Consider the following 288,358-nt stretch of genomic DNA (forward strand, 5'->3'; position numbering starts at 1 on the left):
GGCCAGCACCCCACTTCTAACTTCTAATGTTTGTATGGCCAGAGTTCACTTGCAGAGAACAGAATTCATTTTAGCTAATTTAATCAGAAAGGGATTTAGTATAGGTTTTGTTATAGCTTAGAGAATCAGTGGAGAACTGAAGAAACAATCAAGGACTCCTTCAAAACAGTACAAGAGAGTGAGGCCACCCATGCAGATGTTCCTATAGCTATTGGAAAACCACCAAAACTGTAAAGCAATTTTGTACGGGTGCAGGGGATTGGGAAACAGAAACCTGTGGAAGGATTGCAGAAGCAGTAAAAGCATGACTCCTACCTAACGAATCTCTCACAAGTACATCTGATGGGCAGGATCGAAGTCAGTTCAGAGCTCTGGCTGTCAGGGTCTCAGAAACGTCTCTTATTCTGGACTGGGGTATGCCCAGCTACAGACCCAGGGCTCTATTTCTGTGCAAGAAAAGTGGGAAGGAGATAAAGCACAAGTAGTCAGGTTGTAAATATAAATATTTTAGGGTTATTTCTGACATAGAGCAGGCCCTTAATAATTGATAAATTTATGGAAACATAATAGAAGATTTCTCTTTGGGAACATGTGCACGCAATCAGAAATACTGATCAGGTTTGTAAAAGGTGAACTATGGCACACTTATTTTGTACTTTTATTTGTTCAAGTGCAATACAGCTCTGAGCTGGAATATTTACAAATGTAACCTCCTGGTTAACACAGTTCATTCTCTGTGGAAGTAATCGACCTTATAAGTCAAAGGTCCAGTTCTGGTCCCATTGAAGTCTCTTACACTTTGTTCTTTCTCAAGTGCTTTCCCCTCCCCGTGTCTGATACCCATGATCCAAAGAAATAAGAGCTCTCGGACATGTTGCAGGCTTCATTGTATCTTTTTACAAATTTGAATTTTAAAACTAAATTTGTGAAATATGTTTTAGGGCAGAGGTCAGTAAAGTCTTTCTATAAAAGGTCAGATAGTCTTTTCAGCTTTGTGGGCCACAGAGCGTCTGCTGCAGTTTCTCAATCTCGACGTTGTAGTGTGAAGGTAGTCACAGACAGCGTATAGACCAATGAGAGTGCCGAGGCTCCAACAAAACTGTCTTTACAAAAAAGGTGAGGGACCTAATTTGGCATCTGGGCTGTCACTTGCCAGCCCTTGTTTTAGAGAACTGCATGAAATAAATGGAAAAAAAAAATTCAGGGACACCTGGCCGTCTCAGTCGGTGGAGCATGCAACTCTTAATCTTGGGGTTGTGTGTTCAAACCCCACATTAGATGTAGAGTTTACTCTAAAATAAAATAAAATAAAATAAAATAAAATAAAATAAAATAAAATAAAATAAAATAAAATAATAAAATGAAAAAGAATTATTAAAAAAAAGAAAATTGATCAGAAGTATCTTGCTGATCACTTCAGCTATGGATCTAGTTGGCAATTCTCGTCTCCCTGTGGGTGGGGAGTCTTTTCACATAGTTGGCAATTCTCACTCAACCTAACTGCTGGTGTCTGAGATAGCACTTCCCTCTGCTTGGTTTCACTGTGCACTCACGTGTCAATGTTCTCCTGAACCTAAGCACAACGCAGAATTTCTTCGACTTCAGTAACCATCCTCATAATGGAAACAGCAAGGGGCTCCCAAGTGTACTCAGCCACACCTGAAGCAACCTATGTATTTTTCTGCCAGCCTCGACTGTGGGCTGGATCCAGCCACGGACACCTGAGAGCCTTGAAATAATCACGAGTTCCTGTGAGCTCTCGCGGCCTGCCACGCCCAGATGGAAATTCTATTGCTGTCCTGCCCTCGCCCAGCATCAGCTTCTGTACTAAAAGGGAGTGGCAATCTTAGCACCGTGACGAAGAGCAGTCACATCTGACCTCTGCCACTCACTAGCCATGTGACCTTAGGATAATTACTTAAACTTTCTAAGCTTCAGTTTCCTAATATGCAAGATGGGGAGCATGATAACACCTCGCAGAGCAGTGCCCGGACTATAGCAAACATTCCACAGGTGCTATCTACAATGGAGAAATTGGTATCAGCTATTTATGTATTTTATGATGATCATAATATTGGGTTTTCTTGTGTGTGTTTGTTTCAAGTTTTTATTTAAATTCTAGTTAGTTAACATATAGGGTAAAAACGGTTTCAGGTGTAGTATTTAGTGATTCATCACTTACAACACCCGGTGCTCATCACCACATTGTTAATTGGCCACCTGAATATTTTGATATACGAACAACAGGTAAAATTTGAGTTTTGCTTGCTTGTTTGTTTTCATTCGTTTGAATTATGGTCTCCTAACATGAATATTTTGTATAGATTGGGCTAGCATGTTCTACTCTTTGGTTGCCCTAAATTTTCTCACAAGTGTACGTATTGTGGGGGCACCTGGCTGGCTCAATCAGTAGAGCGTGTAACTCTTGATCTCGGGGTCAAGAGTTCAAGCCCCACACTGGGCCCAGAGCTTACTTTAAAAAAAATTTTTTTTAAGTATATGGGGTTTTGTTTGTTTCTTTGCTTGTTTATTTTAGAGTGGGGATGGAGGGCAAAGAGAAAGGGAGGAAAAGAATCTTACGCAGGCGCCATATTCACCCCAGAGTTCACGGTGGAGAGGGGCTTGATCTCACAACCCTGAGATCATGACCTGAGCTAAAATCAAGAGTCAGACGCTTAACTGACTGAGCCACCCAGGTGCCCCAGTGTACATATTTTTGAAAACAAATGAGCAATAAGTTTGAAATAGTAGAGCAGACAGCACAAAAGAGTAAAGCACAAAAGTTAAGTAAAAAAATTAATACAGTGGACACTTCAGTATTTTGTCCACTGATTCTTACCAGTTGGTATTCCTCTGGCCTGCTATCTTTACACACAAACCTTCATTCTTTTTCCTTTCTGATAGTTCTTGAACTCCAGTCAGACTGGTCTTAGATTAGCTATGTGACATCATCCAGTGGGGCGTTTTGGAAGTCACATTCCTAACCCACTCCCTCAAAGACTGATTAAGTAGTTTCGGGATAGGGTGTGAAGCTGGTATTTTCAAGGTGCCTCCCACGTTGCAGATGCATGGGACACTCAGGGACTTCTGCTCTGTACCCTCACTCATGTTTTCACCTGGGAGTTCCTCCCCAGCCCCCACTAACCACACAGTGCCAAAAACTGTGCCAACCTCTGCAGCCACTGTCTCAAACACACAACTACCCTGCCAAGGAGATGTTCTTAATCCCATAGTATAGGCTAGGAAACCAAGGCTCGGTTATGTTTGGTAATTTGTCCAAAGTCTTTTGCCTCCTTCCTTGACAAGAACACGTAGTTAATACCATAGTTGATATTAATTCATTTGTTTAAGCATGTGAAAAATCTCCTTGAGGGGATGGGCCAAGCCTTGTCCTTCCATGAGAGTCAGGGATTGATGACAAGAAACAGAAACCCAGGGGCACCTGGATGGCTCAGTTGGTTAAGCATCTGCCTTCGGCTCAGGTCATGATCCCAGGGTCCTGGGATCAAGTCCCACATTGGGCTCCCTGCTCAGCAGGAGCCTGCTTCTCCCTCTCCCTCTGCCACTCCCCCCTGCTTGTTCTCTCTCTCTCAAATAAATAAATTAAACATCTTTAAAAAAAAGAAAAGGAACAGAAGCCCATTCAAAAGACGTGAGGAAGGGTTATGGAAAGGATATAGGAGAATTTCATGGAACCTGAATATAGAAAATACAGCTTGGCCTTAAGGAAACTGGATTAAGCACAGGAATGGGTGTTTGAGATACTTGAATTAACAGAGGAGATAGATAATTCTCACATATTTATTTTCCCAGCCTACGTACAAATGGCTTACACCTGTAAGTTTCTCCAGCCAGGTGCAGGAGCTGCCCTTTGTCTTCCCATAGCTGTAAATGGAACAACACTTCAGGTACCTCGGTGCGTCCTTCCTGCATAGCTGCCACTCCGGTGTCTCCTCCCAGCACTCCTCCTCCTCCCTGTTTTCACCCGGCTCCTGGCCTTTGCTGGATAAAACAAAGAAAGTGTTGGGGCGGGGTGGGGTGGGGAAGGAAGGAGCCCTCTATTCCCTAAAGGCTCTTTCATTCTTTTTTTTTTTTTCTAAGTTTTTATTTAAATTCCAGTTAGTTAATATATAGTGTAATATTAGTTTCAGGAAGGCTTTTTCATTCTAAATGAGAGAAGTCAACTCAAACTGACTTAAGAAAAAGAAAAAGAAATTTACTGGATTATATAAATAAAAGGTTCGGGATTAAGTCCAACTGTGGAATTAGCTGGGGGTCATGTTATAAACTGCCCCAGCTTCAACAGTTTTCCTATAGCAGACATTTAATAAATATTTGTTGAATTGAATTAAGGCTATGAATTTTCCAGGGTCAAGTTGTCAAAGTATAGAATTTGTCATATTTCCTGGTTTTGATATATAGGGATTTTATTTTTATTAATGCTAACATTTGTTAATATTAATATGTTAAGTATTTTTATTAATATTCTATAGTATGTAATATTTTATAGTATGTAATATTTTATAGTATGTAATATTCTATAGTATGTAATATTCTATAGTATGTAATATTTTATTTTTGATTGAAGAATTTGGAAGCCAGAATTTTTTTTTTTAATTTTCAAGTAGTTAGGGATATTTGTGCATGTGTGTTTTTGTTTTTTGTTTTGCTTCTAGATTTATTGCCTCCAGTAAGAAATTGTGAATATATTATTTTAGTGTTTTGCAATTTTTTTGTTTTTCTTTTTGGAAATTCTTTCTTTAGATATGTTAATATATTCAGTCTGATTACAATCAGGGCTTGGCAGGGAAGCTGTTAGGGTGACCTTCCATATAGCTGGTGAAGTACATTATGTCTCTTATACTTGAACTCTATATAGAAAGATTATTTCCCCATTTTCAAACTACTTGGAGGGACTTGTCTGTGGCCTTATGTACTCCAGTCCCCTCATGAGTACAGTAATAAATGTGCATACCTTACAGGGCCGTTATCAGGATTAAATGCGTTAATATGTGTAATATGCTTGGTACTGTGCCTGGTCCATAGTAAGCCGTCAATAACAGTTCCAGAGAATATTATGTTCTTTTTTCTGAACGTGCAGTTTTGCTTTCAGTAGTATTCCACTTTGATAGATATAGGATGGTTTTCAATTACCCCCAACTTCTTTCTAACCAAGAAAATCACAAAAACAGGTGAAGAACAAAAGGTAAAGAAAAACGTCCCTACTGGGCATCAATGTAATGTAATGATTTTATGTAGCAGCCCTTAACAACACAACAACAACAAAAGCCAAGTTGATTTTGTTTTAAATATATTCTACACGGTTCTGTGAGAGAATTTGCAGAGCTGCTGAACAATATGTTCACAGCTGAATCCTAACAAGAGATTCTAACTTTCTATTTGTTGAGGACTTGGCTCCTCTCCACCATTAAACTGTGTAAACCTACCGGGCAGGGATTAGGTATTTCCTTTCTGGCCTCACTGCTGTGCACAGGTGCCTAACAGAGAGCTGTGACACACATTCCCAGTTCTGTGAGGGTTAAGAGCTCTAGTATCAGAGTCCACCAGACCTGTTCGGCTACTCAGAAATTAAGGAATCTGCCTTAAGAGCCATGCCCGGGCCTCCCTTCACTTGCTTGCTATTATTGACCAATTATCGTGGTCCTTGTTTGCACACATATTTGGTAATAATTTCAGACGGTGTGGAAAAGTGCTTTGTGTGAGGTCTTCCATACTTTATGCCTCACCGAACCCACTTAAGAGCCCCCCAAGGTAGGTGAGTTTTATCGATGATCGCACGTGAAAATTATGGAAAAGTAATCACCAGCCAAATTATGCATGAGGTAAGCTTTAACAATGAGGCAAGAGTTAAAATCTGCCAATAATAACTAGCAAGCGGTGTTTGGTGATTCTTTTGGTGACATTAAATTAAAAATTTATGAATTATTATTTGTTCTCATTGCGAGTCTACCAAGAATGACTAATGGCGTAGCACTGCCTTCCTTCATACTCTTGGACGTCAAACCACATATCCTAGTAAATATAATTTGCAAACACCTGACAATTAGCGTTCAGATTTGTCAAACATCCTGTCAGATGGAAACCAGAACACTGGGAGAGGCTGCGAAAGCCACCTGCCGCACCCGTCCTCCTCTCCATTTTCTAGGCGGTCTTCTGGTCTCTCGTATCTGAGGGCGAACATCCTTCGCCTGGTGGCCGCGCCTGGTCATGGGCTTTCTCACACAGCGCTTTCAGCTGCACGTCAGGGGACGCGGAAGGCCGAAGGACCGTCGTCCCGTGCTCGGGCGCCCTTCCCTCCCTTTTTTATGTGACTTGCGGTCCAGAGAGGGGTGCGCAGGAGCGTGCCGGTCCCTCTCCACAGCCGTCTGAATTTAGGCCAGCCTTACCCCTCACTTCGTCCTTTACTCCCTCTTGTGTTCGTATTTCTCCCAGCTGGGTTTACTGCCTCGCAAATGTTTTCCGCCACGAATTGACCGCGGGATAGCCCGCCCCAGTCTCGCCCGCCCGCAACCCCGCACACGCAGGGAACCCTGGCGCGATCGCGCCCGCCCACACGCACGAGAAATCGTTCCATCCCCAGCGACCAATCAGCGCTCCGCACGCTGCCGCGCCAGCCAATCCAAGCAAGCGCACGTTGCCCCTGCCAACTGAGGCCCCACGCACCCGGCGACTAGCAGGGGACGTGGCCGGGGGATTCGGCCCTCTTTCGCTCAAGAGCTTGGTGCCTTCCGATCGGCTGCGAGCGGTGGCGGCGCGTCGCCTATTGGCTGCTGTCGGCCCCGACGGGCGGGGCAGCTGGGGGAGCCCTGAGCGTCAGTGTCGCCGAAAGCGGGGAGTCTGGTGCGGGCCCGACGCGCCTAGCCGCGTGCCACGCCTTGCTTCATGTCAGGTAGCCGTGGAGGCAAGCGCGGAGTCGCGGCGGCAGTGAGGCGGCCCGGAGGGAGGGCGACGGGGGCGTCCGGGGCGCTGTGCCGGGGGCGTTTTCGGAGCTGCTCCGGCGAGCGGGGCGGGAGAGGCCGGCGCGGAGGTCTGGGGGTGGCGGACCGGGGCGTCCGGGCGGGGCGCGGACTTCACCCGGGAGTCCCCGGAAGGATCCCCAGGGCTTGCACCGCTCCTCTCCGCAACGCTCCCCAGTTTAAGGACTTGGGTGCCTACTAGGCGTCAGCTTCTGCATCGTTAAATGGGGAAGGGGTAGTAATAACCTTGCTTTTCGGGTAATGGTGAAGATCCACGGAGCTCGCGTTCCCAGAAGGGCGCAGTGCTTCCTGGTTCGTAGTAGATGCACCGACAACGTAGGGTCCCATCTTCCCACGGCAAGCTTTGACTTGAGGTGATACTGAGGATAAGACGCAGCGTTTTCTAGGTTTACATCTTCCAGCTTCGGTCCTAAATGTATTAACGCATGTAATTCCTCAGTAAGTTAGTGTTACCATTATCCCTAACGTGCAGTTAAGAAAGAGTACCTGAGCTATTTTGGGATCAGGAGCCAGAACAAAATGATAGATTTAGTGTGATGTCAGATTTTTATGTAAAGTCTTTTCCAGCTTGTGATCAACTTCCGGTGTTTTACAGAAGAGAATTTCAGACTCTAAAGGCAGAAGTCCTGATTGGAATTCTGTCTGACTCCATCACTTATTAGCTGTGTGACTTTGAACAAGTGACTTAACTTCTCTGTTGGTGCTCTCTCTGCAAAATAAGGATAATAGGATCGGCTTTTAAGGTTGTTTATGTAAATGAAATACAATTTAAAGTGGCCGGAGAGACTGATCACATAGTAAAGGATCAATAATTGTTAGCTATTATTTTAAATAAAGGATTAGAGCATCAGGAGCTCAAACATTAACTTGGACTCAAATTTAAAACTGAGATATCATTAGAATTTAATATTGCTTTAACTGTTGTAAAAAGTCTCAACATTGTTGTAAAGCTTATACTAGAATAAGGTAGAGTGAGCACTGAAACAGAGGAAAGGGCATTGCTCACATTATGGAAGTGGGCTTCCCTGTTGGATTCCTGCTACAGCCAGTCTCAAAAACAAGAAACTTCAGTATTTGACTGAATTGGAAAAGCTAAATTAAAAATTCAAGATTGATTGCAAAATCAAGCATATGCTGAAATTTTTATATTAGAAAATATAATTTAATTTACAAGGTCTTGGTTTGCACAACATCGGGGAAATCTATGGCATGTAAATTGAAGCTATTCACATAAATAAAACCTTTATCAATCAGGAAGTGGAAGTTTAAACAATTCTGATAATAGCTTCTTTAACAAGTGATTTCTGACTTCATCATACTACATAGGTACAAACAGATTTTTATGACATTCACTTTTTATTAGAAGTTAAAAGGTTTATTATGTTTCATATTTAGAATAGAACCTAGGACCATCTCCCGGTGATATAAATTTGATGAAACTGGACAAAGACTATGGTGCTGATAGATGGGCACAAGACAATTTCTGACTTTGGTAGGCTGCTGGCTCTACAGTGGCAGCCACTGTCTACACTAGTGATCACTGCAAAGACATGGGCATAGAAAACATGAACAAAAAGGTTAGTTTAAAGTAAGGGGGGAAAAGTGAAGGTGGGCATAAATGAGCACTGAGTGATAGGACTGTCAAAAGTATATAGCCTTTTGGAAGGAGGTGCTAGATTCTGATGTGATTAAATGGTACCTGTTCTCTGAAATGTAAGTGATTGAGTTGGAGAGTTTCCTGATGTAGATCAAGAAGGGGAATGAAAGAATTAGTAACAGGGAGTTCAGAATAGTATTTAAAACATTTTCCTTACATTCTCCATAGGGGGAGATTGCAGTAGAGCATATTGTATGCTTTCCTTTCAATTAATGTGAGTACTTTGTTTTATTAGGAGAACATCAAGACCTTGATAATAACCCTAATACTGCCTGCTCCCCAATTCTGGAATATATTTCCAGAGATATGCTTGCCCGCACACAGTTTAGACAGTAACCATTATTCTCTTTTGGACTTAATCATAAAAAAAATTCATGCAGGAATGAACTGTGTGGTTTAAATACTTCACTGGGCTAGAAAAGAGCTTTCCGAGTTTACAGGTATTTGTTCTCCTTCTTTCCTACCTTCTACTCCACTACCCTTAAAAGAGGTTCATTAATTTTTTAATGTTTTAGCTTTGTTGTTGTTGCAATTCAGACTATTTAAAGGGTGGAATAAGTCAACTTTGAGAGCAAACTGGATTACATCCATTTTTGTAGTTCTTGGACTTGGTAGATACTAGATGCTTGGTAAATAAAATAGTAGACTTCCTTGAGAAATTGCTGTAACTACATATGGCAATGGAAGTTTTAGTCATTCGGAAGCTCAAGGATGATTGGTGTAAACAGGCTTGCCTTAGATATCTTGAGGTCTTCCATAAGTGAGACTAGTAGCTCACTGTCTACCTCTTTTTCCCACTTTTATTTACGGGGTTCCTGCTGCATCTAGACATAGGAGTATAACACTGAACAAGTCACATTTCCTGCCCCAAAGGTTTATAGTCAAATTGGAAAAGATGACAAGTGAATAATTACAGAGTTGCTGTGAGAAACATTGGTGAGGTGGGGGAGCTAACTTAGTCTTTAGGGGAGTCCAAGAAAGAAGAGTAGAAATTAGGCAGTGAAGCTCAGATCATAAAAGGCCCCGTAAGCCATATTAAGGAGTTTGGACTTTATAGTGATCAGTAAGCACCTTAAAGATCCAGATTCTCATCTTTATAGGTAGTTCTTATTGCTCACATATGTGTAACAGATTTCTACAAAGATAACGTCTGTGATAATAGCATCTTTACGTTTCATCTTTGATTTCTATCAAGGAGTTTTGAAAAAAATATCTTACCTGCCAACCACAGGAACCTCCCAGGCAGCCTTTGGGTTTAAAGAATTTTGTTTAGTCATAGTGATCCCAGTAATAGATAAATTAGTTTTTCAAATCTTCTCTAAGAATCTGTGCTTATTTATAACATACCCTTCATTAAAGTCATTGTACTGGCTATCAAGTTGGCAGTCTCTTGAGGGGAAATGGGATACTTTCCTGACTGGCACACATTTTGAATGAGCTCATCCACTTTTAGTCTATGGGTGGGATCTATATTTATTATGTATTTCACATCACTTACCTAGATCCTAAATTCTATGTTATTGAATTTTCTATATATACTGTCCCATGTTTCCCATATTTTGGGATATAACACCCCAAAATATGCCACTTTGGAATAAGGATTATTTTGAGCTGAAGGCAGTTCAGCAGCAAACGCAGAAAGAGCTATTTTCTTTCCCTCTACTGCCTAAAAGTAGGATTTAAATTTCCCTTTGTGAAGGCCTTCCCTCTCCCCTCTCATACTAGGAGGAGAACAACTCATCACTGGTGATAGAGAGTTGGCCAAGATTGTCCGAACAAACTTTACTACAATATCCTTTCTTTTCTATTAATTTTCTCTCATATATTTACTTTCTCATAACTTACCACACCTAGAAGCCCAAATCCCTTTTCCTTTGTCTTGTCACTTTTCCACAATTTATCACCTTTTGTTAGAATGGTGTACAAGCCTTAAGTCTAACTGCTTTTTTTTGCGTCTCCATTTCTTTTTTGTGAAAGCCTCTACATATATAAAATTAAAATATTAACAGCAAATAAAATTTGTGCGCCTTTTCTCCTGTTAATATACTTCCTTTCAGTTTAATTTGCAGGTCCTAGAGACAGAACCTAAGAGAGTAGAGAAAAAGGTTTTTTTCTTCACCTACAGTTCTCTATCATCTTGTTCATCATTTTTAATGGCTTATATACTTTGTTTTGTGCTATTTAAATATTGACTATAATATTGATTTATTTCTGTCATCTTTAGTTTTTAGATCCATGGTTCTCAAAGCTGGCTGAATAACAGAGTGATCAATGAGGCTGTTTATAGAACCTAGATTTTGGGGGGCCTACTCCAGAACAGTCCCACTGAATCACACTATCTGGCAGTGGGCCCTGAAATTTAACACCTAAAAACCGTGTCAAAGAAAACCAGAGGCAGATAGAAGTTAAAGTGATAAAGGCAAATCTTATTCAAGAACTATTGCAGTAGGGGAAAAGGTACCTCAGTATAGAATTCCACCCTATTCTGGAGGTGCCTGGGTGGCTCAGTCGGTTAAGCCTCCAACTCGTGGTTTCGGCTCAGGTCATGATCTTGTAGTTGTGGGATCAAGCCCTGTGTCCAGCTCCATGCTCAGTATAGAGTCTGCTTTGGATTCTCTCTCTCTCCCTCTTCCCCCACGTCTCTCTCTCTCTCTCTCGCAAATAAACAAAATCTTAAAAAAAGAAAGAAGGAAAGAAGGAAAGAAAGAAAAGAAAGAAAGAAGGAAAGAAAGAAAGAAAAAGAAAGAAAGAAAAAGAATGAATTGCACTCCATTCTGAATACAACAAGGACAGTGGGGATTTGTAGCCAAGGAGCAGGATAGGTGTCAGTGGATGGGAAATTGCTAAGAGGAAACATTAGGGGTAAGGGGGATTCTGGCTAAATTGAGGATTCTTGCTGAATGCAGAGCAGCGTGATAAGATCAAGGGTAGGAGAAGGAATTTTTGAGGGTGAGGAGTGTTTCAGTAAACTAGCTCAGCAGGATTCTTGCTAAAACTGAACTTAGGGGACCAAGGACAAGCCCAAGAACAAGGCCTGGTCAAAAAGAGGACTCAAAGGAGTCCTAGGAAGGTAATCTTTGTCAACAGCTACAACCACTACAAGATACAACAAAGGGGATTCTGTTGTATGCATGTGTAGTTGAGAATTGCAGCCTTATTCCCACAGAAGTTTGAGGCTTGACATTTCATTTCTATCTTTTCTTGATTTCCTTTTTGTAGTAACTTGATGGTTCTGTAAATTGTGTAGCTTTTGCCCAGAAGCTTTTTCTATATTCTTTTACAGGAGTGTACCAAGGTACCAAAAGGACACAAACTCAAGACCAAATCATTCTTGTTTTGAAGCAAACACACTTCAACAAATATTAAGGGCCTATTGTGTTCCAGGCAATATTCTAGTTGGTGGGGATATAGTGGGAAAGAAGGCAGTCAAAGGCCCCTGCTCTATTAGTGGGGGATATGTGATGGCGAAAGGGTAGAACACAGTATACCCATACATAGGGAAGTTAATTTCAGATTGTGATGAGCACTATGAAGAGAATGAAAGGAGACTATAATAGAGGCTTACAGAAGGCTGTATTAAGGTAAGAGGCTTAAAATGAAATTGTCATTATAAGTTGTTATTAGGCATGCTCAGATTTGGGATCTAATAATCCAGGCAGAGAAATAGCAAGAACAAAGCCCAGAGTCAGTAACAAGCTTGACCCATTTGAGGGGCAGAAAGAAAACCAGTAGGACAAGAATATTGTAGGCAATGAGACATGGTGGTGTGAATGGGAATCTCTTAATTTCTGTTAAGGGTGATTCCTAGGCTTTGTCTTTGAGCAACTGGCTCAATTACCATTTTAAAAGTAAATTGTTGGGGTGCCTGGGTGACTCAGTCAGTTAAGCGTTGGACTCTTGATCTCAGCTCAGGTCCTGATGTCAGGGTCATGAGTTCAAGCCCTGTGTTGGGCTTCATGCTGGGTGTGGAGCCTACATTGAAAAATAAATAAATAAAAATAAAATAAAAGTAAATTGTTAAGATAGGGAAGACTGAGGGAAATTGAGGGAAGCCTAGGGTGATATCCATTAAGACGAAGCTCTAACTAGGCTTCTGATTCTGGGACTTTGGAGTCTTATTTCTCTCCCCATTTCCCCTTCTCATCAGTCTTTCCACATCTCAGCCTCAAGACAGAGTTTTTGCGTGCTTGCATGTTGATCAAAGGCTCCCAGAGCAATTAGTCTAAAAGAAACCTGCAGAGCCTGCATGGACTTTTCTAACCCAGCCTAGGAAGTCATGTAGTCACAGACCACCTTGATGGCAAGTGTAGCAGAGAATTTGCAGCAATGTTTTAAAACTCAAATTACAGAAGCCTTCATTATATCGTTTATTATCTTTAAGGTTAATAATAATTTCTCTTTAAAAACAATGTTGAACGGTAGCTTATCTTTGGAATTATTAACGATATAGTACTTTTTTATGTGGTTAAAAGTACTGCCTTAAAATTGAACCATTTGTTTATGCTGTACTAATGGTTCTAAAAGTCTCCATATGACCTCCTTCCTTACACAGATTCCTTACTGAATGCACTTCATTAAGTGAAAAAAAATATTGAAAATGGTGCAGTTCTTCAAACTTTTGAAATTGTTCAGAGTTCTATAACCCTAACCTGAAAGGATGTATGAATAGGTTTCTAGTTGTGCTTGTCATTAGTTTTCTGGAATGAATCGTAAATCTGTTGGGTGTTAAATTAAAAATTTAATGGCTGAAACTCTAAACACTTTTTAAAAGAATTTATTCCTTGTGTATTTATTTTTGTAGTTTGGAAACAGCAAAATTTTTTTCTTTAAGTTACCTAGAATTCTATAATGTAGTTCTTTTTATTATATTCCTTTAGAAAGGGAACTAGGATTGTAGTTTATTTTTATATGAATGATTTTAATAACTTAAAATGTGTGATACTCATCCTTGACTAGGTGTTACTCATCTTGGGAGCTTTTAGGAAGAAAAAAAAACAAAAACAAACGTATGCCCAGGTCCTACTCTCTGAGATTCTGACTAGTTGATTTGGGGTGGGATCCAGGTATAAGTATCTTCTACAGCTCCCCAGGTGATTCTGTTACGAAGCCAGCTTTGAGCCTCACTGGTCTACTGCTTCAAATTGTGGTATTTGCTGTTGGTAATCTTTGTCTTTGTAACAGGAGAAAAAAATGGAAGGCCTGCCTGATGCTGCCGCTTTTGCAACTAGACTTAAAAACACTCTCATCCAGTATCATAGCATTGAAGATGATAAGTGGCGACTTGCCAAGAAAACGGTAAATCATTTAAATTACATATATTTGGCATTTATCTTCTATCTAGTGAGTTGGTTGATGACTTTCAAAATGGTAAGGGAGAGTAGGGACCATCCTTGGTGGATGGGCAGGGTAAATACCTAAGCTAATAAAGGCGATGGTTTGACAGCCCACTAAGGCAAAAACATAATCCTGCACTGTTTTCATTACTTCTTTAGATATTGGACATGAGAATAGACTCTTGGCAACACAAGCCTGAAGAATAGCTTCTAAAGTCAGCATATAAAATGTAACACGTCTTGATAGTTCGAAATAGTTTCAGATATTTCAACAAGCCTGGGAGGGTGGCCGGTTAGTATTCTTTTCTACTGGTATGACTTGTCCAAATTATCACATGGCTTGACAGAGCCAACCCTAGAACCCAGGACTCTTCCAGTGTAGTACTCTAGCCAGTTTGATATTCAAAATTTCTTGGGAAATGATCAGAATAAAGATGTAGGGACTAATTCAAGGTAGCACTGTCATAATAGATGTGAATTGTTTGAATTTTAAAAAAGATATGAGCAAGTTCAGAATGAAATATTTAGCATTCCTATTGTCTTGGTCTGAATGTGTCAGTAATGGTAAATAAGATTGGAGTGAGGTAAATAATAATGGCCGGTGAGGATCTTAACAGTGTTTGCGTCTCATTAAGCTACTGAACAATCTTTTTTGGAGGTCTGTACTTTAAGTAAAATGTAAAGAACTTTAGGATACAGAAGAAATTAAAATATGGATCATTTTGATGGTATAAGTGACTTTTATGTATCTCTTCGAATATTTATTTAAGTTTTATTTTAATGCAAAAACTGATGCTCTAGCATTTGAAATTGTCGGTTTTACATCCAGAATTCTGCGTAGGTAATGATTTATGCCCATGTACTACTTTTTATTTTTCCAGAAAGACGTAACAATTTGGAGAAAACCTTCAGAAGAATTTAATGGCTACCTGTAAGTAAATTCTTGTAGTTTTATGTAGCTCTTAAGACATTGACAGACTTCATATATATATATTATATATATATATAATATATATATATATAAAAATGATCACTAAATCATCATTGCCAGTAAAATTTGGCTTTTAAAAAGATTTTAAACTTTCCCAGAAGCATATCACCTTATGAATTCAAAGCCTTTAAAATGTCCATATCCCTTGTGGACTGAGTTGGTAGTAAGGGGAATCATTAAATAATGATATCAAATGGCCTATAAAAATCTTAATTTCTTAGCATGGTGTATAACTCCCTTCTTATATTCTTCTATATTTACTCAATGCTGGAGCAGACTTTATTTTAAGAATTTATCTTTTAGAAATCATAAGAAAGATAATAGTTAAGTACTTATCTCTTCCATCACAGCATTACTTATAATATTAAAAATTACAAAACAACTTGAATAATCAATAGTCAGAGAATGGTTAAATTTGAACGTGATATTTTACAGTCTTTAAAAACTATGTTTTCAAGTATTAGTTTAAAACACAAGAAAATGCTCAAGATGTAAAGTGAATAAAGCAGACTACGAAACTGCATGTAGCAGAATTATGAGTTGACTTTAATTTTTATATATTAAAATGTTTTTAGTTAACACCAAATATACACCTCTAGATGCTTGTTTTATGAGTGATTTCTATTTCCATTTTTTGTTATTTGCATATAGTTGAACATGAATTACACTTTTCACCAGAAAAAAAATATTGTTTTTTAAAGGCAGTGGAAACAATTGCCTTGTGTAATTGGACTGGAATGTTCATATCCTTGGGACTCTGCCCTTTTAAAAATGAAACTGTTGGTCCCACTTACTTTGTGTTCTCGAGTATAATACCAAAGATAGCATTTCCAGAAAGATGAGTTTTACAACATTTATGACTAGGACCAGGAAACTGGAGTTGAGGATTAAGCATTGGGAACAAGTGTGAAGTTAATCCTTTAGATCACTGATTCCCAGTGAGGGTTGAAAAGCACAGAAACTGCCAAGGGAGCTTTACGCTTGGTGGTTTGAGAGGACTTCATTGAAGAGCTAGTATATGAGCTGAGCTTTAAAGGAAGAATGGGTTATTTCTTAGGGAATGAAGGACTGATTCATATTCCAGGCAGAGGGGATTGCATCTACTACATAAACACAGATGGGAAACACTCTACGGAGTCTGTTTAGGGAAGTAGAAGTGATGTTTCTATAGCTGGAGCATGAAGTATGAGGGTAGGGAGAACACATGTCTGAAGGATTTTTGAATTCTAAAGTAAGGAATTCAATATTGTGCTTACCCTTGCTCAAACCTTACTCCCACCTCCCAGGTCCTCAAAGATTTTTTTTTTCCTTTTAAAGATTTTATTTATTTATTTGACAGAGACAGCCAGTGAGAGAGGGAACACAAGCAGGGGGAGTGGGAGAGGAAGAAGCAGACTCCTAGGAAGGGGCCTGATGTGGGGCTCGATCCCAGAACGCTGGGATCACGCCCTGAGCTGAAGGCAGACGCTTAACAACTGAGTCACACAGGCGCCCTTCAAAGATTTTTAACTTAATCTGATAGCACTATGAAAAAAGGAAATGAGCGTGGAGAGTTTAGAGAGGAGGGTTTTTTTTTGTTTTTTGTTTTGTTTTGTTTTTTGTTTTGTTTTGTTTTTTGTTTTGTTTTGTTTTTTGTTTTGTTTTGTTTTTTGTTTTGTTTTGTTTTTTGTTTTGTTTTGTTTTTTGTTTTGTTTTGTTTTTTGTTTTGTTTTGTTTTTTGTTTTGTTTTGTTTTTTGTTTTGTTTTGTTTTTTGTTTTTTTTTGTTTTTTGTTTTGTTTTGTTTTTTGTTTTGTTTTGTTTTTTGTTTTTAAGATTTTATTTATTTATTTGACAGAGATAGAGACAGCCAGCGAGAGAGGGAACACAAGCAGGGGGAGTGGGAGAGGAAGAAGCAGGCTCACAGTGGAGGAACCTGATGTGGGGCTCGATCCCATAACGCTGGGATCACGCCCTGAGCCGAAGGCAGACGCTTAACCGCTGTGCCACCCAGGCACCCCTAGAGAGGAGGTTTTACCCTAGGAGTCCATGGCTAGCTTCTTGAAGTTTCCTTAAGATCATAAACATACTTTTGTGTCAATGTTATATTCCTGGGAAGAGATCTTTGTCTTTATCAGAAACTTGAAGAGAGATATGGTCCAAAGAGGTAGAAATGGTTGCAGTGTTGAGTTGGACACAGAGTGCCCAAACTAAGGACTTGGCATACGAGTTGAAAAGGGCAAGTGAATGTGAAAGGGATCTAATGGTGGTGGTGGTGGTGGTGGTGGTGGTGGTAAGTAATGTTCACTGAGAGCCAAATACTGTTCTAAGCACTTTACGTTTAGGAAGTCATCTTGATAAAACATGGTGGCTTTCATTCTGACTATTGAAATGGGGTCAAGGGAAAAAGAAGAGTCAAAAGTTGAATCCCAGATGTCTAATTTGGGATTGATTTGTATTGCCCCATTCCCACTCTCCACCCCAAGCTAGAGAACACAGGAGGGAAGAGCAGATTTAGAGTGGGGGAGATTGTGTAAGTTTGAGCTGGAAATATTTACAAAATGATGAACCAGCTTCAGAGGCTTTAAAAAGACTTTTAAAAAGACCTGCCCAAAATGTTACGGATAGAGATCTCTCATTTCTTCTCTTTTCATTCCTCCCCAGAGGTAACTACGTCTTGAAGTGTGTATTCCTGTTTTATACTTGGACCACATGTATGTGTGTGTGTTTCCTTTAGTAATTTGCTTTTGATTATTTTTCTATTTAATACAGTATTTTTTTCAAGATTTAGCCATGCATGCTGTTACATGTAGATCTATTCTTTTCACGTTCATATGAAAATACTATGTGTTTACCTGTATTTGTAAATTTTTAGGTTGTTGACAATTCTTCCTTATAAATTATAGTATTATGTAAACTTCTTTAGTATATGTCTCCTTCTACACACACGTGTGATTTTCTCTGGGTGTGTACCTGGGTCTGAAAGTCACACATCATTCAACTACACCAGGCATTGCCAAATTAATTGCTCTCTAAAGTGGTGGTAGCAGTTTGAAAGTTTTCATTCCCTTCCATTCAGTACTTGTTATGTTTTTACTCTGCCAATCTCAGGGGTATGAGATAGTATCTTGTTAGTATTTACTTGAGTATGAGTGAAGTTGAGCATCTTTTCTAAATTTATTGACATTTCCAATCAATCTTAACATACCTTTTGTCCTTATTTTCTTTGGATTGTCTTTTTCTCATTGTTTTATAGGAATTAAGTATGTATTCCCTATAATAATTATGTCTGTTTACATGTGTTGCACATACCTTCTTCCAGTCTATGGCTGGTTTTTTAAAGAAATCGCTTATTTTGTCATTTGTGGTATACAGGTTTTTAATTTTAACTGTTTTGTATTTTGGTGTATTTTATGTATTCAAGAAATCCCCTGTATCCTGAGGTCACAAAGATGTATTTTTCTCAAAGTTTTAAGTTTTATGTAGTGGTCTTCAGTCTGTCTGGAATTAATTGTTTTGAATGGTGTCAAGTAGTGATTTAATTTTTAATTTCTCTATTAGGATAAGTACTGAATCAAAGTGCCATTTATGGAATAGTACATCTTTCCCCACTGATCTGTAATGCCACCTTTGAAATATGTCAAGTTCTGATATTAATCATGAGTCAATCCTCTGTGTGCTATTCCTGGGTGACCTACTTTTCTGTTCCTGTAAAAAAGTTTTTGAAAGTCAGATTAAAAATATGTGTATACTAACAACATGTTAGAGCATAACTGAGAAAAGAATAACATACAGAATAAATGAAGCACTAGTACTGTATAGACTGTTGTCGGCTACACTGTAACACGAAGGTACTTTCCTGTGTTCATGATAATACAATTTAGCCTTCAGATCACTTGTTAGATTTGAGGGCAAAGAGTACATTCTGATAAAATAATTGATATAACTTAATTTATCAGAAAGACTGTTGGGATTTACTCCCTTTAAAAAATCTTTATTAACTTTTACTCTTTTTGAAGTTAGCTCTGAACTATGAGGGCATTCCGAAATTTTTCATTCTAATAGCATTTGACCTTAATATGTTTTCTCCAGTTTCAAAGCCCAGGGTGTTATAGATGACACCGTCAATAGTGTCATAGACCATATACGCCCAGGTCCCTGTCGCTTGGATTGGGACAGCTTAATGACTTCAATGGATATTTTGGAACACTTTGAAGAGGTATTTATTTGGAAACATTACTTCAGATTGTGTGTGTGTGCGTGTGTGCATGCAGGTGAGAGAGAGCTTGTGAGTGTGTGTGTACCTACTTGTATTCATTGTATTCATTGCTTTGAGAGTAAGTAGTCATGGCAAAGATCTCACAGGGGAATCCTTGCTGCCTTTTAAAAAGCTTGAGTTTCCTCCTATTAACTAATGAGTATTAGTCAGAACTGATCTTGTAGTCAGAACTCCCCTTGCTGTTTAAGAAACCGTCAGCATCTTTAATTGTAAAACTTAATTTGCGGTTCTGAAGTCTAAAATTCTAAAAGCACTACCATCATAGTCAGGTTTCTAGGTAATCGTATGTAGCTTTTTCCATTAATGTTAAGCCAAAATCCAAGACCAAAGGTAAAAATGCCACCTTAGGCATTAGAGAATGATGTAAACATAGTGGGCTGTCCTCTTTTTCTGTTTTTTGTTAATTCATTCTTCCCATGTTTGAATTTCTTTATTGAAACATTTGGTATTTTAGTCCAAATGTTTGTGGATTTTATCTTAAACACCTATAGTCTATACGACCCACTTCCATGTTGAATATCCGATAGGGCACAGGGCCACTGCACTGAGTTAGAGATTTAGATACTGGGTAACTTACCTCTTTGTATTTTGATCATATGCTTTATTCATGTCCATACAGTGACAGTGAGATTTAGAATAGAGATCTAAACCTATCAGAATCACTGTAAGAATTATTATTAATAATAGTTATAATACATTTTAAATGAATATTAGTTTTTTACCCAGGGTTAACTTATGTTACGTGAGCCCATCTATGTTTCCTCAGTGGTAGCACCCGTCGCCTGTTCTCTTTCAGAATTGCTGTGTGATGCGCTACACTACTGCTGGCCAGCTCTGGAACATAATCTCGCCAAGAGAGTTTGTCGACTTCTCCTACACTGTGGGCTATGAGGAAGGGCTTCTGTCCTGTGGTAATGGTCTCCAAACCTCATACTTTCTTTCCATTTGTTTTAAATATTTGAGTTTTCTTGGGTGGATGTTTATGTGAGATATATTTTTAGCCTTCACACTTGTTTTGTAATCACTAAGCTTTGCAAATGCTACATCCTAGGGATTCAAATAGCAATATCAAGAAGGGTTTTGAAACCTTCCTGGTAAGTTTTTATTCCCAGTTACGGGGTGCCCTCCAGGTCACAGCTAACAAACATGAATCACATGGCTGCCTCTGAGAGACGGATGTAGTAAGTAGATTAAGTCACTCTCAGAACACAGCGTCTTAGTCACATCCATAGGAAAAATAGACTTGGTATGTGTTAGAATATTTTTTCTTCTTTAAGTTGTATACGTTTTCTTTTAAAAATGAAAAATACCGCTATTAGAAGCCTCCTGCTTTCTAAATTATATCTATAGGTAAATCAATCTTTTTTGTGTGTTTGGTATATACACAAGTTGAGTTGGCAGTTATAGGTAAATATCTACTTGTTTTCTCTTAACCAGCCAGTACCAAAGTTGGATGTGGCGTAGTGCCTTTAAGGAGGAGTGGTAGTACCGTAGTTTTGATTTTTGGGCCCCTGAGGCCTGGGTGCTACAGCCAAAATTCATTGTTTCCAAGGAGTTACCAAGATGACATACTGTTACCTATTCTGATTGGATTAGAACCTTCCCCATTACCTACCTTCTAGCCCTCTGTCAGAATTCTACTTGGTAATTATCTTTTTCATTCTTCCATGGTCACTCTTGGGGCTTAGTTTTCATCTACCTGGATAAGAAGAAAAATATTTGAACAAGAAACCTGATAATATTACTTAATGAGAGTTGTTAGACTAATCTCAGTCACTGCTAAGGCATTATTTTAAAATTTCCTTGTAGGGCTAAGTGTTGACTGGAGTGAAAAGAGACCAGAATTTATTCGTGGATATAACCATCCCTGTGGTTGGTTTTGTGTTCCGCTTAAAGACAGTCCATACCAGAGCCTTTTGACAGGCTACATTCAGACGGATCTGCGTGGGATGATCCCTCAGTCTGCGGTAGATACAGCCATGGCAAGCACTTTAATCAACTTCTATGGTGATTTACAAAAGGCCCTACAAAAGGCATAATACGTTTAAACTTGTAGTACGATAGTCCTCGGATCAACTTTTTCTCTCAACGGCACGGCCTGTGAATGTCATCTTTTCTTCTCTTCTGTGTAGCCTATAGAAAAATTTGAGATGATTTGTTGGTTTATTTTATTCCTAAACTAAATAGTTACCTAAGAGAGGACATTGCCGTTTTCTTAGACAGTGATCTGCACACTGTTCGGTACAGCAGTATGTCTAAGCGTGGAGAGTATGACAGATGTCCATGAAGAAGGAGGTATTCTTCTTTGACCTGAACTCTTAAGAAACCGAATATTGCCTCAGTATGAATATTTTGGCTACTTGGAAATTAGAGAAAGCACAAGCTTCATGCTGTTAGTTAGAATCATCTGTTTTAGAGCTTTATGAACATTTTATAAGTTTTAACTATTTTTGGAAGTTAAATATTAGTGCTTTACTTTTGGTATGCTCTATGAGTTTGCCAATATCTTGGACTAAAGAAAAAGCTCTTTATGTTTTATAAAGGTGAACTTCATTATCAGTTGACTTGTACTACTTTAAGTATTGAAAAAATCAGAAATAGAAAAAGTATAGATACAGTAAGTATAGATACAATTCAAATACAATTGTTTTGATACCTAGATAACATTATTTTGTGGATATCTTTAAAACTGTATTTGTATCTTTCTGTGCGTTTATTTCAGAAGGCTTAAAAAGCATTTATGCTTGGATAAGACAAAGAACTGCCAAATATGTGCTGGGGACACCACATTGATTGCATTGTGTGAACTGGTTGGTGGTATCCTAATTCACCAACAGCAAATTGTCTAGACATCAAATTCAGTGAGTGTTTTTGTTACCGTTTTTTTTTTTAAAGATAAGCCCTCGAGAAATAGCTTTTAATTCTGAGAAGTATCCGATATTCTGTAGGAAAATAATCAGATTTTCAGTCTTTCTTATTTGATCCATGTTCACATTTCAGTTTTAAAGTATAACTCGACCCATCAAGTATTACTAACTACATCATAAACATTCACAGTTGTGACGGAACTTCAGTCTGGAACTTTAACAAATACATTCATAGATTTGTCCACATGTCTGCATGAGTCATTTTATAACTAGCATGGACTATAATAGGTCCCTTGATTCTGTGGCTGCCTTAAATGAAATTCCTGAATGATTTTAACATTCCAGATGATTCTTTGGCTTTTGAATAACCACCTGGTTTACTTCTACAATGAGACCTTGAAGCAACTCAGTATATCCATGCAAATGTCTGTTTATGTTTGTGTTCGGGCACACGTCCTGAAATCTGTCTTCCTGTTCAGTGTCAGTTCTTTATGTGGTACTTACTGTTTCCATTGTTTTGTTTCTTCTTCTTCTTCTTCTTTTTTTTTTTATTAATATGGGTTTTTTTATATTCTAGTATTCTGTCTAGGATGGTGAAATGCCAGCAGATGTCCAATTATAGGGTGCCCAGATTGGGTGAGGGATTTGTGATAAGATTGCCTGAGCTGGGTGCTCTTGCTGCCTAAGCTGGGTACCCCTAAAGAAAATAAACTGTCCACTCAGTGACTCTCATGTTCTCTTTGTTTTTTTCCACTTACACCTCCAATTAGTGATTACGTAATCCACTATTGAATTGGACCCATTGCACATAAAAGGACCCTCATGGAAAAATTTTTGTTTTAATATTGAGTCATATGATAGATTGAAAAATAATATTTGAATCACCTGAAATTTATATGCAGCTTCTAGATGGCACTTTAGACCTGCTGCGCACTTTTTTTTAAAAAAGAGCTTTATTGAGGTATAATTTGCATGCTGTACAACTTAACTGGTTGTAAGTATACAATCCAGTAATTTTTGAATACATTTATAGTTGTGCGGTCATTACCACAGTCCAGTTTTAGAACATCTCTGTCAACCAAAAGACCCCTTTTGCCTGTTTGCAGACTCCTAGCTCACCAAAGTTTAGCACAGTTGCCAATATACAGAAGATGAAAAAGAGTAGAGTAGGTTTTATCTGGTTTTGTTTTTAAGAGTAGAGGCATATTTGATTCTAAGCTCAGGCCTTTTGTGGTAATGTATTAAATATGTTATCTCAAATACCGTAATTATACAAAAATTTAATGATATGGGTTGGGATTTATATTAACATATAATTGAGTCTGCTGTTTCTGTAGCAGTGTTATAGAATAGAAAAATAATGTGAGCCATATACTATGTAATTTAAAATTTTCTAGCAGTCACATTAAAAAGATAAAAAGAAACAGCTGGTGTTAATTTTAATGATATAGTTTATTTAACTCAGTAGATCCCAAATATTCCCATTTCACTATGCAATCATTGTAAACACTCATTAAGATAGTTTACATACGTCTTCTGTACTAATTCTTTGAAATCTGGTGTGTATTTTACTAATTAGGATTAGCACATTTTAAGTGTGCATTATCCACATCAGGTCAGTGGCCTGCATTGAATAGCACAGATCTGCAGTATATGTATTAATTCATCTTTTTATAATATGAAGTAATGATTTTCATGGAATTACTTAAATACAAAATGTTTTCTGGTCTCTGGAGCCTTCAGTGCTTGCTAAATGGGGACTTCTGAATGTTAGAAATAAATCAGTTTGTAGTTGTTAATAAAATAAAAATAATAGCCAAAAGAGCTTTTCTTTTAAAGATAATTAACTTTTCATAGGGCAGTGAATGAAACAAAAATATAATCTGCCTTGTTAGGTGGTTGATTATTTTCTCTAGCTTATAGCTAGTTTGCATTAGAAACCTATTTACACAGGAAATGTTGGCATAGTACTGTTTCCAGTACACATTACCTATTTTTTTAAGGACATTAGTTTCATACAAAAAATCATAATTTATCATAAGTGATACTTTTGCATGAATTTTTAGTTTGTATTGATAACTCTTGATTAACCCTCGAAGTTTAACGCAATATTTAGCAGAAATAATTGCAGGAACTTCATGTCTGCAGTGATGTATAATACGAACTGCTAGAGTGTCTTCATTTACCGTTCATCGAGGTTGGATGTATTTGAAATTGTAGATTTCTACGTGTAAAACATCTCCCAGTAAAAATAATTTTCTTTCTTTTTCTCCTTCCTCCTCCTTTCTTTACTAACTGAAGGGCATATTATCAGCACTCAGTTTGAATTAAATTCACATCTCAAACTAAAAACTCTGTAATTGAGGTTGTCTCTGGAGAAGAAAGGAACACATTGCACAATTTAAGCCCTTAATTGTCTATTGAACTTTTAGGTATGAGTAATTTCCTTTGATGTAGATAAGAGCTTTACCTGTTGACTCAAGAGCACACTGGTGCCCCTTGAATCAGTGGTTAAAATCCAGATCCTTTTACTTACATGGATACTGCAGCTCTCTCCACCTTATGGGTAAATTGTGAAACCCAGAGAAGTTAGGGGACTTTACCAGGTTTCCATCAGAATGTGTGTTGGATAATCACTCGTCTGGTGTATCTCCCTTGCCTTTCTTACTTAACAGCTTCTAGAAGATGGGATCTGAGCATACAAGAAACATAGGAAGTTGGAATTTTAATTTCTTCATTATTTTGTTGTTTCCAAAGATTTTACATGTATAAATAAAAGTTCATCTCGTACAATTCAATAAAAGCTATACTATATATATTTTTAAAAAGTTTATAATTCTTTTATGAGTCAATATGTAAAACTTGAACCTTTAATAAACTAAAAGCATGTTTTAATATAAATAAACTGTGTATTTATTTTTAAATTACTATGAAAAATATCAGAATAAATTACTAGACACTCTTATCCTCATTGATATGGTCTGTTTAAGTTGCTTTAACCTTCAGTACTGAAAAACAGTTTCATATATGTGAACTTAAAATATGTAATTTAACTTCCTATATTCTTACAAAAGAAAAATATAAACTGGAAAATAAGGATTAATAACTCACATGCTAATCTCTCACCAAAGTGTCATATAATATTAGCCCAAATACTGCTGAATTTTGATTTGCTATTACATAGCCAGGATGATGATGAATGTGTTCTTCCCTTATTACAGTAACATATACACACAGGGTTTGTTGTGCACATATTTAAATAACTATGCTAACTTGATTAGGAATTGTGATCATTTCATTTGAAGTTGAAGAAAGCTGGAAGTGACGACACAAAGAGACTCGATCTGTTACCGGAAAGTAATTATGGATGCTGTGGGCAGGATGCAGTAGAAGATATGACTATTAAATGGTTTAAACAAACTGAGTTATTTTTCTCATTTAATAACGAATCTGGAGATAGGTAATTTAGTGTTTTATCAGCTCAAAGATGTCCAGGCCAGAGCTTCTGCAGTTCTTACCTTTCTCTCATAATGATAAGGTGATTAGCCCTGAAAATTACATGCGCATTCAAGTCAAGAAGCAAGGGAAGGCTTGGTGCCACTCATTGGTCCTTTTATCAGGAAAGCAAAAGCTTTCCCAGAAGCCTCCACTTGCTTTCCTTTCCAGTAGTCTCTGCCACATGACCACCCCTTGCTGAAAGAGTGGTTGGGGAGGCAAGCATGAGAATTTCCAGACTCTTGAACAGAGGGATGGTGATGGATGATTCTTTGGGTGGCCAACCAGAGCATCTCTTAGTGGATCAGCTCTGGGAAGTGGGTAGAAGGCTCCTTCAGATGTCCATAGGAAAGTGACAGACTACCAAAATAGAAATGAAAATAGCAAAGTAGTCATTCGCTTCATGAAAAATTTATTGGAACTCTTTTACATGGCAGACACTACGTAGCTTTCCGTAGAAGCAATGGCGCTTCCTCTGTACATTGTTAATTAATGGCTGGTGTCACATGGCATTCAACATGAATGACCTTTGTTTCTATTACCCTGTAATATTTTCAGAATATGTAATAGAATTATTATATTACGGAAACTATAATAATAGAATATGTTATTTTATTCCTCTGGAGCAAAGGGTCCACTTCAGATGAAGGCTTTCTATAGTTATCAGATGACAGGAAATTGCTGGAAAACACAAGCTGCACATGTGTCCCAGGAGGTGGAGGGTGGAGCTGTGCTACCTGTGTTAGCAGCTGTACAGGTAATTGGGGGCTGTACTGTTCTGCTGGTAAAAATAATGGTGGAAGCATAGAGTAAAAGTACTTAAACTAGGCTTTTTATTCCTTATTTAGATAGCATTCTTTTTCAGGAGCTTTACCTTCCTACTTAGGTTTCGCTTTTGTGACATCCCTTAAATACAAAGCAGCTGGTTTTTTATTAAAGGAAGTGGTCCAGAGATTGTACTAAACCAGGTCGAAATAAAAATATGTTTATATAGTTAAAAACGGACTTGCATATGGAAGAGGTTTTTATTTTTCTTTAGCATTTCCCTCAGTTGAGACATCATTGTTTAGGATAAGTGTGTCTTCTCGACAAAGCAAGGATTTTGGGCCTAATATGGTAGCAAGCTACAGTTCTGAGAGTAAGCCCCTTCCCCTCAAATATTTCACACAGATGCTTGCTCATTGATTGAGCGGCCAAGCTCAAGACTTGCAGTGCTCTTTACAACTCATGCAATTGGCTTCCTAAGAGTGAACGTGCACTTTTTGCCTCTCATTCTCAGGTCCTGTAGGTTTGCAAGCCTCCTCATGAAGTGACCACTAAATACCACTTGGCCCAGGAACTCCCAACTCCACATCAGCATTATTTCCTTAGGATAGCTTTTCCCCAACACAGAAAAGGCTTTATGTAGTACTACTGAGAAAAGAAAAAGAATTGAGACTGAATCATTATGCAGCTATCATAAATGTGTGTGGAGATTATTTAGAAATGGTTGTGCTTTAAGGACACGTTGGTACAAAAAAGTTACAATACGATGACAAGTCTGTAAGAAAAAAGTAAACTAATGCTAGGGAAAAAACAATAGTGCTTGTCTTTGGAAGGTGTATTATAGTGATTTTCTACTTTTCTGTATTTTTAAATTTTTATAGTGAAAAATCAGTTTTTCTATGAAGGATTGCATTTAACTTTTATCCAGTGAACTGACTGCAGCAGTGAGAGCACTAGGCTAGGAGATGGGCCACCCAGATCTGTTCTCTTCCTTGCCACTAAGTGTGACCTCCGATAAGTCATGACCTCCCTGGGTGTCACTTCTCTTTAATGAAATGAGCTTGCTGGATTAAATGATGAATCAGGTCCCCTTTTAATTTTAATGATTTTATGACTTCCATGACATCACCGTATAGGGTTTAAGGATGCTATGAAACTCACAGTATAATTTTATCTCGGAGGATGGAAAAACGATTCAACTCACGATGTCACATGTAAGGAAAATGTCCACCGTGTCACGCTCGGATAGTAGCAGCGCTTCAAGTCACAGAATGCAAACTTTTGGTGGCTCTTCGATGATTTATTGTCACACCGTACATGCAAACTGCTTTACAGATCCCGCAGCAGTCGGGTATGCGCTGCTTTCGGCATGCTCTGACACAGCTGGGCGCACTTAACACAGAGTAACATTGGCCCTCCTGAAGGTCAGTTTCAACAGCCTACCAACATCCATTTTGCCCCGTGTCACATATTCTTTTACGTTCCTAGGAAACACCAAGACATGGGCATGTTTAGTCCCTTACGCAGGTTATCCAACCTGAGTCCAAGAAGCAGAGTTGCCTGTGGCTCCCGTGCCGTCTGCCCTCGGCTCTGGGCAGCTGAGAGCGCCGAGGACTCTGTCCCATCTGTGGAAGCAGGGACCCACGGTCAGTCACTGCCACTGAAGAATAGGGAGGCTCCATCAAAAGCAAATGGGCATGATTTTGATGAATTCTCTACAAACATTTTCTGTATTTACATTACGGTCAGCCTACATGTTTATCTAAAAAATATTGTAATAGATCTCTGTATGAAGGAGTCGATAGCACCATTTTGACAAATTTTAAAATGAGAAGTTCACAGCTCCTTTTTCAGTACTTTTCAGTCAGACATTGGGAAGGTGGCCTGTGACCTTGGCTGTGTACACTGAAATTTTTATACTTCTTCTTTGTCCCCCAATCCTACATGCACTTGTTTCTAGTTAATGACCAGCAGTCTAAACTACTGGACACGTAGGTTCCCTGTATATGATGGTATTCCATCAATCAAATCCTCCATGCTTCTCTGAGCTTATGTCCCGTTAGTCCAGGAAACTTTCAACAACCTGCAAGTACAAATTTTTCCTCTAGGATAAACGAAGAGAGACATACCAGCTCATTTCACAAGCCTGAAAAACCCTGGTAGGAAGTATTCCTTTCTCAGTGCCTGCTAACGTGGGTTTTCTGTGTACTCACAGTAGCTCTTAGCTTCTCTTTGTATCTCTTAAGACGGTATCTGTCTCTGCTTCTTTTCCAAGACTTGGATCATAGTCAGCTTTGTCCCTTCTTTGTCCCAACCTTTGTTGTTTCATTGGCCCTGAGGAGTCATGCAGCCATTCACTAATCACACAGTATCTGAGACAAGCAAAGTGGTAGGACTACTAAAAGGATGTAATCTGACTCCAGTTGGTAAATACTTTTTAAAGATAAGTTTCTTGAAGATGGATGTCAAATACTGCCTGCAGTGAGTGATAAAGGGATTTATAGAAGGCTGTGTAAAGAGGCAAAAGGGAGGGAGAGGTAGAAGAGAGGCCTTGACAGGACCAGCGTGATGTTTGGGGAAAGCAGTTGTGAAAATTTCACATTCTGTTGTCTGAGACCTAACTTTTTATTATAAGTTATCTCGAAGTCTAAACTTTCAGGTGTGATTCTATCCCAGTGGGGATCACCCTTTCCAGTCTAATAACTTAAAGGTCAAAATAACTGTCATAGAAGGAAGCATGACGTGGGCCTCTACTGGCAAAACTTCAGCAAGTTGTTAGGTCATTTTCTAGAGTTCCAGGGAGTTATTCAGATATTGGAGTTTTGCAAAGTTTACTCAGAAATCACTCTGATTGTTGACTCTGCTTTGTCAGTGGAGACCTCGCCAGTGCAGTTTTTGCTTTAGTGACAGAGGCTTTGCCTCAATGGATGACTTGAAAAAATGTCTTTGATATATTGGGCGATTTTTATTCTATTTAGGAATGCACCGAATTGGCCAAACTCCATATAGGAGATTACAGAGGGCTAGATGCTCTGAGGAAATGGTGCACACTTATCTACCCAGAACAAGAAAGGAGTTCTAATTTAAACTTTGCCCAAGATCCAAGACTTTCCTGCAGACTAGTAACATTTCCCTATAGAGTCTAGTCCTTCACACTGGTGCTGCTCCTTCACCACTGGGCCTGGCATTTCTCCACTCTGTAGATTTCTCAGGCAAACCTGCCCCCTTTTTCCTCCCTCCCTGCAAAGATTCTCCCCATCCTTCAAATCCAGCCTGTGTTCCCATGAAGCTTTCCTAGATCAACATTAAAGGCAGAAGGGAGTTTCTCCTTTCCATCCCTAGGGGACTTAACTGCCTGCTTAGATTTAGCAAAGGCTATGTATATACACCTGTTCTCTCCCAACTACAAAGCTCACTCCGAGAGGGGAGCAGTGGGCTTAATTCATCTCTGAACTCCTCCATCGTACATAACTGTTTCTCCGTGAAAGTTTACTAGGAAAATGGGTGCCTGCAATGTCCTGGGAAGCTTCGAAACTGGCACATCATTTTCTTAAAGCATGCTTGTGACGTAGGCCTGATACCCCCTAAACTAGCACTACTGTTTAATGTCTGGTTCTGAGAGGAAACTTAGCTATTGACTTTGGTCTATTCATTTTTAAGGGAAGCAGGTGACCCAATTATTGAAATGTAGAAATGTGAATTTAAGTCTTAACAACTGCCTTCAAGCTCTGACTGATCAATAAAAATGAGCAGGTGGGAGCATGAAATCCTAATCTTTTTATCTCTTTCCTCTCCTGTTCCAGTAAAGTCTCCTTACACACAGGAACCATGAGGAAGGAGCAGACAATTCATCCTTTCCCCCCCTGAGTTCTATAGTGTATCCCAGTGGCCCATCCTATTATAATCACTGCAGCAGTTTAAAGAAAACAGCATATTATTTAGTTAGAGTCATGATATCATTTTAGATGTTCCTAATAATAAGCTGTTAATAGGTTTTCTATGCAATACCTCATTTGTAAACTTTTGGCTACAGATGTTCAAGGTCAACAAAGGTCATACATGCCTACATTTCTCGATATCTGGGTTACCTGCTTCCCCTAAGGCAGATATTGTGGAATGAATCATTTCTCTGTGACAGAAATAGACTAAGAGAAGGGCCCTTCTTGGATTTCTAAATGTGTAAGAAAAGTAAAAGCAAGCATTTATTCAAGGCCCTCTCTTTTTGAAGAAATGAAGTATCTCTCAGAAGATCACGGAGATTGGGCGGATTGGAAAGTAGCTTCCTTACATAAAAGAATTGGCTGTTTGCCCGCCTCTGAGCTATTGATGAGCCCGCCATTGTCACTGAAAGCCACATAATAAAGCATATTACTTCTTTAAAATGATTAAATGAAAATGCAGTTGATATAAATTATCTAAGAACATTCTGGAAGATTCAAAAACAAAGCGCTCTCTTATTTCTTAGTTTACTAAAGTAACATCTGAAGATTGACTTGAATGTGAGCAAATATCAGTGCAAGATCATTTACAGGATTTTAAATATAAGGATCACATTTCTAAAACATGCTCAAAATGCTAGAAATCTTTTTAATCCCTCTCTCTTAACCAGGTCAATTCATACTCTAAATTTCTTTTTTCAGGAATGATACAATTTGGAATTTTTAGTGCTGTAGGGATATTTCACTGTTAAGTTGTACGTACAGCACAGTTACCACGAGACCATCTGCAAAAGAAACAAAGCTCTCCTAGCTTCCTCTGGGAATAAGAACCTTAAGCTAAGTGCAGGAAACCATGGGAATCTATATTCCTAGATATCAGCAAAAAACCATGGCGTGCCATGGAAGCATGAAAGACCAGGGTCATCAGTTTTTGTTTTTTCTGTAAAGAGTCAGATAAACCTTTTAGGCTTTGCTGGGCCATCCGGTTCAGTCTCTGTTGAAACTTCTCAACTCTGTCCTAGTAGTGTGAAAGCAACCAGACAATATTATAAATAAATGAGCATGGTCGTGTTCTAATAAAAACTTTATTTATAAAAAACAGGCCTCTGGTGTATTTGGTCTGTGAACCATAGTTTGCCTGATTCCTCAAAATTGTTCTTTGCAGATTTAAATTTATTTCCTTGGGTAATGATGTGGAAATTGCTTCTTAAAAAATGTACATATAAGTTTGATATATGTATCATAAAAACCATAGATAAAAGAATGATTGATATTCAAATAAGAAAGTATAAACAGTAACTTCTAACTCATGTACTAATAATAATACCTTTTGCCTGATACCCTTAGTTCACTGGGCATAAGGAATTACTTAACCCCCTGTCTGCTGTTCCCACTCAGTGAACTCACAAGAAATTTTAAAATTTCAAGGGAAACACACTACTGTTATGTTGTTTGGGTTTAACTATTTAATAAATGGACATGTTAGATAATTTTTTTGGCTTTGGGAGGACCATGAAAATAATACTGAGACTAAGGGTGTATGAATAGAAACACCCTGAGAACTTCTAATGCAATTAGTAACCTTGACAATAAAAGGTAAACAAAATCATCACTCACGAATGTGCTTTGTCCTCTACGTTACTGTCAGGTGCTGCGTGATAGGCGATAAAATGGGTCAGGTTAGCAGGAGGCAGTTACAAGATGACAGTTTTCAATTTATAGTCATACCTACTTATATCTTTTACAAACCAGATGAACTACTAGACATGGTTCAAGGAAAGGACAAAGAAAGGACCAACCTAATAAATTTTTATCCACAACTGACTGTCAGACTGAGAGCACTTAGGAAAAACCTCGTCTTTCAAAAATTCTAATGTGGAGCCTATTGTATTTGAGTGCCCCCAAATAATCTTTTAAATGGAAAAGACTATTTTTAACTGGCTGAAGATTCAATATCTGTCATTTTTAACAATGAGTCATAGCAAAGATTACACAGATGTAAACATTCCATATTCATGGGTTTTCCAGGTCAATCTTCAAAATGTGCTGAAAACAACTATTAAGAACAAGCATGATTCTGTAGCCTTAGCATTGCTGTTTAGTTTCAAACTGAATTCTGGGCCGCCAAGGGCCCCTCATTTCTCCAACAAGTCTTGGATTCTCCTTCCAGGGTCTTAGAAGATCTCACAAGCCAAGAGGGCAGCCTGACGGCCAGAGGATGGAACAAAACATTGATGTGGGACAAATGGTAGCAAACCAAGACATTGGAAAGAGTAACTGGTGGAGTTCCATTTTTTCATTACTGAATAACGGCAATATACCAATATTCAAATAGCATCACTTTCAGTCAGAGCATGAGAAGAGGTTTCTTTCCATTTGGCTCATCTGAGCTCAACCAGGTCAGACACCTGGAATCTTCTGAGCAATGTCTGATTCCTTCGAAGGAGTCAGATGGTCCGCTCTCATTCAAGGCTTCCATCTTGCTCTAGGTGGACCTCTGGGCCAGGTGACAGGGAAAAGGCTGAGTCTCGAAGGAAGTTAGAATCATGCAATCAAATCCTCTAGAGTATATCACAAGCACTTATGAAAATTGGAATTTTGAACAAGCCAACATAAATTAGTCAAGTTTGTTATTGCTCTCCAAGATAAGTATATAAATGGTTGAGCTTTGTGAGCTGAGATTATATTATCTGATCTCAGGTGATATCTGAAAGGAGTAATAATGACAAAAACTGGCCCTTAGTAGATCAGAATGTAGAAAGAGGAAATGCTGAACTTGGTAACCATGGTGGGTAGCTGATATCTCTCCAGTGGTCTTTTTTTCCCTTATGTGTCAAGGAGCCAGAAACTCACCCTGAGTTGTGCCAGGGGAAGAAAAGGACTTTGAAAAGAATGTATAGAAAATCATTGGGTACATTTCTGCTTATCGTATGTTTATGAATATTATAATGCTAATATTGTGTTTACATGCACATAAATGTTTTTAAAAAACACGGACGACATACATAGAGTCTAGCCATTAAGCAGTATTTAACCACTAAATCCTCAGATGTTAGCAATGACCCTAATGAGGAACATATCCATGATGAACATTAAGGAAATTGGAATATGACCTAATAGACAGTAATTGCAAGGATATTACAAATCCTATTTTGTAGGCAAATGTCTGGAAACTTTGCACCATCTAAAGTAGACCTACATAACCAGACTGAATGCTCTGCAATGACAAGTAAATTACATAATGGCATTGTAGTTATGTAAATGACTCTGCTCAGTATATTTATTTCAATTTTATGTGGAGTCAACCTTCATCCAGAAAAACCGAGTGCTGATTCACTTCGTTGACTTTTCTTTTTTTTTTCTTTTTTCATTTGCTTTGCAAGAACAATCCTAAAACTGAATAAATGGTTTACTAATTTTATTCTTCGCCTTTCTGGCATTTACTTCTGTTTTCCAATTTGAAATGCAACCAGATGCTTCTGTGAATTATGAAACAAAATGGTTCTCTCTGAATCTTCAGTCTGTAGGCAACCCACCAGCAGTTACCTTGCATGTGAAACTGGAAATAGGGGTTGCTAGACATTCTAAATTACAAAAATATGTTTAAAATACTATGTAATTGAGGTCACAGTAAAAGGCAAGCTATTCCTTTCTTTTTTAAGTTTGCCACTAAAAATGGCTATAGAACCTTGAGGATTATTCTAAAATAGCAGTATGTAAGAAAATTCTAAGCTTTTTGAATCCATGTATAATGGCAGTGTTGATTAAATCGTTCTAAGGAAATCTAAAAAAAATGCCTGCCAGTGGTCATTCCCATTTTGGGGGTTATGGGATGATATCATCATCCTCAACATATAATCCTTATCATGCAAATTTATGTTTCAGTAGATTTGTAGAAAGAAAGATTGCCTGTTAAAAAATGATGCCCAGCTTAGTCCAGCCCTACAAAATCCTATTAACATTTTTTGTGCAGTCCCTCCTGAAGGGGGACCCATGGTTTGCTCACAGTAAATTTTCATACACAAGAATACTATTGAGTATGGCAGTACTCAGGAGACTCTAGCCGGTAGTCAAGATTCCAGGGCCCAAAGAGCGATTTGAGGGACTGTAGCCAACAGACAATTTTGCAATTGCCCAGGAAAGTACTGTTTTCTAAAAGTCGTGTTGGGAAACATCCCTTTGAAGCACACGATTAAGCAGATGTGGCCAAGAGTTTTTACGTATTTCAGTGTATGACACTCTGAGCCATCTTCTCTTTGGCCTCCTACCAGCTCATCCATGGGAAACTGAGGCAGCTCAAATCCAAGCATAGAAATCCACGTGTCACTTTGCTTAAGAAGTACCGCAGAACCGTTTTGCTCCAAAACTCAGCCACTGTCACATGTGGCTGTCGAGCACTTGATGTACTAAAAGTGTAACATGTACTCCTGGTTTTGAAAACAGTGTCAAAATTCAAAATATCTCAAGTTTTCACATTGATTATACACTGGAATAACAGCACTTGCTCTAGGTGATACCTTCCACAATCATATTATTCTAATTTCTACCCTATTTATGTATTTGTGGGACAAATGAGCTCTTAAAGTTTGAAAAAAATCACTGGGATTCCAATTAGACTTTTTAAAATGGGGAAATAATTCAAGATTGTCTTTTTTCATGGCTCCTGCTACGCGGGGCCCAGCGGCGCAGTCAGGACTGAGGGGGAAAGGACAGGACAACTGCCCTCGGTTGGAGCAGTGGGGCGGGGGCCGGAAGGGGCAGGATGTACTGATCTCCCACTAACTGCCACTTCTGAGAAGACCCATTTCCCTCTCTGCTTTCCTTTTCCAATATACGGGACACTTACCCTGCATGTCTGTGAAGTCTTGTTAGGAAAAGTACACGGGGCAATTGATCTTCTTACATGGAAATGTTAATGCTTAGTGAAAAAGGCAGTCTTAAAGGTTAAAAATAGTGAGCCCTTTACAACTACAAACATGGAAATTCTGAGATAGGATAAAGAGGGAAGGAAAGAAATGGGGAAAGAGGATAAGTATCCTCTACAAGCTAATAAAAATAAATCAAAACAAAAAATATTCTTTTGAGCCCAGATGAGGGGCTTTTTCCTCTATGTTGGTTACCTGCCAGGCCCCTAAATTATGAAGTCCTACCTTGTTTTCTTCTCACGAGAATAGTGTAGTAAAGGAAGATTTGCACTTGGAAAGCAGAATGTCTCCCAAAGTCCAGTAGCCCCCAGGAACCGGAGATTTAATTTCGTTTTCCAATTTCATAGTTTTGAGGAAGAGCCAAAAGAAGATCTTTTTTGATGAGGATTTTTATGTGACAGTCATTTTTACTGCCCATCGTTTTGGTCTTTGAGAATAATTCCTTTTTTAAAACTGAGGACACTTAAAATGTGATGCATAATTTGATAAAAACGTTTACTTCAACTCAAACTAGAAATAAATATGAGGTACTTGGAATTTAACTTTGTTTCCTACAGGGGAAAAGTGTTCATATGAAAATCAAAGAAAAATACTTTGAAAAAAATCATGGTGAAGTATTAGGTCTAATGTTACAGCTTCTCATGAGTCTGATTTGAAACCAGTGCTTTCTTTTCATTTTTTAAGGTAAATAAAACCTTGCACTGTCCTAAATTTCTTGGCATGGTAACTAAAAACTACACTGTAAAATTTGAGGACTTCTACTCCAAGTATGAAAAAAAAGATATACCAGATTTTCAGAAATATCTTTAGTTCATAAGCAATATATCTAGGTAACCATCAATTGAAGGAAAAAAGGACTTTCATAAACAAAAGTTTCCTTATTCTAGTAAAGTCAATAATGAACGATCTTATAACAGGATATTATTTTCACTCTATTCAGACATTTTGTCACCAGCCTTTGGGGTAGATTTTTCTAAATATTTTAAACTTGGTAATTGTAGAGTTTATCCAGAAAAATGTCACTGTCTTTAAAGTTGTACAAACTCACGAATAAATCCAATTTTATCTGAAGATGACATGCAGTCAACCTTTGTGAGTGTAAGTCCAGTTCTTAGCTCCTTTTCTTCCCTCAATTTCTTTAGCCCACCTTAAGTGTTGTCCATGAGAAAGAAATTGTATTAGCAGGGGAAGGAAGGAATACATCCCTCAGCAGGAGTTTGTAAAATATTTTCTCCAAGATTGTAAAATGGCAGGATTTTGTGATCGAACATTTTTGGTTATTAGTAATATAGTAGGTATAAATAAGAACAAAATAAGAAAGCATTCTCTACACAAGCTTTAAGGGCATTTTGTTTCATTGCCCTTAAGTATGCTTCAATTTCTTACCATTATAAGTGGGATTTTTTTTTTTGTATGTATCATAAAACTGTAGCCTGTAATTATCTCCTTGTAAACAGTCTGTTCAACATTGGACAGTTTGAGCACGTTGAAAAGTATGATTTTGTGAATGCCAGGGGGACACGTCTTAGAGCACTACCTAATATCAGTTAAGCAAGAGTCCAAAGGAATTACTGCTTTATGAAGAAATCCAAAAGATGTATGATGACTAGGTTTTCAAAGCAAAAACAATTACTAGTTACTTTAATGTGTGCTACTGGTCCCTGAACATGTATGTTTTTAAATGTTATGTTGTGTTTACTTGCAATTTCAAATTCAACTCCTCGGCATTAGGTATCCATTACATACCATAGAAGACACTATTTTTTTCATAAAGCAGTCACATGCATGAAATTAGGATTACCAACTGATAGATATTTTTTTTTTTTTTTGCACCTCAAAAAACAGAATCACTATGGTGCATACCATGCTTCCATACCTTCCTTGCTGAAGGACAAAATGCATAAAGTGCCAGAATTTGGCTTCAGATTGGAAAGAAGCCACATCAATACTCTGGCAGGATCGCATCATTCTGCTGAGCTCCAAATCCCAGAGCCGGGTTTTCTTGCCCTTCTTTGGGGGCTGCTGCTTCCTCCATGTTCTTCAGCTTCTCCTCTACTAGGCCCTCCTCTATTTCCGGGTCAGCCACCTTTATGCCATCCTCTAGTGCCTTGGGCACCACGCTGGTGGCGTTGGTAGCATTTCTATCAGCATCTTTAACTTCCCCTATGGCCTGTACCTTCATCAGCTCGGCCTCTGCCCCCTCAACTGCCACTTGGGCCCCACCTCCTTGAACTTTCTCTCCTTCTGAAATAGATTTAACATCTTCACTGCCATCCTGGGTCAGAGACGGTGCTTGGCTGGCCTTCTGGCTGTCTTGGATGCTGCTGTGGCTGCTGCTAGCGCTTCCCAGCCGGGAAGAGGCCACGACGGCTTTCACTGCTGCCTGATTGGAAACAGAAAAGCATCAGGTGTTACTTTCACTTAAAATCCCGAATCAGAGCTCAATCTCAGCTTTGCATTTAGAGAGTTTGTTTTATCTGTTTTATATGTTCAAAATATTCCAAGATGGTTGAATGAAAACTTGGAGAATGAACAGCAAAATCTTTTTAATTTCAAGCCTACTGTATTTAATCATCTGGACAAGTGAAAGCTTGGATAAATGTGTTTGCCCCTGGATTACTTGTTTTCAAATACTTTGGACTTTGTTTCCCAAAGTATTTATTTCATGGAACACTAGTATTACGAGACAAACAAAAGAATCCCACGGTCATGTTTGTTTGAGAAGTCTTGCGTTAAGTCAAGGTTATTTAATCCATGGTATTTCAAATCAGTTTGACCACACAATCCCTAAGGTTTATTTAGTCTTTATCAGCCTGTCAGTGATGGCTGAATAGAACATTATTTTTGACCCTCAGTTGTTCTCCTAAATCCTCTGCAGATATAGTCAGTCCTAAACACCATTATGTAAGAGAAAACCATCTAATATATATGCCACATATATTCTATATGAAGGTATATTTTGGATATGTCTTATATATATCTATCATGTGAATTATATTTTGGATATATCTTATATATCTATATGATATGAATTACAGTTGACCCTTGAACAACATGAGTCTGAATTGCAAGGGTCCACTTGTGTGCAGATTTTTTTCAATAGACACATTGAAAAATTTTTTGGAGATCTGAACAATTTGAAACCACTCACAAAGTATGTAGCCTAGAAATACCCAAAACATTAAGAAAAAGTTAGGTATTATTGTAAGAATACAGCACATAATACACAAAACATCCAAAATATGTTTTAATCGACTGCTACCGGTAATGCTTCCAGTCAACAGTAGGCTATTAGTGATTAGGTTTTTGGGGAGTCAAAAGTTACAGGTAGATTAACTATGTTGAGGAATTGGTGTCCCTAACCCCAGCATTGTTCAAAGGTTAGTTGTATTTTAATTTTTATCAAGTATGGGAATTTATTTACATTACAAAATACAGTTTTTTAAAAAGTTTCCCAATTTTCACACATTCAGAAAGAAGGTAACTTTCTGAATAAGTTTCAGTTTCCTGAGCAATGCTGTTCAAGCAGTTCAGTCGTACTTAAGTAAGAAGCAGTGATAATATATTTGGTGAGTAAATCTCAACCTACAATACATTTCCCTTTATTAACAGCGAATTCTTATGAGAGAATAACATGACCTTCAGTTGGGATTTCAAGGCAGGATTTTCCCTGGTACCACAGGAAGTGAATAATATTATTAGATGAAGAATAGTGGAATCATCTTTAATAGTTCAAGCTAAGAGAGAGATTTTTTTAAAAAACAAAACACAAAACGAAACAGCAAAACAAAGCAGATCTTACCTTAAGCTTGCGCCGGGCATTGAACTCTTGGAGCTTCTTTTGGGCAGTATCCATGTGCACAAAATTGGCTGCTTTACCTGTGACCCATGGGTGCTGCAGAGCTTGGAAGGTAGTCAGCCGTTTCTTAGGATCCAAAACAATTAGTTTTCTGACCTGAAATGATAAAGAACCATAGATTTCTTAGGGAGATTTTTATGGTGACCCAGGCTTGCCTCAAGGGCACTTCTAGGTCTTATTCTATTTGCCTAGCAGTACCACTAATTATACATTTAAAAAAAAGTTTTTAAGCCCTCAGTGGTCACTGTAAGGACAGTCTCAGGTGGCAGTGGCTGAGGGGGTCTGAGAAGACAGTCGTGTGTGCCACCTGAGAGGCCAGACAGGCACACGGCTTTCCAAGGGAGGTCAAAGAAACAGGTTCTTGGTTGCCTGTGGACTGGAAGCTCTTTGAAGGAGAAAGAGCGTCTGAATAATTCTAGGCTGCGCTTAGCACCACTTAGAATTCAGAACTTCAGATGCATCTCAGTGGGGATGGAATCATTGTGCATTCATCACGCTTTCTGTGGGGATTTTTTTAAAAGATTTTATTTATTTATTTGTCAGAGAGAGAGAGAGAGACGGTGAGCAGGGGGAGCCGCAGGCAGAGGGAGAAGCAGACTCCCCACTGAGCAGGGAGCCCCATGAGGGACTTGATCCCAGGACCCTGAGATCATGACCTGAACCAAAGGCAGACGCTTAACCGACTGTGCCCCCCAGGCGTCCTACCTGTGGGGATTAAATGGCAACAAAGGGATAGTACCATAGGCTTTATGCTTATTCCATGGCTCTGTGATAAAATTCATTCTAATAACTTGAAGGTTTTGAAGGAACAAGCCAAGTGCTAGAGTAAAAGGGTGTCAGTGGTTTAGGGCCATGATTTGCTTAAAGGATTAAATTCAACCCAAGGCAGATCATTCTGGGAGGTTGACCCCTGCGAATGAACAGATAATAAACTGCCAGGGAGATCAACAACTGAAGTAATTCCTGGCCCTGGGCTCAGAAGGAGTGACCTGGAATGAGGTAGAGACTGTTTAGAATTAGGAGGCATGTTCCAGCCCTAGTTACATCTCTTCCCTACTTCTGTGACTCTGGACAAAGACTGACATATGAATTGAGTGCCTACGGACAGTCTCCTACACCCTTTTCTTACATGCTCTCTTTTCCACTTTAAATCCTTTGTAAATACTTTCTTATGTACATATAAAAATGTTTCAAAACTTGTGTAATTCTTTCCAGAACCTTACCAGCTTGGAACTATTAGCTCCAATCCACAAATGAGGGATGGAAGGGAGCTCAGAAAGATTTAGTGCCTTAACTAAGGTTAGACAACTTATAACTGGTGGAGGCCCTATTCTAACTCTAGTCTGTCCTCCCTCAGAGCTCATTTCGTGGCCACTACACCGCAATTCCTCCAAGATCAGTCCACCCCTCTGGCCTTCATCTGCCCATGTGGCACATGGGGACTTGGGTGGTGTAAGGCCCAAGGTCTTTTCTAACTCTGCTAAGCTAGGAAGAACTGAATGCAGGCTAGCACAATCGGTCAGTAAGTGAAATGAAGAACAGGTATCTGGTTCTCCTCTTCTTTTCTGTGAAACTTGCAAAGAAATGTGTGTTTGGGGTATAGAGAGACAGAATCTGTAGAGGGCAGAGATGTGAGGCTGCTTAGGTTAAAAATCTGAGAGGAGGTGGTGGGAGGTACAGCTGATTAAGGAAAAAGAACGCACAGCAGTAAATAAATATCTGATTGCAGTCAGAGCTGTCACCTGTGGGATACATGTCCTAATAATTTCATATAAATGGTACCTAATCCTTAACAACAGTTCACAATGAGATCTTTTCCTCCCATTTTCCAATCATCTTCATTTTCCTCATTACCATCCTCCTCCTTGTGAAAATACAAAGAATTTACTGAAAGTCAGTATGTGCCCCCAAATTCCCACCTGTCAACATGAATCTTTACATTTGAAGATATCGATGCACCGAACTGCTGAACTTGCTGAAGGTCAGTGACCTTGCCAAGATTCAACCCCAAGCCCTGCCATGACCCTACAGCTCCCTTACAACACGAGCCCACCACTCATCGGCACTGTTTCCCTGCTGAGTTCAGAATGGATGTGGGTGCTGGTGATCAGTACACATCTGTGGTACTCAGGGATTCCTTTCGTGCTGAAGTTTTATAAATGTATTAGCCCAAAGGTAAGATTTAGCTGAATGAAGGAATATCACAGCTAACCCTCTTACCCACTTCATTTTATTAGCGATGAAAAGAAATGGAAGGAGGGCTATATAAAGAACTGTTAAATGTTAGTTAGTGGCAGTCAGTTAACCTGCATTATAGCCCCTAAGTCTCCACCGAGAGAAAGGTACTGGGATCATCCCAGAAAAAGAAAACTAAAGCAGACAGATTAGATAACAAGCCCCAGGTCACGCCTCTAGGTTATGAGGAAGAGGGCCCTTGAATCCAGGTATGTCTGACTTTAAAAATCCACAGTCTACTTCCTGATTCATCGTTTCATTCAAAAAAATGCTACTGAATCTGTACTATATGCCCAAATGTTACTAAGATCTGGGCACGCATGCCTCGACCTCTCCCACCCAGACCTTACGATCTAAGTAAGGAAGCTCTTTCCACAAGTAAATGTAAGTTGCAACCATCGTGAAAGAGTAAGTCCAGAGGGCAACAGAACAATGTGGCAGAAGGAACGAAGCAACTGTGGGAAGGAAGGACTGCTGAAGTGGGGCAGACAAGGCCACTGGAGGGTCTCAAGTGGCAACTAGGGCTTGACAATAAGAGTTACCCACGCAAGAGGAGTATGCGTGTGTGTGTGTGTGTGAGAGAGAGAGATGGTGGGGAGTGAGAGGGAGGAAGGCAGGAGGGAAGAACAGTACAAAGCAGAGGAAAGAGAAGCAAACTATATCCTGAGCTACCCTGATGAGGGACTGGTAAGTCCGGTGCCCTGGAGTGAAGACCGTCAGAGGCCAGTGCTGTGAAATAGATGGCATGGGCAAGGCGACAGATTCCTGACCAGACCAGGCAGTGCTGTATAGATCTGCTTACAGATTTTGGATTTTATCCTAAGAGCCTCAAAGCAGGAGAGTGATAGGATGTGATTTATTTATTAGGCCCTTCCCCTGGATCCTGTGTGGAGAGTGTACCTGTACGGGGCACAGAGGTGGCAGGAAGGCCACAGGGTAGGGTGTGGCAGTGGTCCTGCAGGAGAGGACAGGGCTGGCCGGGGCAGTGATGGTGAAGTGGAGGGAAGTGGATTCAAGAAGGGTTCAGAAGTGTGGGGCCTGGCTTGAGGGAGGAGTTGGGAGGATGGCTCCACACATCGGACACACTGCCTCTCTGCCTGGTCATTCTGAACAGTCAGTTCCATGAAAGAGCATGGATGGGAAGGAGGAAACGTTTGGAGGGAAAAGAGCATTGGCTGGAAACCTGGATCACTCCCACTGGGAAGCTGTGTGACTCTGGACAATCATTTCAACCTCTCTGGGCTTCAGCACCCTCAACTTTATTATTTTTTTACTTATTTATTTAAGAGAAAGAGAGAGAGCATGTGCGCACAAGTGGGAGGAAAGGCAGAGGGAGAGGGAGAAGCAGACTCCCTGTTGAGCAGGGAGCCTGAGGACACAGGGCTCGATCCCAGGACCCTAAGATCATGACCTGAGCTGAAGGTAGACACTTAACCGACTGAGTGACCCAGGTGCCCCCAGCATCCTCAACTTTGAAATGAAGTAAAGACTAGATGACTCATAAGACCCCTTGGGTAGCTAGCCTTCTGTGGTTTAACAGTCAGCTTTTAGTTATTTCTGTGTAGTTTTTCTCTAGACAACTGATGGTTAATACTTTCATTGCATGCAAGTATCCCCTTTATTTTAGAACAGGGAGACCATCTCACCAGAATGTATGCCTTTCCTTTATGCAAACTTCAATATTAGCTTAAGCAAGAACCCAAGTAAAACAAGCGAGAAACCAAACAAAATGAACTATCAGTAAAGTGTAACTTTTTTATGATGGCAGTAAGGTATGATGATGGGCCTTGTGCTATTATTGGGATATTTCAGTAAGTTTGAACCTGTCAAGATGCAATGTTGTTTTATTTGAAGTATAATCAAATCTAGGTAATCTAGGCAAGCCATGTTAAAATGGAATTCTAAATTATGTTTGAACTCACCCAGTATAGTTGGCTTCAAAAGCAAGATTCTACACTGACTAGGTAGTAAAATCTCACTAATTAATACTGCAGTAATTTTCAGTTTGTGATGTTCAGCAAGCAATGAGTCAAGCATATCTGTTTTTCATTATGTACAAGGAAATGCATTAGTGTGCATTGTTTTATTAAAAATACAATTATTAAGAGGGGCAAATTTTAAAAAGGACACTGCCCATTAATTAGCTAAAAAGGAATGTCAAGATTTTAGCTCATTTTGTTTTGGTCACACTTACCAGGTCCTTGGCATTTAGAGATACTTCATCCCACCAGGGGGAGATAAAGTAGTATTCACAATTCAGAATTCTCCTGAACATGAACTGATCACCTCTTTCATCATAGAATGGTTCGAATCCACAAAGTCTAGAAGGACAAAAGAGAGGGAATAAAATGTCTTTAGAAGCTTAAATGTATTTCATCAATTTTTTGCAGAAATTCCAGACTGCCCTTTTCACACGTTCCTGTTACAAATGCACGAGTGTGTAACTGCCTTGTTACAACTCACTTTTGACTGTATAAATACACAATCATGTCCTCTGGAAGTAAGAACAGATACCAAACCAATTTAGAATTTCTACAAAGAGTCTATAATAACATCAATAATTATGACACAAAACAACAAGGATAATAGCTAACATTATTACAGGCACCATGCTAATGACTTCCTGTGCAATTTTTTTCACCAGGAATTGAAAAGACAGATTGATTAGAGTTCCAATTTACTAGCAAGTGGAAGAATCAGGATTTTTTCCCGAGCTTTTTAAGGATTATTTATTTATTTATTTATTTTTGTGAGAGAGAGAGAGCATGCTCGAGCACGGGTGGGGGATGGGAAGAGTGAGAGGGAGAAGCAGACTCCCCACTGAGCAAAGAACCCAGTGTGGGACTCGATCTCAGGACCCTGAGATCATGACCCAAGCTGAAGGCAGACGCTTAACCAATTGAGCCACCAGGCACCCAAGAATTAGGATTTTGAGAATAAAGAGATTAAGCGGTAGACAGAAAAGATTTTTCAGTCATGTTTATTCAGCCTTATTCACTGAATTCCTCCATAGAAATGAGTCGAGTATTAGATTTCCATCCCACTCCAGTTTGGATTTCAGAGTGAACAAAGACAGGAAGTAAGACTATTGTCAGGAAATGGCCTTTTAAAACTTGACACAGTAAACACATGCGGCCAACAGAGACAAGCAGCCAGCATCAGCGCAGCCTCGTGTGTGACCCTCACTTCTGTCCGTCTTAAAGACCCATGCTCACCTTCACTTTCCACTAGGGGTCATCCTACAAATGAATGGGGAAGAGGGAGAAGGGAAATCGAGAACCATCTCTGGCATCCTAAAGGGAGAGAGAAAAAGTGAGTTGCTGCCTGGGCGCACCAAAAGCCTCCACTGTTCACAGACAGGTACAGGTTCTGAAATCACTAAGGACAGAAAGGAGACTATAAAAAATAAGTCACCCACGGCACGTGTTACACTGGACAAAAAAATGGGGGAAAAAGAACGAACATGTTAAGAAACATTCTCCCAAATCCTTCCTTCGAGTTGGTCTGGTGGGTGCAGAGCATGAAATGTTTGAGTGTATTCTAATGCAGTGGGTTTCTAGAGAGAAGCATTTTCTCACATCGTTTGCGCAGGAAACATCCTATTGGGAGAGTCTTTGTCTTTTTTAAATATTCTGGAGCCAGCCAGGAAGAGACCGGGCTTGGCAGTGCTGATTCTCAGACGAAGTGCACCCTCTTGTCCCACTGTGGCAGGCTGCAGAGACTTCTGCTCCCACACACGGAGAGAAGGGAGCCCACGTCCACACCTTCACAAGGAGGTAGCTCAGCCTTCCGAGGCCCAACGGTGCCATCCACAACACTAGAAAAATATAGCTTATTGTTGGTTAGTCATGGAGAAAGTAGCCAATGTTCCAGGCTTAGTTTAAGAAACTCTTATGTTTCCCCTTCTGGAAATCTAGAAAGAAAAAGGAAATTTCAGAAGGTACAGTACTCAAATGCCTTTCTCACTTTTCAAACATGCCTGTGAATCTGTGCACTGGTGAGACGGAAGTAAAAAGTTGATGTCACATCAGCCCGAAATGCTAGAAATGGAAGCAATGGACACAGAGCAACAGACACACACACACACACAGTGCAAAAAGCCTTCAGAAATGGAAATATCTGAATGATGACAATGACAGTTTAGGAGGATATTAGGCGTATACAGAAGTGTGAATGTATACTAAGGGGACCTCCAAGCCATTGGGCAGAACTGTAGTGCTGAAAGCTGAAAGAGAGAGTTTGAATCTCCGATGTTATCTGATTCTGACTCTGACCTGAGCGTTGCAATAGTTGCTTTTGTCTGCAGGTACAAAGGGTTTAGGTGTAAAAGGTAGAGGGGTCAGAATTTCTGTGTGAAACAACAAAATGGCTTTCATTTCCAGTCTACTGTCATCCTTAGAAATAGCAAGGTCATAGCACACAACAGCCTTATGGAACTTTTAATAATAATAAAGGAGATACACAGGTCCAATGGCACGATCTTGGAGAAGTATCCCAGTGAACCTCGCCTGCACTTCATCAATTATTAATGAACTACAGATTAACTAAAACAACCCTGGGCTTCGGGGCTGACAGAAGTGAGGCCAGCACTAAAGGACGTTAGCTGTAAACAGCACTGATAATATATTTTCATTTGGGAGCTACCACCGCGCACTTTGAACGAACAACTACTAATCAATGACCTTAAGTGAACCAGGGGAAAGGACCTTGACTGACATTTTTTTTTTTAAAGTAGGCTCCACATCCAGTCTGGGGCCCAATGTGGGGCCTGAACTCACAACCCAGAGATCAAGACCTCAGCTGAGATCAAGAGCTGGATGCATAACCAACTGAGCTACCCAGGAGCCCCAGGACTTTGGCACACTTTTAAAATTATATTCAGGGCCGTGATAAGATGTTTCTCCAACAGTCACATTTTTTTCTCTTCATCGGCCCTGGTCAGTGACCACATCATGGCATTTTAGTCCTTCCATATTTCAGGTTCTCAGGGTGAATGTGATGGAGTTTCTCCGTCTCTCTGAGCTCTTGTACATCCTTAATGCTTCACCACCCCCATCCCCAATCACATTTCAACATGAAATTGCAATTGGTTGGTCACACCGACCTTTTAGTGGCAAATCTGATTTCTTATTTTCGTGGTTCAGTTTTTCATTTAATATCACTGAATATGATATGCCACCTACCTAATTCAGGAGCCAACATTCTCTTCTCAGTATAAAAGTGATCTCAAATGTAAGCTGAAAGAATTCCATGATGTGGCCTCGGGAATTCATTTTAATGAATTAAGCACTTACTATGGCAAACACATTATCTTAACAGTTTTGCACTTTCATAAGAAAAAACATGGTTCTCTACCGCTCCAAATGCTTTTCAAGCTTTAGTATATTCTGGATACACAAGGAATTCAACGCTGAAACTACCTTTTTTGTTTTGTTTTGTTTCGTTTTTAAGATTTTACTTATTTATTTGTCAGAGAGAGAGAGGGAGAGAGCACAAGCAGAGGGAGCAGCCGGTAGAGGAGAGGGAGAAGCAGACTCCCTGCAGAGCAGGGAGCCAGATGCAGGACTCATGACCTGAGCTGAAGGCAGAAGCTTAACCAACTGAGCCAAACAGGTGTCCCTGAAACTATCTTTTGACATTACATAGTAGCAGATGGCTATTTACTGGGTTGCTTGTTAAACTTTTTGTCTTGGTTACAGATGACTGAATATACCCAGGTGAAAGTAGAGTTTACTAATTTGTTTGGGGGTACCCTAGTTACCTTCCTTCTAACCCTTATTACCTAAACACTGCACTTTCTAAGATCACTATTAAATTAAAAAAAAAATCTAAAACCTCTTTCTGCTACAGACTGAATTGTGTCTCCCTAAAATTCCTATGATGAGAAGTCCTCAGGTGATGGAATCTGGAGATGAGGCCTTTGGGAGGTAACTAGGGTTCGATGTGGTCATGAGGGTGGGCCAACTTCATCCTTAGAAGAAGAGATACCAAAGAGCTTACATTCTTTCTCTGCCCTATGGGGAAAGAGTAAGAAGGCAGATGTCTGCCAGCCAGGAAGAGAGCTCTCAGCAGGACTAGACCTCCTGTGCCCTGACCTCAGACTTACAGCCTCTGCAATGTGAGGAATGAATGTCTGTTGTTGGAGCCCCCCAGCCCGCGGCAGTTTGTTATGGCAGCCTGACCGACTAAGCCACCTTCTTTTATGTCCTGTAAAATCTCTTTATGGATTTGAATATCACAGGTTCCAACAAGTAACTGTGCAGTACCCTCCAAATGGCAACCAAACCTACTTGTCTGGAATTAAGCTCTGGAACTCATTGATATCTTGCTTCTGTGGCTGCTCTTCGGCAGTCTTCCCAGACACTCCTCCATCCTTGCTTATCTCCCTTATGTTCCTGGGCAGTTCCATCATCTCTTTGGCAAATTTCCTGAAACCCCGTGTTTATTAGTAGACAGGAGCTCAGGAAGGACTTCGGATACCAGAGAATGAGAGATTGAGCTCATCTTTTTTCTACCAGAAAAAAGGTTTCTCTGAGTTTACGATATTAAACTCAATGTCCTTCAGGACTTAACAGAGACAGAAAACAAAATGATAGCCAAATTGCATTAAAAACACTGCTGACAAGAAATGTACCAGTCTGGAATTGCTTAGGAGAATAAATAGCCGTTTGCCCTTTAAAAGGGGCTAATACTGTATTTTGACGAGATGCAACTAAGTAAAACAAGAGCAAGGTTAACAGATGGACTTGAGTTTCACACTCATTACTATCATCAAACGGTGAATTGTTCCCCAAATCTGCTATACATCGCACTGCAGAATGAGGCGCAGAAAAGCCCTGGACAGAAGGTCTGGCCCCAAGAAAATCAGAGGAGAAAAAGCGATGCTTACTTTCAGAAAAGTCTATCACTAATTACATTTAGTATATTGTACAGAAATTACAAAAGTCAAAAAGTACTCTTGCTTTTTATGAGGACTCTAAGTACCTACGAAATATTACAGCAAAGGCAACAGTACTCATAGAGATGCTTTTCTTCACTTACAAGATGTAGGTGATTATTCCTACAGACCACATGTCCACCTCAGGTCCATAGGCACAGCCTCTAAGAATTTCAGGTGCTGCAGAAAGAATGGATATTGTGTTAAATCGGACTTAATATTTAACATTTACATCTCAATAACAAGCAACAGGTAAGAAATTAATTAACACAAAGTTCAGAACAGTTTTGTAATCAATTTTGTCTCCCCAAACCAAAGTAGGAGACTACAAATTCTTAACATCGATTTTAGTGGGAGAAATTAAAATCTGTGTTTAGGCGTGCATAAAAGTAAAGCTATTAACTTTGATAGTCCACATTAGAACATCATTCCAATTAGATAGATCTGTTGTAAAAGATCCCTTACTTCAAAGGGAGCTTTGTATGCAGAGAAGAAAGAAAGACAAGTTCAGCGGAGTAGGGGAAACATGCACAGTGATGCTACCTTGAGATCTAGACCTGCTTGGAGCACGGGGCATCCATGCATGTGTGTATTTGACCGTGTGCAGGGCAGGGAGGAGGGTGGATGGTGGGAAGGACTGAGAAGCCTCGAGGGCTGGGAGGCTGAAACAAGAGTTGGAAGGGATCCTGGCACACGCCCTAGCGCTGAGAACTACACGTAGTCACCAGAGAGCAGCTGTCCCCAGTCAGTTTGCGATTATGAACAGAGAAAGGGGCCTCCTCTGTGCACAGTGAGCCTGCTCCTATTAGCCCTGCTCACCACTGTGAAAATGGAAGGTCTTCTCAGCCATGAAACAGCCCTACAGTATAGGATGATGGGATCTGTTCTGTTGGAAGTTATGTTGGAGCTGTGAAAATGGGAGAGTTAACTGGGTCCAATCGTTTGCACCGAGAATTGGAGGTGTTATTTGTTTGCCTAACAAGGAAGAAAAAAAAAAAAAAAAAGAAGTGAGAGCTTTACAATCCATGCAGAAATAAGGCTCAGACCTATAGCCCAGAGCGGCCTTTTCCTATTTTGAACAAAAGTGCTGTAGATGTCAGTGGGGTCCCTGAGGAAGGAGCTGATTGATGGATGGTGAGGGCTCCTTGAGGGAGGCTTTGGGGATGGGGGCAGCACAGTCCTTCCAGCCGGAAGTGGGAGAGCAAGGGAGCTGGATCCCCTGTCTATGCAGGCTGGGCAGGTCATACTCAGTGTAGACTGTCAAAGTGAGCTCTGGAAGGAAGCAATCCTCCTGGAACTTTGGATGTGATTTAGGAGAAGGAACACAGTGGATTTCCCACTGACGTCTTCCCATACTACTACCCCCCCTCCCACCCTTTTGCAATCAGGATATTCCTTCCCATAGATACTGTGTCACATAAAATACAAGAGGTGAAGAGCCCATATGGTGAAATGAGAGTGTGCAGTGTAACACTCCAAGCAGCCATTCAGCAAGACGAACCCTCTAAAGCATGGTATCTGGGGCCAGGAAGTTTTTCTCATCTATAGGCACATTATTCCTAGAAATTTTTCCTCTTAGGATTTAATTAGCATAATTAAGAAAAATGCACGCTCATTGCCAACACCGTTCACTCTGTCGGGTTAGCTTTTCTTTTCCATGGCAATCTGGCCCCATACGTGGTTCCTTTGGGCCCCAACACTGAACTCCCACTTGCAAATGCTTTGCTGATCAGAGTTCAAAGGAAAGTCGGGTTGGCCGCCACTGTCAGGAGGGCGTCTGCTGCTGTCTGTGCCACGGGGAGGTATTCCACTCAGGCAGCCAAACGCATGCACACTTAGTGCTGTCAGCCCTTCCCCACTCAGGTCTTCACGCAAGTCCCACACGGACGTTTAAACATACAGAACTATGTCAGGGACAGTGTTTTACATTTTCTGGGACTTGTTTTTACCTCCACAATCGAAGTGAATTGGATCAGCTGGTGATTTCGAGTTTACTCTGAGTTTTAAGCTGCTAACCACTGTGGTATTAGCAGAGGGATCGTTGGGGACAGTTTACGCAAGAGAGAACCGGCAGTCTACTTCCAGAACCTGCCACACTCCCACTCCTCCCTTGGGAGCGCCTACTATGTGTGCTGCCCCGTGGGCTCCTGTCCTGCTGGCTCTGGCTCGGGCGCAATCAGCCCTCCCCTCCCGCGCTGTCCGGAGATCAGCACGCTGTTGCAAAGGCCAGGTGCTTTTTCTGGCCCTTTTTTCCAGCTCCCGGGCTAAGGCCCCAAATGAAGTGAATACCACGGAACAAAATTCTTTCTGAATCCACTTTATGGGGCATGTGGGTTTCTTACCTGACATGGCAATATCTGACCTCCCTTCCCAGCACAGGGTGCAGCCTTACCCTCCAGAGGCCATTTGGTTCCTTGTAAGTCATTCTTAGGCTGCAATGTGGCAAACTTGTGGTGTGAAAAGCTAAACTTTCCCCGGGGAGGTTAACTGAGACAAAAGGAGTATAGACTGTTTTTGCTTTCCATATTACATTTCTCTTAAAAGGAACTTATAATATTTACTAATCATTATACAAAATTTAGGGAAAACAAACTCTAAGCACCTAGACTCAATCAGATCCCATTCACAGTAACCTTTAAATATTTGCTAGTTAACGTGACCTTGACTTTAGGACCAGCAGAACATACTTTTGTAATGTATCTGAACCCTTTCCAAGAGCGAAAGATTTCTAGAATAAATTGCAGGCTCCAGCATACCAGCACGTCAAGTCTCCTAGGTATCAAATGTTCTTGTGGTAGATTCTACAAATTTGTGATTTTCTTAAGGTGAGAAATAGTTGATTACTTCCAACTTAGTTCAAGAAAAGACATCAGTTGGTTGGCCTTCTAATGCTATAAGCACTTCCATCTGTCCTTCCCGTCTTTTCTCCCCTCATTGCCCAAACAAACAAACAAACAAACAAAATGAAGTAGGGGACAAAACCATTTCAAGGTGTGATCCAGTTTTTAAAAAGGTATTTAAAATAATTTAGAATTATCTTTTCTAAAGTAGTAAATAATCCTTTATTGATTTTTCTGGCTGTCTTCTAAGTGGGTTCAAGTTTTCTGCCACTTCCTAAACTTACTTATCCTTCATGTTATTGCTCATTAACACTAAATGCTAGGGAGCTCCCAGGACACTTCATACTCTAAGCTCCAACACAGAATAATTTTGGTAAATGGTCTTAGAATGGCCAAGATACCAGACTTTACTTTTTAAAAAGCAATTTTAACTGAATTTAAAATTTATATTAAAAATTCAAACTTTAGTGATGTTTATTTATCAATATCCCACTCAGATCTCAGAGTGCTGATTTTTTGATAAGATCATGGTACCATTAAAACACCTAGAAACTGAGAGTCCATCTACAGACTGGGATGAATTTCATTTTCTTAAATAAATTCACTGTAACCAGTTCTAGGAATGATCCTACATAAAAAGCATGGGGTATGCCCTATGGCACACGATAGGAACCACTGATGCTAGGTTTCCCCACTTTTCCGAAAGCTGTAGGAGAAAAGCAGAGGGATGACTCTGGTCACTGACTGTACCTTCGTTTTGTCAATTCCTCCTGACCTATTGAGTTAAAACTACAGAGTGGCATTCTTCACCAGAAGACTTCCTTCCAACCACTGTTAACTGTTTTGAGAAAGACAAATCCAAAGGAGAGTCAAGTCAATGAAGTCCACAGGTTCATTCATTCACTCATTAACCAAATCATGAACTATTTATTTATTGAGTACCTGCTGTATGACGGACACTGCCTCAGGTGGTGCTGGGGGAATAATGGGGAGTTCAAGAGAACAAGTGTCTGCCATCATGGAGCTGACAGTTTGGTGGGGGAGGAAGACACTGATCCAGAAAGCCACACGAAGAAATGCAAAGTGGTAAATGGAAGGACTTGGAGGAAGGGTGTCTCTAATAGAGGGCTGACCTGCTCAGAAAGATCAGGGAAGGTGAGTAGAGAAAGTAAAGTTTAAACTGAGATGTGAAGGGCTAGAGAACTTCACCAGGCAGAGGCAGAGGGCAGTGCATGAGGGAAGAGAGCAAACTGGGTTGGCTGGAGCGAGCAAACAGGCAGAGACTTGACGGCAGGCAGGAGCAGGGGGCTCGACGAACTGGGCAGCCAGGTGGCGGGAGCCCAGCCCTGCGCACAGCCAGGTCTCAGTGAGATGAGCCCCCGAGAGGCAGCTTGAGGCCAGACCGCAGATTCCAGTAGGTCACGGCTTTTGTGTGTTTTTAAGTTCTCTCTAATGGTTTTGTTTTAGTGATTCCCAACATATGGGAAAAAAAATCTATTTCATCCTAAAGCCTGAATCTGACTTTGTGGAATTACACCCCCTCCTACAGCTGAAGGAAAAGCCCTGTGGGGCTTTTCACTGTAGAGCCTTGTCTCTGGAGACCACAAAAGTCCACGGCATCTAGAAGTCCCTCTAAACTTTGCCTCTGAGGAGTGAGCACTGCAGAAGGAGGAGAAAGAGGGATTTATCTGAAGCAGACGAGCAGTGTTTGGAAATTGTCTCCCCTCACTGTTCTGAACGTGGCTAGGAACCAGAGGAGAGGGCAGTCAGGGCAGCCTCCTGTAGGCAGCAGTGCCCACAGCCGGAGACACTCTACACCGTGCCTTCCTCAGCACCTGTACAGCGTGTGGTCCTTTGTCAAGGTGTCGCATACATTTGGTGAGAACGGGGCACAACATTTTAAGCTCTGTCAAGTGCGGTATTGGCTTTGACAGCACAGAAGACAGGCAACGTCCCAGTGCAGTTTGCTAAGCGTTGTAACAAAGGTGTGAATCAGACTGGGATTCAGTTGACATGTTCCAGAAAGGGGGTTGCCTCTGGCTAGGAGCAGCCTTGTCAGTTCACTACAGTGAATCTCAGAGGAGTTCCATGCCACCATGTCATGGTGTGGAAGGTCGAGAAGGGCTGAGGAGGCATTCGGGGTGTCCGTTGCTTTGGTTATCTATGACTTGCTAGTGTAGAGCAAGAAAGAAGTTTGAAGGATATTTTAAACCCAAGTGATACACTGTGTGTTCTAACACATCTTTTCCATTTTCCTGGGCTCTTGATCTTTTACACCACAAATACCAGTCAATCCAACTCGCACTTAACATTTTTCATTGAAGCCGTTTAAAACAGTCTTCCTTGCCTCACAGATTGCATGATATTTCTCTTCATATAAATCTTAAAATGGGTGAAGAATGATAACCTGTTTATTTTCCTCACCTTATTTTTTTAATAATACCCTGAAGAGAAAATCAAATATTTGAGAATACCTAAGTACTTTTGGAAGAGGAAAAAATAAACACAACCTATTTTTATTACCCAGGGAAAGCTTCATTTCTATGAAATTCACTTTTCTACGATCCTGCAGAGCCCTCCCCGCTTAGAGTAACCACCGTTTGTTCCGGATCTTAGACTGAGTCTCCCGCTCACTTTAGAGTTGTGATGGATGCTGGCCCGGGAGTAGCAAAGAGGTGTTAGTTGTTGAAAAGTTCCCTTTCTATTTTTGTGAGATGAGATGGAATATCAGTAAATAAACCCAGCTCATCCTAAGATTAATATCACACAAGAATCTCTTTTGGATATGGGGATACAAAGTGATGGCCGTGGACTCTGAACTCTGTTAAGTATGGCAAATACTACGTTTTTCTCTAAAGGAGCTAAAATCTTACTAATAATTATCGCTAATAATTCTTTTGAAATATTTTTATTTTATGCATATCCTTTCTGCAACAACATTCTAAAACGGAATACTTTGTGGGTGTTCAGGGCCCAAAGAATACATTTTAAGCAAGTCTCCTACCCACTTGTCATCAGTCACCCTTCCTGTGACCGCTTCTCCCCTACATTCCGCCCTCACATGTGTAATAATAGAGCAAGTCCTCGGTGCTGTGAATTCTCTGGCACGGCTGGGTCTGTTCTTGAAGTAGTCGCTTCCGGTCATGAAGAGGTAAGCACAGAAAGTGATTATGGTGCGGGGGCCCAGAAGCCAGGGATGACCAGCACATTAAAAGACTGCTTCTAAAGCAAAGAGAACATGAAAAGTGGGAGGATGATGTTGGTGACAATCTCCTTAGACTCAATTTTATAGGCCAGAAGACATTTGGTTAACTTGGATTGGACTAAGGGCTTGCCACAAGCCTCAACGCAGCTTTACACACGAAACATACAGACAGACCGTGTGGTAATACCGGTAATGCCATACACCATACCTCTGCTGGGTGATGCAGAAAGGAGCAGGACTCTTTCTCCCCTCCCTTGCCAATGGCCCTGAATCCTGAGACACGAGTGGGTCAGCCTCTGGGGCCGTTTCTGAGGCCAGGGAGGCAGCCCCTCCTACTGCGAGAGCTTCGGGTGTTGGAATATTGTTTTGTACATTGTGCCCCGTATCTGTGCCTTGCGGCGTCCATTCATAACTCCTCATTCCCCCTTTGATGCCGCTTCCTTCACTATCTGATGTCCTATGAATAATAAATGTGGTTCCTTCTCTCCCGCTTGCTGATGGGATGTTGCCCTGGGATCAGTCTGGGTTGTTTCTTCTTCTGCGCTGGGCATGTTGGAGAGTCTCGTGACTTCACACAGCATCTGTATGCTGGCAGGGCCTACGTTTCTATCAACAGCCATGTCCCTGCTCCTGAACTTCAAACATATATATCCTTCTGCCTACGTATCACTTCCACCTGGATCTCTCACAGGCCCCCAAATCAAATATCAAATGTCAAAATCAACAACCCCTTTGCTCCCAAAGTCCTCCCCATCTCAGTGAATGTGAACTCTATCCTTCCAGCTGGAGCTCTTTGATCCTCTCTCCCACCTATTATTTCTCCCCTTGTCACTGCACTCCACCCAACTGCCTCCTTTCTGGACCTACAGACACCTAGGTGTGTTCCTGCCGTGGGGTTGGTGTGTTCTGTCCCCTGTACCCGGAATGTTCTTTCTGTAGAATCCACATGGTCTGCTCTCTCCCTTATCTCTTTCAAGTCTTTGTTCTTCTGCTCCCTTCTTCAGTGAAGCCTTAGCAGATCAACCTGTTTGTGGCAGCCCAGGCTCCCAGCACTTCCTATCCTCTTGCCCAACTCCATAGAAATCATGACCTCTTTCTATATATTGACACATTCATTTTGTTTATTATTTGTCTTTTCCCACTAAAATGCACCACCCGTAAAGAAGAGTTTTGTTTGTTGGTTTGTTTCATTGCTATATCCCTAGCACCTAGAATAGTGCCTGGTGCATAGAAGTTCAATAAATATTTATTAAATGAAAAAAGGACTGAGTATCTATGCAACTAAAGTTCCACAGAATACACTTTGTTTAGGTCAGTACCAAACCAATACAAATACCCCGCGAGGCTTATCTTCCTCTAGATTTAAAACTTCCAAGACAGCTTAAAATAAGCCTGCACTCCACCAGCAGAGTCCCTGTCCTCTGCAAGGTCAAGAACAAGATGAGCTATGGCCTTTCCTCACCACTCCTTTGTCTGTCTCCAGCCCACTTTTTTCCTCTGCCTGGCACCTGATCATTCGGATCAAGTGTTGTATGCGTGCCTGGGACAAGCATATGGTGGCTGGTCACACAGCCTATCTCAGGGAGAAAGAAGGACCATGGTCACGAAAGGGAGCTGGACCCGCGCACGCTTTCCCCACCTGCTCAGCACCCTCTGCTTGCTCTCACATCCCCTGCTCTTTCTCATCGTCAGCTAGCCCCATAGGAACCCCACGTACACACACCAGCCTGTCAAGCATTAAGTTACAGGCCACGCAATTCACATTGTACTATGTACTCTTCCGTTTTTCTTAAGTTCACTATAAAAATGAAGTCATCGTTGTGGGTATTTCATTAATTCTCATCCCTCAGATTACCAATATAATACTCTTATTTCATCTTAGCTCTTCAGTCCTCTAGAAGTGAACACAAATAGATCTTTTATGAAACTATTATGAAAGCTTATATTTTAGATTATTAGATTTACTTCTTTTACTTCACTTAAATTTTCCTACATTGGTCATATTAGTGTGTGTTCATGTAGACAGAAATCTCTTCTGTCTGACTCCAGGCTGCTGAGAAATTGTCTTTAATTTTGGTATAGGGAACATAAGAAGCTATTTCTTTAAAACATAACAATGTGGGAACAACATAGAAATATCACTCTTATGTGACCCTGGCAAATGCCAACAGAAAATAAATTCTGAACAGCTTCTAGACCCTGCAAATAGAATTTGAGTAGACTGGTAGAAATACGAACATATATGGTTTAATTAACTAAGCTTATGAATTAGAAATTAGTATTAGACAGAAACACTCTTTTATCTCACCCTTTACCATACATACTGTTTTCTTTTCTACTCTGACAGCTTGTCCTTCCTTTCTGTGTTTGACATGCGTAGGGTGAACGACCACAGACTTCAAGCCTTAAATAGCTAAACCAGTCAAGACATTTTGGTTGTATACATCATGGCCCATTTATTAGGAGCCATGACCTAATGGATTTTTTTTTTTTTTTTTGCTTTTGCGTTTTTATTTTTTGGGTTTTTGTTTTGTTTTGTTTTTTGTTGTTGTTGTGTTTTTTTTTTTTTTAGGACCTATTTCTTTTCCCAAAAACAAGATGTGGAGAATCTTTTCATGGTTATTTCAGAGCACTACTCATTGATTTAATTTATCTGGATCACAGATTTTAATTTTCTGGCCTGGAGTTTATTTTCAACTGGGCACATTTCCCAGGAAATAATGAGTATTTGCTGAAACACACAGCATCTGTGATTTTTCTTTTGCAATTCACTTATAGGAGAACCCTCTGTTATTAATAGCCTGGGGCAAAGGTTCTATGAATGAAAATGAATGGGTGGCTTTTCACTTGTGTATTTCCTGACAAATGACAGACAGTATAATATAAACACCCACTCCCTCAAAAGATGTAACTGAGAAAGCCTTGCAGTAAAGGTAGAAACTAGATCCAGTGTACATGAGGGTAACTGACCTGGGATGTAATCACCCTTAAAACAAGCAAGGAAACGAGCTCACACCTCTTCCTCTCCGTCAATTCTATGGGCTTCAGATACCTTTTCAAGTCAAATGTAAAGTCTCTGTGTATGTCATGCTTCCTGTAGGATGACAGTGATTGCCACCAGTCTTGCACTTGGGTCTCATTTCCAACTCATTCTATCAATGGGCAGTTTCCTCCCCACCTAAGTATTCTCAGAGGAGACCCACCAAACCCATGACAGTACTTATAAGGTGTGTGGGGAGAAAGGCTAGAACTGAGGGACCCTCAAAGGGGCTTTGGCCTGGCCTATAAACAGTCTGTTTATAAGAAAAATGAATAGAAATATTATTGTATTAATTTTTTTTAAAAAAAGTTTAAACTCTGCATCTTTCCTCTGTTCTAGGTCATCCACCCCCTGTGCCCCGGTGTTACCGTAACTTCCGTTTTTCCCTAACTCAGACTTTCCAGTGTTTTCTGTCTTACTACACACAGGTGTATTGTTAAAATTCTGCCTCCAATTCTACTCCCATCGAGTAAAATTTAGTGTATTTCCTTCACGTCCAGAGTATGTATGAATAAATGCATGTTTATTTATAGATAATTTGGACCCTGATCTTGTAATTAAATACATCAAACTTACTTGTTTTTGACTTCCAAGCCTGCCTCAGCCTACAGAACAGTAATTCCATGCATATGCACAGCACTTCAGAGCCTACAGAGCACTTCTGTTTCCCCCTCTCAATCCTTCCTCCCTCTACCCCCTGCTTCCTCTCTGCTTTCTCGGCCTTTTCCTATAATATAGCAAATTACTGCTTCCCGGTGAGCCCCTACCTACAGCACAGCAGAAGGATTGTCTGGATCACATTCAACCACTTAATCCCCTCCTTCCCCATTACGTAGCCTCTAGGGTGATGTGGGTATCTGCAGAGAAAATAAGTAGTAAACGGAAAATAAGCCTCCATTATTAGATGGCATTATCTGTAAGACGGGCCTGTTTATGGGAACGACAAGAGTCTGAAATAGTATTTTTATAATCATTTTACATTTAAAAAATAAACGACTGGATGTAGAACAGATCGAACACATTATTCTGAGAAGCTGTTTATGGGAGTAACAGCACCCTGTGTGTAGATTTCTGACATCAGAAGGACAGGAAAGAGAATTTATAATAGCTGTTTAATTTGTCTTCTATTGAACTCTTTTCCCCCTCCAATCCATCTGTCATAATGTCATTATCAAGATATCTGTAAGATACATATTTTATTTTAAAATATAACTACCCTGATTAAAAACCTTTGCTGGATCACTATTATCTCCCAAAGCAAGTCTGAATTCCTTAGCCTGATTTATAGATTATTTAAAAATATGGTCCATCCTATGTTTCCAAGTCCATCCGTACCCCCTGTACCAAAGACTATATATACTGCAGTTGTGTAAAATGACAAAGTAACCAACAGTCCTTGAACTTGCCAGATGCTACCACTCCTCTATGACTTTTCTCTTCCTTTGCCTGCTTACAAAGAACACCTCGTGGCTACCTCTTGACCTGTTGAACTCCTACTCAACCCTCATAGTCCAGCTCAAATGCCCTCCTCTGTAAAAACCTCTTTAGGGAGGATGAATTCTTCCCTCCTCCCTGTATCCTTAAGTCTTCAGCTCAGACAAATACAGAACTTAATCATAACAAACTTTGATTTATTGTGTATGGGTATTTCTTCTTTAATAGCCCATGAAATCCTGGAAGGACAAGACCATATGGTGTTCACTCTTGTAATTTCAGTGTCTAACATGGGCTTCAGTGCTCTAACATTCAATCTTCATTTTATCAGTGAGTGAATCATTCACTCATAGAATGAGTATTCTGTAATGCTGTAAGAAAGAACTCCTCCTCACTTATCAAAGCCACTGAAAGGATGCTACTGTAAGCTCTTCCTGAACTTCCCATTTCGGGGCTGCTAATTCTCAGAGAATTTCTCCAACCAACCTATCTTTTTGGAATACTGTGTGTTTGCTATTAGATAATGATTACTAAACAGCCCATCAGCTTTTTTTTCTTTTGGGAAATCCTTACTTTGTTTTATCATTCTTTCATCAATTCTCTTTCAATGTTTCTATCGATTGGTCAGCAGTTAGTACTCACAAATGGGCAACCCCACCTGGCATGTGGTACTAAATTTGGGGTTCTTTTTTCCTTCATAGCCTTGGAGGTAGGGAGGCATGAAAGAAATACAGGAAGACGATAAATAAGGACATATGAATTAGAGAAAGGGGAAATATCTATGGAACCTTTAGAAGTAAATGGTCATGGACAGGTTGTCAGCTAACAGTTCTAAGGAAAAAATATAAAAACAAAATGAAACAGGAGGATGCCTACAGGGAACATGGTGTGGTTCAACGGGTTTTTTTCCTAGGAATGGGAATCCTACTCTTAAGTGTGTGGTAGAGCTAGTGAGCTGGCTAATGCAATACTCATACTTAGTAAAAGAACCCTGAATTCATTTGGGGTACCAACATGTCCAGCCAAAGGACACACTGCCAGCTTTTCTGGCAGTGTGGAGGCTGTAGCTGAGGACAGGCCAATAAGATATAAGTGGAAGTGACATGGAGTGTTAGCAAGTCTATTTAACAGTGAAAAAGTATACTCCCCCCTCCTTCCTGTCACATAGAATGCAGAATTAATGGGTGATTTCAAGCAGCCATTTTGGACTCTGAGGATGCATTCTAAAGAATGCTAGAGCCAGGCAGAAAAGGTCTGGATCCCTGGTACCGAGACCTGCAGAGCCATAGCTGGAGAAACCACCAGAACTGCCTTTCTCTAGACTTCTAACATGAGAGAAATCAACCTCTATCTTGTTTAAGCTACAGTTACTTGGAGTTTTCTGAATTTACTCCTAATTGATAAACTACTCTTGTTGTCAAGAAGTTTAAGATCCAGAACGAGAGTATTTGGCACAATGTAAATATTTAATAGAAAAATAGGCATACTTAATTCTGAGTAATTATTAGGTTAATGGACAATTGAGGTACAAGGAAATAATATTTTAGATTCACTAGGGAAGCTAATTAGTTGAAAGCAAAATTAGAAAATGTTTATGTGACTATGGAAACATGGAGAAAGATGAAGAAGAATGCATAAGTCTATTAATACTGATTACACACACTTGGATTTTTACTTCTTACAATGATCAAGTAACACTTTGAGATTTAAAACACTAAAATAAAAAACATTTTAGGGGCACCTTGCTCACTCAGCATGTGACTCTTGATCTTGGGGTCGTGAGACTGAGCCCCACATTGGATTTAGAGATTACTTAAAAATAAAATCTTTAAAAAAATATTTTAAGCTACAAGTAATAACTGATAAACATTTCTATGAAGGAAAATTACATTGATTTTATCTATATTGCTTTTTTGAAGAGGGAATTCTATAAATCTGTTTTCAGGCCCTTGTCTACCTGGATTTTCATCTCTGACCCATAACAACCAGATATGGAATCCTGGGAAAGTCATAGTCTGGAACTCAAAATGAGAATGTTGGTAAGTGAACTTTAATTCTGTGAATTTAATCATACATTCTCTTCAGTGGATATCTAATTGTGCCTTCTACAGTCTGATTTCTATGAATTCAAAAGCTGCTAAAATGAGTGAGTTACGTGGTTCTCGGGTGTGAGGACTGTCACACAGTCCATCTCTAGAGACTGGGGGACCCTGGTGGGGAACCCCATCTGAAGCCCTTGTCTTAGTAAGTTTAGGTGAGTGACATCAATGAGGACTAGGGACTACCCCATTCTCCCTGATGCCCTATATGCCCTCTGAATTAATGACACACTCTCTCCTCACACACCCTCCCAAATAAAAGCAAATAAGGAAAGTGACTGAGGGCTCATGGCTCTATTTCTAACCAGAAACAAAGCTGTTTCCCTGCCTTCTTTCTTGGTGACTGTCCTTCTACTCCTAAGTGGGTTTAAGAGTAGCTACTGCCCAAAAGACACGTGCAGAGCATCCAGTCCTTGCCTCCTCGGGCTCCCACTTTCCCTGTTAAGATGGGTGCCCCAAAACCAACATCACTGAACCCTTCATGCAGAAAAAGAGGTGGTCTGAGTATCATTTACATGTGCCTTCCTCATGGAGACTTGCATCACATTGTAAGCATTTTAAAGATGTATTTATTTATTTTCATTTTTTAGAGACAGAGAAGTGGAGCGAGAGGCAGAAGGAGAGGGAGGGGGAAAATCTCAAGTACGTTCCCTGATGTGCGTGGAGCCAGAGCCCGACACGGGGCTCAATCCCACGAACCTGAGCCGAAATCAAGAGTCAGACCAATGACCAACTGTGCCACCCAGGCGTCCCCCACATTGTAAGCATTTTAAATACAGATATTAGGAGTTAAAAAATTAGATCACTAAATAAAAATAGATTTCACATAACAATAAAAGTAAATATCAGTATTAAAGAGCATACCGCAGTACCCTGGGGTTCCACACACTGTCTTCATGAGTACTTGATGTTCCACAATTTTAGAGAGTCCAAAATCAGCTAACAACACAAGAGAAAAATTTAATGAAACAAGTCTTTTCTCAGCTTTTATAAGATGACAGAGTACTTCTGTTATTCAAAATCAAATGGACTCATTTGTTTTTGTATCTGATGATGGAGGAATGAAGAAGGGGACCAGTCACCTGGGAGAAGAAACTGAAAAATAATAATTCGAATCTTGCTTTAAACTGGAGAAAAATATGATTCCTAAGTACGTTTTGTGCTCTCCTCTATAATTTCCAGCTTTTAGCAAATAAACTATTTGTTCTTGAAGTAACAGTTGCGATAGATATATTTTGTATAATGTTAACTCTGAGATTTACGAAACAGTAACTCTAAAATACAATATAGAATTAGGGATACAGAATTAGTAATCCATGGGGAGAAATCAAAATACAAAAATTATGCTTTCGTGGATGTCAAAGACATGAACAGAAATATCAAAAGGCTCATTCTGCTTCAAAATAATCTCATTCCTTAGTGTATCTGATGGATACGGATTTACTCTCATATGAGGAACAGAACACTTGTTTTGCAAGAATCCTCTTTATTTATTCCTCAGAATATTACTGAGGTAAAACATTACCCAAAGCTGCTACCATTATAGTCTGTTTGCTGGGCTACTTCTCTCTCACTCAGGGAACATCAGGAAACATTCAAGGCCATTCTTCAAGAGGGGCAGGTGCAGAACTGATGCCATTTTAGACTTCAAAGATAAACACACATTGCCACCGAGGTGCTGATCCCTATCAGGGAAAGCAGCAGGAAGTCCTTCAGAAAGAAAGCCTCTCCTGTCTAAATTAGTATCTATCCATCCATTTAAAGAAATTTCTTTAAGGATAAAATCTTTGAAAGTGATGTCAAAGGAAATGGAAGTCTCCCTGCTGTTCCCTGCCTTTCAGGAGTGATTACAAGAACAAGCTGGCTGCCTAGCAGGACTTCCGTATTTTTTCTTTGGGTTCTTGCATTCATAAGGCACATTATGTTGTCTGGCTCTTCCATGATATGTATAACTTAATTTTCAAAGGTGTTAACACTTCTAATGCGGTGCACTTATCACAGTAACATTATACAGGCCCGCGCCAAAAGAACAACATCTTTCAGAGGACTTAACACAGATTCTGCTATGGAGAATTCCTGTAAAATAAGTTCTGTTATTATTATTTGCAAATGAAAAGACAGGGGAAGTAACATTTAATATACTTTTTTCTAAAATGCTGATTTAAAGAACTCTTTGAGTAGATTGGAATTTCACAAATTCACCTTTGTAGTTCTTCAAAATGCTTATTGGGAGAAAAAACAAGGTTCCTGGAGTCAAGTAAAACTTGGGAAAAGCCTCACGATACACTAATTTAGATGTTAGTTTACACATTAGCATTTTTAGAGTTCTGGGAAGTCCTGCAGAAATAAAAAATCTTGCTTAAGTTGGCATTTCCTAACTGGTTTGACCAACCTTTGCACTTCCACAAACACTCCCATCTCCCTCAAAGGGAATTAGAGTATTTACTCTTGTTCGCTCAGCTGAGGAACCAGTGTTCTGTGGCCTGCGCTCCGGGAAATACAGACCTCAATTCATCTCTGTTCATATGAACAAGTGACTCAGATCCTAAATTCACTGATACATACTAAGCATTTTGTGTTGAAGTCCTTGAATATCTAAAATTAAGCTCCAACTAATTTATGGAATAAAAGTAACAAAAAAGTGTTTCGTTATCTGTGATTTTCTTCTATATAAACTTACGTACAAAATACACCATCACCTTCTGAAGCCCCTGTCATTTCTAAGAGCTATGTTTCCTTTGTGTCCAGAACTTCTAGGCACTGATTCCAAATGAATATATCAGGAAAGGACTCAGACTTCCAAAACAAGGCATTATTCCTTTACAAACACCGAATATCCAAGGAAATTAAATGGAGGCAAAACTGGATGGAACAATATTTTAAAATTCTATGGAATAAACTTCTTCTGCTCTGGGAAAGGGGTCATAAGACTTCAGGAAATGTCCTCACCGATTTTGAGTGGTGCATCGGGGGCTGGAGTTGCATAGAGAAGATTCTCTGGTTTGAGATCACGATGGACAATCCCATTTTCATGTAGGTACTAAATAGAGAAATAACGGAGTAACATTCCAGTAACTGTATTTATGGTCCCAACATTTATGTTTAATCTTTTCAGAATCAGAATAATCTTTACTATGTTATGTGATTCCACAACACACACATAAGATGATTTAAAAATAAACACCATAAAGGAAAATAAGTTTTGTACTATACATAATTCAAGAACAGCTTATATACAGTTACCTAAAAGTGAAATGCAGTTTAAAGTGTATAAAACCAATTGCCAGAAATAAAATATTTACTCCTCAGAGAATATTAGTTGCAGTTCTCTTTATGCGCATTACCATATAAGTTCAAATCCGCTAATTATTATTATAATAAAGTCAAGGTTCTGTGTATTGAAATTTGTCTGGTTTATTATCTGAATAAAGCATAATTGTATGTGTCATTTTAGAAGCTTACAACCATAACAAAGACTTAATAATTATTGCTTGAACAGGCATTTAGATGTGAGTAATTATTATAGAGGACTATCCTTAATATGATAAATATTGTTTAAAGATGATAAACGCTCTCACAGGTTCTTCTGAGGATTAGTAAACCCAACCGTCAATATAGAGTCGCATATTTGAGATGATCTTAAAGATCGCTTCAGGCAACTCATTTTATTATATTTTAAATTATTTTGTAAATCATGTGTTATCACACATGTAACACACTCTTACTGTGAATGTGGAAGTCTTACCTGATCCTGCTTCCCCTAGTCTCAGATCCCTCTCCAAAAGTAATCACTCATCACTTTGAAATGGCTTGAACGTTTTTCTATGAATTCACAAATACGAATATATGTATGCAAGGAAATACTCCTGATTTTTCCCTTTACTTACATAAATGTATGACTAATATTAATTTTTTACACTGCTTTTTTTTATTTAACAATATCTCTTTGAAACCTTTCCCACAAATCACTACAGCTTATTCTATTTAACACTTGTGTCCATTTTGCTGAATGCATCGTAATTTATTTTGCTAATCCCTTTTTGATAGACATTCAAGTTTTTAAAAATTAATAATGCAGCAATAAACCTTCTAGCACTTGGATATTTGGGTGTTTTTGCTTGTGTTCCTCTAGGACAGATAGCTGGAAGCAGGTCTGGTGGGGTCAAAAGGTCGATTTAAAATTTTTAAACTCCATCCATATTAACTCACACAAACAGTGTGGTCATGTTTTCCAAACATCTTTACCAAATCTGCACTTTTTTTTTTTTTAAGAATTTATTTATTTATTCGGCAGAGATAGAGACAGCCAGCGAGAGAGGGAACACAAGCAGGGGGAGTGGGAGAGGAAGAAGCAGGCTCATAGCGGAGGAGCCTGATGTGGGGCTCGATCCCGTAACACCGGGATCACGCCCTGAGCCGAAGGCAGACGCCTAACCGCTGTGCCACCCAGGCGCCCCCCAAATCTGCACTTTTAACTTCTGCTGAGCTGCAGTGTAAACACTGTATCTTAGGTTTGGTTTAATTTGTCTTTCTCTGTTTACTGGTACAGGATATGCTTTTCGGTTTTCCTCTTCTGTAAACTGCGCATTTATATCCTTTGCCCATTTAAGAGAAAAAATTGCCAGGGTACTTCAGTTTTTCTCCTTTCCTAACTCCTAGGGGAAGGGTGGGAATCTTTTTTTCTATGCCGAGTAAGAGAAGGTGGATAGCTTCAGGGTCACAATTTGTGGTGCTTGACACGTCTCACTTAGTGATTTGGGGAAACAGGAACTGATATCCAGCTCACTCGTGAAAAACAGAGGTGGTTAGAACAGGGGAGTAAGAAGAGAGGGCCTCAGTGAGATTCAGCTGCCCTCAAAGAAGAGCTGAACAAGCGTGCGCATTTCTCACACGTTCAACGTGGGCTGTGCAGAAGGGAACCACGCGAGTCTCCCTGAAGAATGTTTTGTGCTGGTGGTGATGCCATCTCGTCTCAGCATTGCAGGAAGCAGAACATGAGGGGGGTGGCACAGGTGGTTGAGGAATCACTGACTCCTCAGAGTACCTGAAGAGCAAGAACTGGCCTGCAGCGGGTCTCTGCAGAGCCATCGATGGTGTCCCACAGGAAAGAACATCAGGCATTTGTCACCAGCCACACCCAGAGACCACAGACGCCAGACTGTAACTGCACCAGTCTGGGAAGACCTTTGCTAACCCTCCCCCTCCTTCCCCTCTCCTCACGGTCACCCTCACAACAACCCTCGAAGGAGCACGATCAGTTGGTGGATAAAGAGGAAGAGAAGAAACTAACAAGTATTCCTATCCCCTCTGTTTACAAATTATAGATCTCTAAGGTCCACGTTGGGGGAAGTTGGATGAGTCTAAAATTTTGGCCTTTTTCTTACCCAAGAGTGACTGGAAAAGCTATGGAAATGGCTTGAAATTTTATTCATGAAGGAGAGGAATGGATTCACAGAGTTGATTTGCCAGGACAACTGTGAGACAAAAGAAAGTTGCTTTTGTTACCAGGTCGAGCTCACTCCTAGTGGATAATTATCACGTGTAGACAATAATATCATAAATGCCCAACACACTTACTGTGTTCCAAGCACTATTATAAACATCTCGCACCTATCAACTCGTTTAGTCCTCGTAGCAGCTCTGTGAGGTAAATCATATCAATGCTTGCTCTGCAGATGAGAAAGCTGAGGCACAAAGAGGCCAGAGACATGCGCAATGTCACAACCAGACACACGGACTTGGGATTCAGACATAGGCACGTGGCAGTGGAACCACGGCCTTGCCCATTAGACGACTCCCAAGCGGGTGCTTGATTGTGTAGGGTGGGCATGAGAGGAGAATCATAGTGAAGGAGAGGAGAGGAGAATGATAAAGGAGTGGGAAGGTCATGGGAAGGGGAGGATCGGGGAGAAGGCAGAGGGCCATGCTCAGCCTTAGTGACACCCAGGGAAAACCCACCAGACCCCTGAGAAGGAAGATGCTATAACTTGCAGAAGCTGAGTTTGAAGGCAAAAATGCAAGTTTCTCATATAGTTGTTTTGGGAACATACCTAAGAACTGCAGTTTGGGATCAATGGAAAATATTGATCTCCCCCACTCCCAATCTAACCCAATTAAGAAGCTCCATTGCTTTGGGAAGAAAATGACACCAAAAATAGCAACACAATAACAACAAATGAGATAAACTTACAAGCGCTGGTTTAGCAAAGTACTAATTATATAAAGATTCTCATTAAATACTGTTCTGGCTTTCTCGAAGAGAAATGGTAGTTTTGTGTTCTAAGTCCAAATTAAAACAAAACAAAACAAAACGACACCATTTGGCACTCTGTAGAGGAGAGCTAGACCAGATAACAGAAGAAAAATTTTAGAAAAAATAATAGATTTAGGAGCTATGCACTAACAAAGGAACAAATTTAAAAACAAAATAAAGCAATGGAATACTGAAGGTCATGGGCTTAAAAATATAGGCAGGAATCATTTGCTATAAATTACTTGGTGTAGAAAGATTATGAAAAGTCGAGATATAATCATGTACACGTGTGGTAGGAAGCATTTAAATGTACTGACTGACAAAATGGCAGGAGTCACTATTTTATTTTTGTTTAAATCCACTGATTGCCTTTAACCAATAGTTAGTATTTTTAACTTTTACATTGTCTCAAGTCAGGAAGCCAAGCAAAAAGGAAAACGTGGAATATGATCTTTTGTCTTCCCCCAAGAAGATACAATTGTTAGAAGCAGCAACACTTTGAAAGCACCAGTTCTCAAACTTCTTGGTCTTAGGACCCCTTTATAGTAAAAAAAAAAAAAAAAAAAAAATATTGAGAATCTCCAAGAGCTTTTGCTTATATGAATTATATCTAACATTAGTTACTATGTTAGTAGTTAAAACCAAGAAATAAAAAAATTACTAATTTATTTAAAAAAACAATAAATTCATGACATATTGACATAAACATTTTCTAATAAAAATATATTTTCTAAAACAAAAAAATTAATGATTGCTGTGCTATTGTTTTAAAGTTTTTCAAATCTCTTTAGTTTCTGGTTTAATAGAAGACAGCTGGATTCTCCCATCTGCTTCTGCACTGTCTACTGGAAAATCACACATGATGCGCACTCTGAAAAATTCCACCGCACTTTCACAAGTGAAGGGAAATGCTTTCATATCATGACAAAATAGTTTCGACCTCACGGACCCTCTAAAAGGGAGGTCTCAGAGACCCTCCAGGAATCCTTAAACTATATTTTGAAAACTTTTGTCTTAGAGCATCTGAAGACATAAAAAGGGCAATTTAAGAGCTGAATAATACGCACAGTGCCCTTTATTTTCAAAGTGGGTTTTAAATGAAATACACACCTCTAATCTCATCGAGAATTAACCTTATCTGACCACATCAAGATCACTATCCACGGAAAAGTAAAAGAAAAGAAATCGAGGGAGAAAACGCCCCTCAAAATTGTGTACTCAAGGGAAATTGTGCAAAGACATTTTATAATATTGTATCAGTCATATAGAACTGATTAAAAAATACCCAATTATGGAGAAAAAGAGCCCATCAAGATATTCTTGATCTTAGCTACAGTTTACTTAAATCATGGATACAAATAGACAAAAGGGTGGGAAAAATTGAGAAATGAGATAATTGCATATTCTAGAATAAACTAAGTGTTGAAAGTAATCATAATTAAAGTAAACAAAGGCAAGCAATAACATTAAAAATTAAACACCACTTTGGAAGACCTCTAAAACCTAACAATTTAATGGAGAAAGAAATAATAAATCTGACAACTCCAGCACCTAGTGAATCTTGACTAATCATAACCTTTATTAATCAAGTATTAAAGAACAACAGCATGAGAGGCGCTGTGGGGGAATACCCCCCAAGTACACCTATATTAGCCTTGCGACCTGAAAACAATCTGTCTGCCCTGCAACTCCCAGTTTCCCCATCTGTAGCACCCACTTCAAAGGTCGTACTGAGAATCAGAGGTGAGGCATGGAGGCACTCAGCATGGAGTGGATATTCTGTTCTATAAACAGTAGCTGCTGGGACTCTATCACTGTTGTTCCATGTCTCTTGTACAATAAATTACAATCAGAAATCCTTTGAGACTTGCTCTTTCCTGAAGTATCAAAGGACACTTTGATCAGAAAATATTTGCTTTTTATTTCATCACATTTTCCTCTTCTGTTTTGGTGGCCAAAAACTCAATGCACAAGCAGTTTCAATTACAATTAACTAGCCTGGTTTGGATACATTTACTTCTCCCTCTCTGCTTTTTAAAAAATTCCCTTTTCCACTTTAATAGCTTTATTTTGTATGTGTTCTTCACTTAATCTGCCACAACTCCTTTTCCCAAGAAGATGCATTATAAATTATAGAGTAACAGAATGTATTCTGTATTAGTCTTCTTCACCCTGGAAATAGGTCTAAGGGAAATACGAACTGTGTTCAGAATTTCCAAGAACATTTAGAAGATATAAAAGGAAAAAAGTATATGGCGATTAGGATTTGAAACATTCTTACTATACCTTTTCTCCATTAGAAGACAAGGAATTACTATGATAAACAGTATTTGTCACTGATAAAGAGTTGCATTTCCAAGCCCATCGTTCTGTTTATGGTCCATTCTCCTCCTCTGGCTCTTCTCCAGGAGCCATCCCAAGCGCTGCTTGGGATCCTATTTCACCCCCCCCCCCATTCACAGGCACTGCCCCATCACTTCTGCCTTTTCTCCCACTTCTCTCTTGCTATTCCCTCTTTCTGCCCTTTCATCATATACATAGCTCTAGACTGGGTAGTATCACCACCAAAAAGAAAAAGGAGAAAGAAAACAACCATCACCTCCATAGTCTCCCAAATACACACATTCCCGTCCTGCTCTCGCTGCCCGCAACTATTTCCTACTCTTCTAGGTCTCCACTCAGAGCTTCCATTTTCTTCCCTCTCCTTTTTCTTCAACACATTAGAATTGTATTTTGGACCCCATCAAACCCAAGACACACTTTCTGACTCTTTATTTGACCAGTTTGGCCTCTGAGCACATGGTCTTATCTCTCATTTGGACTCCCATTTCCTGGGGCTCTTGCCACACTGGCCACCTGGTGCTCCTCGCTCTTTGTTCTCCCCTCAGTCTCCTCCCCCAGCCTCTCGTCTCTGACTTGCTCAGCACCTTCTGCTTTTCCTTGGTTTCCAGAGTGAGTTCACTGAAAGCCACAAATAAAGGTATTCTTCAAGCTCAACATCTCAAAAACTAAACTCATTATTTACCCTAAATCTACTCCTGCACCTGTATTTCCAAACTCAACAAATGACATCATCCATTTGACTAAGGCAGAAACCTGGGTTTACCCAACTCCTCCATCTCCTTTACCAACACATCCAATCCATGATCTATGACCATGTAGCTGTCCCTCCTTAGTGCCTCATGCATCTACCTGCCCTTTGTTCCCACTTAACTGCTCTTACCTTAAGCCAGGCCACAAACATGTTTCCCTATTAATTACTCTGATGACTAGCTTTAATTACCAGCTTCCCAACTTCCAGGGTTGTTCCCCTGCAGCCCGTGCTCCACAGTGGCATGAGAATAATTTTTTAAAAGTGCAAATTTGGTCATATCATGCAGCTGCTTAAAATCTGCAGCATCTTTCCATTGCTTTGGTCATGCAGGGCAGCAACAGTGTCGTATTTGATTTTGTATCCCTTGAGAGTCACAAACTCTCTAGGGGTCAGGAAGATACCCTGAAAGAATGAAGTTGGCAGAGTGTAAAATAAAAGGAAGACATTGGGAGGTCCCAGGGACTGCATCTGTCCCTAGGAAGCATGGCCCTTTAAGAGGCAAAGGAGACTCAGATTGAGCCAGCCGTTGTCCCACAGGAATGCAGGCCCTACGTTGTTAGCTCTTCTGATTTTTCAAGGCAAGACAGAAATTCAGATTTTCTGATGTAAAATATTACAAATTTTAAATGTTGGCACTGAAATTGAAAATTTTAAAAGCCTGAACGTGGTATAACAAAACACCCTGCAGTCTGTGATTCCTGCTTTGGAATTTAAAACAGGCCTTGGCACTCAGTAGATGCTCAATAAACATCTGGGAAGTATGTGAATAAATATGCGGATTTTTTTCTGATTCTGTTTCTTAAATTAGATCTTTACTAAGACTGTGCCGGTAGCCTTCTCTTTGGCTATGAACTCTCCCTGAGCTTGTCTATTCCCTTCCCTCCAGCTACTTCTTATAGCCCCCAAAAGTACACATGTGTATAAGCAAATTGTGTGATAGGGTTATAATTAATTTTAACTTTTTCTTCTATGAAATTTAACTATAAAAATGATATATTATTTAGGCAATGAATTTTTAAAAACATAAATTTTATCTAGGTGGCAGGCATTTCATGTTGGCTTATTTTGAATACCAGGCATCTGCTCTGAATGACGTGCTCTGAAGAGGAATAGTTACACCGAGTTGGTAACTAAAGACATGAAGCCACTATATTGCTAGCAGTTTAAGACTGTAAACACTACTCCATGATAGTATCCTAAGAGGATGTCCTAGTTCAAACTGTTGTTTTCTTAAGCTCCAGGACCTATCTCCACCTGCCCAGGTCTCATTTCCAGCTGGCTGTATCACGGAAACCTTAAGTTCAACATGTCCAAAACTGAACTTTTGGCCTTCTTCCAGCCCTGTTCTTTCCGTTCTTCCCACCTCAAAATGTAATGCCTCGGTGAACTCAAGTGTTCAAGTCAGAAACTGTTTCTCTCCTCTCCCCCAGTGCCTCCATCCTACTCACAGCAGAGTATTGTGAATTCCAATTTCAAAATGTCTCCAGAATCGCCCTGCCTCTCTCCGTGGCATTGCCATGATCTTAGCTGGACCACCACAGTGGTCCCTTAACTCTCTTTTATTTCCAGCATGGCCCCACCTTCGACCTATTCTCCACACAGCAACATAGGAAATCGGGCCATTTCTTCTCCTTGGGAAGCTCTTCAGTGGTTTCCCATTACTTTACCTCAGCTTTTGAGGCATTGGTCATCTGGCTCCTGCCTTCCCCACCAGCCTCATATTCTGCTACTTTCCCCTCTCTTGCTCTGTTCTACTCATACTGACTTTCTTTCAATTCCTCCCAAGCCCAAATTTTATTCCCACTTCAGCATCCTTCTCTGGTTGCCCCTCCTCCTGGAATGCTTCTATACCTTTTTTCTTTCTTTCTTTCTTTCTTTTCTTTCTTTCTTTCTTTTTTTCTTTTTCTTTCTTTTTCTTTTTCTTTTTCTTTTTCTTTTTTCCCAGCCAGCCCTCCTCATCCTCAGGACTCAACTTATAATGTCAGTTCTTAGGGAGGTTGTATCTGTCCTTCCAAACTAACATATGTGCCCACCCTTATATGCTCTCATGGGTGCCTCCTATTTTTCTTTACAGAATGTCTGTTTCTTTGCAAGCTTTATGTTTAGGATGCCTCCCTCACTAGACTAAAAACCCATGAAGACAAGGAAATTTTTATCTGGTTCCTCAGATATTTAGTTTCTTGTACAGTGCCTGGCACTAAGTATGTACTCAACATATAGTTTAGAATGATCAATAAATAACTCAGTTTTCCTATAGGCATATATGTTGTTCTACTTTTGAATCATTAACTTATAGATACTCAAAGAATGGTGGTAATCTACAAATGATATTCTTTTGCCATTATTAATCTGTAATAGAAGTTCAAATTCTCATGCTTACATTGTAGCAATAAATTTCCACAGCAACATCACTTCATAAATTTAACTGAAATAAGGCTCAGCATCTGTGTGCTTATGAAACATACGATACTTATTGGATAATAATACTTAGCCACTTCAAAGGTACTATGAGATTTACAGCATCACTCTGAGAAAAGCCAAAACCCAGTAAGAACATTTTAACTCTAAGATCAGGCAAAAGGGTTTCATTCTCATAATGACATCTTGAATAATTATATAGTTTTTGTTCTTCTGTAGTAGCGTTGATAGTTATGGCTGAATTAATTTCTTCACATCCTTTGAAGGTGATCTGAATATCCAACACAACATATGCCTCAGGGGAGTTTGGGCAAGGAGAGTCGAAAATTCATCTGTTAGTTTTCTCTTCAGTTTCCTTCATATCTCAAACATTCATAAGTTGTACTTGCCAGTGTAAGAAAATGGAACTGAGTAGCGATTTGGCCAGCTATAAGGACATGTTAACGAACAATGGGCAAGCCGAAGTCCTTTGTTTGTAAATGAGGGCACCATGCTGGGCCCTCCCTCCAGTGATTCCCTTGAAGAGCACTGAGCCTGCTGCTGTCCCCGAGTAAGGTTCCCATGCAAGCATCTCTGCTTTAGATTTGGGGTGTGGCTTACAAGTGTCTAGATAAAGCAAAGCTGGGGGTTTTGGAGTAGCGATGGAGTAGCTAGAGTAGTAATGTCATGGGGAAAGGAAAGAGGATACCAACAGAGAGGATAATTAGTAATGCCACTGGGTAGGAAACCTGGGGTATCAGGTTAGGGCACTTGATAGGCAAAGAGGTCATGAAAAATAGACTCCAGTTCTTGTTTCTGATTTTGGTATGAGTCTCCTGGTGTGCAAAGTCAGAGTGAGGTAACAGGGGTACTTTCAACAGGCTAGAAATTCATATTCCTGTCTATACATAAATATATGTGCATGTTATAAAAGTCTACTAAGTACATATTTGTAAGAATGGTCTACATACTACTAGTGGGAAGTATAATTTTATCTATACTATTTTGCTTAGATTCAAGCAAAAATCTAAAACATTCACTCAAGACTTCAATGAAACACCATTTCTTTCAAGAGCACTTATTAAGTAAATGATTATCATTTTAAATTATGCATTATGCAAAATATCAATGGAAAAAGTAATGCGTCCTGATTTAAATAGACAAGTCTCATGCTAAGAGAGTACAAAAAAGAAAACTGAAGTAATGTACATGTAATCAACAAAGAAATTCATATATAAAATGTTTTTGTGTATAAGATCAAAGAAAGTGCATGCTGTGGGACAACTTTCTGAGGGGCTGTTGAGAATGTTTAGAGACGGTAGGCATGTGATAATTTCATTCTCTTATTTCTAATGTATATGGTCAGATTTTGGGAAAGATGAGATTTTAGGAATGGGGGCTATGAAATGGGTTGACGGGTTAAATGGAGGTCATATTCAAGAGATAATACATCACTTGGAAAAAGGTCCAAAAATCATCTGCAGTTACAGAGAAAGAAGCAGCAAATGCATTGTTGTAATGAGAAGGAAGACAGCAGGTTGGAGCAGAAAGGAAACACAGGAGCTCCTGAGACTGAATACTCTGGTCAAGAGATGATAAGACATGATAAGAGTAGGAAAAAACAAATGTTGGAGAGGATGTGGAGAAAGGGGATCCCTCCTACATTGTTGGTGGGAGTGCAAGTTGGTATAGCCACTTTGGAAAACAGTGTGGAGGTCCCTTAAAAAGTTAAAAATTGAGCTACCCTATGACCCAGCCATTGCACTACTGGGTATTTATCCCAAAGATACAGACATAGTGAAGAGAAGGGCCATATGCACCCCAATGTTCATAGCAGCATTGTCCACAATAGCTAATTCGTGGAAGGAACTGAGATGCCCTTCAACAGACGACTGGATTAAGAAGTTGTGGTCCATATATACAATGGAATATTACTCAGCCATCAAAAAGAGCGATTTCTCAACATTTGCTGCAACATGGACGGGACTGGAGGAGATAATGTTAAGTGAAATAAGTCAAGCAGAGAAAGACAATTATCATATGATTTCTCTCATCTATGGAACATAAGAAATAGGAAGATTGGTAGGGGAAGAAACGGATAAAGAAAGGGGGGTAATCAGAAGGGGGAATGAACCATGAGAGACTGTGGACTCTGGGAAACAAACTGAGGGCTTCAGAGGGGAGGGGCGAGGGGGACTGGGATAGGCTGGTGATGGGTAGTAAGGAGGGCACGTATTGCGTGGTGCACTGGGTGTTACACAAGTAATGAATTATGGAACTTTACATCAAAAACTGGGGATGTACTGTATCGTGACAAACATAATATAATAAAAATATTATTATAAAAAAATAAAATACCCTTTGCTTATTAAAAAAAAAAAAGAGTCCACAGAGAAGCTGAATGAGCAGGACTGAGGATAAATGCAGGAAAGTACTCTAGGCTCAGGCACAGGGATGAACTTCCTCACAAGGAAGAGGGGGTTGGAAATATTATTATAAAAGATGACTGTACTTCAGATTACCATACATGCTTTATACATTAACAAGTCAAGAGTAGATATTTGAGGATATATTACAGAAAGAAAGTTTCCGGATGCAAGTAAAATGTACATCGAATATGACAAAGAGTGAAAATCTATACATTTTTCTTGGAAAATATTTATATCCACAGATATATAAATGGCTCCTAAATCACATATGCATTAAAGTAGAAAGTAGAATTAAAAAAAGAGGAAGAAAAAAAATGCCCAACATATCTTACCATTTGGTCTTTCAAAAAAAATGCAATCACCAAAAGCTCAAACTCTCTTTTAAACAGACAAAGATAATACTGCTGCTCTGAATTCAGGGGGTGTCTAGACATGTAATTAAACTCTCTCTATGGTCCTAACAAAAACCGTGTCATTGTGTAATGAAAGCTACTGCATAGTAATTTAGTTTAATTACAGCTATGCTGTGTTCAATGGGCTGTGTGTGGCTAATTGATAATGTCTCAGGAGTTGGTAGGAGGAAGTTTGAATCTCTTTAAAAATCTAACAGGACAAAGAAGAACCAGTCATTAAAAAAAGAAAACGGTATTCTGACTATAGCTCTCCTTCAGGAAGAAAAATTAAACTGCATGAATTTGTTCTTCTCTGCTCCTCGGAAAATCCAGAATCAATACTTATAAATTTAAGAACTTCAAAGTGAATACTCTACCTTTGTGTCATATCTGCTTTGGAGACCTACCACTACCACTGCCTTCATGATTGACCTGTACTCTTTAATGCCTTCAGAATTATCAACAGAGTATACGGGAAAAGCAGTAAGTGACTACTATCTCCCATGACCAGATCAACAGGCACGGTTAGGACTGGCTGGCGGTGAGATCTATGGTAAGCCTCGATCTGTAGAGCATCCCAGGACCAGAGGAATCTACCTTCGGCAAAGTAGCCAAGTCCCGGGGCTTCTCATTTATTAGCCAATTGCCTACATTCACATTTATTTCAGAGTCATCTTTGATGCCTCCTTCTCTCTCACTAGTCTTGGCCATTTAGCCATAATTCCACTTCCAAAATACATCTCACATCTATTCTTTTCATTTACACTGTTACCACTAAGTACATAGTCCTATATATTCTCTACTGGCACTATTAACATTTGTCTCCCAACCACCTCCACCCACATCCCCACACCTAGGTCACATTTCTAAAACACAGATTAACTCATGTCAATCCTCTAGCTTTAAAAAAAAAATATGGTTTTGATTTGAATTTCCCTGATGGCTAGTGATGTTGAACATTTTTTCATGTGTCTGTTAGCCATTTGTATATCTTGTTTGGAGAAGTGTATGTTCATGTCTTCTGCCCATTTATTGACTGAAATAAGTCAAGGAGAGAAAGACAATTGTCATATGGTTTCACTCATATGTGGAACATGAGGAATAGTGCAGAGGACCACAGGGGAAGGGAGGGAAAACTGGGAATGGGAAGAAATCAGAGAGGGAGAAAAACCATGAGAGACTCTGGACTCCAGGAAACAAACTGAGGGTCACAGAAGGGATGGGGGTGGGGTATGGGGTAACTGGGTGATGGGTATTAAGGAGGGCATGTGTGGCGATGAGCACTGGGTATTATACGCAACCAATGAATCGTTGAACACTACATCCAAAACTAATGATGTGCTTACTAGATGCTTGCTAACTGAACATAATAAAAAAATAATAATTTTAAAAAATAATAAAAAATAAAAACAAAAACATTCGGGGTGCCTGGTGGCTCAGCTGCTTGAATGTCTGACTCTTGATTTTGGCTCAGGTTATGATCTCAGGGTCATGCTGGGCTCTGCACTAGGCAGAGAGTCTGCTTGGGATTCTCCCTCTTCCTTTCCCTCTGCCCCTCCCCACTCCAGGCTTTCTCTCTAAAATCAATCTTTAAAAATAAATAAACATTATAAAAACAAAAACCATCCAGGCTTAAGGGCTCCTCATTGCCTATAAGTTAAAGTCTCATATTTTCAGTATGAAAATAAAGGCCCTTCAAAATTTGCCCCCAACTTCTGACTGTGCATGATCTTGGGACAATTCTTAACATACACTAACCACATAGACTTACTTACTATTCCTGAATCACGCCACACATATTCCCAATTGGCTCCAAGATAATAATAATCTTTCATGTGCCAAACTGTATTTTCTAAAGATTCTTGCAACAGTATTACATATCCAAAGCTCTTCCAGGATCTTGCCACTTCCCACCCAGAAGCGAAATCTAATTCCCTCTCCCCTGAATTTGGTCTGTGCCTTGCTAGAACCAACAGAATGCAATGGAAGTGACCGTGTATGATTTCTGAGGTTAGCAGATAAAAGCCAATGCAGCTTCTACCTTGTGTGCTATATACTCGTTTTTAGATCCCTAAATTGCCACATAAGAAGTCTTAGGATTCTAAGGCTGTGATGCTTTAAGAATATTGGGCAACACGGACAAGCTACGTTATCAGTGTTCCAGGTGACAGTCAGCTCTGTAACCTTATCAATATCCAGAACGATGCTGAAGTCCTGTATGGCAGACATTTCAAGTGACAGGCATGTGAGTGAAGACACCTCTAAATGATTCCTGTTTCCTGCCATCAAGCCACTAAACCTTTGAGTCTTCTCAGCCCAAACTCCAGACATGATGGAACAGAGACAGTCATTATTTCCACCATGTCCTGCCCAAAGTCCTGACGCAGAGAATATGTGAGCACAAAAAAGTGGTTGTTACAAGCTGGTAGGTTTGGGGACCAATTGTTAACACAACAACAGCACCTGGAACACATCATAACCCAGATTACATACCACTTCCTCTGTGAGATTCTCCCTCTGATATTTTCCTCTAATCCCATAAGCAAAATAAGTATCATTTTCTCTGCTCCTCCCAGTAGCATTTTCTTCATATCCCTGTAATACTCTGATATTATTATCATCACAGTTAATTGTGTACTTGTCTATCAAAGTAAGAGATAAACTCCTTGAGAGCAGGGATTATTTTATTCACCTTTGTACCCACAGACTCTAGGCAAAGGGTCTGGTATATTTTTCATAAATGTTTGTGAGAAAAATGTGTGAAAGAAGAAGTGAATGAATGAATGATCAGAATTGTGGGTTGAATTAGGCTCTATGACAGGCATCAACGAACAGACACAAAATCCCAGGGAATAGCTAGAACTCATTCTTAGGTCTAGCACATATTGGCACTTTATTTAACAAATAAATAAATAAAATGGTGGAAGTACTGAGTTGAGACAGGAAACAGCTCCTAATACCTCTGGATTAGAATAAACGTCCTATGTCCATCCAGTTCATAATGTTGTGTGGCTCTGTGTTCAAGAAACTTAGTGAATTCAACTCATCCTGCTCTTTGTTTAAGGCAGTATCAATATAGCTGCCCTTGGCCAGCGGGCTAGAGAGTGAATACAACATAAACCAATCAGTTCGATGCTATAGTGTATGACCAAATCTACTCTAGTACTGTAGGTATGCTAGTGATCAATTAGGCTGTGTATGTGTAATGAAGCCCTTATTTTGCCTTCACTTTTGAAAGTTATTTTCATTGAGTTTAAAATATCAGGCTGCTTTTTTTTCTTACAATACTTTGATGTCTTTTACTTACATTATTTCTGATGAAAATTTAAAGTCATCCTTATCTTTGTTCTTCTGATGTAATGTGTCCTTTCTCTGGCTACTTTTATAGTATTTTACTTTAGTTTTAAGAAAATTGAATATGCTGTGCCTTGGTATCATATTCTTCATATTTCTTGTGCTGGAGATTTGTTAAGATTCTTGGATGTGTGGCTTTACAAGGTTCATTAAATATGGAATAATTTGCATATTATTTCTTCAAATATAATTCTAACTCCCATCATTCTTCAATGACTCCAATTACATACATGTAGTTATATATGTAGTGTGTATATACATGTGTGCATATATATGTATACGTGTGTATATGTGTGTGTGTGTGTGTGTGTGTATTTGAAGTTGTTCCAAAGCTTACTTATGTTTTGTTCATTTTGTTTTCAGCCTTTTTTCTCTGTGTTCCACCTTGGATAGTTTTTAATACTATGTCTTCAAGTTCACTTTCTTTTATTTCAGAAATGTCTAGTCTGCTGTTCATTACGTCTAGTACACTTTTCATCTCAGCTACTGTAGTTTTCATCTCCAGATGTCTAATTTCAGTCTTTTTAAAAATAGTTCCCACATATATATTTCACATCCTCACTCTTTCCTCTACCTTCTTGAGTATATGGAATACAGTAGTAACAACTGTTTTAATGTCTCTCTATACTATTTATTTCATTTGTGTCACTTCTATGGCTATTTCTTTTGATTCATTTTTTTCCTCTGCTTTCATCCAGTCTCACTCTGGATGTGCTTACTGCATGCACTTCTCATAGTTTTGACTGGGTAAAAGACACTGATTTTATCATGTTGGGTGCTGGACAAATACAGATGTATTTGTGATCTTTTTTAGTTCTTTTCTGAATGCTGTTAAGTTGTACTACTTGTAAATAGTTTGATCCTTTTGAGGCTTGCTTTCAAACTTTGTTAAAACTGTCTACTCTGCCTACTGGAAACACAAACTCTTCCCATCCCTACGTGAGCTGCAAGCATTGTTCCCTCTAATCTGTGTTTCTTTCCCTGGCCTTAGGTAGTTTCCTCAAATGCATGTGCTGATCAGAACTCACCAGAAGATCTGGGGGGAAGGGTATCTGCAGCTTTCCAGAGATTTCTCTCACAGCAGCTCTCTCCTCTCAGGCACTCTGCTCTGTGAACTTCGGTCTCCTTGGCCTTCCAGACTCTATTCTATCTCAACCTAGGGAGACTGTGGGGCTCCTCTTCGTTTCTCCTCTCTACATGGCAGCCTGGAAACTCTCTCCAGGCAATTGTAAGGCTCATTATTATTTGTGCTCCCTTTTTCAAGGATCACTGTCCTGGGCTGCCTGATGTCCAATGTCTGAAAACCATGTTGCTAAGTTTTTGTTTTTTTGCTTCAGGGAGAGTGTATATTAGTCTCTTTTATTCCATCTTGTCCAGAAGCAGACATTACCACCATTACTGCAGAGATTTTAAATGTTTTCTAAATAATATTCTACTTGATATCTAGAATTGGAATTATCCTCAATATTTGAGACCATTTTGAATCTATTACTGCTACTGGTATACCAGTTAATGCAGCTAAAGGTGTTACGGAAAGAAAAAATGACAAATGTGAGAAGCTCTGCACTTAGTTCAATGTTGATCAAAATTTCTACGGTATTCATTTATAAGTTTCTGAGGTTTCCTATAGTAAAGAAAAAATAATTTCAGCTTGCTACTTGGTTAGAAAGAGTTTCTTCCCTTTTTGTGAGCCCATGGGAGTGCTTGAGAGAAGTGCCAGATGTGAAGTGCAGCCAAAGTCTCTTATATAGAGATATAAAGGATAAAAATCACATTAAATAAGTTAGAGAGGCAATAGTGCTTGGCTTAGAGATAATCCTCTGGAAAATTCTTAAATCTATAAAATAGTTGAATCAATGTTTTAACCATTAAAGGCCATATTTCCTTTCAAGTAAAGATGAAGTGCTTATTTATTATATTCTACTCTTTATACAATGTTTACATAATTTATTATTTCTAAATCTTTTAAGATTAATAAAAAATGAACATTTACCAAAACAGGAAATAATTTTTAATAGTTTCCACATATGATGTAGATGTATTGATATGAGGAATTAAATAGAAGATTATTCATTTTCAGATACTAGTATCAACAGTCCATCTAGTAATTACAGTATTTCAGTGATGCTCCAGAAAATTATAAAATAAATAAAATTTGCCTATATATGGTAATTGCTCAGAGATTTTCTATGCTTTATGACAATTACAAAATCTCTTGATCTTCAGAGATAAAAGTGATCAAATGACGTATCGTGTTCTGTGACATTTCATTTTAAGAAAATACAATTTTATCAAACCTCTGAAGGCGTCAATGTGTTGAAGTTACTTCTAAGACTTAAGTAGCCTGAACTCATCTATACTTTAAAAAATATCAAGCGCCTACATTAGAATATTAAGTCTTATTAAAGAAGGTTTCAGATTATAATAAATTTAGATAATCAAGGTGTTTTACAGGCAAATTCTTTTAAAGCCCTCTCTGAAGGATTACTCAAAGAATCCAAGAGCCAGTCCAGACTTTAAGAGATGATTTAGAATGGGAATCTCAAACTCAAATACTGCTAAAGGAGGGGCAGATAACATGAGAGTGAAGTGGGCTAAACTCCATTGATATTTAAATATTTTTATTTAATAACTTTTCTATAGCACTTACTATGTGACAGGCACTGTTCCAAGTGATTTACTAAATATATCAATCCTATTATATCCTGCATGTATTATATTAATCCTTCATATAATATTAGTATATATAATTTCCATTATCTCCATTTTACACATAAAGAACAGCCCACTTAAATAACATGCTGAAGTTCATACGGGTAGTAGCAATTTGGGATTCGAATCCAGAGTCTGGCCTGGAATCTGTGCTCTTACTCACTAGGCTGGGAAACAGTGGATTATGGTAAATGGAGACAGTATATCCCACCTCCAAAGTTTTTCACACTATTTGAAAGCACTGGAAGCTACTATTTAAGAGTCAACCTGGTTATCAGCAGGCTCTGGAGCCGTGTATGCCAGGTAAGACCAGTCTGAATAATCAGCCCATGAGTGCTGCATTATATTGTGACCCTCAAAACACGGGCATAAAAGGGCAACTACTTGTAAAGAAATACAATAATTAAATGGAAGTTGAATTCGGCTAGAAAGAATTGAGTAAGAAGTCTTCTACCCAATTTCTTACTATTGACTCACATCAGGGAGGTTTACCTTTTGATGTTACCATCGTCTGGATATTGATAAAGTTACCGAGCTGACCGCACCTGGAACACTTACATCTGCGGAGCTATTATTATTCCCACCTACACTTGTCCTAAAAAGAATGGAATATGCATTTGCACATATTCTTAATTTATTTGAGACAGATTTAATTTTTTAATTATAGCATGTAAAGTGATTCTCGTTATGTCAAATATGTGGTTTTCAAGAGATGAATCCAAGAGTAAAAAAGCACAGGCAAGCATAAAGAGGTACACCAGCTGCAAAGCACCTGTGTCTTTAAAAAAGTGTGAATTTTTTCCTGCTATGTGATCTTTAAAACGGATGTACCTCACTTGTCTCGTTTCACTGCTGGCCCTTGCGTTCTTGCCATGCTAAGGCCTCTGTCTGCTCCTCTGTGTCTCTGGCTTTGGGTCCTACAGAGTCTACAGCAGTTACTGTAGAGGAAAGCAGACAGCAGAGGACTTGAGAGCATAAACTCTTAAGTCATCTTTGGTTTTGTGTTCTAGTCCTGATTCTGCCATGAGCCAGCTGTATGATCTTAGAGAAGCTGCTTAATCTTTCTGAGTTGCAGTTTCTTTATCTGTGAAATTAATATGAGACAGCCTCGTAAGTAGGAAGATTAAGGGAAATGAAGTACATGAAGCTTTTAGCTAAAGCTTGGTCCACAGTAAGTACTGAATAACACGTGGTAATGATGGCTGGTTTACTATTACTGAGGTAGCCCTGTGTGTTCCAATTACATTCCTCTCAAGATTCTTCTTTCAGTTTTCTAGCAAAATCTAGCATAAGCATTTAGCCTCTTTACTAAATGGCCTATTAAATGGATAAACAGAAGGTATGAACACTGTGAATGGGTGTGTAATAAGGCTCTTTCTCAATGATATTCAACTTAAAATAAGGTGGTATTTCTGGAATTCTGCAGGATCCAGAGCCATTAAACCTGCTAGGTTTCTGTAACAATAACTTTATAGGCAAAAGTTAGGAAGATAATTTAAAAGTTAGATACGCTTTGGATGAATTGCAATATTCAACGGAATATTTCGAAGGATAAATCACACAGATGGTCAGAACCCATGACACGTTCAACATATTACTCATAAAAAACATAAGTGTTTCAAGGTTAAAGTGTGAGGAGTAGAAACCAAGACTAGACTGTAAAATGTAGGTGTGAGAAATTTTGTTTTCAACATGGAGTTTTTCCTGTATCTATCAGCATGTCAAGGTCTAAGAAATTAGGTATCTTTTCCAAAACAGAGAGAAATACGCCACGTGTATTTATTTAAATTTTAAAATACGTTATATTCCATGAAAAGTGCTCTCCTGGAAAACTGGATTAGCGTTATCATTTTTGAAAGTAATGTGATTTTTGAAAGTAATGTGATTTAACAGTTTATTGAATTATTAAATGAATTAGAAGTCCAGTTGTCTTTTAGAAACCATGGATATAAGGCCAGTTCTAAAATATTCCCAGCACTCAAAATGTTGGGATCCTAAACAAGATTTTGTAAACAATTGGATTCAAGTCAACGAATATGTATTGTGTTTGTTATGTGCTATGAATACAAAGGGGCGTAAGGGGTTTGTGTGTGTGTTTGTAAGGGGAGGTAAACGGCAGAGGAAAAGGATGACAGATACAGATGAATAGATCATTCCTAGCCTAGAGATAATCTGCCTCTTTCAGGAGACAGGGTCATGTACAACTAACCAAAATACAGGGTGGCTACTGTTATACACCAATGGTGGAAAATGCATGGGAGTGCAGGGAAGAAGCAGATTTGCTGAAATTCTGAACTTACATCTCCCAGGAAGAAAAAAAGATAAAAAGAAAAACAAATCTATGCTTCAGAATTTATTAAAGGTGAATGGAGGAGGGGGAAGAACCTTAGATTAAGGTTCAGAAGTTCCCTAAGAGGGGCGCCTGGGTAGCACAGCAGTTAAGCGTCTGCCTTCGGCTCAGGGAGTGATCCCGGCGTTATGGGATCGAGCCCCACATCAGGCTCCTCCGCTATGAGCCTGCTTCTTCCTCTCCCACTCCCCCTGCTTGTGTTCCCTCTCTCGCTGGCTGTCTCTATCTCCGTCGAATAAATAAATAAAATCTTAAAAAAAAAAAAAAAAAAGAAGTTCCCTAAGAAATGGGGGAATGAAGCATGAGAGACTATGGACTCTGAGAAACAAACTGATGGCTTCAGAGGGGAGGGGGTGGGGGAATGGGATAGACCGGTGATGGGTAGTAAGGAGGGCGCGTATTGCATGGTGCACTGGGTGTTGTACGCAACTAATGAATCATCGAACTTTACATCAAAAACCAGGGATGTACTGTATGGTGACTAACATAATATAATAAAAAAACATTAAAAAAAAGTACATATATATAAATTAAAAAAAAAAAAGAAGTTCCCTAAGAAATGGGCCAGAGAGTCATAGAAACTGAAATAGCTCAAATGTTCCATCTGATTTGAGTTAAAGAGATAAGTAGAGAAAATTATCCAAAGCCTACAAGATTGCTTAAGTTAGTGGACTTTTGTACAGACTGGAACTTAAAAGACCCAGAGTCCCAAAGGTTGATAAAGAAGACTTGTATACATGCCTGGCAATGTGGTCAAACCTAGACTGGGAGTTTTGTACAGCTGTGCAAAAGCCAATTTCTCTGAGCTTTGGTTGGTACATAATTGTAAAATGGGGGAAATGCTATAGCTGCTTTCCTCACAGGAAACAAGCTGTGGAAACTGACACGCACCTGCTCAAGTTATGGACCTTCAAGGATAAAGAAGGGATTCTTAGACCCGTAGGCAGAAAAAAAAAGCAGACCATCTCTAAGAAGGGAAATATAAAGTTGGTGTCAGATTTTTGCAAGGCAGGTTTCAGTGCAAAGAGACTACAGAGGAATGCATACTGACTGTTGAAGTTAGAACAAAGTGTCCTGCACTATATATATAGTATGTATAAAAGTATGCAAGTATAATGTGGCCATAAAAGTCATGAAAGAACTCAGGGGATATATTGCTGCTACAACTTTCTGGAAACAGGAAAAACAAACAAGCAAAAAGACTCAAAGAAAACAAACAAATAAACAAAAAATCTCACATAAGAGATAAAGAGAATAAATGAATAAATAAATGAATAAATTCAGCTACATAAGAAAAAAAGAAAAAGAAATGTGGTAAAGGGCTGGTAATGGGCATCAAGTCCATTCAAATGTAAAACCCAAACAAGCAAATTAGATGCAGAATATAAATGATATGAACCTTACCAATGTAAAACAGAGAAATGACAAGAAAGAATTTGAAGGTGGAGGTCAATAGAAGAACTCTATGTACATTAATTTCCTTATTTTTCTCAGTGGAAAGTATACTGCTTAAGTTTAATGAAATATAAAATTGAGGTTGAAGGATGTTTTTTAAAGTTATAAAAGGAAAATCACCAGAAGAACTAAAAATATAAATGCATACACAAGCTCACTAAGCTTACATCGAGATATGGAAGCAACCTAAGTGTCCTTCCAGAGCTGGATGGATAAAGAAGATGTGATGTGTGTGTGTGTGTGTGTGTATAAATAAAATGAAATATTACTCAGCCATACAAAGACTGAGCTCTTGCCATTTGTGACAACATGGATGGACACAGAGCATATTATGCTAAGTGAAATAAGTGAGACAGAAAAAGACAAAGACCATATGATTTCACTTATATGTAGAATCTAAAAAAAACCCAAACAAACAGAATCATAAATACAGAAAACAAACTGGTGGCTGTGAAAGGACAGGGGGTTGGAGGAACAGGTGAAATAAGTGAAGGGGATTAATAGGTCCAAAGCTCCAGTTATAAAATAAGTCAGTCACGGGGATGAAGGCACAGCATAGGGAATACAGTCAATAATACTGCTCCCCTGAGTCGAGCTGGATAGGTACCAGACCAGCCTGAACATCCACGGAATCAGCCTGAGACGCACGAAGATACATCTGGATCTCTACAAATGAACATCTCCAGCGCTGAGTACTGAGGTACGAAGCGGGGAGCCGTGAAACCGCGCACAGATATCGGAAGATAAACGGAAGGGGGAGGGAGCCACCGCATTCAGGTGCCGGGAAGCAGTAGCCACCTGCATGGGGGAGTGGGTGGACTTGTGGACCGGCACCCGCGAGAGAGCAGACTGGGACCGTGAGCGGGCAACGCGCGCCACCAGACTTCTCACGGAACTCCAGAACTCCAACTCCGGTGTGCTCACTGGATCCAGACTGAGACCGGGAGCTCCCGGAGCGCATGCGGGGCAGCTGGCAGCTGGCAGGCCACCTGCACGGGGGAGCGGGCGGACTCGTGGACCGGCACCCGCGAGAGCAGACTGAGACCTTGAGCCGGGAACGCACGCCACCAGACTGAAACGGAGCTCCGGTGTTCGGCTTAGGGCGTGATCCCGGCGTTCCGGAAAGGAGTCCCTCATCGGGCTCCTCTGCTGGGAGCCTGCTTCTTCCTCTCCCACTCCCCTGCTTCTGTTCCCTCTCTCGCTGGTTGGCTGCCACATAAATAAATAAATAAAATCTTTAAAGAAGAAGCCCACATCCCTAAGATCCCTATAAAACAAGGGCGCACACCCTGGTCCCGGTCAATAATTTGGGCTCGGGACAACCCCGCAACCTCTCCTCTTCAGAATAACGAGAAGGAGAAATCTCCCCCAGCAAAGAAAAGACAATGAGTCTGTGGCCTCTGCCACAGAACTAATGGATATGGATATAACCAAATTATCAGAAATGGAATTCAGAGTAACAATGGTCAAGATGATGTGTAGACTTGAAAAAAGTATTAACGAAAATGTTAATGAGAATATAGAATCTCTAAGGGCCCTAAGGACAGAAATGAGAGCGAATCTGACAGAAATTAAAAATTCTATGAGCCAAATGCAGGCAAAACTAGAGGCTCTGACGGCCAGGGTCACGGAAGCAGAGGAAAGGGTTAGTGAATTGGAGGATGGGTTAATAGAGGAAAAAATGAAAATAGAAGATGGTCTTAAAAAAATCCACGCCCACGAATGTAGGTTACGGGAGATTACTGACTCAATGAAACGATCCAATGTTAGAATCATCGGCATCCCTGAGGGGGTGGAGAAAAACAGAGGTCTAGAAGAGATATTTGAACAAATTGTAGCTGAAAACTTCCCTAATCTAGCAAGGGAAACAAACATTCGTGTCCAAGAGGCGGAGAGGACCCCTCCCAAGCTCAACCAAGACAAACCTACATCACGTCACGTCATAGTGCATTTGGCAAATATTAGATCCAGGGATACAGTATTGAAAGGGGCCAGGGCAAAGAAATCTCTCACGTACCAAGGCAAAGGTATCAGAATTACATCAGACCTGTCTACACAGACCTGGAATGACAGAAAGGGTTGGGGGGGGCATTTTTAAAGCTCTTTCAGCGAAAAACATGCAGCCAAGGATCCTTTATCCAGCAAGGCTGTCATTCAGAATTGACAGGGAAATAAAGACGTTCCAGAATCACCAGTCATTGAACAATTTCGTAACCACGAAACCAGCCCTACATTGACAGGGAAATAAAGGCATTCCAGAATCACCAGTCATTGAACAATTTCGTAACCACGAAGCCAGCCCTACAGGAGATATTAAGGGGGGTTCTATAAAAGGAAAAAGGCCCAAAACAAAGACTTTACTGGCAACATGGCATCATTAAAATCATATCTCTCAATAATCAGTCTCAATGTAAATGGCATGCTCCCATAATGCCACAGGGTTGCATATATATTAAAAAGACATGACCCATCCATTTGCTGTCTACAAGAGACTCATTTCAAACCCAAAGATGCATTCAGACTGAGAGTAAGGGGATGGAGTACCATCTTTCACGCAAATGGACCTCAAAAGAAAGCTGGGGTAGCAATTCTCATATCAGACAGATTGGATATTAAACTAAAGACTGTAGTTAGGGATACAGAAGGACACTATGTTATTCGTAAAGGTTGTATCCAGCAAGTGGATATGACAGTTATAAATATCTCTGCCCTCAACAGGGGAACAACTAGATACACAAGCCAACTCTTAACCAGAATAAAGAGACATATACATAAAAATAAAAGAATACTCATTCTATTCTAATGCCCATGGAACATTCTCAAGAATAGACCATGTTCTGGGACACAAAACAGGTCTCAACCAATACCAAAAGATTGAAATTATCCCCTGCATATTCTCAGACCACAACGCTCTGAAATTGGAACTCAACCACAAGGAAAAATTTGGAAGAAACTCAAACACTTGGAGACTAAGAACCATCCTGCTCAGGAATGACTCGATAAACCAGGAAATCAAAAATCAAATTAAACAATTTATGGAGACCAATGAGAATGAAAATACAACAGTCCAAAACCTATGGGATACTGCAAAGGCAGTCCTAAGGGGGAAATACATAGCCATCCAAGCCTCACTCAAAAGAATAGAAAAATCTAAAATGCAGTTTTTATATTCTCACCTCAAGAAGCTGGAACAGCAACAGAGGGACAGGCCTAATCCACGCACGAGGAAGCAGTTGACCAAAATTAGAGCTGAAATCAATCAAGCAGAAACCAGAAGTACAGTAGAGCAGATCAACAGGACTAGAAGCTGGTTCTTTGAGAGAATCAATAAAATTGACAGACCACTGGCAAGACTTATCCAAAAGAAAAGAGAAAGGACCCAGATTATTAAAATTATGAATGAAAAAGGAGAGGTCACGACGAACACCATTGAAATTGGAAGGATTATTAGAAATTTTTATCAACAGCTATATGCCAATAAACTAAGCAATCTGGAAGAGATGGAATCCTTCCTGGAAACCTATAAACTACCAAGATTGAAACCGGAAGAAATTGATTCCTTAAACAGGCCAATTAATTATGAAGAAATTGAGTCAGTGATAAACAACCTTCCAAATAACAAAACTCCAGGCCCGGACGGTTTTCCTGGGGAATTCTACCAAACATTCAAAGAAGAAATAATACCTATTCTCCTAAAGCTATTTCAAAAAATAGAAACAGAAGGAAAGCTACCAAACTCATTCTATGAGGCCAATATTACCTTGATCCCCAAACCAGGCAAAGACCCCCTCAAAAAGGAGAATTACAGACCGATTTCCCTAATGAATATGGACGCCAAAATCCTCAACAAGATACTTGCTAATAGAATCCAACAGTACATTAAAAGGATTATCCATCACGATCAAGTGGGATTCATACCTGGGATGCAAGCGTGGTTCAATATTCGCAAATCAATCAGCGTGATACATCATATCAACAAGAAAAGACTCAGGAACCATATGATCCTCTCAATCGATGCCGAAAAAGCATTTGACAAAATACAGCATCCTTTCCTGATTAAAACCCTTCAGAGTGTAGGAATAGAAGGTACATTTCTCAATCTCATAAAAGCCATCTATGAAAAGCCTACTGCAAATATTATTCTCAATGGGGAAAAGCTGGAAGCCTTTCCCTTAAGATCAGGAACTCGACAAGGATGCCCACTCTCGCCACTATTATTCAACATAGTACTAGAAGTCCTTGCAACAGCAATCAGACGACAAAAAGGGATCAAAGGTATTCAAATTGGCAAAGAAGAAGTCAAAATGTCTCTCTTTGCAGATGACATGATACTCTATATGGAAAACCCAAAAGAAGCCACTCCCAAACTATTAGAAGTTATAGAGCAATTCAGTAACGTGGCGGGATACAAAATCAATGCTCAGAAATCAGTTGCATTTCTATACACGAATAACGAGACCGAAGAAAGAGAAATTAGGGAATCCATCCCATTTACAATAGCACCAAAAACCATACGTTACCTTGGAATTAACTTAACCAGAGACGTAAAGGACCTATATTCTAGAAACTATAAATCACTCTTGAAAGACATTGAGGAAGACATAAAAAGATGGAAAGATATTCCATGCTCATGGATTGGAAGAATTAACATAGTTAAAATGTCCATGCTACCCAGAGCAATCTACACTTTCAATGCTATCCCGATCAAAATACCGAGGACATTTTTCAAAGAACTGGAACAAATAGTCCTTAAATTTGTATGGAAACAGAAAAGGCCCCGAATCTCCAAGGAACTGTTGAAAAGGAAAAACAAAGCTGGGGGCATCACAATGCCGGATTTCGAGCTGTACTACAAAGCTGTGATCACAAAGACAGCATGGTACTGGCACAAAAACAGACACATAGACCAATGGAACAGAATAGAGAGCCCAGAAATGGACCCTCGGCTCTTTGGGCAACTAATATTTGATAAAGCAGGAAAAAACATCCGGTGGGAAAAAGACAGTCTCTTCAATAAATGGTGCTGGGAAAATTGGACAGCTACATGCAAAAGAATGAAACTTGACCACTCTCTCACACCATACACAAAAATAAACTCCAAATGGATGAAAGACCTCGATGTGAGACAGGAATCCATCAAAATTCTAGAGGAGAACATAGGCAGCAACCTCTACGACATCGGCCAAAGCAACCTTTTTCATGACACATCCCCAAAGGCAAGAGAAACAAAAGATAAAATGAATTTATGGGACTTCATCAAGATTAAAAGTTTCTGCACAGCCAAGGAAACAGTCAGAAAAACTAAGAGGCAGCCCACGGAATGGGAGAATATATTTGCAAATGACACTACAGATAAAGGACTGGTATCCAAGATCTACAAAGAACTTCTCAAACTCAATACACGAGAAACAAATAAACAAATCAAAAAATGGGCAGAAGATATGAACAGACACTTTTCCAATGAAGACATACAAATGGCTAACAGACACATGAAAAAATGTTCAAAATCATTAGCCATCAAGGAAATTCAAATCAAAACCACACTGAGATACCACCTTACGCCAGTTAGAATGGCAAAAATAGACAAGGCAAGAAACAACAATTGTTGGAGAGGATGTGGAGAAAGGGGATCCCTCCTACATTGTTGGTGGGAATGCAAGTTGGTACAGCCACTCTGGAAAACAGTGTGGAGGTCCCTTAAAAAGTTAAAAATTGAGCTACCCTATGATCCAGCCATTGCACTACTGGGTGTTTACCCCAAAGATACAGACGTAGTGAAGAGAAGGGCCATATGCACCCCAATGTTCATAGCAGCAATGTCCACAATAGCTAAATCGTGGAAGGAGCCGAGATGCCCTGCAACAGATGACTGGATTAAGAAGTTGTGGTCCATATATACAATGGAATATTACTCAGCAATCAGAAAGAATGAGTTCTCAACATTTGCTACAACATGGACGGCACTGGAGGAGATAATGCTTAGTGAAATAAGTCAAGCAGAGAAAGACAACTATCATATGATTTCTCTCATCTATGGAACATAAGAACTAGAATGATCAGTAGGGGAAGAAAGGGATAAAGAAAGGGGGGGTAATCAGAAGGGAGAATGAAACATGAGAGACTGTGGAGTATGAGAAACAAACTGAGGGCTACAGAGGGGAGGGGGGTGGGGGAATGGGATAGACCAGTGATGGGTAGTAAGGAGGGCACATATTGCATGGTGCACTGGGTGTTATACACAACTAATGAATCATCGAGCCTTACATCGAAAACCGGGGACGTACTGTATGGTGACTAACATAATATAATAAAAAATCATTATTAATAAATAAAAAAAAATACACTTAAAAAAAAAAAAAAAGCATCTGATGCGGCATTGCAGGCTTGAAGATGGAGAAGGTCCAGGGTCAAGCAACCACAAGGAACTGGATTCTGCCAACAAATCCAATGTGCCTGGAAGCAGATTCTTCCACAGAGCCTCCAGAAAGAAATGCAGCCCTGCTCATCCCTTGATTTTGCAATGGAGAGAATCTAGTCATGTCCTGCCTAACTTCTGACCTACTAGAACTAGGAGATACATAGGTGGTGTGTCGTGCTTTTAAGTTTGTGGTAATTTGTTATGCAGTGATAGCAAACTAATCTATACAAAGAAAGATTTCTAAGACATATTGTTAAGGGAAACAAAATAAGAGAGCAACATGAAAAAGAAACGTATCTGAGTCTACGGTATATTTGTATTTTTATGTGCCACGATGCCACACACAGTCTCAGCCACGGCCGTCATTCCTCCTTTTTGATTGCTGATCATTGTCTGAGCTTGTTTTCTACGGTACAACAAACAGTTTTGAAAACCTTTGAAAATACTTGTTGTAGCTAATGCTTTGAAGTAGCATTATTGATTTCCTAACATAAAAACCAGGAGGGAAAAAAACAGGAGAAAAGAATAAAAGGAAGAGCATGAAACACAGAATAAGTGCTACACATTAAAAAACAAACAAACTAAAACACTTGTCAGTAAATGAGTCTCTGAAAGGCCTAAAAAGCAATGACATTCAAATTTATCCATGTGTCTGGGTCAACCTTTGGACTCCTGATTTACTTTCCCATGGAAACCACGTTTGGGGTTGATTAGATTAAATGCATTATGTTAGAAAACTCATGCATCACACACTGATTATTAAGAGTAGGTTGGTCTCGGTGTAACAGGCAGAATGCTAAGAATGACCACGCTATGGAGTTAGCCCCTATATTCAATGCTCTCCCCTGTGAGTGTGGGTGGAATCTATGAATACAATGAGGTAGCATTCCTATGATTTTATTAACTTAAATGTCAAAAGGGAGATTATTCAAGTAGGCTTAATCAAATCTCATGTGCCCTTGAAAAGCTGAGAGTTTTCTCTGGCCTGGAGCAGAAAGGAAAATCAGGGAGTCAAAGCACCCTAGCTGGCTTTGAAGACGGAGGGAGGTGTGTGCCGAGAAATGCAGGGAGCCTTTGGGAGGTCCCGGCTGAAAAGCAGTAAGGACACAGGGGCCTCAGTCATACAACCACACTTCAGTGAACTTAGCCGACAACCTGAACAAGCGTGGGAGCAAGTTCCTCCCAGAGCCTACAGAGAAGAGCCCACACGACTAACATTTTGATTTCCGCCTTGTGAGACTCTAAGCCAAGAACCCATTAGAGCCCACTGGACTTCAGACCTACAGACCTGGGAGAGAATGAGTTGTTTTAAGCTGTTAAATTTGTGGTAATTTGTTAGTAATAGAAAACTAATACACTGAGTATTTTGCAGTTGGCAAGTAATGGACTAACGAACATAAACTTCTGGCACACAAGTGCCATGTGTTTCTTAATGACTCCACAGTGATAGGGGCTAAATATATGCGCAATAAACATTTGTAGGTTGTTTGGTCAGCTGGTGAATGAGTGCATGAGTAAATAAATGAACGAAGATCTTTGGTCAGTCAAATCATCCAACAAATGTTTACAGAATACCCAACATGTATCAGGAAACATTCCTATTACATATTGGCGTGGGGTTCGATCCCAGGACCCTGAGATCATGACCTGAGCCCAAGGCAGATGCTTAACCCACTGAGTCACCCAGGCGTCCCATATATTCTAGTTTCAGACAAGAATTCAAAGTTCCAGACACTAGAGTTTCTCATATTGGAGGAACAGAAGGTCACTGAAGCACCATGAATGAAAGCTCATGGAGAGAGAGGACCATAAGGTCAGCAAGGAGGCTTTCCAGGCAGGACTGTGAGGGTCACACATAGAGGGTGGTGAGTCTGATGGGGGGACAGCGGAGGGTTAAGTGGGGAAATGCTATGGTATAATGTACGCTTTTCTCTTATAAATCAGGAAGGATCCCAATGTTCAAGCAAAGTCCTTTAAATATCACAAAGTAACTGTCAGGAAAACTGATGACTACAGAGATGACAATACAATAATCTCCAACATGTAGGTGTGCTGTATCAAATTTAGAGCTGAAATTCTTATTATACTCTCAGTTCAATGTATACAGCCACATAAAGAAAACAAAGACAGTGTAATGTGACTCACCCTTGTCTACATCCCAAGTTATATATGTAAACTATTCATTTTCCTGGTGGACATCATTTGTCAATATCATTATGCAACATATATACATTTATATATATATATATATTTTTTTTTTCCTCCCCAAGATTCATCTATTCACTTGAGAGACAGTGAGAGAGCAAGTGCGAGTGGGGAGTGGGGGAAGGTGAGGAGGAGCAGTGGGAGAGGGACAAGCCAACTCCACGCTGAATGGAGAGCCCAACATGGGGCTGATCCCATGAGCCTGAGATCATGACCTGAACCAAAACCAAGAGTTGGATGCTTAACTGACTGAGCCACCCAAGCACCCTGCCACTTATATATATCTTTTAAAACACTTGGATGTCCTATTAATAAAATCTGAGCTTTGATTATTTTTAAGCATGCAGTGTATAGGTAAGCAGTTCTCTACTTAACCTACCAACTGCTTAAACATAGTGGGCAAAGACCTGACATTCCAGGAAAATTTTACAGATTGATAATATATAGGGAAGTATTTCCTTCAAAAAAAAAAAAAAATGAGCAGATAGGCCTCTGTAAACTTTAAGTAAAATTATCTGGAGAAAATACCAAGATTCAGAAACCATGGAAGATTAGTATTAAATATATAGCATGTGAAATACATTAGAATTATACCATACTTCTTTCATGAGCTAAAAATAAAGAGGATATAGCACAGAGGGACCTTAAATTACATTTACAAAAGGTAGAATGATAAAGTGGGACACTGGAATGAGGAAGGTATTCTTGGCCTAGGTCAAAAAAACACTTTGAAACCACTAATAGTTACTGAAAACTTTCTTTAAATTAGGCAAAAAAGTTAACAAGAATTGTTAGGGTGTCTAGCACTGCATACATTGCAATGGTGTCTACATTTCTTTAAGTCTCTGGATGGTCATGATTCTCTGAAATTTACAAGGTAAAGAGAGGTGAGAATGGAAGGAAGGACGAAGGGAGAGAGGTTGAAAGAGAGAGAGAAAGAAAAACAGATTAAGGGGAAGGTTCCACGTAGATGGATCGGAACTTGTGTACAAGTATTTTTCTTTTCTGTCGTCACAATATCTGGGTTTCCAGCTGGCATTTAGTATTTTGGAGCAAGTGCTACGGATGAATGTTTGTGTCCCCAAGAATTCAAATGCTGAAGTCCTAGTCCTCAGTGTGGTGGTATTTGGAGGTGAAGCCTTTGAAAGTAATTAGATCTAAGGTCTTGAGGGTGGAGCCCCATGATGGGATTAGTGCCCTTTTAAGAAGATGAAGAGACCAGAGCTCATTCTCTTCCTCACCTGAGGATACAGAAAGAAGGCAGCAGTCTGAAAAACAGGAACAGAGAGCCCTTACCAAAAATCTGACCATGCCGGCACCCTGATCTGGAATTCCCAGCCTCCAGAACTGTGAGAAATAAACATTTATTGTTTAAGCCACTCAATCTATGGTATCCTGTTATAGCAGCCAAAATAGGTTGAGATAGCCAGGACTACTCAACACTTAAGAACTGCCCTGCCCAAATGACACTAGTGTCCCCATTGTCCCCATTGAGAAATTCTGCATCTCAAAGTAAGGGTACTTGAGTAAACTGGACTTCAGTGAACATTCCGTATTCAGGAGCTAAACACTTGAGGTGGGATGGAAGACAGTGATTAAAATAAGAAAATCCAGTTAACCTTCTGTTTCTATGACTGGTGTAATGTACGTAGGCTATTATCTAGGCCTGTGCCTGTATGTTATTTGACATCTTCGTTGAATTATGTATTTCTCACTTACTAGGCAGGTAAAAATATTTTGTAAAACTTTTGCAGAATTTGTTTCTCAATTATTTAATAATAATAAAATCAAAATTCCATGTTCAAAGAGTGAAATTAACAGAATATTATAATATTCCTAAATGTTCTCCTTCCAGAAATAAAAAAAAATATTCTACCTACTTGAGAGAATTATTCATGTGTTTCAACACAACTTCCGAATTGGCCATTACCAAAATAAAAATTCATTTTTATGGGGCAAAGACATTACAAGTAGTAGATTCACAATGCACCATATAACATAAAATAGAACTTCACACCTTCAAGACTGGGAATACTTTAGGTTTGGGCAGAGAACTAATACCAGAGAGCAAGGAAATAAATTTCATGGTCCCATCCCCATCCTCCAATAAACAAACAATGGAAGAATAACAGAGAAATGGTTAACTAGAGTCTAACCGTAGTCACTCTACCATCCTTGGAGAGAAGCACATTTACAAAGAAAAGATAACTGTTCACCTTCAAAGCACAATACTTTGATTTTTCCACACAATCATTCTTTCTTAAAAGGGGATCACTGTCAAAGGAATCTTTCCAGCCGTGAGTCCTTACCTTGTAGCCTGTAGTAGGTAGAGGCTATCGTACATAAATTATATCGATGTAAAGAAGAGACTGTCCTCCTAGAGACCCCATTGTGGGTGGTAGAATTCTTTGCTCAGTTTTTTTTCTGAATTTCAGCTTTTCAGAGCATTGAGTATTAGAGGAACAGAATATATATATATATATGGGCAATACGGTGTCACAGGAATGGAAAATAGGCCAAGTTACCGATTAGAGTAAGGTTTGTTTAAAATAAAAAAGGTACCGTGATAATATGATAATATCCTTCCCCTTATGGTCTGCTTATACACACCTGTTTGGAATAAGCATTTCTAAACATAATTAAAACTTATGTTACCTTACTTAAAACTGTATTCCCTTATAGCTTGAATTCCCATCTTTTTCTCTTTCTCTTGATTCACATTACTCTTCATAGGTCATCTATAGACACAGAAACAATACATGCCTTTCCTGACCTTGTAAGGGTACTGTGAGTACTTCTCTATCATTACATTGTTTCCTTTTTTGTGCTTTTTTTGGATACTGCTGTCATTAACTAGACAATATTTCCCACCCTTTCTTGAGATTATCCAATTCTCCTGTTCCAAAGTCAATGAATCTATGAATCTCATGCCGTAATCAACAGAAACCTGCCAGAATAGCTATAAATGAATCTGTAAAGACTATCACCCGAGGTCGTCAAACACGAATCAGATGTCATGTCCATAACACTAAAATGGGCTTTTGTAATAGTGAAAACACTCACCTCAATCCTGAGAAGAAAGATAATTTAGATGTTCTTTTTTAAAATCCTCTTTGCCTTGAGGTGCCTGGGTGGCCCAGGTAAGTGTCCCAGTTAAGTCCCAGGTTCTGGGATCGAGAGCCCCACGTCCTCCAGCTCCCTGCTCTGCCGGAAGCCTGCTTCTCCTTCTGCCACTCCCCCTGCTTGTGCTCTTTGTCGAATAAATAAATAAAATCTTAAAAAAAAAAATCCTCTTTGTCTTGTTAATTCTTCCAGGCAGGGACTGTCTCATATTTACCTTTCTATAGCTCTCCTGGGGACCTCCAATGAGTGCTGTACGCAGTGAATACAATCGCCCTGCTCTAAAGGCTTTGGCTGGTCTCTTAAAATGTTTGTTATTTTTGCTGTTGTTCTATTCATCATTAGTTCTCAGCTAGATGAGAGGGAAACAGGAAAGGTCGAAACACAGGTCATCAGAGGAGCTGTGAGACTGGATGGAAGAAAGCGGAATAATATCTCACAGAGCAAGTGCGCAGAGGCGAGAAGAGAGCGTTAACGCAAGTGAGAGAGTTTTGTGAGAACTTCTTATTAAACCTCTAAACTGCTCTTCTGCATGCTCCCTGCTCTAGATTATTTTTCATTATCTCCACGTCTTCACATACGTAACATTCATTAATATCGACCAGGAAAATTCAAGGGGAATTCTGAGCTTAGTTGGTTAGCACATTTCATTCATTTCATTCATATAATCACAACCCATGTCCCTTCAGATGTTTTTCAACTCTTGACTTGACTTTGCCATATCTTCCTAACTGGCCTCACTGCTTTTGGACTTCATGCTGCCATCAGGTCTCCTTTTACTGTGAAGAAGTTTCCCCAGAGCCCACAGGCAGACTGCCCATCAGAGCTCATTGAGAGGTTAGGGGGAAGATGGTTTAAAAGTGTCAAATAATATAAAGTTGATAATGTGTGTATTACCCATTAAACCTATAAATGTTATCAAGCATAGTACTTGGTATTAAATATAGACAATCATTTATTTCAATGCTGCTGTACTTGTTTTGATTTCATTGACTTCTAGAACCATGCAATGCACATTAGTAAAGACTGAACATTTTAGATGACCATGAATAGCAACAGGAACTTTGAGAATTTATTTTTGTTTTCAAATAAATTCCTGTACCATTTATTAAGTTATTGTCTCTCAACTGTAAATCACCCTTCTATAATCCACTTTGTGAAGCTGACACGAATTAGAAGCCACTTTTCCTTCTTCTGCTGGCTTCCTGTTTGGCTCTGCCATTAGACGGCACTAGAGAGAGAGGGGAAGGCTGGGAGAGCGTGAACGGACTTCTTGCTCAGTCCTATTTGCTTTCTGTGCCTACCTTTCTGCTTGTTATTCCCATGCACCCTAAAGACACGTTTTCACCCTGCAGTGCAGATCATTCTGGTAGTAGCTGCTGATTGCAGATTTTCCAATGCTCGCAGAACCAACCAGGTTCCTCTCTGGCAACACCAGCACTAGCTGGCTAGACTACCAATCTCATCAATGAGCTCAACGGTTTGAGTGCCAGCTTTGGGGGCAATTCCTTTAGGTCAGAGACTAGATACCAGCACAGCCAAGCAGTGAGCCTTCATCACACCTCCTTTTAAATGTCTACGTTTTAATCATCTCCCACTCTTTGTTTTGTTCGCCCCAGTCTGAGGGGAGGTTGCTTCCTGCGATGCTACCTCCGTGGTACCTAAGCTTAGTATTACACTTTTGCCTTTCCAGTTCTTCAACATCTAGTCATCAATTCTTTATCAATTGACTCTTTAATATGGTAAATCTCTTCTTTTTTAGGGGAAGCTACAGGTTTGAAAAATTTTTTACCAAAAGAAGCCTGTACTATTTCATCTTTTCCTGCATCCTTATAATCACGTCCACATCCTGTTTTACTTCAATCTTGAGATGCCATATTGGTGTCCATAACTTTCAAGGTTTGGATGCTTTTGTTTGCAACTCTTCACCCCCATTATCACAATCTTTTAAAAAATTCTAACCCAAAATCTATGTGCTACGGTAGTAGACATATTTAAGTTCTTCAACCATTTCCTTCTATTTTATTAAATTCAATATATACTCTATATGTACAAGTTTCTCCAGGCTCTCAAGTCATGACTTTGAAATTAAGACATACCTAAGAGAACTATGGCTAGCAAAAGATGGAAAGTGGCATCAGGAGCGGAGAAAAAAGGGAGATAGCGATTTTTTTTTGGAAACAGAGGAACAGTAGGATATCGGGGGGACAAGAAAAGAACAGGAGGTGGTGGCAACAGTAAGAGATGTCAGAGGTGATGGAATATTCCCTGGTTATGTTTTTTAAGTAAATGGAAAAGGAGGGCTTTAAGGTTTGGCATTGTGCTTTATGACAGATAAGGACATGATGAACCTTCCAGAATGTCCAGATTGACCTATACCATCTAATTTGGGACTACCTGGAATTCATTTCAGGAAGATAGAATACTCAAGAAGGCTTAATGATCTGCCGTCAAAGACTAACTGGATGAATTCAAACTTAAGGAGGGAAACATCTTTCAAATTCACTTAAAAGCTTTCAAAAATTCTATTTAAAGCTAAAAAGCAGAAGGAGCAAGATTATAGTCAGACAAATACTGTGAAATATTTGGGGCAAGAATTAGGGTGAAGTGGGGAGGAAGGGAAGGATTGCCAGATTTGTTACCTAAGGGGTATAATTATCCCCATAACATATTTCCCAAGAACTTTTCAATCTTTAAGCTTTCTCCTTCTGTGCTTTCAAAACCCAGCCTAGATATAGTCTCCTGAGTGTGTTATCCAGAGGAAATGTGAGATGTATCACTGATTACTTTGAGTTCCCAACTGTCCTATTTTTAAAGCTATCTATAGCTATGTAGTTGACAATAAAATATTTCATAAATGTCAACCACTTCCCACAAGTTTTAAATTGCTTGCTTTCTACCTGTGGAACACTTAAGGAAATGACTTTAATTTTTTTTTCCCCTCTAAGTTAATCCATAGTTGTAGCAATCAGAGAAGATTTGGTTTTTATAAAACTTCTTTCAAAGAGTGACTTTAATGTGGTAATTTATTTTTTTGCTCTTACTTATTTCTCTTTATTTTTCATTTTTTTGTTATTTGTTTTAAGTTTTTTTTTTTTTAATTCCAGTTAGTTAACATACAGTGTAATATTAGTTTCAGGTATACAATACAGTCATTCAACACTTCCATACATCACCTGGTTCACCTAGTGCTCATCACAGCAAAGGTACTCTTAATCCCTTTCACCTGTTTCCCCCATCCCCGTCCATCCACCCTCCCCAGTAACCAACAGTTTGTTCTCTATAGTTAAGAGTCTGTTTCTCGGTCTGCCTCTCTCTTTTTTTTCCCCCTTTGGTCGGTAACCTACTTATTAAACTGAAACTTTCTGAGTAGGTAGAATAACAATTTTCTTTTTGTTTTAAATTGAGTAGACTACTCAATCCATCTTTGCAAATCTGGAATAGAGTTGAAGTCTAGTCCCTCTTTTCTATGTGGGGTACCCTATCTGGGGCATCCCTGTTGGGGGCCCTTTTATTCCTTAATTGGTGTAACTCCAATAGGTGGAAGAGTCTGATGCGGAAAGCATTCATTTCTCATTCACTGAATGAGGACAGAGCTCTCCCAGTCAGCAACCTGAGGTATCACTAAATTGAAGCATGCCCACTGTGATAAGCCAAAAGAATCAAGAGCTGACCTAAATGGATGGAGGCAACCAGAAAGAACATATTGAAGAAGGTGCATTTTGAATGCCAGGAAAAGAATTAAATGATAGTAAGTTAGCAGAAAAGAATCTCATGAACGGGAGCAAGTTATGAAGAAAGCTTTGTTCATATGAAATGAGTAGAAAAATGATAACAAGGATGTTTCACTAAACGTATCAGTATCTAGAAAGACAAAACGGTTAATAGTGACTTCCTATTTTGATAAATTTTCAGTTACTTATTTGGTAACTGAGCAGTGACTACCGTCAGTTGTTTCTGATTTTAGTACTTAGCTGGGGAGCAGACATCTGTGTATAGATTTACAACATCTAATACACCTTTACATGAATGTACTGAGTCCAAAGTTGTTTATCCTTTTCCCTTCATCTTATTTAGTCTTTCCCACAACTCTGTTAGATTGAATATTATGCGTATTTTCCATGAGGAAACTGAGGCTCAAAGATAACTTAGTGACTCGGGCCAAGCTCACATATCTAGAAACTGAACCCTGCTCTGTCTGACTCCCAAAGTAATCTTAACTGTTACACTAGCTGCCTGCTGATTTGGGTAAAGTGATGGTGGGCCACTGCCAGCACGTTTACTTAACTAGATAATCTATTGCATGTGGTAATGAAGAATGAAGTTTTTAAATGCGTACTTAAGAAAGGCATAAAATGGCCATTATTGAACTCAGAAGTGACAAGATGAAAATAGGGACTGCAAAAGAAAATTCTAGACTTATATCTTTAAGCCAGGGACTGGAAGCAACTAGAAGTGGTATTGTTTTGTTTGTTTGGTTTCGTTTAATAAAGCACATCAGGAGCAGTCACGGCATGGCAGGGAGCAGGACTAGGTTCATGGGCAGTAGAAGGAAGACCCAACTAAAGTTGGGAAGGTGGATATGAGGGGAGAAGAGTTAAAAATCATTCCCAAATTGGCAAGCTTAGGAAACCAGGGATGGTAACTATACTGTTTGATGAAAAATCTGGAACGGAGTGGTTATTTAAGGTATAATAAGAGTATGAATTTGAAATTCAATATTCATATAATCAGGGGCTGCACTATATATTTAGAGTAAAATTTCAGGGCAGCCTCTCCAGCTTTTCTCCACCCCCAATTCAAATTTTTTATACCCCACCATAGCAAAAAGACCAAAACACTTTTATAGGAAGGAATAATTTGGAAAGACTGGGCTATAAAGCCAACTGAACTTGGTGTTGATAGCGCAATCATGGATTTGATTAGACCATAGATCTACTCTCTCTAGCAGTCCTATGCAGATTGTGGAGACTATTTTTTTCCTTTTCATTGGTGATAGATAAGCTAGTTAGATGTTAGAGTCCCTCCTTTCCTTCCTTCTTCTCTCCCTCTCTCCCTTCTCTCTTCCCTCCTTCCTGTTTTAGTTGGGGGTAAAATTCACAGGACATGTGCTTTTGTCACTATGGCTGGTTTCTCAAGATACTGAATGATGATTTTAGTTATATAATTGACTGTAAACAATGGAATATATCTTAATTCTGGGTATATTTTATACATTTGTCTCTTTAACCCTGATAAACATTTCCCCTTGGGCTTCATTCCTGTTTGTTCAGAGAATAATTTGTTCCGACTTCATATTCAATAAATGAATCACCAACGTGTTCCAGCAGATATTAGACACCATTGAATATATGGGAAGGTTTTCACCAGCAGAGTTTGTTTCATCTAGGCAAATTTTTCCTTATTAATTCAATCCAACAAGCTTCTCAAAATTATATTTTTGTGTAAATGTGAGTGCATGTTTCCACCATTAACTTACAAAACTTTATTCTCCTTAAAAGCATTAACTTATATTTCTTCCTTAAAAAAAATTGTCAGAATTTTTCACTTGAATTCCCTTATTTCTTGTCTTGAAAGAAAAATCAATAATCTCTATGCTCCCAGATCTATATTTATCACGTTCCACCCTCCTCCACTTCCCTGCCAAACAACAAAAACAATAAACAAACTCAAGAAATAGAAAGAGAGAAGGACCATAAGCCCCAAAGTCTGATTTGATTTCATAATAATGGGAAATTACTTTAACAGATGTATGGCATTATATAGGAGAACTGCATCTTTCAGAGTGGGAGCAATCAAGAGAAAATATAAATGTATTCAACATACTGTCTCCAGAGTATTTCATACTATTTTACTGTAAATGTTACGGCTGGTCACAGACATGCACTTGTTAAGGGACGATGCTGTACAAGGAAAAGGTTACCAAGAGTTATGCTATTGCTGTCAATTCACACTTACGGCAACTGCCTCCAGGATTTGTTTAACAGCATCTGCAGCGTCTCGCTCACTGTAATATCCCTTCTCCACAATCCTAAAAAAAACCAGGAAATGCTTCTCAGACACATGCATTCAGGGCAGTGGATGTTAAGAGAAGTTAACTGAATTAATGTAAACGTGCCAGCATTAATGCTGGGGGAAATACTTCTACAAACTGATACTCTAGAAACCTTGGGTTTCTTTAGGAAAATGAAACACATTTATTTTGCCTGGGCTTGAACTGGCCATCCTGAGGACAAAAAAATTCTTTTTAAACCCTGTACTGGGAATCGTGTTAAACATATACCAAGCAGGCAACATACCATGAACCATCCCATGTAATTGTCACACAGCATCAATAATTATTAAGTCATGGTCAGTGTTGTTTTATCTATCCACTCAATTATTTCCCATCCTCTTTTTTATTTTAAAGCAAATATCAGGCATCACATAATTTCATTCATAAATAAGGAGTTTGTCTCTAAAAATATAAAGGACCTTTCAAAATTCATAACTACAATGCCATTATTATGCCTATAAATTACAATTCCTTAATATTTTCAAATACACAGTGTTTCAAATTTCCAATTGTCTTGGACATGTTGAAATTTGTTTGTTTGAATCTGTATCCAAATAAGGTGCACACAATTTGACTGGTATTTGTGTCTCTTATCCTCCTTTTACCTGTAGCTCCCTGCTCCTTACCCCTCCCCTCTCCTCTCTCTCCATCTGGCTTTCTGTTCCAAATAAATGACTTGCTCTTTTTGCATGGAGTAGATGAGGAAACTTTCTTTTCCTTTAAGGAATCTTTCTTTTATTTTTTTATTTTTTTTTAAAGATTTTATTTATTTATTTGACAGAGATAGCCAGCGAGAGAGGGAACACAAGCAGGGGGAGTGGGAGAGGAAGAAGCAGGCTCATAGTGGAGGAGCCTGATGTGGGGCTCGATCCCACAACGCCGGGATCACGCCCTGAGCCGAAGGCAGGTGCTTAACCGCTGTGCCACCCAGGCGCCCCAGGAATCTTTCTTTTAACTTAAGTCTTTTCCATTTTAATTTCAGTAATGTTTTCCTCAGTTAGAATGCTTTGTTTTCTTCCACGGCTTTGGTTTTTCTTTTTGAGGGGTGTGCAATTAGACACATCATGAGTTTTTCTACTTTTGATTTCTATTGTTCTTTCTTCTATAATTTTCTTAATTTTAGTATTAAGTAATATTAACTTTAATATTCTGTAGATCATGTTATACTTTCATCTGTTTGTGGGCATATCCTCCTGACATGCTGATTTTCTGTGCTCTTATAATCATTTTGTATTGCAGTTGATGGAGACACCTGTCTGTTGCTGCTTATTTTTAAGCAAAGTTGGTTTTCTTAACCTTTTTGATAGAGTGATAGGTCAGACTATCTTTTCTAGTTTCATGGCCCCTGACTGATTGTTTTCATGAAGCATTCAAAATTATGACCTCAAACTTTCTAAGATCTCTTTTCTATCTGGAACTTCATTCCCTTGCCTCTACGCATCTCTGCTCTGGTTACTGGAGTCTCTTCTCAGCAGTTTCTCCTCATGTACACAAGGGGGCTTCAGATATTAGTTTCAGGAGTTCACAGGGTCTTGACTGCATTTGTCTCTTCAGACCTTACTGTGGGTGCAGCCCTTGTGCTTCCCAGAAATTTGGAAGGCAAAAAGCCCTCACAATTTCAGCTGTTCTTGTATTGGCCCATTCTGCTTCTCAGTGATTTGGAGGCTTTGGAGATTTGAGTGTTCTCCTATTCTCGGGTTCATCAATGACCTCTTGCTTCCTCTAACATAGATGCCAATACCATGGGGCTCTTGCAATCATCATTAGTTTGTCCTCATTTACTTGTTTTCTAGGCTCCATGGGGAAGCCTTGTCACCTGGTTTTGTTATAGATATTGTCTGTGAGATTCTGACAAATATCTTGTATAGGGATATTTGGGACAACTGGAAAACCACACTGTTGCTGTTTCTATCTTCCCAAAGTTTCAAGAGAAAACACATTTTTGACAGCACTGAAGATTACCAACTTGCATAAGATGTTTTCAGCTGACAAAAAGTTTATGGTGAAGACATGTCTGAAAAAGGTCAATTTAAAACATATAAGAAACAAAACTTAAACATTTTTTTATAGTTTTGCATTGAAATTTTTTAGACTGTTAATATTTTAAGTAGCATATTTATTTCTCAGAAAGTTATCTTCCTTTCTTCTTTTTTTTAATGTTGTGGTAAGAAGTAAGTTCTTGAGGCAGCTGGAATTAAAAATCTATAAAAGCTGGAATTAAAAATCTATAAAATCTTTCCAAAATAGAGGATGGATGATGCAGAAGAGCAGAAAAAAACAGAAATAAATTAAATAATATATAAGAAGATACCTTTATGACCATAATTATCAAGATTCAAAAAATTATATTGATGCAAAAATTTCAATTATTTTTTCTATTCAATTATTCAGAACATTGTCAAGAAACACAAACCCATCATCTTTTCAAAGGATGAAAGATGGAATATCTTTCCTCACCTTTTTACTCATTGGATACCTGTTCTGTACACATTTCAAATAAAATGTGAAAGTGGGTAACAATATTCAGGGAATCATTATTATTCAGTTCTTGAAAATCAATTTTCAGATAATATTTCCTTTCAAGATCACAAATTCTTCCAATTCACGAATAAGTTACATAGACTACTTACTAAACATTTAATTGAAATAATTACTTGTACTATACTTTCTGAACATATTAAAATTAAGCATGAGAGAAGAGGAAAAGAAGGACTACTGTGTCAGGGTAAGTTGAGAACTTTGGCTACTATTACACAATCCTCTGCATTTTGTTCTAAATGTGGATTTTGTGATATGTCCATCAACCAATTCAAATGTAATTGGTGTCTCCTCTGTGTGTGGCACCTGCACCCTCAGCAGCTTGGCTGTCTCCAGTCCTGTTAACAGAGGGAGTTGTTACAAAGATGGTAGAAAGGAATGGCCAATAGTTAACTTTCTTTCCACCTCCCTTTCTTCCCAGAAGAGGATAAAATCAGTTACCTCCTGCCCTGCAAAAAACAGTGTGGATTTTCCCCATGGCCACTTACCAAGGCTAGAGCTTTATTGCAACCGTTTTGTGGTACCCCCCTACGGGGTGCTCCTCATGGCTTAGTCTAGGCAAGCACTACTCCTTGGGGTTGTATAGAGCCAACTTGCACAACCACGTGCAGCCTCCCTGATGAGAAATCCTCCTTGTCTATCAAATACAGGAGTTCTTATGAACATCATTACCTCTTAGAGAGGCAATGCTTCACACACTAGAAATTCCTCCCTATATTTTGATTTATTATGACTTCTCAAGCTTTGGCCCAAATATGATGTTTATACATTTTCATTTGGGAATAATTTAGAGTTCAATGCTTGTGTTCAGAATATGACCTTGTGTGTGAATATCTAGGGACTGGCTGGATAAAGGACTGAATTTTGGGGGGACCTGTTTTCAGGTGTGAGAGAGGGAAGAGTAGTGGGTATAAGAATAGTTCATGGAAATCTCATTAATTTTCCACAGTATAAGTTAAATTAGTAAGATATTTCATCTTGTTAATATAAAGGATGCATTCTAACAGATATGTCCATTCATTCATTTATTTAATAAATATTATGGAATGACTGTTATGTGCTGGGCATTTAGAAGTGAACCAGACATGGCCTCTGCACTCATGGGGTTTCTCTTGGTATAAGCAGACAGACAACAATCGACACACTGTGCTAAATGCTGTGGCAGAGGTATTAGAAAATGACCCGAGAGCTCAGAGAGAGGACCAGTGATCTATTCTGGAGGCTGTGCAGGGTGGGAAAAGGACTCCGGAGGTAGCTATATCTCAGCTCAGACCTCAAGGGTGTACAGAAGTTTTCTAGTTGCAGAAAGGGTGGGGGCTGAGAGTGGGGTAGGTGTGGAGGAGCAGTGACTGGAGAGGAAGAAGACTGTTCTAAGAAAAAGGACCAACACTGTAGTGAGAATTAGAGAGTGCAGAGGGCATAGTGATAGTCAACCAATATTTCTGTCTAACATGAGCCAGGTATTTGCTGAATCTGTAAAGAATAAGATTTGGGTCCTGCCCCAGATGAGACTGCGGGTAGTACAGAAATTATTAACAAAACATCACCACGGATGTACTACATGTTATACTGAGGTTTGTACAGCCAAAGGATTTACAAATTCTCTTGTCAAGAAGGTCTCTAGAGCAGATATGTGGGACAGGAGCATAGAATGCAGGTGCCTTCCCCACCCCATCCCCAGGAGCTACACTTGCCACAGCTTAGCCCTACTATTAGGACTTAACCGTGCCTCTTCCAGGCTCCTTCTGCTCCAAGGGATTTTGTTCCCAGTTGATTTGTTCATCAGAGTGTTACAGAGTTAGGTTTCTGCAACTCAAAACATTCAACTTTGAGTATTTTATCAGTTGCGCTACCAACCAGGACATTCATGGGTGACTAGAAAGATCAGTAACAGTGAACTTCTCAAGTTGCAAAGGCAGGTTTATAATCTACGGCTAAGACTGCAAGTGAAGACATCAGTGACCAAGCAAAGGAAAATGAAGTCTTGCAATCCTTTTCATTTAGGCATGACTACAGTAGGTGTGTTTGGCCAAGGCCTTCTGCAGGTTATTGTGGGAAAATTCTTAGCCTTCTCACTAGATTGTTTCACCCACAGGGCCTACCTCCAAGCCTTGCTCATAGTGGGCAGTCAATAAATATTTGTAGAATCAATACTAACTGCCAAGTGAATGGGTGACAGAGGAATTTCAGACCATGGACATGTGAGCAACTTCTTTGCCTGTGTTCCTTCTCATGGGAAACAAAGCCCCGGACGGGGAAGTGACGCTCACTACAAGAACCTGGCTATCAATCCAGAGGGAGAGCAGCCATACAGAAGCTCCCAAAGCAAATGCACCAAGTAGAGAGGGTGTTGCTGGTCTTAGGAATACATTCAGTTAGTACCTAGATATTATTGTAATAACATGGTCTTTTTAGAAACTTATTTTGAAAAAAATCAAAGTGATTCAAATTCAGCAAAATACAGCAAGCATTTCTTTCACGAGGCAACACGTAACGATTTCTACATAAAATTTAATTGGAATTTAAAAAAAAAACAAGTTGCCACGTATATATAGCCAAGGGTTTATAGCTTGACATAAAATATACTAATGCCTTCAATTTGTTGGAGCAATGAAATATTCAATCATTGTAAGGGTTTTAGAGCTGTAGAAAAAGGACACTTTTGGTTGATAGTTTGGTTTTTATATTTAAACATACTTATTGCTCTATTTCCCCTTAGATTTAGCAAACTAATCTTCCTTTTCATGCTCTATAAAATAATAAGAAAGCAGTTAAGATGTTACCAGCATCTTAAGATTGTTTTCAAAGGTCCAGGGCCATGAAGTTTGCTGCTGTGCGGCACAATTTCTCATCGTTCCTCTGTGAACTGGGCTAGAAGACTCGGGGGTAAAAACAAAATCTCTCCTAGGACTTTAATCACAACAGGACCCAAAAACCTACCCTGAGCTCTCGTTTGCATAGGTTCCTCAGTCACTAACAGGCCTAGCTGACATCTGCAGATCTGGGAAGGAAGTACAACGGGGATAGGTTCCCAGGCTGTGATTCTGGCTTGCACAGGCCTTCTTCGTCCTGGACGGTGCCTTTACTGCCACCGTTGGCCGTGTGGGAGTGCGTGCCCCTCCTCCCCACAGTTGGAACTGGTTTCCTTCTCAACATTTTAAAATTGCAGGGCAAAGCAGCACAGGCAACGCCTATTTCTCTCCACGGATCTGCCTGAAAATAAGACTTTTGTGCATTTGTTGCTGTCACCTTAATTGCTGCAAATTGAATTGAGCACATCTCCAGCCTGGCAGTTAGCACCGGCGATGCAGCTGAAGAGCTCTAATCTGATCATATCCTGAGGCCCTCAGACTTCCTGGCACGGAGATTAGAAGCCCTACTTCTCCCCCCACCAGTGATAGCTTTTTCTCAAATGGAGGTGCTATTAGATGACTATAGGTTTTTGCAAGAAAGATACTGGTCTGATGACAATGTGTACTGAAGGATCAAACGACATAGGTTAAAAGCCCCAAACAGGAGTTTCAGGAACCAAGTCTTAAGGGCTGCCAGTACATCAATCCTCAGTCACATACATTAAAGTGAATTCTGCTGTACCTTGTGTAAATCTATCAGTCCTTTATAAGCCTCATTCACTGCCTTTTCACATTTCATTGATGGCATCTTAGCCTATATTGATGCTTTTTCTAAGAGCTCTCCTGAAGAGTGTTAAATTCATATGCTTAAAAAATAGTTTCAAAGACACTAGTGACACTGTTAAATTTGAAAGCCAGGGAGAGAGTGAGGGAGTTGTGCATGCTGGTCGGGGAGGTGACAGTGCAGGAGAAAGGGGAGGTCAAATCAAGCTACAGACCTGGGAATGGGCCTAAGGGAGCCCTGGCCCAATTCTCTTATACTGTAAATGAAAAGCCTGACTCAAAGATGTAATACACATTGTCCAAGAGCACAGTGTTTATTCAGTCATTCATTTGACAAATATCTAGCAATTGCTTGCTTTCTGTCTAGAACAGCTTCTAAAACAGAGACTAAGGAACTCATTTCTAGTCCTGCCAAAGTGCTCTGCTTTTGGATATCCCTTTACCCTTCCCTCTATCCGTTACTCGCTAATTTCTGATTTCTCACTTAAAATTCAGCTAAAATATTCTATTCCTCCCTGAAGCCATTTCTGCCTTAGAAGACCCCCTGATTTTGCGCCCAAAGGACTGTGTTTATATCCCAATTATACCATGTATCATCCCCACATGAAGACTTATGCCAAATCTGTGGCCAACCTCTAGCAAATATGAAGTATCTTATGATATGTCTTTTGTGTACAGATTCTTATTTTTATTTCCTTTTTAGTTCCTTGACCTCATTTATTTATTTATTTTTTATCTTGTGATATTGTGGTTGCTTCTGTAAGCCCTAACACATTTTGGGGAGATGATGGTAGTATTGAAAGATAGTATTAGGGTCCATATAGCATTTTTACTTTCCCTCTTCAAGACTAGGAGCCCACTGAAGGTAAAGGCAATGTGCTCTGGTTGGCGTAGTGGTGAGAAGGGAATAAAGGTGGGTGATGAAGCCAGAACACTAGGGTGAGGCCAGATTACCTTGTTTCGTGTGCTATGCTTAAAAGAACTGACTTTTAGGGAGTAGGTTTTTGGGCTGATCTGATCAAATCAGTGCTTTAAACATAGAGGGATGGAAGACAGTGAAATTAATGCCAGTTAGGAGTCTGTGGCAATGGGAAAGACAATGTGAAGGTTCAAAAGGGCACAGGCAGTGGGAAAGGGGAGAGAGAATGGATCTGAAAGCTGCTCAGAGAAAGAGTTCTGGGGAGGGGGCTGGGCAGAGTGAGAGGAAGAGGGAGAATTCAATGCTGACCAGCTCAGATGTTAAGTCAACTCAGAGGTAGGAGGAGGAAGCAAGATTGAGAGTGGAGGGAAGACCAAAGATACAGACGTAGTAAAGAGAAGGGCCATATGCACCCCCATGTTCATAGCAGCATTGTCCACAATAGCTAAATTGTGGAAGGAGCCAAGATGCCCTTCAACAGATGACTGGATTAAGAAGTTGTGGTCCATATATACAATGGAATATTACTCAGCCATCAGAAAGAACGATTACCCAACATTTGCAGCAACATGGACGGGACTGGAAGAGATAATGCTAAGTGAAATAAGTCAAGCAGAGAAAGACAATTACCATATGGTTTCACTCATTAATGGAACATAAGAAATAGCAGGAAGATCAGTGGGAGAAGGAACAGAAGAATGAACGGGGGCGTAAACAGAAGGGGGATGAACCATGAGAGACTATGGACTCTGGGAAACAAACTGAGGGCTTCAGAGGGGAAGGGGGTGGGGGAATGGGATAGGCTGGTGATGGGTATTAAGGAGGGCACATATTGCATGGAGCACTGGGTGTTATACGCATATAATGAATTATGGAACACTACATCAAAAACTAAGGATGTACTGTATGGTGACGAACATAACATAATAAAAAATTATTATAAAAAAAAGAGAGTGGAGGGAAGAATGCTGAGTTCATTTGAGGACATACTGATCTAGAGGTGCCTATGGCATGTGCAGGTGAAAATGTCTAGCAGATTGTTGAAAATACAGTTTTCATCTCTGCTGAGACAACAGTCAACAATGTGGTTGATACCACAGGAGAGTGTCCAATTTACCTACAGAGAACGTAGGAAGAACTTTAGGAAAAGGTGGACATTTAAAGGATGTAAAAAAGAAAAGGAACTCAGGAAAAAGATTAAGAAGGAGAAAACCAGGGGCATGTGGGTGGCTCAGTCAGTTAAGTACCTGCCTTCTGCTCAGATCATGATCCCAGGGTTCTGGGATCGAGCCCTACTCCCTGCTCAGTGGGGAGTCTACTTCTCCCTCTGTCTCCCCCTCCCTTGTGCTCATGCTCGCTCTCTCTCAAAAAAATTAATAAAGTCTTTAAAAAAAGGGAGAAAACTGAAAAGGTAGAATAAAATCCAAGGGAAAAAGAGACAATGTCAAAGACTACATGAAAGATATGGAGAGGTTTAGCCAACAGTGTAAAATACCACAGACCAGACTCTGCAAAAACATACAACCTCCAGCCTCAGTAGACGCTTTGCGTTCCTCAAAAATCCTTATTTTTGCCCTAGTCTGTTCTCACATTCCCATTTACAAACTTCACCACTTCTTCCCACAAGCGCCTAGTCCATTGTCCCCCAGCCATTGTTAGGAGGTAAATTTCTCTTTTCCAACAATATTGTTAAAATAGAGACTAATAAGTCTGAACTACTTAAACCTCTTTCACTCTCCCCTCCCCCAGCACACTCCCATTCCCAGCCCTAAGCAACCATAGCTTTGCTTTCTGTCTCTATAGATTTGACCCTTCCTGAAATTCATATAAATGGAAACATACAATATGTAGTCTTTCCTGTTTGTTTGTTTGTTTTTACTTAGCATAATGTTCTTGAGGTTCATCCATATCAAAGGAACATTCCTTTTCATGGGTGAATGGAATCGTACATTTTGTTTCTTCATCTGCCAGTTTATGTACAGTTAAGTTATTTTCTCTCCTGGAACACAGGCGCCTCCACATGTAGGCATCCACCCAAGCCTGCTGTGCTGCCCCTGTGGAATTTGCAGAGTGAAGGGAAATAACACAAACTAGCTGATGTCCATGATGCTTGCTGTGCCATGAGCAGTCAAATCCTTCGTCTCTGACCCAGGAGTCTCATACCTTTTTCCAACACCCACGAAAGTGTAACAGGCTAATTTACTAGTTTGTAAGTAGAGCAGAATTATATCCCAGCCCCAAGAGTAAGTCCTCTTTGTTCTTCTTTTGCAACATTGTTGTGACTACTCTAGGTCCTTTGAGCCTTCTGTCTCTTGAATCTTTCTGCTTCTGAAGAAGAGAGAACTTTTTCTATTTTAAACAAATCCTTTTATCTGACTCCAAATCTTATTCCCTCTGTCTTCCCTGGGATATTGTTCCAAATATAAGTCCCTCTCACACAGATTTTCCTACCTCTCCAGCTTGTGGGCTCCTTCCTGCCAGCAAATTAATGTGTTCCCAGTGTGCCAGCTTAAAATACTTAATAAGCCTCCAATTATCCTGTGTCTCCTACTACTATCTCACTTTTATCCTTTCCTTTATAGCCCAGCTTCTAGAAAGACTAGAAATTTAGTCCAAATCAAAGTATATGTTTTCTTTACATACAGCCAGATAAAACTGCATAAATGAGAAGATGTATTTAAATTTTCAATGGTTGAAAAACAATTATATACATATTAATATTTAAGTTAAGCCAACACTCAAGTAAGACAAAGTGTTACATTACTAATTTGAAGTTTTATTTTAAGTATTAAGAGTGTTTGCATTTGCTCACATAGCAGCAGCATGACATGGTAGAATAATCATATGCTTTGGAGTCTGACATACTTGAGTCCAATCTCATTTAATTATTGTCGTAGACCAAATATAAGCTGAGTGACCTAAAAGTAGTTAATGGACCTCTCTGGTCCTGGTTATCTGGTCTATAAAATGTATATATCAAGGCCTACCTTGTACATGTGTTACTGTGAGGATTAAATGAGATCATGGTTAGTAAAATGCCCCACCACTGCCAGGACCCCAGCAGGCACTCAAAAATGGCCCTCGTTATAGTGACTAATTATCCTTTTTAGACAACCAGATTTTATAGATCTTCACTTTAAACAAGTACATCAATGACCAATTTTTGACACAACAGTCTATAAATTCAGATGTACTCTGCATTTGGTTAATCTCAATACTAACCATGGCACAACTCTACGGAGACTGGGCAAGAAAAAACCCTAAGTTCTGTTTCTGGATTTTTTTCAAACGGCAATGTCCTGAAAATTCCATTTCCACCAACAGTAGGAGACCTGAAATGCTGAAGTAGAGATGACTCTAAGGACTGATACACTAAGACTCCGTCAGATGATTAATAGGCTAAATGCATAGTCCCCAAACATAACCACTACCTCTCTTGCTTTTGGACCACTTGCAGTTTTTACAAAGAATATTTTCAGCTTGGAAAACTGAAAAAAAAAAAGTTTGTAGTCAAATAGACCTGAGTTTCAAGCCTGCCTTTATGACTTAATTTCCTCAGTTTATTCTCTTGAAAAAAATAGAATAATACCTCAAAACACATGAAGAGTGATTGAGTGGGGCTAAATATATAGCTTTGCATAGGACCAACAAATACACCATGATTCTCCATAAATAAAATAAACAATAGTTTACTCTCTTGGAAATGATTTGAAAGGGACTAACTGGATTCAATAAGAAAGACAGCGAGGCTGCATGAGGAAGCAGAGCTAGACCAGAAGACAGTCTGGCTGCCTGATTTGGGAAGATCATTTACCTTTCCTCATTCTCAGTTGCCATATCTGTAAAGTGGGGACAATGCTTTTCATCCTCCCTACCCCAAAGGATTGCTATAAAAGAGGAAAACATAGTGTCTGGGAAAGGACTTTAAAAACCAAATATATTGATTTTTTGTTCTCAGCAACAGTGGGGGAGACAAGCCTCTAGGAAAGAACAATGAAAACAAGCTAAATAACATATTTTTTTAAAAATATATTTGAAGACATCAGAGAGTTACCAAGGAAGTGAAGGCTTCAGGAGCCAAGATCCAGGAGAGAAGAAAAACCCAGCAAAGCAAACTTAACACTGGATGCCTCTGCTTTCCCTTTAAGGCATTTACTGATGCATTTACTGACTCGACATCAGTAGCAAACAGGCTGAGAAGACGAACAAAGCTTCTGGCCATCTCACAGGATGGAGGGAACAGAAGTTGGCATTTAGGGTCTGTCAAGAAAGGGGGCCCTGGAACAATCTCCTGACTTAAATTGGAACCCTTAAAGAGCAAAACGCTATGAGTAAGAGTTGACAAGAAATAGATCTGCCTTCAGGAACCCCAGCTTTGAATCAACCCAATATCTGATTGGATTAAAGTGATCTGCTCCTTACCTTAACTGCCTGCAAAAGAAAATCTGCTTTTTTGGAAGGTTACAACATTTCAAGCCTCATACTCCCAAATCTTTTATGCATAATGTTTGGCATTTGAACAAGCATAATCAGACAAGCAAAAACCCAAGGAGAAAACAGAAAAAAGACAAGTTAAAAAGCCATAATATATTCTGATACTGGAGTCAGACAAAAGTCAGGAGAAAAAATACTTCTTCAAAATTTTAATCAGATCAGTGTAAGGCTACTGCTAAATAGCTGCTTTAAAATACAATCATTTTCTGAAAAAAAAAATTGAAAACTTACTCTTAAAGCAAACAACCTCACATTGTATCCACTTAAAAAATGCAGTGAATTTCTAAGAATTATGATGAGATCGAGAAGGATGAAACAGAAAAGCTCTAGAGCTTCCTTTTTCCCATGATATCATAACTTTGTAAAGGGCTTTGGGGAGATTTTCTTGGACACAAAAAATCACTGACTTTATTCCAAAAATTTTAATCAATTGTCCTATGCAACTTACTATTTATATTCAACATGAAACAGCAGATTCCACTTGGATTTCTACTATGCTTATCACTAATTTTAGAAGCAACATGGAATAGATTTTTTGCTAATAAAATACAACCATTTTGACTATAAAAGACTAACATAATTATTTCTTCATCAATTGCTCCATTAGTTCATTCATTAGAAACTATTAACATCATCATTACAACAGGAATGGATTTTGATCACAATTAAATAAATTTAGTTTTGACCTAAGTACAGGAAAAAGAGACCATATTATGATTTTTAACTCTCAAGAAAGAAAGCAATACATGGATAATAATGCAGGATATATTTTAGGCTTGATACAATTTTAAAGATAACTATAGAATTAAGTAACCTAATGGAGAAACCAAGTTCAAAGCAGATATGGCAACAGATATGTGGACAACAATATTTGAGGGGAAAAAGTCTATGATCTAAGACCACTAAGAGTTTATAAGTGATTGAGTGCTTTACTGGCTGTCTGCCATTCTTTAGATATCTTCGGTTAAATCTGAACATTTCATCCATTTATCTCTGTAAATGAAATTTATCAACAATATTTAGTTTTTCATTTTTATCTAGAGCTGAATTAACTCCATGCCATCACATCAACCAGACTACAAGATGAGAGAACCAGAATCTTTTCAAAAAAAAAAGGCTGGAGAGGGACAGAAAGAGACTTGCTTCAAAAATAATTCAAACAAATAGAGGTAAGTAGGTAAATAGTAAGTGCTATTGGTAGATGACAGCTTTAGTGTGACATTCCTGTCCTGCAGTTATTTACAATTGAAGAACATAGTGTTTCTCTCTGATAGACCACAATTAGCAGAGACATATGTTAGTTCTCTTTTAGAGAGACCCTCATGGCTCCAAAGGCATCAGGATCTAACTATAAATTGACCCCGTTAATGCCTAAAGAAGAAATATGTCTACGAAAGAGTTAGCTATAGAGGTGTGGAAAAAGAAGCCATATCTGGCCAATTCCTTTTTTTTTAATAATAATTTTTTATTATATTATGTTAGTCACCATACAGTACATCCCTAGTTTCTGATGTAAAGTTCCATGATTCATTACTTGCATATAACACCCAGTGCACCATGCAATACATGCCCTCCTTAATACCCATCACCGGCCTAGCCCATTCCCCCACCCCCGTCCCCTCTGAAGCCCTCAGTTTGTTTCCTAGAGTCCACAGTCTCTCATGCTTCATTCCCCCTTCTGTTTCCCGCCCCTTCATTCTTCCCTTCCTTCTCCTACCCATCTTCCTGATATCTGGCCAATTCTGGTAACATTCAAGCAAATTAGACCAGAAGAGTCTTCACTAAGCACAAAGGGAACATGATGATCTTAGAACAAAACTATTCTTCTGGTGGATCAGTGTCTCGGGTTTCTTAGCAGCGTAGAGTCCCTTCAAATTTGTTCTGAGTTTCAGAGAGGTAAGCAAATCGCTCTAGCTTAAGTATTTGCCCTTTAAGTCAGGATCTGGACCCATGAATCCAAATGACTATCAGCCAGCGCCACAGAAGGACGTCTTCAGGCCGCTGAGATCCACTTCCCAAAGTTGACTCATTTATTTGTAAAGTATGGATAGACTTAAAATGTTACAATCTTTAATGTCTGATAATTCATATAACTTGTTCTGAGAAAATGTCAATGTATATATGAGCAAAATCATGTATCTGCTGAAGATACGTGTGTAGCGCCAATCAAACGGGACCACTTTTACTCCGCGCTATCAGAAGATCCGAATCTGCACCGGGGAACACTAAAAACAGACAGAACCTTTGAAAACTAACACGAATACCTTTGGAAGCTCTTGAAGCAGGCAGCAAGCTGAACCAGGTAGAGCTGGGGTGGGGAGGAAGGGTAGGAGTGCTTCTTCCCAGACACATTCTAACCCTATCCCCTGCAGATCTTTCTCCTTGGAGTCCATTCATTATAGCAGTTGCTCATTCATTCAGCAAACATTTATTGAGAACTGACTGTGCTGCAGGCACTCAGGCTTTATCAGCAGTTCCCTCAATCTTTCTCCTGTCTTCTTTCTGCACCCCACTTCTCTCTTAACCAACAAAAACTTTGTTATCAGTGCACAGCTTCTAACCATTTCTAAAATGTACCTACTTAGTCACTTTGTCTTCTTCCAATTCCATTCTTTTTTGATTACCTCAATGAGCACAGCAAAGGGCTGCACTTAAAACTGAAAGGTTCTGTCTCTTGTACATAATGTTTGCCTATATTATGCTCTACCAGATTTTCAGACCTGCTCCCTGGCATCCTCAAACTCTGCCTTGAGTGATGAGCATATGACCAGACAACTAAAATTGGCTATAATTGGATATAACAGAACACGTTTTACTCTGCATCTTAGAACTCTAAACAGCCTAATAAAGTAGGCCTAAAAATAATTAGTTGAAGAATATTGATTTTTATGAGCTTTTGAATCCTAACAGAGAATACTATTATTACATGTTTAACTTCCTACAATTTTCATCAAATATTTTCTCATGAAATATTCTCATAAATGCTACCATTTAGCTTAAATTTAGAATGACTCTAGAAATCTGTTTTTATTGGGAAAGTAAATGTTTGCAACTGATATTACAGTGTTTCATTTTTTACTCACTAAGCAACACAAATTTTCACCTACCCACATCATAGCAAGTAACACACTCTCTCTATTCTGTACTCCTCTTATGACTTATTTTAGTAGAATTTATCAAGTGGCATGATATGTCATTATGAAAATTGTCAGGAGAAATTTCCCTTTGATACCTTTTGGTGCCTGGAAGCAAAAACTCTCTCTGGTTAGATTTCTAGAACCAACTCACCTGTCAAACAGTTCTCCTCCTGTGACCAGTTCTAGGACCAGACTGATTTCTGTAGGGGTTTCAAATATCTCTTTCAGTTTTATCTGGGAAAAGATATTAAAAAATAAATCATAAATTCCTTATTTTCAACTTTCTAGGAAAAAGCTAACGCTATGACTACAACAACACTCTCTGTAATAGTAATACATTGGACCATCGTCAATAAAGGTCTCACATTCTGATAACAAGCAGCCATCTGTCACTCTCTGGTTGTTTTTATCAGTTACCTCATTTCCTTAAAAGTCCTTTTGAGTTTTTATGTTTATCCTTTTGACAGCTGAAAGATACCTGCCTTAGAAACACTTCCTAAATTTTGCCAAAACATCACAATTTCTGAATTGTTACAGAATTAAAAAACAAAAGCAAGAAACAAAACTTCTTGAACTATTTGAAAGCATCATGGTTCCTCGTGATGTAAATGCTTCTTTCTCCTGAACAGGAACCTGGTTTGGGGTTTGAAGCAGAACAGGACCAGGTTAAAGTCTATCTATGGAAAGGTTATCTCTCAACAGCAAAAAAGTTGCTGGTGGATAAAGGGATCCTCAGAAAAGTAGCAATGGCATTGATTTGATTGATTATAACAGGGTTTTCATCACATTCAGATAATCCATCCAATTTTGGATATTTTCCTCAATATACTGGAGAATCTAGTGACCAGAACTGATCTGTATTTGGGGAAAATTCCACACTGGCTTTTCGTTGAAAGGAAGAGATGGATAATGTAAAAGTGGTGATTGTATGTGGCAATTTTTATTTATTACTTACCCAAAGCTCCTTCCCCCTACTTTATTGTAAACAGACTTTGTTTAGGGAAGCAAGGTGCCTAGCGTCAAATTACAGATCATGATTGGTCTAAGCTGTTTACTATAGTTCTGTTCCCCAATTTTCCAGTCTCCTGCAGTGAAGAGTTATGGTCTTGTGGCCAGCTCTGGCCAATAAAATCTGGAGAGAATTCTGCTGCAGCTGTAAGTTCTGGAAAAGCCTCTCCTCTTCTCTTCATACCCTGTTGGTGAGGCCTTTCTGATTCTTTCTCTCTAGAGTACAGGCCTGAAGACTTGTGAAGACTGTGGAGCAGCCATTTAGGACTGTGAGGGAAAAGCATTGAGTGTGGAAGACGTCTAGGTCCTGAATGGCATCACTGAGGAGCTGAACCAATGCTAGCAACAGCCTGCCTTCTGATTATAACATAAAGAAAATACTTGTTTAGACTACCATATTCAAGTTTTCTGTTATTTATAGCTGCCTGCATTGCTAACGCATACGTTAAGTTTTAAGCACTTTGCTTGGAGCCTAAGTACTGCAGGTTAGTCATCCTCCTGGACGCTGCAATTTTCTCAAAGAAATGAGTAAAATATTTTCTTTAAGTAGTTGGCTCAATTCAAGTTATGGACTGGAAAATGATTTTGCTCTTTTCACTTCATTGGCTCAAGAAAGCTTTTGCCAGACCTTTCCCTCAGCGCCTTTGTCTGGACATAGCCTAGAGCACAGCTTCTGAGGACATTTTATTTTTCCCATTCAAGTACATCATTTATTTGAATCTTCACATTGTTTCTGAAGTAGATATTCTCTCAAAGGAGACTGAAATGACTTTGGAAAGCAATGCATTTTCTTCACAGGCTTTTTCAGCAATGGCATATTAATAAGATAGACACACAAAAGGGAAAAGCCAGTGTTTTATTAGAGTGAAACAAAACTCTTCAATTTTTAGTTATCCTTTCATGCATGAAAACAAAGATGATATATATGGCTGATCAGTCCATTTTGAAACTCTTTCGAGTGGTATTATTTTTAAGATTGATTCAACTAAAGAATTGAAAAATGTGATCAGACTAGGACAGGAGGTAGGCCACGGTGGCTACTGATTGGTGGTAGAAGTATCTCCTTCTCGTTATCAGCACCGGCAGCAAAGAACAAAAATCCCAGTCTACAACTTTGAAGATTATTTGCAATAGTAGATTAAAAACCACTTACGATGTTTGGATGTGAGAGGCGAAGAAGAACTCCTATCTCAGTTCTTACGATTTTTTTGTCCACCTAGAAGGCAAAATGAAAGAGAGAAACTGAAAAGAAACTCCCACCTTAGAAATGCCTTAACTGTAGCAGAGAATCAGAAATGGCAATAACCACCTGGGTGAATCAGGTAATTGGCAGACAGGCTCATTCTTAAGCTTTTGTGTGTCTTTCCTACCCCCCCCCACCCAACGCCTTTTCAGTTGTATGTCTTCCTTCTCTGCTTCAGACATAAAGTAGAACTCGTTACAAATGTGGATCACAACTTGTCAAACCTCTTGCATGGCCCTATTTCAAAAATCACTGCTCTCACCACTGAGGCACAGGTTCATATCAACCTGTTTCCTCCTCCTCTTCTTTTCTTTTGTGAATCCCTGTCCCACACCCACTGGAGCTGTCAATCACTTCACCTGCCTTTCTCACACAGAGGTGGGCATATCACCCAGCCGAATCAATCAGAATTCTCTTCCCTGACCACCATGATTGGGTCAGAGATATCTGCCAGACCTGAGTCATCCCAATCAGGGCCCTCCCCAGAAATTTTGCTCAAATAATCAAGAAAGAGGTATTCTCTTTTTCTCTGAAATTGTGACAGCAAAAGAGGATAGAGTCTGCCACTACCAGTGACTGTTTTTAATACTCTACTTGTATCAAACGAAAGATCTGTGAAAAAGATAGGCATTGCTAGAACAGGCAGATGACACTGACAGATCTCTGCCAAAGAGTTCTTGCCTCATGCTCTAGTTCAGTTTCTGCAGATGCTTATGAAGAAAAAATGTGGATACAGATTACCTTGATTTTTTTAAATCATTTTTATTATTTTTTCCAGCTTTACTGAAGTATAACTGGTACCCAAAAAAATCACGCATAATTAATGTATATAATTTGGTGAGTTTGGACATATGTATATGCTTGTGATCACCACAAGGTAATCACATAACCTCCAAAAGTTTCTTGAGTCCTTTTGTGCTGCGTGTGTGTGTGTGTGTGTGTGTGTATGTTTGTGGTAAGAACACTTAAAATGAGATCTACCTTCTTAACAAATATTTAAACACACAAGACTTTATTGTTAACTATAGGCATTATGTTGTAAAAGAGATCTCTGGCGCTTACTCATATTGTACAACTGTAACTTTATAACCCTTGAACAACTCCCCATCTTCCCCTTCACTCATCCACTGGTAACCATGATTTTGTATTTACTTCTATGAGTTGGACTATTGTAGATGCCTCATATAGGAGGAATCATGCAGTGGATACAGATTGTTTCTATCACAATCTTCTCTTCAGGTGAATAAGGATTTCCTCACTATTACAAAATAAATCTATTTTTCATTATTGCATAATGTTTTTAAAAATTTTAAAATGGTGCATGAAAAGCCAATCCGAAGAGAATACGCTGAGTGACAAAACCCGGACTACAAGTCAGAGCGATGCCAACCAAGGAAACCAAGAGCAGGTAGATTTGAAAAGGAGAAGCTGACAAAAGAGAAATGGACAGATAAACGAGTGATGTGTCATGACAAGACAAGACTGAGGTCAGTAAGTCTTCCCCAGAGAGAAACTCAGGGTCATTTGCTATCTTTTTGAAATGAAGTCTGAGTTCCTAGATGGTCCTGCTTTGGGAAGTGATTCCTCCACAGGTATCACATCTTGAAGGTCACACAGGTGTGCACCTTCACTGCCACAGCATCTCACATCTTTCCAATATTCCTCTTGTTCCAGAAATTAGTGTTTCATTCCCGCTTCTGACTTCCCCCTCCAAGCCCCTGGGAAGGCCAAGAGAGGGACTGAGCCTTGACCTTGCCACTCAGAATCAGGGATGTTTTTCTAGAAAATAACTGTCAAGTCCACCACAAAAGTCATTGGGCAGCTATGCGAACAGTCATTATTGCAACCTGAAATTAGTCTCCAAGTGCTACTATAACTAGCATCTTCAGAAGCATCAACAGATGGATTTAACACGTCAATATTACAAAACTGAAACCCATAAAACTACCTTCACTATTTACAAAATACCTTGAAGAATGGTAGTTTTTTGTTACTAACAATTTACAATTATAAAATATATAACGTTTATTACTAAAATTCTAAGTTAGGGGATGTATTTAGCCTAGGTTCCCCAGCAAACCGATGTGAGGCAAGGATCAACATGCTGGTGTTTTATTTGGAAGGTGCAGTTAGAGCAGGGACACAGGGACATCCAGCAAGGTGACACAATGCAGTCAGCACACTGGCTACTGTGTCCCAATGAGTTGTAAAGAAACAGCAGGTCATACGGGCAGTTGCATCCACCTGGCACACAGTACTTGTCCCGAGGAGCTGTACCAGGCCATCGTGCCTTGAAGAAGTTCATAGGAAGGAGGGAGAATTCACCTGCCTTGGAACCTACTTCTCCTGTTGCCCACAGGTGAAATCTGGCCCTGCGGTGGTAATTTTCCAGACTCTTAGGCTGCACATACAGTCTCTTCGGCAGTTGTGATGCCATACTCCTCCTCATGAGGTGTTATATCTCATTCAAATCTAGAAGCGGCTGGAAGGGTCAGAAGTTTCAGGTGTGTGTCCGGTTGGCCAAACCGCACGCAGTGGACAGAGCGGGCAATCCAGCTCTCCCGAGTCCGGAAGACTGGTAGACAGAAGGGATCTGAGGAAGCCCAAAGGAGTTGGTCCAGTCACAGTGCCGTCTTGAGTGTTTATCTGTCATAGAGTAAGCCAGATTGACAAGCAGGGATTACAGTGCTGCCTCTCTAAATTTACGGAATTTTACTGCTAATCATTAAGGGCTTTGTCTTCCACTTATATTGTTTTATTGTTCTAGTTGCCAACTTGAAATGGATTGGGCACATGGGGTTTTTCTTAAAACCTATTTTGGCTCCTCTATTTAAATTGCCCTAAAGATTCAAAGAAATATCTACTTTCATCCTCATAAAATCACCTTTGAAACATCCAATTTTAATGGCTTTTGAAATACTTTCTTTTTTTTTTTAAAGATTTTATTTATTTATGTGACAGAGAGACAGCCAGTGAGAGAGGGAACACAGCAGGGGGAGTGGGAGAGGAAGAAACAGGCTCCCAGCGGAGGAGCCCGAAGTGGGACTCGATCCCGGAACACCGGGATCACGCCCTGAGCCGAAGGCAGACGCTTAACGACTGCGCTACCCAGGCGCCCCTGAAATACTTTCAATATAAAAAATTAATAAAACAATTAAAGTCGTTATTATACAGATGTGTATAGTTTTCAAAACTTCACAGAACTCAAGTCTTTCCTTAATATTGAAAGAAATCCCAATTTTACTATCTTTCTCCATGTGGGGAAGAAAAAGAAATGGGTAAAAGGCATAATTCTAGAGCAACATCAAAGAAAAAGGCTCCAGCACTGGAACAGAGTTAATCAAATATGGACCCTTCATTAAGATAGACAGCAGATACACTCCTGTGCTGGGGATGAGAAGGTTGTAGAAAAGAAGGGGGAAAGGATTGAAAAATATGTGAAGAAGAGATAATGAGGACTTAGGGAAAGAAAAGGAAACGAGTTTCTGCACTGTGGGAATGATGCATGAAGGCAGAGGTGGTAAAGAAATTGAGGAGAAAAAGAGGATTTTTTAACACCAGATTTCTGGTGGACTTGAGGCACCTGGGCATCTCAGATGTGGACTCTGGGATTTTACTTATTTTTTTTTTTAAAGATTTTTTACTTATCTATTAGAGATAGAGACAGCCAGCAAGAGAGGGAACACAAGCAGGGGGAGTGGGAGAGGAAGAAGCAGGCTCATAGCGGAGGAGCCTGACGTGGGGCTTGATCCCACAACGCCAGGATCATGCCCTGAGCCGAAGGCAGACGCTTAACCGCTGTGCCACCCAGGCGCCCCGGACTCTGGGATTTTAAATACTCTTGGTGAGTTGGGGTAACCTGTATGAGTAGAGACTACTACTCTGCTTCTAGGATTCAGTCAAGTACATTTCCACATCAAATGCTCAGGCTCATCTCATGTTCTTTGTGGGGATTGAGACCATAAGTCTTGTCGCTCTATTCCTTCTCTGGCTTCTTAGGCCCCTTTGTGGTTTGAGCAATGACAGAAGAACATAATGTGAAGTACAGAATTGTGCTCCTCAACCACTTTGTGGAAAAAGGCAAAATACAAATTATTAGTGAATAAATAAATAAGCAGACAAGTGTCTTTTAATTTTCACAACAATTCTCTTCTGCAGAGCTTTGCTTAATTTAGCATCCTGTTTTCTGACATATCAACAAGTATATGTTGGCACTAACATGCTTGGTGAAAAGACTTGACAGCTGGCACTTTGTTAAATTCAAGAATGACAGTCTTAGCCTACAAGGATCTAAAAACTAAGAACTACTGTTTGAACACGCAAAAATAAAATGTGGTACACAGATAAAAATACTGAGGCTGGTATCTTCAATAACTATGGAACTTTAACCAAGTTAAAATTATTCCCTTTATATTTTTGACCTAATGGAAACCTGGACATCTCATGATACCTTACTTTTTTCATCATCTTCTGTACCACAGGGTCTGGAAAGATAGGTGTTCTTCTTGTTCCCCATTGCTATACCTAAACCATTTCTCCTCCTTTGTCCCCCTAAAATCTCAGCTGTTTTGAAATGTCTGCCATCAGCCAACATGACTTGCAACCTTTTTTTGTTTTCGTTATCTTCCTATCTCGTTATTCATCCAATACTGAAGATTTCAGCATGTTTCAGCATCTTTATTTCAACCACTGATCCTGTCGTCATTCTTAACAACTTCAACTTTCACGTGAATGATCCTATCAACATCCTTGCCTCTAGTTTCTTTGCCATTTCTTCAAATCTAACGATTTCTTCCTCCACTCTTAGTCAACCATTCCCATGGTCATATCCCAGGCTTTATCATTACCATCAGTTACACCACTTCAAAAATACTGATTTGAAACCTCACACTCTCTGCTTTCTACCTCTTGTCTTTTCAGCTCTTACATAAATTCCATGGTCCGTTAGGAAAAGCACTGATCTGCATAGTCTCCCAACTCCTTTGCCTTATCTTTTTCTGTTGGACTTGCCAGGTAAAACCCTTAAATTCGTTAAACTCAACTTTTCTTTTACTCCACGTCTGTGTCTGAACTGGTGTCTGAAATGAAATGTACAACAATCGACTGGTCTCATGTTGAACTTATGACCCAAATCTCAAGGGACCCTCAGCCCCCCACTCTGCAACAGAACACTGTACACTTTCTCTCCTCTAATATCCAATACTCCCTCCTCCCTTCACTCTCCTATCACAGCCTTGCTTCTAATCCACTGAGAAGGTATAAACAATACAAAGAGAACACAATCTTCTCATCATCCAATCTGTCAATCTATATACATCTGTATCCAGTTAATTTCATCCATTTATTCCACAAATATTTTTGAGCACCCACTACATGCAGATGTTATTTTGGGCATGAGGATACAGGAGTGAACAAAACACATAAACTTCCTAGGAATTTTATGTCCTAAGAAGCTTCTGTTCTAGTGAAGATAAAAAGAAAAGAAGAAGTAAATAAATAAAAGGTCCAGAGTTGATAAATACTAAGGAAGGAAAAAAAGGTAAAGGACATGGGGTGGTGAAGGATGCTATTTGAGATGGATGGTTAGGAAAGGTCTCTCTGACAAGGTAACAAGGTACATAGCCACTTGGAGTTGAGGAAGGAGTGTTTCAGACACAGAAACAGCAAATACAAAGGCCCTCAGCTATGAGTGACAGCAAGGAGGCCAAAGCAAAGTGACAGAGGAGGAAAGTAGTAGATGATGATGGAACCTCCTCATGACCAGGAGTCAGGTTATAAAGAGCCGTGTCAACCAGGTAAGAACTTGGCATTTTAGTACAGGACAGGTCAGACACAACTGGAAGGTTTTGAGAAATGAATGACAGGATCTTAGTTAAGTTTTAAAAGGATACTCTGAGGTCAGCCTGGGTGTCTCAGTCAGTTAAGCATCTGACTTTTGATTTTGGTTCAGGTCATGACCTCAGGGTTCTGCAACTGAGTCTCACATAGGGCTCCACACAGTGTGGGGCCTTGAGATTTTCTCTCTCCCTCTTCTTCTGCCCCTCTCCCCGCCCTCTCTTAAAAAAAAAAAAAAAAGATGCTCTGAATCTTACAGAGGTGAGGATAATGGAAAGAGTCAAAGCAGGGACATGCAATAACAAGTCAGAGCAGTTATTCCAGGGAGAGATTGTGGAGGTTTGGTAGGGATGACAGAGGTATGAAGCAGATGGATAATTTTAAGGAAGAGAAAACAGTATTTGCAGATGGACCGGCTACGGGATGTAAGAGAAAGTAAAGTGTAAAAGTTGACTACAAGTTTTTCAGCTTCAGAAATGGGAAACATAAAATTGCCACTTCCTGAGGAGGGAAAACTAGGGGAGCAGATTCCTAAAGATGCTCGCAACATTCTGGCCCTGTCCGTGGTACTGAACACACCTACTAGCTGTCCCCTTTCATTCCAGCTCACTAATCATCCAACTCATCTCTGAAGAAGCCAAAATCTTTTCCATTTCTGGGCGTTTTCACTTTGTACTAGATAGTCTTCTATCTTGAACGCTCTTCTCCCTGATCCTTCAGTGTGAGTTTGGACACAGTAAAGAGGAGAATGAAAGGGGCAGCGGCACACTGGAGGTGATGGTTCAGGGGTGGAGGCAGTGATGAGCATTGGACATGATGGGATGGGACAGGAAGGAGATATTAACTGTAGAGGAACCAATATCTTATTTTACATTTAACAGTGACTAGCATAATACCACCCTTGTTCTCACCAGTACGGGAAGACAAACTCTAATAAAGCATGTCAATCAAATAAGCTTGGTTTTGAAAACTGCGAAACTCATTTTTTGATAGTTCTGTTAATAGCCGCCTCCTACTCCCTGTAGACTCTTAACTGGCAGGGCAAAAAGGAGAGAAGTAGAACTTTCCAATGGAGGAGGAGCCCGAGGATAGGAATAGAGTTTAGGCAAGACAAGAACGGCTCTGTGAAGTTCAAACCAGAAAGAAAGATGCTTATATTTAAGAACCTGAAGTCTCTATAGTCAAGTAGATTCAGAACAGGGCAGCCTCCTTCAAGGGAGGTACCTCGCTCCCTCATTCCTACAGTCTAAAATCTAAGCCTTTCTGCTCACAGATGCCAGAAATTCTTTACAAGGAACAGCCTTTTATTTTACAGTGAATGAAACAGGCTTAAAATATTCCTGGGAGAGATGACAAGCTGAACAAGTTTATACAAAAGATTTGGCTCATGCTAGACTCTCACTAGAAACAGATTTGGCTTACCACAGAAAAGAACGGAGAAAACACCATATATAAAGTAGAAAAGACTTCACATCTTTCACCAGCTCTTTTCCCATTATTGCATCTTTGTATCTCTCCCTGGGATTAAGAATATATGGGGGCAAACCTGATTTAATACCTCTTATCCTTAAAGAGACCTCATCCCTCTGTGCCTCACCTCTCTTCCTGCATTCAAGGCATTTCTCTGCTTCCCACCACAGAAAAACTCTCCAGAGTTGTCTCTGCTTTCTTTCTCCACTTCCTCCACCCACCCCCTTGTATTTGTCAGTGCAACCCAGTCTGGCTTCATCCCAAGAACTCCTCCAAACTGCTCTTATAGAAAAAAAATCAGTAGCCTCCTTGGAGGAGCACTTGGAGCCAAACTACTCATCTTATCCTGTCAGCAGCATTTGATATATTTGATCACTCCATTCTTCAAATAAAATTGATTATTCCATGTCACCATTCTGGTCTGGTTTTTCTTCTACTTTAAAGGCTGCAGAAGTATTGAAATACTTCCTAACTAATCTCTCTGCTTGGATTCTTACCCTTTACAATCATTCCCTCTGCACACAAGCCAGAGTGATGTCTTTATAAATCAGATCATGTCACTCTCCAACTCAAATGTCTTTACTGGCATTCATTGTGCTTAGAATAAATGCAAACTCTTTACCATGGACCATAAAACTCTGGGCAGCTTAGTCTCGCCCTTTTGATCTGATGTCATTTTTCTCTCTACACAGGTCCTTCAAGCACTAGACCAGACTCCAAAGCCTTTGCACTTGCTACTTCCTCTTTCACAAGACCTTCTGACTTCTCAGAGAGTACCTGAGAGGCCTTCCCTGGACACTCCATCAAAAGTGACTACACATACATACACATTTATACATACACCATGAATCATATCACTCTAATCTATTTATAACATTTATAATATCTATGTTATCATTTAATTACTAATTATTTTTTCTTTTTTTAAATTTACATTCAATTAGCCAACATACAGTACCAGAACACAAGCTCTATGACACCAGGGTTTTGTCCATTTTGTACACATCAGTATTCCCAGCATTGTTTACCAATGCCTGGTATACAATAATCTGTGGAAGGAAGGAAGGAAGGAAGGAAGGAAGGAAGGAAGGAAGGAAGGAAGGAAGGAAGGAAGGAAGGAAGAAGCTAGTGTTTGCATACAAGGGATGGGTGGCTCAAAGAAAAGATCCCTGGTTTCACAGCTTTGGTTAGTTGAGATTAGAATTGCTTAGTCCGTTCTCTTGTCATTCGAATCTATTGACATTTTTTGTTGTGTTATTGATACTAATAGAGTGGAGAATGCCTTGCCCCCAAGGTAAACGAGGAATGTTCCAAGAAATAATAAGTAAGAGTAAAAGCTTTGGTGGAGTCACTGCAGCAGAGAGTGATGTTTCATGTCTGCTCCTCTTCGCCACTATAGGATACAGAGCTCGTCAAGCTGCCAAAAGGAGGCCTATTCTTCAAACAGCACAGCATGCCTTTATTTGGGTGATCAATGCTTTGTATTAAACACAATGAGAGAAAAGATTAAAAGAAGAGGAAATGATGAAAATCAGAAACTGGTAGCCACGTGAGCTGGAGTGCACTATGCGCTCCTGAAGGAGAAGCTGGGAGGTCCTTGGGACTGGACGCAGAGAAGTAGAGGGATGTGACTGCAAATTCTCTGCTTTGTCTCTGTGCCTGTAGGGGGACAGTTCAAGAGGAAAGCTTTGCTGGGTCCTTACTCCCCTAGATTCCCTGATAAGGGCACGTCAACACTAGCACAGTCAGATCCATGCAAAAAAGAAGTTGATACCCTGTGATAAAAAAAGGAATGGAATGTCAGCCTCCCAAATTCTCTTTTTGGGGGCATGTTGCCAGGGCTGGAAGAAAATAAAGAGGTAGTATAAATTTTTAGAGAAGTATCATAGCCACAGTAAAAAAAAAATGTGAAATATAAAACATAAGAGTGAGGAACATACCCACCATTGTAACACAGCCATTATTAGCATTTTGGTTCATTTTCTTTCAACTTTTTAAACTCTGAGTGTTTCTTTACATACTCAAATATGGAGAGATAGTTTTGTTTAATTTTCATGAAAAATACCATAAAATTTCATGGATACCTAACATTCACAAGCAGAATATAAAATACTTTCCTAATGCTCCAGTGTCATCAATGACTATTTTTATCACTAGATACTTAGGATTTCTTAAAATTTGCTACTAATATGAATAATTCTGTAATGAACGTCCATGGTTGTACTTTACTTTAAAATGCAACTTGAATTCTAATTCTGCCATTTAGAGTCCTTGATAAAATCACTTATCTTGTCTGAGGATTATTTCGATTTCTTCATAGATAAAATAGAGATAATAACTGCTATCCACAATTGTTGTGGATCATTATTGTAAGGAGGAAATGAAAATATATGTGAAATCTCCTGGCTCATGGTAGATGTACAGTGCCTTTCCTGAAAGGATTTTCTAAAAGTAAGGTAAATATTTTCTAGCGTTCTATTTTTAATTTTCTGTGTTTTCCCATAAAAATTACTGTAATTGAAACAAACTAAATTTAGAAATATTGGGATTTATGAAAGTGCCAGTCCTACTAAGGAAAAATAAATTTGAATATGGTTTAGTTCCCCTTTTCTTCTAAAAGTGAAAGACAACTTCATCACAATCCTAAACTATAGCCAATATAATCTTCTTATTTGAAGGTGATCAAAGAGGGGAACTGATATCTGTTTGCATTTATATTTAAATGCTTTCCTTCATCTTTTATGAAGATTGGAATAAGAACTGCACTACTTTGGTTAAGCTCCACAGAGATTTTAATACCAGTTTCTTACATTTATTAACCACTATTGACTTCCGAGGTCACACCTGAGTTATTACAGACCTGGGTATCAGCAATGTCCTAATTCTAATTTCTATTAGAAATTAACAAACTGCATCATTCCCTTTTAGTGCTGAGATAGGGAAACTGAAGGAATGCATAAAGACCTGCTTTCTGTTCCTTTCCCTACTTCTGTTCTCGCTAGGAGCTGCACCCCCACCTTGCACACACCTCAACACATGTAATGTAAGAAAAGGAGTTAATGATTTCTCTAGAACAGATAACACCTAAGCAAGACCCAGGTGAGAAGGACTGGATGCAGCTATCATATACATATTTCAGATCACCAGCACTGGACATCTCAATGTCAAGGCCCCCAGGCTCCAAGGCAGAGGGCCCTCTTGGGCCCTCATCCTTGTTCTAGGTGGTTCTTGGAGGCCTGAGAAGACATGTACATCATGATTCTCAATAAAGAAACTCCAGGCCCCAAACGAAGACGAGACTCCCTCCTTTCCTTTCTGAGTCTCCCAGACACTGTGCCTGCATTCTCTCTATATCTTCAATAAACTCTGCTTTCACCTCTTGCTTGCTCACATTTGATTTCTATCCTGCACACAGCCAGGGACCCTCTTGGCTCATTCTGCAGGACCTCTCCAGGTCCCCGGACCCAGCCTGTCAGCATCAGTACCTTTTAGTGGTTTTTATGTGGTCAAGGCAGTGCTTTTCAAAGTACTTTTAAAATTACCAAGAAGGCATGGAAACACAAAGTTTAGTTTTGATTTTGTATTCTTTTTAATTGGGCAGCAACAATTCAGGTGAAAAATTCCCAAACCATGTGAAGTGAGGGGTAGGACTCTGTATACTCTAGAGGCTCTGAAATATCCATTTAATCCTAAAACTAAGTGATCATCTATTGGTTATAAAACTGACTAGTTAGGCATTCAAAAAGCTTGTGACTTTGTAATCAGCCAAATAACAAAAACAAAAAATACTCTTATAAACATTACTACTTTAAATGACCCCAAAAGCAATATAATCATGCTCTGGGGCTGGAATTATAAAGAGATAGCAGAAATCTTAATGCTTTAAGGTTTGGGAAAAAACATCGTTGTTGATATTGCTCCAGCAGTATTCTTCCTCTGGATTTGCCTCCCTTGCTGACAAATCATCTTAACATAAGTGAACCCCAGATCCTCACTTTTCTGAAGAGACCAGATGCTTCTAGAAATCTGAAGCTCAAGTGTGTCAGCCCAGTTCTACTCAACATCTTTTTTTTTAGAGTGATGTGCACATCTTCCATCTACTCCCATTAGCTTGTCCTTAAGTCTGTTCTGGGTTACACGGCTCAGAGTTTAAAGGTCCCATGCATGAGTAATTGGGTGGACATGCACAACTTTCCATGACAATGCCCTAGCATTGTTTCTTTTCTGATACTTTCCAGGACCGTCAGGGTTCAGAGAAGGAGTAGATCCATGCACTGGGCTGGTCTCTGATTTTGCGCTGCCTGGCTGGTCTGGACCTGTCCCTGAATATCTGACCATTATGTGACCCTATGATGTATCCCCAGCTGTCTATAACTGATGGGGCCCTCACCTGGTCAGGGGTATAGTGCACTCAGCAGCTAGTGACGGCTGTGGCACATGGGTACTTCATCCTCACTGGAGAGACCATGACCCCATGGGTTACTTAAGCAAGCATGGAAAGAACAGGGCAAGGGAGAAACAGCTCTGAGACAGATAAACTTACACTGAATATCTACCCTAAAGACACTCTTTTAAACTGATAGAGACTCTTAAATGAGGAAAAACTATGATTTCTTTGACTGGAAATTTTAAGTATTTTCCCCCAGATATCCAGGGCACCAGTCTTAGAAAGAATTTTAATTGTCATAGGAAATAGAGGATACCCTAAATTTTTTTGGCAGATAAAAATGTGATAGGTAAATTTTGACACTCATCCACATTCCCCTTCTTAAAAATGTCAAAATTTAAAAGATGATGATGGTGATCTTGGATCTGTTTTATCAATGCAAAAAAATCATTCACAGCTTACAGTACTTTATTATGTATGACCCCTGACACTGATCACAATACCCAAATGTGTCCTCATGTTACTATGGAAAAATAGTTCTAGACTATTATCTAAAAAAAAAAAAAAAAAAAAAAATCTTCCCAATGACAGCCTGGTATGTTGTGGGGAAAAAAAGCACTGTAGATGTAACAACCTATTTGATACATTTTTCAGAATTCTGCGGTAGAGATAAATATGAGAAGCTTTAACTGAATTTATCTTGTGATGCTGACACTTGCAGCAGAGAAGAAACTGGAATTCCATACACATAGCCATGCCTGGGGTCACTGCATCCCATCTACCACTGAGACAAAGTGCAAAGATTGATATCAAGCATTACACACTCCCCAGCTATTCCTCTTTCTTTGTTAGTGAATATTGTGTGCTGAAACTCATTAAACTAAACTTTTAACAGCATTTGGAAAAGAAGTATGTTGCTTGTGTTCTCTGCACATAGGGAGTATTATTTACCTTTGTTTCACAGTGTGACTTAGACATGCACTCAGTGTCTCTGCCAACAAAGGCTTTCATCCTTTACCAGCTTAGCAAGGAGCAATATCCAGTTTCAGTCTCAGATCTAGACCATGATCATTCCTACCTTTTTTTGTCTTTTTTTTTTTTTTTTGGTCTTTTTTTCTATCAGGACCCAGCTGGTATAAATAGAAAGGACCCAGATTTGGGACTCAAAAGTACTGGGTTCAAATTCTATATGCTATTGTTACTTTGGACATGTCTCTTTTCTAAAACTCCCACAGGGCACTTTGTGTTAACAGGTGAATGGGGCCACACAGTGTCATTAAATGAGAGCACCATTCTTATCAGCATTATACTCCTTTACTGTTAAAACTACTGAAGTGGCATAGGGCGATTTGAGGATGCTTACTAAAAAAAAAAAAATCGATAATTCAGTACTGAAAATTATTTGAATCTCTTCTAATTAATATCCTCTGCACATAGTCATTCATTTCCTCTCTTTTTGCAGATTAATGGTTTTGGATTTCCATAACTTGATCCTTTTTCTTTTTAGCCTTCTTTCTCCCCTCTCTTCTTTTTTTTTTTTTTAGAAGATTTTATTTATTTATTTGACAGAGAGAGAGGCCATGAGAGAGGGAACACAAGGAGGGGGAGTGGTAGAGGGAGAAGCAGGCTTCCCGCCAAGCAGGGAGCCCGATGCAGGGCTCAATCCCAGGACCCAGGGATCATGACCTGAGCCGAAGGCAGATGCTTAACGACTGAGCCACCCAGGCGCCCCTCTCCCCCATCTTCTTACATTGTCTGGATGGATGCAGCTTTGACCGTCATTCTACATCATACCATAAATATAAAAATCAAAATTTATTGAAATGTTTTTCTCTGTTAATACTAATACTATAGCTTCTCCCCTTCCTCGTAAGCTATGAATCCCGTTTGCTTTGTGGCTGGTAGGCTGTGCTCCTTTGGGCTCTCTCAGCAATCTGGCTGTGGTCCATTGGGTATCACTCCCCAGCTCTGATCATCCGACCTCAGCTTCTCTCAACTTCCATGCTCCCGGCACCTCTCCTCTGGTTACAAGGCCTTTCCCATTCAACTCTCTGAGAAGTTTCTAGTCTCTTTCTTCTACTAGGATATGGCAACATCAGCTCTTCCTGTAAGATTTCCTGTTTCTGGCTAGCTATGCATCTCCTTTTTCTGCTCCACAGCCTCCATACAAAGGGTGAAGATCACTTTAGTTATAAAAGCCCACTATTTATAAAAGCACTAGAGGTTTAAATGTGATCATCTGAGTAGATGGTGTCACTGTAAAATGTGTTTCCTTTCGGGCAACAGCACCTGAGCATGAGCCTAAATTCTCAGTCTCTCTTTCTCCCCCACCTCTCACCACCCTTCACAGCAGCTTGTCTGAATACGGTGTTTATTTTTAAAAAGGCAACAAAATACTGATGAGAGATCAACATAATGAGAGGACAGATAAGCAAGCTGAATTGTGACATATTCCAGCAGCATTTCTATCAACAAAGAAAACAAATCAAACTGCAACAAATAATTCTCTGCAAGAATGTTCAGACTTCCAAGTGGATCTCTGAATGGTAAAGCATACAAATCAGGCCAAGTTTTTAGCATTCCACCCCACTACCTTTTTCTCTTGTAGACACATACTTGTCACAAACTGAATAGAAATATCCCTGTTCCTATTCCAGGAAACCTGGCTTAATAGTTCCTATGAAAATCAATAGGTTTCAATGACAGAATGCTTGAAGAAGTTTCACTTCACTTGACACAGCTTGTTATCTGCAAGCTACTTTCCTTAATGTGTTCTGGGACATCAATTGGGCCCAAAAAGTCTATTTGAGCTACTGATTTATATTCTCCTTTCCATCACTGACCAAAGGTGACCTTGACTTCACTTTTACAGCACATCCATGAGTGGTTAAAAGTGGCTATGGCAACATTTAATAGATGCATATCTTTAACCCAGATGGACCCCAGACATCTCTCTTACATACATCACAGCAAATGAAAAATGAATGGCCCATGGTCAATTTTCTGTGTTCCCAGAGGCTAGGGAGAAAGAGACTAGAGCAGGTAATCCTCAGTTTACCCATTGGGATAAATGGTATTATCTCTATTTTAGAATGGAGGAACCTAGAAATGTCCCCTAATGGAGATGATCCGAAGATTCACCTACCAAGAATTTGGGAGAAGGCCTGTGTATATTCTGTAACTTAATCTAGAACAACCTTTCAAATTCTCCTGCAAATCATAGTTATACACTCAAAGAGTTAACTCATAAGAATATAAGGAAAAATGAATAGATATTAAATACTAAATCATAGAATGATTAGCAAATCACAATGGGTGTTTCTTCAACTAATTGAGAAGAAGATAAAAGGCCTTTTTCATCCTTTAGCATTTATGGAAATTCATAAAAGTCAAAGGCATTTTCTAGTAAATTAAATTATTCAACAAAAATCCTTACAGAAATTGATAGGTAACTTTACATTCTAATAACTAAAATATGACAAAATTTAGACCTGAAACAGCTTCTACACTGTGGATCTATCACACTGCTCCAACGCGAAGAACCAGAATAGAGCCATGAGGTTGAAAGCGTTCTAAAACTAGCAATCATGAGCATCTAAGATTTGTTTCTGTAGGAGGTCATAGGATCAGAAATTTTTATTTAGCGCCACATTAAATTTGATTGATAACGGTAGCAAAATATATACCCATTTTTAGCATAGATTTCAAAAGCACTCTAAAAACAATATAATTAATCTTATTCATACAGAATGGCACAGTGTGTCGGGTGCTGCTTACTGCTCAGTTTTAAATGAAGCTAATGAGGACATCAGAATTGCATAGAATGAACTGGGTACTATCATAACATAAAGTGTCTGTGTGGACCCTTTATAATTAATAATAAGAATAATGTTCCTGTTTATAACAAGCTTCCTGGGTATTGAGAAACATTTTACACAAATTATCTCACTTTAAATCTTTACTAGGACACCATGAGCTAGATGTTCTTAAAGACATTTTACAGATGAAGAAACTAAGATGGAGAGACTTATACAATTTGTTGTAAAGCCACACAAGTAGTAAGCGGCGGAAGTGATTCTGAACTCCATCTGTCTGGCTCCAGAGCCCATAATCTCACCCCACAGCTGCGCAGCCATTAAGGAGAGTCAGAATACCTATACGTGCTGAACTGGCACGCTGAGATTGGCTCTCAGACTCACAAATTCTGAATTTGCATACCGAGATTAATTCTTAAGACTCAGTACTGGGTATTTCATGAACGGGCATGGATTTTAGAGTAAGCTGAATGCAATCTCTTCCAAGAGCTGAGCCACATAGCTAAAAATTCCATCTCAATTCTAGAATTGAAATATTTGTCTCCAAAATTCCAGGGACACTATAAATGATTGGTGAGCATAATTCTCTTGAATCCCAATCAGTTATTCCTCAATAGGAGCCATACTGATAGGGCTGAAGTGTGATTATTTAGATACACCCTGAAGTATGTACTCCTCAGGAAGAAAGGTAAAAGCAGGTGACTAACTCCAGAACTAGTAACTACATGATCGCCGTGCCATTCTTCAAAAGTTGTGATCCCATTTAACTCAGCAAAATTCAGTCCAAACTGAAGCTTCCATCTGCTTAATTTGTTCAAACTCTGACACTTTCTTGAATCTGTTTTTCCCATTTTGCTCAGTTTTAAGTTCAGCATGTTCAAAACCCACGTTATATCAGTAAAAAGGTTCCGTCTTCGCAGTTGTGCCAGGCCGGTGCGGCCAGAGTGGCAATGGCAGAAGCCGCACCGAGTCCCGACGGCCGCGGCTGCGAGCCCGAGTGACGCGCTGCAGGCTGAGCAGCGGACTGAAGGGCAGATTGCCGAAGTCAAGGATGGTGATGGAACTACAACAACAAAGGGACTGGGAACTGTGATGAGGTCTCTGGGGCAGAATCCCCAGCAGCAGAGTTACAGGATGTGATTAATGAAGATGATGATGGTATCGGCACAACTGACTTCCCGGAACTTCTGACAATGATGGTAAGAAAAACGAAAGACACAGACAATGAAGAAGAAATTAGAGAAGCATTCCGTGTGTTTGATTAGGATGGCAATGGCTGTATTAGGGCAGCAGAACTTTGCCACATGATTGACAAACATGGGAGAGAAGTTAACGGATGAAGAGGTTGATGAAATCATCAGGGAAGCAGATATGGATGGTGACAGCCAAGTAAACTATGAAAGGTTTGTACAAAAGATGACAGCAAAGTGAAGACGCTGTAGAGAATGTGTTCAGTTTATTTGCCTTTTCTCTGTTTGTAACTTATCTGTAAAAGGTTTCCCCCGGCTGTCAAAAAATACACGTGTAGTAATTAGAACTTCATTCCTCCATGTTTTCTTCCCTTATCTTACTGTTATTGTCCTGAAACCTTATTTTAGAAAATTGATCAAGTAACATGTTGCATGTGGCTTACTCTGGGTGTATCTAAGCCCTTCTGCACATCTGAACTTAGATAGAGTTGGTCAAATGAGGAAACATCTGGGTTATGCCTTTTTTTTTTTTTTTAAAGATTTCATCCATCCATTTGACAGAGACAGAGATAGCCAGCGAGAGAGGGAACACAAGCAGGGGGAGTGGGAGAGGAAGAAGCAGGCCCACAGCGGAGGAGCCTGATGTGGGGCTCGATCCCGCAATGCCGGGATCACGCCCTGAGCCGAAGGCAGACGCCCAACCGCTGTGCCACCCAGGCGCCCCTGGGTTATGCCTTTTTAACTAGTTTTCTTTGGGAACTGTCAGCATGTTGTTAAGTGTGGCGTTGTAACTCTGCGTGGACTATGGACAGTCAACAATGTGCGCTTAAAAGTTGCACTATTGCAAAACGGGTGATTATCCAGGTATGCATACACTAGTTTTTTGTACTGCTGGTCCTGTACCAGAAACATTGTCTCTTATCGTTACTTGCTTTTAAACTTTGTTTTAGCCACTTAAAGAAAATCTGCTTAAGAGATAGATAGATAGATAGATAGATAGACAGACAGACAGATAGGCAATCTTTCAGACCTTTTAGGTTTAGGTCTAGTCATAAAATGAGGACTGAATTATCCCGTTAGGTATATAGTGTCCCAAAGTTATTAGTTGAACCTTGTAAAATTGCCATTTTTGTAGGTAAAAAAAAATGATTTAAGAGAGGCAGTTTTATGTGGCTCAATCTAATAAATACATTGCATAAATAATTCAATTTCTAAAGTCCCCTTTACCCTGAAAGAGCAGATCTTTAACTGAATTCACTAGGAAAATACTTTGTTTTCCTTGCATTGCTTTTCTTCTGTAAAGAGATTCGTAGGCTTCATTCATTTCATTTAGATAAGGAAGTTCCGTCTTCATGAACTGTATGAAATCAAACACTGGAGGCAATTGCTTTTTGAGACTTTGTCTCCTCTTTCTCTCATTTACACATCTCTGTGCATGGTTTATTCTGGAGACAATGCTGGAGATTCCATCCAATTCACGTTCAAAGCTTGGGTTTCTCCAGGGGATTTTCTCTCATCCCATTTGGCCCAGCAGTAACTGTGTTTGACAACATCTGCCTTACCGCACCGCTCTGCAGCTCCATCTGACACTTGGTTCCTGTCCACGTTTTCTTCCCGCCTGTCTTCTGAGGAAGATGTTTCCATAACAGAGGTGGAGAAGAGAAAACGGCAAGGGCAAACCAGAGCTTTACGTTCCCAATGAATGAGTCACAAACCCACCAAATGTCTTCACCTGCCTCTTATTCCAATTCAACCAAAGATTTTTGACAGAAACCAGTATTTTCTAAACCAGCCCTTTGTCCTTTGGGATTCTGAGCATTCATATGCCATTTCTGAGTGTTTCTTCTCCTAGACATTCGTTCAGCTAGTCCCTTTCAAAGTTTCTCAACTATGAAAACAAAACAACCACTCAACAAATTTTACTGATAATTTTTTTAACCAGCAAGAAATAATACAATCAAGTCCAAAAACATCTCTTGTGTGACCACTGCTAAAGCATGCCAACTTACTTTCATAAAAAGTAGATATTTACTTGGAAGTTCCATTTCATTAAATTTTAATAATTCTTAGTTCCAATAAAAGTTACGACTATCAGAAACTGATTTAAGAGAAAATTCCAAACCTTATCAATCAAAAGATTCCTCTACATTCTGGAGTAACTTAAATCATTGCCTATAACCAAATAAGAAATACAGAATATAGGATTTATAGTAGCAACTGTCACTTAAATTATTAAATTTTTCTTCAATTAAACTGTCTTTGTTAGTTTGTTCTGGCTTTAAATTTTAACAGATTGTTTCAAAATGTCATTCTACTTCTACTCAGTTGAAAACCCCATGCCATTATTCTATTCTTCATTATATGAGATTCTAAAGTTTCCCTGTGCCAGACCATACATAAACAACTGGTGATATTAGAAAAAAAAAAAATCCCTTGGTTTAGAGAGGTATCATTTGATTTCAAAATTTATGATACTTCTCTTCTCAGCATACTTTACAGCTGGGTTTTGAGAAGTATATATATTTCACATCTGTGTTCACATAGAATTTGAGAAAGGAAGAATGTGCTATCAAAGAATACGTGGTGTTCTGTGGTTTTATAAAGGGAAACTGTTTCAAGGCAGAGAGTAGCACTGCACTGCAGAGACACACACTGTCTGGCATTCAGGGACTGCCGTCAATGCTGGTGTTAGATGCTGCCATTTCTATCGTGGACTCTCACCTGCTGCACTTCTTACTCATTGGAGACGAGCCTGAGTAACTTTGCCCCCTCGCCTCACCTACGAGTATATGGCAAAAAGAAGCAATATGAAAACCCAATCCTTCCTTCTTGTTCAAATAGAGACTTCTTAAATGAGCAGGCTCAGTCCTAGAAAGAACAGCATTTGTCTAGTTGCACTTCACTGAAGCAAACCCAACATTTGAAAATCAAGTTAGAAGCCAATGACTCCTTTCACAGGTACATCTATTTGTGTTTCATTTAGGTATTTTTTTAAATAGCAAGCGTGTCTAGTATATTAACCTGTGATTGGAAGTTCTGTATCTGTACACATATAAAGCTGAAAACATGACCGGTATACAAAGTACACCAGGTCTACCAGCCAGCTCTAAATGTTTCTTCTTACCACACTTCTCCCCACAACCACATCCAGTCCGAGATCCAGTCACTTTCAAAGAGTCACACAGTTTCCGTCAGAGAACAACCCATTTGGCTGCACTCTCAAACTCAATATTTAAGTGAGTTAGCTGCACACAGCAGTTCTCTGGCCTCTTTGTCTTGTAAATCAGGGCTCCCGGCTTCTCCAGGTCACAGATCCCTTAGAGATGCTGTTATATAATGAAATAAACTTACTGTTTTCTTTAACACTTTGAGAGCATAAGGCTTCTGCGTCCCCTTCTGTTTGCATCTGTACACAATGGATGTAGCACCCCTTGAGGGGGAAAAAGACAAAAAGAAAATGTTATGCTCTGGACATGAAATCAAGGGGAAAGCTTGAAAATAAGTCTCTCCTGCAGTTACCCTCATAACTGACAAGTGTTTATAAGTTCTACTATAGGACCAGCCCAAACGTATTTTTTTTCTCAACTGAATACTGTTTGCTCAGAAAAATTCTAAGTTTTTCAGTCTGTTCTCTTCCTCCTGGCCCATCCCTAGCCAAGTAACATGCCCAGGGCTGCTGCATTTGGTAGGCTCTGAAATAACCTGGGTCCTCAGGTGAACATAGTTTTTGGGCGACATCCACCAAATTTCAGAGTCCCTGAACTTTCCTAAAGGTATGTGTCTGGATCAAGGAGAGGGTTTAAGTTCAGCACGGCGCTGTAAGGGTCAGGACAGCGAGCACTACTTGGCAAGGAACAGGGGACCTTGTGAATTTACACCAATTCATTTGGTGCCCTGGCATTCTCCCAGTGCCAACATTAGCCCCACAGAGATTCTGGCTCTTTCATCTTGGTGAACACTGCCACCATTTATTTACAAAATAATTATGTGAGATATCCAGGGGAAAATCTTATAGAAATGGTTAAAGATGTAGAGAGGAAAAATAGATCTACCTTTCTATAAAAAACTCAAAGAAGTACAGAATGTTTTTTACCTGTATGGGGGAATGGCAAGAAGGGACTTAGTAGCTGTCTTCATACATGTGTGAGGTTACTAAAAGAAGAACATTAAAGAGCAGAGAGCGTGGTCCTGATGGTCCCTCTCCTCACACAACAGCAGGACAATGAAATAGAGACAAAAGAAGCCCACAGACCAAGCAGGCTTAAGTTACAACCTCAGAAAGAGAACTTTAGATAAATCTTAAAAAAAGATCAGTTGAAGTAAATCTGTCACACTTTGAAAATTAGGCCAAAGGAACTCTTATGACATATTCAATCCTGTGGTTCTGAAATTCTAAGTGAGCACAAAAGAATTCTAAAATCAAACATATTCCTAGCTGCCCATTCGCAATCTGTTTTTAACAGTCAGGAGAAGACAGGAACTGGTGGTATATGTGCTAACAGAGAAAAAAAATTTCAATACATTTTTTACAAACTTTGGTAAGACATAACATATACACAAAGAAATAAAGAGTTTTAGAAATGGAATAAATGGAGGTAAATATAAAATTCAACTTTATTTTTAGTTGTCCAAAAGATATATCTAAAGCAAAACTACTGGCAACGCATTGTGTTTATAGCATATGTAAAGGTAAAATGTATGCCAATAGCACAAAGAATGAGGGGAGAAATTGGGAAAATAATATTGGGTTCTTATACTACATGTTAAGCATTATGAGATTAGTTAACAGTAGACTTTGATTAATTAAAGATTTATACTGTATAATCTAGGGCAATGAATAATTTAAAAAATCAATAATAAAAAAATTATGAAGCTAGAATAGAATAATCAAAAATGAAATGTGAGGGAGGAAGAAACAAAATAAAAGACTAAAAAATAAAATAGCTAAAAGTATGGTGGATTAATGTGATTAATCTGATCACATTCGTAATTACATTAAATATAAACTTTTATAAACACATTAATTAAAATAGAGATCATCAGATTGGATTGAAAAACCAAGATCAAATTATATGCTGCATACAATAAGACCATTTAAATATAAAGGCAAAAATAGGTTAAAAATAAAATTATAGAAAAGAGATACCATGTAAATACTAATGAAAAGAAAACAGAAATAACTATATCAATAACATGTCAACCAGACTTCAGAATAAGTATAAAGATAGACATTACTTAATTATGAAGGGGTCACTTTCCCAGAATGAGACGTAGCAAATGTAAATGTGTATGCGCCTAACAACAGCGCTTCAAAGTACATGAACCCAAAGCAACAGAACTGATAGGAGAAAAAGACAAATCCACAAACACAACTGGAGACTTCAACACACCCTCCCAGCGACTGACAGAACAAGTAGACGAATTGTTACCAAGGAGAGAAGACATGAATATTATTAACTAAGCCAACCTAATTGACATTGAGAAAAAACTACAAAAAAATAGCAGAATATACATTTTCTTCTAAGTTAGAAGATTTACATCCAGACTTAGTATAAAGCTACAGTAATCAAGAGAGCAGTGCTGGAGAAAGAATAAACATGAAAAAAATGGAATGAAAAAAAGAATCCAGAAATAGTCCTAAACATATAGGGCCTGTTGGCAAAAAGGCGATTTGGTGGAGAAAGGGTATTCTTTCCAACTATAAATAGCGTTGGAACAACTGGATACCCATATGCAAAAAACAAACAAATAAGTAAAACAATACAGAACAAAACCTTTACTTAAACTCACACTGTACCAAAAAATTCTCAAAATGAATCACATATAAATATAAAACCTAGAAATCTAAAACTTGACCCAAAAAAATGGAAGAAAATTTTGTGATCTTCAGTTAAGCAATGATTTCTTACATACAGAACCAAATGCACAATGAATCAAAGAACAAATAAATAAATTGGACTTAATCTAAATTAAGAATGTCTGCTCTTTGAAATCCATGATAGGGAGAAAATTTTTACAAATCACATATCTGATAAGGCACTTGTATATAATTACAGAAACTCAAAACCCAACAATAAAAAATAATGGATTTAAAAATGAACTAAAGATTTGAACATATACTTCATCAAAGAAATATATCGATGGCAAAAAGCACAAAGAAAGAAGCTCAATGTCATTAGTCATTAGGGAAATGAAATTAAAACCACCACGAAATACAACTACATACTTAGTGGAATGCCTTAAAGAAACGAGAGAGGGAGAGAACCGTGGACTGGCCAGGACCGCAGAGCCAACACTCACACACTTTGGAGGGAAGGCAAAATGGTACAGCCACTCTGAAAAACAGCTTGGCACTTTCTTATAAAATTAAGAATACCATACAATCCATCCATCTCACTCTTAGGTATTTGCCCAAGTTAGATGAAAGCTATGTTCACTCACAAACGTGAAAACACAACTTTAGAGCAGTTTCTTAGTAATCATCAAACACTGCACACTCCAACATCCCTCAACTGAGAAACGGATTAACAATCTGTGACACATCCATATAGGGGATACAACCCAGAAATAAGGAGTGAACTAGGGTGCACACAACAACTTGGATGGTTCTCTAATACCCTAAGTGAAAGAAGCCAGGTTCAAAAGACAGTGTTACTCATTTACAGAATATTCTTGCAAAGACAAGACTATAGGGACAGAAAATAGATCAGTGCTCAGGGATGAGGGAGGGACTGACTACAAATGAGTATCAGAGAATTTTTTGGCAGGATGAAACTTGCATATTTTGCTTGTGGAGGTGTTTATACAACTATATACATTTGTTAAAATAGGTAGAAATGTATAATAAAATTTACTGTATGTAATTATACCTTGACAAAAATACAGTGAAAAACCTTTCCAAGAAAACCATACTGTTCAAAGGTAAGATTTTTTTAAAAATTACCAAAATGCAGCCTATAACATTCAACCTAGTCTATTTTTACTTAATAGTACCTGATGACATTTAAAAAAAAGAAGAAAGGAAAAGAAAAAAAAAAAGAAATACAAGGGAAAGTGATTTGCAGACACTGAAGAAAACTAAAGCTCTAATTTCCATTTTTATAACAATTGAAAAATTAATATACTCAAAATTCATGTAAATATATTAAATATCCTCTATTGCTTGATTTCCTTATCACATTAAATTACCTGTCAATAATTTCAGTATATAAATCATTGTCTTAGTAAAAGCCTTCCCAAAATTTTTAACAAAATACCTTCTTAACTGATCAACCTCAGGATAGCCTTATGCTTTTAGAAATAACTTAAAAAATGTTTTTAAATTTTTTAATATTTTTGTATATGAGGAATCCACTAAGAGAGTCCAATTTTATTTTGCTAAGTAATGGACTTGTTAATATTAACAGATCTTTTAAATTTTTCCACATTCATTGAGTTATAATTGACACGTAACATTGTGTAAATTTAAGGTGTACAATGTAATGATTTGATATATGTATGTATTGCAAAACAGTACTACAGTAAGACTAGTTAACACATCTATCACCTCACATAGTTACAATTTTAGGAATAACTTTTTAGAGGATGAAAAGTTTAAGTTAAAAAAATAGAACAGCCAAATTAATTTATATGAAAATAACATTTCAGTAATTTCTCTAAAATATAACCCATGTTCTTTGCTGAAATAAAATAATTAGCTTAAAGAAACCATGTTTCAGCATGTTTATATAAAAATAAAAATTATTTTACACATTAACAGTAAATTTTTAATACACAAAGGACATTTGTTATAATACTGTATCCACATTTCAAAATAGATCATATACAGAGAGAATCACCATAAAATTTTCTGATATAAAGAAAGCAAGGAGATTATAGTCGAGGATATTATATTCATGGAATTATTCAACAGGAAAAAAATAAGCCTCACTACTCACATCTATTCATTTACAATATATTCTTTAACAAAAAAGGCCAAGAAATAAATAAATTATTCCATTTAGAATCTTTTCTGGTATGATTTTGTTAAGAAAGAAAGTCAATATCCTTTTGGAGTCCGAGCTTGACTTCTACTTTCACATTGGTTTTCTTTAACAGAATTTTTTTTAAAAGGTATCTATTTGTTTGTTTTTGAGAGAGAGAGAGAGAGAGACAGAATGCCTACCCACGGGTGGGGGGACGCAGGGGAGGGAGAAGGAGAGAAAGAATCTCTAGCAGACTCCCCACTGATCGCAGAGCCCCACTTGAGCTTGATCTCATGACCCTGTGATCATGACCTCAGCTGAAATCAAAAGTCAGAGGCTTAATCGACCGAGTCACCCAGCTGCCCCTAAAGATTGTATTTTGAAGTAATCTCCACACCCAATGTGAGGCTCAAAGTCACAACCTCGACACCAAGAGTTGCACGCTCCACCAACCGAGCCACTCAGGAGCCCCTTTAACAGAAATTTTGGAAAAAAATATTTTTTAGCTCTAGCCTTGTCTAATATGGCTGGTTATTAAGAAACAAAGTTAAAGGCAAAAAGTTAAAAATGTAAACTACCATGTTCCATTGCAAAGAAAGATAAGAAAGTATTCAAACCCATAATGTGTTCATAAACACCATGTACATTATATGTACTTGATAATCATAATGCTATGTATATGCTATTATACACACACTATAGATATATTATATATATAATATATAATGTATCATACACACACATTATATATATTATATATAATATATACATATATAATATATAATGTATCACACACATTATATATATAATATATACATATATAATATATAATGTATCATGCACACATTACATATATATTATATATATAATATATGCATATATAATATATAATGTATCATACTCACACACATTATTGCCCCTGTAAAGCTGTTAAGAAGCTTGATATTGGTACCCAGGTGCATGTCAAACTTGAGATGTGGGGAAAAGCTCCAGATACAATATTTATGTATTTGTCTGAGAACACTTCAAGTACAGAGCCCCTTGCTCCTACCTTTAGGAGTACTTAGTACAGAACAGGGGGCTTGTATCTTGTAATTCACGTGTACACGCTCCTCATAGCCAACACTGTCAGCTGGGTTCACATTAATGTTTTAGGGAATTAGGATGAAAATGCATAATGTTAAGGTAATTTAGAATTACGGGCATTCTCCCATTAAGAGGCTAACAATCAGTAATTGGCTTTCTGGGGAACTGGGACATTTGTGATTTGGGGGTTGAAGTAACAGAGCTTGGCTTCACTTGCCATCAAACCTACAACCTGCTCTTTGGATACAAGAGAACTTCAGATACAGACTCTCTTAAAACACAGAAGTCTGGAAGGACTGATGACTGCTCTGTTGCTTGGCCCCAGGTATGTCTCTGTAATGATATGCTTCATAGCCACGGAAAATTGTCTCTGCTAAGTGTATTAAGCCTCATAAGTTATGAAACAGTTTCATTTTTTTTTTAATGGGAAGGGTCTTGAAATGGTCAAAGAATCTTATTATCTTTCTCTAACATTGAAGGTGCTTGGTTAACGAATAGAGTTATGTCAAAATATTAATCACTTTTTTAAACATTTCGATGCATTTATTTCTTGGTTTGTTTTGTTTTGCACCTGATTTTTAAAATTTTTTATTTTCAATATGTGTATGTGCTTGCAGGAAAGCTCCTCCTAATGCTCATTATGGAAAGGTTTAAGAACAAGGCCTAATTCATACGAACTGTCAATCATATGCTGAAAACATAATGTGCACAACTCTATACGGCATTGTATTTCTTCTACGTGATTGACTTGCTATTATTTAACAAGCCTATTCTTTTCATTGATTTTTTTTTTTAGATTAGATGAATTGTTAAAGAAGACTGGTTATAACCTCAAAATGGATTCTTCCTGGGGGTGAAAGTAGAGTCATATTCAGAAACAGGAGCCTGAAAAAAATCAAAGTCTCTAAATGTTTAATGTCAGCACACATCCTGCCCTGTTCCAGTGACAGTTTTTCATTGTTTCATTCTCCCTCCCTGTCAGTTGCAACTCCTCAGTGTTCTTCAAGACTTTAGTGTTTCAAGATGTGCTTTGGTCACCAACGACAAAAATCAAATCTGAACCTTAAACCAACAAAGGACAGGAAAAACTGCTGAAATGATTTAATTACTGATTTGGCATTTTCAATCCACAACTTGAAGAATGGCTAACCTTTAGAATTTAGAAAGTTGTTATTAGACCTGGAAGTTTTCCAAGTCAATTAAATTTCACAGTCCTAAAGTAAATCTCAAAAATTTCATGTCAAGGAATGACAGTAAACCCCAGATTTTAAGAAGTGCTCAAGGCTCAGGGTTTAATAAGATTGGGTTCAGCATTTCAGTCTATCCGTAACTACACTCTCCGTTCCCTGCTTGCTGAATCCTGCAGAGGTCAAGGGCAAGCACCCCACCTCAGGCATCAGGGTTATAACCCAGCTTCCTACGTGGGGACTTATATGGATCATAACTCTCCCTGACAGACTCGCACTTGTTGTTTCACCCTGATTCCCACTTGCTCTATACCCACTCCTTTATGTCTAATTCTTGACCAATATACTCCCTTCTTCAAGATCTATACTGGCAAGTGCTTAACTCTTCAAACCATGAACGACTACACTCTCTGCTTGGTGAGCCTCCAGTTTCTCACAGCCCTGCTTCCCTAGTTAACAATTTCTTTTAGTTGCCTGACAGCACCTAGCTGTGACTTTGTTCCTACTCCAGGATCTCTGCAATGACTGGCTTAAATATGACTCCTTTTGTTTAAAAAATTTAACAAAGCCCCTGCCCTAAGAGAAAGTAAGTGCTTAAGAAGCTTTGGAATCCAAATGCTGCATTTTAGTACAATAAAGCAAACAAAAATAGTTTCAAAGTATCAGGTTGTCTTATACATTTGTTCTCAATCAGAAAGTAATGTAACAGTAAATACTGTGGACATAAAGGGTCTTAACACTCAGTCCTTCCCTTTGTTTGCTTTAAAATATTTACTCCCTCATATGTTAGCCATTAGAATCAATAAACCACACGCCTTACGAAGACTTTAAATTATTTTTCTTTTCTCTGAACTTCCTGTCAACCATTTCATGCTACCATACATTCTGAGGACCGCTATGGCTCTTCTTTTCTTCACCTTTCTCCTCCATTCCCAGACCCATTCCCTTCTATTCCATATCATCTACTATAATATATCTACTATATTTATATGTATCCATCTAATCCAACTTTTGTATCTTCACTTAGCTTAATAATATCAACATGCAATACGTACTATTGTTTTTGTATACTATTGGTCATATGTATTTTTTCCAATTTATTGAAATATGATTGACATATAACATTGTGTAACTTTAAGGTGTACGACCTGTTGGTGTGATACACTTACATACTGTGAAATGATTACCACACCAGGGTGAGTTTAACACTTCTATCACCTCACATAACTACCATTTCTTTTCTGTGGTGAGAATATTTAAGATTTACTCTCTTTGCAACTTTCAAGCACATAATATTGTTAAATACAATCACCATGCAGTACATTAGGTCCTCAGAACTCACTCATCTGATAACTGAAAGGTTGTACCCTCTGGCCAATATCTCCCCATTTCCCCCATCTGGCAACCACCATTCTACTCTATTCTAGGAGTTCAGCTATTTTTAGATACCACATTATCAGTGATATACATAATATGTATCTTTCTCTGACTTATTTCATTAGCATAATGCCCTCAAGGTCCATCTACGTTGTTGCAAATGGCAGGATGTCCTTCTCTCTTCATGGCTAAATACAGAAGTAAATAAATAAATAAACAAACATCTTCTTTATCCATTCATCTGTTGATGGGCACTTAGGTTTTGTTTCCATATCTTGGCGATTGTGACTAATGCTGCAGTGAACACGGGAGTGCATATTATCTCTTCAAGATCCTGATTTTGTTTCCTTTGTACACATACCTAGAAGTGGGATTGGTGGACCATATGGTAATTCTATTTTTAACTTTTCAAGGAACCTCATACTGTTTTCCACAGTTGCTACACCAATCTACATTCCCACCAACAGTGCATGAGGGTTCCCTTTCCTCCACATCCTTGCCAACACTTATCTTTTACCTTCCTGATGACAGCAATTCTAATAAGCACGAGGTGATGTCACATCGTGGCTTTGATTTGCATTTCCCGGATGATTAATGATGTTGAGCATCTTTTCATGTACCTATTAGCCATCTGGATGTCTTCTTTGGAAAAATGTCTATTCGGTTCCTCTGTTCATTTTTAAATTGGATTCTTTGTTTTTTGCCTTTTAATTCAAGTCATTAGTTCATTATTAATGATAAGGTTGGGTTCAAGTCATCCATATTGCTATTTGTTTCTTTTGTTCTTTGTGATTTTTTTCTATACTTTCCTTCTATCTTTTGGATTTAGTATTTTAGTATTTCCAGTATTATATTTTATACTTCTCTTGGCCTTTAGGGTATACCTCATTGTTTTATTTTTTTAAGGGTTGCTCTCAGGATTCCAGTATATATCCTTAACTTATCATAGTCCGCTCATAAGTCTGTTTAATACTGTAAAATATAAAAATCTCAACACAGTAACTCCATTTACCACCTTCCCTTTCTTCTCTATCCTTTGGGCTACTGTTGTCATACATTTTATTTCTACAATGATTTTACTTTGCTTCAAATGGTTAGATGTTTTAAAAGATATTAAAGGGAAGAATGAAAAAGAGTCTTTTACATTACCTACATTCACCTATTTCCAATGGTCTTCATTTCTTCCTACAAATCTGAATGTCCATCTGGCATTATTTTCCTTCAGTCAAAGATCTTAGCATTACTGGTGGTTTGTGTGCTGACAATAGATTGCACAGTGTTCATTTATTTTAAAGTGTCTTTATTTTACTGTCATTTTTGAGAGATTTTTTTTCACTAGATGTAGAATTCTGGGTTGACAGGTTTTGTTTTGTTTTGTTTTAGGACTTTAAAAGTGTTCCACTATCTTCTTCTTCTTTTTTTTTAAGATTTCTTTTGAGGGAGAAGGAGAGAGAGAGCTCACACAAGTGCGGAGAGGGACAGAGGCTGTGGGAGAGAATCTCAAGCAGACGCCACACTGAGCACAGAGCCTGGTGTGGGGCTCAATCTCACGACCCTGAGATCGTGACCTGAGTGAAAATCAAGAGTCAGACCCTTAACTGACTGAGCCACTCAGGTGCCCCATGCTTCACTATCTTCTAACTTCCATTTTTTTCCTGATGAGGTATTAGCCATAGTTTATATCATTGTTCCCTGTATATATCATGTCATCTTTGGTTGCTTTAAAGATTTTATCTTTAGGGGCGCCTGGGTGGCACAGCGGTTAAGCGTCTGCCTTCGGCTCAGGGCGTGATCCCGGCATTCTGGGATCGAGCCCCACATCAGGCTCCTCTGCTGTGAGCCTGTTCTTCCTCTCCCACTCCCCCTGTTGTGTTCCCTCTCTCGCTGGCTGTCTCTATCTCTGTCAAATAAATAAATAAAATCTTTAAAAAAAAAAAAAAGATTTTATCTTTACCTTTGGTTTCTGGCTTTTGGCTATGTGCCAAGGTTTTGTTTTCATTTATTATGCTTGCTACTCAATAAGCTTCTTGAATCTGCAATGTTCTTTACCGAATTAGGAAATAGTTCACCTACTGTTTCTCTAAACTTCTTTTTTCTGCCCATTTTTTTCTCTCCTCTCCCTCTGGGACATGTACTGCATGTATAGTAGCCTTCTTGATATTTTCCCACGAATTACAGAGGCTCTGTTCCTTTTTACCAATTGTTATTCTGTTCTTCAAATTGGATCATTTTGATTGATTTGTCCTCAAGTTCACTGACCCCTTCTTCTGTAGCCTCCAATCCAGTCTTAAGCCAATGAATTTTTAATTCAATATAACGTACTTTCTAATTTGAAAATTTCCATTAGGCTCTTTTTTATAGTTTCCATTTCTGTGCTGAGATCCTCTGTATGTTTACTCATTACGCACTTATTTTATTTCATATTCCTGAATGTTTGTACCATAGTTGTTTTATACTCCTTATCTGCTTATTCCAACATCCGGGTCATCTCCAAAGTCTGTGTTATTGACTATTTTTCCCCCCTTGATTATAGATCCATATTCCTACTTCTTTAAATGTCTAGGTTGGTTTTTTTTTTTTTTTTTTGATTCTGTGATAGGCATTTTTAAATGATATGCACTAGGGAGTCTGGGTTACATCATCTTTTTTTTTAAGATTTATTTATTTATTTATTTGAGAGAGTGCACACATGAATGGGGACAGGGGAAGAGGGAGAGGGAAAGAGAGAATCTCAAGCAGACTCTGTGCCCAGCATGGAGCCCAATGTGGGGGTCGATCTCATGACCCCAAGATCATGACCCAAGCCAAAATCAAGAGTTGGATGCTTAACCAACTGAACCACTCAGGTGACCCTGTATTATCTTCTTTTTAAGAAGAGTTGCCTTTTTCAGTGGCAGGCAGTTGAACTGTGGATAAATCTTTTTAATCCTGTCCAGTTTGGTTTTATTTGTTGCTAGAGCAAACCTATTTGATTTTTGTTCTTGGTCCAATGTCATGGTCTTTGCTCTGGGGGTGTGGCCTATACTCCCAAGGTGTCACCCTGTTCAGATTTCAAACAAATATCTGAGGTGCTCAGCGAAGTCTCTCCACCTTGGCGTGGCCACAGATCCAATGTCTTCTAACAGTACATGCGTATCTTTCCTCTGATAGCTCTGTGGCTCCTGCTTAGTCTCACTGAACCTCACCATATATTAACCCCAGTTAGAGAACCATGGTGAATGTGGTACTCACCTTGTATTTCCCTTCTCTCAGGAACCGAAGTCCTATATGGCCCACTGTTCACTGCCTAAAAACAATTGTGCCATGCATTATGGTAATTTACGTAAGTGTAAGTGTAGTTCCTCTTACTCCATCATTGCCAGAGCAGAACACCTCCTACAGTCTTTAATTTTTGTCTATTTATCAACTTTGAATCAGACATTGTTGCAAAAAAGAAAAACTACATTTATTCTTTATGTATTTATTAATAGTGCATTACAAATGTTGACAAAGCATGTGATCGAAGGAGATTAGTGAGTGACAAGTCTATAAGAGAAGAATTAAGAAATTGCTTTTGGCATTCCAGGCAGCTTTCAAACATCAATAGCTTCTGTTATTGTTTCTGAAGAAGAAAGGAATTTTGAGGCATGAGATATAATTTTATTACGTCAAAACACTATGGCCAAGATTTTTTCCTGTTGAATAGATGATCAAATAGACATATTTTAGGACAAAATAACTAATCCATTTTAGATCACAGGCCTTGAGACTGCTCTAAAGGATCCATGTGGCTGGAAGCTGTACCAGATGGTCGCTACAGACAAGGAGGAGATTTCATCTCTCCCAGCTGTGACTTAGTCTGTCACTGGCATTTGGCAACATCTAGCATCTAACACTATGAAACTGTCAGGATTAGATATCAATACGATCACTCCTTCAACAAGTGGCTTAGCAGGGGCAGGGCTGGGAGCTTATTTAACACATAGATGTTTGACCTACAAGGGGTTTTAAAAAATGTTGAATGTCTTGCCAACATATAAATATTGAGGGATTTCTTTTAAAAAATTCAGATTTCCAGCTTCTCTTGAATCTGGCAACACTAATTTTTAAATTGTGTCTAGTAGTAGTTGATATGACCTAAGGAGCAAATGATTTTTAGAGAGGACCTGTGGTCCCTTAACAGCTTTATGCATTTATACCACTGCCCAGATCCTGTGGCACACATGTTCGCCTCTCCCGACCTAATGAACATTCAGGAAATAGGAATAGCTGGTAACCAGAGCAGATGAATGTTTAAAGGCTCCTTTCCAGAGATGTAGGTGGGATTATCAATTCCTAGAACATATTCTATTTCTCTGCTTTAAAATTCAGTTTAGTGGTTTAAAGTCCTCAATTATTATTCCAATTCACTGTATCAAAGTCACCATCGATTTTAAGAGGCAACATTATGCTATGATCACTAAAAAAAAAAAAGAAAAGAAAAGAAAAAGAAGAGCTGTTTTTGTTTAACTGTGACAGCCCATGAATTGAAGAATGCATCTTGATGGCAGAGGTGTTGAAATGTGGAAAACTGTGCATTTTAATATCAATCAAAAATGGTAATTTCATATATGAATAGCACACACATGAACAGAATGCTTTCTAGTTTACAAATCAATTTCAGTCTCTTTATTATTTCCATCCTCACTGCCATTGTCTTTTAAATAGGCTCCAGGCCTCTAGTCTCATTCCCTCCAGTCCTCCTCCAGTCCACTAGCAGGACAATCTTTCTAGAATAGAAATCTGCCTGTCTGTCCTCTATGCTCACTATCCCTTTGACAGTGAGAAGGACCCAGTTTTCTCAGCACGTCACGTGAGATCGTTTGGCATCTGGTCCTTCTCTTTTCTGTTTTCACCTTCTCTTGCCCTCCCCTTTGTATTTAGCAAAACCAAATTCACCGAGTCTTGGTTTCAGTCACCTCTTCCAATTTTCTGGCTAACCAGATTTTAGTCGTTCTTTAATTCAGCACAATCATCACCTCTTATGGGATGCCTTCCATAGCACACATACTACATCTTTTCATTTCATTCTGGAGTCATTTGAAGCTAACATGGTCCACTTCTCTGCCTAATATTTGCCTTGTGATTTACCTGCATGCATGCCTGTCTAGACCAGAGCTTGCAAATGGCCATCTCATAAGTGGATTCCACCCTTCACAGATACGCTTTGCCTACAAAACGCTTAGACCATTTTTGTAATTAGATGTTTACCTTAAAAATACAGATATTTCACATTTTAAGAAAACCAAGCCTAGATACAAGAGACTAACATTCCTGGATAACCCCAACCAGCTGAAGCTGGCAGAGACTGCCCCATCGAGACTAGACATGCTTTCTATAGTGTGTCAGGAAACCCATCAGTCCCCCTGGTTTGTAATATGTCCTTTCACTCATTTACAATACAGGCCTAGACTCAGTAAGCATCAGAGTGTGCAACTTTGGATATAAACTGTGTGCTCCTTGCATTAAGCAAATAGCCTATTGATCTGTGTCCCCTGGTACCCAGCACAAAGCCTGATATATATAGTTGGAGTTCAAGAAATATTTCATGTATTGAATTGACTAACCTGATATGATAATCACAACAGTCTACCAAAGAGGCAAGGTAGGTATTATGATTTACGGTTGATAAAGAAACTACAGTTTGAGAAGTTAATGTCTTGCTTAAAAAGACATAATTCATATGAAGTAAAGTTAAGACTGAACCGAAATCTCTGCTCCATGTCACAGGATTTAGCCCTAAGACACCCAGTCTTTTGTGCCTACCTATCTGGAAAGGTCATGAAACCTGCACAGTGTTTCAATGAATAAATTAATTACTACATTCTCTATGTCCCTACCTTCACAGAACTTACTGTGCATTGCTGTGTATTACAGTTAATTGTGTGCACGTGTCCCCCTAATGTGACTTGAGGATGAAGGCCTATGACTAGCCAGTACTGCTCATACAGCAGACCTGTAACACTGGCTTGGAGGATTTAGAGGAATTGAACGAATAACTCTCTGTCCTTTGTTATTTCTGTCATAACAATGCCTTAAATCCCACACAAAAGGAGCGAAGGGAAGAGAGGAAGAAGAAGAAAAAAAAAAGCAGAAAGGAAAGAATGGAGAGTATTGTTAGAAAAGAAGAAAAATTAAAATTCAGTCAAGAATCCACTTATACCTAATTACTGTTTCCCAACTCTATCAACAGTATTTGTCATGATAAAATAGATAAATTCATTCTATTTCTAATGCATTTAGGATTTAAAAGTTTTGCTTACATTATTGTCCTATTTACTCTTTCAGATATTTGTATCTGTTTCCGCCAGGTCACTGCCACCTCTCTTTGTTAATGGTATCATGTGTTTCATTAATGCTGGATGATTTGTTTCATTAGTGACATTTCATGACAATGTAAGAGTCAATCTTACGATGAGAAGTGACGCTGCTCTTGTGGACAGTGGTGTCTAAGTTGAACTGACTGTAAGGGATAGCACAGGTTGGTATTTATACAGTCTGTTGGGGGGGGGGTTCCTCCCCTCAAAAAACTTATAATGTCTTCGTCCCTCTTCTACTTAGGTAATACAGTTCATATGGGGAAAAAATTACTATTATTCATAGTTATGTTAAGGCAATCAACCTAAAAGAGTCTTATGATCCATAAGCAGTACTCAATGAACCTCATCTACCCGTCCTAGTAAACAGGAACCATATTTGGGGTTTTACTATATGACAACTTCTGGGCCTGGTGCAGGGATACTACCCAGCCATGTGGAGCATGGGAACTATGAATTCAGCTAGCCATATAGTTTGCCAACTTTAAATCCAAATATAGAAAGTTGATCACCTTTTTTCCAGCTATTACTTAGTAAGCCATTTCGTGTCATAAATAACATACTTCCTCCTAATGTAGTTACTAAATTAAGTAATACACTTACATAAACCAGTCATTACTATGTATACTTATCTTCTTGCCATAAATGAAAAGCTAGGGTTTGAAGGGATTAAGTCACTGTGTCAACTGAATCAAGTGCTTCAGTTCTCTCTGCATGTCGTACAAATCTGCCCTTGCTTCTTAGCAACCTACTGTCATAGCCTCCACTAAAAGATACCCTTTCAATACTTTTTATGCTTTTTTCAATATACTATTCCACTGGTTTTAATATTGTGGATTCTGGGTTTATTTGAAAACAAATGTAATTTTGCATTCAGACAATATAGGGCATCTTGTTTAGAGATTAAGGATTTCAAAGGGGCAACAGCAAAGCTTGAAACCAAGTATAGAGCTCCCTGAGTGCAGGAACCCACACGGCTGTACAGCTCACAAGCCCATGAAGCTGGCCTTGATCAGAGGGAAATCATTCGGACTCTTTGACCCTCAGATTGCTCATCCACAAAAATGACCCAGTCACACTTGCCTTATCCCTCTCATGGTCGTTGTACGGATCACAATGAGATAATAAGTTCAAATGCTTTTGTAGACCCCAAAACACTTGAGAATACGTAAGTTTGTTTTATAAAGTTACTGACTGATGGGCATGATTCTTTTTCATTTATTTAACAAATATTGTAAAACACTTCCTACAGGCTCAAGCTTGAAACAAAAGAGTACGTTCATTCTCTTATGAAAATGCAAATTCTTTCTTAAGACAGCTTTACCGTGATTTTACATCAATTGTGTACTTTGGGAAGTTACCAATAAAATACCCCTGAAACAAGAGTCTACCAAATAGATCTGCCTAAATGCAAGTGGATGCCTTAAAACTAACCTGAACCGTTTCAAGTTACTATGTACTGTAACTCTGAAATTTTACATTCATTTTCTGGCACATCCAGGTCCTGCCTCAGCCTGCCTCCAGTTTTACAAGCATCCCTAGTTTCTGGGTATAAATCCTCCTAGCATGTTAACTTATCAAATGCATTAATAGGCTCTATTTATTCCTTCTTGCTGATATCAGAATTTATAAAGAGAGAAGACTAACGTTTTCTCAATTCTGAGTTCTTGTGTCTTTTTGGCAGAATTTCCTATATCCTGTGGGAAGAGGGTTTTTTTGTGGTTTTTGTTTTTGTGTTGTTGTTGTTGTTTCAATGTCTCTTCTGTAACTTTCCTGCATTTTGCTTTTGGGGCAAAAGCAAAGGAGACAAACCTAAACTAGCTAGAAATTTCAAAATGAATTCCTGATGTTTTTGATCCTCAAAACACAAAACATACCAGGATCCAATTAAAAATGACTCAATTTGTAGTGTGGAAGTGATTATCTTTACTTTTTGTTCTGGTCTTTGCGCTCGTTCAGCCTTCCAGGGAACACTTAAATAGCTTTGGAATAGGTTAGAATATTACTATTCCTATTCCTGAAAATGTAATGTTAATTAAAATTATAGATTCCTTGCTTCTAGTGATTTATCAATGCCAGTAAAGCACTGAGACACTACAGGTTCTGAACTCTTTTTTCTTTTAATAATACAACCATGATGTAACCTAAGAAAACTATTTTCTTTTTCTATTTTAAAACAAGTAATTTAAACAAATAATGGAATTCTCTGGTTGAAGATGACACTATCTATGGCTGTAGAGGAACCTTTGCTGTGCATCTTCACGCTTTTATCTCATTATCCATTTAAAGCTAAGGTGTACAGAGCTGGAGGAAGATCAATCACTTAACTTCAGAGTTAAAAGAAAAAGCCACCTCGGGTGTCCTAATCTTCAAAGAAAAAGCAAAGGAAAAGGAGGTTACAACTGAGAATGTGGTTTCAAAGTCAGAATGGGCCCCTTGGGCAAATGTCTGAGGGGTGAGACTAAATGACTGGGAAGCGCAAAGTGGGACAGCAGCAATCACCAAGTACCCTGAACTGAAACCACAGAAAAGGAACTGAGCAGATGCCCTCTCTTCTCTAGGGGACTGGCGACATCTCCTGCCCTGTTCCTGGTGGAGTGGGAATGGCCAAAGGAGGTCGCGGAAAAGGAATCAGAGTATTAGGCGACATGCCAGGGCACTGATGTGATTAGGAATGATTGGAAATCCCTTAGGGGAATGTCAATTTCCTCTTATTATCAGTAATGTTTGCTTAGGGTCATGAAATAATTTGAGTTGGCCTAAAATGCAATCTTTAATGGTTAAAATGTAGTGGTCTATTCTGCTTCCTGCATTAATTAGAAATGGCATCTAATTATTGCCTAATGAGGCAAACGAAATGATAAGCTCCTTTGTGCCCTCTTTAACTTTAATCCTAGGCTGCTGAGCTGCTTCCTGAGGAGAGCAGTAAAGCATGTGTAACTTACACCGACGAAAAGGATCTTGCCTATGGCATTACAGCCCCTGCAACCATTCAGATGGCAATCAAAATTATGTACTAGATGAAGCTGCCACTGGCTGCAGGCTGGGAAAAACAGGATGAGCCTTTTCAACAAAACATGCTAGCATTTGTCTAAACATCACCAAACAGAAATTATTTTTTCTACACTAACATTTATTTAGCTCCTCCTATGCATCTTGGGGGGAAAAGGATTACTGAGTTTAAGATTTAGAGAAAAAGAGACAAGGATGAGGTAATAATGAGTTCCTTCATATGTAAAAAATGGAAATCATAATCAACAACTAAGGTTGTCATGAGGATTAAATTAAGTATTTTATGTGAAAGATCCCAGCACAGTGTCAGGCACAAAAATGGAGCTAAATGAATTTGAATTTCCTCCTGTATCTGAAGACTGTATTCCTCCCAACTGAAGACTACCCTAGTCAGATAGACACAGACTCAGTAATAAAGCAGAGTCCCTGTTCTGTTCACCACCTACAATGTTAATATTTCAAATTAATCTGAACAAATCAATAGTCATTAAATTGAACAAGGCAAACAGTACATAAAATTAAAGTAACTCACTATTTCTCTCCTTAATCAATTGAAAAGCTAATGCTAGCAAAACTGCTAATTATCTGGCGAACAGTGACTTTTCTCTTTGACTACTAATTCTGAGGAAGAATTAAAAATTTTCAATTAACAATTTTCTTCTTAAAGAACTCTGGCCAAAAGGTCACCCAAATGTATATTCAATTCATGAGGTATGGAAGAATGTCCCAGCTGATCCAGCAATAAACAAGATAACAAACTGTTTATCAGGATACGAAGTGTCGGGAACAGAAAACGCCATGCGGAGCCATACATGTTATCCATTTCCTTATCATTCTGTAATTGCACTCCCTTATCATTGATAAAATACTTCTTCATATCAAATCCATCTATTTTGGAAATGACATTTCTTCATCTAGATTGATACCACTTCATCAAAATATTAAGATTGAAAAAGCTCTTTCAAGTTGTTTGTAGTTGCTGCTGGTTCTTTTTAAACACAAATTCTTCCATATTGGTAAATGTCAATTTTCCCCATTTGTATATCGTTCATTATGAAGATGGAAATAGTGATTTCAACATACTGACATTAACAAGACATTTATTTGATGATCTTAATGCTTTTCAACCACACTCAAGAACAGAAAAAAAACACAAGAGTATATTAGAGTATATCACTTATCGATTAGTACTAATTAATTCATTAGCTTCTGTATATTTTTAAGTATCAGCTTTTTAAAGTGTTCAAAATACAAAAGTATTCTGAAAAGATGATGGAACATGTTTGTTCCTTTTCTGAATTAAAGGCACTATCAAACTTAGTGGCCAATTATAAAGCAATTTTTGGAATGTAAAATGTGTATTATGGGGCACATGAGCAATAACTTATGTTCACCAGAAGAATATAAAGCAATACAGCCTTGTGAATACAATGAAGAAGACCAATACTTTATATTCAGTAATGGGCTTCACTACTATAAAGTTGGGTTATGATATACTATTTATATATCATATAAATGGATTTGTAGATTCACGATCGCAAAAATGTGTTAGAACTGTACTAAAATGGCTTTCCATTATGTGGATTTTGATGTGCTATTGGTCAAATCTTATCTGGATTTGGACAATGATGGCAAAGGTGAGCCTTCATGAGTAGTTTCAAGAGCATCAAAAGGTATCACTGCCTTCCTCGAAATTACACAATCTGGGGGCACGTGGGTGGCTCAGCTGGTAAAGTGTCCGACTCTTGATTTCGGCTCAGGTCACGATCTCAGGGTCCTGGGATCAAGGCCCACATCGGGCTCTATGCTTAGTGGGGAGTGTGCTTGAGGATTGTCTCTCTCCCTCTCCCTCTGCCCTTCCCCCAGCTCCTGCTCTCCCTCTCTCTCTCTCTCTCAAATAGATAAATCTTTTTAAAAAATTACACAATCTGAAACTAGCCAAATCCTACATTTAAGAAATTCCACTGTAGATACTGACCATATCTCACATATTAAATAGATGCATTCCTCAAAATAACACAATTGTTTAATACTGGATTACTTTATGTGTTAATTTTTATTATATCTTTGAGGAGTGGTTTCTATAGGGAAAAAATCGTACTGGGGGGGAAAAGACACACACTTAAGAATTCTATATTTACTACAAGGAAGATTCTGCTCCTATCATTTTATATGGCCATACAATTACTGCAAGAAATTACTTTTTAAAAAAGGACAATTAATTCATATAATTTCACATAACACTTTAAAGAGCACACATTAAAGTCAGGTCCCATTTTACTGTTTTCCCCTCTGACTTCAGTACAGTGAAATATCCAAGTAGCACATAGTTACAGCTGTAATCTGTGCATTTTGTAGAAATCCTTACAGAAGAAATTCACTTAAAGAGGATGTTTTGTATAGTTTAAATGGTAAAGAACAAATAGCCAGCATGTATTGCGCCTTACATTCCAGGCACTGTACTGGCTACTTTGCATACACCATTTCATAACAATAACCTATTGGAGGAGATGAAACAACTAAGGTTCAGAGAAATAAAGTAATTTGACCAAGGTCACAAAGCAAGTATGTGGTGGGGAGGAAGAATCTGATGACTTGCATTATTGATATTTTTAAGAAAAGTCACGTGGCTATTTCTATTTCTTAAGTACAATGACAGATTAGTTGAAAACAAAGACTTTCTAACATACCTTTCAGTAGAAGGGAAAAGCATTTCAAGTTTTAATTCTGTTAATGAAGAGATCCCATCTCTCTTGATTCTCTTACTTAGTCAAAATGTCCTTCTTGAGTCTCTACCTAGGTATGCTGCTGGAAGACCAAGCGACATAAGGAAGAAGCTCGGAGAAAATGCAATGGTAGCTTAAAGAAAAGTGATGAATTAGGGAAAGCTTCATAGAGGAAGTATCATTTGACTACCTTTGAGGGTAGGAAAAACTTACCAGAAAGAGATGACGGCAAAGGCCATTCTGGGCAAAGGAAGTGAACTCAGCGGCTGGGATTGAAGACTCAGTCCCAGACAGAAAGAACAGTGAGAGCTCTTAGGCTGGCTTTTCCATGACATGGATGAGGAAGCAGTGTTATGTGAAATAAGATGAGGCCAGAGTATAGACAGTTAAATGCTATGATTGGGAATATGCTATCAATCGCTTAGGCAGAGGGAAGTTATTGAGGTTTCTGAGCATGGGAGCAATAAGATCAGTGCTGTAAGAGGATAAGGGATGAGGGGTATATTGGTGGGAGAGGGACCAAAATCCAGGAGACTGCTGGAAAAGCCATTACAGGAGCAGAAGTATGGAGGAGACAGGTGGAAGCCATGGTAGTAGGAAAGGAGAGAAGGGGAATTTGTAAGACAGATTTCAAAAGTCATCTCTAGGAATGATTAGAAGTGGGAGGAGACAAAGACAGCTGAATAAAGAAGTCAGTGATGATTAGATTTGAGCCTGAGCTATTGGAAGAATGGTGAACAAAGGAGAAAGAATAAGAAGGAGGTTTTAAATCGGGTTCTGATATATGGAGTTTAAAACTAAAAATCCAGTCAATATGTTCAGAGTGGAAAAATTTGCAAATCATGTGACTACAGTTAATGGCTGATGCCACAAAACAGGGTAAGTGTAAAGAGAGAAGAGCTTTCATGAATACCCTCCAAACAAGACGGAGTGATCAAGGGAAGAAAGAAAACTTTCTGAAAGCAGCAATGTTAAAGTTGCATAACTAGACCTTTATTAAAATTATCTATGCTAAGTAGCTAGAGTTAAGTTAATGGCTCTCAACTGGGGGTGATTTTGTCCCCACCACGTGAGCTTTCTAAATCTCTGCAGACATTTTTGTTGTCAAAACCGAGCGAAGCAGTGTTTTCTATTGGCTTCTAGTAAGTAGAGGACAGGGATGTTCCTACAATGCACAGAATGACACCCATCTCCCCCCAAAGAACTGCTGGCCCAACACATCAGTAGTGCTAGGGTTGAGAAATCCTGGCTTAGGATGAGACTTACCCAATACAGACTTGTAAAGTTGTTTAGGCAGACAGTTGTGTAGGAGGGCAACAATTGTCATTTGTTTAGGCAGACTAGAAGGGACATCCATCTGGTGTAATAAAAGTTTTCAAATCCTCCATACTTAGTCTAAGTTAAAGTTGAGCTTTAAATTTGCAAAGAAGTTAGTTTTTTTTTTAAAGAGTAATTAATTAATTAATTATAGAGAGAGTGAGTGTGTGTGTACTCATATGCTTATGAGTTACTCTAGATCAGGCATTGTACTACGCCCCTTACATGGATTATCTCATCTAATTCTCAGGACAAGCTTATGAGCTAGCTATTTTATGCCCGTGTACAGATGAAAAGATTAAAGCCCAGAGAGGTTACTTACTTGCTCAAGGTCATACAGTTAGTAAGAGGTAAGGCTAGAACTTGAATCCAGTTGTCTCTAGTGTTAGAGCCACTGCCTGTAACCACCATGGTATCTGGCTTATTGGGTAATTCCTCAAAGCCACAACCTCTGGGTGTCTATGAGGAGTCCTCCACTTTGGTCTTAAAGTCCTGGCACCCAGCTGCATGAGAAGCATTTGTGCAATGCTGCAAGGCTGCATCACCTTGCAATGAAATACAAGTATTTCCTGGAATGAACAAGTTCTTTGTACCCAAACTCATAACTTAAAAACCAAGGAATCTGCTTTGCTTTAAAGAGAAAGAACTAACAGTTTTAGGGCAGAAATCCATCTCATATTTTTAGTTCTTTGACTTTTCCAAAAAACAGTGTAATTTTTAATCTGGCTTTCTACATATACCAAGAGAATCGGCCGTACAAAATGCCAGAGAAACAAAAAACAAAAACAAAATAGCAACAACACAACCCCAACTCACTGCTGCTGAAGACTGAGAAGCTGACAAATCATCCACATTGATTCACTGCTGGAATGAAACCAAAGACGACAGCAAACACAGCTGTTTTAATATTTACAATTAGCAGGCTTTGAGAAACTTCCCAAGAAAAGCAGGGAATCCTTCAACTTTCTTTTGAATGACAGCTCTGCCACGTGAACAGAGGGTATGATGCTAACTCTGCAAAGCCTGGATATTCCTGGACACATTCTGTGGGGTTCACAGATTGTTCAGAACAAACTAGCCTCTGAACCATTATGTAGTCTTTCCACCCTCTCCTGCACTATTTTTCCTTCCAAGCAGAGCATGGTTTAACATATCACCTGTTTAGAGATTTTCCATACAAAGCTCAATTCTCCTTCCAACAAAAATCACAGAGGCACAAGGCATGCTGTATGGTATGCCAATACCAGCACTCCCTCAGCAAGTCTTCTCCAAAGCCAGCAACGGTGCAGGTGCTGGCTGCCGCGTGGCAGCAGGCAGCCCCCTCCACAAGTCAATTATAGAAAATCTGAGGAAGAGGAACTAGAATAATTTTTTTTTTTCTTTTTGTCTTGGACCTAATTCCAACCTTATGCCAGCTAAACCGACGCCACATTTCCTCACCATAGCAGAGAGGGTAAGCAAGGTGTGGAAGGGGAGATCTCAAGTTTTCACCTTCGCCCAGGCGATGCTCTGATTAGACTGATGACTGCCGGATTCTTTAGTAACATTCTCTCTGCACATAAACTTCACAATTTAAGTTCAACTGTATTTTAATGTCATTCTTAGAATTGGTATGTATGAGAATCTCAAATGCTTGTGAGAGTAATGCTCACCACTGCTGTCAGAGGAACACAGCTAAGGGGACTCATCACTACCCACAGACCAGAACACTAGACAGAGCTTCCCAAATGAATACAAAAAACTGTTTTATGTCCTAGAAAAGGGAGTATGTTTACAATGACTTAAAACAGTTCAACTACTATTAAAAAAAAAAAAAAAGGCCATTACACTTTTTGTAGTTCCCTAGATCTTTAAGTGACAGTGTCAGAATATATTCTTAATTTTAAAGCTATAATGTGTTCAGTAGGTCAGAGATTACTGGAACATAAAAAGTAATACTAGCTATCATTGTTGAGAAGTTCCTATGCACTAAATGCCAGGCCTGGCACCCTGTAAGCCATCTTCCACACTGCTGTCAAAGTAACTTTGAGCCACAAAGATGATCGTGTCATACCCCTTTTAAAATCTTTCAGTAACTCCCTACTATCAATGGATAAAATCTAAATTCCTTAGCATGACATATAAGACCATCTATCAATTGGCTCCTGCCTACCTCTTTTGCTATTAGTGCCTATAAGAACTTTGAGCCTTACTGAACTTCTGGCAACACCCTGGCACCCCTCGCTATGCAGCACAGTATAATTTATGTATATTAAAAGCATATTTATACATAAAACAATTCATTTATAATGATACTTTAATTTCCAAAGATGTTCACCAAACACATTAGAATAGATGCTTACTGGGGGTGGAGGCAGGGAGGAAGGATGGCTGGTGGAGGGGGAGTAAAGCACTAAAACCAGAGGAACCTTGCACGGTCTGGAATATAGGACGCCAGGACTGAGGCGTGTGGTTAACTCAAACCTGCACCAAAAGCAAGGAAGCTGGTTATGTCTTGTTAGACTAAGTACCATGTATGAGCCAGGAGGGATACTCAGGAAGGTGTCAGTAAACACTCCCCAGGTTGTGAACAGCAGGTCACACAAGACTGAACCCCGTCCTGTACCCCTATTCTTAATCTAAGAAACTGTTTATTTCCAAGCACTTCCAAGATTGCCCATTTATTTTTCTGCAAGTCAAGGCACCAGCCCATTAGCTATCCTTTACTCAGCCTCTGCCCTCAACTCCAAATGGCACTGAGGCCACTTCTGGTCATGGAGATGGAATAAATCTCAAGTCCCAAGTCCCATAACCAGCTTATATTTATTTCAAGCTCACTTTTTAAAAATGAGAAAAGTTAAACGGAACAGAGATTTTAAAGAGATGATGGTGGTGATTGAAGAGCACTGAATGCAGAAAGAGCAAGCTGGAGTAGACAAAACCACCTACCTATAGCAAGGAGCATGGAGACCACAGGTACCCCCAGGGGAAGAACTACCACCACTAAGCAGGCAGTAAACAGCTCAGGACCAAGGTCAACACAAGAAGGGCCAAAAGTCAAAGCTCATGCCTTGATCTGGCTTTAAGTTAAGGAGCTTTAGCCTCAACGAGTTTTTATGAGGATAGTTAATTGCAGCAAAAAATGGGCTCACATTCCCTCCAAGAGTAACCAGGGGCCCCACAGAGGGAATGGAGTGTTGGCCCCAGACCCTGAAGAGTTCCACACAAATGCAGGCCTTTGATCATGCTGCCCTCTCTGCCCTTCATCCAGGAGAATTGATAAGACCATTCAGGTGGCAATTGATTTGGTGTGGATGCTTATTAACAATAGAGTATTTTCAAGTTGCCAAGCCCTGAAATTGTTAACCTATGTGTCCTCACAATGCCCTGAACGAACAGCTGTCAGCCTTGTGACACAGTGCCACTCTTCTGTGTGTGCTTATTTGTCTGAACTCACAAGACTCAAAGATCCTCAGGTTCAAGGGTCAAGTCTTATTCATCCATGTCTCTGGCATGGATCACAGGCACCCAGGAAGAACAGTACATTTTTGTTTTATAAAGAAGTGAATCAGTTGATGAAGTTAAACAAATATAACCATTACACAGATAAACCCCATGTGTCAAGTAGAAGGTCAACACTGTCTCAATTATATTTTTCACCGACAGTTAAACAAATGTTACTTTCAAATTACTGGATATTTAATTTTCCCTTTCCTTTCAAATAACTAACCGGGTTTCATTTCGAGGTTATAGTAGGCATTTTTAATGAGTTCAATAACGAGGGTTAGAGCCCAGATGATTAGTTATTATTTCCCATTGTATAAATGATTCCAGGAATATTTTACATAATCGACTTTTGCTAAAACCTGAGTCAAGCAAACTGAACATCTCTAAACACATCATGTTCTCCCACTGCACTGCAATTCAATTCCCAAGATGTTGTGCTGTTACTCTGGATTGATCTTCAAAGAGAATGACTCTGAAAATTAAATTGTACATTTAATCTGCAAACTATGTGACCTATAGATAAAGATCCATAAATAAATAATAACTACAGTAAAATAAATGATTATTTTAGAAGGAACACAGATTATTTTATAAAGCAAAATATTCTTCTATAACTATTATTATCACCCGCTTATCTTATAATTCTATATGTTTGGATTTTTAAACCCTGGGTTTTTAATAATTAAAGTATACTTAGTAAATAGGACAGAATGTGGTCTATAAATATAAAATTCTTTAGGATTTCCTTTAGGTCTAAAGTCAATGGTAGTTTGAAGGTTTAAAGATGCTAAGGCTTTACAATGTAAGAATATTCATTCTTCAGTAAGCATCCTCACCTAATTCAAATGCCAATTGAATAATTATATCAAAAGCTCTTCAGAATAAATGATCCTTAACTGAACAAAGAGACTTCTCTCTTTCTCTTATGAAAATCAATTAAATGTAACATTTTTGCAAGTGAATTGCAGAAAGAAAAATAAGCAATAGAAGAAAGAGCATGCAAAAAAATCACAAAACACCTACAATGGCTTGCACTTTCAGCCCAGTTCTAAAAATGAATCTAAATCTGTAAATAGAACCAAGTTTATGTAAAGAGAGGTTCTGCAGTCTAGTTAAATCAGGGTTCTCAAAATGTAGGATTAAGGGAGCTGGACACAATGGAACCAAATCTTTTTGAATTGGGAGAATTCAATTCATTTGCTTATTGTATGCTTTCCAGACTCAGGCACCCTATGAAAGCTGCATTTGTCAAGAAAATTCATCTTACCTAGGTCCTTTCTCATACCCCTTTCAAAGGGAAATAATGACTCTTCCTCAGGGACATTCTGATCCTAGGCATGGTTAGAACAGTCAGGACTCATGGTTCCTGTGGCCACTCCAGGAAGTTTCACCAACACCCAAATGGGAGCAGACCAGCAGTCATCACCAGAATCTCTCTTGGTTAATTCCTACTGTTTGAAGTTACTTAAATGTACACATTTATACTAATTGTGACTGTTTAGTAGGTAAACACCCATGTAAATCATTCTATACGATGAGAGGCATTACTCTCAGAAAAGTTTGTTGTTGCCATTCCCCAGTAAATAATCTTTTCCACCATTGCTAGGAAGAAATCCTGCCTGAGATATGTGGCAGCAAATCACATTTGTGGTCAAGATGACCTGGTGGGTGGAGGCAAGCCATACCTCTTACAAATGGCATCAGAACAACTGCTGATTAGAAGAAAAATTGGCCACAAAGCCATTAAATCCTTTTCCAGTGTGTGGAGTTTGGTTATCATCAGTTCAAACTGAAAATTAGCAAACTGCAAATTTTCCCAGTGGTAAATAAAAATTCTCATCTAAAATCATGGTCACTGAGTTTACTTATGAACACAAGGACAGACTTTTTTTATGCACTTTGGCTCTCAGGGTTCTTGTTGTTTTTCCTATAATTTAACTGTAATTTCGATGCACATGCATTCCACTAAACTTAATTTAAATACGTAGTTCAAATTTTTATCAGGAGCATTCTTAGGACATGCTAAAAAGTCATGTTAAAATGACCTCATGTACTTTTTATTCCAATATTTATAATCCGTATTTTTCATAACATCTCTCTCAAGTTAATCTAAAATAATTAAATTAAAAATTTAAAGGGGTCAACTCCTTAAAGTGATGTTCAAGTTTGGCAGTTTCTGTGAAACACGCAAAAGAAAAAAAAATCATTTGTTCAATAAAAAAAGTCAGTTGTATTATTTTCTTCAGCAATTTATCTATGACATCTTTCACTATAATATCAAGGACCAAGAAACAGACATTGAATTAAATATTTTAACAAAGTAGAAGGAAGTAATAAGGCATTTAACATTTTTTCTTTGAAAAAAAAAAAAAGGTTGAACAAAAGGACTATCACTCCAAAAATTATCTACACTTTTTATCTATGACTTAATTTTTACTAAAACGTTGTCTATCCCACTAGGTGCTTTCTTCAAAACAACAATTCTAGAATTTCAAAATAAATAGGTAGAGGAAGAGGCAAGGTCACATTCCCAGACAAGGCAAAGCTTCAGATTACCAAGAAGGGAAAATGTAATAAACATCTTCATCTGCAGCCTGTCTAAATGTACTCTTTGGCTCTTGCATGTTTTACTTCCATTAAGGGCAGCAATTCTATCTTGTTTAACAAATCTTATGAACAAAGCGCTCCCATGATTCAGACATCAGCATACAATTTGTCTATCATTTCTATGATTTCAGCTTACTTCATTGCCTCATGCTTTGTCTCATTTCTCATGCTCTTTTCTTATTTTCTTTAGGTGAAAAAATGGAGAAAATGACAAGGAAGGCAGGAAGTGCAAAGAGAAGGGGCCTGGGTAAGAGCCCAGCTCTGGCTGCACCCCGCCCCCCCCATGCCTACAGGCTTGTTCGGTGGTGGACCCCATGAGAAGTTCAGCACACATACAATTTCAAAATATGTAACAAAAAAGAAAAACCTGCATTGTATCAAATATGGGGCCTATGATTTGGAGGAATAGAAGGCTTTTAAAAAAATGTGTGAATGGGAGGTAATAACCTTGCAGATGTCATTTGTTTCCAGACTCTTGTTTTGCAGCAAATGGAACAGCACTGACTAATAGAAGCAAAATGCTAGTTAGCAAATGCTGGCCACGTGTGATTCAAAATGCCTAGTAGCCACATTTTAAAAAGTAAAAAGGAACAGGTGAAGTTAATGTTAATAATAATCAGAATGCAACTAATGTATCCAAAAACATGTCCAAAATATGTCCAATATAAACTGACTATATCCAAAATATTGTCATTTCAATATGTAGTCATATAAAATTATTGAGATAACTTACATTTTTTGTCCTCGTAGTAGGTCTTAAAAGTTAGTATGTGTTTAAGCAAGTACACTTAACAGCACACCTCAAGGCAGACCAGCCACATTTCAGGTGCTCGGGAGCAGCAGCCGTTACTGTATCAGACACCACAGGTCTGGGACATAAGGAGGAACTCAGACTCCACCACTGTCACTAAATATTTTGCCCTTTACAATGAATTCCTTTATTTATTTATTTTTTTTAGAGAATAATAAAATTAGGCATTGCCACAATGCCTGGAAGGCTGTTCATTACTCAGTTCATGTCTTTACTTATGCTGCTGCCTGCAACACCCTCCTCTCCTCTCACCTTTTCAAGCTATACCCATCCTCAAGTCACTCCTCAAAACTCCACCCCTCCTCACGGCCTCCCACAAACACTCCAGTTCCAGTCTTTCCCTTCTGCTCTCCCTGTCCCCACACAGCTGCTGGCCTTCATTAGACCCTCTGAGATTGCATATTAAATAAATGAAAAAATCATTTGTTTCAGTTTCTCTTAGCATTTGATTTGGGACTGCCTTCCACTGTAAATATAAATAGGCATTTCCCGTTCCTAAATTGAATGTTATTTCCCATAAAGCAAAGTCTATACCCCAGTTTCTTACAATTACTATAATCTCTCCTCTTCCAAGCAACATAGGAGATCTTTTCTAGTCTTAGGGAAGAATAGGAATCCCTAAAAGCAGAAGAGAGCCCTCTTTCAAACTCCTCTTGCAGTTGACGATGTATTTTCCCAAATATTTTAAATGTACTTTTTGTCCTGTCAGGCCTTATCCATTTTCTTCTTCTCACGTTACATTACTTTTCTTCAATGTCCTCTCTTCTCCCTCCTTGGAACTGTTACTCCAACCGGGAGTTTTCTTTTTCCTGTGTGAAAATACTGCCGGTCAACAGAACTACAGGAGTCTCATGAAATGAGGGACAGCCGCCAAGCACGGAACCGCCTCTGCTAGGGGCCTGAACTAGTAGCTGGGATGAAAGCAAGCTCTGTCCTGACTCTCCACATGATCCACAATAGGACTTTTCTCTCCTCTTCCCAAACAACTTCAGTACATTCACACACATTTGATCATAAACCTGGTCACTCACAGGAGGGAAGGATCAATAATACTAAATGTCGTGAACTAAAATGTGCTTACGGGGCCCGCATTTAGAAAGCTGCTACTGACTCTAGTAAGAATGATTTCCTTGGAGTAGTACAGGTAGGGAAAAAGAAAGGTTGAAGAGGGACGAGGATAAAATGGAAGGTGAAAAAGTAGAGACCAATTGCCAACTACGGTTTTTTAGGAAGTTAGTTGTTAAGGCCCCCTTCAGCCACCACCCCTCTGAAGCACAGGAGGATGGTGCAGTGCCAAAGGGGGTTGTAGCACGATCTTGCTCTCCACTTCACTCCAGGCTGTGCTCTGCAATCCATTCCTTGCACAGCTGATTTCACTTGGCTCTAGACCTTTCTACTACCCACTTGGAGCTTCATCCTCCCATTTCATCTTTGCCTTACCTTTTTCTTTTTGTAAGATTTATTTGGGGGATGCAGGGGGAGAGGCAGAGGGACAGGAAGAGAGAGAATCTTAAGCAGGCTCCAGACCCAGCACAGAGCTAGATGCAGGGCTCGATCTCAAAACCTTGAGATCATGACCTGAGCTGGAGCCAAGGGTCAGATGTTCAACCAACTGAGCCACCCAGGCACCCCTTCATCTTCGTCTTATCTTTTAGATTTCTCTCTTGGCAACATTTTCTTAGCTACAGTCTTGGCTTGACCTTAACAATAATTTACACTTTTTTAAACTGGCTTACACGAAGTCAGGTGAGCTCTGCTTCCATCCAGCATGGCCTTAGAACTCCTGCCCACCCCCCACCCAACTCTGCTTCCACAGACAATGCCCCATCTGCACAACTAGGACCTGTGAGTGTAACAAGGCAGATGGAAGCAGAAAGAGAGGCAATGTAATTCTCTCAATGGATACAGCATGATCATAGCTGAGTTCTCCAGCTATTCTGAGAACTCTGCAAAAGAGATCATTCAAAGTAATCTAAATTAAGTGTATTCTGCATTAATTATATTTCAGTGAAAAAGTATATTGGTCTTATCGCAAATTATTTCCTTTTATTATTTTATTATTCTTGGTTTATATGGGTTCCAATTTGATAATGCACATTTATAATCTTTATTTATTTAGAACTTATGCATACAATTTAAATGGCCAATAAGAACTTAAAAAATAAAAGCCTATTGAAATATATATATATATCCTTTCCCAATTGTAAAAAGTCCTAGTAGAGAGGCATAGAATGCTATTAATTGAGATTCCTACTTCTCAGTATAGAGAAACTTAAAATAAAATTAGTATTATCCCCTTAGTAGTGTGCTTCAATTCAGAGGCACTACCAATTGTAAGCCACACAAGAAAGAAAAGCTACCAATTATAATTGTAAGATGCCCTTTATTATAAAATATATCCCAATTTCATAGATGTTAAAATATGTAAAGCCTGTGCGTGTGCCTAATTATTGATGAACTATACTATTTCTTAATGGAGATAATAACAGAAGTAGAGATAAGAGGCACCAAATTCAATCAGCAACGTACGCATGTCAGTGGAGATGACTGCTTGAAACCAAGAGGAACCAGCACCTGTAGGATGATGTCTGGCAGCTACAAGATTCAGATGTCTGTGTTGACACAAGTGGAAAAATGAGATCTACTTCTCAGATCTATTTATCAGAACCACCAGCGCCAGAGCCAGGGTGAAGAGAGTGAGCATTCACCTTGGGTGCAAAATTGAAAGTGGCAACAAAAACAATAATCAAGATTAATAATATTTTCATGCAGTACTTAGAGTCAATGCAAAAAAATCCATGCTGAACAAAATATTAGAATTTTTAATAAAAATAGAATCCAGTAGAGCTGTTTCCTTCTGCCTCAGGCTTCAATATGGCTTGACAGGACACTGAGAACCACTCATGTGTCAAATGGATTTAAATTAAAATCTATTTCAAATGGGTGTAACAAAGTATACTTAACTATTTTTCCACATTTTAGCCTGACTTTGGAATACTACTGACTTTGCCCCAGGAGAGACTTTAGAAATTATGAATCTAATTACTAAGTTGCCTACATAATCAAGTACTGAAAATTAATTGTATGGTGTCCATAACGATACTAAATTCTTTGGAAAAAGAAGAGAATGTTTCACTGTTTTCAGTTGGGTTATAAAGGTTTTTTTAATTCAATTTTTAAGTATGATTATAAGTAACTCATTTTTTACAATGGGATTCTAACTGAGCAAATTTTCAAGAAATTGAAATTCTGGTGTATCAGAAAAATGTCTGAATCTTTTGTAACCTAAGAAGCTTAAGAGCAAGTTCAAAACTCCACCAGACAAAGCAACCAAATGCAGTTTTTTGGCCAATCTTAAATAATTATGAGAAAGGCTCCTTAGGATTTTCCTTTGTAGAACCTCATAAAGGTTCTAATCAATACCAACTCCAATGAATATAAGTGTTTTCTTGATTTATGCCATATCTGTGTCTAAAATGTATTGATTCAGAACTGAATAACTGATAATCTATTCAGTACTATGCACAGAGCCAGAACTGCAGGTACTGAATCAGAATTCTCTAGACCTGCAAGCTTTGGGCCCATCACGAACAGAATTTCCCAAGGGTCTGCAGTAGTACCCTAACAGAGCCAATATCCTACAGGCTTTGTTCTTTAAATTTCCACTCATTCATTTATTGTTACCTTTTCAGCCCAGTCCAACTTCTTTCAAGCCATGGGTTATTCATCTACCTATGCTAATTTATAGAGTTGTCTTATTTATATGCATAGTTGACAAATTTTTGGTAGAAGACACTTATTTGATAAAAGTCACAGAACGCAAATGCAAACTTAAATAAATGAAAAAAAGCAACCGACAGTAGAGCTTAGAGTTAGTTATGTGTCCCTTTTTAAATGATTTGCTGAGCCAGGAATTCTTGTTTAGGATATCTATACATGAAGACCATCCATAGAAACTTTCCTGACTATTTTCCTGAGAGACGGGCTGCAAGGGTGGTTTTAACAGAATTGTCTTCACTAGACTTAAACATTCCCTCACATTTCCTGAAGGGAAGCCTACCTCCTTGTAAAGGAAACTTATGTTGAGCTGCCAGATGCTTCTTTCTCCATCACAGGTAATGAACACATACTGATATTTGCCATACCGCAGGGTGGAGGTGGGACATTGAGACTGTGCCAAAAAAGCTGCTAATTTTCTAGAGGAAGGTATGTGGGCTGCTACCTGTTTTTTTTTTTGTTTTTTTTTTAAGATTTTATTTATTTATTTGACAGAGAGAGACAGCCAGCGAGAGAGGGAACACAAGCAGGGGGAGTGGGAGAGGAAGAAGCAGGCTCCCAGCGGAGGAGCCTGATGTGGGGCTCGACCCCATAAGGCCGGGATCACGCCCTGAGCTGAAGGCAGACGCTTAACCGCTGCGCCACGCAGGCGCCCCGCCTGTTTTGTTTTTAGCAGGTTAATTGTAAGAAAATTTATAAGAGTATTATCTTTCTTTCTTCTTCTTTTTTTTTTTTTTTTTTTAAGATTTTACCCATTTATTTGTCAGAGAGAGAGAGCACAAGTAGGGGGAGAGGCCGGCAGAGGGAGAAGCAGGCTCCCCACTGAGCAAGGAGTCCAATGTGGGACTCAATTCCAGGCCCCTGGGAGCAGGACATGAGCCGAAGGCAGACACTTAACCAACTGAGCCACCCAGGGGTGCCGAGTTTTATCTTTCTAAATAAAAGCAGCTTTGAGGCCATACCATTATTGATTATTATATTATTAATTAGTAAAATCACTAAAAGTAAAGTCACACTAAAAAAGACAAGTACTGCATGGTATCATTTATATGTGGAATCTTTAATTTAAAAAATAATAATACTCATAGACACAGAGTATAAAAGTGGTCACCAGGGGCTGGGGAGCAGCGGAATAAGGAAAGGTTGGTAGAAGGGTACAAACTTTCAGCTGTAAGATAAATAACACTGAGGACCTAATGTATAATATGTTGACTATAGTTGATAGCACTGTATTATATAACTAAAATTTGCTAAGAGAGTAGAACTTAAACGTTCTCACTAAAGAAAAGGAAGGTAAATATGTGAGGTATGAATGTGTTTATTAATTAGATGGGGGAAATCTTTTCACAATATATACGATACAAAAATGCAATAAACAATTCCTATGTGAAGGAGGTCACTATGGTCAACTATATAGTAAACCCAAGACTGATAACAGAATTAGAATTCACAGATAATCCAAAACTCTTAATTTTAGTTGTGTTCTTCAATCTTTTTTTTTAAACCCTATGGCCAAAAATCCAAAAAAACCACCTGTTGGTTTGAGTTGTCTTTAGCTCCACCTGTCCCCCTAACAAGAAGACAACAGTTGGAAGAAGAAAGAGAAGCCCAGCATCTGAATTATTTTAGAATATTGTAGACTTCTCCCAGAAATAATTTCCAAGATATACTTTGGAATTAAAGGGCAAATAAAGACAGTACTCTTTCCCATGTGTTCCATAATTCCATGGTAGCTCTAGTAAGCACTTCTCTAAAATGCATTTGCCTTATTATGGGAAGAGCTTTTACTGATACAGACTTGGAATGATCTCATCTTGCACACTGCCATTAATTATGGTTTTCAGTGACCCCAAGCTGGAGGCTAAAGGATAAACTGTTAAAATTTTAAGTAATCATTTTAGGTCTAGAGTTCTTGAACTTAACTTAAACCAAAATTCCATATGCTTCACTTTCAGCTTTATAGTAATAGTATACTGACAATTGCAGATTCGGAAGTGAGCATGGTGGTGCATCTAAATGAGAAATCTGTTGAATATGGAAGGACCTGGAAAACAGTCATGCTTTTAAAGATGTTTATTGTTGGACCTCCCTACTGTAACCGTCTCCCTTTTGCACAGTTCCACTCATCTGCAGATATTCTGGCTTCCTTTTCTATTTTAAAGTCTTAAAAGGAAGATATGGGGGAAAAGCCAATTTGGGAGAATTATAGAGTTAAATTTAAAAGCGAGAACAACTGCAAATAAGCCCTACTAAACCACAGCAGCTGGCAATATGTTTTTAATTTGAAATTTAAATCTGTGCAGACTTTCAAAGTCACAAATTTCCAACATGAAATTTGCCTCTTAATGTTTTATTTGAAGAATTACTTCCCTGTATAGATATCAGAGCTGTACTACAATCAGCTTTTTATCACTTTGTATTCAAAGTGAAAAATGTAAGTTTCATGCACTGAACATAGCAGCATCTGCAGCAATTTCATAATTAGTTATAATAATTATAGCTTGACTTTTTAAAATTTGCTCATGAAGAATGCAACCTGCTTTGGGAAAAAAAAAAAAAAAAGGAAGTAAAGTTCGATGATTGATTAGTTGCGTATAACACCCAGTGCACCAGGAAATACGTGCCCTCCTCACTACCCATCACCAGTCAGAAACCAGGGATGTACTGTATGGTGACTAACATAGTATAATAAAAAAACATTAAAATAAAAAAAATTAAAAAAATAATCTTATAGACCTAAATTACAGCTCTACAATAAACTGAAAATAGAGTATCATTTATAGAAAAATAAAATAAAAATAAAATTAAAAAAAAGGAAGAAAAACCTCTAGTTTGGGGAAATGAAACTCAAGCACCAAGGGACTCTGCCACAGGGCATATTCAATATCATGCAGATGCATGCCCCTCAGCCCCACTGGATTCTCTCCAAAACACTACGAATTAGCAATATTTGCAACAAAATACAAAACAATGTGCATCGGTTTGTGTGTTTCTGTAGCTTAGTGCGAGTATTCATCAGATATCACCATCTTGCTTTGAACCTGAATGATATCTATCTCAATCATGACTCTGGAAACCATAAGGTGAAACTAAAAGAGGGAGAATATTTGTGGCATCCTGAATCTTTGAAGTTGCTCCTTGTAATTTAATATCTCACATGAATGCCAGGTAAAAAAGGAATACAAAAAATACCTGTGCTATTTAAAATCAGGCATGTATGTAATGTATGTATGTATGTAGAAAATAACTAGAAGGTATAGTGCAAAACTAAATGTGAAGGAATTAGGTTTTTTCCCCCCAAATTTACCAACTACAAATTACATCTTTAACATCATGAGATTTGTAGTTTTAAAAGCCCATAAGTCATCTATATAGTTCTTAATTTTCCTACTAGAGTGTAAAGGGCTACCATTTCTATTTCCTTCATGGCATCAAAACAACTGTGTGCACCCTATATGTACTTGTTTTACACATGAGTGAATGAATCAGTGAGTGAATAAATGTATAAATATAAACCAATGAACAAACTTTCCAGCACTTTCAAGAAAGTAAATCATTTAAGAAAATTAGAACAACACAAGGACATCTAACATGACCTAATCTTCCATGAGCATAGTATTTAAGTTAAAAGGTCTAAAGACCCTGAAATAAACATTTTCCCAGGGAAGCCCACTCAACAGGAACTGAAGTATCCTGTCAATCACAACGGCATCTTAGTCCTCTGAGTGTCCCAGAACCCAGAACAGTGTGTGGCACATGCCACTTCTCCATACATTTTTATGGCAATAAAGACTAAATGTGGTGGCAATGATGTATCAGCTGTATTAACTTCAACAAAAATCAAACCCTTGCTCTGTGAGCTCTTCGAATCCAAAATTATTTCAAATATAGGAAGCCTGTAGGTCATTAATGGCCAAATTTAAAGGCAGGTACATTGCTGCACTTAAGCATTAAATTCCACAAAAATCAATTATAAGATATACTTCAAATATATTTTAATGATCCAAATGCATAATTATCAAAAGGCTAAGGAAGGACACAGAATTTTCAGACTATATTATTAAGGAGAGAAAAAAATACATATTTTTCTAAAGTTACCATATTATTTGTACCATTAAAATAACCACAGCAGTTGCTCCACATCTTCAGTTATACACATATGCACATACCTTGTAGAGCAGCATTTTATTTCTTTAATAATCTGTGGCTGATATTGTACAGTACGAAAACATAAATTTTAAAGGAACTTAGATAAATTCAAACATGATAAGGATATAGAAGGTTTTTGAAAGTCAACCAGTTTCAGACACGCTATAACCTCTGAGGGTGACATCATGGAGGTAATTATGTGGAGTCGCTGTCCCTGGTGCTATTGTTAAGACCAACTGCTTACACCCACCCAACATGACCTAGGTTATGCATTTATAGTTAGATGGGAATAAAATTCACTGCAAATGTGCCTGTTTCTTTATTCTCACGTCAACCACAGATTTTGATGCAGGGTGTTAGAAATATAAATATATACCCACTGTGGCTTCTGTATTTTCTTTTCTTCAGTACCTGCAAGTTATTATAACTCGTGTTTTGTGTAATGTTTAAATAAGATTCCTTATAAAATAGCATGTTTAAAAAAAAACACCCAAATCTCGAACAATCGAAAAGTATTACTTCAAAGGTAGAAGAAAAACACTGAAAAGCAGCAGAAGACCTATGCACAGGTTTGAAAATATAGACTGATTAAAACCTTAATAGAGACTTCAGATACTATCAGGCAACAAGGACCTGAGAAGACATGTGGGACATTTCCACTTGCTTTGGTTAACATTAAAGAAAAGTGATGCAGTGTGCCTACAGACATCAAGAAAGAAATTGTGATTTTACATGGAAAAAAGATCAACAGTCATTTCTCAGCCTTTCTGCCATTATTTCATTTAAATTGTATTTAGTGCATTTTTTTCTGATCACAAACATAGTATGATTCTTACTGAATATTCAAAGAATGCATAAAAGCATAAGGAAGAAAATAATTTAATTAGGGAAGATAACCATTTAACCCAGATTTTTCAAACTGTCATTACTTTTTGACCACACAATGAACATAGCTCCTATATTCAACCATCAAATCCAATGCATATTTCTATTATATAATTTAACATGGATAAGCGATTCTTTAAAAGTTTTGAGCTTATTTCACTTATAATCTTCAATCTCATGTATACAGAAACCACAAGAACATGCATTTTAAGATTCTTGCCTTAGAATTCTGTCCTTAGAATAAGAAGCCATTTTCTTAATTTAAATGACATTTGGACTATAAGCCCAAGTTTCATGAAAGAATCCAGATTTTCATATGTGGTTCCTGAAGTTTTATATATTTTTTTATATAAATCTCTGGCAGAAGAGCAATGTTAGACCCTAATGATGACAGCAGGGGCTTTTGGTCCATTACCATTCCTTCACAGCATGTCTCCCACCTCCTATCATCTCTGCTGATACCACCACTGAACCCCACCTGGCACCCACGCATGTGCAAATCACAAGTGTGGGTGAGTTAATACTCCCTAATGACTGTCTGTGACCAAGTCAAGAGCCAGGGGACAAATTCTTCCCCTGTGCTCTGCTCCCATCCTTGCCTATGATGGACAGCCCTGAGAAGGATTCCCAGCGGACAGTCTGATGGAATTGAGTAATCAGTTACATTTAGTGCTTGCCAGCACAATAACACACTGGCTCTCCTTCATTTTCTAGTTCATTTCTCTTGTCCCTCACTCCCAATGCCTGGGATTTAATTCCCTAAGTAAGTGATAGTTCATAAGAATTTTGCCTAAGGTTCTGATTTCTGGCCAGGGACCATTTTATGGCAAGAAGGTACAAAAATGTTTGCATGATCATGGGAATCACTAGGCTTCCTATTAAGATTAGAAGCAAGTGGCCTAAGATACAGCATAGGGAATACAGTGATATTATAATATTATAATAGCGTTGTATGGTGACAGATGGTATCTATACTTGTGGTGAGCATAGCATAACATGCAGAGATGTTGAATCACTATTTTGTACACCTAAAACCAAAGTAACACTGTATGTCAACTATACTCAAAAAATTTTTTTAATTAGAGAAACAGGTAGAATAATGGCATAATGAAATGGCCAGTTATAGGATCATCTTAGGTATTGGCTCAGGGAAAATTTTATGGGGTTTGAGAATGGGGTAATCTATTCTCCAATACAAGGTTTATGTATTGAACCAATGGCATATATGTGATACAGTACAGGTCTGGAATTCACAGGCCTGAGAATCTAGGGATAGAAGTAGGATTGGCCCTTCTTACCAATACTCCCAATGATCCACTTGTGGAATCTGTACTTCCTGTCTCCACAACCTTAGACTATGCCAGGGCAGAATAATGAGTTCCCAAGGAGATAACCGCTTCCACCAGGAGACATAGTAATGTCTCTACAAAACAGACTCCTGATGCTTGAGGCTCAACAGGCAAATAAATGAGTTACTGTAATATCAGGGATAATCAACCCTTACCATCAAAAGGCACTACAGTTTCTGCGACACAGTGGGGGTGAGGAGGAGTACAAATATGGGATGATTCACAGGCATCTCACGGTGCCTCTGTGATAACAGTGAGCAAATGTAGCAGCTATAGAACAAGAAAAACAAGGCATCCAAAGGTTGAAATCTCTCAGGGATAAAGATGTGCAACTATTCAACAGGCAAACAACCAAGATTGGGTGTCTTGTTATCTAAGAGTAAGAAAACATCTAGAATTCATGTTGACGGAAATTTACAGTGAATATCAACTACAGCTTTGAGATTACTTGCAATAATGGAGACCATTACTTATCTCATTAATACCCTTGCCTTAAGTCCTTTAGACATTGTGACAGGTTACTACCTTGAAGGGGCTACTGTGACTGATTAGAAGAAATGAGGAGGACATCTTGTATTCATAAAAAATAAAGGCCCTGTATGAAAGCTGGATACTTTACCTCATGCCTGTGTTTCAGCCTCTCCTCTCCCACCACGAGCTTCCCTGCTGGCACTGGACTAGTAGACTCCACTCAGCACCCACATATGTGCAACCCAGCACTGTGAGGTAGTTAACGCCCTCTGCATGGACCTCTGACCAACAGAAGACAAGAGCTGACAAGTAACTATGAAGGGCTCAAGACGCATTTAGCGCCCCTGTGGGATAACCCCTAAGACTGAGCAATCAGTTGTATGCAGCGGCAGACTGCTCAGTAATCAGAAATGCGGCCTTTCATTGGCTCTCCCTCCATTTCTGCCTTGATCTCCTTGTAACCCATTCCTGCTCTTTGAGACTGCACTCCCTAATAAAGCAGATAAACCCTTCACCCCATGCTCTGCTATAAGGGGAAGGGAGACTAAGAGAGCTTGTCACCAAAATAAATAAAGTATTTTCAAATCAACACAAAAAAGACAGACAACATAATAGAAAACTGGACAAATGGTCTGACTACAGACTTCATGAAAGAGGAAATCTAAACAGGCAATAGTTACATGAGATAGTGTTCACTTATCATTAGTAATCATAAAAAGGCACATTAAAATAATTGAGGCAAAGTCTCAAAACAGTGTGTTTGGCAAAGATGTAAAGCAATGAAGACTCTCATACAATACTGGTGGGAGTATCAGTACATATAATCTCTTTGGGAAAAACACCGTTATCTAATAAAGTTAAAATGTGTATCCCCTCTAGGCATGAATTTCACTTCTGCACACGAGTGCCAGCTTCCAAAACAAGATGTGCAGAGCATCATTATCTGCAGTAGCCAAAACCTAGAAACAGCCCCACCTTCCATGAACAGTAGAACAGAAAAATAAACTGCGGTCTATTTTTACAACAGAATACTACGCGGCAGTGAAAATAAATAGCTATAACCATACTTAAAACATGACCAAACCTTAAAAATTTAATTTGAGCAAAAGAAACAGACCAAAATGGTATTCACTGCATAATTTCATTTATACGAAATTCAAAACAGGCAAAACTAAACTATATTAATTAGGAATGTGTACCTGATGTAAAACTATCAAGGAAAGCAAGGGCGTTGATTACCATAGAAAGGAAGGGGACAGGGCTGGGAAAAAGCATGTAAGAACCTCCTGAGTGCTGGCCATTTCCCATTTTTCTGTGTCTGTGGGTTTGTTTATTTGTTTGCTTTTACCAAAAGAAGGTTAAACTGCAATTTTTAATTTGCTTTTTATATGAGATAGTCACTTTCTAAACATTATATCATCTCTAACAGCCAATAAATGCTATAGATATTTGAAAGACAAACTATTATAGAAGCATCTAAGCCTTCCATCACTTTTTAAAAGTGTTAAAACACAAAATAGAATGTGAATATATTTTGACATTTTGTCAAAACAATATGACTTTCACAGTAAATATATGTTTTTAAAACAGAACTTTTCTTTATATCTAATAACTCTTTCCATCGCCACCGGCAGTATTAAAACTCAGAATAAATGAAATCTAAATTATTCAAGATTTCATATCAACTATGATTGAACTATTTCATATCAAGTATGAAAGCTGCATCTTGTGCTTAAATATTAACCAAAGCTTTTTGTCGGTGTCCTCTAAACTCTATTAACTACTATAATCACTCAATTCCACACCAACTTTCTCTGGGACTTTGTTCCTAACCTGTCTCACCTGGCTTGATTCATCCATTCTACCCCCTTTAGCACGCTTTGAATACTCTGAGCAGCAGTCAGGTTTTTTCCTAGTGACCTGTTTACATTAGGAGAGAGGGAAAGTGCAGTGGTCTTCTGCCTGCAGGGACCTCTAGGAATCTGACATAAAGAACATTTTAAAAGTCAAAGAAGGTTCAATGAGGCCATTCTTATCAAAAGATACTAATACCCCCACCAACTAGCAATATTTTAACCAGGGGTTGAAGAGTTCATGGAATTTGACTACCCATGACTTCTAAAAAAGTCTCAGAAACACACATAAAGGCTAAATGCTTTTGCTGAGAAAAAAGAGAGGGAGACAGAATGATAAGCATCAGGAAAGGCTGAACTTGTCCAAAAATTCTGGAAACTTTACCTTCAAAGAGGTCCAACACTTAAGGAATCAAAAATGAATTTCAGTAGCACTTCCCTGGTTTTCCTTTCTACTGTGCATCAATTCGCAAGCACCTAATAGGATGAGATTAAATTCTAGCGTTCTCTACTTGGATAGCTATTAGAAATACCACTAAAAGTGGCAGCAGAAAGTCATCCCATAAAATGAAGTTTTAGATCACTGTTAGGTACCTAGCAAATAGCATGCAGTTTGAGTCCTAATGAACTGGGTTTGAGTTGTGGCTTTGAAACTGAACAGACATGTGATATGGGGCAAATTTCTTGAACATTCTGAGTATCATCTGTAACGGGGGCCACAAAGCACTGTTAAGTGGAATAAGGTATGTAAAATCTTACATAATTTATAAAAGTATACTACATCAATTTTCACAAATTATTATGTTAATTTAATTTTATATTTACTATTCCTATCATATGGACACATTATATGAATACTATTTGTCAACTATATATCATCAAATAAAAACTCTCTATCTGGTATTTTGAGATGCCAAATGACACAGCTCTGTGATACTGGACCAAGGTTTTACCCTCTGTGAGCTCCATTTCTTCATCTTTATAAGAAGAAAATACTAAGAATGACCTCAAAAGAGCTGTCATGGTGACTAAATGAGATGATATATGCTGGTATATACAGAACCTAGACTCCTCTGACTCTTAGATGTCACCATCATTATTGGAATATGGATTTCATTGCATTTTGCATACCTCTGCTTTTTCTTACAGCAGAGTGTCCCCAGCTTGATAACATATCCTTTGTAGTTTGGTCACATATCAGCCTGGGCTGTGACAGATTCTGGCTAGTGTTCCGTTTATCCCAAGCTAGGTCGATGGCAGCATCACAGCAATGCTGCTAACAGTGAGTCAGAGTGATGAAGCATCCTCCCCGACAGACTATGAAACTCTTATCATGGGTTTACCTTATCAGAAAAATGTATGACCACATGTAAATGCCAACAACAATTCCCCGAAGACTGTCCTGCCATCACAGGGGCACCTACACTATGACAGAGCAGACATCTACCTGCTGATGAAAACAGTTACTTTGTCATTTGACCGGAACAGGCTTGACGAGGTACAGAAACAACCCATCATTAGGGGACTACCATAAAAATAGATGAATATGCCACTTTACTCTAAGAGTACAGCAGAGTTAGAACTGCATTCATGAAAAAAAGAGAACAGACATGAAGAATTATCTACATGAAAAAGCATGACTTTTGAATGCATCCACTGAGCCATGCCTACAGCACGGCAGGTGACATCAGTATGCACGGGAACCTCAGTTTTGGCAGGATTTTTAAGTGTGCTTATAGAAGATGTTTTAGAAAAGCTAACAGGTATCATCTTGCTAACAGCACATGACACATTATGTTAATGAACAATTAAGTTAGTAAAGTACCAGGGCATTCTGATATTCATGAAAATCACATTGGCAACCTGTGAATTGTGTAAAGCACATCGGAGACTAGGAAAAGTACAAATAGTCATTATAATTCACATAGAAATACATGGATATCTCAGATGTGTTGTGTGTATGTATTTCATTTCCCAAATTGTAAATTAGCTGTTCATTAGTATATTTCTTTCTGAATATTCTGCATAGCACAGTACTTTTTTTTCCCTTCTGGGGTACCATGATCATTTCAGGACAATTTTCATTTGCTTTGGTTCTTTGGATTAGGGTTTTATTTTTATGCTCCAGCCAAAAGAACAGTATGTGATAAAGCTCTTATTTTAGTGACAGACATTCCATATGTACCATGCATGAAATGTTAAAAAATCATAAATCATCCAACATATCCAAGCTTGTGACATATGACAGATACAGAGTCCACTGACATACAGTTAGACATGCAAGTTTGTGAGAAAGTGAGTTTGTGGTAGTTCTTTTGGGAAATCTCTTTTTCATGGCTTAAAAAAAGGTAGAGAAATCATGAACAAGAGAAGAGTAGAAATTAGGTGGGCAACAAAAATCTGATTACACTCCTGTTTATTTCCCACACAGATCACTAATATGTTTAACTTCCAAATTAGCAAAAACAACATCAGGAAGAAGAGTTATCGTCCTCAGTGTCTCTCCCTGCCTTGGAACCCTTTTGCTTGTTAGGAGCCTTTAAACCTAAACAGTTCTCTTCCCACAGCACTTTAGGAAAGAAGCACTTGCAGGCCTAAACTAAGTATGCTCATGGAATGAGGGTGGGAGGTGAGCAGGTAGGGCTATTTGAGGTCAGGGCTCTGCCCAGATCTAATGAGGGCTTCTGTCCACCTGGTACAGGATCTGCACGTGTAGGCTCTCAATGTTAGAAGAACCCAAATCTGTAGTAATAAGTGAGAAATGGGAAGATTCTGAGCAACGGGTATGTTGAGGAGACTAGACGACTTTTTAGTTTCTCATTAATTCATCTTTATATTTCTCATATTACCCAACACAGGGCCTTGTCATACCAATAAAGGTCTTTCGAACAAATATATTGATTAATGTTTGACAAATCCACATTTACAGTATATATAAATTAGACAATATGTCAAAGCCAAATATGAAATGTTTGTTGACTACAATCATATAACGTAAATGTTGAAAATTTTCTGGCTTACAAAGTTATAAGTGAGATATAAGGTGTATCATTTAAATAATTGATTGTGATGATAATAGGTTTAAAGAGGGGAGACTACAATTTTCATTTAATTGTAACCTTGTTATTAATTTAATTAATTAGATATTAATGTTTAACCATATTTGAAATGCCATACTTATTTTATGAAAGCCTCACAAATTAAATTTTAAACATCATGACACAATTCCAAGTGAAACACACTAGCAAAAAGAGGAAACAACCTTAATGCTCAGGAGAACACGTATAGGTCATTAAAGTAGTTTATATATTTTTTTAAAGTAGTTTATATGTAGTTTAAAGCTACATACTCTAACAGTTTAAAATTGAACTACCGTATTTCACCAGTTCCAAGCTGTACTATTTTTCACATTTTACGATATGAAATAAGGTTGCTTTTTTTTTTTTTTTAAGATTTTATTTATTTGACAGAGAGAGAGAGAGCACAAGCAGGGGGAGCAGCAGAGGGAGAGGGAGAAGCTGGCTCTCTGCTGAGCAGAATGTGGCTCGATCCCAACACCCCGGGATCATGTCCTGAGCCGAACGCAGACACTTAACCAACTGAGCCACCCAGGCGCCCTGGAATAGGGTTGCTTCTTACAATTGATTGCATCACAAAATTTCTGTTGTTTAGGCAGTAGGCATGCTTCTGTTGCCATTGACTAAGCATAAAAAAAACTGTTATTCCTTATGGCACACCCGAACAGCTGCAATTCTGTAACACTGCACTCAACAAACCACTTAAGAATTACCTGAAAACTGAGTATTAATCTTGATTGTTATCTGCAAACCTTCCATTCACCTTCTGGACAGATCAATGAAGTGCCAACATGAGGTGCCTGGGTGTCTCACTCCATTAAGCATCCACCTTGGGCTCAGGTGATGAGCTCTGGGTCAGGCTCCCCGCTCAGCAGGGAGTCCGCTTCTCCTCCCTCTGGCCCTCCCCCCACTAGTGCTCTCTCTCCCTCTCTCTCAAATAAATAAATAAATAAAATCTTAAAAATAAAATAAAATAAAATAAAATAAAATAAAATAAAATAAAATAATAAAATAAAATAGAAAGTGACAACATTAAAAGTGACACAATGGGTACCAGTAGCTTGGAAAAAAATATTGGACATAATAATAGAGCATTCTTTTTTCTTTAAAGATTTTATTTATTTTATTATTTTAGAGAGAGCAGGGGAGGAGCAGAGGGAGAGGGAGAGGGACAGAGGGAATCTCAAACAGACTCCACGCTAAGTGGAGAGCCTGACACAGGGCTCAATCTCACAAGCCCGAGATCATGACCTGAGCAGAAACCAAGAGTTGGATGCTTAACTTACTGAGCCACCCAGGTGCCCCAATAATGGAGCATTCCTTAAAGATGTGCTCTTTCAGCAATACTCTGAATGGCACAGAGGATGATACTGTTTAGAAAAACACATGCATCAGTAACTGACTCAACCAATGATTCAAGAATTAAACTCTGAGGGGCGCCTGGGTGGCTCAGTCGTTAAGCGTCTGCCTTCAGCTCAGGGCCTGATCCCAGGGTCCTGGGATCGAGCCCCACATCAGGCTCCTCCGCTGGGAGACTGCTCTCTCTCCCACTCCCCCTGCTTGTGTTCCCTCTCTCGCTGGATGTCTCTCTCTGTCAAATAAATAAATAAAATCTTAAAAAAAAAAATTAAACTCTGAATGTGAAGAGGTGTTAGGAATTTCTTAACTAGTTAATTTTTCTTGTATTTTCCTTTCTATATACACAGAGTAATAAGTGATAAAAATCTACATCTAAATAAGTCTAAAAGAGCTCTTTCAATAAGAAGGTCAGTTTAATTAGCAATGTTTTTTTTCCATCTTAGTGATACAAAAATATTGATGATTTGAGCATGGTAGATGTATATGCAAATATAAAGACATCTCAAATGCATATTGTTGAAGAAAAAAAGTATGCTACAAAAATTTATATACAGTGTGATCTTATTCTTATAAAAAGAACTCACATAAAATTATAACCTATATTTTTGTAGCTACATATATAAATGCCAGTCAAAATATAAAAAATGAACTGAAAAGAAACACACAAAGCTAATTAATTAATTATTAATTTCTAATTAATAGAAATTAATTCAGGCCAGGTAGAGATACAAGAAACAGAATTAGGGATCATAGAAAAATGTGATTTAACTTGATCATTCATAAAGTTCTACTTCTAAACTGGGAAATATACTCTTACATTACTGTATTGTTTTCAAATCCTATATACCTAGAAAAACTGGCCAAAAGCAAATATACACAAATATTAACCAGTAGTTAATTACCAGTGGCTAATGGGAATATCAGTCTTCTTTATTTTCAACTTGGAACTTCTTCAATTTTCACATTAACCCCCATATTTTCAAAAGTAAAATAACATTAGGGAATTAATTACACACATGCATTTTAAAATGTCAGATAAAACAATCAAGTATGAACTTGATTATGCATCTTTCTATCAGAACCATCCAATAGTGTGAGCCAAACCGTTCTGTATATGCTTTGTCCCTTGACTCTCTCTTTGGAGAAAAAAAATGCAATGAAGAAAAAATGTAATAAATTTCTTGTCAATTTTAAATAGCAGCTATTTGGGAGAAGCAGCCATTCTTTCATCTTCTGTTCTTGATTCATGTAAGTTGTAAACATGACTTTAAACCCTGTGAACTTGACTTCTCAGACAAAGTGTTTTATCCTTATCACTCTTTTTTTTTTTTTAAGATTTTATTTATTTATTTGACAGAGAGAGACAGCCAGCGAGAGAGGGAACACAAGCAGGGGGAGTGGGAGAGGAAGAAGCAGGCTCCCAGCGGAGCAGGAAGCCCTACGTGGGGTTCGATCCCAGGACCCGGGGATCATGCCCTGGGCCAAAGGCAGACGCTTAATGACTGAGCCACCCAGGCACCCCTATCCTTATAATAGATAATCGTCTCATGTTCCAAAATGGTTTCTCTAAGTTATTTAATGAATAAGCTTAACCTCTTTCTCCTTAAATGCTATTCTCCTCTTCCTTATAGAGAAAGATAAATAAGAGAAAGATGTGTGCTTTTACAATTCAGCATGGAAACAGGGCTTATGAAAGACTTACCACAGATCTGGGGGATGGGGTGCAGCAGGAAATAGCAATCCTTTGTTAAACGTATTGTTATCAGTTAGGTTTGGGATGCCGGAAAGAAAAATTATTCCAGCTCTTTCAAGCTAAAAAGCCAATACAGCAAACTAGGAGTCTGCAAAATCATTGGCAGGACTGAAATAGCAGGCTTTAGGCTATACCACCAGTAGTGAATCTCAGAAAAGACCAGAGAACTGTCCCACATGTCAGCATTGGGAATTTTTGGTTTCTAGACCCGTGGATCCGGAAGCCACTGATGCCTCCACCTTAATTATCTCTCAACACCAACCAAACTAGTACCTTGGCCATAGAATGCAGTTATAGACAAACAAAACTTCTCTACAACTTAACTTGCCAACATCAACAATACAGCAAAAACACTGCCCCCACTTTACTTTCTTCTTCCAGATCTTATTTGAGTGTATATAAATGACAAGACCAAATCAAACAACATCCAGAAACTCAGGAAAGTCTAAAGAAGATTCCAAGAACGCTCCAGTCCTGCCAACTATTAGTATCATAGCAACAATACTACCAATACCAATATTGAATTAATATTCTGAAGAAGTATATCCAAGCACTCTGAATTTTGTTCTGTTTTAATTAAAATTCTCAGAGGTCCATAGTGAGGTAGTGTTTCCTCTCTAGCTTGCTTCCTTTCTGGTTTTGGTCTCTGCCAATTTGCATGTAGAGCTCTCTGTGTCACAGTTACCATCTGCTTAAATAACCCACATCTCAGAGATTTACACGGCTGCACGTGTTGCAGCAAACCTTTCAGTTTGGAGATCTAGGTCAGTCAGCCTAGATTTTTAACAGAACAGTTGGCTTTCCTATAGAAATAACTGTATTTAGAATTCTAGAGTGTTCTTTTTCTTTGTCAAGTTATTGATCATCTGCATGTACTTTAATTATAATAAGGCAGCATGATAGAGGGGAAGAAGCACGAGCATTAAAGACAAGACCTTCGGTAGGTGTTTTAAAACCTGGTTAATAACTAGGTTATGTAACTGGCAGACTTATTTTGGGTCTCAAAAACCAGGAAAAGAATTTGCACTACTGAATTCTTTTTCTGCCTTTTAAGGTACAGTAATGCTTGTCCACTGACTTCAGAATGCTTCTTCCTATCAAGCCTGTAATTTACCGGAGCTGATTTTTAAAACTAAGAGGTTATCACTACTACCTGATAATCTATCAGAAGAATCACTTAAAAGGTTGCTGTGTTTCAAAATGGGCCCCCTTACTGTGATGTCTGGGGAATGTTTTTATTCCATTAGTAAACCACAAACAGATATACGAAAACACACATTTTGAGACAGTTCTTCTGCTCTTTATGAAAATTGCCTTCTCATGTTTTTGTTTACAAGCTGCACAAATACAAATGACAATTCTGTTTCGTTACCATCTGACCTCCGTAATACCCACTCTGTAACACTCCCTTCTTCTGTATGACCCCCTCCAGCTCAGTCACCAATTAAATTTAGTCAGGAGTGGCTCTATCATTCATTAAACACAGCCATTCCTAATTACATTCAACAATTCAAACAGCATTTTTGGAGTGCCTATCCAAGTGCCAGACCTAGTGGTAGGAACAAAAGACACAAGGATGAATATCACATAATTCTCGTCCTCAGGGCACTCAAAATGTGCTGGAGAACACACAAACACAAACACTCAGTACGCAATACACAAAGTGCACATGTTCGCGTGTGCACTGCAAGCAAAGATAGCGTAACGGTGAGTTCTGTACCTGCAGTATAAAAAATAAAGTTCTTCACAAGCTCTTAAAGATACGCAATTGATTAACAGGAGTCAGGATTTGCTGAATTAATTGTGCTCTGACACAACACGGAATAATTGTATTCTTTAACTGTTTCTATTATATGAAAGAAAAAAACCACTTTCAGAGAAATTTTTACTTCCCCCTCCCTCTGGCTCCTCCGTGCTTGGTTTGCGCATCCTTCAGTACGCAGCATCTGGCTTTATCACAGATGGATTTGATGGCTCAGGGCTGGAGCTGACTGGCAGAGGCAGCTACAGCTAAGATCTGCAGAAGAGGTCCCAGTGTTGCTATGGTGACAGAGCTCAAGCTTCCAAGTGGCTCAGTCAGGCTGTGTCATATTGAACCACAGTTATCGGGCAGGGAACCCAGGTCTCTCTGAAGCCTAGCCTGGCCTCACTCATCTTTCCCAGTAGTACCCATTATTCCACCCTGAGTTCTCAAGTCAATACACATAATCAATTCAAGCCTATGACTGAATTTGTTTCAAACAAAGGGAATTTAGAGTGCAAACTAGACTCATTTCAGGTAAATGACATGAATTATCTCTGAGTGTTGCTAAACTCCAAGGGGTGCCATTCATACTAAGGCTGTGCTCCAGGGGGCACCATTCACTAGAATATTCTCTGAGGGCTGTCCCCAGAGTCTATACTGAGGTACTCAACTGCCATTGAGTTGGTGTCTTAAGACATTTACAATTCTTTCTAGAACCTCTAAGGTCACTTTCTTTCCCATGAAAGCAGACCTAAGATATATTTAAATATAGTTACCTATACATAAAAAAGTATTTTTAAAATTTTCATAATCACTTTGAAACCATTCCTTTTTTAATCCTTCTCATTTCTTTGACAAGTAAAGAACTGAGTAGGTTTTTTTGCAAGATGTGGAGGCCCAGTTTAAGATGCCTGGTAAGTCACAATAAATACTCAAAAAATATTTGTATATTTAGTTTTCTTAACTATTCATTTATATAAGCCTAACAGGATCTCTGTTTATGATATTATAATGCAATTCAACAAATAAATCGTATATGTATTTGAATGCACAAAGCATGTTACTTCTAAACTTTTCATTAAGATAAAGGTTTTAGTAATTGTGAATGGCCATTCCCAAATTATTCTGAACTATTTAAGCTTCACTAGTAAAAAAAAAAAATAAGCCCAACTCTCCAAATTTCATAGTGAAATTCATTATTGCATAAATCTATAAAATGCAATGATTACTACATGGGTTTGAGTCAATATCCTTTTCCTACACAAGAGCAGGCACTCCCAAGTGTCCAGGGGTATGGAAGTGACTCCAAAGCTCCAAGCATCCTTTCTTGAACACTGTGTTAAGTACTGTAATTATTCATATAGGAGGGAAGCAAAAGCAAAACTGCCCTCATGGACTTATCATTTCAGTTGGGAGAAATAAACCATACACAGGAATGACCTAAAAACATTATTACAGCTATTGAAACATTAAGTAACAGAATAAGTTGATTCTTTAAGTTCTAAGATGGAAGAGTTTCACCACATATTGGCTTTTCCTCTTTCTTTGAGTTATACCACATCTTAAAATTATTAAGTAATTATTACCTATAAATATCAAACATTGCTCATGGCAGTACTGAGTTTTAAATTTTTCTAGGTTCAGAGTTTTTATACATATATACAAACTTATAACACATTCTAAATTCTCACCACTATGAAGCAGTTCACAGTCTATTGGTCCTCTAAGCATCAATAAATGTTGTGGCATTATAAAATGTATGAAATGGTACATGTAGTGTAGAAGCTAGAATTGGGAGACACGAAAAGTTGTGTTAACATAAATGCAGAGAAGAAAAATGTACCTGACTTTCATAACTGGCATTTAAAATTTTATCATTTGGTTTTATTAACATCTAAAAACTACCTTGATTTCAAGTTAGTGCTGACTGTTCACCCTTTCAGGGCTACTGAGATTTATGATTTCTTACCAAAACTGAAGTCACTGTAAATCTTATTATGGGGAAAACTTGAGAGGGAGGTAAAAAGGGAAATAAAAATAAAATGGCTTCAAGTCTGTTAAATTGCAACAGGCAACTGGCTGAGTGAAACATTACTTTTAATCCCAGAAAATCAGTCGCAAGGAGTCTCTGTGATGTATTACGCTCCTAATGCTTTATGACATAGCATACCCACATGTCACTATTTAATTCAATGGATATTTTTCAGCCAGTTGCAACAAGAGCAAGCCAAAGACTTATTCTAGCTTCTATGAGATTCTAGTTTAAGTGGTTGAGAGCCTGTGGCCTCCAAAAGCCACGCCCAGCACCCCTAGGATTCAAATACCTCATTATTCATGGAGCTTCATATGTTGTATGTGTAAATCCAGTTTCTCAAAGTTAATCATTCATCTGTTAAAATCTTAATGAAAGCTAAAAAGATAAAAGCTAACTTTCCAATAGTATATATATTTTGGGCTAAACGAACATACCTCCTGGGAAACTGCAATTAAATCAAGTGGAGATTTTTCATTTAAAATTATTAATTTCAACCCAGCAAAATACTGTGGCAAAAGACCAGAAACATACATGCTTAATTTTAAAATCAAATTGCTTATAGCATTTGAAGGTTAAAAGGGACCAAACTCTTATAATTGTGAAGAACCACAAGTAAATGATAATAGAAAAATTGTCAAAAGTCATATATTTTTTTAGAAATGCAGTAAGGATTTTTCAGAATTAACTTCCCTAATGTTTACCCAGGTTTATCGTAGAGAAGTTATTACCATGACCTAACTCAGTAAGGAAGGGTGGGATCAAGATGACAGAATAAGAACTCATTGAGACCTCCCATCCCACTCTGAACCCATACAAAATGGCACAAACATACTTGAAAAATGAAAAATTCATAAAGCTGGTGGAAAACAAGATGTGACCTAAGTGAACAGAAATACTTAAATGACAGTATTCAGACTGCTTTAAAAAAAAGATGGAGGACAGTTGCAAGAGAACTAAAACTGGGGTTAAAGAGCAGAGAGTGGTTACACTGACCGTTAGAAGGGCAGAGGTGGCCCAGGAAACTAAGGGTGGCTGGATGCATCACCAATCATGTGCTCACCCACAGCCAAACATGTCTCTCCAAAACCCCCCAGCCTCACCTTTGCCCAGAAGAAGTAACCAGGGGTGCCTGAATCCAGGGTGACCTGAGTAGGCCTGGCCAGGCAAAGTCCCGAGCTGCCCCCCTGCCCCACACAGCCTAGAAATGGGACACCTCATCCCCAAGCATCTCCTGCCACTTTTTCACAATCACTGGTGGGAAAGCTCAAGGTGTTGTAATCAGGTCTGCCACTCACAAACAAAGGTGAAAACACAACATAATATTTACCATATGAAAGAGAGGTGCAAATAAACAGAGAAGCGAGCAACCCAGTGCATAGAAAATAAAGCAAAAGAAAGTAACATATTTAGTAGAACACATCACCCACCACATAATTTAGCAGTATCCTACACCACACATACATACAAAATGAACAAGAGATCTCAGAAATGAAAAGAAATAATAATTTAAAATTAAAAACTGGATAGGATAAGGAACAAAAGAGCTGCAACTGAAAAGTAAATTAGTTCCAGGAAAAAGAAGTGTATGTATCTGTGAAACACTTGCATGAGAATGTTCATAGTAGCTTTTTTTAAATTATAGTCCATATGTCCAACAAGAGTTTGGATAAGCAAACTGTAGTATGTTCATTCAGTGGCATACTTGTCAGAAAGGAACAAGATTTTGAGACAGACATCATCATGAAAAGAAACTCACAGACATAGTGAGTGAAAGAAACCAGACACAAAAGTGTATATGCTATCTAATTTCATTTTATATAAAGTCCAAAAATGGTGACAGAGCTATCAAAATAATGGTTGTCTCTGGTGGAGGGTAAGGATTGCCTGGAAAGGGGCTTAAGAGAACTTTTTGCAATTATGGAACTGTATCTTGATCAATGTTAAACACCTGGGATCGGTGCATTTTTAAATATATAAATTATACCTCAATAAAAAGGAGAGTGAAGACGTGAGCTGGAAAACTGAGCAAGAAAAGTATACCAAAGCGCATCAAAAAAGGAAAAGAAAATGAGAGCCTGAAAGAAAAACACAGAAATCTAGAGGATAGATATAAATCTTGGGACATTTATTCGGTAGTACCAGAAACAGAGAACAGATAAAACAGACTGGAGGAAATGCTTCAGTAATTTATAACACTTCTCAAATCTAAATAAAGACATTAGCCCTCACAATCAAAGGGAGGAGAGAGATCAGAGGAGGATAAGCAGACATAGATCATAATCTGGAAACACCAAAGAATAAAGAAAAAATAATACACTAAGCTTCCAGTATAAACATTGAAGAAACCAAAACTAAATATTAGGTTTAAGCAGAATTCTCAATAATATCTGATACAAGAGGACAGTGAACTATATATTTAAAGTTATGACATATACTATCCTAAACTTAAAGTTCTCTATTCCTAAATTGTAATTCATATGTAAGCACAAAATAAAGACCTTTCCAGGTATGCAAAACTCAAAGTTTTTGCACTATCTGAAAGAATTTCTACAGAAGCTACTAAAGTAAAATAAAAACCAAAATAAGTGGAATATTGAACACAGTTATAGTAGTAAGTAAGGAAAACAGTAACATGTATGGGTAAGTACAAATAAGGATAAATTATAAATTTTAAAAATTGCAATAATAATCTGGAATTTAAATCCCAAGAGCTATCAATATGGGAAGTGTCAAAGAAAGGAAGAAGAAAAAGTGCTCTCAGATTCTGGTCTTGCTCTGCAGAGAATATAGCTACTGAGTAACTGAGAAATATGAGTTCAAATGTTTAAATGTTGGTTAAAAAGGAAGGTGTTCCTCTAGAAGGATGGAAAATGCGAATATAATTTCCAATCATCATCAGCTCAAGTTTGATCACAGTGCCCATGTTTTGCCTGGCCGATCCAGTACTTTTTTTTTTTTAAACCAAATTAGTGGCCAACACTTTAAAAAAGGGGCTATTTACTTAAAATCCAGATGGTTTGGCAAGTCTATTTTTTTAAAAGGGAGAGAGGGGAGAAGAAACAAATAAGGAATAAAAAAGGGGACATTAACAATAGTTAAGAGATTTATAAAAATGATAAAAGAACACTGTGAGGAGCTCTACATAATAACTTTGAAAATCTAGGCAAATAATCTCTTTAAGAATATATATTATCAAAACTGGCACAAAATAAATCAGAAACATTAAAAAGTTCAAAAACAATAGAAGAGATGGAAAAACATCTAGCTCCAAAAAAGGTAGCTGTTAAAACAGTTTAATGAGTTACTTTCTACATCCCTTCAAGGAGGAGATAGTTCTCAGATTATAGCAATTGTTCCATAGTGTGGAAAAGTGAAAAAACTATTGTAATCATTTATAATGTAATCATTTTATAATAAACTCCTATACCAAAGCCAGGCAGATCAATAAAAAAACATAAAGTCAATCTTAACTTACAAACATGCAGTAAAAATTCTAAATAAAAATAATAGCAAATCGATTCCATCATGACCAAGTAGGTCATTTACCTAGGAATGCAATGGTGTTTCAATGCTAAAAAATATACCAACGCAATTCACTACAATAATGGACAAAAGGAAGGGGAAAAAACCCCATTGGAGGACCTCAAGCAATAAAATCCAATACCCATTTCCAATTAAAACAAAAATAAAACTTGTAGTAAACTAAGGATACACGGAAACATTCTTGACTCAATATGAAGCTACAAGTAAACGAGAGCAATCATCGTATTTACCGGTGAAAACTAAAGCCAGGAATAAGAGAAAGTACCTTTATCTCTTCTTTCATTCTACGATGTACTAGACTTTTTCATCAAATTGGCTTATAAATCAAGAAAAAGGTAAAAGAATGATACAATATTTAAAAGGAAGTAAATTCATTTCAAGGCGGAGACTGATTGCTGCCTACGCAATCATACCTCCTCTTTCACCTTTAGTAGAACAATTACGGTTTTGCCCAACAGCTAGAGAAACATTAAAAAGTTCTCTCACACGTAGTGTTGGCAAGGATCTGAGGAAACAGGCACTCCCATATTGGAGAGTGTAAACCAGTGTAACCCTTTTGGAGGGCTATTTTCTCTTATGTGTTAAAATTTTAAGTGTGCATAGATGTTGATCCACAGATCTTTCTTAAGAGAATTCACCCTAGACACATCCTCATATATAGGCATAGAGACATATAAGAAAAAATTCACTACGATGTTGTTGGTCATAGCATATGACATTTGGAAACAACCTAAACACTCATCAGAAAGGGAACAGTTAAATAAAATAAATAAATTTCCATGCTAGTCACTCATCCATTTACAAATATTTTTTTAATACCAATAATGTGCAAGCCACTGTTCTAGGTCCTGGGGATATGTCAGTGAACAAACTCTGAAAATAAATTCTACATTCCAGTGGAGAAAGACAGAAAATGAAGAAACAAATCTACTACATGCCAGCAAGTAGTAAGTGTTACAAAGAAAAATAAAGCAGGTTAAGAAGGGACAAAGTGATTGATAGAGCTAAGGAGACAGAAACAGAGATGAGAGAGACAGAGGGGGAGAGAGAGAGAGAGAGAGAGAGAGAAAACGGGAGGGAGGGAGGGAGGGGGTGAGAGTGAGAGACAGAGAGAGACACTGCAAGAGAGGATGCAGGAGCTGGAGAGGAACCAGACAAGGAGTTTCTGATGAGACTATATTTGGTGGAGACTTGAATAAAGCAAGGAAATAAGGCAAGAAAATTTCTAGGAGTGGATCCTTTCAGTCAGAAGACAGATGAGACTGTGTTCATCGTGTTCTAGAAACATCAAAAACAGCCAGGCTGGAAAGGAGTGAGCACGGAGGAGAATAAGATGAGGTGGCCATACTCCATGAATTATATCAGGTAAGGACTTTGAATTTTATTCTAAACTGGTAAGATACCATGCAGCTGTTAAAATTAATGTCATTAGTATATATGGCCTGATACAGAGAGTCTGTAGTATACACGGATTAACAAAAAAGTTGCAGAATAATACACGCCTATAGCGCCTTTTATATTAAAAACACAGAGATTTCCCTGATGATGAGTGATGCTGAATGTCTCATACGTCTGTTGGCCATCTGTAAGTCTTCTTTGGAAAAATGTCTACTCGGGTCCTCTGTCCATTTTTAATTGGGTTATGTGGTTATGGTACTGAGTCATATGAGTTCTTTATATATTTTGAATACTAACCCCTTATTAGATACATCACTTGCAAATATCTTCTCCCATTCATTACAGGTTCCCTTTTCATTTTGTCAATGGTTTCCTTAGAATCAAAACCACAATGAGTATCACCTCATATCAGTCAGAATGGCTAGTATCAAAATGACAATAAACAAGTGTTGGCAAGGATGTGGAGAAAAGGGAAGCCTTGCATACTGTTGGTAGGAATACAAATTGGTGCAGCCACTGTGGAAAACAGCATGGAGGTACCCCAAACAATTAAAAATAGAAATACCATACAATCCCGTAATTCCACTGCTGGATATTTACCTGAAGAATACAAAAACACTAATTTGAAAAGATATATCACTGCTATGTTTTTAGCAGCATTATTTATAAGAGCCAAGATATGGAAGAAACCTAAGCATCCATCGACAGATGAATGAATAAAGATGTGGTTGTCTACGTACAAATATATATATATATATATATATATACACACACACATACATATTATATATATGAAATGAAACCTTGCCACTTATGACAACGTGGATGGATCTAGAATATTATGTTAAGTAAAGTAAGTCAGACAGAGAAAGACAAATACTATATGATTTCACTTATATGTTGAATCTAGAAAACAAATGAATGAACAAACAAACAGATTCATAAATACAAAGAACAAACTGGTGGTTGCCCAAAGAGAGAGGGATAGAGAGATGGGCAAAATAGGTGAAGGAGATTAAGAGAAAGTTATAAAATAAATAAGTCACAGGGATGAAAAGTACAGCAGAGAGAATAAGTCAATAATACTGCCATAACTTTGTGTGGTGACTACACTTGTTGTAGTAAGCACTGTGTAATGTACAGAATTGTCGAATCACTGTACTGTATACCTGAAAAGAATATAACATTGTAAGCTAACTATAATTTAGAAGCAATAATAAAAATAAAAGACATAAAACAAAGCAAAATGTACATATATACATGTACAAACACATTTTTTTAAAAAAGGCAGAAGGATACAATGCAAAGAGGCAACACTGATTTCTATGGGGAGGGCTCTGGAGTGGGGCAAGTGCGAAAAGGAATTTTGGTAACCTATCAATATTTAATTTCTTTATGATGAGAATGAATACACGTGCTATTTGTTAAATTAAGAATTAGATAAAGAAAAATAATCTTTAGCCATACAGCAAACCTCTGCATCCCTATCAAATGAATGTTACTACACTCTCCTCCAGATGAACTTTTTGAAATCTTATAAGTAAATTTCTATATAAATGGTACATGAGTATGATAATTACTCATAAAGACTGCCTTTTTCTGGACAACCCTGTTTTTGTATTTGTGTTGTGTGTTTACATACATATATGTATTTACATACATTATACATATATAATGAAAATTACACACATACACACGCATATACATGCATGTATATATAATGAAAATCTTGAATGACTACTGGTGCAGAGATCCAGGTGTAAATTTATTTACACAATAACATATCCAACATGACAAAAGCTTCTAGGCTTATAGAAGGGTGAGTCATAGTAAGGCAGCCCTTCCTAAGGACTCCTGACTCAGGGAAGCACAGAAATAGACATGGTACTTGTGTCCCTGCCTGGAAAGACAATCCTTTAGAGGGATACTGATGACTAAGTTGAAACCGCGGTCCCTTAAGTCATACCTGAGTGAATCAGCGAGGAAAGGTTATGTACATAGCCTAATGATTGGGTGTGAATGGCCCTAGCAAATTAATTTTCTTATTGCCAAGTATTTCATAAATACTGTGTATAGAGACAAGGATTATACAGAGAACTTACTTAAAACTGTTTTTTTAAAGATTGTATTCATTTATTTGAGAAAGAGAGCACAAGTGGAGGGTGAGGAGGGGCAGAGGCAGAGGGAGAAGCAGACTCCCCGCTGAGCAAGGAGCCTGACATGGGGCTCGATCCCAGGACCCTGGGATGATGACCTGAGCCGAAGGCAGACGCTTAACCGACTGAGCCACCCAGGTGCCCCTAAAACTTTTTAAAACCATGGCTTCTTTAAAAGTTTTCTATGGACTCTGTAGATAAACCCGTAACTTCCCCTTTCTAACAAAGCCATCTTTCCTATTAGAGAAATTTATTTTAATTCCTTCAAACTGGCACTCAGACACTTTGCATCTTTGTTGAAATACTTGAACACATTTTATTCACAACATTTCCAAATAATTATCTTAATTGCAAAAAGTCAAATATGTAACATTACCTAATTTCTAATTTGCAATCATTGGCATAGTTCACGACATGAATATGTTAAAGCAAGTGTAAGTTTATGTGAACTTGTGTGAGCTGTCATCCTTCAAGACTGTGGTCCCAAAATATATCTTTCAAATCTAGATTCCTGCCCCTTAACAGTTGTATGTCCTTGGAAAATTTATTTAACCTCTTAGCACTTCAGTTTTCTCACCTACAAAATGGGGAGATAAAATCTACCTCTTGGGTTATTATTGTGGGTATCACATTTTGTTTGTGAGAATCACAATTATGCTAAGTGATTAGTTAATATTTTTGAAAATGCTTAAAACAATTATAGGCAGGTATATGTTGGTCCCCTTCATGATAGCATAACATAAATGAAGGAGGGAGAAGAAGGAAAGGAGCGGGAATAGGAGGAAGAAAGCAAGAGTGGACCATAAAATACTTTTAAAAGGCCCAGTGAAGAATTTGGCTAGTGAACTCTTTGACAGAATTAAAGGAAAGAAACACAGAATCCTGTTGGGACACAAGCTTCCATCACATCTCTGGATATCTGACCTTCACGGCAAATTACCCATATTTTAAATTAATTTGAAAGCAATACACACACACACACACACACACACACACACACACACACACACACATACCCTTACTTAAAACTGTCTATGGGCCAGACATGATGATTGGGAATAGGATCATAGGGCAAAAAAGACCTATCCCATGCCGTCTAAGGGTTTGTGGGTTGGGTGATACTCACAGAAGACTTCTCAGGATACATAAAAAGACTATTTAAGAATGCAGAGAGAAAGATGATGTTCCATTCAATGAGCATTAAAAAAACTCCAATAACATGTGGATGATGGTGTCCATTTAGTTCTGTCTTTGCTGAAGCCTCAAAAACAGACCTTAGATGAACTTTTTGGCATATTTAGAGGTAGGAAATATTGGGAACTAAGCAAGAGAAGTCTGGTAGGAAAACTTGGAAACTATGCAAGAGACGGGAGTATGATGATTGGGGGGGTGGGTGGAAATGAAGCAAGAACAAAGTATAAGCCCAGTCAAAATGTAAGATGTGATTTTAGCAAAACCTAGGGTGACAAACAGCTGGGATCAGGGGTGTCTGTTGTAAGTGCTTTCATGGTACCCACAATGCAAGTCTTGGCCAGACAGATTTCGGCAGCCACCAATCTCAAAAGCAAACCAAACCAGCCACTGCACAGCAAGGACCCAGGAAGGTCCACAAGATGAGGATTGGTTATGGGGACACATAACATATGTGTCCCCATTTGTCCTGCTAGGAGATCACGTAAGCCCCATCACCCATACAATCAGATGCTACTTTAGAGAGGAAAAGTGAGAGAGGAAGAAATATAAAAAATTGAAATTGAATATTCACTTGGTAAAGATCAAACTGTCCAAAATAAGTTACTTAAGTCAGAAGATAATGTGATACAATAAGTCAAGTTTAAGGTTTGCCTTCTCATTCTCCGCATTCAAACCCCATTCAAACCCTTCATAAACCCCACTATTCAATGCAGAACAGCTCAGAGAGAGGACATTAGGTATCTCCATCTTCTTAGCACATATGCATGCAGTGCGCAAATTTATAGTTTCAATGCACACAAACATAAAAAAGCATTTCTTCCAAGTTATCACTATTGGTAAACATTAAAATACTTTTAAACTAAATTCCCCATACCTTAATTTCATTTTATTCCTTCTAGTCATATATCTCTTCATCATCAAATAAACCTTCTCTGCTTTTAGATTTTGTATTTGCTGCTTTTTATTATTTGTAAGTTACATCCTTTCCAAAACTGATGTAATTCAAGTTGTATGTATTTAGCTTTTATAACCTTTTCTTTTAAATAAATCTCTGCATTCCCTTAATTCTATTCTTTATCCTGCTCCACATTTATTTTTTATACCTTTCAGGTTTAGAAATAGCTAAAAAGGAATGCTGGGTTAGTGATGTCTCATTTAATAGAAGCAGAAATTATCCTTGACATGCCACACATCACATAACCAGCCTTCCCAGCTATTAAATCACAACATAAATGTATGTAATATGATTTCCACTATACAATTTCTTTCCTTCCTCCTTAATGTTTTCAGAGTTAGATTTGAGTTTGGCTGCCCCAAAACCAACCACACAAAAGGTCAAAAGAACTTACCTTTTTTTCCCATTAATTTCCTGCTAATGTTAAGATTTCTGTGTACAAGGTAGCTGTTTACACAGTAAAACTGAGTGGGGCTTACGTGGGAAATCTCTGTAACTTCCTCGGACTCTTACTTAGAACCTAACACTGCTCTAAAAAAATTAAATCTTAAAAGAAAACTGGGCAGGAATCATTCATGGGCTGGAAACTCGGGATGCTGCCAGAGTGAAAACTCCCAGCTTCTCATTATTCCCACTGAAATAGGTTTTAGCTTCGCTTTTCTTCCAAAAGGATGAACCCGTGTATATCTTATTCCAAAATGAAGCCAAGAAACCCCTTTTCTACCCTAGCTCTATCACAAACACACCTCCATCCTTATTTGAACAATAATTAAGATCTCTCAAAGTGGCTGTCAAGGGATTAGCCATTAAAATACATCTTAGCAGGAAACAGAAAATCAGTACTATATTCATTAGAAGTAAACATATAAAAGGAGAATCACTGATCCCCAGTGGATCTAATATTTTCACAAGTCTGAAAGTTCCATTTACTGGAAGCAGAGTAAAAATAATGAGCAGTAAAGGGCCCACCTGTAGCCTCCACCAGGCACTGCCTCACAGTGAAAATTCACTGAGCCTAATTATACCAATCTGCCTGTTGAGTGTGGAATCCCCACAAGACTTCTCTTGGAAACCAATGACAACCTCAAGTATAAAGCAGGGAATACTGAGGAAAAGTCATTCCTACTCATCAGTACCATTTGTTACATATACAAAAAATTACACAGAGGTCTATAACTTTCCAGATTGATTAGAACATGCATACATATTCATCATCATTCTCACTAACACGTCCTAAGTCAAAGGCAGTATATACATCATACTGGTGGTGATGGCGTTAGAACTGTTATTCTGAGGCTGCTGTGCTTGTAACGTGGGGTATTCAATTCTATCAACCCCTGTGTCCTTCAAAACCAAGATCATCAATGTGGAAGGAAGGAAACACAGATGTAAAGTACGAAAGATGAACTAGGAACCACACAGTCCTGAATTATAATGAGAAGCATTAGTTTCAATTTATGTATGTATAATGGAAAAGCCTAGAAAAAGTGGCAAATCCTGTCACAATTTCCAGGGCCCATATTATGGTCTTGAAATACCATTTCCCAATAAAAGAAACCAGGACTTCCTGGAGAAATGGCTGACCCCAGGTGGAGGGCAGGAAATACACACGGAGAGACTAGACTATCTTTACAAACTAGGTAGCAAGAAAAGATTCAGAGACTAGTAGGATCATGTTGAAAGGATTCAGGAGCTAACTTGAAGAGGATCTCACTGGCCAAAAACATGGGAATGAAGGTAATAGCTGGGAGAGCATGCAGAATTAAAAGAGAAGAGGACCTAGGTTTTGGAAAATGTCAATATTTAATGGCCAAGTAGAGAATATTCCAGTAGAGAAGTAACAGACTAAGAGGCAAGAGGGAAAGAAAACAGAGAGGATGTTATGGCATGGGAACCAATGGAAAACGTTTCAAGGACAGAGTGGTCATCAACATCAAATACTCTAAGAATTCAAATAAAGTGAGAATTGAAATACATCCAGTGGATTTAGCACTTTGGCACCCTTGGAGCTATGGCATATGGCGAAACCAAAGGATATGAAGAAGATATATAAACAAAATGTCATAGGGCTAGACATGGGATTTGCACAGTAAGACATCTCTGACACAAGTATGATGTGATCTGGTATGTGTGTTGATGGGGGCAGCAGTGAAATATTTACAGAGAAAATAAGGCCAACTATGCTAATCTGTTAAGAAAGCCTAAGAAATAGCAAGACAGTAATTCGTAAGAGTAAAAACCACTGGTAGTTAAACTCAAGTCTGGATGTTTCAACTACACCAGCAATATGGAATATTTTGAGGATTTACAGAGATCCTAAACATGCTTTTAAATACCTAAGAAAAGTAAAACAGACCCAAAAATCTATTCCTAAAAATGTAACTACAGGAAGAGAGAGTTCACGAGTGTGAAGGTGAAAAAGCCTGGGTTTGAAGAATGGAGTAACTTCAATTCAGGATAAATGTAGTAAGGAAAAAGTTCCTTGTGGGTGCACGACTGTGTTTCTGTCTGTGTGTGTGTGCACACATGCGTGCGTGTGTGTTGAATATATTTCTTTAGGAAAGCTACTACCCTCCTGTTCAAACCCTTAGTGTGTCAACTCTGGACTGTCGTATTGCAAAAGATTGCTAACCACTGGTCTCCTTGCCTCCAGTTTGTCTACACTTCCATCCATTCTGCCAAAAGATGTCTAATTTACTCTTGCTAATCATGCTGCACTAGTGTCAGTCCCACTAATACATCTCTGATGGCTCCCATCACCTACCAAAGACATTTTAAAGGAAGAAGAACATAAAGTACACTTAGAGAACCAAAAGTACCTAACTAAACATGAGTCATATCAATTCATCTTGCTTTTCCAAACAAAAATTAAATACATATTCTGAAATATGGTTTGGTAACCAGATGTCGAGATAAAGGTAACAGCCAGCCAGTAGGCTACATGAGGCATGGAACCATGCAATATTCATCTGGGATTCTCGAAAGATTGTTATATTGGACCTGGCAGATAGCAGGACATTAATAAATGATACTTATTTAGCAATTAATTAAGTCAAATATTTATTGGGCATATCACTGTTCCAGGGGTGTTTCTGGTGCTTGTGCTATAGCAGTATATATGACAGGCAAGACCCTTACCTTCATGGAGCTTATAGTCTCACAGCGGTAGACAAGCAAAACAAACAAACAAAACAAACAAGGAAATTTCAGGTAATTTAAGTATTAAAATGAAACCAAAACTAGATAAAGGTGATAGAGGGTAAATGGGGAGAAAGAGATTGATACAGATTAGGTGGTCAGGGAATCCTCACTGATGAGGGGACATTTGTGCTGAGAGATAAATAGCAAGACAGCCTACTACACAACCTGGTAGCAAAGACGTCCAGAGAGATGGGCAAAGACCCCATGGCAGTTCCAAGGAACAGAAAGGATGATGTGCCAAGGGCAACGTGAATCAGGAAGAGAAAGGTAAGAGGCAGACAGAGTCTACAGTCTGTTGGGTTTTGAGGGCCACAGAAGTTTGGAATGTATTCTGAGCACACTGAAAAGCAACCTGGGAATCTTACAGGTACGAAGCAGAATCATTTGGTCTCGTTTACATTTTTTAAAGCTTACTTTGTGTGAAACACAGATCGTAGAGAGTCCATAAAAATTGGAGTATTAGTAAAGGTATTACTGCAGCAATCCAGCTGAGATATGGGAAGCTGGACTATGTTAGGGTGGAGATAGAAACAGAGAGGCACCGGTGATGGAGTTTGGACAAGCAGCCAAGTGTGGGAATGGTACAGCAGGAAAAAGATGCAGTAGTAAACTAAGGTGGCAACACAAAAATAACAGTGGAAAAATAAACAACAGTATTTCCGAAAGAGCTCAAGTTATTGACTGTCTGCCTGACAGCCTTCATCAACCACTCCTTCTGTGCCCTGTCCCAACTCCCATCTTTCCTTTATTTTCCCCATTTCATGCAACTCTATCTAAAAGGTCAGGGTCCAGTGATAATTATATGTAATATAATTTAAAAAATCACTACTGCCTTAGGACCACTAGCTGTATTTATGAAATCTGTTTTACATAATAGGCATGGGAAACTAAGTCAAATACCATTTCCACCAAGTAAGAAAAGAAAATCACCTGATGTAGTCAAGATCCACCCTTGAAAGTGTAGCTTTAAAGATGGTGACATTGACCTATAATCTGTTTTTGTTGTCTTACTGACTACTTCACTACTTCTCTTTCTCTTTAATTTGTCTGCCTTCTGGCTTAGTATGAGTCACTTATATTAGAAACAGCCCAGCTAGGGTGCTAAATTATTATTTTCTGCCTTGCAGAAAGACTTACCCTAATGGGAACTTCTACAGTAAAGAGAAAGCAATAATATAAATCAAACAAACCATAAGCATTTGCCTGTGTGATAAATGTATTCACCTTTAATAAACAGTGAGTCAGAAGGAAGAAAACAGTGATAATTGCAAAGCATTCATTTTGAAGTGCTTTTTCATTCCTCCTCAAAAGGACATGACCTAAGAGGGGAAATTATTCACAATGGTAACACATTATTAGAATAAAGTACATATAAATTTCATTACTAATGGTACCTGCCCTACTGCATGACCCATTTCATTGTTATTGATGGAATATGAAAAGCCACACGAAAGCAAGTTAAGTGGGTCATTATTTACCTTTTAGTTTATGCTTACCCATCGGACCAAGATGGACTTAAAACTGCTTAACTAAACTTTAGACAGGTTTCTTCCTGACTACGGACCCCTGAGCTCCCTTTTCCTAAAGGATTTACTTTAGAACACTTAAAATTAATAATTTTTTCTCTGCCCCTTTGGGATAAAATCTACTATAACCCAGGATGTCTTTCTCCAGGATGTGAGAGCTATCCCTTTGAAATGTAACCATTGAGAAAGACAGAATTCCTATCCCCTAGTCTCTGCGGAAAAATAGAAGCCTAATGTCCATAAGCACTGATTAGCAAACACAGATGACCTAATCACAATGACCAACCTCTCCACTAATGTCCTCTAGTACTTTTCCACTAGCTCACCCCTGCACTGAAAAACTCTCGTGCCTTTTGTTTCAGTAGAGTTGAGTTCAAGCTCTCTTTCTTATTACAATAGTCTCTGTTCCCTAATGCAATTGTCTTAAAATCTTCCTTGCCTATTTAACTGATTTGGTACAATTTTTCTTTTACACATCAAGGTAGAAGGAAGAATTAAATTGGGTCTCCACAGCCCATGAAGATATGCTGGTGGAGTGAGGGAGCTCAGGAATCCATAGAAGATGCTAATGAATGGACACAAAGATGAGCCCGCAGATGTAAGGCGCTGAACTGTGAAACTAGAGACAAAGGCCTACATTTAATGCCTCACACTATATGCTTTGAAAAAAGGAAGAGATACATTTTACAAGTTTTGCTCTGGACAACAGTTAAGCATGTGGAGGGAAGAAGTACTTTCAAGAAGAGCACAGTGCCAGTCACTCAGATTGAAACATATTCCAGTCCCAATGAGCCTAAGCTGGTTCATAAGAGGAGAGGATCTGTAAGAAAAAGTAAGTCATGGGGGGGCGCCTGGGTGGCACAGTGGTTAAGCGTCTGCCTTCAGCTCAGGGCGTGATCCCAGCGTTCTGGGATCGAGCCCCACATCAGGCTCCTCCGCTATGAGCCTGCTTCTTCCTCTCCCACTCCCCCTGCTTATGTTCCCTCTCTCGCTGGCTGTCTCTATCTCTGTCGAATAAATAAATAAAAAATCTTTAAAAAAAAAAAAAAGAAAGAAAAGAAAAAGTAAGTCATGGGATAAAACCTTTTACTCAAGGAACAAGAGGCAAATTCTTCTTGTGATCAGTACATAAACTGGGAGAGAACATAACACAAGTAGGATTAGAGGGCATTCCTTTCTGCATGGTAAATGTGGGAATCAAATAGAAAAAATGACTCACTCCCATTATTAGAAGCCCAGAAAAGACCTCACTTACTCTAATGATATGAGGAGTAATTTTTCAGAAGCAGAAGATGAAATCCCAAGGATGATGAAGTAAGGAAAATGAAGACAATTACTGTTGTGATTGCTTGTGACAAATGGTTACAGGTTTTGGAAGAATCAGGGAAACCTTCACTATGTATGACAAACAAACCAAACCAGAGAATTAAGAGGAGTTTATCAGATGAACAAGTCTGAGAAAGGGCATTCTAGGAAAAGTGAAAATGAATTTTAGGATGCAGATGTCAAAAATTGAGTGTTAGAATGGCAGTTTATGTATCCAGAAATGCAGGCAGGGATCCATGACTGAGATGATCAGATTTTCATTAGAAAGATAATTCTGACTTTATGAGGAGAGTGGAGGAAGAAACACATTCCAGGATCAGGATACATGTTAAGGTACCACTGAAATAGTCCAGGTAACATGTTGAGGGCTTAAAAAATTATTGACAGTAGGGATGTAGAGAAGTTTCTGAATTTGAAGGATCTTTAAAGGTTGTGAAATGAGGGAATGAACTGGGAAAGAAGGAGAAAACAGAGCTTAGGAAGAGACTGAGAACTCGGTGGTATAAGAGCAGGTATTCAGGGAGAGAAGCAAGGGTTTTTCTAAGTAAGATAAAATAGACTGGAGAATCAGGCTTACAGCTCAGAAGAAAGGGGCTGCAGATACATATTTGAGACAAGAATACTGAATTATAACTAAAAGCGTTGACACTTACAAGATCACCCAGCAAAGGTTGTAGAGGAAGACAAGGGGCTGAGGATGGAGCCTTGGGGGAGGCCCATGCTTTGGGAGTAGACTAAGAAAGAGAAGCCAGTGAAAAAGGCAGAGAAGGGCTGGTAAACTATGAAGGAGATTTTACCAGAGGACATGGCATGAGTGGAACCGAAGGAAAATGTCCCCAAAAGTATCATATGATTAAAGCTATCAAATGCCAGAAAGAAGTCAACTAATATAAGGATTAAAAAATAATTGTTGAATATGGCTAATAAAAGACATTAATGTTTGAGCTTTAGAGACCTGGTGGGACAGAATCAAGACTGACCTGGGTAGAGAAGAGAATGGAATACCAAAATGAGGAGAAATAAGTGGACTGACTTCTCCCTCAAGAATGTTAGCCATAAAATAAAAAAGAGATACATTTATTTTGTCTACTGCAAATCTTTTCAGATATTACTTATGATGATATTAAAAGAATTTATAGGCAGTGTACAAGTGTATATAATGGATATGCTCTTGCAAAATGGCTTATAAATTGAAACATTTTCTGCTTAATTCATCTAAAGGTTTCAGAAATACTTTGTCACTTTTGATCTTCAATCGGCACTGCTTCTTAACAACGGTTTTATATCTTTCTACTTTTAGGTTGTTAATGAACTATAAAAATCCACTTTCACACCCCGAAGGAGTTCACCCTTAAATGAATGTCACAGGAAATCCTTTGCTAACATGAAGTCCTTTTGAAATACTTTTAATTAGTTTTGTACAGCGGAAACTTTGTAAATCCCATTTTCTTGATGCAAACCAGAACATTAGGAGATCGCACATAGAGCTATACTATTAAAAAAAAATTACACCATCTTCTAATCACATGGAGCAATGCATGTGGGTGACCATTACAACCTGGTGAAGAGAATTCAAGGCAGTGCACATTTACCCACACCCCATCTTCCAAAGACAGCAGATCCCTGTCATTTCCAATGGATTATTGGAGACTTGCCTGTATAGCCTTCAATATTCTTCCCATGGATACAATGAGTTCTGTAAGAATATCCTTCAGGGGCTCCTGGGTGGCTCAGGCATTAAGTGTCTGCCTTCGGCTCAGGTCCTGGGATAGAGTCCCAACATCAGGCTCCCTGCTCAGCGGGAAGCCTGCTTCTCCCTCCCCCACTCTCCCTGCTTGTGATCCCTCTCTCACTGTCTCTCTCTCTCTCTGTCAAATAAATACATAAAATCTTAAAAGAAGAAGAAGGAGGAGGAGGAGGAGGAGGAGGAGGAGATTCTTTAGGATACTTGGGTGAAAACCATTTTTTGCCTATATTTCAAATTATACTTAGAGAATCCATTAATTTTGTATCATTCCTGCAACTTTTCCCTGGACTGCGCTCAATTTTTAAAGAATAATTCAGTTCTCATATTTAGAGACTACTGAAGGTGATAGTAATTAAATATTAAATTTTTGGCAAATAAGTCTTAAACAGTATGGCAAACACTCAGATAAGGCAGTGAGAGATACTGAGATTAATATAACATGTTATAATATACCCTCTGAGATGTATATACTCTTCTATCTAAAGGAAGGTGATGAAGACACACTCTTTTTGCCTCTAGAAGTTCTTGTTCTATGACTGTTATCTCCTTTTACTTCACTGGGGAAGGGGAAGAGAAGTGGTGAGGGTACAAACAGTATAGTCCTAAAATGACTTGCCACTGGACAAATCAAGAAAAGCACTAAATTAATTAATTAACAGTTTCAAAAATAATTTTATAAAATTTTTGGAAAAGCACTAAAGTATAAATCCCTCTCTTTCTTTCCTATATTTGGGGCTGACAGTTTTACATAAATTTCATACCATATGCTGAGGTTTACTTCCTTATGGGTTTTTCCTAGGTTCCCCTTGCCATAACTTGAGATGCTTGCTTTTCTTAGCCAGCTTAAAGGCCTGGATATGGATTTCAGGATTTTTTTTTAAACATTAGACAAAAAGTAAACAACTTCTACCACATTAGCAAAATTTCACAACAAAAAGGCTAAGTAAGACTGCTACATTATTCTGGCATTTATGTTTGAATATTACATAAAGTCTTTTCCAGTTCTGAGAGTCAATTACCACATTTATTATTGACATCAGTAAGAAAAGGCTTGATTTCCTTAGGGCCTCCATGTAACTACTGCCTCATTTAAAAAAAAAAAAACGAAGTTTTAATAATTATAGGTTCATAGGAAATTGCAAAAATATTAGAGTTTCCCCCAATGGTTACATTTCACCCAGTTTCATCCAGTTTCCTCCAATGGTTACATTTTACATAATTATAGTACAAAATCAAAACCAGGAAGCTATTACTGCTGCAGTGTGTGTGTGTGTGTGTGTGTGCGCGCGCACACGTGCACACATGGTTCTATGCCTTTTAATCATATGTGTTCCCTCATCTAACCACCACAATCGAGATATAAACTATTCCATCACCACAAAGATCTCACTCATGTTCCCCTTTCTGGTCACACCCAATCTCGCTCCCTCCAATCACCTCCACCCCAAACCCCTGGCAACAACTAATCTGTTCTTTACTTCTGTAATTTTGTCATTTCAAGACTGTTATGTAAATGGAATCAAACAGTATACAACCTTTGAGACTGGCTTATTGACTTAGCATATGGCTGGGAAGGTCCATCGAAGTAGTTTCATGTATAGTTTGTTATTTTTATTGTTGAGTAGTGGCCATTGTATGGATGCAAGAATGCCTCATTTTTATAAAACATGCCATTAGATTTTGTGATCAATTAGTCAATATCAAAATATATACAGCTGTATATAGAGTATGTGTGTTTGTATGTGTTCAAAAGATGAGGAAACTTACCTCGAGGAAATGTTTTTAATCTTTATACCATTAGCCTTAAAATTGTTTGCTGCAATACTGCTGATTCCAACCCATTATCCACAATCCAAAAATACACTGGGGGAGGCTGGTATTTTAAGCAGTGTAAAACAGTGTTGTGGTAACTAGGAAATGAGCATTTAATTAGAACATCATCACAGACTCCAAATCATAAGTCAATGATACAATGAATCCATAATGCAAAGCTTCTGAGACTACAAAAATAAATAGTGGAGACTTCACAAGTACAATTTGGGGCTTTGGGGATACAAACACACAACTCAGTTCTTGCTTCCACTCCCAAGTCAGGCTGAGCTAAGGTTGCTGCAGAGATTGTTACTCTGAGCATCCGCAATAAAGATCTTAAGTAACTTGAGATAATGGCTTTTTACTTTTTTTTAAAGATTTTACTTATTTATTTGACAGAGAGAGAGAGCAGAAGCAAGGCGGAGCAGCAGGCAGAGGGAGAAGCAGCGCCTCCCCCCCCCCCCCCCGCCTCTGCTCCTGCTGAGCAGGGAGCCCAATGTGGGGCTCGATCCCAGGACCCTGGGATAATGACCTGAGCTGAAGGCAGATGCTTAACCGACTGAGCCACCCAGACGCCCCAAGATAATGGCTTTTTAAAGGCTCCAGTGCATTTACTCAAACTCTGACCAAGCTTAAGTTGTCAGCAAAGATAAATAGTTTGGTAAACTCTACCAAGAAATACACAGAAAATTAGAAAATCAGAAAATCAGCCTACTCCACACAAAAATAAACTTGCTGGGCATGAGTCCAAGAAAACCCACTAAGTTATAATAAAGACTGCTGCAAACATTTTCTGTTTGTAAGGAGAAGTATAATTGCTTGATACTTAGAAGTTTTCCATTCATAGCTCACCGAAGTGAGCAGATCCAAAGAGAATGATGATGGCATGGGATGGGGCAGACCAAAGTTATTTGTAAGACACAGGAACCAGGTCTCCATGGTCATCAATAGCAGCACAGATAATATTCAACTATGTTAGGACTTTAATAAGGCCTATCATAAATGTACTTCAATCACACCAAGGGATTCCAATAATTGGCCCCAGTTTAAAAGACACATAAAACCACTCTGCTGATTTTTTAAAAAGTTCCAAGTAAAGACTGGACAAAGTTCAGCTTTAGGAACATTGAGGGTTTTTTCGTTTTTGTTTCTGTTTTTAAGATTTATTTACTTTTGAGAGAGGAGAGGGGCAGAGGAGAGAGACTCTTAAGCAGACTCCACACTGAGTACGCAGCCTGACTCGGGGCTCAACAAGGGGCTCGATCTCGCCACCCTGCAATCAGGACCTGAGCCAAAACCAAGAGTTAGATGTTTAAATGACTGCGCCACCCACAGGCCCCAGGAACATTGAGATTCTGTTGGATTCTTTTGCAGTTACTGTGCTCACTTCAATGCCATTTCCAAGAGGTGTTTCATGTTTCTCTCCAGCACTTGATGTGGGACCCATCAAGGTCAGCACAATTGCACAGGGTATGAAAACAGCACCCAAGAACCACAACAACCCCAAGAGAAAACCCAGGGAACAGAGAGCAGTTCCCTTCATTATCCAATGAAGTGCACAACTGATTAGTTTCATTTTTTTTTTAATCACTTTCACCCAAAGAAATACAGGTGCCAAAACTGATGCCAAAGCATTAGCAGAGACAATCCCTTGCCTTGTGGACGCTGGCAATTTTAAGTGAAAATCTAAATACTAAAAATAGATGAGAGGAGCACATATATTTATATGAATGAATTTCTGTGACTCCTGAGAGAAACTGACCTCTTGGTTCTTCAGTTACTTTAACATGCTAATTTCTTCATATCTTACATAAACACCATCTCTGCCACACTTCAAAATTTGTATTTGGCTATTAATGTCAGTTCATGTTATTACAGAGCAGGAAGGAGTTAAATGAGTTTAACAGTTCTGTGTTTTATCAAGGGGGTTAACCCTGCTCACAATCTCGGAAAGGATTCTGAGCAGAGACCAAGGATCCTCTTACAACCCATACTGCAATGACCGCATTGCAGCAGTCTCAGCTGGGTCTACCCACAATGACCTGCCTTTGGGTCTCACACGCCCTTGACCTTAACCCCATTTCCTTTCAGCTTCCCGCATTGTATCAGACTCATGGAATGAGTTAATATGAAGCAGCAATGCAGCTTGTTATATCCCAGGAGGCAGAATTATGGCCCCTGCCCTGAACTTCGAAAACAGACCTTGACTACATTTGAGAACAAAATCTGAGTCATTGCCACCTCCACGTGCAGCAGTAATCTAGAGAAAGATCATTTCCTCTGGGCTTCTATTTTTCATAAGTCAGATTCAATCTTCAGATCTTAAACTATGATAGTATTACCAGGGTTCTGAGTACTATAAGACTTCTGGAATGTTTTCTAGGTGAAAGAAAATATTTACATATAACATAACAAGCAATTTATGATTTAAGTAACTGAAATTTATTTGGGAATGATTTAAATAATGAATTGACCGACCTGTCATTATGTAGCTAAATGGAGCTGATGATGACAAAAGTCTTGTCTGAGATGAAGAAATACCAGTGTGAATATATGAATATCAAATGAGAAAATTAAAATGGAAATTTCTGGCATACTCATTTTTGAAAAATGAAAAAAATACACGTATAAGATCTATTCAATAGTTTTTCAGTAGCTAAATCTTTTTAATCTTCCATAAAATGCAATAAATAAAATCAAGATCATAGAATTGTAGTTAAGCATTTTTAGCAAATGTGCCATGTTCATTCTGTTCTTTTTTTCTTTTTTTGTATTGTGTTTCCTTTTGTCAATGTTGAAACTGTTGGCTATTTTGATATTGCACTGTGGTCCCCTTTCCTGGCTCTTTTTAATGAAAAGCAAATAAGAGACTATAAACAGGATTGGAGTTCACCAGGTGACAGGACTTAAGACCAAATGCTGGCCATCTGTTGTGGCAAAACAGCCCGACCCTGTCCAGAATTGGAACGGTCTCTCCTCCCAGGCTCCAGGGGCAAGTGGGGTGGCCAGCACCTGCTGTTGGGTTTGAGAAGCCTGCTCAGAAGAAGAGGATCATCTCATGGCCCTGAGGCTTTTCCCATGTGCAGCTGCCAGAACCCAAAGGTGCTTCTGGAGGAAGGTGAAAGGCAGGAGCTGTAGATCTAGCAGGAGAGGCACACTGGAGTATCACCTATGCAGAAAATGGAACCCACCCCCACGTCAGAGACTGAGGCATTAACTAACGTGAATGTGTGTGCATGTGTCTGGTTACTTAATTAGCTGAGGCCAAATGACCTAAAAAAATAAGTCTCTGTAGACAAGAATTCGGGCTTGATGAAAATAAGAAAGCTAATACAAATGCAAATACAATTTATAGCCTGAGCCTCTATCTCTTTATGTATCGTCCATGCAGAGCTGTCACCAATACATGTAGAATCACTGGCTATAACTAAGTCATTGTCAGACTGGTGAAAATTTGTAAACTACTGGAATAATTTTTCTACTTCATGCAATGCTACATCAATAGCTATCATTAAATTAGGGACAAATTTCTTACCCAGTCCTTATTTTGAAAATCAGTAGGATCAGAGATTTTAAAAATTCCTTCAGAAAACACGTAGTGAGTGACATAAAATTTGGCCAAAGTTTTTCCAACAACGTCTTTCTGTTAACATTACAATTAACTTACTATTGCAACATTATTATTACTGTATTAGTTACTAGCCCATTGATAAAAATGCCATTATAGATTTTTTTTTTAACAGGAGAAAATCAACTTTAATAGCATACATACGGGGAATCCACACAGACAAGGAAATTTCAAAGACAGTGTGGCAACATGATGCTTACATGAGCTAAGGGGGAGGGTAAGGGATCTCAGGATCCAAAGGGGAGAGAGACCACTAGCAAGAAGGTAAAAGGCGATGTTCAGAAAACAAAGGTTGCCCTATGATGCAGATAAGCTCCTTAGGTAAAGAGGAATCTCAGTTAATAGGTCTCTTCCTGATACTAGCAGGCAGCTGAGAGGAGGTAAAGAGCTTTTTCTGAATCTGCTGGGTTTTGATTGCTTTTAACTCAAAAAAATGTCTATGCCAAATAAGTACTATGTGGAAGTCTTTACTGGGCTCTATTAGGCTCATAGGATTTTGTTCTATTAACTCCACTAGTAACCACTGGTTCCCCAAAAGTGGTTTTAATTTAAAGTTGGTCAAATAGAGAAATCCAGGGAACATATATAAGAAAACATTCATATATATGAATGTATCATGAGAGCCTAAATAAGGAAGCAGTCTTATTTGTGTTCTTCCACACTTCCCCACACGAAACAAAAATATATAAGAAGGCACTCACTCTTCCATGGTTTCCGATATGCTGTACTATTTACAGCATGCGTCCTATATCTCCATGTACAGATTGCACTTCAGCGGCCAACAATCAGAGTCCCCACATAAATCAACTGAAGAAGCCAAGACAAATGACTTTGACAAGGTTTAAAATACATCTCCAAATAGATACGTTCTTGGAAAGTGTATGAGTACAGACTCGGGGAGTAACTCCCAGAGTTGCCGTGAACATGATGGTGCCTTGGCATCCCATAACTCTGCCCTGGCCCAGATGCCTTCTGTCATGCTAGCACAACTCAAAAAGAAATACAGACATAAAGAAAAAGAAAATGTACACAGATGCATGAATTTGGACTCATAATTATTCCCTGCTCTGTTCCATCAAATCTGAGTTCATTAGCAGCAAGGAGGCATGAACACTGAAGCCCTAAGAAACATGTCAGTGAACCCCAAACTCAATAGTGCAAAGTCACATACTTAAAACACATGACATGAACTGGAAAAGTACAAGCTTCCTCAATGTACTTATGTACCAGGAAACTTTCATCAGTGAATTCATATCAAAACGTCCCTTCCATCACAGCTATGTATCCCATTCTTACGTATTTAGATTTGACATTTAGAAGCATTAGAGGAGGGAAAGGCTAGGCAGAATGGAGAAAAATAAGAAGGAAAAGAAGAAAATTAAAGAAAAACAGACACTAGAAAAATCACAGAAAAAAGTTAAAGCCCTCTCAAACTGAACCCTCTTAGCTATGTGGTTGGTGTTTGTTTTTTTTTTAATGTATTTTAAAAAGAAAATGAAGAGAAGACTGTAATAACCCAGCCCTGCCTTCCTTCTGACCTTGTAATGTAGTGGGCATGGCAAACACAGTGAACACGCCTTTTTAGGTAGTTCCCTTCTGCCATGGTCTTGGAGGTCTCTATATTACCACCAGTACACTTGTTCATTTCCCAGGTCAACTTGGATACCCACGCAGGCCTGACCTCTCCTAGACTAAATGACCCTGGAGAAAGAGTTCAAGAAAGATATCTATTCCTCTAGAATGAAGCGTAGAATGAATTGGATATCACTTTTTTCGTCAAAAGCCTTTGTGCAAAGTACAACAGATTGTTGAAGAATAAAACATAATCAGACTGTTCACAAGTCTTTCCACCAGTAATAGAACAATCACTTCATGAAATGCATCAACAAGAAGGGAAAATACAAAATGCAGCTACCCCCATTATAGTTCTTAAAGATACAGAAATGCCCTTCACTCTTGAAACTCAAGTTTTATCTGAGTACTGCAAGCAACACTCAAGAATGTGCAAGAAGTTACTTACAAAGCCAAGGCGGTTGTTTGCTGGACAAAAGTCACACTTCACTGAGGGGTTAAGTGCTAGATAAAGAGTATGAAAAACCTGAGAAGACTCAAGGATTGGGTTCAAAACTGAGTATAGCCTGGCACAGGAATTGAAGGTCAGAGTGAAAAATAAAGTGGAAGTCAGGGCATAGGATAATGGTGATGGAGCACGGAAAACTCAAAGAGAGATGGTAAAGTGGGATCCAGGTGAGAATAGAAAGGATGAAGAATGACACAGATATGAGGAAGGAAAATGAACGCTGAAGGGATGGAGACACTATATGAAGGAGAAGCAGCGCCCTGGGAGGTGGAGTTGAACCTCCAGTATGTGGGCATGCTTCTAGGAATACAAGGTAGGCCCATAATGATCCCATAGGCAATGATAATGGATAACAAAATATAATCTGTTATCAGTTAACCTTAAAGTCACCAACTTCGGTCTTCTACTATTTTGAGGCCATTATCAAAAACAAATCTGATTTTTTAAAGTCTGTGGAGAAAATCTTCCTTCTTTGAAGAAGTGCATCGTACCTTCACTCAGGTAGGACCAGGCAAAAGGACTCTCTCCCCTGGCTCTTTGCAAACCCCTAGGTGGTGTAGTCACACCATCCCTCTGAAATGTGAAAGCACGCTGAATCACCTCTGTCACGTCCTGATTATCAAATTTGTGTGCATGACCGACTTGCTCATAATTTCATATCTTAGGTATTTTGTCTGGGACCTAGTAAATCTGACATGGAATTCACTTCAGAAGAGGTAATATGATAGTTTTAAGAGTATAAGCTTTGGAGCAGACAGATAACCTGACAGTCCTGGGCCATGGACACTTAACTGCCTGTGTGACATAAACAGTTACTGCTCTCCCCAGGCGTCTCCTTCTTTGGGTTAACAATACCTACCTAGCACGTGATTGTGAGGGTTGAAGACAATAAGGATGATGTGCCCAACTCATGGTACACACCTGTTAAAGATCAGCTGCCATTACTGTGTGTGATTTTGTACACTCAATGAAACAACATATAAAATGTTTTTATATTTTATATGAATTATATAAAGGCATATTAAAAATCAATCAACAATAAATATATTCCTAAAATAGGCCCTAAAATAAAGTAATTGTTTGGGGAGATAAATAATTAGGTGAAAACAGTTACACACACATATATAAATACAAAAAGAACTAAGCACAATGCGAATAGTGATCATTGGGTAATAGGGATTAAAAGTAATTTTTATTGTCTGTCTTTTGCTTATATCATTTCCAAAATTTCTACACTCAAAATGAATTTATTATTTTATAGTTATTCAGACATTTAATATATTTAAATATATTTTATTTATAGTAAATATGGTACGTATGTTCATATATTTTATTACATATAAAATACAATAATATTTAAAAGAAGATGTGGTATGGGGCATCTGGGTGGTTCAGTCAGTTAAGTATCTGCCTTCGGCTCAGGTCATGATCCCAGGGTTCTGGGATCAACCCCCGTGTTGCGTTCCCTGCCCAGTGGGAGTCTACTTCTCCCTCTGCCTCTCTCCCCACTCATGCTCTCTATCTCTCTCTCTCTCAAATAAATACATAAAATCTTTAAGAAAAAAAAAGATGAGGTATATACATATACAATGGAATATTACTCATCCATTAAAAAGAATAAAATCTTGCCATTTGCAATGATGTAAATAGAACTAGAGGGTATTATGTTAAGTCAAGTAAGTCAGAGAAAGAAAATGCCATATGATTTCATTCATATGTGAAATTTAAGAAACAAAACAGATGAACATAGGGGAAGGGAAAGAAAAAAAATAAGAGGAAAAGAGAGAGGGAGGCAAATGATAAGAGACTCAACTCTAGGGAACAAACTGAGGGCTGTTGGAGGGGATGTGGGTGGGAGGATGGGGTAACTGGGTGATGGGCATTAAGGAGGGCACTTGATGTAGTGAGCACAGGGGTGTTGTATGCAACTGAAGAATCACTAAATTCTACCTCTGGAACTAAGAATATACTACATGTTGGGGCGCCTGGGTGGCAAAGCGGTTAAGCGCCTGCCTTCGGCTCAGAGAGTGATCCCGGCGTTATGGGATCGAGTCCCACATCAGGCTCTTCTGCTATGAGCCTGCTTCTTCCTCTCCCACTCCCCCTGCTTGTGTTCCCTCTCTCGCTGGCTGTCTCTGTCGAATAAATAAATAAATAAAATCTTAAAAATATATATATATATACACTACATGTTAATTAAATTGAATTGAAATAAAAAAATTTTTAAACAATAATATTTAGATCATTCATTTTGTAATCTGGGAAAAAAGTTTTCAAGGTTAGCTCTTTTCAGTTTTCAGGCTATTGTCTCAAGCAGTGCAGATAATTTTGGGGTTGTCTCTGTCCTTGGGAGGAAGAAGTCTTTTAAGTTCTGTAAGGTTGGGCTTTATCCCAACTCTATGACCAAGGGCAGCTTTAAAGTCTCTTTTTCTTTTGTATGGTGAGGAAAAGAAATTAATATGCCCACTTTTTCACCCCTGCATACACAAACTGTTGAATTCAATTAAAACTGGTTATTTTAAAACAGTAATCTCTTCAGATAAAATTAGAACCTTTATAATCAAATCAGACTTTTTTAAAGATTTATTTGAGAGAGAGAGCATGTGAGTGTGCCGGGGGAGGGGCAGAGGGAGAGGGAGAGAATCTCAGGCAGACTCCCCAGGGAGTGCAGAGCCTGAACTCCATCTCACGACTGGAGAGCATGACCCGAGCCAAAACCAAGAGTTGGATGCTTGACTGTGCTATCCAGGTGCCCCTCTAATTGAATGAGACTTTAAATTTTGATTTGTTTTCCAAAAGTATTTTTACTTGTTCACAACATCTATGCAAACAGGTTAGGGTGGCCCCTACCCTATATAGGAAGCAGCTCTAAGGACCTGGAAGGGATCCAAGATATAGCTCATAAGCTCAGGACATGCAGGTGACAATCGTTTCTGTCTTTCATACTCCACTCCCCTCCAGGCAAATGTATCTACCCATAACATGATTTGATCCCTGGGCATGGTCTTTGGCCAGGACTTGAGCCACATCTAGACTCTAGACCATCTCTAGACCACAGGACATTATGATAGGTTATAGTCTGAGAGCACATCTCAGCTGTTTGATCTCGTAATATATCATCACAAACAGAAGGAATTTAAGCAGAGCTAAGAGGAAATATTTTTCTCTTCTTAGAGTCAGGCTTGACATATACCAAGCACTACTGGGAGTAAAGTAATGCACTGGGCACTGTGAGAGAACAGTAAAACAAAATAAAACAAAAGCGGGTTGCTTTCAGAGCATAACCTGTTCTGTTCTTTTCTTTTTCTTGTTTTCTATGGATTTAAATAATGTCTTTCCCATGGAAAGGTACAGTGATAACATGAGGCTTACTGTGCCCATGACACAGAACGTGCTCAATCTCACTGGCTGGTTCTCCACAGTGAGGAAAATCTCCAAAGGGCAGCAAACATTTTAAAGCTATTACAATTTAATGTCTGCCAAGGGAAAGTGATGGCTCCGAGCAAATATAAAGATCATTAACCCACGACTTAACAACCATTCATTTATCTAAAAATGTTTGTCAGTCAACATTATTGAACTTCCACTTAGTGAAGACACAAAGTGTGATGCCAAAAGAGGCTTATAATTTAACAGAGGAAGAGGACCACGCATTAATACATTTAAGAGCACAAGCAACAGAAACATACAAATAAAACTGCCCATAATTATAGTAAAGTCCTTCTTCCTAGTCATGGATTAATCCAATGTTTTCCAAAATGCATTCGTGAAATACTAGTCCAGTGAGATACCCTTTAGGGGAACCAAAAATGTCCTTCATCAAGTAAGTTTTAGAAACAGTTAAAAACCACAATCTCAAGCACATTAAAGAATGAAAAGCCTGGAACAATGACTAATATAACATTTCTCAAATTCATTTAATCACAGAAGCCTTCTTTGGTCTTACAGTTATTAACATCTATAATCATTAGTTTTATGTGCCAGTTTGGCTAGGCTATTACTCAATTAAATACTAGTCTTGATGTTGATGTGAAGTATTCTGTAGATCTCATTAAAGCCACAATCAGGTGACACTGAGTCTAAGAGATTATCCTTAGTGATCTGGGTGGGCTTCATCCAATCAGTTGAAAAGCCTTATGAACAAAACTGAGGATCCCCTGAGGAAGAAATTCCACCTCAAGACTACAGCATCAGCTCCTGTCCAGCAGTTTCTAGTTTGCCTATTTACTTGTGTTAGGGATTTCAGGCTTGGCAGCCTCCACACCACGTAAACCAATGCCCTCAAATAAATAAATTCAATAAGTAAATAGGTAAATAAAATTTAATATTGATAATATTTAAATAAATTAAATATAAGTGTACGTGCATGTGTGTGTCTATGTGTTTTAGTTGCTGGTTCTGCTTCTCTGGTGGACCTCTGACAAGTAAAACACCCCAAGAACTAATGTTTCATATAACTTTCTTCACGGTACACAAAGTATTCCCAGCTTCTACAGCAATAAAATCCTATCTCCGCGCATAACTGTAATCACACACCAGGAGCCGTATGTACGTCAGAACTCCACATAATTTAAGGGATATAATAAATATTGTTAGTTGCTGCTCAGCGTATTTCCTACCAGTACCCAACAACCACACACAAGTTGGAACTGCTAAAGTCCTGTAAGTAGACCCTGATTGGCCTAAAGCAAACACTGTAATCTCTTCCCCTTTGTCACTGTGACTTGTCTAGGTATGGTGATAACAACAGGCTTAAGTCAATTAGTGCACAGACATTCCCCTGGCTAGAGTGATTGGTTCTGCTTATTTAATGATAGAAGGAAGTGAAGAGCCTACTGGACTGGATGATGAAGACTGGTTGCCTACATCAGAACTAAAACTGCTGCATTTTGCTACCATGAGAGATGCTGGCATAAGGACAAAGGCAACACATGTAGGAAGGAGGGCAAAGTTGAAAGAAATGCAGAGAAATAAATCTGGGCCCAAGTCAAGCCATATGTAAAATCTGAACAATCTCTGTTATTTGAGCCAATAAACCCATTGTTTCAGACAATCTGAGTCGGGTTTCTTTTGGTGCTTCAATATGTATTTGTTAAATTATACTTGCATATAACAGCATCTTAACTAATGAAAGGAAACATAAAAGAGGTAAGAATTAGGAATATAAAAATACAAAAAGCCCTATTTGGGGATAGAGATAAAGTGGGAAGGACAGCAAAAGAGGGAAAAAGAAGTCTGCTAAATAATTAATACAAGCCTCATGCTAACCAACTGTTCTGAGCATATGTAAGAATATGTGTGTATGGATGAACACTGAACATCAGGGCTCCTTAAACATCTTAGAAAATCTGATGAAAGCTATGGTTGGTTGCCTCAGAAAAATGCTTATACACATAAAATTTAGCTTGCAATTTCCAGAGCTTCATGTAGTCCTAAAACACAGGCACAGAGAGGTCTATGGATTGAAGTTAGAAGTTAGGAATCCCTGCTCTACATGGTGCCAGGAAAAACCAGCAACCGTGATGGCTCTCTATCAACAGAGATAGAAGAAAAAACTTAAAACATGGTTGAGCCAAACACAGGTTATATAAATTACAATTATTTGTGAGGATCGTTTATTCCTGGGATTGATAACATTACTCACATGATATGACATACACACCCAATAGAAGTTTTGTGGTAAATTGTATTTACATGAGTAAACTTTGTCCATGAATGCTCAGCATCTCACCACACAGAAAGCATTGTCATCTTACCACTTTAAAAAAAAAAAGCAAGGAGGGTGGCTCAGTTGGTTAAGCATCCGCCTTTGGCTGAGGTCATAATCTCAGGATCCACTGATCAAGACCAGCCTGTGATCCCTCCTCAGCAGGGATTCTGCTTCTCCCCGCCTCCTCTCCACCCTACCCCCCCCCAATCGTGCTCTTTCTGTCTCTCAAAAAAAAAAAAAAAAAAAGCAGGGGAAAATGTGTGATCAACAGATTCACAGGCAGTTCAGTAGTTTAAACAGTGAGATCAGTGAATCCGTTTGGGAGGCAGAACGCAACCGTCACTTTTAATGGAAGAATGAGGATAAGAACCAGATCGAAGGGGCCCAAGTAGAAGCTGTTTGAAGGGAATAAGGAAATAGCAGTGCTGACTCATGTCAGAGAAGGGAGACCAAGAAAGGAAGCAAAGATATGGCATTAACTGCTATTAGAGTGTGCAGCACCTCAACACAGGCTTAGATGTAGGCAGGTGAACAAGAGAAATAAGACACTGTCGCAATTTTCCCTGTTATTGATAATGAAAACTTCTGCCATTTCTTTCAACAATCAATAAAAATATTTTTTCTTATCAGCTAAAGAATTGAAAACCTAACCTGCCAGCCTACCACTGTAGTCAGCAAAATTATTAGGGTAAGGAAAAAAAGACAAGAATATTTATCCAATGCCGGGCACCTGGGTGCCTCAGTGGTTAAGTGTCTGCCTTTGGCTCAGGTCATGATCCCAGAGTCCTGGGATCGAGCCCCATACTGGGCTCCCTGCTCCACTGGGAGCCTGCTTCTTCCTCTCCCACTCCCCTTGCCTGTGTTCCCTCTCTCGCTGGCTGTCTCTCTCTCTGTCAAATAAATAAATAAAATCTTGAAAAAAAAAAAAAAAAGAATATCCAATGCAAATCAGGTGTCATTAGCATTTATTAGAATTAAAAATAAACACCCAATAAATCTCTCCTATAAATACATTTTAGAGTCAATAGTGTCAATAAGAAAATAGGCTTGGTCTCATGACGTGTGGTGACACAAAAACACCTCCATATAATTTTTCCACTTCTTAAGTACTGCTAAATATTGGGGTATCATATTAATCAATCCATCTGCTCAAACATTCAATTCCCTGGAGTTAGGAAGAACAAATAAAGGTGATCTATTTTATGTTATAGTTTTTCTTTTTTTAAATTAAAGTATAATTGACATATAATATCCTATTTATTTCAGGGATATAGCATAGTGATTTGATATTTTTATACATTACAAAATGATACTCACTATAAATCTAGTTACCATCTGTCACTATACAGAGTCAGACAATATCACTGACTATATTCCCTATGCTGTACATCGCATCCCCATGACTTATTTATTTTCTAACTGGAAATTTGTACCTCTTTATCCCCTTCACTTATTTTGCCCATACCCATCCCACCCTCTGGCAACCACCAATTTATTTTCTGTATTTGTGAGTCTATTTGTCTTGCTTGTTTTGTGTTTTAGATTCCATATGTAAGTGAAATCATACGGTATTTATATTTTTCTGACTTATTTCATTTGGCATAATACCTTCTAGGTCCACCCATGTTGTCATGAATGGCAAGATTTCATTCTTTTTATGGTTGAGTAGTATGCCACTGTATATTTAAATATATATATACACCACTCCTCTCTAGCCATTCATCTACCAAGGGACACTTAGGTTGCTTCTGCATCTTGGCTATTGCAAAAAATGCTGCAATGAACATAGGTGTGCATGTATCCCTTCAAACTGGTGTTTATGTCATATTATATCATAATATAGACAGTCTTTTTAAAGTGGGTGGGGCATAGAATTTTGACCTGTTTCTACAACTACTTGTATAAGAATGAAAATCTTAGTCCCAAATTATTCATGAACAGGAATACGATGCACTCTAACATGCATGCTAGGATCTTAAATGTGATCTCAATACATTTAGGGACTGAAGTTTTTTACAAGGTAAGCAAATACTGTTCAAAATGTGAAAGAAATCAAGTATAAAATCTTACCCAATCTTTAATAGTTTTGTTCATTTTAATTTTTAAAACTGTATCCTCTGCAAAAAAAAAAAAAAAAGCAAACACAAGACACAAGATAGGAAGTAGTGCAAATTTAAAAATCACAATCTGTAACAGCTTCTTGGAGATAAGAAATTTTGTATTCTGAACTAACTAAGGAAGCTTTTGGAGGAAGAGCCGGTATTGGTTTCGGCCCAGGTTTCAGCAGAAGGCACGTGTGAGGAAAGGAAAAGTGTGTCACAGAGTCCAGTGCAGACATCAAGGTTCAGGTTCCATTTGCACTACTAACCAGCACTGGAGCGCTGAGGAAGACATGTGCCCTCTCTGTGCTTCAATTTCTTCACCTGCACAAAGTAACAGAGGGCTGGTTGATTTCTAAGGTGTTCTCTACTCCACATTCCTGCAAATCTAAGTCAAAATCCTACAATGACGTAGACGTACACACATCATAGTCAGGTAGATCCAGACACAGGAGACAGTCACAGTACCGCGGGGTTTTCACAACTTGAGGCTTGACATACTAACCCCATTTTTGAGCACAGGAGGGAACCATTATCTTTGTACCTCTTCTCATCTCTCTTGTCCTCATCTCCAATATGCTTCATTGTCTAAGCACAAAAGTCCAGGGACAGCTTCTTCTCCCAGATTCAAAGCTCCTCACTGTCTAGTGCATTCCCAGTTGCATGATCTATAGCTGCATTATATTTTTACAAGAATCTTGGAAAATGACTTGGGATGTTCAATTACTATATATATATATATATACACACACACACACGCTCACATACAGTATAGTATAAATACATATATGTATAAATACATATACATATGTATGCTATACTATACACACATAAATACTATGTATAGTATAAATACATATACTATATATAAGTATATATAAGTATAAATACTATATATATATAAATTTATTGTATTAAATAATAAGTTACAAAGATTCCTTACAGAAGAACTACAAATAATATATGTAGATACTATTCCTGCCAGGACGTGGGGCTTCATCACACTCCCTCCCAAGAGTGGGTTAGACTCAGTGACCTAGTTCCAAAGACTAGATAGAAAAGGGAAATGGATAAACAGTAACTGTATAGTGGAGAAACCTGACAAACACATGGGGGACCAAGTAATGAAGGTTACTATCACCAGTGATATCATGTACCCTGATACAATGTGACAAGAAAGGCACTTCACCTCTACGGTATTCTTTCCAAAAATGTATAATCCCAGTTAATCATGTGGGAAAACATGAGGCAAATCCAGATTGGGGGGCATTCTACAGATACCTGCCAGTAATCCCCAAGACTGTCATGGTCATGAAAAGCAAGGAAAGATTGAGAAGCTGTCACGTATAAGAGAAGGCAGGGAAAACATGACAGCTAAAACCAGTGCTGCTGTCTGGATAAGATCCAGCACATCAATGGAAAACCTGGTGAAATCTAAATAAAGTCTAGAGTTAAGAATTTTAGAAAATTATTATTATTCAAATTAAAAATACATATCATCGCACTATGCGCACAGCTTTTTGTGTTTAATACAGCCATATAATTTACCTTTTTTAAATCTTTGCAATAATCCTGTGAGAAAGGCACTAGTATTTTCATTCTACAGATGAAGAAAGTGAAGCTCATTACAATTTAAAACATTTATTAACAACAGACATGCACAGGCACCAGACAATTCACAGCAGCCACTAAAGAAATGCATGATGAAACCAGAAGACAGTCTTTATTTTACCATTTGGGTACCACGTTAGAGAAATAAATTTTTAGGTGTGACTAATAGTGACATCATTTAAATATAAGAAGTCTCTTCAATGTGCTATGTTTTTCTTTATAGGTATACGCAGACTACAGACTGCTTTAAAATACTCCTACTGTATACATTTTTTAATATCATTAAGTGATTTCCAGGATTCTATCCTTTATTTCTGAATCACAGTTAAGTTGCAGTAATTCTGGGTCTGCTTATTTAACTTTCCAGTGAAGAATGCATTATTCCGAATAAAAAATTAATGAATCCATGACAAAGAGTTAAAGTTAGTGCAAATAAGACCTCAAAGCTACAAAATGATTAATATTTTCTAATTTTAACATCCTTCTTATAAGCAAAGCACTGTAAGAATTATACAGAAAGACCCACCTACAGGAACTATTTTAAACTACCCCAATTATTCTTTTGTTTGCAGATATAAAAAACCTAAGGTTATATACCAAACGTTCTCTTCAGTATGTGAAATACAAAGAACAATAGTCAAATATTTACAAATACTAAGATCTCTTTTCTTGGATCGTCTCACGCTCGTGTGAAGCCATGCAGTAAGCATCCACTGTTTCAGTGTTGCGTGTTAGCTGCTCATTGCCTAAGAAACATGAATCGTATTCTGAGAATTTACAATTTGCAATACGAAACCGACACCAACTATCAGAGCAGGCAACCTAGTGCTAAAGAAACACTGTAGAGGTTAATAAATTCAGTAAGACCAAGTGAAATGATGATAAACTGGCCCTCAACAAATCGTAAGCATCACAGGTTTCTCAAGGAAATTGTATTTGGATAGCAGGTGAAAACGTGCTTCCAGACCCAGAAGAAGACTGGGTTCTTAGTCCTGAGAAAGGTGCCCAAGTGACTGTGTGCATTGTGCCAGAACGCTGATCCAAGTCCCGATGGAAACATATGATACTCAAGATGGGCCAAGTTTTATTTTTTAATAGCTGAGCTTCCAGCTGGCAACAAAAAAATCCCTGTGCCAGCTGCTGAGGAAATAATGTGCTGGGAGCTGGCAGGCACTGGCGCCTGGAAAGCCAACAGGTACGGATACGTGGGGGAGACCAAGGTGCTAGTGCCTAGATGGCAGAGGAGAGGGAGAAAGAGTGTCACCACAGAATCACAGAACAAGTGTCCCAGGCCAGGGTCCAGTGGGGCACAGTGTGCTAGGAAGCCCTCTTATACATATAATAAGAGCAGCGCAGAGCCAGCTCCAGCCATCCTACATAAACCAAACGTGGGGGCTACAGTCCCTGTGCAGTCAGTCTTTGGACTACATCCTCCAACATCTGGCAGAAAAACAATGGTAGGCATTTGGGAAAGGAAAGGCACATCATTTTCCTCAAACTCTACTTGCCACATTAGTATAAATGAACTCAGGTTTCTAAAACACAGAAGCAGACTCTGAGGTTATGATATCAAAGTCAGACAGATATCAAAGTGGGGAAGGGCACAGGGTATCTTAGCTTGGGCCGCCAGAACAAAATATCATAGACTAGGTGGCTTCAACAACAGAAATGTATTTCCTCACAGTTCTGGAAGCTAGAAGTTTAAGATCAGGGGCCAGCACGATTGGGTTCTGGTGAGAACTCTCCTCCTGGACATCTGCCTTCTTGCTGATTCCTCACATGACAGAGAGACAGAGACAGAGAGTATAGGCACAGATCCCATGAGGAGGACTGAACCCTCATGACCTTGTCTAACTTTCATTATCTCCAATATTGTCATGTTGGAAGTTAGAGCCTGGACCTACAAATTTTTGGGGGGAAACGGATATTCAGTCCATAACGAGAGTAGATTCGAGAAAAATGGGAGGGACCTGGGCTTTGGTGGGACAATGGGAGCATGGAGAAATCAGACAGGGACAGAGAGGTGCTTGTGGGTTGAGGTGTAAATGGACCCTGAAAACAAGAAGTACACCAGGGTGAAGGGTGGCCTGTCCTCTGCCCTTCAGCCCCGTCTCTGCCCCTCTTCCCCCTACACACAGTTTTTCTTTCACCATAAGCCCTGGCCACTGTTGTCAAAATAGAGATGGAGATACACAAATTTTCCAGAATAATTATTTCAACAGTGCATATAAATCATGAACATAAAGTTAATGACCCTACTTGGAAGTTATGTCCAGGAATTATTTATATTTCTGATTAAAGCATTAGACATCTCAATAGATGATTTTACAATAACAATCCCAAATAAAGACAGACACAGGGAAGAATATTCACGTTCTTACCTCCTTCACAACCCTCTCCTTAGCTCTTCCTTCTTCTCCTGGCTCAGGCAGGGCCCATGCTATAAGACTATGTTACAGGATATCACTAATTGATTACACAGCCACAAACAAGTTGTAAGTCAAGCTTTTTAAAAAGAATGATTCCTTTCAAAAACAAAACTAGAGGAGTGGGGAAAGCCAGGAAGCATCCCTTCCTGCTAAACCCTGTCCTAGATATATCACAGTTGCTGTCAGCATCTGTATTATCCGCTGATGGAAGTAAAAATGAGCAAATATAATTGTACATACATGTTTCTAACAAGAGATGAGGCATTTAAAAAGCACAGAAGAGGGGCGCCTGGGTGGCACAGCGGTTAAGCGTCTGCCTTCGGCTCAGGGCGTGATCCTGGCATTATGGGATCGAGCCCCACATCAGGCTCCTCCACTATGAGCCTGCTTCTTCCTCTCCCACTCCCCCTGCTTGTGTTCCCTCTCTCGCTGGCTGTCTCTATCTCTGTTGGATAAATAAATAAAATCTTCAAAAAAAAATAAAAAAATAAAAAGCATAGAATAAGAATAGAAATTGTTCAAGGAACTTCCGACACATTTACAAAGGCTTTGAAGCTTAGAGCCCTACTTTATTCCAAAACCTGCTCTGTCTCCTGAGCACACAGTAAAGATCTAAGGTCATCATCCAGAGAATTCAACTGGAAGAGACACAGATGCACAGATGCTTGTGGCTATCAGGGACTTTAGAGGTAAATGATCTAATCATAGGAAGTCACACTATTCCATCATTTAGAGATGAGGTCCTTTAAGACAGTACACTGACCAAAGACCAGAGCCCCTTGGGTTCAAAAGGGCTTTCAATTGCAGAAGCCCCTGTGGTGCAACTCATTCACTTACCCAAAAATGTTTACTGAGTGCTTACTACGTGCCAAGCATTGCACTAAACTCTGGGGACACAGCAGTGAACAAGGGGACAAAGGCCCAGCCCACAACAGTTTACACTCTAAAGAGAGGGACATGGGCATTGAATAAGTAATTTCATAGTGTGCTGGCTTAGCAGAGGGCTACAAAGGGAAAACATCTTGAAGAAGCGAGATTTAAGCTCCGCCCATTTTTTCTGCTGCTATTCACCTAACTCCTCCAACATCGGTGCATTCCTATATTTAAGCACTCACTATTCCACAAACATTTATGAAGCACTCATGGGGGGCAGGTAAGGGGGCTGATGACTAAGAATTGACTTAGTAGTGGAGATAAAAGACGGTTAAGATAAGGGTTCCTCCGCCCAAGGGACAGAGGCTCTGGTGGTGAAGACCACAAAGCATCTACCTGTAAGACAATGCACATATGAAGTGGTATGAGAGCAGGGAGGCAGCAGAAACCTCCTGCCTGGGGGCAGGATGACTGCCCTGGAGGGATTAGAAGGACAAGGGCATTTCAGGCCAAGAGAGTTTCATGCACAACACCAAAGAGATACGAAGAGAAGATCTGTGAGAGGTCCTTGAGGCCAAGACAGGCATAGTGGAAAGAGAACAAGCACCAGAGACTGACAAACCTGCACTTGAATCCTCTCCCTAGCTGTATGAGCTTGAACAAGCTGCTTGAACATTCTGAGCCTCAGGTTTCTCATCTGAAAAATGGTGCTGGTGTGATCATCTTACTGCATTATTGAAATAAGTAGCAATGAACATAAGACAGTAAACCACAAGCACCAAACACTCCATGCTGGTAATCAGGAAGAGAAGTGAGGGGGAATGAGACTGGCAGGCAAGTTGGGATCAGACTGCTAAAAAGGACCAAGTAAGCTAGACTGAGTTTTTTCCCCTATAGATACATATAGGAATCATTATCCCCTACCTCCCACCTCATGTCCTGTCTGGGGAATAAATAGTATGAAGCTTATGTGTCCGTTTCAGAGCTAATGTTTCTACATATGTGGTCTCATTCCATCCTCATAGCATCCTCGAGGAGGATACACTTCATTTTATACATAAGGCTAAATGAAGGTCAGGGCTAGGCCTAAAAGCACAGAGCCATCAAGCAGCAATTGGCTCCTGCCTGTTTTCCTGCTCACATCCTGCACCATCTAGTTCACTTCTTGTCTCAGCCCCTCCCTTAGTCAGCCCCTCCTCACCCTTCACTTTCATGACTCAACTGTTCAGAGCGGCCTTCTTGATGCCCAGCCTTGAAGCTCTCCTAAGTAGCTGCCTTGTCCACCTCTCTCCTTGGGCTCTGGTTCCCTGAGGATCAGCCCCCTCCACCACTTGCCAGCTCAAACCTGGACTGGCGCTCTGCTGCCCCCTCCTGGCTTGGGCCGGAACCTCAACAGCTCCCCAGGTGCTCTGCTCAGTCCTGATATTTCATTTCCTCAGTATCTCAGGATTTGAAAGAACTGTACTGGTTTGACACAGAGTATCCTGATACTTTCCTCAGCTTTCTATTTCACTAACATGTCATACATATACATGAAAAGCTCTGTAAAACCATAGTTTTAGTTTGCTTCTAGTTACAGTTTACGCTCAGGAGAGCTTCTGAAGAGTTTACCTCACTGAATATTATTAGCTGACATGCTCACGTTGAGGGAAAAAGGAGAGGAAGGACCGAAAGTCCCTTGGGAGCCACTAAAAATGTTTCCACTCACACAAGAAATCTTCAGAAGCCTATTATGATTGAACACTTTAGGCCAGGCTGATTTATTGAATTACATAATGTGAATTTGGTCACATTTAATATTATAGTCTATTTTTCCAGTGGTTATCCTAACAGGGAACCTTGGGGAAAAAAAAAAAAGATTCATGTGAACAAATAGAAAATAGGAATACTTACATACTGTCAAAGATTAAACTTGGACTGACTAGTTGTCACACCTAAAGAACAATTTTGCATGTTTATTAGAGCCCCTAATGAAAGGTTGTCACCTACTAAGTTAAAATAGTCACTAACTAGCTGTCCCCCAGTACAAGTGAGGCACACCAAGATAAAAAATTTCAGTGAAGGCTAAAATGCAAGGAAAAGTCCCTATTAAACAGTTCACAAGTACTTAAAGTAGGGAGAAATCATTCAAATGCTGCACTGTAGGTAGCAAAAAATATGTGCTCACGATGAACAGATTTGCAATCGCCTACTCTTCTTTGTTCTGGTTTGTAATATTAGTCAAGCTCTGTCTATAATCATGACATAAATCAAAGGAAGTACACTTTCAACAAAGACTGCTACTACAAACTAGTAGAGAAAAAAGGAACATATGTCATATCCATTACTTTTCTAGAAGACCACTCCAACCAGAGGGTTGTCCAAGTCTGGCCTTTTTTATCTTTTAAAAATATTTCCGTATTTTTGCACTTGGTGAATTTTTCAACCATGTGACCCCGAAGCATAACTTAAGAAGTAATTAAGTAACAACAGTGCATTTGTTGATAGGGTTAAACTCAGCATCCTGGCACCACTAATGACCGCAAGTCTGCAGCACTGCCCACCAAACACTTCAGCTGCCTAAGACAGCAGTTGGCAAAATTTATCATGAAGTAGGTATATTAAAATTGAGGTTCTTGGGGCACCTAGGTGGCTCAGTCAGTTAAGTGTCTGCCTTTGGCTTGGGTCAAGATCCCGGGGTCCTGGGATCAAGCCCCATGTCAGGCTCTCTGCTCTGCGGGGAGCCTGCTTCTCCTTCTCCCTCTGCCTGACGCTCCTCCTGCTTGTGCGCTCTCTCTGTCTCTCTTTCTGTCAAATAAATAAATTTTAAAAATCTTAAAAAATAAAATAAAAAATAAAATTGAGGTTCTTGCAAATAATATGAACTTGGGATTCAACAATAAACAAAAACAAAATTCATTCAACCCTCTGCTTGATGGGCAAGTGGTATTCTTTTTCTCTTTTTCTGTTCTCTGCTATATGACTTCTTTGGTTACAATTGCAGTTAAGTTCTTATCAAAACCTTTTATCAGGTAGTCTTAAAATGCATAACAAGTGCATATATGTACCCACTTCCTCTTTCTGCATAAAGACACAACTTGCCATATGATTTCTTTTGTTCGCTTTTTTATCTATATATCGGCTTTATAATCATTTTCAAGAAGTAGAATGTTATTTAAATAGAAATAAAGAAACTTACTTAGTATCCACTCATAACTACCATTCTTTGATCCAATAATCATCCAACAAAATGTTTTTGTTTTTGTTTTTGTTTAAAGATTTTATTTACTTATGTGACAGAGAGACAGCCAGCGAGAGAGGGAACACAAGCAGGGGGAGTGGGAGAGGAAGAAGCAGGCTCCTAGCGGAGGAGCCTGATGTGGGGCTCGATCCCAGAACACCGGGATCACGCCCTGAGCCGAAGGCAGACGCTTCACAACTGAGCCACCCAAGCGCCCCAACAAAATGTTTTTACGAACATGCTCCCAAGTTATGCATATTTATGCACCTGCAGATGCTGTACATGTGCTACTGAACCAATCTATAATGTGCTTTTTAAAACATCCAAAAACAAAAATTAAAAGCAAAAATTAGAAGAATTTTTAAAAATAGATTCTCTAATACTTTTTCAAGGGAACCCTAGATGTGGGCATCCCACTTTAGTCAAAATATCAGTGACTGATTTTATTTAGTTCTTAAGTCTATTAGAATAAAAAAGAAGAATTCTATTTTTTCAAAATATTATTTAAACACAGTCCCAATTTAAAGGACATTAATTAGTCCATCTGAGATATATGCATAGCATATAGAAGGATTAGTCAACATGCAGCTAACATATTAGTCAACAGGAAAATTAATTAATTAAACTTTACTAGTTAGAGGTGAATCTTTTATCAATAGTTTACTTAGCATATTATTTTCTAACTGTCACTTCAACTACAATAGAAGGATCTGAAACCTATTTCATTATCAAATAAAAAATAAATTACCCTCCAAGAAATAATCTCTGAATGTGAGCACTGATTTTCAAAAACACAAACGATGAAGAGAGCTAGCCAACTTGCTACACAGGTAAGAACTGTAACTGTTCCAGTTTCAACAGATGCAGAATAAGGATGAGTATGCATTTAAAGCTTATGGCCAGAGCACCTGGGTGGCTCAGTCGGTTAAGCGTCTGCCTTTGGCTCAGGTCATGATCCCAGGATCCTGGGATGGAGTCCAGCATCCGGCTCCCTACTTAGCCTCCCTACCCCTGCCCCCTGCTTGTACTCTCTATCTCTCTCTCACGTTCTCTCTCATGCTCTCTCTCTCAAATAAATAAAATATTTTTAAAAAATAATAAAGCTTATGCCCACCTGAAAAACTAGTATCAGGTTGACATTTTCAAAGTGAAAGGGAGATTCAAGGTAGTTTCTTGAATAAATGAAGCCTTGGTATCATTTTAACCTGAAATTCTCATGTAACTGAAGAGGAGTAGAATTTTAACTTGACTGTTCTAGGTCAGAATTTGGCAAACCACAGGCCAAGAGCCTAATATGGCAGTCACTAGTTTGTATAGTCTGCAACCTAAAAATAGCTTTTACGTTTTTTAATGGTTTTTAAAAATCAGAAAAGAAGAATATTTTGTGATTTGAAAATTGTAGGAAATTCAAATTTAATGGTCATCAATGAAAGTTTTATTGGAACACAGCCATGTACATTTGTTTCTGTGTTGTCTATGGTTGTTTTCACTCAGCCATCACAGAGTTGAATTGCCACAGAGACCATATGGCCCACAAAACCTAAAATATTAACTGTCTATTCCTTTATAGGCTCTTTACCAGGTCTAGGTAACTGATCCCAATCACTTCAATCCTACTTCCCCTTTCTTATCTCATCATAGGCTGTGGGAGGTGTTTTCCTTCCCTTTCCTTCTTTCCTTCCTTCCTTTCCTTTCTTTCCCTCCCTTCCTCCCTTCCTTTTTAACAAACAGGGTAAGTTCTCTCTTACCCTCCCCCATGGTTTAAGGATTAACGTCAAGTTCTGAGTCCCACAACATCAACCCAAGATGCAGCTGCTTCTATAGCCACCCTTTGCTCTCATAATGGTTACTTTCTCTTTATCTACAATTTTGGTTTTCAACTGATATAGACAGTCATTTTGTTTTTACAGGCTCTCTTTGGCCTGACATCAACTTACCCTCCCAACCTTAACTGCTATGACAGTGTTCATGTTTTATGAAGTCTGCAAAATAAAATGTGTATCCTGTATTTTTCTGCCAATCTTTGCCTTTTCTTAGAATAAAACTCCCCACCTGGTAGGTCCTTCACCAAAGCTCTTCCTGTTAAAATTCAGCTGAATTTCAAGGTCCACCCCTTCCACGAAGACACCTCAATCCTCCCAATCAGAATTATCACTCCATTTTTAGACTGTGATGACTGTCTGATCTCTACCTCTCATTAGTTTTACTTATTATTTATCTCATATTAAATTTATTGTTGTAAATTATACAGTGAACTACACATCTGGAAGTCAATATTCATTCATATTCCAGACCCCTTGGCCCCGCCACACACACTACCAACATACATTGCCCAGTTCATAGTTATACAAAAGGTCAGACTTGGAACAGAAAGGACTTTAGGTGGCACAAAGACATCGAATTAAATAACAAAGAATCAAAAAATGAGACCATTATTCTCCTTTCAGTTTTTCTGATTCTATCACAAAGAAATCCTCAGTTTGTGTTACTATGGTTTTAACTCTGCTAATCTTTGATAATCTCCCTTTTTAAAAAAGACGGAACAATCCTCAGGCTCAGAGCCTTCTGCAGGAAAACATCTGTAGCCCCAGTTTAATAAAAATACTTTGTTTTTACTGTAATTTATTTTTATAATTTGCTTCTATTTACGGCATGAATACAATAATGAAATTTAATTTCTATGTAATGAAAATAAGTATTCTCAATAAGTAAATTTAGGTTAACAAAATGGGGTAATTTAAACAAAAATATTAAGCAAATTATAGCACAGGTGGAATGTACATTTGACACAAATATTAATGGCATTACATAGAAATGGGAGAAACATTTGGTTGTAGCAGATACTCAATAAAATCAAATGATTTCAATCCATCAACCTCCTTCTTGTTAACCTTCTACATAACTAAAAGAAAATCATGTCGAAGACTAGTTTCAAGCTTCTGAACCAGTTGTTCTTAACAGAAGGGGGAGGGGGTAACATGTGACAATGTCTAGAGACATTTCTGGTTTTCATAAATTGGGGATTTGGGGGGAGGGCTGCTTCTGTCATCTAGTGGGTAGAGGCTAGGGATACTATTAAACATCCTACAGTGCACAGGAGAGCTCCCACAGAAAGAATTATCTGGCCCTAAAAGTCTGTGGTGCCAAGGTTAAGAAACCCTGCTCTAAGAGAAAAGAGAAAGCTCTATATGTAAGATGCTTTGCCCGTTGTAATAAATCACCCTCTGTCCAGCACTGCTCCTTTCCTTATTTGCTCTTTGCCACTGATATGATTACAGAGGAAAATCTTCCACCCAAACCTTCCACTATTTTATATCATCCATATACCCCCAATTAGCAATAAGATTTAAAAATGGACTGTACTGAAGAGTCCATACCCTTTATGTGCTCACACTATACTATCAATATTTAGATCTAACTTCCGAATTAAACCATGGGAGTTATGAGATTTTCAGATGTTCCATTACCAAAGAGGAAAAAAAAAAAAAGACTAATGTAATTTGAGTAAAACCTTGAATCTAGCTGCTACTGATTTTATGATTTCACCAAAGTTACTCTTTGGTCTGATTTATATGGTTCATTGACTCAATATATTTTGCAGAATAAACCTGACCTTGAAATTTTAAAAATACAATTTTTAGTAGTTCTATGAGCTATGTTAGCTTTCTCAAAAGGGAGTCTAAAGAAAACTACTTTTAAAGCTAGCCAAAACAAAACAAAACAAAACAAACAAACAAAAAACATTAAGATAAAAAATAACTAGTAGCTGAAACAGCTACCACTCAGCACTTTATGCTCAAAAGTATTACTGCAAACACTAATCCATACATATATTCTGAGGGTAAAGTGTTTACAAGAAAGTTCTTTGAAGCTATTTTGTGGTTAGTGTTTTGTTTCTCTTTCTGTCTTTCTTTTTTACTCAAGTAAAGTTCTCTAGAACGGTTTAGAACCAAATAGCACCTGTGTCTTTTTTTTTTTTTTTTCAAATTAGGAGTTATTTTTACCCTCGTAACAGTATTTAAACATGGAAAAATAGTGTGTTCTAAAGTAATGATCTTATCATACTCATCACCTAATTTTAAGGCTCTTTACAATGAGCAGATTTCCAAATTTAACATTTACTATGTATTAACGTTAGTGGTTGGTATAGCTTGGAGGTATTTCATGCCTTTACGTTGAAGTTAATTTAACTCCTAATTCTGAGATGCCCGTGGCAAAATGATAGTGAAGGTGAAACCGAATCCTTCTCATTTCAGAGCCACAAAGCTCTCTGCCAACAGAAAAGCAGCATTATTTTCAACACCTACTAGCTATAGAGGTGACAATTATCAGGACTCCCACTGCAAAGAAAGAAAACCAGCACACATGAAATTATGGTCACACAAATTTTAGGGAGAAGATAAACAAGTCACCAGATTTCCCTTTCCCTGGGGTCATGCCCACTGTACCTGGCCCACTTCATTAGCATTCACTCGCTCTCTTTAAAATCATTTGTTGAGCACCTGCCCACTACTGAGCTCTGTACTAGGCACTGAGCACATGATAGTGAACCAGCCAAATCCACAGACCGCCTTTTGGGAGCGTATAGTCAGTGTTCAAGCATGTGCAGCCAGGTGTCTATTCTCCCACTTGCAATCCCACCATGCTCTTGAGCCAACTGCCTGAGAAAGAATCAAATGCCCAGAGAACAACAGAGGGGCCAAACAGTTATATTTTTGATTCCTAGTTATATGCCCAAAAGAGCTTAAGATATTAAGTGCAATGTGGGTAGCAGGAGATCCACAACCAGCAGCATATTCTATAGGCTGTGGGGTCCTAAAGGACAGTGTGGGGGGAAAACCAAGGGTATGAAAGTGGCTCAGGAAGGGTCTTGAACAAAGACAGGGAAGGAGAAAGAGAAGATCTGATTCCTCACAGCCAGGAGCACTAGTTGGAGCCCTGCTGTTAGTGGCTCAGGAAGGGTCTCGAACAAAGACAGGGAAGGAGAAAGAGAAGATCTGATTCCTCACAGCCAGGAGCACTAGTTGGAGCCCTGCTGTTAGAAAATGCACACTTTTCCTGTTTCCTTACAGGAAGTATCTGCAGCCCATTACCCAGGGCCAGAGCTAAGTGTTACCAAGTGAAATATACAAGTGTTCAGGCCTCTGAATTCCTCCCCTATACAGTGAAGGTGCTGCTGGCCCAGCCTCCTGCCCCCTTAGCCATTTCAGAGTACAGTGTACCCAGCAGGTCTTGGGGAGACACTAGAGTTTTTCCAAAATGTTTGGAACAGGAAATCCAATGAGGACTTGAAGGGAAAGACAGGATGACTTTTCTCTACAGAGTTGTGCAAATGGAGACCACTCAGTGTTACCAGTTGGTCTGCAGGGCATTTTTCAAAAGGGGTCTGCCTCATATTTTAATCTGGCATACACAGATTTATAGCCTAAAACAGCATTTTCATACTGAGTCACAACACATTAGTGAGATATGAAATCACATGGATTCAGCCAATATTTTAATGAAATAGAATAAAATCAAACAGCATAAAATAGGAAATATTAGAGTGCATTGTTGGTAATAAGAATAACATTGTTTTATGAAACTTGTTTTCATTCTAAACACACACACTGTTTCTATTTTATACACACCTATGTCTCACTATCTAAATCTATTTGGTTCCTAAGTTGATAATACATATAGCAAGGGATCCTATGAAACTCTGCTTTAATTCCTTTGCCAGATAAATGTACCCTTTTAAATTGTGGATCAGGTTTGGGGGGAGGGGTAGTGGTGACTGAAATTCACTAGCTTAAAGAAACTGTAGTTCAGTAGAATGGAAATTTTTTAAAAATTTTATTCCAAGATAATTTAACACACTCTTCTTTTGTACTAATTATCTTTCATTTGGTTTCCCTTAACTTTTGTGTGTGGGAATACATCTAGTTTTGCATACATGCTTTCACTCTCATGCTACAGAGAGAAACAAAAGGTGGGAAATAACTGAAAACAGGACTTGGGTTTGGATGTACAAGGCCAAATCCCCACCACAGGCAGCCCAGGCCAAATCCTGTCCATCCCTGTGCCAAACTACTGGACAGAATCTGGACTAGAGGCAGGCTGTTTTCTCCCTTAGAAAAGCCGTTAAAATGCCAATTTCTCAAATCACTGGGCAAAGGACCAACTACTCTCTAGGACAGGGAGCATTGCATAGGATCATGGCCAATTCATGTTTATAAGCAGAACTGAATTTGTTAAGGCATCACAATTTTTGTAAACTTTTTGACAAACTCTATAAACAAAGCAGTATTTTCAAATGTGATTTTAGAAAAGTTAAATTAGTTTGCCTGATACTCTTTAAATAATCTTCCTTACCCCCACCCCCACCCCTCACCCCATATCCTGCAAATATATATATTTTATATAGAATAGAATAGAATAGAATAGAGCTATCACATGCCCTTGGGCTACCTGTGAAACAGTGCTGCCAGCACTATACAGGGGCTTCAACTGGCTTTCACTGCACTCCCTAAAATTCCCAAACATATCCTCAGTGTGTGCTGCCCTAATAGTCATATGTCCAATCTTCTTTAATGCGGGAGTCACTAGCCTAATACAGATAATTTTAACAGAGGAATGACTACTCACAAGTTAACTTAATCCAGTGGGGATTGTTTATACCCTGGAACCAACCAAAATGACACTTCACACCAACACCTTCGTTCTCTTAGCATCTTAATGACAACTGTGTAACTAATGAATTAAATGTGGTGGCCTTAGAGTCACCACTGACGGGCAGACTTGGCCCAAGACTGAGAGTTTAGAGAGTAAAGACTTGAAACCAATTCACTGAGTCTCAACTTTATCCCTAGTGGAGGAAGGAAGAAGACTTCTGTCAGTCTGTAGCTATAATTATAATTCTGCTGTATTCTCTGGCTATATAGATTCTTAGTAATTATATCTGTAACATTAGTTGCTTTATGTTTTAGGTTTATTTTGTGGGGAAAAAAATGATCATGAAGTGACATTTCTCAGTCTCAGCCAAATGGAGTAAGCAGGCACCTCCCAATACTGCCATCTACAGAGAACTCACCTGATACATAGGACTAGTGGAAAGCAGCAAAAGAGAGAATTTTTAGTTTTCTCAAAATATTTTAATTCTGTGATTTGCAAGATAATGAAACAACTAGATAGCAGAGTGAGAATCTTAGCAATATATAACTGATTTATATTTGTCTTCCAAAAAATTTAATGGAAAATATAGCACAAAGCTTTTTGTAAAAATAAATTTCAAATTCCTCAGGCTTTCCCTAGGAAGTCTACCATCTCATAGACATGTACAACTGGCAGTTTATTTTTTTCTAACTACTTTTCCATTCCTCAAATTAAAGAAATTTCTTGAGTTTCCTGATGGCAAAGCTTATTCATAAAGATAATATGTGCTAATGAGAAGTCCGAGTCAATTAAGCATCTGGGGCAAACGTTACTCAGAAAGCAGTTAGATTTGGTGGTGGGACAGTCCCTTTAGTACCAGCAGACACTTCCTCTACTTGGTGGCAGTTTCTAAAACACCAAGTAAATAATTGTAAGTAGATTAGCTCTTTAATCAGAAATTTACACTGCTCCACTGCAGCTCACCATACAATTATAGTAAGGTTCGAACCTGAAAAAAGGAGACACTTCATTTATTTCGAACCTACTAGCGAAGGCATATAATAGCACATCTTCAGATGAACACTGAAAATTTTGATCAAAGTAGGATATTTATGTATATACTATTCAATGCCCAAGAATTCTGGAACATTTTTTAAAAGATTTATTTATTTATTTATTTATTTATTTATTTACTTATTTACTTATTTATTTATTTATTTAATTTGAGAGAGAGAGAAAGGACATGAGCGAGTTGGGGGGGGGCAGAGGGAGAGGGAGAATCTCAAGCAGCTTCCCCACTGAGCACAGAGCCCATGGCAGGGCACAGTTCCTAGGACCCTGAGAACCTGACCTTAGATGAAGTCAAGAGTTGGATGCTTAACCAACTAAGCCACCCAGACGCCCTGTTTTTAAACAATGACAAACAACTACATTTTCATTCAGAAGTTTTGCCTTTCTTACACACCTTCTATATCAACGAGCCATTAACAGTAGTGGCAAACTGGGGGGTGAAGTGACCCTTAACACCTTCCCACCAAGTACCAACATCCATAATCCTGCACTATGGTCTCCAATGGCATTTTAAAAAAAAATGGCTCTTAGCTAAACTCTTCCAACAAAAAGAGAATAGAAAATGAAATTACAAAGTATTAAGTACAGAAGCTTGAACTTGTCAACGATTGAAATTACATTTTCAGATTCCCTACCATAAACAGCCTGGATCTAAAAATGAGTGTTGTAAGGAATTCTCCTTACCTACCAATAACAGAAGGGAAAAGGAAGAAGGGAAAGAAAAAATAATTTTCTACGTTTAAAAATATGAGAACATATGGCATCATCCACATGGCAAAACTGCTCTCTACCTGTTTGGATCTTCAGAGGAGGGATGAGGGACATTTCTGCAACCCCAGAGAGAGAGCTTTTTGCATACATAATTTAAATAAATCACTCCAGCATGAAAGAAGAGCAGAATTCTTCTAATTACCATTGCCTAGACCCCATGTGCTGCTTTTTCTTTAAAGCCACACTAGTTCATTATTCTGCCTTCAACTCTCTTAAATGATTCATTCCCCCCTTTCACTCCTGAGCAGACTCTCCAGGGAAGCTAGTATTTAAGTTTAATTTCTAGTGCCACTTGCTTTGGAGAGTTTGATGAGACGAAAGGGGAAGAATCTAATTTAATAATTCTGTCATGGTTTGGAGGGGCACCCTCCTCCCCTACCCCAAAAAATAACTAGACAAACAAAACCCTCTGGCAAGATATAATTGTGAGCAAAGACACCAATCGGGAAACAAGGGCCCACGTGTGGTGGGAGCTGTCACCCAAGGGAAGTGGCAGCCGGCGAGGAGGAGGGAGCGAGGGTGGGAGAGTCAGGCTGCTGCTCGCAGCTGCACCGGCCTGGGCGCTCGGAGAGAGACCAGACTCCCAACTTGAACGTGCTTAGCTCCCTCCTAAACACTAGGCGGGGAGAAATCAAAAGAACAAGGAGGCTACACTGGCTCCCGCATCCCCGAGCAGTCCCTGCGAAAGGGACTGCCCCCGGTGCGCGCAGCGGGCTTCCCCCAGAAGCCCGAGCCCGCGCGCAGTACGCGCGGCTCCACCACGTCCAGGGCGCCCCCGCCTTACCGTCCCAGCTCCGATTCCACCTCGAAGAAATCGCTCAAAGCATCCCTGTTGGAACCTTCGATCCAGTAATCCGGGACGAGGCTCCCAGCCCCCGGGGCCACACTGGCGGTGACCGAAGAGCAGGACGAGGCGGAGCACGAGGGCACCGTGACTTTGAGCATCTTCGCGGCGGGACTCCGGAAGCCGCCACCGCTGTCGCCGCCGCTGCCGGAGCGAGAAGCCCCGCCGCCCGCTGCCGCCTGCAAACGCAGGAGCGAGAGGTGGCGTCCTTCACACACACGCACACACCCACCGCCGCCGCCGCCGTCTCCCCCGGCGCCTCCCCCGGCGCCCTAGGCTGCGCGCTGGCTGCGGCTCCCCTCCTGCACACTCGGAAGGGAGGGAGGGCAGGAGGATGGGTGGAGTAGGGGGCAAGGAACTGGGAGAGGGTGTGAAGGGAGAACCCAGTCGCCTCCAGCCGGAGAGGAGAGGCGGAGGCACTGCAAAGGAGATTCCCTCCCCTTTCGCTCCCTCCCTCCCCACCTCTCCTCCTCCCTCCTCCGAGCCTTTCCAGCCCCCTCCCTTTTTTCCTTTCTCCCTCCCAGGCTGTGGCTGCCGCGATGCCGGCTTGGGCGGCTCCGGATGCAGGAGCTTGGGGAAAGCACGAGGACCAGAGCATCATCCCACGCGCCCTCCTGCGGGAGCCGGGAGCCTGGAAGGCACCGCGCGCGGTGGGACGCTCGCTCCAGGAGTGGCGGGCGCCCAGCGCGCTCTGGGAGCACATGGGTCTGGACCACCTAGCAGAAGGTTGAGAGAGGGACCTGGCTGCTGTTGGCGCTACTCATCCTTCCCGGAGCGCGTCTAGGTGGCGAGTCCCTCCCACCTATTACCAGCTAACCAGCCATCCCCTGTTCATCCCTCTGTCAAAGCTTATATTGGCAGCTGGGGAGGGTGCCCTGTAGTCACTGATTTCCCAGAGCTCCTGTGCCCGGCCCCAGTGACAGCTGGAGGGGAAGGAAGCACCTGGGTCCTCACTGACCTGACTCACCTTTGAGTGAAGTCTTCAGTTGGAAGAGACGCTGCTGTGCTGCCGCAGGCACCGCCTCCTTTAGCACTGTTGGAGCTCCTGAAAGGGCAGGTGTTTGCTGTGTCCGGTTCACTCTCAACCTCTAAAGGCTAAAACAGAAAGGACCCAGAGAATTACAGGTCTGAAAGGGCCCTGTGGAAGCCTTAAGGCAGGACCTGTCACCATTCATGACAGAGAAGATTGCTACATTTAACGCTCTTTACTCTTCCAAGGAGATGTGTCCCATCACAAGCATTCCAATGTCTGTCAACCTTCAGGCTATTCTTCTAAGTACTGGTTAAATGTATATCGTTTATATTTCTACCCTTGAACTTTTTTCTTTCTGGATTTCAGCAAAGACAAACAACAATCAGTCATATTCTGTAATAAACATATATAAAAATAGTTATTTCATCAACCTCATTTCTGGCTAAATAACTCTAGACCCTTTCTTTAACCTTACTTCACAGGTGTTACTTTCAGAATTTTTTTTTAATTTTCCTCCAACATGCAATAAACTCTTCTCACATGTCCCCATTCCTGATAACACCAATAAAGAAAGTCTAATATTCTCCTCTAATTTATTGATTTCTGACTCTTAAGAGTTTTCATGCTATCTTGGTGAACTACCCCCCCCAAACCCATAAAAAACAAAACCCAAAAATTAACCAATTAGTGATAGGAATATGATCCTTAGTTGACAGGAAAGAAAAAATAAATATAAAAACTATCCTTCACAGGTAATCTTATGAAGATGAGCACATGCTCAATCTACAAATGGCCTAAAAAATAGCAAGTATATGTAGATTCATACAAATTCAGTGAAATACTGAATTACTTGGTGAAAGACTGAAAATGCTCACACAACATTACTTTTCAGAGAATGAATTCACTAATTTTCATGTTAGAAAATCAAGTTCATAGTCAAACCAAGCTAATAAAGCTCTAAAGTAAATTCTGGTTCTCCTGAAGTAAGTTTCCCGTGGCTTGCACTGACTGGTGGAGGACGGGCATGGAGTAGCTGCTAGGACATTTCTATTCACACTCCTTTGAGGCACATTCTGAAGTGGCAGCACTGCATGTATGTACTTGTCTGTTGTGAGCAATTCTTTCACAACATAAGTCCAAAGCAAGCATATTACATTGAAAGAGATGATAAGTCTTTTTACTCTTGCTATTTTAGGGAACAATAGCCAGAGAAACACCACTTCATGGTATAGAGGAGATTGCAGAATTGGTATTTACATTCAACACCGGTTTAGTCATTTGATCCCTATGCTTTTCAAAACTGACTTTTGTAAAAGTGCTATTAACTGATGTTTCAAAAGAGGGTATCTGGTTTAATAAATCAGTTTATGTTTATTTAAACATAGAAGATGAAAATAAATATTTTAAGACAAGTGGAACAGGATTGAATCCATATGATTTATCTTCAGTCCTTACAAAATATCATCTAAAATGATCGGAAGAAGAACAAAAGCATATATCCACAAAAAGAAAGAAAGAAAATCAACTAAATCCCAGCATCTAAGAACAGACAGACAAATGGTAACTGACTTAGAAGACTGAATATACCTGAAACCCAGATTTAAAATGGGAGAAGCCAATGAGAAAAAATCTAATTCTTACCACAAAATTCCAGAAATGCTCAGGAATTGAGTACCAGATCCTTCTAAAGTTGGAACAGAAAGTAAGACATTAGTTGAAGGCTGTTATAAGAAATTCTTAGGCCCCTATGTTTCTTCTTCCACCATTCACAGCCAAAAACACACTTCCCAAACCCTTGGAAAAGAGAAGAGATTGAATCTTTGAAAATGTTGTACAGAAAATGAAATATGTTTTACATCACAAGGTACAGCTCAGACCATATTGAAAACAGAGGGATTCATGAAACTCTACATAACAAAATATAAGATTTCCAGGTCCATTAGGCTCCCAGAATGTTGAAAAACAGGCATATATCTATCATATCCCCAACCATACAAGAAATTAAAGGATTCTTCACTAAGAAAACTAAATAATCCAAGGAGTTAAGGACCTATGGATACTGACAATTAGGATACTCCCCGACAACAAAAATCCTGATTTTTCTCAAAACCTTACAGTGAAGCCTATCATTGAACAGGCTCAGGAATCCAAAGCTTCTAATTGCCTATTTTTTGTCTCACTCAAACATGCATGGATAAGGTTCCATTCTGATATGGCAGAGTAGCTGGCATGACTAAACCTCCTGCATATAACAATTATAATCTCTGGATTAAATATAAAAAGGGTTCTTGAAATGTGCAAAAGATCCACCAAAATCAGAAAACTGAAAATGATGTAACCCACAAAAGAAAGGAACTTTTCTGAATTAGATGCACATTTATTTCGCTTTTCCTCTAAGGGCTCCAGAAGCGACACAACTCTTAGTAGCTTGAGGTATCAGAAAACAGAATTCAGGGCTGGCAGAGAGGCTAGAAATTGAGGAGGAAATTCCAGAAAGAAGGGAACACAGAGAAAGAATCCAACAATCTACATATAAACTGTGCTCAAATACTAGGCTAATCTCTGAGCTATGCATGTGTGGGGAAACTCCAAGGAACTCAGCAGAAAGCACAAAGCAATAACTGGAAGGTTGAAATGCTGAGAAAAAAATTTAGCTGTTCCTTACCTCAGGAGAGAAACATGGTTTGGAGTATGAGTTTCACCAAGTTTAAGTGTGTGTTACAAGAAAGGAAAAAAAAAAAGTCTTTTGGAAAAAGATAACAGAATCCAGAATCTCTGCAAGGAATTATTTGACAATCCAATATACAATTTATTTTTTTTTTAAGATTTTATTTATCTATTCGACAGAGATAGAGACAGCCAGTGAGAGAGGGAACACAAGCAGGGGGAGTGGGAGAGGAAGAAGCAGGCTCCTAGCGGAGGAGCCTGACGTGGGGCTCGATCCCACAATGCCAGGATCACGCCCTGAGCCGAAGGCAGACGCTTAACCGCTGTGCCACCCAGGCGCCCCAGACAATCCAATATACAATTAAAAAAAAAATACTAGATATGTGAAGTGGTAGAAAAATGTGAACCACAGTCAAAAGAAATATCAATCAACAGAAACCAACACCAAGATGATTTAGATAGATTGGTATTCATAGACATAGGATTTAAAACAGCTATTATAAATATGTTCAGATAATTTTTTAAAAAGATAATCACAATGCATGTTACTATTAGAGAAATGGAAACTACTCAAAAGAAAAAAATTGGAAATTAAAAAGATGAATGGGCAAACTAAATTTTTTTGAAATTAAAAAAAAAATCACTCAAAGAACTTACAGAAGAGTGCAGGTTACAGAGGAAATAGTGGGTGAACCTGAAGATAGACTATGATATCTAACCTCCAAAATAGTCCCCCGCCATCATCTCCTGATAATCATGCCTTTCTGAGTTCACCTACCACACTGAATGACCTATGTATCAAACAGAACATGGTAGAAGTAAGGGAATCTGACTTCCACAGTCATAAAAGCATTACAAAATCTGCCTTGATCTCTTGGATTGCTCATTCCAAGGGAAGCCAACTTCCATGGGATTCTCAAACAGTTCCATGGAGATGGTAACCAATTTACTAGCCATGTGAGTCAGCCACCATAGACGTAAATTCTCCCAGTCCCAAACAAACCATCAAATGACTACAACCCCAGCCAACATCTGACTACAACTTCATAAGAGACCTCAGCTGAACCACACAACAATTCAGAATTTCAGATAATTCAGGATTCTGAATTCATAGAAACTGTAGGAGATAAATGATTACTGCTGCTATTAGTCACTAAATTTTGGAGTAATTTATTTTGCAGCAATAGAAAATTAATAATAGCATAGCTATAGAAATTATCCAATCTAGATAACAATAACAACAGAGAATGAAAGCAAAAACTTGGGGAAAAAAGGAGGGGTGGGGAAACAAGTCTCAGTGAATTATAGGACAATATCAAGATACCTTACATATCACTGGGTTCCCAGGACACAGAAAGAAAGGACTGGGGCAGAAAACTTATTTGAAAAAAATGGCTGAGATTTCCCCAAATTTTGGTAAACAACATCAACTTACAGATTCAAGAATTCCAGAAACCCAAACAGAATAAGTAGAAATAAAATCACACCTAGGCCCATCTAAGTCAAATGCTTAAAAACAATAGATAAAAAACAAACAAACAAACAAAAACAAAACACAACCCCCCCCAACACAGTTTTGAAAGCATCCCCTGCTGGGGGAATGGGGGAGAAATAGAGAGAAAGAGAGAAGTAAGTATATTATATATTATAAGGAAGTAATAATACAAATGACAGATGACTTCTCATCAAAAATAATGTAGGCCAAAAACAATGGAATGATATCTCTAAAGTTATTTAACTTTGAAGATATGTAACTTCTAAAAAAAACCCAAAACCAAAAAAACCCTAGATTCAGCATATCATACTAAAGGAATTTTTTTTTTTTTTTGAGGGAGGTAGGGGGCAGAGAGAGAGGGAGAGAGAGAATCTTAAGCAGGCTCCATGCCCAGCGCAGAGCCTGATATAGGGCTCAGTCTCACAACCCTGAGATCATGACCTGAGCCAAAATCAAGTTGGACACTTAACTGACTGAGCCACCCAGGCACCCCTAAAGAAATATTTTTAGGCTGAAGGGAAATAAACAAAATGAAGGGGCACCTGGGTGGCTCAGTTGTTAAGTGTCTACCTTCGGCTCAGGGCATGATCCCAAGGTCCTGGGATTGAGCCCCACGTCAGGCTCCCTGCTCCACTTGGAGTCTGCTTCTTCTTCTCCCACTCCCCCTGCTTGTGCTCCCTCTCTTGCTGGCTGTCTCTCTCTCTCTCTCTGTCAAGTAAGTAAGTAAGTAAATAAATAAATAAATAAATCTATCTTTATAAATAAATAAATAAATAAATAAATAAATAAATAAAATGAAAACTCAGATACACAGAAGGGAATGAAGATAGTAGAAATGGGATATACATGTAAATAGAAAAAGCTCTAGTTCTTATTCTCCCTTTTATTTAAAAGACAACTCATGGTTTAAAGCAAAAATTATAATATTGAATTTTGTGGGTTATAATATATATAGAAGTAAAATATGATACAAAATACTACATATAAATCCTTCTATATAATATTGAGGAAAAGGCAAAATTAGGTGACAGAATGCAGATCAGTGGTTCTCAGAGGCCAAGACAGGGTAGACAACTGACTGAAAATGGGTTTGAGGGGATTTGGGAGTGACAGAAAATTTTATATCAAGATTTTGATGGTGATTATATGATTTTATTAAGCGATTTGTCAAAACTCTTTAATTATACTTTAAAAATTGATGTATTTTATTATATGCAAACTGCATCTAATAAAGACAATTAAAATTTATAGTAGCTATGTAGCCAATTCTTTAACTTAGCCAAATCGAAAGTCCATAAATATTGGAAAGGAAGAAGTTAAACTGTTGTCATTTATAAATGACTTGATTTTTTATGCAGAAAATCCTAGGATTTGACTTAGACTACTAAAATTATCAAGTGAATTTAAAAAGGTCACAGGGTATAAGATCAAAATAAAACAATCAACTGTATTTTTAAATATTAGCAGGAAACAACTAGAAAATGGAATAGAATAAAAAAGCATAAAATACTTAATCCTCTATGGCATAATCTACCCAATATTGCTATAAGAAATAAAGAGACAGATATACTATGTTCATTGACTGAAAGACTCAATATTGTTAACATGTCAATTATCCCCTAATTGGTGTATAGGCTAATTTTAGTAGTCTTTGTAGAAATTGAAAAGTCTATTTTAAAATGTGTAAAGAAATATACTTGGAACACAAAAACAATTCTGAAAAAGAACAAAGCTGGAGGTCTCACTTTTTTTTAATTCAAAACTTACAATAAAGCTACAGAGATGAAATCTCACAGAAATGAAAACAGTATAGTATTGGTGTAAAGACAAAAAGAATAGGTCACCAGAACCGAATAGGGAGTTCAGTATATACATGTGGAAAGGAAAAGTCTTTTCAGTAAATGGTACCAGAAAACTGGATAAATATATAGGGAAAAACGAACCTCAATCTTTTCTTTGTACCACAAAAAAAAAGTTAATTTAAGATGGATAAATCTATGCATATAAGCTAAAACTACAGTAGCACTTCTAAAAGAAAATACTGAAGAATATCTTCAGGAACTTACTATAGATAAAAATATCTTAGAGAAGACACTGTGGGCTCTAAACATAAGAGAAAAAATTTTAAAATGGAATTTATCAAATTTTAAAACTTCTGCACATCAAGAGACAAAATTAAGAAAATACAAACACAAGCCACAAACTGGGAGGCAATATTCTTAATACAAATATCTGACAAAGACTATGTATCTGGAATACATAAAGAATTCTTAAAAATCAATACAAAGATTAAATAAAAACAATTAAAAGACTTCTGGTTTCTGCTCAGGATGTGCAGAATTGCAAAGAGCACTGATCCAATCCTTATAATACAACAAAAAGCCAAAATGCAAGGTCAAGATGTTCTTACCCCTTGACAGTACTGAGGTCACAGAACACCAAGTAGTCTAAAATCTTAGGACAGAGAGGTGTCCATAGGAAAGGTGGCAGTTACTTACCTGTGGCAAACATCGCCACAAAACAGTAAAAATTATTTATGAAGAATTAACAAATTGGGGAATGTTGAATGTGGGCTTACAACAGAATGTGAAACCCCTGGGAGCAACATATATAGGAGGAGTTCACATCTTCTTGCAGGCTTTTCTCCACAGACTCTACTGGGCACACAAACAAATGGGTGAGAGTCCTGAGAAAGCAGGCCTCATGGTGCAGACCTAGAGGAAAAGAACAGCAGCTACTAGGAGGGGGTGGGAAACCAGCCATGACCTTCAACCTTATCTTCCCTATAGCATTAGTCTGCAGGAAAAGGGAGGCAACAAACATTATCACCTTTAGGCACTGGCACAAACCCACAAGGAAGGGAACAGAAAAATCCCTCTTCCCTGAAGGGAGAGGCAGGAATGTGTCCTGAACACAGAACTACAAATCGTGAAAAGACTAGAGCTCTAAGAGGGTCACATCCCCAAGAAACAGGGCCGACCTAAGACTAAAATTCAATCAGAACAGAGAATGTCCCCTCTGCTCCCCACCACCAAGCTAACAAGCATCAAGTAACAAGTAAGAGTGGAGTACTTCAAGAGCACAGACACAGACCTTCTTTATGGCATAGTGTAACTGGAAGACCTAAAGCTATTGGTGGGGCAGACAGAGAGAAAAATGCCGAGAAAAACCAGCAAAAGATATTGGTAGAGAAATATAAAACATGTGCAGTGAGGCTAAGCATAGCATGAGCAAACTGCAAATCCAACCAAAATCCTCACTAGATTAACTGAAACTCCCACACTAAATGCCTAGTAGAAGGGAAGGCATACCTATTTATAGACATAAAATCTATTTACCACAGTTTCCACTGTCCAAAACAAGATGCACAACTTTCAACGCAAAATTATGAGGCAAAAAAAGCATCAAGAAATAAACATACTGCTAAGAAACAAAACTATAAACTGAACCAGACTCAGATATGATGGGCATGTTAAAGTTATCTAACCAAGACATAAAAATAACTATGATTATTATGTTAACAATTCTAATGGAAAGGGTGAAAACTTTTAAGATCAGTGGGAAATTTCAGCAAAGAAATGGGATCCAAGAGAAAAAATCAGAAGGAATCTCAAGAAACAACCCCCCCCCACAGTAATATAAATGAAGAATATCTTCAACACACATACCAGCAGATATATCACTGGTTAAACAAATAGTGAATTTATAGATAGGTGGATAGAAATTACCCAAACTGAAGCATAGAATACAGCATCCAAGACCTGTGGGACAATTTTATACAGTCTAATGTATGCCTAAATAGAAAGGAGAAGAAAGAAAGAGAGAACAGGGAAAAAACCATATGAAGCAGAAACAGCTATGAATTTTCCAAAATTAGTAACAGACATCAAACTACAGGTCCAAGAAACTTACAGAAATATCAAATATTATATACATATATATTTGTATTACATACGTGTGTATATACATTATAATATACCACTGATGCATATGATATTTAATCTGCTGAGAACGAAAGACAAAGAGAAAATGTGGAGATAGTCAGGAAAAAGACACATTGCATACAGAGAAAAAAAATGATAAGAATTACAGTAAACTTCTTGTCAGACAAGAAAGATGACAATGCAGTGAAATCTTTTTTCCTGTTATTTCTATAATGGTATGTTTTCTAAACAGTTTTCTTGAAGTATAATTGACATAAACTAAATATTTAAAATGTACAATTTTATAAGCTTTGACATATGTATATACCTGCCAAACCATCACCACAATCGAAATAGCAAACATATCCATCCCCTTCAATCCTGGTGCTCCTTTGTAATCTCTCCCTTCCATCTCTCCTTGCCATCCCCCAACCCAAGTAACCACTGATCTGCTTTTTGGTGCTATAAGAAGTTCACATTTTCTGGGGTTTTATATAAATGAAATTACAGTATTCATTATGTTTTTATCCAGCTTGCTTTTTAAAGAAACTAATTTAAAGATGTGTTTTTAAAAACTATATAGTGTCACAAAGCTTAGTACTCTGCTTTATTTATTTCTACTTTCAATTTCCACCTCTCAGAAGACAGCCTCGCCTAAATTTCCCAGATTTCCAAACAATTGCAGACCTCTTTTCTTTAGCTAGCTAATCTGGCTTCTCTTGCCTCATTCATCTTTCCTAACACTTTCTGGCTTTGAAAAACAACGATCTTAGCATCCATCTCAAGAAATTAGAAACAACAACAATAAATTATATGCAAAAAAAGGGAAATAAATTAAAAAGAGGGGATAAGAGGGGAAATTAACAAGGTAGAAAACAAATATATCATAGAAGTACTCAGAAACCCCAAATTTAGTTCTTTAAAAGGACCAATGAAATTGATGAACTTCTGGACATATGATCAATAGAAAGAGAAGAGACACAAGTAACCAATATTGGGAATAAAACAGGGGAAATTACCACAAATTTGGTACATATTTAAAGAGTTATAAGAGGATATGGAAATAGGAAAATCTGGCCAGCTCTATATTTATTAAAGAAATTGAATCTCTAATGACAACACACACACAAACTTAAGACCCAGATGGGTTCACTGGTAAATTCTGCATTTTAAGAAAAAAAGAACATCAATCTTACACACACTATTCCAGAAAATTTTTAAAAAATAGTAATTCTTTAAAAAAAAAAGATGTATTTATTTGAGAGAGAGAGAGTGTGTGCATGCACAACCCAGGGGTGGGGGGAGGGGCACAGGGAGAGGAGAAGAGAAGCAGATTCCCTGCTAAGCAGGGAGCCTGATGCAAGCCAAAGGCAGACGCGTAACTGACTGAGCCACCCAGACACCCCAGAAAGAATAATTCTTAACTTACTTTTTGAATTCAGGATCAGTTGGTTTACAAGAAAGGTATTACAAGGAAAAAAAAATTTCAGGCCAATATTGCTCATGGACTGAATTTTTACAAATTAATCAATTATTATAGTACAATAAATTATACTATATCATGACCTACTCTGGTTTATTCCAGGAACTCAATGTTAGCTTAATATTCTAAAATCAACCATATATTTCACCCACATCAGCAGACAGAGGAAGAAAAAGCATGTGGCCATCTCAGTATATGCAGAAAAAAGTGGTAGAAGTCAAGTCCACTAATTATAAAAACCAAAAAGACACTTAACAAACTAGGCATAGAATCTGCAGCAAAAATCAGACTTAAAGGTGAAATGTAAAAATTTCCCTCTGAAATCAGAAATGACGAAAACATACTCTCCACCACCACTTCTACTTTTATTTAGTATTGTACAGTAGGACTTAACCAATGCAATATGGCAAGATTGAAAGGAAGGAAGGAAGGAAGGAAGGAAGGAAGGAAGGAAGGAAGGAAGGAAGGAGTATTGAAAAGAAAGAAAAGATCTGTTATTTATAGATGATAGGATTACTTATGTTGAAAATCCAAAAGAATCTATAAATTATTAGAATTGAAGAGCTTATAGTCAATGAATACAAAGTCATGCAAAATTCAGTATAAAATTGTATTTCTGTATATTAGCAAGGAATAACTAGAAAAGAAAAATTTTAACTTTACTCTTCAGCAATAAAAATAATAAACTATTAACACACACAGAAACATGAGTCTGAAAAACATTAAGCTGAATGAAAGAAGTCAGACTCCAAAAATAGTACGTATTGTATGATTCCATTTATTTGAAATTCTAGAAGAAAAAGTGAAGGTAAAATGACCCACATGGAGATATATGTTAGTGCTATGAACACTGACATTTCTGGGAAGAATAACCAGCTTATCTACAGAGGAATAATAATTAGAATTTTATCACAGTTTTCATAGTAACAGTGGATGCGCAAAGACAATGAAGCAATCACTACAAAGTTCAAAGAAAAACTGACTTCAGGGGTGCCTGTGTGGCTTGGTTGGTTAAGTGTCCGACTCTTGATTTGAGTTCAGGTCATGATCTCAGTGTTGTGAGATCAAGTCCCACCTCAGGCTCTGTGTCGGGTTCCATGCTGGGCGTGAAGCCTGCTTAAGATTCTCCCCCCGCCCACCTCTCACTCTCTCTCCCCCTCTCGAAAGAAAGAAAGAAAGAAAGAAAGAAAGAAAGAAAGAAAGAAAGATAGATTTTGAATCTATATGCTATGCCTAAGTTAACTAGCATTTCAAGTGAAGCAAAATAACAGACATTTCCAAATATTTAGGGACTCAGAAGATTTACCATCCATTCATCCTCTCAGAAATAATCACGATAGGATGAACTGCGACAGAACGTTTTATATGTGCAAGACAGCGACACAGAATACAAGAAAGAATGCTAAATGAACAAAACACTAAGTTTTAGAAGTTATTGGTACAAATAAAATAATGTGGGTTTATATAATACATCAGTCTAGAAGCATGAGAAGCAGCAGAGGACAGAAGTTAAGAGCAGAAAATATAAAAGTAGACAACAAATCCCATCCTTTCCAAGCAAAGAAGAGATACTGATTAATCAGACATTAATAGCAAGTTAGAACGTTAATGGACAAGTTATAAGGTTAATACATATTCAAAAATGTAAGGATAAAAATGAGAAGAATAGAAAGTCTTTATAGTTTTCAAACAAAGTCAGGGGAAGAAACAGGACAACAGAAGTTTGATAGACAAAAGACAGAGGGATGAAAAGAAATAGAACAGCATTATAAAATAGTTAAATTGGCAGTCTAGTGAATGCTGTGGTGCACTGTCAAGGATGCCTCACTCAAAGTTAGCTCCTTCCCAGGAAGCAGCTTGCATCCACTTACTCATCCCATACTTTTTCCCTCAATTTAGGACACCTCTGAAGGTCCCAACTTTAGAGCTCCCTGCAGGACTGGTTGAAACCTCTGGGACAAATTCATCATAGTTAAACTTCTCCTTTTGCTCTGTATTTTCCCTATTCCCTCATAGGCATTATTCCTGATTGCTCCCCAATACATTTTGTGCATGCTTATCTCTGTCTTCTCTATCCCAACAAACGTTTCCAAGAGGACCTGATTTCAGAGAGGTTGTGCTAAGTGGTCCAAGGAAGCAGACTTTAAAGATGGAATTTTGGTAGCCAAATCACTCACCAGCTGCTTAACAACGAAGATCCCATTATTAGTAGCGAATGGAATATAGTAGCTCCTGGCACACCGTGGCAACATATTCTGATTACATATTGTTGCATAACAAATAATTCCAAAGCTTAGTGGCTTAAAATAACTATTTCATTATTTCTCATGATTCTGTGGGCTCTGTTGGGCAGTTCTCCAGCTTCGATGAGGTCAACTGGGGTTGCAGTCATCAAGGAGCTTAATTGAGCTCATTGACATGGTTGGAAGCTTCATTCACAGGCTTCAACTGCGAGATCACCTGGGTCTGGTGATCAAAATACCTACAAGTGGGCTTTTTCACAGCATGGCAGCTGGGTTCCAAGAGAGAACATCCCAAGAACAAGTGTTCCAAAAGAGAGGATGTAGAAACTGCTAGGTCAATTAAAGCATAGGCGAAAGGCATCACTCATTCCATATTCTATTGATCAGAGCAATAACTAGCATAAGCCAGATTCAAGGGGAGAGGAAATAGGACGTGTGACATATACATGTGGGATGCCATGGAACTGGGGTCATCTTAGGAGACTAGCTATTGCATAGTAGAACTGTTAAAATTCCTCTAGTGGTGAGCTGAGATGGGATCATAGTAGAAGGAAAAGCACTGATGGGTGCAATGTCTCAATCTTCAACGGGTCTGAGAAAAGTCATAATTATAAGGACAATGGAATCAGACAAATTTTGTTGAGTGCAACCAAGCACTGGAGAAAGAAAATAAAAGACACCGATAATTAATCACCAATTTAAGGCAAAGTGGGAAAGATCAGAGGGTCTCCATGGCAGCTTTCAAAGAGAACCTCACCTCCTACATCAGGACAACAGAAAGAGTTGTGAATCAGGTACAGGACTTAATTATAAAGATCGCTAGCTACAGAGAAAGATAATTCTCAATCCTGGAAAGTCTGCTATACCAAAGTCAGGCCCTTTATCAAAATGAGTGGGACTCTGAGTCTTGGTATGGAACCATGTTGGTGGATGCACTGGAGAAACTGGAAACCTCAGATTTCCCTGGAGCATCTGGCCCATAAAAGTGGCCCACCTCTCCCTAATAAAGGCATGTCCCTTGCTTGGAGATGATACAGAGGCCACTGTCTTACAAGATGGTAAGCATCCCACTCAGCACCTATCCTCTCACCATCCCCCCAGTCTCCAGACCAATAATGAGGGTCAAGTAACAACATAACACAACATATCAGGGAAGTGCTGGGGTTGCTATACCAGGAAAGGGACTACAGTGTGAAGGAGCTGTAGGACATAGCCAACATGGAGTGGTACAAATTTGGATCCTGAAGTTTCTAAATCAAGGAAGTCAGAACATAAAATCGCATAAGGAAGAATTTATGAGCATGGGAACTGCTCCTATTGATACTGTATTTAAGCTCCCAGATGGAAATCTGTGTGTTGAGCCATAAGGAAAATTATCATTATTCAAAAAGACAAATCATACAGAACAAGTTTTCTTTTCGAACTGCAGTAAAATAAGAAACTAACAAAAAAATTGCAAAAAGAGTCATGCACTTGTAAATTTTTAAACGCCACTCAGATAAAAATAAAATTGAAATTACAATTATAATTTAAATACTTTATAATGAGTAAAAATGAAAGCACTAATTATAATAATCTCTGTAATGTAGTCAAAATAGTACTCACAGAAATATTCATAATTTTAAATGCATGTATTAATAAACAACAAAGATTGAAAAATAAATGAGTGAAGATTATGTAACTGTATGCGGAACTAGCAGAAATTGATAGGATGCAAATATAATACAAATTTATTTTTCCACTATCCTCTTAAATCCATTCTACAGTCTTATTCTTCCCCTCTCAGATAAAATATTGAGAAAAGGTCTTAGCTTTCCTGGTTAATTTTAAACCGTAAAAAAAACAAAAACAAAAACAAAAAACTTCTAGTCACTTCTAATAACTATTACAGTTTTTTTTTAAATAATTAAACTGTCCATTTTAGTGAAACAGTCTACACTGGGATTTTAGTTAATGCTTCACTTTTCTCCTCCCCAGCTCAGGTTCATTTCAGGCTGAAATTCTGCAGAAGAGCATAGGGTGTGTGTGGGAACTTCTGTCCTTGCTTTGTCAGCTCCTCCTACTCAAACCTACACTTTCAGCTGTGATATTAGGACCCTCCAGGGCTGGAATTAGGAAGGGTCAGAGATGGATGAGGGGGTAAAGGAGAATAAAGGTCCAACTTGATAGGGGAGGGGTGTTTTGATGTGAGAGTGCTCTCTGGGTTTGCTGAATTTTCATCCCTGGCCTCATGGGGTATTTTTGTGGGTTTTGTAGAGATTTCTTCACCAGGAACATCCAATTTTAACTCTGTTGATGTGGGCAGAGCTCTTTTTCTGGCTTGGCCATTTAAGATTTTGCCCTCAGAGTCAGTATCTAAGGTTTCCTCCAGCCTCTTTTTGGTCCATTCATCCAAATCGTTCCCATTTTTATGACTCACATCTGTCTAGGAAAACACATGCCTCTCTTCAACCATAGCGGAAGCAGGCACCTCTCTTTGCTCTTCCCCAGGAAGATAGCTCTAGCCACATACTTTCTGCTTTTCATTTTCTATAAATGCAGAACAAAAACTGTTCCTTTGCCCCATCAAACACCAGGGGCAAAAGGGGAAGGCAGGGATATAAAATTCTACAAGAGGGTCTCTTAAAGTCTCTCTAACTTGTCTAGACATCAAGAGTAACATCAGTGCCATCCATTCACCCCATACACTAAACGTGGAGGGAAGTGTGACTGGATAACATCGCCAAGTGACAACGGTTCCTCACAATATCTTCCTTTCCCTGGCTCTCCAACTTCAATCCTTTTATCCCCTCAAGTTGGGTTTAGGGCCAAGGATCATAAAACTGCTTTTCAGCTAGTTCTTTTTTTTTTTTTAAAGATTTTATTTATTTATTTGACAGAGATAGAGACAGCCAGCCAGAGAGGGAACACAAGCAGGGGGAGTGGGAGAGGAAGAAGCAGGCTCATAGTGGAGGAGCCTGACGTGGGGCTCGATTCCGTAACGCCGGGATCACGCCCTGAGCCAAAGGCAGACGCTTAACCGCTGTGCCACCCAGGCGCCCCTCAGCTAGTTCTTTTGTCATTGGTACAAAAGACATGAACTATTCCTTCATTTAGAAATATAGGGCTTCTTGTCCCCTATTATTTTGCTTTTGACCTTTCGGTTTCAGACAAAATGAGACAACACATATCTGATTTATTCATCCTGTCACACATAAACTTAAGAAACCAGAAAAGACTGACAAAATAGACCAAAAAAAGTTAAAGAATTAATAAATACAAAAGTAGAAATTGACTAAATAAAATGAAAACATTAAGTACAATGAGTGAAATCAAAAGTTAATTCTTGGAAAATCCCATAAAACTGAACATCTGGCAATTAGACTGAAAAGAAAATTAGAGAAGACTGGCAACCAACATTATCAGTGGAATAGGAAGATAAAATTACATTGAACAGGGTAAGAATTATAACAAAATATTATGGCTATCCTTATGCCACAAATTTAGAAAACTAGGTGAAGTGTATCACTTCACAGAAAAGTATATATTATTACAATTAATTCAAGAAGTATAAAAATAGGAATAGATGTATTAGTAGTGAAGAAATAAACAAGGCAATCTAAATCTACTCTTTGAAGGACTGTAGGTCCAGGTAATTTAATAGAAGAAACTATCAAACTTCAAATAGCAGATATTTTCTACATTACAAATAAACTGTTCCAGAGCAAAAAAAAAAAAAAAATATATGAAAATGTTAGTAAACCATTCTATGAGAATAGCAATACTCTACTATCAACAAAGGACAAAAGTATACCAAAAAAAGAGAAATGTAATCTAACCTCTTCTCATGAGCATGGATATCATAATCCTGAAGTAAATATTAACATTCTAAACCCGGCAGAAAATTAAAGAATACATCATAACCAAATAGAAGTTATCTTAGATATTTGCAAAAATCAGAGAAAAGGTGCTTTCCTGGGTCTGTGTGTATATGTGTGTTCCCTGTGTCTGTGATGTGTGTGTGTGTGTGTGTGTGTGTGTGTGTGTGTGTGTGTGTGTGAAATAAGGAGGCGGAAATTTCATTACATTAAGAGATTCAGAAAATAGAATATTACTCCCCTGACCACTTATTCTATAACCAATACCGTATTATACAAAATCCAGATATTGTCCCACTTGTTGCAGTCCTTCGCCCATGAGATTCTATTTCTTTTTTTCCTGTATCTGAACTAATATTGACCCCTTTCCTCCGCACTGTATGTGAAGTAGACAGAGCTCTGTCGAACCTCTTCTGAAGCAGCTGTGATTGGCAGTAAGCCTAACTAGTTCTTACTCCATTACTGTATTCACAATGGTGAAAGGGTCATTCCTCTCTGTTCTTTGGTAGAAACGGGAGAGGGAACCTCTTGAAATGTATGCTTATAAGGAAGAGTCTAACGAGGGTTTCCCAGAACACCTGGCTAAATTTTAGAAAATAAATGTATAGATCATTATTAGCAGACTAAGGAAACAATCCATTCGATTATATTCAATCTTCTTTAATGACTCAAAAAATTAGGAAGCAGAAGCTACAAGGAAATACCCCCAATTAATAAAGGGTGCTTGTATGAAATCCACAGGAAATATGAGAAGCATTCTAACTAAAGACACAAGAAAAAGATAGCTGTTAGAGCAATGCTGAATGTAATGAAGGCATAGGAGAAAGAAAACACCATCAATATGAGAAACAGAAATAAAGCCAGCATATTTCTTTTTACAAACGATATCCAGTGAAAAAATAGATCTCATTAAGAAATACAAAACACCTGGAAAATAAAATCCAAAAGACTATACGTATATCTATTTATCTATCTAATCTCCTCTTTCGTATGAAAGAGAAGATGCTCCAGCAGAGCAAAAAAACATCTGAAAGACTATCAATGATCAGGACTTCTTTTTTTTTATAATAATGTTTTTTTATTACATTATGTTAGTCACCATACAGTACATCCCTGGTTTCCGATGTAAAGTTCAGTGATTCATTAGTTGCGTATGACACCCAGTGCACCATGACATACGTGCCCTCCTTACTGCCCATCACCAGCCTATCCCGTTCCCCCACCCCCTCCCCTCTGAAGCCCTCAGTTTGTTTCTCAGGACTTCTAAATAGATATGAATACATGTGATGAAGCCTATTCGAATTAAAACAGGAGAGTTTGAGAATAGGGAAATAAGTCAATAAAATTGAATAGGGTACATAAGCAGACTCACATATATGTAAGACTTTAAATTTATGATTAGGTTGGCCTTTTAATCAGTGGGAAAAGATTGTGTATTTACTAATTTGTAGGAAAGTAGCTATCATATGAAGAAAGTAAAACAAGATACTATTTATTCCTCATATTATTTACTAAAACAAATTCCAAATGGTTTAAAGCACTAAACATTAAGCAAAAATATAAATGTGTTAGAGAAAAATACAGAATACTTTTAAAGTGTTGGGGTAGTAAACATCCTCTCAAGTGAGATCCCCAACCCAGAAACCATCAAGTATACGTGACAGATTTCTCTCAAAAAACTTTAAAACTCTGTATAATTGGGGGAGGGAAACATAAAAAAGATAAAATACACATGGTGGAAATAAATTACTCTAACACATTTAGCAGACAAGGTATTAATAACCAGAATGTATAAAGACAGTTATAAATAATTTAGTAAAAGGCAAACAATTCAACACTAAAATGAGTAAAAGATGCCAGATGGCAATTCTCAAAAAGAGAACAAAATAGCCAGCAAACATAAAGCATAGTCAGTCTTGCTGGCAATTGTGTGTTTGTGTGTGTGTGTGTGTGTGTGTGTGTGGTTTTTCACTTATCAGATGGCATTAACTGTCAAATATGGGAAAGATATAGGGAAACTGACACATTCACGTGCAGTAGAGAAAAGTCCTTCTAAAGTCTTTTGGGAAGGCAATTAGGAAATATATATATTTTAAATCTTAAATCACTTTAGGCTAGCAGTTCTGCTTCTAGAAATACATTTTCAAAAAAATACTTTCTCAAGTGTCCAATGATATATTCAAGGCTATCCATAACTTTATTGTCTGTATTTGTGTAAAACTGGAAATAATGAAATGCCCGCCAGTAGGAAAGTTGTGTGTGATACATAAAAAGAATGACTTATACACACATGTATATGTATATGTAACATACATGTATATATACAAGTTCAAATAGTAGGATGACTCCCTTTGTGTTAAAAATTAGAAAGCAAATATACACACATACATGAATGCATGGGCAAGGACAGAAGGATGCCTGTCAGACTCTTGACAATGTCACCAACCGGGAAAGGAAAGTAGGAGCAGCACACTAGATGGGTCATTTCAGGGTTTTGTCTTAATAATTCAGAATTTTAAAAATTTTTTACCACGAGATTATCTTCATGCACTGGTGGGGTAATTAAAAAGACAAAACAATCAGAGCAGTGAAGTAGCAAATGATTTTCCTTTTTGGTCCCTGGCCACATCTGTTTGTAATGAACAAGCTGACCCCAGTTTGGTCACTCCATTCACTTTGGGCATTTATTAGTTATGCTTTGAGACAGGGACAAAATTTCAATGCAGCAGAGGCAAAGCAGCAGCATATTTCTCAAAGCAAATTATTCACCACAACAATCATCTCAAAAGCCTTCATTTTAGATATAGATTTACCTACCTTCCACACTTTCCCCCACTGGAATTTAGAATTTTTCTTCCTGTAACTTCTAGTTGCTAAGCAACATTTCCTTCTTTGTGGAGCTGGGTTGGCACATTAACTTTTCATCAGTGTGATCTTTCTCTTTTCATCCTAATCATCACACACACACACAGAGTTTTCTAGAGTTCTTCCATGGTCACAGTGCTCATTCATTCACTTTCTCCTTAAGAAATTAAAGGAAGGCACATGTTGTGATGAGCACTAGGTGTTATACATAACTAATGAATCGCTGAACACTACATCAAAAACTAATGATGTACTATATACAGTGGCTAACTGAACATAATAAAAGAAAAAGAGAAATTAAAATCTTAACTTTTTTTTATTGTTGCAAACTCATAACCAAAAGAATGAAGAAAGGATTCCCCTTCCCTCTTCTAAATGGATAGCCACATCAGAGATGGCTTTCCAAAGACTGAGAAAAGGACTGGTTTGGGAATTAGAGTTTGGGGATGAAGTTTTAGGTCTAATCTACTACTTTAGGGGATGGCTCTCAGATGGTTAAGGCCTCTTATAATTTCATTTAGCAAATATTTATTGAGCTACTACTATGCCCCCTATAATGTTCGGGATATTGAGAATGCACTGGTCAATGCAAATAGTCACCACCCTCAATCAGGTTACATTCAGAGGGTGTCCCTGACTCTAGCCTGTTCAAGCTGCTCTGGCTTCCAGCAATGGCTTCCTCTAAATGACGGCTGTCAGGGAGGGAGGGTTTGTAAGGGTGTGTGCAAAGCCTTATGCCCTACCTGGGTTCTGAAGGAGTGATAGGGTACAGGATGTGTTCCTACTGTTGCCAACAGAGTCTGAGAACTAGCAGCAGAAAGCCTCAAGCAAGGATCTGAGCCCTGGGATTCCGTGAGATTCTGGCCTCTGAGGAGCTTCGGTACCTCCGGAAGAGTTTTAGTACTTCCCCCAGGCCCTGGAGCAGCCACTAGGGATACACATGTGAGGAATGCTCATGTGGTCAGAATAGCATCTTCTCTTGCTATGGATAAAGACTGCCTGGACTTAAGTCCTGGTACCATTGTTTCCTAGTTGTAAAAGCTTGGGCAAGCTTCCTAACTCCTCTTTCATAAAATGGAGATAACAGTGCATAGATCAAAGAGTTGTTATAATAGGAATATTTAATTGCATAAATTGCTTAGGATAGGACCTAAAGCAATGCATGGTCAAGACAATGCTGACTTCTATCTCTTCAGGCTGACACTAATTGTGGAGCTAAGAGTGGAAAGAGGCTTCCTTAGGAATAAGCCATGCTTGTCTATCAACTCACATGCCCCCACCATTTTGTTGGTGATACTGGTATCTCTAGTACCCATCGAGGTCAACCTGAGTTCTGAAGGCAATAAAAACCAGTGCCCAAAGGGCCCATCACCAGATGAGGAAGAAGCAAGCACAGCTTGTGGTTCCCAGCAAAAAGGTAGATCTCAGGGATGAGAATTTCTGATGGGAAAAGGCTATACATTTAACACCATCAACAACAAACTAAGAAGAGCACTTAAGGACATTTAGTCACAGCTTTAAAACATACTTACTGGAAATGAAAAGCAGAGTTTTTAATTTTTAAAAAAATGCAATGCGTTAGATGCAAAGAAGAACAAAATGGGCAGTGCTGAATTATTGGCACGAAAAATCAAAGTATAGAAATGTTTTAAAATGGAGCAAAAATTTAAAAAAATAGAAATCCTGAGGGAAGATAGAAGTGATTTGGAGAACACATGAGAGTCCAAATTAACAAATGATAGATGATGCAGAAAAGAAAGAAACAAGGGAAAAGAGGCCATAATTAGATACTAGGGAAAAATTCCTTGGCTTCAAGAAAGATTTGATTCTGCAGGTTAGAAGTGCTCACTGAATTTGAACAGGACTGACTTATAAAAGACAACATCTATGCATATTATCATGAAATGCTTGAATCCCAACAATAAAAAGAAGAAAATATTATAAGCTTCTAGACAAAAAGTATTAGTTACAAAGGAAAAAGAACAGACTGACATCAGATTTCTTGCCTGTGATCCCAGAAAGTAGATGGCATTTAAATAACATTGACAGGCTAGTGAGAGAAAAAACTGCAGACTGATAAGCAAGGACTCATAGGAGGTTTTACGCACATCTCTCCTGAGAAGAAATACTCAGAACGCAAATCTTAGCATAAGCAAAGGAGAAGAAGATAGAAAACGATGATGAGAAATGAACGTTACAATATACGGAAAGTGACTTGAAATAATAAAGGACTGAAATAAAATGGCATTCTCTGAAATAAACAAAATAATATTTTTTTAGTTTTAATAGAATTAAAACACAAAATTATTGCACCAAAACTTTTTATGTTGAAAATGGAAAAAAAGGAGGAGAAGTAAAAGAATTCTAATCATAGCTTGGGAAAAGTAGGGAATTAGACCATTCACCTAATTCATCTCATGTGAGGGAGGAGGTGGGGATTAGATGTCCTTGGTTGGGGGGACTGTCCCCATTTGGACAGCACTCAGCTACTCAAAACAAGCAGTCTGGCTGAACAGAGGCTTGTTTTTCTCAGGTAAAGAGAAGTTGGCCACAGGCTGTCTGGCACAGCTCCATGCTGCCAATGAGAGCCTAAATGCCTGCATTCCCACTCAGTCCCCTCCTTGTGGCTTTTGTCATCAGGATCACAAGACGGTTGCTCCCTGGCCATGATACCTGCATTTTAGGCAGGAAGAAGAGAAAGGGCAAAGGGCAAAAATACATGCCAGCTGAATATACATATTATCATTCCCCCTAAAGCCCCACCCAATAAATTTCTGCTTGTATATCATTAGCTACAGAACGGTCCCCCAGCCACTCCTAGTCAAAAGAAAGCATGGGAAATCAAGTTTGCAGCAACCCTCTCCCCCCAAAGAAATCTGCATTCTGATTAGCACAGAAAAAGAGAATATGATTAGGTAGGTAACTAGTAATGTCCCTAATGAGAACGGTCAGTATTTTGCTTTTATATCACAAGTGCAAATTTGTGTTTGAAACAGAAGGTGGGGCACCTGGGTGGCTCAGTGGGTTAAGCGTCTGCCTTTGGCTCAGGTCATGATCCCAGGGTCCTGGGATCGAGGCCGCATCGGGCTGCCTGCTCCATGGGGAGGTTGCTTCTCCCTCTCCCTCTGCCTGCAGTTCCCCCTGCTTGTGCTCACTCTCTCTGTCAAATAAATAAATAAGATCTTAAAAAACGAAAAAAGAAACAGGAAGGTAACCTCTAGTGCAATTGAAACATGAAGTTGAATTTTCAACTTAATAAGAGGAAAAAGAGAATAAATTATAGTTTGGTCATACCAAGAGAAACAAGGAAAAGTAAAGGAGGAAACAATAAAATAAATAGTAAACATCAATAAGGCAGGAAATATACAAGTTCTTATTTTAAATATGAAAGGGCCAAATTACTCCAAATTTGTTTAGAAAAACAAAACCCCAACCTAGAGGGCATTACACTAAGTAAACAGACAGAGAAAGACAGATACCATATGATTTTATTTATATGTGAAACCTAAAATGACAACCACCCCTCTGCCCCCAAAACCAAATTCATAAATCCAGAGAATAGATTGGTGGTTGCCAGAGGCAGAGGTAGGACAGGCAAAAAGGTTAAAGGTGGTCAAAAGGTACAAGCTTCCTGGGGATGTAAGGTACAGCATGGTGACTAGAGTAAATAATACTATATCATATATTTGAAATTTGCCAAGAGAGTAGATCTTAAAAGTTCTCATCACAAGAAAAAAGGTAACTATATGTGGTGCTCATTTCATAGTACAGTTGACCCTTAAACAATGCAGGGGCTAGGGGTGTTGAAAACCCATATATAACCTTTGACTTCCCCAAAGCTTAACTACTAACAGTCTACTTTTGCCTATAAAGAAGCCTTACCAATAAGAAACAGTTGATTAACACATATTTTGTATGTTATGTGTATTATACACTGTATTCCTCCAATAAAGTAAGTTAGAGAAAAAAATGTTATTAAGAAAATCACAAGGAAGAGAAAATACACTTACAGTACCTTAAAAAATCTGTGTATAAGTGGACTTACGCAGTTCAAATCTGTGTTGCTTAAAGGCCAATTGTATATATAAATATTGAATCATTACATTGTACACCTGAAACTAATATAATGTTATGTGTTAATTATATCTCAAAAATGAAAATGGGGCACCTAGGTGGCTCAGTCGATTAAGCGTCTTGCCTTTGGCTCAGGTCATGATCCCAGGGTCCTGGGATGGAGCCCCACATCAGGTTCCTTCATCAGCGGGGAGCCTGCTTCTCCCTTTGCCCCTCCCCCTGCCTGTACTCTCCCTCTCTCACTATCTCTCTCTCCCTCTGTCAAATAAAGAAATAAAATCATTAAAAAAAAAAATGAAAACAAAAAACAAAACCCAAGTATGTGCTATTTTTAAGAAATATATCTAAAGCAATAAATTTTTAAATGACAGTAAGTGGTGCCTAGGTGGCTCAGTAGGTTAAGCATCTGACTCTTAGTTTCCACTCAGGTCAAGACCTCAGGGCTGTGAGTTGGAACCCCCACCTCAGGCTCTGTGCAGAGTCTGCTTGAGATTCTCTCTCCTTCTCCCTTTCCCTCTTCTCCGTCGTCCTGTTCACACACTTTCTCTAAAAATAAATAAATAAAAATCTTTAAAAAATGTCAGTAAAGAAAATAGAGAAATAATTACTAGGTGAATGTAAATACAAAGAGAGTGAAATATATACAAGACACAATTTAAAAATACAATCACTACTCAGCCAAGACGATGTAATAGCTATATACTTGTATCCATTAAACAACACAGTAATTAGAAACACATAGTGATAACTTTATAACAATAAAACCGAAAAAAATATAGGAGAAGATTTTAATATATCACTGAATGAGGCTGATTTTCTAGTAGTTATTGGGAATACTGAAATAGAACAGGCAAGCAGACAGGCAATTATAACATAGGGAAATAACTGCTATGACAGAAATGAATAAGAGTGTTCCTAACCCAATTCCTTTTCTACTGGATGCTACAACACAAAGAAGGTTAAATAAGGCTGGTTTCTGACTTCTAAGAGTTCATGATTAGGGCAGATGGTTCCATTCTGGGATATACTTTAAGGTCAACCTTTTCTGCTTCTAAAGTTTTTCCTGGTTTAAAATAAAGATTACTGAGTACATCATCAAAATAACCTGTGATAAACACCTAGGACCTTACTAATAGAACATTTTTTCAAAAAAGAAAATGTGATTTTTTTAGATCATTGATACCTTCATTGAATATTGTTTCTTTTTTTTCTTCATTTAATATTTTCAATGAAGGAATTATCTGAGCAAAAATATTCCATAATTAATCATTTTTCTCATTTACATATGAGTGTATAAGAACAGGTGTTCACAGGTCCTTCAAAACAATCTGTAGTTGCAGTTAAAATAACCACAGTTGCAGGATGAGAGTGTGGACAAATTACATCTGCTGCTGTAATGATCTGCTTGACTAACAGAGGTTCTCAGAGACCCCCGAGGTTGTGACTTCATCACTTAGGTCGCTCACTGCTCCGTTATACTCTCGAGAAGGTTGACAATTTCTAATGCTCCTTTCCTCCTCCAAATTTAACCACTTTAAATTTTTTTCTGAACTTATTGATATATTTACTGTTATAGTTCTAAAGTTACTCAATTGTGATTCAAATGTGTAATAGTTACTAGAGTATATTGAGACTTTGAATTTTACAGAAAGAAAAGAACCTGTGAATTACCATAATCCAGTTTTTAAAAACAGTTCCTTGGTAAAATGTCAACATAGAAAGATGCTTATGTAATATATGCACAAAAGTACTTACAAAAGCCTCTGAGTGCAGCAATTAGATACGACCCTTAAAAAATAGGATGTGTTATCCCCAAAGGCAAGAGAAACAAAAGATAAAATGAATTTATGGGACTTCATCAAGATTAAAAGTTTCTGCACAGCCAAGGAAACAGTCAGAAAAACTAAGAGGCAGCCCACGGAATGGGAGAATATATTTGCAAATGACACTACAGATAAAGGACTGGTATCCAAGATCTACAAAGAACTTCTCAAACTCAATACACGAGAAACAAATAAACAAATCAAAAAATGGGCAGAAGATATGAACAGACACTTTTCCAATGAAGACATACAAATGGCTAACAGACACATGAAAAAATGTTCAAAATCATTAGCCATCAAGGAAATTCAAATCAAAACCACACTGAGATACCACCTTACGCCAGTTAGAATGGCAAAAATAGACAAGGCAAGAAACAACAATTGTTGGAGAGGATGTGGAGAAAGGGGATCCCTCCTACATTGTTGGTGGGAATGCAAGTTGGTCCAGCCACTCTGGAAAACAGTGTGGAGGTCCCTTAAAAAGTTAAAAATTGAGCTACCCTATGATCCAGCCATTGCACTACTGGGTATTTACCCCAGAGATACAGACGTAGTGAAGAGAAGGGCCATATGCACCCCAATGTTCATAGCAGCAATGTCCACAATAGCTAAATTGTGGAAGGAGCCGAGATGCCCTTCAGCAGATGATTGGATTAAGAAGTTGTGGTCCATATATACAATGGAATATTACTCAGCTATCAGAAAGAACGAGTTCTTAACATTTGCTACAACATGGACAGCACTGGAGGAGATAATGCTAAGTGAAATAAGTCAAGCAGAGAAAGACAACTATCATATGATTTCTCTCATCTATGGAACATAAGAACTAGGATGATCGGTAGGGGAAGAAAGGGATAAAGAAAGGGGGGGTAATCAGAAGGGGGAATGAAACATGAGAGACTATGGACTATGAGAAACAAACTGAGGGCTACAGAGGGGAGGAGGGTGGGGGAATGGGATAGACCGGTGATGGGTAGTAAGGAGGGCACGTATTGCATGGTGCACTGGGTGTTATACACAACTAATGAATCATCGAGCCTTACATCGGAAACCGGGGATGTACTGTATGGTGACTAACATAATATAATAAAAAATCATTTAAAAAAAAAATAGGATGTGTTGTATTACATGAAGCAATTTCATCTCTGAATTTCATTTTTGTATTTATTCCCTCCTGAGTGCCTTACTTCTTGCAGTTCAGTGAACAATGAACTTTAAAACTCATTTGGACATCTTTCAAATCATTACTGAAAGTTTTCATTCTTTGAGTCTGACCCTGGCGAGCTGATAATTAACATCTACAACAGTGATTTTCAGTGAAAGTCATACCACATCCTGGGGAGAATTCCACAAATCTGTGGGGCCACTTTGGGTCACTGCAGTGACTGGGGAGTGCTAATTGCATTTAGTGGACAGGGTAAGAGATGTTAGGGTCGCTCACACTCAAGAGCTGCCTTGCTTGAGCCCAACTTTCCAATACCTCACGGGATATTCATGCAACTGAAAGACCAATTTATAATTAGCTGAGCTTAAAATATTTGACATATAAACACATTTAAAATCTTTAAAGCATAATCACAAAGTATTTTCTCATGGTTTTAGTATTTTTCAAGAATGCAGCTATGCTGACCGTCATTTCGGGTAATCATTTTAGGGAGGGCAATGCTGTTTGTTGTTTTGAGTTGACAATACAATACACCACCACTGGCCTGTATTCTTATTCTTAGTTCACATGCAAATATGTAACAAAAGAGATCAAGACTCTTCCTAACAGACTTAGAGTTGAATATTTTTAAATAAGCAAAGACATATGACATGTAGGAATCTTACTGAATTTACCAATAAAAGGATTTAAACATTTTTCATATTAATACCTCCTATGTAATTTCTAATTGCAGCACAGGGTGAATCTAGGTTATAATACTGAATATTAAAACTACTCTTTGGGGATTATCAATTACTCTTTTTCCTGTCCCCAGAGTCTGCCACACAGCCTTTGGTGGCTCCTGGTGTTTCCGTTTCTTCCAGTCCATCCTCTCTTCCTGGCCTTCTAGTGACAGAGACTGAAGGTAATCGCCTGTAATTGTCTGATATGTTATCCCCACATCAACTGAAGTTAGTTCACTTTTATTGTATACATGTAAGTCTTGTCTTTTATTACCTATTCTAATTCTAGGTTTTTATGTCCCCTGTACCTTTGCTCTATGATTTCCTGTGTTCTTATATTTAAAGTGTTAGATCAACTTCTCTTACATCCAAATTTAGTCATTATGATAACATGCAAATATTTGTCTTCATTATGTTTTCTACTATAGTCATATTCAATATTTTTATATTGAAATATACATTGTTTTATTAACTATTTTCCATTTTTAACGGAGTTGGGCATTATATTGAGTTTTCAAATTATGCATTTTTGTTTTATTACCTCTAAATGTAATTAAACAATAGTGAATAAGGCATCTGATTCTATAGAATTGAGAGCCATAAATCTATGTGATTTCCCAAGGATCTGGTGGAGATGGTATGGGTGATTGCGATTGTGGTTATGGTTGTAGTTAACAACTATGGCAATGGTTATGATTATCTTAGGGTTATATACCAAAGTGAAACCATACCAGCTAAGTACTGCTAATCCACAAGCCTTGAGCAAAAAATTTTGTGAATTTACTTTTCATTTCACTTTCTCCATCCTCTTTCTTTAACTGTCCCTGCCAACATATTTTCTCCCTGGCCCCTTCTAAAGTGTTCGTACTTCCCAATCTCTTCCCCTGCCTTTACATGGGTGCTAGTCACCCTGCCTGGAATGCGCCTCCCCCACAGTCAGTTTTTCAGGGTTAAGCCAAACACCATACTAACAGAAAGCCTTCCCTAATCACCTGTATTGGAAGTAATTTTCTTTAAACTCCGAATTTCCATAGCAGTATTTTAAAGCAAATATATTTCTCTTTGTCAGTCTTTCTACTTTGTATTATGGCCATTCATATACATGACCTAATTTGTCATAGGAGCTCATAAACTCTTTGAGGGTAAGATGTATGCTTTAATTTATCATCTCTCCACTATGTGCTTTGTTTGACCAAATAATAATCTATAATCCACCAGAAACCTGAATTCCTGGAAATTGTGGACATTAAGTAGCTGTTATTTTCAATATTACAGTTAGCTACTAGTCTTAAATTTAATTGGACTTAAGCTTGACATACATAATATATGCATACTATATAAAATCTCCAATGCAAAAAGATTTAAATGAAATTGAGAAGGAAAAATATAAACGTTTCATGACAAACACTAGGTCTTCTGATAACATTTTCATTGAAACTTAACTATGGTTCAAATTTCTAGAGGATGATTCCAATAACAAAAAAGGGATTGGTCCTATTAATATCACTGTGGAAAGATCACATGGTTAATAGACAGAATGGATATTTCACAAAGGAAGATGTTATTTGGATTAATGGGTAGGTGGAAACATTGAGTCTAGTTCTTTCTTTAGCAGAATGCTGTAACAAATTGTACTTGAATGCAGAGGCATCTATTTGAACAAATTCTCTTCACAGAATGTCAATGATTTTGTGTACTTCTAATTTCTCCTTGTCTTGAACTTCTGAGCCTCATAAAATAAAAATGACTTATTAGGAGAAAAAGCAATTAAAATCAGACCCTTAGTTTAATCTCACAAGTTTATAGTGGACCAGCCTTGGGAGAGTATAATCAGAGAAACGGTGAATGAGGAATCTCCAGGGGCTTCCACTTCAGGGACAACTTGGGGCCTTGAAAAACCCACTGTGAAGTAACAAACACAGATTCTGTAAGGTAAGGCATAATCAGTACTAATAATCAAGAGAATGTTCCCAAAACCTTTAATGGAAAACATGTTTAAAAAATTTAGTCACGTTATACTTTAATTTTTTATGCACACGTTATTTAAAATGCAAATTTCTCTCATAATCCCAAAAAATTAGGATTGCAACTCAGCTTTTTTTTTTTTTTTTCCTATTTTGGATACTTTACTGCCATCTATATTTATAACCATAAAATTTGTAAACCTTTTTCTTGCCTTATTCAAATATTGAATATATCAGTCAGGGCCTAGTTGTGGGAACAGAACCCACAGTTACTTTAACAGAGTAAATTTAATTTAAGGAATTGGTTAAAGAGTTATTGGATGACTGAAAGGTAAAAGGGACCACTAAAGTAGCAGATGAAGGAATTACGGAAAGCAACCCCGACCTCCAGGGCTGGAGGAACAAAGAGAAAGGCTGAGGTTACAACTGACCAGCTCGTGCTGGTAGCCCAGGAGCTCAGAAGAGAGACCTGTGCAGCTGGGACTCAGGAATAGAAGGAAGGTACACTAAGGGGGCAGCTGCAAGCTGGCGCCGATACCTGTGAGACACAAATGAGGCCGGTTCTGCGAGGATGGAAAATAAACTGCCAGGGTGAAAAAAACTATTGCTGCCACGAGCAGGAAGCGAAACTGGAAGGAGCAAGTCCCCTTTGCTGCCTCTAGTTTTCCCTTCTGCCTCTTCTGCCCTAATTTGGCAGGGAGACAGATGGCAAAGAAGAAATGCAGCTGGCAAAGCTGTAGCCCCAGGATCACAGAGAGGCAGGTTTGAGGCTAAAAGGTAAAAGCTAATAAACAGAAAGTATCAGTAATTATACTTTTGTATCTTAATGGACATGCGTACTTTTAATGTTTTAATTCTTCATTATGATTATGTTATACCAAATGCAATCCCCCAAAAGGATTAGAATTGCAATTAAACTTTTCCATTAGTATCAAATTAATGAATTTATAAACTGTGATGCTTTTTCTTTTCTTTTTTTTTTTTTTTAAAGATTTTATTTATTTATTTTACAGAGATAGAGACAGCCAGCGAAGAGAGGGAACACAGCAGGGGGAGTGGGAGAGGAAGAAGCAGGCTCATAGTGGAGGAGCCTGATGCGGGGCTCGATCCCACAACGCCGGGATCACGCCCTGAGCTGAAGCAGACGCTTAACCGCTGTGCCACCCAGGCGCCCCAAGAGAGAGGGGCAGAGGGAGAAGCATGTGATGCTTCTTCTTTGCCTTGTAACAAAGAATAGATTACTTACGTCATAATTGTATTCAAGTTGCCAATGAACTACTGGCAAACTATTTCATACGTTTGGTTTATGACACTGTGTTCGAATTTCTTGATTAAATTACAGCCTTATAATCAATTTCTACATATCGACTAATCTCCAAGATTTTTCTTCATATATTAGTACTAGTTATAAAAGAATATTATAAAAATTATGACATGAAATAACATAACTTGAGGTCAATTAGGAAATGGTCTTTATAAATAGAAATATGTAAGTGTTTTGGGGAGCCTCGGTGGCTCAGTCATTAAGCATCTGCCTTCGGCTCAGGGCGTGATCCCGGCGTTACGGAATCGAGCCCCACATCAGCCTCCTCTGCTGGGAGCCTGCTTCTTCCTCTCCCACTCCCCTGCTTGTGTTCCCTCTCTGGCTGGCTCTCTCTCTCTCTCAAATAAATAAATAAAATCTTAAAAAAAAAAAAAGAAATATGTAAGTGTTTTATTTCCAACTTTGACTCAAACATATATGTATTTTTTTCTGTCAAGCTTTACGCTTTGGAATAAATAATAATAGAATTTATGGAATACCTACTTTGTGCCAGACGCCATCATACTCAATACATAAATAATCTTCATCCCAAATATTTGAGGGGTATAATATATTGTCATTTTATAACTAAAAGAACTAAGAATTTAAAAGCATAATTTCACTAAGGTCACACAATTAATTTATGGTTAACAATAATAAGCTTTATTAGAATACCATTTACATCAATTGCATCGTAATTGATATTAGCTACCTATATAGCTTATTGGTAAGAGTCAAACTTGATTTCTTTATCTAGAATGCCATAATGCTTCTTTTGAGTAAGAATATGATCACCATTCATTACTCTCCATAATTCTCTCTGCACTCGTAACTATGTCCTTAGTTGTGGGTTGTGATGTATACTACTGGGAATGTGTAAGTTATGAGGAGTACCGCCTTATCCATAAATGATGTAATGATAGAGTTCAGAGTTAGAAGAAAACTTAATAATCAGCACCTAATCTATTAAGAAATCTCATAATACACTAAATGTATTAAGTAGTTGTTCTTCTTAGGCATGATGCTATGTGATTTACAGGCACTATCTCATTTAATCTTTATCACAATAGAATAAGTGAATATAGAAAGGTTGTTGGATACAAGATCAATGCACAAGATTTAATTATATTTCTACATATAAGTAACAACAACAAGAGAATAAAATAGCATCATTTACAATATTATCAAAACTCACCAAAGACCCAGGAATAGATTTAACATATAGTGGGTGAGATTTCTATACTCAAAATTACAAAACAGTATTGAAAGCAATTAAAGAAGAAATATATAAAATGGAATGATAAGCCATGCGTATGAATAGGAAAACTCCATAGTGTAAAGACATCAATGTCAATTTTCCTTAAATTAACCTATAGGTTCAGTTCAATCCCCATAAAAAACTCAACAGGTTATCTTTTTCATTTTTGTTTTTTACAAAAAATTAACAAGCTGATTTCAAAATCCACATAAAAATACAAAGAACTAGAAATAGTCAAAGCTATTTTAAAGAATCAAGGTGGAGGGGTGCCTGGGTGGCTCAGTTAGTTAAGCACCCAACTCTTGATTTCAGCTCAGGTCATGAATTGAGGTTGTGGGATTGAGCCCAACGTGGGGCTCTGCGCAGTGCAGAATCTGCTTGTCCCTCTCCCTCTGCTTCTCCCCCTGCTCATTCTCTCTCTCTCTCTCTCAAATAAATAAATAAATAAATACAATCTTTAAAAAAAACTGAAGGTGGAGAAATTACAAAGAAAGATCAATATGTTTTAAAAGGCATATTACTTAAAACAATGCAGTAGCCACATAAAGATAAGCAAACTGACCAGTAGACTATAATACAGAGTGGGGGAAAAACCCATACTTGATTTGTTTTTTTGAAGATTTATTTATTTATATGAGAGGGAGTGGGAGGAGGGGGCAGAGGGAGAGGGAGAGAGAGTCTCAAGCAAACGCCACATTCAGCACAGAGCCCGAAGCAGAGCTCAATCTCAGGACCCTGAGATCACGACGTGAGGGGGAACCACGAGTTTGCTGCTCAAAGGACTGTGCTACTCAGGTGCCCCAAAACCATGCTTAATTTCTGGCAAAAATGACACTGCAGTCTTTTCAATATACAACAGTCAACTGGATATCCATATTAAGGAAAAAAAAAAAAGATCCATCCTGACTCTACCTCACACCATACATAAAAGTAAATTTCAGATCGATTTTACATTTAAAAGTAAAAGGCAACAAAACAAAGATTTAAGAGAAAAACACAGTGAATACCTTTAAGGCTGCCAAGGAAGCAAATATTTCTTGAGTGGGACAAAAAGACAAAAAAATGGATATACTGGACTACATAAAAATACAACTTCTTCATCTATCAAGATACTATTTAAAAACAAGCTATAGAGTGGAGACAGCACATATATAAAACAACCTACATCCAGGAATATAAACAACTTCTTTATGATGTTTTCACATTTTCACTATATATGTTATACTTTAAGTTTTTTTTTATTTTTTAATTTTTTATTTAAATTCAATTTAGTTAATATATACTGTATTATTAGTTTCAGGGACAGAATTTGTTGATTCGTCAGTTGCATATAATACCCAGTGCTCATTACATCAAGTGCCCTCCTTAATGCTCATCACCCAATTCCCCCATCCCCTCACCCACTCCCCCTCCAGCAACCCTCGGTTTGTTTCCTAGAGTTAAGAGTCTCTTATGGTTTGCCTCCCTCTCTGTTTTTATCTTATTTTATTTTTCCTTCCCTTCCCCTTTGTTTATCTGTTTCATTTCTTAAATTCCACATATGAGTGAAATGATATGGCATTTGTCTTTCTCTGAATGACTTAGTTCACTTCGCATAATATACTCTAGCTCCATCCATGTCATTGCAAATGGCAAGATTTCATTCTTTTTGGTAGCTGAGTAATATTCCATTATATATATATATGTATGTATATATATATATATACATACATATATATACACATATATATGTGTGTGTGTGTGTGTGTGTGTGTGTATATATATATATATTACATCTTCTTCACCCATTCACCTGTCAATGGACATCTGGGCTCTTTCCATATTTTGGCTATTGTGGACACTGCTGCTATAAACATTGGGGTACACATGCCCCTTCAAAACACTATGTTTCTATTCTTTGGATAAATACCTAGTAGTACAAATGCTAGGTTATAGGGTAATTCTATTTTTAACTTTCTGAGGAAACTCCATACTGTTTTCCAGAGTGGCTGTACCAGTCTGCATTCCCACCAACAGTGTAAGAGGGTTCCCCTTTCTCCACATCCTCACCAACATCTGTTGTTTCCTGAGTTGTTCATTTTAGCCATTCTGACCCATGTGAGATGGCAACTCATTGTGATGTTTTGATTTGTATTTCCCTGATGCTGAGTGATGTTGAGTATTTTTTCATGTGTCTGTTGGCCATTTGTATGTTTCCTTTGGAGAAATGTCTGTTCATGTCTTCTGCCCATTTCTTGATTGGATTTTTGGGTTTTTGGATGTTGAGCTTGATAAATTCTTTATTAGATTTTGGATTCTAGCCCTTTATCTTATAAATCATTTGCAAATATCTTCTCCCATTCCATAGGTTGCCTTTTAGTTTTGTTGACTGTTTCCTTTGCTGTGCAAAAGCTTTTTATCCTAATGAAGTCCCAATGGTTTATTTTTGCATTGCCTTTGGAGATGTGTCTAGCAAGAGGTTCCTGTGGCCGAGGTCGAAGAGGTTGCTGCCTGTGTTCTCCTCCAGGATTTTGATGGATTCCTGTCTCACATTTAGGTCTTTCATCCATTCTGAGTTTATTTTTGTGTATGGTGTAAGAAAGTGGTCCAGTTTCATTCTTCTGCATTCTTCTGGCTGTCCAATTTTCCCAATACCATTTGTTAAAGAGACCATCTTTTTTCAGGACAAGAAAAAACTAAAGGAATTTTTATTTATTTATTTTTTTTATTTTTTTTTAAAGATTTTATTTATTTATTTGACAGAGATAGAGACAGCCAGCGAGAGAGGGAACACAAGCAGGGGGAGTGGGAGAGGAAGAAGCAGGCTCATAGCGGAGGAGCCTGATGTGGGGCTCGATCCCACAACGCCGGGATCACGCCCTGAGCGGAAGGCAGACGCTCAACCGCTGTGCCACCCAGGCGCCCCACTAAAGGAATTTTTAAACACTAAGCCAGCCCTACAAGAAATACTAAAGGGGATCCTTTGAGCAGAGAGAGAGCCCAAAGGTAACAAAGACCAGAAAGGAACAGAGAAAATCTACAGGACCAGCAACTTTACAGGTAATATAATGGCACTAAATTCACATCTTTCAAAAATTACTCTGAATGTAAATGGACTAAAGGATCCAATCAGAAGACCTAGGGTATCAGAATGGAAAAAAAACAAGCAAGACCCATCGATACGCTGCTGACTAATTTTAGACCCAAACACACCTACAGATTCAAAGTGAGGGAGCAGAGAGCCATTTATCATGCTAATGGACATCAAAAGAAAGCTGGGCTAGCCATACTTATATCAGACAAACTAGATTGTAAATCAAAGACTGTAGTAAGAGATGAAGAAGGATACTATATCATAATAAAGGAGACTATTCAACAAGAAGATCTAAGGTCTAACATTTTTAAACATTTATTCCCCTAACTTGGGAGCAGCCAAATATATAAACCAATTAATAACAAAATTAAAGAAACTCATTAACAATACAATAATAGTAGGGGACTTTAACACCCCACTCACAGCAATGGACAGATCCTCTAGCCAGAAGATCAACAAGAAAACAAGGGCTTTGAATGACACACTGGACCAGATGAACTTAACAGATATATTCAGAGCATTTCATCCTAAGGCAACAGAATACACATTCTTTTCGAGTGCACATGGAACATTCTCCAGAGTAAATCACATATTGGATCACAAATCAGGTATCAACTTGTACAAAAAGACTGAGATCATACATGCATATTTTCTGACCTCAATATATGAAACTTGAAGTCAACCACAAGAAGAAATTTGGAAGGACCACAAATACACAGAAGTTAAAAAACATCCTACTAAAGAATGAATGGGTCAACCAGGAAACTAAAGAAGAATTAAAAAAAATACACAGAAGCAAATAAAAATGAAAACATGGCAGTTCAAAACCTTTGGGGTGCAGCAAAGGTGGTTCTAACAGGGAAGTAGATACTAGTACAGGCCTTCCTCAAGAAGCAAGAATCTCAAATACACAACCTAACCTTACACCTAAAAAAGCTGGAAAGAGAACAGCAAATAAAGCCTAAATCCAGCAGGTGGAGAGAAATAATAAAGATTAGAGCAGAAAACTTGAATTAAATTAAAAAAATCATATCCTTAGGCCTAACAACCCCTTTAATTCCATAAAAATAAAATAATTAGTCAGGGGTTATGTACAAGTGTTTATTTTAATATCACTCTAAGCTTTAAGAACGTTGGAAGCAACTTAAATTTTAACTAACAGATGAAAGGTTAAACGTGTTGTGTTTATTCCCACCACAAAAGAATATGGCAATTAAAAAGAACATAATTGACTTTCTGACAGCTGATTCAGAGAGATTTGCAATGTGTATTATTAAGTGAGGAAATCCATGCAGAAATATATAAATTATTATTTCACATTTATGAAACGAACTATGTGTGTTTATGTGCATGTGAGTATGTGTTGACATCAGCCTATCGGTAACACCGGGTATTGGGGTGGGTGGGTGTCGCAGAATAAAAAAAGGAAGAGAAAAAGTGTCTCACGCACACATATTCATAAGACTGCATTCTGAAAAAGAGGTTCAGTATTAGAAAAGAAAAAAGTCGGGGCGCCTGGGTGGCTCCGTCGCTGGGTGTCTGCCTTCAGCTCAGGGTGTGATCCCAGTGTTCTGGGATCGAGCCCCACATCAGGCTCCTCCACTGGGAGCCTGCTTCTTCCTCTCCCACTCCCCCTGCTTGTGTTCCCTCTCTCGCTGGCTGTCTCTATCAAATAAATAAATAAAATCTTTAAAAAATATATTTAAAAAAGAAAAGAAAAAAGTCAAATATGTTCTGCCCTCATACATGTGCAGTTGTAGCTGGGCATAAAGAGATAAACAAAAGATTGGTTGTTTAAATGTTAATGGGCTTCTCTCAGGGTGTGGAATTTCAGGCAAATTTTTAAACTTTATTTTTCATACATACATGCGTTGTTTGAATTTTTATAATTTGTATTTGCTAATTATATAACCAAATCTACGATAAAGCTTTCTTCATTACAAAAATAAATCAATGGCAGGTAAAGAAATTGGTACTTTATAAGAAATATTAAAAGAACACTGATCAAGTGGCTACTGAATAATATGGGAAGATATTTAAAAACAAGATGTTACTAAAATACAGGAGCACAGTAACATGAAACGATTAGACTTAACTGTTAGGTTCTGTATTGATAAGAAGTAGATGGAATTGTTGATTAACTTGAGTCGTTTAAAATCAGATTTTCATTACAAATGTATGAGTAAATATTAAAAGAATAAAAACAGAAAATTGAATTTTCAAATCTGTAAAGGAGGGAAATGTAGAATAATAAAAACTCAATTATTCCAATACAAGGCAATAAAGAAAAAAAGAAAAGAAAAAGCATGGTAAACAGGAAGCATAAGCTAAGGTGTTGGAAATAAATCTGAACTTCCAATGTAACAGCATGAATCAGTCTTTTCTCCTTTACTAGAAAGAACTGTGTAATATTTGGCATCTGCCATTCAAAAGAAGCCATCACATTAGAATAATCTTGCAAGCCAAGCTATTGCCTCAAGCAAGGACCTTCCCACTTGCTTTATCTCCTTTAGTATCATCCCTGTGGAGAGAGGAGACTGGAGGGGTAAGGTGAGGAAATCCCTTGCCTTTCTGCTTTTGGAGGAGAGAAAGAGAAGGAAAAGATAAAAGGAGGAAAGAGAGTGACATTATCAGGTATCTGCTCTATCTAGTATTGGCCCAGAGAAGAGGAAGTGTTGAACACTGAGGGCAGAGGAAGGCTCTTGCCTACACCTACTTGGCAGGATTTTGGTTTCAGTAGGAGGCTGCAATCTTAGGGCTCAGGATAAAGGCAGGAGTAGCTTTAGGCAAAATAAGCCACTTTTCTCTGCACAGACAAGTTAGAGTGTAAATTGAGTTTCATAGTCCTGTTTTATGATTCATCAAGTAAAAGTTTAAAGTGAGATTTAAAGAAAGGTTTTCCAAGTATATATTTTAGTTCTTAAAATATGGCTTACAGTCTTGAACAATGTTATTGACTCCCTGTTCCTTTTACATCTGGAGTCCCTTACTTCTACAGAAATCAAAATTTAGGTAACTTATTAAAGATCTGCCCTCTAGTTTTTAAAATGCTTTACAATTTGCTTTTGAGAAAAAGCCAGAAAATGTTTAGAGAAGATTGCCACATTAATCTAAGTTCTGGTTTGCACTCTTACATACTCCGCTTCTGATCATGTATAATACACGTTAATGCAGTGAAATTAAATCCTAGAAGGAATATCAAAGAGTATGCTGTCAAACATTTTAATTTTGACACTTAATTTTGGTATTTTTTTAATATAAACAGAACACTTTCAATTGTTCTTTCTCTTGTCAAATAAAAGAATAAATTACGATCTTTAGGTCTAATGACTTAATTACTGAACATCAATCATTTTCATTACTACCTACTATTTGTTACTGTTGAGAAGGCTAATTCTTATTATAGCTAAAAAAAATACAGTAAAATGTATCCCACTTCATGTAGTTTTTTTGACCTCTTCAACTAGGAGATCATTCTGTTCTGGTTTCATGATATATGTTTTTTTACTAGTGTCTTATCTCCCTCAAGAAGTAAATTTAACAAATTTTTTTACATCATCTTATATTTATTCATGATAAAATGTCATTTCATGAAAATATAAAAAAATAAAACTACTTATAATCCAACCACCTAAATATAATCATGCTTAGCAATCTGTTTTTCAGCCTTTCATATATTTTTACATGTATACATAAAATTTTGTATTGAAAGTAAGATTATCTTACATATTTGAAAGCTCATTTTTCTAACATCATATCTTTTTGATAACTCATCAATAAATAAATATACATCTCAGATATTCTATAATTTTCCCCTTAGGATAAATTGTTCACACTGAGATGGGTCAGCCAATGTGTTATTTTGGTATATTTTGATATCTATACATTCTATATGGTTTTTATTCATTTATATAGGTTTCTAATGTTTGATTTATATAAATTATGAGAATAGGTTATCATGTGGTGATGTCAGTTATCATTCTAAATATACCCAACGGTGCAGAAACCTACATTTTAGGCTCTTTTCTTTTAGCTGTTAATTTGCATTTTCTTTTTATTAAGATTAAGGTTGAGCATCATTTTGTATGTTTAGAGGCTATTTAAATTTCCTACTTTGCCTAAATTACCTAATTACCTGTTCACCTCCTTTGCCCATTTAAATTGGATTACTGGCCATTTTTCCTTTTTTAATAAAAATTATATATATTTAAGGTGTACAACATGATGATTTGATATACGCACACACAGTGGAGTCATTACTACAGCCAAGTTAATTAATATAGTTACCTATTTTTTGTGATGAGAGCATCTGAAACCTACTCTCTGAGCAAATTTCCCAGAGTCAATACAATATTATTAACTATAGTCATCATGCTGTACATTAGATCTCCAGATTTATTCATCCTACATAACTGCAGCTTTGTACCCTTGGTCAACATCTCCCCATCTTCCCCACCCTGCTAACCACCACTCTACTCTCTCCTTCTATATATTCTACTTTTTAGATTCCACATTTAAATGAGATGAGGCAGTTTTTTCTTTCTGTGTCCAGGGCCCATTCTTTTTTTTTTTTTCATAGTTGTAGGATTTGTGTTTATTTCATTTTTTAAGTTTTTATTTAAATTCTACTTAGTTAACATATAGTGTCATATTAGTTTCAAGCGTAGAATTCAGTGATTCATCACTTACACATAACACCAGTGCTCATCACTACCAGTGCCCTCCTTAATATCCATCACCAATTTAACCCATCCCCTGCCCACCACCCCTCCAGGAACCCTCAGTTTGATCTCTATAGTTAAGAGTCTGTTACCTCGTTTGCCCCTCTTTTTTCCCCCCATATGTTCATCTGTTTTGTTTCTTAAATTTCACATAGGAGTGAAATCATATGATAATCATATGGTATTTGTTTTTCTCTGTCTTATTTCACTTAGCATAATAGACTCTAGCTCCATCCACATCATTGAAAATTGCAAGATTTCACTCTTTTTGATGGCTGAGTAATATTCCATTGTGTATCTATACCACATCTTCTTTATCCATTCAGCAGTTGATGAACATCTGGGCTCTTTCCATAATTTGGCTATTGTTGATAATGTTGCCATAAACATTGGGGTGAATCTACCCCTTCAAATCAGTATTTTTGTACCCTTTGGGTAAATACCTAGTAGTGCAATTGCTGGGTCATAGGGTAGTTCTATTTTTAACCTTTTGAGGAACGTCCATACTGTTTTCCAGAATGACTGCACCAGTTTGCATTCCCACCAACAGTGCAAGAGAAACTGACAGTTTCTCTGCATCCTTGCCAACATCTATTGTTTCTTGTGTTGTTAACTTTAGTCATTCAGACTGGTGTGAAGTGATATCTCACTGTAGTTTTGATTTGTATTTCCCTGAAAATGAGTAATGTTGAGCATCTTTTCAACAAGAGCATCTTCTCTTAGCCATTTGTATGTCTTCTTTGGAAAAACGTCTATTCATGCCTTCTGTCCATTTTTTAATCAGATTATTCATTTTTCAGGCAAAATTTTCATGATTCTTAATATATAAAACTCAATCCTGTGAACTTTTTAAATTACTTTAATTTCTAAAAAGTTATACTATGGCTGACTGCCATTGCCTAACCAATATCTATTTTCCCTTTCTTAATTTAATAATCCTATCTTTGTTCAAAGTATCAATGTGTCCAGTGAAAACTACTCAGTCTCTCAGCCTCCCTTGAAGATGGGATAAGTGCTAACTCTTCTAATCATTCAGTTATAAAAACAGAAACCCTTTTGTACTGACATTTAAGCAACAGAGCCAGAACATTCCCATTCCCTAAAAGAACTAATTTCCTGATTGGAAACTGAAATCAGCCATGTTTTATGCTCATCTGGTTATCACTTTATCTTACCTCTTATACAGGAAACAGTCAGCCAACGCATACTGAAACCCTGTAATATCACAAACAGACTTGTCTACCAGACTAGGCAGGTAACATAAATGTATAAATCCAGCCTAAATACAGTAGGATGAAGAAGTCTGTGATGAGCAGAAGAAAACATATGTACCCTAGGGCATTAATGTTTAATTTTAAAAGAGTTATTTTCAGGCCAAATAAATCAAGTTTATGGGCTTTATTTATAGCCATCAATTTGCAACCCTCAGTTTCCTCTGTGCTAAACATTGTACAATATGCTATGGAGTATACTGGATAGCTTAAGCATGGCTACTGCCCTCAAAAAGATTTTAATTTACTCTGGATGGTAAGATGAACAGTCATGAATTATGGTCAGCAACACAAAACAGTATATAATTATCTATTAAGGTGTCCAGTATTGACCATAAATATTGTAGGTGTTTTGAAAGATGGATGAGAATACAGGCTGGGAGAACTGGGAATATTTACGGGAGAGATAGTCTCTAATCTAGAGTACGAAGAACGGGCAGAGTTTGGATAGACAAAGAGCAATGTAAAACGTACTGGGAAGTCAGAAAGGGAACCCAGAATGAAGACACTTAAGATGGGAATGAGCCTAGTGTGCTCATATGAAATGGTAGAGATGAACCTATGGAGAAAAATAAGCAAATATGTGGAAACGGTAGAATTAGGTTTGTATAGGTAGGGTGGGATCAGATTCCAGAGGACATCAGAATTCTAGACAGCATGAAAAACATAAGTTAGGAAAACAAAAGGATACTGAGGGTAAAAAATATGACACGAAGAAAGAAGCTTAATGAGAAAAGTACATCCAGGACGTTTAAGGAAAAAACAATGCATATCTCCCTCAGATAACTATACCATTCATTCATTCATTCATTCATTCACTCACTGACTAACGCATACAGTAAATAATTGATAAGCACCTATTAAGTCCCAGGAACTAAACTAGGTACTGGAGTTACAACCTTAAAAATGAAACAAAACCAAATCAAACCATGCAACTGCATTCTACAGACTGTGGTGAGAGGACCTCCAAATATCTAACAGTCTTCTTTTTGACGAGGGATCAACCTAATATCATGCAGTGAGAATATCCACTGAGAGAACATTTGATAAAGGTCTGGAAGTTCTGGTCAGCTACCAGAAAGGCAAGATATAAGCAATGGAAAGGAGAAAGCAAATATATTATTTGTTGATAACAAAGCTGTATTTCTAGAAACTGAAATAAGGGAATCTAATACTCTGGGTGGCTATAAAACTAATACTGAAAACCACCAGCCTTTCCATATATAAGCAACAGCCCATTATAAAATATAATGAATGGAAAAAATTCCAGTTAAAATTTAGAAATAAATTTAAAACTGTATGAAATCTATAGGAAGAAAATTATAAATCCTACTGAAAAAATATAAGAGAAACTTTAATAACTAGAAAGACATACTTGTTCTTGGTTAAGAAGAGTAAAAATTATATATGTGTCTCTTAAATTAGCTTGTAAATTTAACATGTTCACAACAGTGCCTGGTACCCAGTAAGAACTATGTAAGTGCCAGATAGATAAATAGATTAAATAAAGATGGATTTTTTTTTTATGATGGGGATAGGGAGAGACAAGGTTCTTAATTTATATGAAAAAAGAAGTCAAGAAAATTCTCAAAAATAAGCTATAATTAAAAGTTTGATGTTAGCATAGGTTGAGTAAACCAAGTGAAAAATCTAGAAATAGACCAAAATGTCTACGGGAATTTAGTATATGATAAATGTGGCATTTCAAATCAGTGAGGGAATATGGATTACTTAAGAGATAAGAGTATAACATAAGAATGACCATCAGAAATGAATTAGGTTGTTGTAAGCCAACTTAGGTATGTGAAGCTAAGTTTCAGTAAATAATAATAGCCACTGACAACCTTTGAGAAGATGAATGTAGTTAGATATTCCTTTAATCAGAATGAAAGCAAGCTTACACACACACATACACACACCACACACACACATCACACATGTTAAATAAATGTCCAAGATGCTCTAACCACTACCTTGCATTGAAGATTCACATGAGCCAGACCAGAGCATTCCTGAGAAAGGATAATCAGCATACAACCAACCAAACTTTTAAACTAATGGTTGGATTCAGAACTACTTAGAGATTCAAAACTCAAGGTCTAGGATGCCTCAGTGGCTCAGTCAGTTAAGCATCTGCCTTCAGCTCAGGGCATGATCCCAGGGTCCAGGGCTCTAGTCCCTCATCGGGCTTCCTGCTCAGTGAGGCGTCTGCTTCTCCCTCTATACCTCCCCCTGCTCGTGATCTCTCTCTCTCTCTCTCTCTCTCTCTCTCTCAAATAAATAAATAAAATCTTAAAAAAAAAAAAAAAAAGACTCAAGCTCTATTATGAAGGGTCCAGATTGGAACTTCAATGGATTCTTAAACCCTGCTCATGCATGGTTTGAGTGTTTCTAAAACCCTCTGACCCATCCATATATCGTAAATACCTTTAATTTCACCAGTGTTATTCCATTTCTAATTTTCATCAAATTAGTAGAAAGGTAACAATTTTCAACAGAAAACTTTTTAAAAAATTTATGACATTCAATATGCTGATTCGAACAGCAAGGCTGGATGGAGATGGGTATAATAGAAGAGCTTGTAGTTGGTTCTCAGGAGTAAGGGCTTTCTGATATAATGTTAGTTGACTTGCATTATAGCTCAATGTAAGTAACGCACATAATACTACAATATAAATGCTAACGCATCTTCAGAGTAAATTGTAGACGTTGTGATGGCTGGATTCATGTGTCACTATACACCACAATACACCCAAGGGAAAGCATTATTTTTAATGTAAAATAAGGCAGATGAGGGCACCGAAAGAAAATATGAAAAACATTTTAAATTTTCTCTCCTACTCTCTCTCAGCAATCAAACAAAACCCAGAAGCAAGGAAAATAAGATACATTTTGACCCACCAAAAATAAAAAGTTTCACATAAACAAGTTCAAATGACAAATTAAAATTACGAAAAAGTTTCTGCAACACAAAAGATGATAGGAACTAACGCTATTAATATAATAAACTTGTATGAATCAACCATCCAAAAGAAAAATGAGCAGAGATTATGAATAGACAAATCACAGAAAGTAAAACTTACACAACATGTGAAAAGATGCTGAACCTTGTTTCTAATAAGAAAAATACATATTAAGGACGGCACATATTGCATGGTGCACTGGGTGTTATATGCAAATAATGAATCATGGAACATTGCATCGAAAACTGGGGATGTACTGTATGGTGACTAATATAACAAAATAAAAATTATTTAAAAAAAATCAATGGGATAGAAAACAATAAAAACAAAAAAAAGAGAAAAATACAAAATTAAATGAAATGAGATTTCAATTTTCAATCAGGTTGGAAAATACTTTAAGATTTGATAACACATGAAGTGTGTGTGGGGGGGAACCAGAGTGTCCATACATTGCCAATGGGACCATATACTGGCAAATTGGAAATGTCTATCAAAATATTAAGTATACATACTTTATGTCCCAGCCAGGACAATTCGGGAATTTGTTCTATAGATATACACTATCTATGTACAAAGAATTATGTACCAGAATATACATTATAACATTGTTTGTAGTACATAAAAGTGAAAACCAGCTAAACTTTCATCAATGGGGTTTATGTTAAATGCTGCTACAGTCATACAATAGTAGTCACCGCTGTTAAATACTGTGAATATTCCTAAAAACAAGCTCTCCTGTGTACATAATTAAGTGGAAAAAAAAGGATCAAAAAGTATCTATGATATTCAAACATTTGAGGAAAATTAAAAATTTAATATCTGCGTATATACACTGGTATAGAATAGAACATATCTGAAATGATTCGCAATAAATTAGCTGTGCTACAGTGGTTGCTTCTGGGGACAGAAAGAAGCTGGTCATGGACACAGACTTACCTTTACTATGTACCTTCGTACACTACTTTTTTTACTGTGTATTATTTATCACCCCTTCAAAGGAGTAAGGAAGGGGAAAATAGGAAGGAAGAAAAGGACAGAGGGATGGAAGAAGTGTTGATTTTAGAGTTTTATCAGGAGTGAACATTAAGATTTTTAAATTTGTCTGACAGCTGAAATATTCACTCTTCTAGCATTGCTCACAGTATGATTTTTGGATTGAGTGGTAAAATGAAAATATGGTCAGTTCTTTTTCCTTAAAGTCAAATGGGACTCTCTTCTGTGTGTCAATAAATGGAAGCACAAAAGTATGCAAGAATGCTCCATTTATGATTAATTTGGCTCTCTTGTTTTCTGTGCTGAATGGACACCAATGTACAGTCCATTGTAATGAATGGACATAGGACTTTCAAATGGAAAGTACATCAGTTCACTAATTTTGAGGAAAGGAAAAGCTAATCATTTCATAAACATTTTTTCTGAGTAGAAAGTAGTTCCTGGAATGGAAAGTTTACTTTTTTTTTTTTTTTTTGGTCTGGAAAAAACAGGCAGTGAGTGTGCTGGGAATTTATCGTAGTGTGTCATATATCATCATGAAATGAGATTTATCTTCCTTGACATAAAATGACAGCAATTTGCTCTGTTGCCATGTTCTGTTTTTTTTCTGGGTAAGATTTAATCTTATTTCAAAGCTAAGCAAGTTGCTTATAATGAGAATAAGTGGATTAAAATAGATAATGGGAACCGAATAGAAAAACTTGCACCTCCTGTTGGATCCAAACTAATCTGTTAGAGCACAGCACCGTATGATGGAAAATTCTCTATCAAGAGAGCCTTAAAGGAGTTCCTTCCTTCAGTTGTGTCTGTATTTCACAATATAAAATTAATTAAAGTAATAATCTAGAAGGAACCTATGATGGTTTACCACGAGCTAGATCTCTGATTACAGGTATTCTCTCAGGGGATATCCAAATTAGTCAAAGAGATAGATGAATAAAATAAGACTTACACAATGGGACGGTTTCTAGTTGAAGAAGATATCTGAATATGTGCACTTATCTTCACTCCCAATTACAATCCCACTGAAACAACAGTAAAGGATAAAGTAAAATTTAATTTAAAAATTTAAAGGTTTAGGGGCACCTGGGTGGCTCAGTCAGTTAAACGTCTGTCTCTTTCTTGGTTTCAGCTCAGGTCATGATCTCAGGGTTTTAAGATCAAGCCCCATGCTGGGTTCCACGCTTAGCACAGAGTCTGCTTGTCCTTATCCCTCCCCCTCCGTTTCCCCCCCCCAAATAAATAAAGAAAATCTTTATAAAAGATAAAAATAAAAACTTAAAGGTTTAAACCCACATGGAAGAAGAGAAGAGAAGAAATTATGGCAGTGAAATTTATTAAGATGAAACCCAGATGGATGAGTAATGAGTAACTTTGCAGACCCAAAACATCATAAACCTAAGATTATTCCAAAGGTCCCCATGTTGTTCAACACTGTCAGAACTCCCTGTTCAATCTGTCAGGACTACAATGCTGAAAAGCTGACAAGATACAGGCAACTCATATTCCACATTAGAGAGAATTCTTTTGACATTTAGCTTAATTTTTTTTCAAGTCAGAAGTACTGATTCCATTAAAATATCTTAATGGTTGTATATATCTTTTCAGGATGGATAGGTACATATTTATGTATGAAAACTAACATAAAAATTGGCAGCAAGAAACATTTACATGACTTATTCCTAGGTTCATAACATCCTTGCCTATTAACAGAATCAAGGCATATATTTTATAAACTGTATTTCAAATGAAACTTGCACAACCCTAAAGATTAAACAATACCTCCTCTGCCCATGTCACTCAGAACCAATTGGGGGAAATAAAAGGTCAAAATGGAATTGTGAAATAAACTCACCAAGGTTTATACAGAAACCAGACATACTCACAGCTCATATGAGTATGAAACTGTCTCCCTCATAAAATGCTCATGAATAGGCCTTCTGGTTATATAAAATGATAGGCAGGAATTAGCATAGGACATGAATAGGTAGAAAGAAAATGGAACAGAGAAGTTCCTGCATTCTAAATTTGACTCTTCCTTGCCCATATTCTGAGCTGTAAATAAGTAACCACAAAACTGGTTTAAACAAGCTGCAATCAATCAATCAACATAGTCCTGGTCTCTATCCCCACTCTGAAAGTCAGCCAATCTGTACCCTTCATGCTTCCCCAAACTCTGTAAGGCTGGGTTTGGTTTTTTGTTTGTTTTGTTCAGAAAGACTGTGTCCTAAAAACATATTTCTATCTTCTTTAACAAGTACTACATTTAACTTAGTTTCAGACGTATTTGTGGTGATCTCTTCCTACTTCCCACATTTTCTTCTACTGAAAGAATGGAATAAAAAGTCTGGAAGTAGCACTAAATAGATATTTAGATTTAGAATGTCTTAAACGTTGGATATCAAAAAGCCAAAAAAGTTGGACTTTTTAATAAGTGATATTTGGGTAGTTGGGAGCCACAGAGAAAAGGATAAAATTATATACCTCAACTAAACACCTGAGTAAATTCCAAATGAATCAAATATATAAACGTAAAACATAAAAATAAAAGCATAT

At 38.4% G+C, this 288,358-nt stretch overlaps 2 protein-coding genes and 1 pseudogene across 2 annotated transcripts; 2 read left to right on the forward strand and 1 right to left on the reverse strand.

Moving 5' to 3' along the window:
• Positions 1–4,552: 4,552 nt before the first annotated feature.
• STARD4 (StAR related lipid transfer domain containing 4) lies at positions 4,553–22,828 on the forward strand. Its single transcript, XM_040621980.1, has 6 exons — positions 4,553–6,910; positions 13,837–13,950; positions 14,870–14,919; positions 19,049–19,175; positions 20,032–20,146; positions 21,045–22,828. Exons 2-6 carry the CDS (start codon positions 13,846–13,848, stop codon positions 21,272–21,274), a joined length of 627 nt encoding a protein of 208 aa, XP_040477914.1. The 5' UTR covers positions 4,553–6,910; positions 13,837–13,845; the 3' UTR covers positions 21,275–22,828.
• Positions 22,829–31,366: 8,538 nt separating this feature from the next.
• Positions 31,367–241,203, reverse strand: CAMK4 (calcium/calmodulin dependent protein kinase IV). Its single transcript, XM_008704943.2, has 11 exons — positions 240,907–241,203; positions 140,131–140,209; positions 119,993–120,055; positions 117,983–118,065; positions 103,012–103,084; positions 63,824–63,914; positions 61,739–61,813; positions 48,361–48,436; positions 43,514–43,640; positions 39,028–39,180; positions 31,367–37,608 (listed from the first exon to the last, which is right to left on the reverse strand). The coding sequence occupies exons 1-11, from the start codon at positions 241,065–241,067 to the stop codon at positions 37,168–37,170; spliced, it is 1,422 nt and encodes a 473-aa protein (XP_008703165.2). The 5' UTR covers positions 241,068–241,203; the 3' UTR covers positions 31,367–37,167.
• On the forward strand, positions 136,682–138,287 carry LOC121100682 (annotated as a pseudogene).
• Positions 241,204–288,358: the final 47,155 nt, after the last annotated feature.

Source organism: Ursus maritimus, unplaced genomic scaffold (assembly GCF_017311325.1).
Source record: "Ursus maritimus isolate PB19 unplaced genomic scaffold, ASM1731132v1 scaffold_5, whole genome shotgun sequence".
NCBI classification, from domain to species: domain Eukaryota; kingdom Metazoa; phylum Chordata; class Mammalia; order Carnivora; family Ursidae; genus Ursus; species Ursus maritimus.

Bases quoted from the DNA above. Each gene is read 5' to 3' on its own strand.
- STARD4 (XM_040621980.1), top strand. From the start codon at position 13,846: ATGGAAGGCCTGCCTGATGCTGCCGCTTTTGCAACTAGACTTAAAAAC. The intron at 13,951-14,869 runs GTAAATCATTTA...TTATTTTTCCAG, and splicing joins GGCGACTTGCCAAGAAAACG to AAAGACGTAACAATTTGGAG. The intron at 19,176-20,031 runs GTATTTATTTGG...GTTCTCTTTCAG, and splicing joins TTTTGGAACACTTTGAAGAG to AATTGCTGTGTGATGCGCTA.
- CAMK4 (XM_008704943.2), bottom strand. From the start codon at position 241,067: ATGCTCAAAGTCACGGTGCCCTCGTGCTCCGCCTCGTCCTGCTCTTCG. The intron at 118,066-119,992 runs GTAAGTGGTTTT...ATCTTTTCCCAG, and splicing joins GCCTCTCACATCCAAACATC to ATAAAACTGAAAGAGATATT. The intron at 103,085-117,982 runs GTGAGTTGGTTC...GGTTTTTTTTAG, and splicing joins GGAGGAGAACTGTTTGACAG to GATTGTGGAGAAGGGATATT.